The 288358-nt window shown below is 43.6% G+C and overlaps 3 protein-coding genes, 1 long non-coding RNA gene and 2 pseudogenes across 5 annotated transcripts in view; 3 read left to right on the top strand and 3 right to left on the bottom strand.

Annotated features, from left to right (window-relative positions):
- Positions 1-89642, top strand: part of SEMA5B (semaphorin 5B) — a 135253-nt gene extending 45611 nt beyond the window's left edge. The window contains exons 2-22 of one of the 2 annotated variants that reach the window (XM_066241394.1): positions 43030-43231; positions 48279-48378; positions 53244-53289; positions 70958-71020; positions 71383-71481; positions 71932-72145; positions 72781-73066; positions 75931-76066; positions 77272-77422; positions 77531-77738; positions 83226-83343; positions 83494-83675; positions 84841-84984; positions 85192-85339; positions 85457-85682; positions 85847-86065; positions 86562-86732; positions 86836-86985; positions 87239-87283; positions 87737-87942; positions 88180-89642. In XM_066241394.1, coding sequence (XP_066097491.1) covers positions 43078-43231; positions 48279-48378; positions 53244-53289; positions 70958-71020; positions 71383-71481; positions 71932-72145; positions 72781-73066; positions 75931-76066; positions 77272-77422; positions 77531-77738; positions 83226-83343; positions 83494-83675; positions 84841-84984; positions 85192-85339; positions 85457-85682; positions 85847-86065; positions 86562-86732; positions 86836-86985; positions 87239-87283; positions 87737-87942; positions 88180-88338 — 3225 coding nt within the window. In that variant the 5' untranslated portion in view covers positions 43030-43077 and the 3' untranslated portion in view covers positions 88339-89642. Of the gene's footprint in view, positions 1-43029; positions 43232-48278; positions 48379-53243; positions 53290-70957; positions 71021-71382; positions 71482-71931; positions 72146-72780; positions 73067-75930; positions 76067-77214; positions 77423-77530; positions 77739-83225; positions 83344-83493; positions 83676-84840; positions 84985-85191; positions 85340-85456; positions 85683-85846; positions 86066-86561; positions 86733-86835; positions 86986-87238; positions 87284-87736; positions 87943-88179 lie in introns of both variants that reach the window. The other variant, XM_066241393.1, reaches the window with a different exon arrangement.
- A 32740-nt stretch (positions 89643-122382) lies between these two features.
- Positions 122383-206550, bottom strand: SLC49A4 (solute carrier family 49 member 4). Its single transcript, XM_066241386.1, has 9 exons — positions 205797-206550; positions 194066-194159; positions 178563-178828; positions 170444-170573; positions 161626-161734; positions 151917-151984; positions 146225-146352; positions 132397-132579; positions 122383-123217 (listed from the first exon to the last, which is right to left on the bottom strand). The coding sequence occupies exons 1-9, from the start codon at positions 206137-206139 to the stop codon at positions 123102-123104; spliced, it is 1437 nt and encodes a 478-aa protein (XP_066097483.1). The 5' UTR covers positions 206140-206550; the 3' UTR covers positions 122383-123101.
- Positions 130562-144663, top strand: LOC136312001 (uncharacterized). Its single transcript, XR_010726862.1, has 3 exons — positions 130562-130728; positions 142130-142205; positions 144383-144663. It is a non-coding gene; the product is annotated as an uncharacterized lncRNA (long non-coding RNA).
- LOC136312161 (bifunctional methylenetetrahydrofolate dehydrogenase/cyclohydrolase, mitochondrial-like) lies at positions 147458-149438 on the bottom strand (annotated as a pseudogene).
- Positions 206551-207523: 973 nt separating the features above from the next.
- On the top strand, positions 207524-280233 carry HSPBAP1 (HSPB1 associated protein 1). The gene is made up of 8 exons (XM_066241640.1): positions 207524-207720; positions 219965-220150; positions 232487-232668; positions 263339-263475; positions 266584-266755; positions 269313-269396; positions 278559-278669; positions 278781-280233. The coding sequence occupies exons 1-8, from the start codon at positions 207561-207563 to the stop codon at positions 279312-279314; spliced, it is 1566 nt and encodes a 521-aa protein (XP_066097737.1). The 5' UTR covers positions 207524-207560; the 3' UTR covers positions 279315-280233.
- Positions 280234-280348: 115 nt separating this feature from the next.
- On the bottom strand, positions 280349-287142 carry LOC136311688 (caspase-3-like; annotated as a pseudogene).
- Between the last annotated feature and the right edge of the window lie 1216 nt (positions 287143-288358).

Below are 288358 nucleotides of genomic sequence, written 5' to 3'. Positions count from 1 at the left end.
GCAGGAGCCTCACGGAGTGCTCCTCGGGTCAGCAGAGGCAGCATAACCTAAGAACTTGTTAGGAACGCCGGTCCTAAGGACTCCTCCAGACCACAGAATGAGAAACTCCAGGGTGGAGGGCCCAGCGGTCTGTGTTTAACATGTCCTCTGGGTGATGCTGGGCACTGTAGCCATAGAACACCTTGGGGGCCCTTCCAACTGCAGCTCGATGGCTGTCTCATCATTTCCATCTTGCAACAGCTAGGGATTTGCAAAAAAATCCGGTAGCCACATTCTACCAGCATGGCTTGTTGTTTTGAGGGCATCATTAAATTCTCAAAATTACAAACAAAACAAAACAAAGCTTCCTATTTATACCCTGGCCTTTTCCAGACCAGAGGTTAGGTCGTTTCCATTTCATTCCCTGTAGGGAGGAGCCTGCAGAGGCGGGCCAGCCGGCTAGTGAGCACAGGCCAGAGGCGGGCCAGCCGGCTGGTGAACACAGGCCAGAGGCGGGCCAGCCGGCTGGTGAACACAGGCCAGAGGCAGGCCAGCCGGCTAGTGAGCACAGGGCACCTGTGGTATACACAGTGAACCTGAGAGCCCACCTCACCTCGCAGGATGCCCAGCTCTGAGCCACCCCACACACTCCCTGTGGCCCGGAAGCAGCCGCATAAGCAGGCCTGCTCTGTCAGAGCCTCTGCTGCGAGCCCTGCCCCAGCGAGTTGAATGAATGCCGCCTCTTCCCAGAGGAGCAGAATGCCCTAGCATCTCTCTCCTGCTGCTGGCATTTAGCCCATCGCTGAGTTAATTCAAGCAATACTAATAACCGGTTTGCCCATGGGAAGACCTCTTGCAGACCCCTAAATCCTACTCACTGGGGTGCTGATAAGAGGCTAAGAATCCTGTCTGGCCACCTGCAGTCATTCACAAACAGAATGTGAAAGGCCCAGGGCTGGACTGGATTCTGTGATGACACCAGAAGAAAAAGAACTTTTGTCTCTGATCCTCCTGTGTGAGCCTGCCATTTAGGAGGGGACAGTGCCGTGGTCCTCAGTATTTAATACGGGCCTCGTGCTTTTCCCCTGCCAGGCGCTTCCCCTCTCTCCTTCCTCAGTGCAGACGTTTGGCACAGGTTTCCTGGAGGTCCTCAAACCGCCCCTGTCTGGTCAGGCTCAGCACTCCGCTTTCCACTGCTTCAGTGAGCCACCCGGCCTCCACTGAGACCTTTCCCGGCCTTTCTCCCGTCTCCAAGGAGCTTGCAAGAAATGCTGCCTAAAAAAAATAGCTCCGTTCCCTTCCCCCACCGCTCTGGTCTCCTCCCCCGCCCCCACTCCCAGAGGCTTCCCCAGGCCTGCAGCTCTGTCCTGCCTGCTCCCTGCCCTCCTAATCTCATGTTTTATGCAGGAACATCCCCCATTCTCATGGAAAGTGCAGCAAAGTTTGGGAAAGTATTTCAAATCTCTTTTGAAGAGGGGTGGAGCGAATGCAAGGTTATGGGGTTAACCTCTACTGAGAGTTTTTCCCTGGCTGAGTAGAAGCCCGTGTGTGTGTGTGTGTGTGTGTGTGTGTGTGTGTGTGTGTGTGTGTGTGTGTTTTGTCCTTGTTTCTCTTCCCACCGTTTGCACTTCAGGGATAACGGGAAGGGCCAACACACACACACACACACACACACACACACCAGACCCACATATAAACGCATGTGTCTGGAATCTGCCTTGCCTCCTGGTACCCCATCCTGCCTCTCTTTCTGCCTCCTGGGGAGCACCAGGAGTGTCTTATGTTGGATTAAAATTTTTTCAGAAATCTGGGAGGCACCAGGAAAGAGAATGTTTTTATAAATGTCAGAAAGAAAACGAACATATATACAGTGTGTCCGTAAAGTCATGGTGCACTATTGACCGGTCACAGGAAAGCAACAAAAGACGATAGAAATGTGGAATCTGCACCAAATCAAAGGACAACCCTCCCAGTTTCTGTAGGATGATGTGGCAGCATGTGCGCATGCGCAGATGATGACTTAACACCGTGTATACAGCGGAGCAGCCCACGGCCATGCCAGTCGAGATGTGGACGGTACAGAGGAAAGTTCAGTGTGTTCTGTGGCTCACTAAATTCGAATCTGTGACCAAAGTGCAATGTGAATATCGGCGCGTTTATAATGAAGCACCACTACATAGGAATAACATTACTCGGTGGGATAAGCAGTTGAAGGAAACCGGCAGTTTGGTGGAGAAACCCCGTTCTGATAGGCCATCAGTCAGTGACGAGTCTGTAGAGGTTCTACGGGATAGCTACCTAAGGAGCCCTAAAAAATCTGTGTGTGAGCCCACATAGAACTGCACTGAATAGGTATGAAACTGGGAGAGTTTTCCTTTTATTTGGTGCAGATTTCACATTTCTATCATCTTTTGTTGCTTTCCTGTGACCGGTCAAAAGTGCATCATGACTTGACGGACACACTGTATAAAACCTTTTCTTGGTGATTTTTACAAGATCTGATGTCTCTTTGTTTTGGAACATCAAAATGGTTTGTATATAATTGATTTTTAGAAACTAAAATTATTTTGTTGGATATATCAAATTGTATGTCACAGTTTATTTTGCTAATAATCCTAAATTTCTTCTTGCAGAAGTGTCTGCCCTTTCAAAAGTCTAGCATTTCTTCTCTCCTGACAGTTGTTAAAAAGTAGACAAAATCTACCTGACCAAGCAAGTAGTGCACTGAATAGAGCATCTGCCTGGGATGCTGAGGACCCAGGTTTGAAACCCTGAGGTTGCTGGCTTGAGTGCAGGCTCACCAGCTTGAGCGTGGGGTCACCAGCTTGAATGTGGGATCATAGATTGTGACCCATGGTTGCTGGCTTGAGCCTAAAGGTAGCTGGCTTGAAGCCCAAGGTCGCTGACTTGAACCCAAGGTCGCTGGCTTGGCTGGAGCCCCCCACCCCCATCCCGCCCAGTCAAGGCACATATGAGAAAGCAATCAATGGACAACTAAGGTGCCACAACTATGAGCTGATGCTTCTCATCTTTCTCCCTTCCTATCTTTCTGTCCCTGTCTGTCTGTCCCTCTCCCTCTTGCTAAAAAAAAAAATTAAAAAGTAGGCAAAACCTTGAATAGAAGAATCTATCTACAATATGCTTAGAGTAAGACAAAGGACAATATTATGTTTTCTAGACTTGGTGTTGGTGAGAAACAGAACAGCACTTATTTTTAGAAAAGGAATTGTGGAAAGAAAGGATAAGGAAACCTTTAAAATCATTGACCACAGTTTGCTCCATAGAACTTTATCTAATCAGCCTCATTCTCTGAGCCATCACTCTGAGTCATTTTTGATTCTTCTAACACTCCGTTTTTATCATCTTCCCAGAGTCCTGAAAACTGAAAATCGGCCTAGGTAGAGAGGAACTTCTCTCCTTTTTCATGTGTTAATTTATCTCTTGATTTACACCATGTTTTTCTAAATATGGCCCCATGTCTTTCCAGTGCGGTGGGAGGCTCTGGGGCGGACTGGAGCTGAACAATAGTGTGGCCACAACGTTGAGGGGACTTGCTTTCTCCAGACCCCCTCCCCCAGATGCCCACTGTCTGCAGCATTGAGCTGGGACATGTTCCGGGTTTCTTTTAAATAGAGCTATTAAATCCCCTGGCCACACCCCTCTCGCCTCTTCATAGATCTGCCTCTGAATCCTAGATCCAGTACTTTTGCAACAATGTGAGTTGCCGAGGACAAAATTTTCCCATACTTGATATTAAAGTAATTTATTTTACTTTCCTCTGTACTTATAAGTGGAAATGTACTTGGGTTCCCAGGAACAATTGATTTTTCTGTAGGTCATTTAGAAAAGAATGTCAAACAAGGTGCATCATTATATGCAGACGAAAAGATTGATGTAGCTTGTTTAACATAAAATCCTATTGCATAATTTTTAGATATGGTTTGGGAACGTAAAAACACCCTATTCTAAATACTTTATTCATTCTAAAACATTTCAGAATACAGAAATACATTTGAAATAATTTATTTCAAGGAAGTCCTTGGGACCAAACAGAGGGGAAATGATTTTTTTCCCTAACGTGCTTCTCTCTGGGCCTTCACATTTTCAGTCTTGTCCCTGGGGACTCCCCTGTGTTGAATACTAGAGTTAAAATCTACCCTCCTCTTTCTTCCTCTGTAGCTTCCTTTGCCATTATTCTTACAGAAAAACACGAATGATGTGCCCAGAATTCCGCCATGACTTTTGGTTGGAGCAGGAGAGCCCCAGAGTGTCAGAGAGGGAAAGAGCAAAGAGATGACAACGGGCCCAAACTGGAGACCTCGGATGGACATAAAGAGACATGGACAGATTGGTAGCCCCCAACTGACAAGGGACAAAGAGAAAGAACTTTAGTGACAAGCCCAGACACATTTCTAATGAGGAATCCATCCCCTGGCCATCACGGCACTTGTTAGGGCATCTTCATTTGCTGTAGGGGTGGGAGGTTGGGCAGGCGGACCTGAGGTGAGGGCCCACTCCAGGCCTTTGAACCCATATGTGCTGCTTCCCATCTGGGGGGGTGGCCTTTCGTGAATGAGCCTGTGAAAGCCAGAAGGGTTCCTGGACCCAATTCCAGCGTGTGTGTGGAGGCTCTCCCACTCCAACAAGCAATTTTTGGACACCAGTAGGCTGTCCAAGAATTCAGCTCAATTCTGATGCTATTTACCCGGAGATAGCATCAGATTCCACACGTTAAGGGTTCAGCTGCAAGCCCAAGTTGTCACCTGTTCTGACAAATTAGCTACAGATTGCAGGTTCCAACAACGCCCCCCACAACCCCAACTCAGAATGCCAGTTAGAATTCTAGGCTGTCAGTCTGTACTCTTGACCAACTGACTATAAATCAGGTTCTCACAACCCCCTCCTTGGGTTGGACTAATTTGCTAGAGTGGCTCACAGAACTCAAAGAAACATTTTACCTACTAGAGCACCACTTTATAATAAAAGGTTATAACTCAGGAACAGCCAGCTGGAAGAGACGCATAGGTCTATAAGGGGGGGGGGGGCGCAGATAAATGGTGAAGGAAGGAGACTCGACTTGTGATGGTGAACACACAATGCTTTCTACAGATGATGTATTTTAGAATTGTACACCTGAAACCTGTATCCTTTTTTTTTTTAAACAGAGACAGAGAGAGAGTCAGAGAGAGGGATAGATAGAAACAGACAAACAGGGACAAAGAGAGATGGGAAGCATCAATCATCAGTTTTTTTGTTCTGACACCTTAATTGTTCATTGATTGCTTTCTCATATGTGCCTTGACCGTGGGCCTTCAGCAGACCGAGTAACCCCTTGCTTGAGCCAGCAACCTTGGGTCCAAGCTGGTGAGCTCTTGCTCAAACCAGATGAGCCCGCGCTCAAGCTGGCGACCTCGGGGTCCCAAACCTGGGTCCTCCACATCCCAGTCCCACGCTCTATCTACTGTGCCATTGACTGGTCAGGTGAAACCTGTATAATTTTAACCACCTATTTCACCCCAATAAATTTTTTTAAAAGGCACAGGAAAAAAGCAGAGCTTCCATGCCTTCTCCAAGGATGACACTCTCCCCAGATCGCCGCGTGTTCGCAAATCTGGAAGCTCTCAAAACCCGTACACTTGGACTTTTATGGAGGCTTCATTACAGTCAAAACTGGTTAAATCATTGGCCATTGGGGACTGATTAAGCCTCTAGACCCTCTCCCAACCCTAGAAGTCGGGAGGCAGGGGAGAGGAGTGTGACTGGAAGTTCCAGCAGCCCCCTCAGATCAAAGTTGACTCCCCTGTCAACGAGCTCCCATTTAGGTGCTTTCTGGAAGTCCCTTTATGTAACACCCAAAGACACCTTTGTGCTCTGCTTACATCACTGAGGAAATCCAAAAGGTTTGGGGAGCTGTGAGCCAGGAATTGTAGATGAAGACCAAATATATATGAGAAATATATATCTCACAAGATCTAAGGAGGTCATTTGGCAGAGGCAGCCAATGAGAAGAGAAGGGGGAGGTTAGCCGTAGAATTACGGGCAAGCCCCTGCAGCAGAACACTGTAGAGATGCTGGAGGTGGCCTCATCAGCCTTGCCAGTTTTCCTTTATTTGCTCCTCCTCAGAGCTGGACCAGTTTTGAGGCTGATGAATTAATGTCTTACTAAAGCCAAACCTGAGGGTGACCTGCCCTTGCTTCTCTCTCCTCCTTCCTCTTTTCCCTCCACAGACCCTGTTCCCTGCCACCCCCATCAGTGGTAATGGAGAGAATCACAAGAGCAAACAGTTAATGGGCAGTCCTAGGTGCCAGTCTGAGATGAACTGACCCTGGCTAATCAGGTCCTGCCTGATTCTTCTTAGGTTCTCCTAGGTAAACATCAGTAGCATCCAACAATCTTTGGGGTAGATAAGGGCATCGACTTACTCCCCACCTCACTGCCAGGCTACCATGAAACGCAGTCTCAGGTCAAATTCTTGCTGTATATATTTATTTGTTTGTTTGTTTATTTATTTATTTATTTATTTATTGTATTTTTCTGAAGCTGGAAACGGGGAGAGACAGTCAGACAGACTCCCGCATGCGCCCGACTGGGATCCACCCGGCACGCCCACCAGGGGGCGACGCTCTGCCTACCAGAGGGCGATGCTCTGCCCCTTTGGGGCGTCGCTCTGCCGCGACCAGAGCCACTCTAGCGCCTGGGGCAGAGGCCAAGGACCATCCCCAGCGCCTGGGCCATCTTTGCTCCAATGGAGCCTCGCTGCGGGAGGGGAAGAGAGAGACAGAGAGGAAGGAGGGGGGGGTGGAGAAGCAAATGGGCGCTTCTCCTGTGTGCCCTGGCCGGGAATCGAACCCGGGACTTCTGCACGCCAGGCCGACGCTCTACCACTGAGCCAACCGGCCAGGGCTATAGATATTTATTAATTAGCCGGCACAGAACAGTCAGATAATCAACTTTGGAAGCTCAAGGAATTCCTAGCTCTCTGTCCGTTTAAGTAAGGTCCACAGACTTACCCTGACAGGTTCCCTTGACACAAACGTCACTACATTTGGCTAACATCTGGTGGAGGGTCCTGGCCATTGAAGGAGATGCTAAAGGAGTCGGGGTTGTTCACCCCGAAGACAAGCTGAGAGCAAGGGGGGCTTGAACGGTGATACAGCGGACTGGTGCTGACAGTCGCTGTTGATTTTTCCCATTTAGCTTTTTCCCTTTTAATTTTAAATTGAGATATTATAAAGCAAATAGAGTAAACCACAAAATAAATGCTTTAGTAACAGGTTATATTAAGGTTCACTCTTCTCACCACCACTCAGGTCAGCCACTCACTCTAGAAGCTTCTCTATGTTCTAATCTCAATACTCCCTCTCCAGGCAGCTTGAATTCTTTGTGTGCCATTAATGTTTGTGTTTGTTTTTCTGATAGTTTATTATACAAAAGAGGTGGGGCTTCAGCTTCCTGAACCCGGAACTACCCATAATTCATTGAACTTGAAGCAGAACAGATTTCTGTTAGACTCGCAAAATAATTTCTCAGATTTTAGAATACTAGAAATCAGTGATATGGAGACAAAAATAAAGAAAAAAAAATCCTTGTGATGACTTCAATGTGGTTCTCATCGGGAGCAGGGGAAAAATAAAAGTGATCACCTCAGTCCTGGGGCGGCCCTGACTGCCTGGAAGCCCTGCCCTTCTGTGGTTGGAGGGATGGGGACAGGTGGCACCCCTCCCACAGCGCTCTGACTGAAATCCTCTGAGATCTGCCTGCTGTCAGCACCCCCCAGCCCCCCCCACCGCCCCCTACCCCCGGCCCCATGACTGAAGACAAGCTCTTCCTCCTCAAGCCTCTAATCTTGCCTTCGCCCATCAGAGAGAGTGACTTTCAAAAGAAAGAATGACCAGCCGGGGGACAGGCCCGGATCTGAGCCCACTCCATTCCCGGGTGACCAGGGCAGCCGAACAAACACACTCTGGCCGCGGGCCCAAGGGACACCAGGCAAGGTGCCTGGAGGAAGTGGGGCAGTGGAATAAGAGGGAAGTGAATGGTCTCCTGCTTTTCCTCCATTCAGTGTGTGGTTTCCATGGGGCCCCGAGTGTGTTTACAGGCAGCAGACCTGGGGTGGGGGCCGGGGGGGGGTGCTGCAAGGCTGCGGGGGACAAGAAAGGGAAGCCTGGGTGAGGGGAGGGAGGCAGGGAGGGCTGGGGCACTTGAAAAACCAAATACAAAGTTGGCTGTTGAATGCTTTTTGCCAACTGTAGTCAATTTTTAATTATCCTCGTAATGGGAAGGAGCAGTGGCAGGAATGATTCAAAGCAGCAAATAATCCCAAACCATTTAAGCTACATGATTTTTAAAAGAGAGGGAAGGAGATTTCCCTTCCTAATGATGTCTGGCTTAGGCTGATGTTAAATGAGCGGAGTATTAACAGCGAGCGCCCCAGGGATCAAGGCTAGAACCAGGCTTATTTAACATGTTTATAAATTATTTAGAGTTCACTTTTCCTGATTTTGTGAGCAGGTGCGGGAGGGGCTGGAAGTGCTCCCAGGAACCGGAGGAAGCCCCCCTGCAGGAACTACACACTCATAGGACAGAATCCCTAACGTGGGAAATGAAGTCAAAAGAGACCCCTCCCTCAGCCTGTGGCTAAGAGGAGTACGAGTCTCTAAAACCCTGAACCCCCAGCGTCTTGCTGAATTAGCTGGACTCAAGGCCCTCCATAGCACGGTCCCAGCCTCCTCTCCCCTCACTCCAGCCACGCCCCTGACATGAGGGACAGCAGCCTGCAGGGCCTGGTGACATGCCACAGTCACATGGCTAACTGCAGAGTGCTTGGAATTGTCCCCAGAATCCTGACTCATGGTGTCTTCCTCCATCCCTGTCACTGGATCCTGGCTGCCTCCCAAAGCCACACCTCGCCTCCCTACCTCTCCTCCTGTAACTACTGTCAAGATTCTGTTCATCTCAGGTGCCATCTCCTCTGAGGAGCCATCCCTGCTCCAAAACTGCTCTCTCTGCTCAGAAAACCAGTGGCTGAGGTGCCTCTCTCATGGCTCGTGACAAACTCTACTTGTGTGACAGCCTTGGTGTTCTCGTCTCCTTCCACTGAGACACCCAGAACGTCTTGCTTTGTCTCTCCTCCCTGCAGAGCCCCCAGCCAGTGCACTGACCTTGTGCGCAGCCCAGGGGTTAACTGTAGAGAAGCATGGGAACCCCCTCTGGGAAGGGTGTGAGAAGTTTAGAGCTGACTCTCAGAGGCCAGGCGGGCCCAGGGGGAGGAGACGACTCAATTTCCTGCCAGATCCTGCCTGTACCTTTTGGTGTTTCCAGAGAAGCTATCTAGTGCAGACTGGCTGTGCACGAGCCAGGCTGGGGTCCAGTCCCTCCCTTGCTGCATATGCAGCAGCCTCGGAGTGCGGTGCCCCGTCCCTTTCCTCAGCATGCCCTGCTGCACCCACCCTGCCCAAGAGGAATCTCCTCGGAGCCTGGGACCCACCTTGTGACCAGCTCTTCGGGTGTCTCTAATGCACAGGGAGGTCTGAGAACTGCTCCTAAAGGGGGGGAGGGCCACCCGCTGGGACTCATGGAGGTCCTATGGAGGTCAGTGTGCAAGCACACATGCATCTACACACATGGAACAAGGGTGTGCCCATGTCCAACAATGATGGGTGCCACTCCAGGAACTGCTTCTATTTTTCACCACACTCCCCAAGTGCCACCTGCTGCTGCACCTTAAAAATAATTTGGTGGCCCTGGCCGGTTGGCTCAGCGGTAGAGCGTCAGCCTGGCATGTGGGGGACCCGGGTTTGATTCCTGGCCAGGGCACATAGGAGAAGTGCCCATTTGCTTCTCCACCCCCCCCCTCCTTCCTCTCTGTCTCTCTCTTCCCCTCCCGCAGCCGAGGCTCCATTGGAGCAGGGATGGCCCGGGCGCTGGGGATGGCTCCTTGGCCTCTGCCCCAGGCGCTAGAGTGGCTCTGGTCGCTGCAGAGCGACGCCCTGGAGGGGCAGAGCATCGCCCCCTGGTGGGCAGAGCATCGCCCCTGGTGGGCATGCCGGGTGGATCCCGGTCGGGCGCATGCGGGAGTCTGTCTGACTGTCTCTCCCCGTTTCCAGCTAAAAAAAAATAATAATAAATAAATAATTTGGTAACACGTGCCACAGCATGGATGAACCTAGAGGACATTCTACTGAGTGAAATAAGCCAGTTGCAAAGGGACAAATACTATATGATTCCACCTATATGAATAGTCAAATTCACCGAGACAGAAAGTGGAACAGTGGTTACCAGAGCCTGGCGGCTGAGGGGAAGGAGGAGTAGTGTTTAATAGGTGTCGAGTTTCGCCTGACCTGTGGTGGCGCAGTGGATAAAGCGTCAACCTGGAAATGCTGAGGTTGCCGGTTCAAAACCCTGGGCTTGCCTGGTCAAGGCACATATGGGAGTTGATGCTTCTGGCTCCTCCCCCCTCCCCTCTCTATAATGAATAAATAAAATCTTAAAAAAAAAAAAATAGGTGTCGAGTTTCAGTTTGGGAAGATGAAAAAAAGCTCTGGAGAAGGGTGCTGGTGATGGTAGCAATGTGAATATACTTAATGCCACTATATATTTAAAAATAGTTAAAATGGTAAATTTTATGTTATGTATATTTCAACACAATAAAATAATTGTAATAATTTAGGTCATTGCCTGTCTCGAGGAAGAGCCCTGCTGGCCAGGTGACTGGCCTGCGCTGGGAGCTTTGCGGGGAAGGTGGAATTACATTCACCCTGCCCTGTGCAGCGTGCCAGCCTCCCAGAGACAGCGAGGCCCTTCCTGCACGCCTTAGAGCCACACCACGACAAGCCATCCTGGGACAGGAGAGTTTTGTGTCATGAGTCAGAGATAGGAATTGATGCATTTTTGCATCAGAGTCCAAAAAAAAAAAGAAAAGAAAAGAAAGGAAAAAAGAAATGATGACATCAAAAGCTTCCAAGTGATGGAATATTAGGTCACCCGGTGTGTATGGCACAAAAACAGGGTCAAATTTACTTTAGCCCATTGTCACACATTTAGGAGGAAAATAAATAATAAAATAAGTAAAAAATAAAACAAACAAACAAACAAAAGAACCAAGCCACATCTCCAAATTGGGAGTTGCCAACAGTCTGGCGCAGTCCTGCACAGCATGGAGCTGCGGAAACGTCCCCTGAAGGCTGTGGCCCAGCGTGCTGGTTTGGCTCGAAAGCCCGGCGTTAGAGTGAGGGGGCTGGGAACAGCCTGGCACTGGGTTCTGATCTCAGCGACACTGCATGGGTGGCCTGTTTCCATCAGCTAAAGAATTGTCTGTCTAATGTGAGACTAACAATCTGTTAGGGCTCCGGTGCAGGCAGGAAGAGGTAAGGTGGGGCCATCCTAATTGTGACCCCTTCTATTAAGGCTGTGGTGGAGGTGACATGGAGACTTGATCGCCAAGTCCCTGAAATCAGACGGGGCAGGGGCAGTGGGCAGCCCTTTGAAGATTGGAAAAGGCAGCTTTAGCACCAATGGGAGTAACTGCTATTTACACAGCAGGGAGTAAACTTATATGGAACTTGTAACCCCCAGCAGTGACATAGCTAAACATAGGAACAGACTCGGGGGAAGTGTGGCAGTGTTCATGGACAACAGCCTTAAGGGGTGGTCAGGGGACTCCGGGATGCTGGCCGTTCCTGCGGCCGTGTTGTCAGGCAGAGCTGCGGTTCCCCCTGGGGCGGGGCCAGCTCTGCCCTGCAGCTTGGTTCTGATTTTCTCGTGCTCTCTGTGGCTCGCTTTGTTCTTAGAGCAATGGGCATCTCTGGCCATCCCTCTAGGTCATAGCCCTTCAGAGACTGGATAATTTTGATTTTCCCCCTACTTCCTTCATCCATTGATATTCGTGTTCTTTTCCCAGGCAATAGCATCCCAATCCTTTATCCTTTCAAGGTGTTCTTTGCACCCCCCACATCTTCCTCTCTGAACCCCCTTTCCAGCCACCATGCAATTTCAGGGCTGACTGAAGAAGTTCACCAAGATTTGGGCAGGATGACAGGGTGGAGCCAGCATGGTGGCTTTGAGATCACACAAAAGGTGCAAGAAGAGAGCACCTCAGAGCTCCAGCACCCGTCACAGGTGCCCAAGGGCCTAGAAGAAGGAACAGCCGTCCTTGTCCTCTCTTGCCCTGGGCTCTCTGCCCAGTTGAGCTGAACATGCATTTATGGACCTACGCCCTCTGCATCAGGCAGGGGGGGACGTGAGCCTTCCAGCACGAAGCCCTGTCCTTCCTCTCTACTCTCAGAGCTTCACTCTGGGCCACCTGGCCCAAGATGCTGGTTCTGGGAGGCAGGCCTAACCACCCCCAGGCTGTTACCTATTTAGCTATTAGGTTTTCAGGGATATAACTTTGACTCGTAGTCTGTGGGAGTCTGTTAAAAAAACAAGCTGTATCATAATGGGCTTCTACTGTCCCAGATCGATTTTCCTCCTTTCTGCAGGAAGGGAAGAATGCCGGCTGGCTGGTGATTGGGATGCTGCCGGTCCTGCCGCCCTGTGCCCCGCCTCCCTGCTGGCCTGTGAACATTCAGCTGCTCTGCTGTTTCCCCAGCTGAGTGAGCGGTTCTTTTCAGGGGCAACCGACTGCACACAGATTCCTGAGCCATGATCTCATCGGACTCTCGTGAGCCCGAGCACGTCCACCAACTCACACGGAAGATTGAGGGGCACCCTAGGGTCCAAATGGGGTCAGGGGAGGTTCAGGGGTTTGCCTTTTGGGTTAGTGCCAGGACTGGTGTAGGCCCATGTCTTGCCCCGTCTCTGTGTCTGTCTGCAAATGCTGCTGTGTATTGCCACCTGGGGTAGGACTAGCTAGCAGGCTCCCATCTGCTGTTGCTGCACCTGCATCAGAGCCCGCAGGACACAGTCTTGCAGGGGTGGCATGGCCCTGGCTTGGGGTCCTTCCTGCCCACACTGTTGTCTTCAGCATTCCTTTACTAGGCAAATATTTACTGAGCTCCAACTGCAGCGCTTCCCAAAGTGGGCCCATGCAGCTTTTGGATTGGGACCATCTGGAATGATGGTTAAAATGCTGGCTCCTGGGCATTATGCCAGACCCAATGTATCAGAATCTCTAGGTGGAGCCTGGGGAATCTGTATTTTAATTGGTTCTTCCAAGCGATACTTTTGTGTGCTTATGGTTGAGACTTGCTGGCTGTGATGGTTCATTTTGTGTCAACTCGACTGAGCCACAGAGCCCGAGTATTTGGTCAAAGTTATTCTGGATGTTTCTGTGAGGATGTTTTTGGATAAGATTAACATTTCATTGACGGACTTTGAATGAAGCAGATTGCCCTCTATAATGTGGGTGGGCCTCATCTAATCAGGTGAAGGTCTTAACAGAACAAAGACGGACCTCCTTTTGAGCAAGCAGGAACCCTGCCAGCAGACAGCCTTCAGACTTGAATGGCAACATCTGCTCTTCCTAGGTCTTTGGCCCACCAGCCCACGCTGCAGAATTTGGACTTCTCATCTCTATAATCATATGAATCAATTCCTTAAAATAAATAGCTGTCTATCTAGAAATGTGTACACACACACACACACACACACATATACACACATCCTATTGGTTCTGTTTGTTTAGAAAACTCTGACTAATACAGTGGCATGTTGTGTGCAGGGCCATGGCCATCACAATACACCGAGGCAGATGTCAGCTTAGAACAGACCCCTGCCTGGCCCTGCCTGCCCGCCCAGGGCCTGCAGGCCATACTCCAGGACACCAGAGGGACTGGCTGGGCTGAGGAGTTGTTGCTTTTGCACAGCCCTGATCCTTCTCTGGGCGAACGGTCCCGGCCCTGATGCCCACCACAGAACAGGGCTTAGCTCCCATCGCCAGGCTTAGCAAATAAAAACTACAGGATGCTCAGTGAAATTTGATATTTGAATTTCAGATAAGCAATGAAACACATTGTAGTGTAAGTATGCCTGATGCAATATTTCGGACATACTTGTACTACAAAATTATTTGCCGTTTATCTGAAATTCAGATTTCACTGAGCAGCCTGTATCTTACCTGGCAGCTCTATGACAGCTCTGGACACCTCTTTCCAGCCCTCAGCCAGTGACTGTTTCCAACTGATCGCAAAGCCCTACATGAAGGGCTTTGTGATTTTATTCCATTCTGTGGCAGCGGGAAGGCAGAGCAGGCATCATCACTGTCGTCATCATCATCCTGATTTCGCAGTGGGAGCTGAGGCCAGGAGGTTGTCAGAAGTTCCCAGCCGAGACCAGAGGAGCCCTGACTGCACAGTGGAATCACCTGGAGGGTTTTAAAACCACTCCCATGTGTTTGGGTGATGTCTGTGATGTCTGCAGCTTGTTTTGAAATGCATCAAAAAATAAAATGGATGAATGCGTGAGTAGAGGGATGATGGACAGATAGGTGTTAAATAAAACATAGCAAAATACCAATGGTAGTTAGTGTCTAGGTAGCGGGTGTATATATATGTATATATGTGTGTATATATATATACATATACATATACATATACATATTCATTGTACAATCTTTTAACAGCTTTGTAGGTTTGAAAATACTCATAAAAGAGTGGGAGGAAAATAAGGTGGGTGCAGAGGTCCCACCGCAGGCCAGTGAAACCAGAATCTCTGCAGGGGAGGCCTAGCAGCAGTATCTTTGCAGCATTTGTGCAGCATCTTTTTAGGGTATGGGTATCTTGCACCAGTGGTTCCCCAAATGAGCGTGCATCAGAGTCTAGAAGGCAGATTAGAACAGATTACTGGGACCCCTGCCCAGATATTCTCGTGGTCAAGCGTGGGGCCTGAGAATTTGCGTTTCTGACAAGCTTCCAGGGGATGTAGATGCTGCTGGTCCAGGGCCCACACTTTGAGAAGCTCTGCTCTCACACGCACAGCCAAGCACAGGGTGGCTTGGTGCCAGGAGCAGGATAAACCACATGCTGCATCTGTCAGCAGAGGAAGCCATGAGCCATGGAAGGGTCAGAAAAGGCTTCCCAGAAGAGTGGGCATTGATGCGAGCCTTGAAGGAAGGGAAGGCCCCTTCGGAGGAGAGCACATTCCGCGTGGAGGGAGGAGTAGCAGCCGAGGCCGAGCAGTGGGCAACCTCATGGCTGGGGATGAGCTGAGGAGAGGGGATGGCCAGGGAGGAGGCAGGAAGGGTGGTTTGTGCCAGATGGAAAGAGCCCTTGGACTTGATCTTGTAGGCAGCAGGGAGCTGGTGGGGGTTTATTAGCAGAATAATGTGACCAAATCGTCACCACTGCTGTAGGTTGTTCAAACAGCTCAGTGAGCATGGACTGTAGAGGACAGACAGGAGGTATGCTTAGGGGGCTATTATTGCAAGCATCTGGAGTGAGCGATGTGCTGGGTCTGTGTAATCACAACGCTAATAACGGTGCTAAAATCATGGCTGACATTTATCCCGTGCTTTCTAGGTGCCAGCCAGTGCGATTGTGTGCACTCTCTTTTTTAATCTCCGTCACGGACCCGCGTGGTTTTACAGATAAGGAAAGCCACTCTGAGAGGCTAAAGGGTGCCGAGGCTGGGATTTGAACCCAGGGCCATGTGTTTCTGTGAGTGCTCACGCAGACAGGGTGAGTGGTGGGAAGAAGAGGAAGTGGCGGGTCCCTGTCCTGGTCCTCACCTCCGCAGGCAGTTGTCCGTGTTCCTGGCTCCAGTCTCATTGTCCTTCCCCTGCCGTGGGGGCTCAGGCCGCAGCCAGGAGAGGCGCAGCTGGACAGGGGAGCAGCCACCGCTCTCCTTCCTCACCAGCTGGCAGCAGCTGCCTTCCTGGTGGTCGGGCCCAGCTGTGCCTCCCTCCACCCCACCCCCAGGCCCACTCCTCATCCAGTGCCTCCCACCGCTGCCTGCAGACCACACCTGTAGGCACTTGACTACAGCTTCCAGAAGAAAAATGACATTGCTCCCCAACCCCTTTTGTGTCCCTGCTGCTCTTGGGCCTGAGCAGAGGACACTTTCAGGCATCTCCCCAGAATTTCTGCACTTCAGGTGCTCCTCTGGTAGGCCCCCACCACGGCTGTGCTCTACCCAGCAGTGCCGGACCGCGGCCACGCTGCACCGGGCAGTTCCATTAGGTACAGGAGATGGGGGATGGGGCAGGAGCTCCATGGTGAGTAACAGATAAAGTCTTTATAGAAAAATGCCTGCAAATAGTAAGCCTGTTAGCTGTTATTCTTATTATAACTGGGCTCCATGAATACAGAGCTTAAGGGGCTTTGGCACCAATGACCAGGTTTAAACAGAGACATTCATAAAGCACTGGAAGGGCTTTGTCAGAACTTGACCATCTTTCTGTCTCTAAGAAGAGCCGCTTTTGTACTGGGTCAGAAAGAGCTCACTGTACTTCTTGTAAAGACCCCCTCCTCTCCTCCCATCCCCTGGCCCAGGGCTGAAGCTCTCTGTTCTGCCCCCACCCCCACCCCCACCCCGCCAGGCCCCAAGGCCTACTCACCTCCTAAATACTGTCCCCCTGAGAGGTTTTCCAGCACGTGGCCTGCCCTGCCCCCCACCCCAAACTAGAAGGAGCAGTCCCCTGCCTTCCTGGTGCCAACAGCTGGGACAGCAGTGAGGCTGTGTTATTGTACCTGCAGGAGATGCCTTGTAAGAATGAGTCTGGATCTTGGGCGTCCTAGCGTGGGTGTGTGCACGCGCAGATGAGTATGCACCCCTGTGCACCTTGCGTGTTGCAGGGGCATGTTTGGGGCAGTGGCGGTGAGGTAGTCCCAGGCCTGGCCTTCATTCAGAGCTGTTTTTGACCTGTCTGTGTAGGAGGGATGGGCTCACCTGACAAGAGGAGGGGATGAAGCAGTTTCTTGGAAAGGCGCTTTTTAAAAAAAATTTTATTCATTGATTTCAGAGAGAGAAAGGAAAGGAGAGAGAAAAAGAAACACCAGTCTGCTGTTCCACTTATTCATGCATTTCTTAGTTGACTCCTAAATGTGCCTTGACAGGAGATGGAACCCTCAACCTTGGAGTATCGGGATGATGCTCTAACCAACCAGGGCCCTTGAAGGCTTCTTGCTAGAGGTGGACAGTGGGGCTGCAGGTGTCCTGCTCGCTGTCTCAGCTCCCTCCTCATCAGCCAACACCTGTGGGCTTCTTGCTTTCTGGACTGCAGCATGTGGCATGTGCGGGGAGCAGGTGGGGGATGGGCTGCCTGGGCTCCTCCTCCTGGCTTCTTCCAGCCAGCCATCTGCTGCCAGATGGGTCTGAGTGCTGCCCGGCATGCTTGGGGACTGGCAGCCTGCTCCCAGTCCATCCACGGCCTTGCCCTGATGAATTGGGGCACGATTATATTTTGGAAGTTCAGGGATCTGCACTGACAGCACCCAGATCACCAGGAACTGAGCCTGATGCAGAAAACTCTCAGCCCTCCCAGAGGAAACCCTGAAGGATTGAGAAATCCCAGTATCTCTCCCCGCCTCTCCCCTCGCCTGTCCCGGACTCCACACCGTCTGCCCTCCCTGGGAATCTGCAGTCTCACACAACTACAACTCCAGCACAGACTCCAGCCTCTCCCTTCACTGTTTTATTTATTGCACAGACACCACCATTACAGCAAGAACATAAACCAAAAGGAAAAACTGCCCTTTGTTTCATGACCTTAACAGATGAACTGCTCCACTTTCTTTGTTCCCTTCTAGTCCTGGTCCTTAATACATCCCTCCCGCCCGCCCTCCATCTCTCCCCGCTGCCTTCATTATCTTCCTCTCTCCAGAAGGCGACTCCAGCACCTTCCGCAGCCTGCCAGGCTCTGCCCCACTCCCCCAGGGGAGGGGAGGACACTAGCCCGCAGCACACGGTTTGGGTGCTGTCCTCTGCTGACCGTCACTCCCTGGGCTTCAGAGCTCATTGGCTGGCTCCCCTCAGGGCTCTGGGGACCAAGGCCCACCTGGCACCTCTTACTGGGAAACTAGGGGTGGGATTGGAGAGAAGGACAGAAGCATAACCTGAACACAGGCTGGAGTCAGGGGTGTCAGGGACCCAGACTGGGAGGAGCAGCCATCATTTTTTTTTCTTTCCTGCTGTAGTCTCAATTCTGCTCGCTTCCCAATGAGGGGAATTTTTCTGGGGACCTTGGGATTCAGTCATTTCTAGCTCTCAGATTTCCAAAACAGGGCATGTAGATACTCTGAATGATGTGTCGTCCATCAGTAGGGGTGCTCTTAGTTTCCGGGTCCCAGCCCCTAGTTTTGGGAGCCATACTGAGTGTGAGCCATCTAGACTTGGCTTGGGGAGAAGGGGACCTTTTAGGAGCTGCAGGGGGAGAGGGAGGATCCGACTTAGCTGCCCATTCTGAGTGTTTGGATCTCTGGCTGCTCTCGGGGCCCCTGACTTCTCTGTTAAATGGAAAGGATGGCAACCTGACTGCAGACTGCACACAGGATCTGACTAGCTCCTGGTTGGGAAGAGCAACAAGCCCGCCAAAGGGAAGGGGATATGCCTGATCCCTGACACTAACCTTTCTGCTGAATCATTTCAGCTGCTCCCAGCCTGGCCTCCTCACCACTCTACCAACTCCCCAGTGCTGGCCTCTTTGCCCAAGAGCATCAGTGGGATCAGTTGGAGCTAGTGGGTTAAACAAGGCCTGAGGATGACTGTTCCAGACTGGGTTTTACACACACACACACACACACACACACGCACACACACACAGCTGGATGAAGGGAGCGATAAGAGTGTACTGGATGGCAGGGTAAAGGATTCATCCGGGACAGCCAGACCCTGTGTGTTACTATGAGGTCTGGAGTCCGTTGTTAAGTCAACGTTAAGTCATTGTTAAGTCAATGCACGCTCTTCACGGCATTATTGCATGACTCCAAAGAGTCTGTTCCTGGTGGTTTCCCGGAAATACTGGAGAACCAGTATTATAGAAAGGTCCCATTATCTGCCATCATATTCCTTGTCACCATGAATGGTACAGTAAGGGTTTAAATTGCAGTAAGAGGAAGACAAATTAGACAATGGAAGAATTTTCTGCCTGGAGAAGTGAGGAACCCTTCTCAACCCTATAGTGACCCAGCCACAGTGGGTGCCTCAGTGAATTCATCTGGTCAACAGGCTTTGGTTGAGTGCCATCACCTTCTTTCTTTTTTTTATTTTATTTTTATTTTTTATTTTTATTTTTTTCTGAAGCTGGAAACGGGGAGAGACGGTCAGACAGACTCCCGCATGCGCCAGACCGGGATCCACCAGGCACGCTCACCAGGGGTGATGCTCTGCCCACCAGGGGGCGATGCTCTGCTCCTCCGGGGCGTCGCTCTGCCGCGACCAGAGCCACTCTAGCGCCTGGGGCAGAGGCCAAGGAGCCATCCCCAGCGCCCGGGCCATCTCCACTCCAATGGAGCCCCGGCTGCGGGAGGGGAAGAGAGAGACAGAGAGGAAGGAAGGGGGGTGGAGAAGCAAATGGGCGCCTCTCCTATGTGCCCTGGCCGGGAATCAAACCCAGGTCCCCCGCATGCCAGGCCACGCTCTACCGCTGAGCCAACTGGCCAGGGCCACCTTCTTTCTTTTTAAAGATTTTATTTATTCATTTAAGCTAAGAGAGGGGAGAGAGAGAGAGAGAAGGGGGAGGAGCAGGAAGCATGAACTCCCATATGTGCCTTGACTGGGCAAGCCCAGGGTTTTGAACCGGTGACCGCAGAGTTCCAGGTTGATGCTTTACCCACTGCGCCACCACAGGTCAGGCCAGTGCACTACTTTCACAAGCGTTTCATCTTCACAACAAATCTAGGAAGTCGTTATTATTGTCCCTCTTTTAAAGAGAAGGAAGGCAGCAGGGCCCAGGGACTAAGAGCCTGGCACTGCCCTCACTGGGATTGTGTCTGTTGACTAGTTCAGGGAGAAAGCCGGGGCTTTCCACTCCAAGCCCACATTCTTCCTGAAAGTCTTGGGGAAGGCTTCCTGTGCGGAGGCACGCCGCCACCCACGCAGCAAGGTGTGAACCTTCCCCAGTGGGCATGCAGGATGGGAGACTCACATTCATTCATTCATTCAGCAGACACAGTGGCTGGGGATACAGAGGTGAATATGTTCTTGTCATTTCTTAGTAGACCTGTTAATACCTTTGCTGCTAAGCCCATGTTAGATTTGGAAAATGTTTCCAATCAATGACATTGAGCAGAATTATCATCTGCCCACATTTTTCCTCTCAAGGCTGACTGCTTGATGAGTGTGTGAACTTTTAGCCAGGAGTGGGCACATTAACCAAAGGGAAGCTAAGAACAAAATTTCCCTATTCTTTGTTCCACCATCCAGTCATTCTCATTTAGCACATAAATTCAGTGTCTACTACGTGTCAGGTGTTGTGTTAGGAGCTGGGGATAACGGTCTGAGCAAAACAGACATGGTTCTTGCCCTTAGGAGTTTACAGACATTAACCAGACCATCCCCTCTTCCTTCTATGATGTATTCCAAAGGCCTAAGGTGCTTTGTTCAGGAGTGGCTTCCTCACACCTGACGTTCACAGGGCCCTATGCTGCCCCAGAATTGGCCCAGCCCGTCTTCTTGGAATTATAGGTCACTGGACAGCGCCCAAGGGCAGGTCTTGGTTCTTCTGAAGGGCATTCTCTTCAGAAGAGGGCAAAAGAAACCTATAATTCTCCAGGTCTCCTGGCTCTTGCTCTTGCCCTTCCTCTGAGAGTTGTCCTGATGGACAGACTCAGAGGGCCCTGAAGAAGAGGCCATTCTGCTCAACCCCAGAAAGAAGGCATCTACTGCAGAGGGACCTTGTTTCTCTGTGGAGTTTATGGCTTGGGAAAACGTACTGGAGTTAGGCTGATGTGCATTTCAGTCCCAGAACTGTCACTTACTAGCTGTGTGACTTAAACAAGTCAGGAACATCTTTGTGCCTTAGATCCCCAGCAGTAAAGTGGGGACAATAAGACCTTCCTAGCGCCTGACCAGGCGGTGGCGCAGTGGATAGAGCGTTGGACTGGGATGCGGAGGACCCAGGTGCAAGACCCCGAGGTCACCAGCTTGAGTCTGGGCTCATCTGGCTTGAGCAAAAGCTCACCAGCTTGGACCCAAGGTCACTGGCTCGAGCAAGGGGTTACTCGGTCTTCTGAAGGCCTGCAGTCAAGGCACCTATGAGAAAGCAATCAATGAGCAACTAAGGTGTCAAAACGAAAAACTGATGATTGATGCTTCTCATCTCTCTCCGTTCCTGTCTGTCTGTCCCTATCTATCCCCCTCTCTGACTCTATCTCTGTCCCTGTATTAAAAAAAAAAAAATTAAAAAGACCTTCCTAGCAAGATGTTGCAATGATTAAATGAGGTATTGTTTATGAAAGCATCTGATGCATAGTTGACATGTGAAAAAGGGGTTTTCGCCCTTTCTTCAGTGTACATCTGACTTTCATTGCTTTCCATTGCTTCAGGACATGCTTGCCTCTTGAGCTGACACTTATTGGAAAAAGACTAGCAAATGTTAAAAGGTAAGGAAGCATCCGGTTCCCCAGATGTACAGCACCAGTCTAGAACAGTAGTTCCCGAAGTGTGCATCAGTTCCTGAACTCAGCATCAGTAGGAACTTGTAGGAAATGCAAATTCTTGGACTCCAGCTCCTGAACCACTGAATCAGGAAGTCTAGGGATGGGGCCCAGCCATCTATTTTAACAAGCCCTCCAGGCAATTCTGAGATTGCAAACTGGGTTGTCAGCCGGCCAAATTCTTTCACAGATGTGTTTTATTTGGCTTCCGTCATCAGCTGGAGGTGACTAGCAGCTTCCCTGAGGCGTGGCTGTGCCCTTCTGGAGTGCCAGTCTGCGCTCTGCCCCTCCCTCTGTGCCCACCAGCCAGGCTCAAGGTCAGGGGACCGTATGGATCTGGTTTCTAGAGAGGGAGCAGCTCAGCCAGCATGAGACACTGAGCTACCCAGCCCAGCAGGGACGAGGAAGGGCAGACGGTTTTCTAATTCCTAAAACCAGCAGTCAGGCCCTGCTGGTTTCTCTTCAGGATTTGGTTTGAAGTGTTGTGAATTCCCAGCACATCGCACACACCCACATTTAACTGTAGGTCCAAAAATACCTTCCACAACCAAACAGAGATTTTTACATTCCCACCACCTTGGATTATCTGCCTTGCTGCTCTCTGCCACCCCCGCCACTGGCCCAGCTGATGAGCCGTGACTGGAAAGGGATGACTAATGTGGAGGAGCAGAAGGGGCCAGTGGCTCCAGCTCCTGCGGCAAAGCACAGCTTGGCGGGGCACAGAGGACTCGCCTACCCTAGAAATACAAATACAGGCAGGCTTCCGGAAGGCGGGAGGACCCAGGCTCTGGATGTCTGAGGGGCAGAGTGGGATGGGAGTGGAGCTGAGACTCTCTTTGCAGAAGCTGGAACAGAAAATCTGATCGAAGGCCCTGATGGCAGCAGCATTCCCAGCCGGGAGAGATGAAGAAAATAGACCTCGAACTCGATACCAAATGGGATGGAAGAAGGGAGCTCTGAGCAGGGGGAGAGGAACTGAGCTGGACTCGGGGTTGGGTTCAGGGGTGAGGAGGAGACCTGGGAAGCTTGTCTGCTCTGCACCCCATAGCTGGAGAGAGTCTCCAGCCCCAGCCTTGCTTCTGAGGGGCCCCAGCTCTACAGCAGCACCGTGAGGAGGTGGGAAGCAGGCTGGCTAAGAGCCTGGGCTTTGGCACCGAGCGAATCCATGGTCAGATCCTGGGTTGGCTACTTCCTCTGTGACTCTGGGCAAGCAACCCAACATCTCAGTTTTCTCACCTGTCAAAAGGCAATAAAACCCATTTTATAGGCATATGGTGAAGATGAAATGAAGACAACATTTGTGAAATAATTACCACACTGCCATACCACAAAGAACCCAGTAAAGCCTAGACATCATTATTCAAGAGCGGAAACCGTGTGTTTTCATTGGAAGACCTAGTATGTGGGATTTGGCAAGTTGAGGAAAACGGAATCAGAGGTGAGTGTTAATATGTGGGCAGAAGACCATGGAATCCTCAAAAGACAGGGTTCCCAAAGAGAGACACAGTGTCCTCCCCAGTACTTGGGGACCATGGCGTTATTAGGACCCTTGATAAATGTTGGTTCATGGAGCAGAAAAGATGCAAGAATGTCCTGACAGTAAGGGGTACCAGACACTGATAAGGTCATTAAGAGGTGGTGACATGGAGTGACCGCCCCCCAAATCCAGCTGTTCTGGGGTGGGGCGAAGCTGTCTTGCGTGGAGCTTGGGGGAATGGACAGGATGATGTCAGATGTCTCACTTCACAAAGATCCAAATTTACTTGACTTTCCTATTTTTTTCTTATAAAGCAATATTTCTAATTATGTTGGCATGGGGTATGGGCTGTCTACACAGTAGTGCAAACAGCTTCCCTCCCCTTCCAATCTAAGAGGCACGGTACCTGGAGACTAGGCCCCTCAGCCCCTTACAACTCCCACCCACCTCACTGCTTTGTCACCCCCAGGGCCCTGTTCCTCTGACTCAAAGTCATTGCATCTCGAGTGGCCAGGCCCACAAACAAAGCCCGGGGTGGAGGCTCGGCGTCCATGCTGGACTCTGTCCAACTGTGTTAACGGGTTAGCGGAGAATAAAGCAGACCATAATTATGACAATTCTAATGAGAGGGGAAAGCCTGGATGCAGAAGTATAATCCAAATTAAACTGTAAAGGGCAGTTACACTATCTCCCAAGGCCCTTTCTCCACTAATACTGTGAGTCTATGGGCTGACACGTTCCTGGGGGTTCCTCCTGATAAACTTGAGACATGGAGACCAAATGATTTTTGGATTGACAACTTTCCAGGAAAGTGCTGGGTCTTGGGGAAGATTTACACATTTCCACGGAGAGAGGGAAGGGTGTTGGGGAGATCAGGAGGGCATGGAGCAGGGGTAGTCAACCTTTTTATACCTACCACCCACTTTTGTATCTCTGTTAGTAGTAAAATTTTCTAACCGCCCACCGGTTCCACAGTAATGGTGATTTATAAAGTAGGGAAGTAACTTTACTTTATACATTTTATAAAGCAGAGTTACAGCAAGTTAAAGCATATAATAATAATTACTTACCAAGTACTTTATGTCAGATTTTCACTAAGTTTGGCAGAATAAATCTTTATAAAACAACTTACTATAGTTAAATCTATCTTCTTATTTATACTTTGGTTGCTCCGCTACCGCCCACCGTGAAAGCTGGAACTCCCACTAGTGGGCGGTAGGGACCAGGTTGACCACCACTGGCATGGAGGATGGAGGTGCAGATGCCAGCTCTGGTCTGACTGCAGTCCTGGAGGGGGCAGAATGCTGGGCTGAGAGGTGTGCACTTTGGCCCCGACACCGGCTTCCTGTCAGCCTTCCTCTGCAAAGGCCTCCTAAGGGCTTGTCTTGGGCCAGGTTCTCTGGACACAGAGCCTGGGGTGAGACTTTTGTGCAAGGGGTTGACTGGGAGTGCCCACACGAAACGGCTGAGAGAGAGTGTGTGTGTGTGGGGGGGGGTGAAGGGCACCACGGAAGTTATACAGAGCTTTCACACCCTGGCATTTCAGTGATGCCCATGGCCCCTGAGTGGGGGGAGTGTTGTAGTCTTCGGGCATATCTGGTGAGGAGACTGCCATAGGCTAAGCGCCGGCCACTTAAGAAGGTGTGCGGAGGGTGGGAATGGGGGCTACGGCCCAGGAACGGGCGTCTGGGCAGTGCACCAGCAGTTCCCACGGCAGCTGTTCCTTCTCCACACTGGCCTCTCCTTTTTCTCTCCTGTAAATTGGCACATTAATTCAACTCAAGAAGTTCCTCACGGGCCCTGGCTGGTTGGCTCAGTGGTAGAGCGTCGGCCTGGCGTGCGGGGGACCCGGGTTCGATTTCCGGCCAGGGCACATAGGAGAAGCACCCATTTGCTTCTCCACCCCCACCCCCTCCTTCCTCTCTGTCTCTCTCTTCCCCTCCCGCAGCCAAGGCTCCATTGGAGCAAAGATGGCCTGGGCGCTGGGGATGGCTCCTTGGCCTCTGCCCCAGGCGCTAGAGTGGCTCTGGTCGCGGCAGAGCGACGCCCCGGAGGGGCAGAGCATCGCCCCCTGGTGGGCAGAGCATTGCCCCTGGTGGGCGTGCCGGGTGGATCCCGGTCGGTCGGGCGCATGCGGGAGTCTGTCTGACTGTCTCTCCCCGTTTCCAGCTTCAGAAAAATACAAAAAAAAAAAAAAAAAAGAAGTTCCTCACGTACTTCTGAAGATGGCATAGAGATCGTTTGTGAAGCGGTTGGGAAGGGGCAGGTCTAAGGTTCATCTCCATCCTAAGAGCTGAGAGATTATTTTCAAAAGTGAATAATTGCTGAGATAATTCTTCCAAGACTAATCACATTTAAAAGCTTTAATAAACATTCTTACAATGTACTGTCACGCTGATTTTATTCTTACAAGGGCTCTGTGAAACGGGCTTCATTATTACTATGCCTTTTTATTCCCATTATACAAACTATTGCTCAGGGTGGTTAAGTGTTTCACTTAAGGTGACCTAGCTAGTCAAAGTAGTTCATGTCTAACGGTAAAATTTCAGGTAATTCTATGGACATCTGGCAACTATTCTTTTTAGGGTGTCTCTTTTCTGAGCAACTCTTTATATCATCAGCCTCTTAGTGCCCTTTCAAAGCACCAACCTCAAATAAAAGCATTTATCAACTACCTTCAGTGCTCAAGACACTGATGGTTTCTGGGGGCTTAAAATGGGTTGTAGCATCTGCCTGAGGAACTCTCAGTCCAAACAGGGAGCCAGATGTGTACCAAACAGGGAGATTTGATCCAATGTTAAATAAGAGGGTGAGTGGGCATCATAAGAACAAGGGCAGGAGGACTTCTGAAGGGCAGAGGTATTGCAGGCCGGCCTTGGCAGAAGCGTGGGTCTTGAATCAGCTAGATTCAACCTAGCTGCCAGGGAGTCCCTTCTTGCCAGCTCGTTGTCACTGGGACACCTATGCCAAGCAGTGGCACACCCAACCTTTCATGTATTCATTCACACAGCACATGTCAGCTGAGCTCTCACTGCATGGCAGGCTCTGTGCTTGTCGCCAGGGAGGCAGCGGTGAGAGGGCTCCCCTCGGAGCTCACCATTTAATGCGGCCAAGCCCACACTACTGTCCACTTTCCAGCCCCTAGTTCCAGGTCCTGGGCAGTCCAGGCTGGGAAATGCTCTGATCAGCAGCGTCTGCTTTTGACTTCATTCAGCTCTAATTAAACAAGTGGTCAGTTTATCTCCCCGGAGAGAAGAGGGTTTAGAGGAGAGTTACTGCTAAGGAATTTCTTTGGCTGCAAGAAACAGAAAATACCATCAACAAGAACTTGAAAGTCAGGGATATATAATACTTAACAAGAGGTTTGGAGGTGCAGCCGCTGCCGATCTTTGCACACTGGCTCAACAGCGTCAGGATACTCTAATCCTTTTGGTCTCTCATGCCTCCTGTCTCATAGTGTCAAAATGGCTAATGCAGTTCAAGACATCACATTCCTCTGGAGGCAGGAAGGAGACAAGACGTGGTTGGTGCCAGCTGATCTATTCTCTTGGAAGGAAAGCAGCACTTTCCTAGGGCCGGTAGCAGACTTCTGCTTATTTCTTATTGGCCAGACTACGCACATGACCTCCCTGACTGCTTGAGAGGTTGGGAAAGTACGTCACAGGGGGCTAGGCACATCGCCGTGCTGTGCAACGTGGGGTTGTTATTAAGACTGATGGAAGAATGAGCAGCAGGGAGGCAACCACCCGTGCTGCCACGGGAGAGCCGTGGACTTCCGTGTCCAGGCCTAGGCACCGAGCTTCTGCCCCCAGCTCCTGCCTAGGAAACTTCCAGATGACACTGAGTCTCTCTTACTGAAACATAAACCTGCTTCTTCCTAACTTGTCCTGCTCCTTTCAGCTCATGGGGGGGTCACCTCACCACCCCTCTATTCCCACACCCTGCCTCGGGCCACACCCTGCCTCGGGCCACACCCTGCCTCCAGCCACGCCCTGCCTCGGGCCACGCCCTGCCACCCCAGTTCCCCATCTGCCCTCCAGCTTCCTGCTCCTGTTTCACCCTCGGAGGAGACCTGATGGGAGAGGGAAACGGGAGGGGGCACGAGAGGAGGGAGGGTGTTAATTAAACGCCAGATGTTTAACTCTATTAATTAGCTGCTCTGTCACCCTGAGTGGCATCAGTCAGCCTTCTCTTCTGTCTTCTTCACACTCACCATTCTCCCCCCCCCCCCCATTGGAGGGCCAAACTCTGAAGCTGGAGAGTCCAGCATCGGTTCGGGGGGCCTGAGGCCAGCGGAGGGAAGATGGAGTCGGTGGCCCTGAGGAGTCAGCTGCTCAGCTTCTTGGCTTCTCGTCTAGGAGAGAGCGTGGGTATGCTGACACATGGGCACTGGGAACAGAGAGAAGCAAAGTGGGAGGGAGGCTGGAGCCCTGAGGTTGCAAACAGACATGTTTTGTTTGGCATAAATAGGGATTTCAAAAAATACAAGTAATTGCCAGCATTTTAAAAATAGGGAATATTGCATAAATAAGATGTATAGATGTCTGTTCTCTTAAAATGGACAGATCCCAGCCCTGGCCAGCTAGCTCAGCGGTAGAGCATCGGCCCAACATGTTAAAGTCCTGAGTTCGATTCCCAGCCAGGGTAAACAGTAGAAGCGCCCATTTGCTTCTCCACTCTTCCCCCTCTCCTTTATCTCTGTCTCTCTCTCCCCCTCCAGCAGCCAAGGCTCCGTTGGAGCAAAGTTGGTCCAGGCACTGAGGATCCATGGCCTCTGCCTCAGGCTCTAGAATGGCTCTGGTTGCAGTGGAGCAACGCCCCAGATGGGCAGAGCATCGCCCCCTGGTGGGCATGCCAGGTGGATCCCGGTTGGGCACATGCAGGAGTCTGTCTCTCTGCCTCCTGCTTCTCACTTCAGAAAAATACCAAAAACAAAACAACAACAACAAAAAGAACAGATCTGAACATTGTGCAGTGACAGTATCGTAGCCAATGAGATTTGTCTGAGGTTTGGTTATTGCTGAGAAATGGGCAGACCTGGGCCGGTGTACTGAGGAGGCAGCAGTCAGCCGGGGAACTGGAGAGCTGAGTCACGCGGCCACGTACAAATGGGTACATGCCTTCCCATCCTCTCTCGCCTCTCCCTATGCATTTAGCTCAGGGGTCCCCAAACTACGGCCTGCGGGCCACATGCGGCCCCCTGAGGCCATTTATCCGGTCCCCCGCCGCACTTCCGGAAGGGGCACCTCTTTCATTGGTGGTCAGTGAGAGGAGCATAGTTCCTATTGAAACACTGGTCAATTTGTTGATTTAAATTTACTTGCTCTTATTTTAAATATTGTATTTGTTCCCTTTTTGTTTTTTTACTTTAAAATAAGATATGTGCAGTGTGCATAGGGATTTGTTCATAGTTTTTTTTTATAGTCCTGCCCTCCAATGGTCTGAGGTACAGTGAACTGGCTCCCTGTGTAAAAAGTTTGGGGACCCCTGCATTTAGCTCTTACGTCACCTGCCATAAACACTTCCTAATAATTAAGATAATAAATATATAAAAATACCTATATACTGCAAAGTCCCACGATATAGCGAAAAATCCATGATACAAAATTAAATATATGCAATTTAAAAATCCGTGATACAGTGAGACCGTGAAAAGTGAGACGCGGTATGGCGAGAGACAACTGTAATGCCCAAGATTTTATTTATTTATTTTTTTTTTGTATTTTTCTGAAGCTGGAAACGGAGAGAGACAGTCAGACAGACTCCCGCATGCACCCGACCGGGATCCACCCGGCACGCCCACCAGGGGGCGACGCTCTGCCCACCAGGGGGCGATGCTTTGCCCCTCCGGGGCGTCACTCTGCCGCGACCAGAGCCATTCTAGCGCCTGGGGCAGAGGCCAAGGAGCCATCCCCAGCGCCTGGGCCATCTTTGCTCCAATGAAGCCTTGGCTGCGGGAGGGGAAGAGAGAGACAGAGAGGAAGGGGGGGTTGGAGAAGCAAATGGGCACCTCTCCTATGTGCCCTGGCCAGGAATCGAACCCGGGTCCCCCCGCACGCCAGGCCGACGCTCTACCGCTGAGCCAACCGGCCAGGGCCATGCCCAAGATTTTTATGACACCTTCCTTTCTCTTGTCTGCTTTGAAGCCCAGGAAGGATTTCCAATAGGTTCTGTGGCAAAATGGGGGCCGAAACTCTGATTCTTTCTGGTGCCCTGTTCTTGCTGACTCCCCAAAGAGACATGAAATTGTTTACATCAAAGCATTTTTACCTGTTTCAGGTCATTTGGATTCTTTTCTCTAATAACTTTATGACAGGCGTTATCGGTAATTGAAAGTCTTGGTCTCATTCCAGAAATGACCCACTAGGTAAGCCATGAGTGCTATGTGCTGTTGGAGGGGTGTAGCTTTTGTTCCCCACAGAGACAGGCAGTTCTCGCATCCTGGAAAACTCCCCACTGCGCACAGGCAGGAGCAGAGCTGCAGGCGAGGTGGCCCTGGGGCCGGCTGGCCTGCCTGCCGGTTCCTTTTCGGCACCTCGGGGCTTGGTTTGTGCCTGAGTTGAGGGTAGGTCACCAGGACCGGCAATGGATGGCCTTCCCAGGCCCAGGCTGGAGTCTGAGCCTGTCTCCACCAGTGCTTCCGTTCCCCTCCCTCTGACACCGCCAGCACAGAAGGTGGCAGATGTTACTGGTCTCACTTCGTTTCAATAGATTTACAAGCATCTCTTTATGTGTTGGCTGAAAAACTGGGTGTAAATTCTATTTTAAGAACACAGTAGAACATTACTTGAAGAACACTTTGGAAAATCCTTTCGGGAGGTAAATAATAATCGCCCTTTGGTAAAACTTTTGTGCCAATATTCAGGAATTTCTTTGTTTAAAGTGCAGTCCACTTGTGAGATCTTTCCCACGATCTCCTCTGTATTTTACGTGTTGTCTTTCGTCTTTCCTGGGGGACACACTGCTCCCCTTCGCTCACCTCTTCGGGCTCGCACACCGTGCTCCCTGACTGCTCCTCAGTTAGATAGAGCTTCCTGTTCCTTCCCCGAGCTTGTGTGGCGCCACCTGCCGGCTGCTACTCTTCCTTCTTCAGAAATTCAGGCCCACATGAGTCTTGGTTGCCAGAAACGTTTGCCACGTGTGAGTGACTGGGCGAGAGTGTGTGTGATGGGTGTGGTAGACAGAAGAATGACCCACCAAAGACGTGTGTGTCCTTATCCCTGAAACCTGTGAATATATTACTTAATGTGGCCAAAGGGACTTTGCCAATGCGATTCAGTCAAGGACCTTGACAATACTCATCCTGTTATATCTGTGTTGTGCCGATGTAATCACAGGGCCCCTTAAGAGCAGAGAACCTCCCCAGGTGCGCTCGAGGAGGAGTAACTATGGGAGAGCGGTTAGAGAAAGACCGCGGCCGGCCTGCAGTGGAATGTGGGGCCTCTACAAGGTGGAAAAGACAAGGAAATAAATTCTCCCCTAGAGCCTCCAAAAAGGAACACGGTCCTGCCGACACTTTGATTTTAGCCCATTGAGGCCCGTGTTGAATTTCTAACCTCTGGCACTGTGAGAGAATAAATGTGTTTGAAGCCACTCGGCCTGTGAGAACTGGGTACAGCAGCAACAGGGAATGCGTGCAGCGACAGACAGGCCACACTCACTGGTCAGGGGTAGATGTGCCTTGGGGGACAGGGAGGGGCCAGCAGGGGGCGCCACTCGCCAGCAGACCGGTCCTCTGGGTGGCAGCAGCACATCTTCTGGTTCTCCTCAGTCCAGTGGATCTTAGGATATCTTTTTTTATTGTAATAATATACACATAATATAAAATTTACCATCTTAATTATATTTAAGTGTGCAGCTCAGTAGTATCAAGTACATTTACACTGTACATCCGTCACCGCCACCCATCTCGAGAACTCTGCATCTTCTTACAGGGAAACTCTTAGTACACATTAAATAACTCTCCAGTCTTGCCCTGGCCGGTTGGCTCAGCGGTAGAGCGTTGGCCTAGCGTGCGGAGGACCCGGGTTCAATTCCCGGCCAGGGCACACAGGAGAAGCGCCCATTTGCTTCTCCACCCCTCTGCCGCGCCTTCCTCTCTCTTCCCCTCCCGCAGCCAAGGCTCCATTGGAGCAAAGATGGCCCGGGCGCTGGGGATGGCTCTGTGGCCTCTGCCTCAGGTGCTAGAGTGACTCTGGTCGCAAGATGGCGACACCCAGGATGGGCAGAGCATCGCCCCCTGGTGGACAGAGCGTGGCCCCTGGTGGGCGTGCCGGGTGGATCCCGGTCGGATGCATGCGGGAGTCTGTCTGACTGTCTCTCCCTGTTTCCAGCTTCAGAAAAATGCAAAAAAAAATAAAATAAAATAAAAAAAATAACTCTCCAGTCTCCCCTCCCCGAGAGCCTGGTAATCACCATTCTGCCTTCTGTCTCCATGAACTTGACTGTTTCAGGTACCTTGTATAAGTGGAATCATGTAGTACTTGTCCTTCTATGTCCAGCTTAATTTACTCCGCATGTCTTCAAGGTTCATCTGCGCTGTCGCATGAGTCAGACTCTCACTCCAGTTCAAGGCTGGATGACCTTCCGTTGTATGGATAGGCCACAATTTGCTTATCCACTCCTCTGTGGATGGACACTCAGGTTGCCTCCCCCTTTTGGCTGCTGTGAATAATGCTGCTGTGAACAGGGGCGTACAAATAGTTTTTCGAGTCCCTGCTTTCAGTTCTTTTGGGCATATACCCAGAAGCAATTGCTGGATCACAGGGTAATTCTAGCTTTAATTTTTTGAGGAACCACCACACTGTTTTCCACAGCAGCGGCACCATTTCCTCTTCTCACCGACCCATTTTCACAGCTCTGGAGAGCACAGGCCAGTGGCATGAGGGCCTTTCACACTGTCCTGCAGCATCAGCACCATCCATGGCTTTAGAAACTCTGCGTAATAGCAGAGCAAGCTCTCCAGGTGTTGAGGAGCCCTGCCCAGGAGAGTTGGGTGAAATAGTCCCTCCCACAAAGGTTCACGTTGAGCCAGTGAATCTGTCATTGGAAGCCCAGGCCTTTAGCTGTATTTGCTGTCTGTTTCTGAGCTGCATGCATGTTTTGAAATGCAGTTTCATTTTATTTTAGCAACTGAATATCTGATAGCAGAATGTTTCCAGGGAGAGAGCTTGCCCATGGGGAGGAGAAAAAGAAGGCTGCTCTAATGACTAGATAAGCTTGATTTATGTTTGGCAACATCCTTAGCAGTTAATTCCAGCAATTAAAGTCGGCAAGTCTCTTTTGTTTTCGTTACAAAACAATCAAATATTATAGAATGTTTGGAAAACAAACAAAAAAAATTTCTACTCATTATACCACCTTAGTGTGACCACCACCGGCACTGTTTGTAATATGTACTATGCAAGCCACAGCCAAATGTGCTGTTTACCTTATGGCCTCACAGCTGCTCTACAGCTGTGAGACAGTGTCGGGCTTCCAACCCATGCTTCTCCCTCTAACGCTCTCTTCCTCATTCGTTTGGTCATTTTCTTCACACGCATGTCGTCTCCTACAGAGTTACCCTCACAAGGTTCCCATTTGCTCACTTTCCCTAGTGTTGTAATCATTCCCTTTCTATTCGTTTCAGTTCTGACTTTGTATTGACATACATTGTTCATCACAGCAAGTCCGGACTCTGATTATAACTACAGAATGAGTGTGGGCCATGTGTCTGAGTTTCACCATCCGCAAATGGTTGCTAAAGCAGCCTGCTGGCCCTGGCGAGATTCCTGTCAGGCTAGTGCCACCCTTACAAGGCTATGTCAAATGATGCCATTTTCCTGCAGGGCACGTTGAGACTAAGCAAGGGGCGGGTCTGGAGCCACTGTCCGGGTTTGAACTGGCTTCTACATGTTTGTCCTTATGCACCTTACTTAACTGGTCAGTATCTCAGTTTCTCCATCCATAATATGGGGGTGATGATAGAACCTACTTCACAAGGTTACTGTAGAGATTAAATGGCATAATATAAAGAGCATGGAACACTGCCTGATGCATGAGAATGTAGCCTTTGTTGTTGTTGTTATTTAGTCTCAGTTCTCTCCTCAGCTTCCTGCACGATACTCTCCCCCAAGCCTGTTTCCTTATCTGTCAAACACAGCGTTGAACCAGATGATCTTTAAGGCTCATCTTATTAAGCTTTGCTTGATGACATTTTTTTTTAATTGCAGCTGAGGGGGGGTGGGTTGTGCTGGACTGTGGGAAGGACTGCCAAACGCCCATGACTTTCGCTAGGAAACAGAGGAGAGGAGAACCCAACCCAGCCTGCTCTGGCCCAGACCTAACAGCAGAGTGCAGAGGGATTGAACTTGCCCCTGGGAAAGGGGGTGGGGTGGAGGAGGCGTCTGCACCCTGAGCCCCAGGTTCCGGAGCTGGAAAGTGCTGGGCAGTCTTTCCAAGCCTCTGTCCCCTCCCCCACCTGGTCCCAACCTTCCCTCTGGGCCCCAGTTGCCCAGATGGTCTAAATGGGAAGAAAAGAGGAAACTCCGTATCCAATCTGCTCTATTCACAGCAATGGGAAGGAATCTGCATCTCAATTTTATTTTGTGCTGAGCTTGGCTAAACTTTGCCCCCCAAGTAGTGAGTGATGGGAAGATGGCATTCTGGCTCTGGGGGGCGGGAGGGGGGGCTCCCACCCTCATCTCCCCACCGAACCGCAGACAGAATACATTCTTTCCTGGTTTGGGTTTCCCCCTATTTCCTCCTCTTTTCTTTTCCTTCTATTTTTCTCCCCCTTTCCCAGGCAGGCAGCCAAGAGGAGACTTTGAATGGAGGCAAGAAGGGAGGGGAGCCGGGAAAGAGGACTGCTGAGCCCCCTTCCCCAAGGTCCTCAAGGGCTCAAGGGCTGAGCTCGAGGAGGGGACAAAAGGAAGCATCTCGTTCCCTGCACCTACACTGGCCCCACCTACACTGGCCCCACCTACACTGGCCCCACCTACACTGGCCCCGCCTACACTGGCCCCGCCTACACTGGCCCCACCTACACTGGCCCCACCTACACTGGCCCCACCTACACTGGCCCCACCTACACTGGCCCCGCCTACACTGGCCCCGCCTACACTGGCCCCACCTACACTGGCCCCGCCTACACTGGCCCCACCTACACTGGCCCCACCTACACTGGCCCCACCTACACTGGCCCCAGCTGTCAAGCATGGGGGGGGGGGGTGCCTCCCAGCCTCTGGACTCTTCCCTGTCCATCAGCAGCTGAATGCAATTTCTTTTTCCAGAGCCGATCAGGACCTGGAAAAATTGGCTCCCACATTCCAAACTCACAGGAGGCTGATTTGCAGCAGGAAGTCAGTTTAATAATTTATAGTTAGAAAGCACTCTCCTTGGTCAGGAAGCCAATGCAGGAAACCAAATTAAGCTTCTAAGGCTGCTTGCTTGGAGAGTCCTCCCAGCCAGGGCTATGGAGGGTGCCAGGAGGGCTGGGGCCACTCTCCTCCAGGGAGGACCCTCTGTCATGACTCAGAGCTTGGGATTCGAGGACCCTGCGTGTCGTGACTCAGAGCTTGGGATTCTGCAGCAGACTGTCTCAGGTTCAAATCCCAATTCAAATAACAATTGGCTTTGTTATTAATGGCCACTGGGACCTTGAGCGCGTTCCTTGGCCCCACTAACCTCTGTTTCTTCCTATCAACTGAGAATGATGATCACAAATGCAGTTCTCAGCTTTCTTGCCAAATTGCCATGAGGTCTTGCAAGGAAAGCTTAGCACAGCGCCTGGCACATTCTCAATACACAGCGGCCGTGTTTACTCAAGCCCTTATCTTTTAAGGCCATAGGTGGGGGTTTTTGTTCTGATTACACCCTTTTTATCAATCAGAAGAGAAGAGGCCTCTGGTTGCTCTGCACGGGCCCCCCTTGCAGCAGCAATTTAAAGGTCCAGCTCTCCTACCTGGTCCTCCAGTCTTTCCCTGCTTCTATTCAGGGCCACCGCCTACAGTTGGGCTGGTGTGTCCTCCAAGGGGCACAAGAAGAGGCTGAGATCCTGCTATGCTCTGGGAATGGGGCTGGGTTCTCTTGGAGGAAGAAGTAACCAATCAATTCTAGTTCTCAGAGTTTCACTGCAGACGGGTGGCCTGCTCCAACCCACCCCAGCCACAGTCCGCTGCCACCTAACTTCCCCAACCACAGATCCGACCACACCCTTCCCCTGCCTTAAACCATCAGTGGGCCCTTGGCACCAGGGAGAGGAGCAGAGGTTCCTCTATCACTGTGGCCTTCCAACAGCTCTGGCCCTGGCTCTCGGCCCTTCTCTCTCGCTCAGCAGTTCTATTCCCTTCCACAGTTTCAGCCAATCCTTCTCCCACTGTCTGTCTGGGACAATGAGCACTGGAGAAGTCCCAGAGTAGGCGAGGCACCTGTGTGGATGTGCATTCTCTCGCACATACATGCACATGCATTCACACGCCTCTAGGCGCCATTAGAGACCCCGTATCGGGGACCACAGGGAATTGGGGCAGCACAGGAGAGAAGGCAATAGAAGCCCTGCCGGTGATTTGGGAAAATGCTTTCCTTATCACTGGAGGTTTCCCAAAATAGCAAGAGTCAGCTGCCACTGTGCCTCCCTTCCTCCACCTCCGAGACCAAGCACCCTGCCACAGAGCCAGTGACAGCAGCCCTGAGCCAGGGTAAAGCACAGGCATTCTGTGCCCCCTTATTCATCTGGACCCAGGCCCAGGTCGGTCACTGGCTCTGCCTTGCAATATAGTGTTCTTTGGAGAAATGTCTCCTCTCTTCTAATCAGACTGTAAGTTCCCGGAAGTAGGGAACATAGTTTTGTCATATGGGTATTTCTTCTCCCTCACTTTCCCTATCTATACCAGGCCCAGCACATACGAGGTATTCAGTGCTCAGTGAAGTTGTGTATAAATGAATAAACAATGAACCTGGGGCAAACACTTAGGTAACTAGTTGAATATTTTATGTATATGAATACATTGATATAAACATATTTCATAAAGGCCCCATTCTGTGCCAGACTTACCTCTGCTTGCATCGCAAGCATTCTCCCTAAGACAGGGGACTAGTCATCTAATTGTGCAGGTGACGAAACAAAGATTTGCACGTAGATCTGGCAGCACCCCCAGCTCAGAACTTCCCATGGAACTCTGCAACCTCGGGAAGGTTGGCTGGCCCCTTCTACACACTGCCAGAAGAGAAATTCTAGGATTATTTTAACATCAGATTAGGCAGACATGTTAAGAATAGCAGTTCTTGCCTGTCTTAGGAGTGTTGGTTTTAAGTATGAGAAACTAGATTATGTGGGACCAGAGTTACACTTGGCTGATATAACTGAGAAACTGGGGCATGAGTACATTAGGAGTGAATTGTTCTCAAATAATAGTAAGAGTAATAGTAACCATGACTTATGCAATGTCTAATTTGTGGCAGGTGCTATTCAAAGCCTGTTAGACAAAACAACTCGTTTAATCTTCACAAAAACTCTATGACGTAGGTGGTTATTCTCCCCATTTTACAGACAGGGAAATGGGGACAGAACGGAGGTGGTCAAACATGGAGGAGTCGCCCTGGCCGGTTGGCTCAGCAGTAGAGCGTCGGCCTGGCGTGCGGGGGACCTGGGTTCAATTCCCGGCCAGGGCACATAGGAGAAGCGCCCATTTGCTTCTCCACCCCCCCCTCCTTCCTCTCTGTCTCTCTCTTCCCCTCCCGCAGCCAAGGCTCCATTGGAGCAAAGATGGCCCGGGCGCTGGGGATGGCTCCTTGGCCTCTGCCCCAGGCGCTAGAGTGGCTCTGGTCGCGGCAGAGCAACGCCCCTGAGGGGCAGAGCATCACCCTCTGGTGGGCAGAGCGTGGCCCCTGATGGGTGTGCCTGGTGGATCCCAGTCGGGCGCATGCGGGAGTCTGTCTGACTGTCTCTCCCTGTTTCCAGCTTCAGAAAAATACAAAAAACAAACAAACAAAAAAAGAAAACATGGAGGAGTGCGGAGACAGGCAGACCACAGCTGGTTCTGTCCTCAACATCCCAGGTTCCACCTAGCTGTCTGTGCCACGATCCTTATCACTTGGCTGACGGTCACTTAAAGCAATGGAGACAAATGTAGCACCATCTGTCCTACCTGTAGGCCAGGCAGAAAGAAATAAAAGCCCTCTTAGAGCTTTTCCCCAAAAGCCCACCAATGACTTCCTCCTGCCTCTCACTGGCCACCCCCGTCTGAAAACCAAAGAATGGCTTTGAACAGGGCACATTGCCCCCCACGCCACACCAATGCAGGAAGGGACACGAGGAGGCAATGCTGCGGAGACAACACTGCATAGGCAACTCTGGGTCTGACACAACTCTGACTGGTTTAAGCAAAAACAGGGCAAATTTTATTACAGGGATGGGGGAGGGTGGCTCATGGAAGTGGAATGTAGTCAGACCTCAGGAAAGGGCTAGAACTGGGAGCTGGAAGGTTGTCAGCTGCCCAGAGTTTCTGCTCTCTGTCTCCTGTCACTGGTCTCTGTCTTCGGATTTTCTCTGCTCCTCTCCTCAGCCCAGGTGACGGATGGAAGATGGCCACTCCACCCGTCCGGTCCACATTATAAGTTCCAGGTTCCTCTAGAAAGACCGACCTGCCTCGAGGGCGTGTCTTGTTGTATACCAAAAATGCCATGGGAAAGCGTCTGATTGGTCTGTTTTAACCGCATGACTCTCCCTGGTGCAAACAGCTATGATGGCATGGGGACAGGTGTAATTGTGAGGCTGCCAGGGGCCTACTCCTTTGATCTGTGGATGGAGGGGAGATAACTTCCAAAGACGAGGAATTCTTGGGAGCTGGGAAGTCACCCCCTCACCTCCCACCACGTGTCTAGAAGTCTGTTCCAAAAGTCAGTCCCTGTAACACTCCCAGTGATGTGGGTGGGGATTAACGCTCTCCTTCATCTCTCAGCGCGGGCACCCCATTCGCTGGCGTTTGTACAGCTGCCAGCCCTGGCTCACTGAGCTCTGCTCTGACCACCAGCACCCACATCCCAGCCCTATTCCTTGCTGCCTGGATCCATCTGACCCCCTTTCGCACCCTTCTTAGGCTCTATTGGCTTCCTTGCCAAGGGCAGGGGAGGTTCTTGAATGTGACCGCCAAACAAGCCTGTGTGTGAGCCCCCGTGGGGCCCCTGGGTCAGCCCCTGGGTCAGCCCCTTGGCCTACCTCTGCACTCCTAAGGATTAGAGTGCTCATCTGAAGAAAGGCCAATCCTGCCTCCTCCCTGATTAGTGTACGGTCTGTCTATCTCTGATGACGCTCCGGTCTGTGGTTTGTGTGCGGTGGGCTGCTCTGGCTTCTTCTCCTCCCTCATGGGGTGCAGAAGATCTGGAGTCAGGTCCTGCCCCCGCTCTCCCCCCCACCACCTATACACTGTGTCCTTCCTTTCTCCTCAAACAGCAGACACGCTGTGCTGGAGCCCAGGTAGAGGAAGTGATATTAATCTAGCAATTATTGATTCAGTAGGAACTGGGAAGACATATTTACATAGAAACCATAAGCGAGTGGAACTTCTGCTGTGAAAATTAGGTACTTCAAGGGCTGAGGTCCCAGGGAGGGGAAGAGGTTCAAGATGTGCTCCTAATTCAGGCCCCAGAGCTCAGGAACTGGCCACACACATGAGCAGGCTTGGGGGCTGTAGTGATAGCGATCAGACCTGGGGTCGGGTGGCAAGGAGGCCTGGGAAGGGAGTGGGCGACAGGGGCAGATTGGGAATAATGAGGGGAGGGTAGTTGTCCTAACACCTTAGATGTCCTGAGCAGCTGAGAGAGGAAAAGCTCAGTTAAGGTCTAAAAACATGATGTTTGAGCTCTAGCTGGTTGGCTCAGTGGTAGAGCATCAGCCTGGCGTGCAGAAATCCTGGGTTCGATTCCCGGCCAGGGCACACAGGAGAAGCACCCGTCCGCTTCTCCACCCCTCCCCCTCTCCTTCCTCTCTGTCTCTCTCTTCCCCTCCCGCAGTCAAGGCTCCATTGGAGCAAAGTTGACTCCGGGTGCTGAGGATGGCTCTGTGGCCTCTGCCTCAGGCGCTAGAGTGGCTCTGGTCACAACAGAGCCACGCCCCGGATAGGCAGAGCATCACCCCCTGGTGGGCCTGCTGGGTGGATCCCAGTTGGGCGCATGTGGGAGTCTGTCTGACTGCCTCCCCGTTTCTGGCTTCGGGAAAATACAAAAAAATAATAATAATAAAAAATAAAAATATGATGTTTGACTATGCGTTGGATATCACCAATTAGGTGTTGTAACCCCCAAGGAAACAGACGGGCAATGGGAGGGCAGTTTAATAGAAGAGCTACTTACAAAGCTGTGGGAAGGGATTTGGGAACGACTCTGGGAGCATTTGGGAGTGCTCACGATGCGTACCCTGGGGGGTAAGGACGGGGTGCTACCCCTGAGCCTGAGGAGAGGCGGGAGGGCGGGGAGGGGTGGCTTGCTGAAACCAAGCAGAGGAGCTTGGGCAGGAGCTCATTCTGCTGTCTCCCCCCACCCATCCACTGCCTGTGCCCTCCCCTCCACCACTGGCTGAACAGAGGAAGGGGTTTCCCAGAGCAGGAAGGAGGAGAGAGTGCAGGGACAAATAGAAGTCCTCCAGCACAGGTGGCAGAGGGCAGAAGGAGATCCCCCAGTCCCCTCACCCCCCAGGGCATCGGGAGTTCCCACTAATGGATGCTCACTGTCTGCCAGGCACCGTCCAGGCCTTTTGAAGATAGTAATTCCTTTTAAACTGAAATCTGCTGAGGGAGTTGATTTTGCTATTCTCACTCACAATTTGGGGAAACTAAGTCAGGGAGAAGTTACAGCTTTTTCCCAGAGTCACACAGTTGGCGAGGAGAAGAGTGGGGAGTTGGACACAGGGTGACTGGCCAGAGGGTTGGAGCTGTCCTTTGACTCCCCAGTCCCCGGGCCAGGATTCAGTGTCAGGGAAAGGAGATACCAGAGACAGGACAGCAGTGCCAAGCCCCAGGCAGCAGGGAGGACCCAGTTCAGCCCTGAGGAGTAAATAACTCAGTGAATGACGGTGTGAAAAATCACTGGGGGGGGGGGGGAGATAAGCCCAGGCCAGACCTCCCTCCCAGAGAGCCTTTGCTCAGGGGGATCAAAGAGGTGCGCTAGGAACCTTTGCCCCAGGATGCAGGATGGGGCAGAGGAAGGAGAAGGGGGCTGATGGGCACACACCTTGTGTGGTGGGGCGGTTCCTTAAAGCCTTGCAGCGATGCAAGGATAGGTGCTATCCCATCTCTCACACACAGTGAGGCAAACTGAGGCCTGAAGGAAACCATCTGCTCCAACTTTCCAGACCGGAGGTGATGTAGTGGCAGTAGGAAGGAGAGAAACGGAAGGGCTTAGGAACCGAGTCTTTTTATTTTTAAAATTTTTTTTATTTATTCATTTTAGAGAGGAGAGAGACAGAGAGGGAGAGAGAGACAGAGAGAGAAGGGGGGGGGAGCTGGAAGCATCAATTCCCTTGACCAGGCAAGCCCAGGGTTTCGAACCGGCGACCTCAGCATTTCCAGGTCGACGCTTTATCCACTGCGCCACCACAGGTCAGGCAGGAACCGAGTCTTAGAGAGGGACGGAAGTCTGAAGCCGAAGGCCTCTAGTCCCCCAGGGGACTGGCTGAATCACCTTTGGAATCACCTTTGGAATCACTCACCTCGTGGCTCCAGTCCTCCACTCCCAGTGGAAGTAATTCTGATTGGTTCCCGTGGCTCCAGGCCTCCACCCCCAGTGGAAGTAATTCTGATTGGTTCCCCCGCCCTGTCCCTTGGTTGGCAAGTCCCCAAGCTAGTTCAACCTTTCATTTTGCAGATGGGGAAAGTGACACCAGAAGGTCACTCACTCAGCGACCTGTGCGGGATGAGGGGTTGCTTGCTCGGTGGCACAGTGGATGGGCCCAAGCAGGAGGCGGGGCAGCTGGTTCAGAGGCTGTGAGTCAGGCCACCAGCGCTGCTGTCCAGCGTTCCATATTAGAAGTGTTAGGAAAACAAAAGTAGTTTTTAAAAAGGTTTAAAGGCCTGACCTGTGGAGGCACAGTGGATAAAGCATCAACCTGGAAATGCTGAGGTCGCCGGTTCAAAACCCTGGGCTTGCCTGGTCAAGGCACATATGGGAGTTGATGCTTCCTGCTGCTCCCCCTTCTCTCTCTCTCTCTCTCTCTCTCTCTCTCTCTCTCTCTCTCCTCTCTATAATGAATAAATAAAATCTAAATAAATAAATAAAAAGGTTTAAAAAATTTCTTTGAGCCTAGATAATAGTAAACATATTTAATACTCAAAAATGAAAATAATATAAAAAGGTATATATTGGGAAGCCTAGATCACTATTTTGCTACTTATTAGTTTTATTTTTTAATTAGATTGGTTTATTTTTCTAGCGTATGTGAATGCGAAGCTAAGCAGGTGTAAGTGTACTTATCTCTGCCCTCCTTTTTGCACAAACGGTAGCATGGTGCTAATGACTGTTGTGCACCTTGCTTTTCTCACTTACTATCCCTGGAGATTTCTCCATCTCAAAAATCTAGAGAAAAGTCGTCATTCTTTTCTGGAGCTGCACACTATTCCATCACAAAGATATACCACAGCTATTCAAGCAGTTTCTGGTTGCTAGCTATTTGGTTGTTTCCTGTCTTCTCTTATTTCAAAGAAGGGCACAGGAACAATCGATCCTATGCATAAGTGACTTTACACGTGGGCAAGTGCCTCTGTAGTCTATTTTGTTTCTCAATTATCTGTAATGAAGAAACAGGTTTTACTTTTCAAATTACAGTCTGTCGCAGGTGGATGATCATGTAAAATTTAATAAAAGTGAATCCCTAAAGAAGTGAATTGAAAAAAAAAAACCTGCAAAATACAAGCCCAAATATTTTATTATTGGATCCAGTAGACATAAAAATTACTGTCAAATAACTATAAAGGGTGTTTGTTTGTTTTTTAACACTTGCCTGCAAATTTCTGTGTTGATCTTGCCGGAGTCATCACAGTTTGTAAATCAGCACTGGTGCATGGACCATACGTTGAGTAGCCCTGGTCTAGACCCTCAAAAGTGAGGTCAAAGGGGAAATACCTCTGCCGTTTTGTCAGCTATTGTCAGATTCCCCTCCACAGGATGCATCACTCTGCACACCCACCTAGCTATAAATGAGAGCGCCTCTTTTCCCACGGCCTCGCCAGCAGTGTGTTGTCTAATTCGGATTTTTGCTAAACTGATAGGCGAACAGAGGTGTTTCAGTCTAAGTTTTAATTTGCGTTGCTCTTATGATGAGTGAAAATAAGTGTCATTCATATTTTTAAACCTGGTTTGCAATTATATTCTTTTTCTACTGGATTGTTGGCTGTTTTCCCCTTGAATCCCAGGAGTTATTTACATAGTAGGAATATTAGCCCCTTGTCTGTGATATGAATTGCAAATATTTTTTTCCAGTTTGTTATTTGCATTTTGATTTTGCTTGATGTTGTTTATTTTGAGGTTCACGCAGAAGTTTGTGATTTTTATACGATTAAATTTGTCAGTCTTTTCTTTAATAGCTTCTAGATTTTGAGTCCATGCCAAGGTTACAAAGATACCGCCTACATTTTCTTCTAGTATTTTGTTGGTTTTATTCTTAGCATTTAAGCTTTTATCCAGTTGGAATTTTTCCTATTATAAGGTGTGAGTTATGGATTCAAATTTATCCTTTTACAACTGGCTATTCGTTTGTCCTAGCTTCATTTTGTTAAAATCCCAAAGATATCAACTTTATTATTAAAACAAATTTTAAGCCATTTGGGATCATAATAGAAAATGCTCTATAATTTGTCAGTTTTGTGTTGAATACCATTCCAAGAGAAATTAGCTTTCAAGATATGATCTGTAACTTTGCATTACAACAGCAGAATAAACTCTAACAAATAAAATATAAATTGATTTAAACAAACAAAAAACAAGGCTGTGGGGCCACTGCCAACCACGAGGAATGTGGGAGAGATGGGCGTTGCCGAGGGAGCATGTGGTGAGATTGAATGTTTGCATTGCAGGTCTTCCCGTAGCCTGCCTCTGGGAGCGGGGACCCCGGAGGGGCCACCATGGTGCTCCTAGGACCTCTGGCTGTCATCCTGTTGCCACCCAGCCTCACCCTGCTGGTGTTTCACCTCTCCAGCTCCCAGGATGTCACCAGTGATCCCAGCAGTGGGCAGCAACTGTGTGCCCTGAGGGAACACCCCACTGTGGCCTTTGCAGGTAAGAGCCACTTCCCACTCAATTCTTTCTGCAATGACCATGTGTGAAGGACTCTGCTCAGACCTTGCAGGGTCCTTCCGGCTGCTGGAAGTCCTGGAATGACCATTTTTTTGTAGGGTACAGAGATTCAAAAGAAGAATGTCAGCCATGGGCAGGAGGAGTCTGATTTTTATCTCAGACAATTTATTTAGAATCTTCATTCATGTTTCTTTCTCTGGGATTTCTTTGCTAGAGAACAGGGTGTGGACACCCTGGGTAGGCTGGTTGAGGGTTGGTTGGTTGTCTCAGCTCTAGCTCTTCTGGAAACATGAGCTATATGCCATGGCTTCCTAGGGAGAAAAACCAAGGTGAGTCACTCCTTAAAGGTGCCCAGTGACTTCTGCAGAGCTTCCTTCTGCTCTAAGAGGGCTGCAGGGATGCCCGTCTCTGGAGTCCTGGGAACTCTCCATGAAAGGACCCTGGTGACTAATAACTCCTCTGTCTGTCAAGGGAGGGCATGAGCGTGTCCAATCGAAGTGTTTCCCAAACTGGGCATTTGTGACTCACTGGACATATTCTGAGGAGTTCATTAGTTCATAGTAAGAGTTTCTAAAATTAGTATATATATTTGACCGTAATCTACAAACAAAGCAAACCACAAATACTGGAGCTTCCCGGATGTTCTCTTATGAGCTGTGAACCAGTATGGGGATCCCTGGTGGTGCTGTAACCACACGGACACTTTGGGTCAATCACTTCGTCGAAGCTCACACCGATGTAGTCTCAGGGGTCCCCAGGTTCTTAAGTCTGGTAAATACTTGTCCTATTTCCCCTTCACAGTAACCCTGGCGGAGAGGCAGGGCTAGGCTCTCACCTTCTTTTGCAAATGGGGGATTGAGGTGCAAAGGGTTGGAGAGACTTGTCCCAGCCTCCTGACTACTCACTCCCCACGGGAGAGTGATCAAGCATTCCACCCACAGGGGCCCTAGGTGGGGGGACATACACACCTGTCTGGGATTCCACACAGCCCATCAGGAGGGGCAAGATGGGACCTGGAGTGGGAAAACAAACCCATGAGTCTGAGGCTGGCATGGGGTTTGGGGGTGAGGGGCCCACATGAATAGGAGTGTGGGGGCTGTGGGTATAGAAGTGTGGGACTCCCGTCTGCTCCTGTCTCCTGTCTTGGGGAGGTTTTCCAGCTGTTTTCTCTGTGCTGTCTTGTTTGAGCTGGGAGCCAGGTTTTGAAGGCTTAAGTGGATTGCAGTAAATTAGCAATGCCCTTAAGCCTACAAAAGTGCACACATGCGCAGCCTTCCTATGGTTCCTGAAGTGCTGCTGGTGTCACCGAAGTTGAGGACCAAGTGGGGGACAGGAGCCGGATTCTGAAGGCTGAGGGCTGTCCCTCCTCTCATTGGGGGCTCCTGTGGCTGCTCCTAATAATGCGTCTCTTCTCAGGGGCTTCGCCAGGGGCTGTTGGTGTGGCTGATTCTGGGGGCAGGGACAATGGGACGGGAACGGGGACTCGCTGTCCCACAGCCGGGCTGGTCTGTGCCGGAGCCGATTGGGCGGGTGGTGACGGCAGAGATGTGGAAGAGGTGTTCCAGGAATGCCAGGCTTCCTTGACACCGTTTTTTACCTTCACGTGTTAGTTACTTGACTGGCCGCTGCACCCTCTTTCAGAATATAGGAACGAGGCTCAGGCTGACATTGGTGGTTGACGCAGAGTCACTAAGGAATTCCCTTAGATCCAGGCAAGAGGAGATGGTCTGTCATCCTAGACTGACAGTCCTGGAGAGTGGCCTCGTCTGTGCTTTTCCTCCCAGCCCTCCTAACCTAAACCACCTCGCCTCCTTTCCCATTCTGACTGACAGTTTTGGGTCTCCCTATCCATTCGCTAAATTTTTATTGGGCCCTGCTCGACCCCAGGCACAGAGCTAGACAATGTGGGGCATCAGAGGTGAACAGGATTTCTTCTGAATGCTCAAGTATCTCTTGTTTCTTTAATGTCACTCCCTTTGGCACCCTAGTGCAGTTGGTCCTGGATCAGGACTAGTGTCTGAGTACACAGTAGGGACTCAATTGATGTTGGGTGATTGACAGTCTTCTGGGTGACACTGTGTGCCAGAGAAGTTGCCATGATCCAGCCCTGCACCAGCCCCCCCGCCCAGCTTCCAGGATCCCCTCGTATGTTACACTTGATTTCTGACTGCTCTGTAGGTTTCCAATCCTGTGGCTTTGCGTTTCCGTCTCCCCCGACACCCGAATGATCTATGAATAACCTCTAAATACCCTAGAACAGCTGCCAGTTGCAAAATCTGACGTTTTCCTGTTTGGTACAGCTAAATTTTCTGCTGTGCGTTTCTTTTAAGGGGGACCCACCTGTGTTTCTCGTTGACCCGCACCTTTTTTCCTTTTGCCACAGAATGGCCTTTCTAGGCAGCAGGGAGAAGCCAATATGGAGTTAACACTGGCAGTGGTTAATCCACAAAGTGGGTAATTGAATGGACTATACATAATTAAAATCACAGGAGCGTCATGGAGAATGTCATTTTTCTCTTAAAGACGCTGTCCAAAGCCTTCGGTGCACACGGAGCTCAGACGTGCTTGGCGTTTTAAAGACAGCCTTCCCTCTGGTCCTCTTTGCCTGTTTAATCAGGGGCAGCTGGCTCCATTCCCAAAAGACTCCCCCAGGACCACCGGGCTGCACGTCTCTCCCCTCTCTCCTATTCCCCTTGGCCTGTGTTGGGCCCTTCTGCATTAGGGGTGAGGGACAGAAACTGGAAAGGGTCTCTGCTCTTCCCTTCCCTGACCCCCCCCATCTCCTCATTGTCATCCTGACTCCTGCCCTGTTTCCTCTCCGTCTCCTCTCCTCCCCAAGGACTGGCCTGAGCAGAGACTGAGCTGAGAAGTCCCCGGATGGAGTTCCTCCTGGTTTGCTGCAGACCAGTCAGGCCACCTCTTTCCCTGTTTGGCTGCTCACGTGTGGAATGCCTCTATTGGGAGGAAAGAGGGAATTAAAGTGTGACCCAGTTGCTACTGTTGGGGAGCAGCCAGTCTGATGGAGATGGGCAAACCCTTCACACACACACACACACACACACACACACACACACAGAAAACACTAGCACATTCAGAGTGACAATAACATACAATGTAAATGGAACAGAAAGGGTAGAGAGAATATGAAACAAAATAAGAAAGGTTGGAGAGATAATAATCTAGGAAGGCTTCCTGGAGGAAGAGGACTCTTAGCTTAGTCTCTACAGTGGAACAATCTCCTACCAGGTTTTCTGAGAGTGGCCTTGAAGTCAGCTAAAAACCCAGCTTACCTGATTCTAGATCTATTCCCTATACCACAAATGTCATTGTAACTGCATGACCAGAGTTGCCAACTTATAGTCACCAGCTGGGGGCAGAGGCAGACCCAAGGGGTTAGCTTCATTTTGTTGCAGAATTTCTTTCTTCTTCTTCTTTTTAAATTATGCATATCACAATTTTCTGAAAAACATCCAACTCGCAAAACCTCCAGTTCTCCAGCGAGCGATTAAGTGTTTGCCTGTCGTGCAGAAATGAAGGGCTGCTTTTACTCTATAGTGGAGGGATAATGAGCAATGATTTATTTCCCTTGGATTACACATACGCACACACACTCCTTTGGGCCTCCTGTGAGCTAATCGCTAATGTGCTGTGGGGAGAAAGCTCAAGGCCTCACATTCCTCCCTCATCTTTTCCCCCACCAGCATGAATGTTCCTCTGCTCAAGGCTCCCTCTGTCCCTCTGGTCAGTTCCCTTCCATCCATGAGGCAGGGGTGAGGGGGAGCTGTTAAGGGGCCATGCGCCAAGGTGGGAGAAGCTGACCTCCACAGAAGGGAAACAAGAAGTCAGCTGGGTACCGTTCCCCAAGTACCCTCCCCACTCCGCTGCCCATCCATCCAGAGAGTGCAGGTCTCTCCCCTGCCCACCCAATGCCCGGGAAAGGTTTTGGCCTTGGCTGAGACAGGGATGGACACTGACCAAACACTCTCTGTGGAGCCTCGTCTGATATCCTGATTCTTTTTGTACAGCAGGGATTTGAGAATTAGTTGTACATTCATTCAAACACTGCCAGGTGCTGGAGATCCAAGAAGCAAGATCTTCCCTATTCCCCAGGACAAAGCACTGGACAGACACCCAGAGAGAGGAGAGCTTTGAATGACAGTAAAGTAGGGGTCTATGGGAGCCCCTCATTCTGGCTTGGGGAAGTCACAGGAGGCTTCTTGGAGGAAGTGGGTGGGAATGGGGGTGAACAGAAACTGTTCCATTGAAGGAGAACAGAAGTGCCGAAGTTTGCAGGCTCTGGTGGAATAGGTACAGAGAAGTGCACTGCGTTCTCGCTGAGTGTGCTGGGGAGGAGACTGGGGCGGGGTGGGGGGAGATGAAGCGTCCCTCTCTCCATGGGTCACTACATAGTGATGTGCCAGGCACCTGAGCTGGAGGACAGTGCAGTCAGAACCTGAAGGCTTTCACAGGAACTGGGACTTTTTCTCAGGGCAACAGGGAGCTTTTGAAGGGCTCCGAGCTGGAGAGTGACACAGCCAGATTTGCATTTTAGAACGATCACTCTGGTTGTCTCAAGGGAAAGGGACCGGAAGAGCAGGAGCGGAAATCAGGCCAGTTAGGAGGCTGTTGCCACCAGTCTAGGCAAGAGATGCTGGTGGCTTGAGTGGAGGGTTGGGGAGCAAAGGGCAAGATGGACAGATTTCAGAGACAGCTGGATGTACAACAATCAGGATTTGCCAACGTGTTTGATGCAGCTAGTGAGGGTCTGGGGGAGTCAGGGAGGATCACAGGTCTCCCTTTGGGCAGCTGGGGGCAGGTGGAGCCTTTCTTTGAGCTAGGGAACATAGTAGGGACAGCGACACCCCCATCTCCACCCCACAACTGGCTGCTCACAGGCCTGCTCGCGCCCCCACCTCACCATACCCTGACTGCACCCTGACTGCAGCCCTTCTATTCCCCTGCCCCATGCTGGTGCAGCTGGGAGCCCCTGGTCCAACAGTAACTGAATGTTTGCCTCTCCCTCCCCCAGACCTGAAGCCTTGGGTCTCTAACTTCACCTACCCCGGAGCCCGAGATTTCTCCCAGCTAGCTCTGGATCCCTCCAGGAACCAGCTCATCGTGGGAGCCAGGTAATGAGGTGCAGGAGGGTTGGGGCCAGGAGTGTGGGTGCTGAAAATTGGGTGGAGGGAATATTATTTGGGATGAGCCTAATGTGAGCATTCCCGTGTCCTGAGCCCCTGTTCCCCTCTTCCAGGCCTTCTCTGTGTCTGAATCTGTGTCCCACAGAAGGAAGCATTTGGGGTTGGGGGTGGAGAAGTGACTTCTAGAACTCCAGATCTCAGCAAGCCTCACTGGCTGCAGTTATTGACAGCAGGGTGTCTGCAAGCCACCTCCTACCCTCCCCCCTCCCTGCCATGCTGCCAGGACCAGCCTGGCATCCTCCCCACAGAGAAGGTGCCTCGGAGCCCCCTGCTGGCCAGCTAGCCACCTGCACCTGGGACATAGGGACACAGGGACACAGGCCCCGCGCTTCTTTTGTGCAGAACCTCCCTTTGCCTGACCTTTAGGCCCATGTTCAGGTCCAGTATCCAAAGGATAATATGCTCTAGGGAGGACTTGTGGAGACTAAATGGGGTGAAGTAGGAGAAGATAATTCTCATAAAATCATAGACCATCAGCTCTGGTAGGGAAGGGAGCTTAAAGGTGGTTGATTCCAGTGGGTCTCAAAGAATGGACCAGCCTCACCAGCAACATCTGGGAACTTGCTAGAAACACAAATCCTTGGGCTCCACCCCGGACCTGCTGAATCAGAAACTCCCGGAGTCGATCCAGCCACCTGCATTTCAGCAGCCCCTCCAAGTGAGTCCATGCACACTCAGGCTTGAGAATCGCTGGTCTAATCCAGCTGCCTTTGATTTAAACATGAAGAGGCTGAGAGAGGCCTGAAGAGGGGAAGGGGCCTCCTCAAGATAATATATGCAGAGGACAGCAGTTTTGAGGCCGGAACCGAGTCTAGAGTTTGTGCTGCCAGCCCGCGTCATCTCCACCTACGCAGTGCTGCCTGCAGCTGCTCCCCACCCCCAGGGGCCCCGATTCTTTGGGTCTAGGGTTGGCAGACGGTGGCTACTAGGTTGGACACCTCCAGGCTACACCAGGTAGCTGACCATCCTTGATCTTTGGGCTTTCCTGAGTGTCCCCACCCCCTCACTGCCATGTAAAAAGGAGGCAAGACAAAGACAGGGCTCTGGCCCCGGGCGGATGAGTTGCATTCTTGTTCTGACTGAGCTTCACCGTTGAGCCTCAGTTTCATCATCTGGAAGGTCTGGGTTACAGTCTGTGCTGCCAACCTCACAGCACTGTGTGAAGCTGAGCCGAAAGCATTTTATTTTTAGTTTTTTATTTTTCAATTAAGTACATTGCATCAGTAGTATGTGTTCTGGTATGACATCCAGAGAGTACAAAACAGTGTTCCGTGAAAAGCGGGGCCACCCCTCCGCACTCCAAGCGGAACCCCTCCTCGGAGACACGCCCTGTGTGGGGCTGTGTGTCCTCCCAGCGGTAATGTGTACATACGCGGGTCTACAAGAATCTGAACTTAATTTTCTCAACTAAGAGAATAATTGTTTCACTTTTTATTTTGAGATGAATGCAGATTTACACACCGTTGTAAGAAATAAGACCGAGAGATCCAACCCATGTACCTGCCATCCCATTTCCCTTCATAAATACCTTGCATAAATACTACGTTATAGTCAGGAAGATGACATTGATAAAGTCCTTCCACCTTATTCAGATTCCACCCATTTTGCATTTGCACTTAAAGAAGTCCTGATATCTGGCTCTGAACCTTGTGGAAGCATTTAAAAGCTGAATGCATTCTGTGCCTGCCACATGCCAAGCACCATCTTAGGTACCATTTATATAGCGGAGCATCTAAAACATGTGGTCAGTCAGGCATGTAATAAGTCATCTAATCTTCACAATAACACCAGGAACTGTGGCCCAAGAGTGGCCCCATTGTATGGACCAGGAAACAGATGCTCAGAAGACTAGGTCCCCGGCCTGTGGCCACACTGCTCTTCCGGATCCAATCAGGGGCTTCCCCCACATCCACGGACACATATCTTTTCCTGAGGACTTGAGCCTGGCTATGCCTTCGGGGAAATCGGTCCTGGACTTGGCCCCTTGCACCTCTTGGAGCAAATGAAGTGGGTCCTTAGCTTCTTTTTTCTCTCCTTTTCTCTAGATCATTTTCCTTCCCTTCTTCCTGTCAGATTTCCCTCTTCTTTCTAACCCCCTGGGCCTCTGGAATTGAGGCTGGGGGCCATTTTTTATTCATTTACACACACACCCCCTTGTTTCATAAGAGATTTAGGGCGGGTCAGGCTACAGGGATTGCTCTCTGTTCTTATCTCTCAGAAGAGCAAACTGCAATGTTGTGTTGAATGACTTTTGATGGAATAAAAAGAAATTTTTTAAAAATGCAGTGTTTCCCCTAATTCTTTAAAGCTGTGGCCAGATGCCTGTGTTACCTGAGCGGACAGCTGGGGCAGACATAGCTGGAGCCCATCTGTCCCCGGGCCGGGTGGGTGGGGGTGGGGAAGGAGGGTAGAAGGCCGGAGCCGAGGTCGTGGGCGAGGCCCGCCAGGCCAGCAGAGAAGCGGAGTGGGGCCTGGGCCAGGAGCCAGCGCTGGAGAAGAGGCGTCCCAGCCCGCGCTGTCTCCCTCGGGCCTGGCGCGCTGGGTGGAGCCCCTCCTCCTTCTGGCCTGCACCACAGCCTTCTCCTCATTTCTCTTCTCAGCACAGCCGAGGTGGGCCAGAACTTTCCAAAGCAATTCTTTCTAAAAACTTCAGGAATGAAAAGAGGAATGACCAAAGGAAGATGTAAGAAGGAAAGAAAGCGCTTAGGGAAAAACCAAGATTTTACATCTGCTTGACATTTAATAAAGCATTTTAACACACATCACCCCCTCCCCCTGTCTCCACCGCCCCGCGCAGCAGGAAGGCAGGAAGGCAGGAAAGCCAGCAGCTCCCCTCTGCGCTGCGAACGCTGCGCTGCTCGGAAGGCCCTGCCAGCGGCTGAGCTGTTCTCCACCCGCCTCCGCTGCAGGGCCCACCCTGTGACCCTGCAGTTACTGTCGTGCTTCTGCCACCTACAAGTCCCGCGTGGTGGCCTCGTGGCTCCAGAGTCTACGCTCTCAGTGCTCAGCTGATAGTGATAATAGTATTATCATCACTATTATTTAAGGTTTTTATTTTTAATTCATACTTTTTTTTAGAGTAGTTTTTAGGTTCACATAAAAATTCATGGGAAGGTACAGAGGATTCCCATGTACCTCTGTCCCAGACGTGCAGTTTCCCCCACCAGAGTGGTACGTTTGTTACAATCGATGAACCTGCATTGACACATCATTATCATCCAAAGTGCATAGAGTGTGTTATGGTTCACTTTTTTTAAAATTTTTTTATTTTTAACGTTATTAATTTTTTTATATGTGCCACATCTTCTTTATCCAGTCTTCTATTTTTTTTTACCGTGATTATAGCCTTTAAGCAAACTCTTTCCCCCTTTTGCCAACTTCTATTATAAATCTACCTTTGCCACCCAGTTTAGTGTATCCCAAGGTTCTCTTTACCAAGCCACAGTCGCAGAGCTCCAGGGAAAAGCAACCTGGTCTCATCTCTCCAGGCAGAGGAGAACAGAAGCTCCATCTCCACACAGGCTGCAAATGGCTTTTCCAGTCTACCTGAATCATTACCAGCTAGAAGCAGCCGTCATTGGGACATGGTTCACTTTTGGTGCTATACATCCCGTGGGTTTAGACAAACTTATAATGCTATGTACCCATTATTATGGTGTCATACAGAGGATTCTTACTGCCCTGAAAATCTTCCGTGCTCTGCCTATTTGTCCCTCCCTCCCCGCCACCAACCCCTGGTGACCACTGAGCCTTCTACTGCCTCTTAGTTGTGCCTTTTCCAGAATGTCATATAATTGGAATCATACAGGATATAGCCTTTTCAGATTGGCTTCTTTCACTTAATAATATGCATTTAAGGTCCCTCTCTGTCTTTTTATGGCTTTATAGCTCATTTCTTTTTAATACTAGAATAATATACTATTGTCTGGATGGACCACAGGTTATTTATCTATTCACCTACTGAAGAACATCATTATTGCTTCCAAGTTGGGCAATTATGAATAAAGCTGCTATAAACATCTGTGGGCAGGTTTTTGTGTGGATATCAGCTTCCTTATTTAAGGTTTCTGAGCAGCAGGCTGATACGATGAAAGTGGTGTTTGAGGACTTTGTGTCTGGCAGCCCTGTGCCAGCTAGACTGCAGGGGAGGGGAAATGTGAAGAGGCAGAGGGGGCAATTTGGGCAAGAGGAGTCAGGCTAGTCCAGGGTGGTGGCATAGAGAAGTCATGACCATTGTCGCTCACTGCAGAAAGGACCGGGGGACTTGAGAAGCAGACAGGGCTGCAGGGGGCTGGGCGGGGAGCCGGGAAAGATGGCTAGCCTGTTTGAAGAGGGGAGTGGGTCAGAGAGGGAGGTGAGGGAAGGAAGGTAGCCTGTCTGGGTCCCTGAAAGAGCTCCTGGACGCTTTAAGTTGAATAGAAACAGGCTCCACAGTTGGGAAAGTGGTGGGAGCTTCTCCCTGGACTTGCCAGGATGCCAGAATGTGGGCTTTGGGAGTAGACAGTCTGGGCTTTAACTCCTCCTCCTACTATCTCTGGGTTTTAACTCCTCCTTGGGCCATTTACCCAACCTGTTTCCTCATCTGTAAAATGGACTTTTTTCCTCTCTACTCTTGGGGCTGCAGTGAAGATAAAATAAGCTACGGGAGGTAGAGCTCTCCTTGGGGGTCAGCTTACCAAAGCCCCTGTGTGGTCAGCGCCTCGTCCTGACCCCCGTGAGGCAGGAGCCAGCTGTTCCTTGGGGACCTGTCTGCAGAACTGGCTGACTTACGATTTCCGTTTCTGTTTTCACAGGAACTACCTCTTCAGGCTCAGCCTTGCCAATGTCTCCCTCCTTCAGGTACATTCGCTTCCCTTCCCTTCCTTGTCATTTCCCTGGTATTTGGGAGCCCGACTGGGGCGGCACAAGGAGCAAGATTTGAAACATAACCCCTAAGGTTGAAAGTAGAAGCCCCAGGCTCTTATCACTGGCCGTGGGCCATCGCTGGCTACGGAGGTAACCTCTGGGAAGGTATTTGGAAATGGGAGTGCGGCCACCTAAGCATGGAGGCACACACAGGGCTCCTTCCTGTGCCGTGGAGGAAAAGAGCATCAGAAGTAGGGTGGCCTACTGTTCCTGATTCCTGAGACCGAGGAGCCTCAGGATGCAGAACTTGGGGTGCTACAGCCAGGACAGTCCTAGGAAAACTGGAATAGTTGGTCTTTCTAAGTCCAGCACCTAAATCCACAGGAGGGTCTCTGAGTTTGGGTCTCAAGGGACAGGCTGTCCCTGATTCCTTTCTGAGCCTGGCCTGTCAGTGATTCCCTTCTCACACAGAATTTTCACTGAGCTGTGACTTATTTATTATCTACTGCTAAGAAGGACTCCCAAGCACAATTCCCTAAGTGCTTTGGGAGGCATTTTAATAGAACTTCTTGATCCAGGATATTTATCCCAGATTGAAAAACAGATACCACACCATCTCTGCACAGGCCAAACATTCCAAAGAAAGGAAGGCTATCTCTTTATTCAAGGAGAGGGAGCCTCAGTCCTCGTGTCCAGGGGGCTTGCTGGTCTCCCAGCGATCAAGCATTCATCGAGCACTTACGGTGTATCTGAGTTGAGCTGGGGCAGTAAGACAAGCAGAGTCTCCGACCCCCCAGTATACCCAAGAAAAGTAGATGATGATGATGGATATAACAAACTAGAGAATGGTACAATGAGCTGGTCGGGCGCTGGGCTGTTTGGTATACAGTGTCGCTGCAAAGGTCAGTTGGGGAAGGGGATACCTCCTTGGTGACCTGGTGTGACATTCTGGTCTGGTTTCTTCTAGCTTCTCCTGGTTCTCCTACCAGGGGCCAATGCAGCTGATTTCCAGAGGGGAGATTTAAGGGAGTAGAGCAGGTGTACCCATCAGAAGAAACTAGAAAAAATTGAAAGGAAATGCCACTCAGCCATTTATTGGTCTGTCTGCTCTCCATACCCTTACTGTCAACTTGCTTATTCATCCATCTAACCACCTCTCAGTACACTTTATTGAATATATGCTTAAAGCCCAGGTCCAGTCCTGGCATGATGCCAGGCATTTAAGAACCAAAGGTGAATCAGGATCCATCCTTATCTCAAGGAGCAGGCATGTAAGAGATCATAAATGATTCCTTTTCCTGGATGAGACCCAGAGGACAAGGTCCCGGAGCTGGGCTTGAGCAATGCAGAGGAAGTCCCGAAAGGCAGCAGCAGCCTGTGGCCTGTCAGCTCCATCACCGCAGCCCACCCAGAGCCTAGTGTTCTCTTGGCAGCCACAGAGAATGAAGCCAAGATGACTAACCCAGCAGGTCAGGGTCTGGGGGAGGCCGGTGCAGAGGTGATTCACAGTGGTTGAGAGGAAGTGGATTCCGGGGTGCTGTCCTGAGCTCAGGCGGTTGGCTTCCATGACCCTTCTGGGAAGAATAAAGTTGCTAAAGTGGGGAAAGAAAGGCAGGTGGACAAAAGAATGGCACTGCTGTGGGAAGGCTGCAGGGAGGGGTACATGCGGGTGTAGTGGTGGCCCAGAGACCCGGCTCAGCAGGGTCTGCCAAGGTTCCCAGAGAGCTGCCCTCGGGCTGGAGCTTGGAGGATGGGGGTTTGCCAGGCAGCTGAGGAGGAGACACAGACATGTGAAATAGCATGGAGCACTGAGCGGCCCAGTGTGGCAGGAGCACGGAGTGTGAGTGGGACAAGGGTGGGAGATGAGGTCCAGGGAAAAAGAGAGAGGCTGCATCACAGAGGGTCTTCATTGCCGAGCAGAGAAGTCCATATTTTATTTTGAAGTTATTGGGGGCTCCTTAAAGGGTTTAAAGCAGAGAAGTAGCATAAATAGATTTGGTGTTTTGCTCACTTGGCCCATTGCAAAGAATGGATTAGTAGAGAAACCAGTTAGGTGACAATTGCAATAGTCCAGGCTAGTGATGTAGAGAATTAAGGCAGCAAAGTGGGGGTGGAGGGAAAGAGAGGAAGAGACCTTCAGGCGGCAAAATCACACAGGGAGACATAGTACCAGAGAGCACCGGGCACATTGTCTCTTGCATGAAGGTGACCCCTGGAGTTGGGGAAGCTGGCAGCCCTGGAGAGCTTAGGAAGGCTTGGCCCACACTGGTGCCGTGCAGGTTTCTGGCTTCACAGCCGAGTAGCATAGAGCGGGATGGGAACAGAGCTAGCCTGACTCTTGGCAGTGCTTCTCCCACGGCTGCTCACTGAAATCACTGAAGGAGCTTTAAGAACACTGATGCCTGGGTCCCACACTCAGAGATTCTGACTTAATTGGTCTGGGGTCCAGCCGGGTACTTGGGTTTTTGGGTGGTTTTTTTTTTTTTTTTTTGTATTTTTCTGAAGCCGGAAATGGGGAGAGACAGTCAGACAGACTCCTGCATGCGCCTGACCGGGATCCACCCAGCACGCCCACCAGGGGGCGATGCTCTGCCCACCAGGGGGCGATGCTCTGCCCCTCCGGGGCGTCGCTCTGTTGCGACCAGAGCCACTCCAGCGCCTGGGGCAGAGGCCAAGGAGCCATCCCCAGCACCCAAGCCATCTTTGCTCCAATGGAGCCTTGGCTGCGGGAGGGGAAGAGAGAGACAGAGAGGAAGGAGTGGGGGAGGGGTGGAGAAGCAGATGGGCGCTTCTCCTGTGTGCCCTGGCCGGAAATCGAACCCAGGACTTCTGCACGCCAGGCCGACGCTCTACCACTGAGCCAACCGGCCAGGGCCGCACTTGGGTTTTTAAAAGCTCCCCCGTGATTCTAATATGCAGCCAGATTTAGGAACCAATGCACTAAGAAGTCCTTTTCTGTAGATGCTGCCCAACTGGTCTGGCTTCAGCAGGTGTCCTTGACAGCTGGCTCTCATTTCCAGGTCTCTATCTTATCACAGTGGTAGTCACCTGGTCCCTACCGCCCACTAGTGGGTGTTCCAGCTTTCATGGTGGGCGGTAGCAGAGCAACCAAAGTATAAATAAAAGATAGATTTAACTATAGTAAGTTGTTTTATAAAGATTTATTCTGCCAAACTTAGCAAAAATCCGACATAAAGTACTTGGTAAGTAATTATTATTATATGCTTTAACTTGCTGTAACTCTGCTTTATCAATTTTATAAAGTAAAGTTACTTCCCTACTTTATAAATCACCATTACTGTGAACTGGTGGGCAGTTAAAAAATTTTACTACTAACAGAGATACAAAAGTGGGCGGTAGGTATAAAAAGGTTCACTACCCCTGAATGATCAGATATCAGGATCCTCCAGCTTGATGGTGAGATCTGGCATTTGGTTCCAACTCCATGTCTATCTCAGCCATGGGAAAATATCTTAGACGAGCCCCATAACCCATGCTTGGGGGTTCTGTGAAGGACTCTACAAACCAGAATTGGTTTTACCACCTTTTCAGGTTGTCTTTTTGGGGCCTGACCTCTGCAGACTAAATCCTTTGTAATGAAACTAAGGAGAGGAAAAAAATACATTTCGTGTCCGTGTCCGCTCCAGAGGGTGTTGGGCAGAGAACGAGGGAGAAGTTGGAGTGGGCTGTCTAACCCTCCCTTGCAGAGGCTGGCGGCAGACCTCAGCCTCCGCTCATCAGGCCTGGTGAGAAAGTCCTAACCTTTAACCACAAAAGCCAGACTTCAGTGAGCACCCTTCCATTGCCCTATCTGAGACTTCCGGTCCCTGCTTAGAAACTTCTAGTCCTCATATCTGCTGTCAAAAGTATCTCACAGCAAACAAGTGCTAGCAATGAGCTGCACCACTGTGCCCCCAGGAGGAGGCGGGGCCCTGGCCCCCAAGCCCAGCCCAGCTCCCTTTACACTCCACACTGCCCGGGTTACGCATGACTGCAACGTCAGTCTCTATTACAGCTCACAGGTCCTCCCACGGGACCACCCACGGGCCTCAGGGGATGATTTAACCAAACTACTCAGTCCTGTATTGATAGCTTAATTAACATCCTATAAAGAAAAATCTAAATGCAAACAGTTCGTGCAACCCAGTGTCCATTAAAAGGACTGAGTACCTAACCCTTATTAAACAATTTATGTAAACTACAGTTCCTTAAGGAAAATCGAAACATGCAGTCTCCTCTGGATTCTCTGAGCACTAATGGAGGGGAGGAGGGGCAAAGTGTGTACACACACACACACACACACACGCACATGCACATGTTTGTGGAGGGGAAGGGGAAATCAAATCACCTTCCTGTGTTATAAATATTATCAGTATTATCAGTGTAACAATAAACTAGTTTTGGGGAAGAAAAGGTGGCAAGCGGTCAACAGTGGGGGCTGTTGCATGATGTTGGATTTGGCAATTCGGAGCTGATGAGCAACCGGAGGATGACCGGGCCGGAGGTATAATTGCAATGGGTTTCTGGGCCTGGGCTGCCAGATGTCCCACCAGTGCAGCAATGGGGACTGTAATGCGCATATGCATCAGGGCGCATGTGGGGCTTTGCTTGGGCGGCCCGGGCAGGCTGTGGAGGTGAGGCTGATTCTGAGCTCGCTTCTAGTTATTTCTACATTCTCTGAGCTAGGCTGGCAGCTCTGGAGTTATTTGAACTCCAAACTGCTGAATTGTGGACTTAATGCTCAGAGATGTTTTAATGTTAGCCGTTGTCTCTGTTGTCCAGGGGATCTGCTGAATCTACAGAGAGATTAGCCAGTTCCTGGCTGTCCCACCTGCTTTCTGCAACCGCTGAAAACCATGCAGCTCCTCTGTTACCAGAGATTGCCTTCCTGGACTTTTTGGGACAGCCCTAGTTTAAAGCATTATGTGTGACAGATTGACCATACATGTCTATCTCAACTCCTTTACAAAACTCCACAAAAGGACAGTGAAAAAATTTGAAAGGTACAGAGGTACAATGACAGAACAAAAGAGACGTCAGTGCACAAGAGATTAAACGCATTCTGGGGAGTCAGAGTGGATGGAGCAATCAGAACGGAGTTGGCAGAGCAAACAGTTCACAGAGAGGACATAGCAGAGAAGCAAGCCAACTCCCAGAAAGCTCAGAAATTGGGGTGTCAGATATTGCGGAATGTGAGAATGAGGTACAAGCCTAAAAGGGGGAAATGGGCCGGACCTGCGGTGGCTCAGTGGATGAAGCATCAACCTGAGGTCGCCGGTTCGAAACCCTGGGCTTGCTCAGTCACGGCACATAGGAGAAAAAGAAGGGGGGGTAATGGTTGAAATTTTCAAAATTGAGAGATTGGAACCCAGATCTCCTGCTCCATCCCACACAACCATCCCTTCCTCCATTTTTCTCCTTCCCCAACAAAGTGTGGCTAAGACCCTTTCTCTAAAGACTCACCTGGCGAGCCTCCAAAATCAGAGACTCCAGGAGAGGGAAGGACACCAATGGCATTTGAGGCTGGAACACTGATTTTCCTCTTTCTCGTTGCAATTTATTTATTGAAGAAACCTGGTCATGTGTCCTATAGAGTTTCTCACAGTCTGGATTTTGCTGATTGCAATCCAGGTGGTATAACTTAACATGTCCCCCTATTTTCTGTATCATCTATAATTTGATTGTCAGATCTAAAGACTTTATTTCGCCCTGGCCGGTTTGCTCAGTGGTAGAGCGTCGGCCTGGCGTGCAGAGGTCCCTGGTTCGATTCCCGGCCAGGACACACAGGGGAAGCGCCCATCTGCTTCTCCACCCCCCCCCCCTTCCTCTCTCTCTCTTCCCCTCCTGCAGCTGAGGCTCCATTGGAGCAAAGATGGCCCGGGCGCTGGGGATGGCTCCTTGGCCTCTGCCCCAGGCGCTAGAGTGGCTCTGCTCGCGACAGAGCGATGCCCCAGAGGGGCAGAGCATCGCCCCCTGGTGGGCAGAGCGTCGCCCCCTGGTGGGCGTGCCGGGTGGATCCCAGTCGGGCGCATGCGGGAGTCTGTCTGACTGTCTCTCCCCGTTTCCGGCTTCAGAAAAATACAAAAAAAAAAAGACTTTCTTTCATTTAGATTCTAGTAAGATTACTTTATAGGTGTTATTGTGTAGTTGTTTTTTTTTAAAAAAAAAATACATAGTTTTCTCTGGGGTTCTTATGTTAGCAGCTATTGATTGTTTTCTGGTCCATTAATTCTTTAGGTGTGATAATGTATCATTAGCTGGACTACTTTTGCAAAGAGAAACTTCTCATTTATTATTTGGTTATTCAATGATACAGTCATATAGGACAGGCAGAATAAATGTTTGATACTTTTTCTTTATTTAGCAGTTTTCAAATAATGAGTATCTGTCAATGGTGATCAATTAATTTTATTCTTTTATTATTGTTATTACTGACTCATGGCCTTAAACACTGTTATCTGCGCATTAGTTATCTTTCATGACTATCCCACCTTTCGCCAGTAGGGGGCTGCTTCAAGTTGACTCCCAGGCCTTTAGACATGATGCTAGTCATCTTGAATTGCATCCTTGTTACTGATGACATGTTTCAGCTTCACCTTGTACATTTCCTTACCCCAGACCTGGAATTAGCTATTTCTCTAAGAAGGCTTGGTTCCTTACAGTAGAAAATGGTTAGTGATTTATTTTCTAATATTAACAAATAGCCAAAAATCACCAGACATTTGAGGAAAGCCTCTAAAGTGAAAAAGATAAAAGACAAAAAGCAAACAAAATGAAGGAAACTGTAAGAAACAGCATCAATACAAGAAATAAAAGAAAACATTTTCAGAAGTTAATTAGAAAAATAATTAGGCCCTGGTTGGTTAGCTCAGTGGATAGAGCATTAGCCTGGCGTATGGATGTCCCGGGTTCGATCCCCAGTCAGGCACACATGAGAAGCGACCATCTACTTCTCTCTCTTCCCCTCTCGCAGCCAGTGACTCAGTTGGTTTGAGTGTTGGCCCCGGGCCCCGAGGACAGCTTGGATGATTTGAGCATCAGCTCAAGGCAGGGGTTGCCAGGTGGATCCTAATCGGGGCACATGCGGCAGTCTATCTCACTATCTCCCCTCCTCTCACTTAAAAAAAGAAAGAAAGAAAGAAAAGAAAAATATTTAGACTCTTCTGTGATATAAAAGTATATTTTGTATATAAAACAATAAATTCAAAATACAAAAATTAAAAATGTGACTGTGGAAATAAAATTTGAATTTAGAAGATAAAGTTGAAGAAAAATTTTCCATAAATTAGATCAAGAACAAAAAAGCAAAAAATGGAAAACAGGAGAAAAATAACAGAAAACTAGATGATCAATGCCCAAGGACCAACAGTGAGTTAGATTAATAAGAGTTACCACAAAGAACAACAACAAAAAAAAGGTGAGGAAGAAATTAAAAACAAAATAACAAGAAAATTTGCCAAGCCCTGGCAAGGTATCTCACTTGATTAAAGCATTGTTCTGATATACCACAATTTCAGGTTTGATCCGTGGTCAAGGCAATGCAAGAATCAACCGATGAATGCATAAATAAATGGAATAACAAATCAGTGTCTCCCTCTTTCTCTTTAAAAAACAGAAGAAAATTTGCCATAACAAAGGATGAGTCTTTACAGTGGAGGAACTGATCACGTTCCCAAAAGAGACCTGCACATCAGGTACATCAGTATGAGATCCAGGATACTGTTATTAAAGACAAGGTCTTAAAAGCTTCTAGAGCTGAAAGAAAATAGTACTAGCAAAGATGGGGAATAAGAATTACATCAGACTTCCAAATAGCAACTCTGGAATCTAGAAGACAATAGAGGAATAAATGACTTTAGAATTCTGAGTGAAAAAAAATTATTTTCAGCCAAAAATTCTATATTGAAACTATCAATCAAGCATGAACAGAGATTTAATGAGACATGCAAGAATTGTTAAAAATTGATCTACCGTATTCCTTTTCTTAGAAAGATACTGGAGATGTATTCTACCAAAATAAGCACGTAAACCAAGAAAGAGGGCAATATGGGATTCAGCGACAGGAGAGGAGAGAAGTCCCAGGTGAATAGGCAGGTAGGAGGCTTCAGTCCATACTGGAGCAGAAGAAGAGGGTGGGAACTCACGTTATCTAAACCATTTGTGTACATGCAGTTAGCAAACAATATTAAGAAGAACTTCTAATACCCATTGGGCATTTGGAAAAATTAATCATTTGAATTTCAAAACAAACACATGAAGAAAATCAAGACAATTATTCAATTCAGGAAAAACAAAAAGTTGGTCAGGAAAGGAAACTTCCCTCAAAAAATTAAAACTGGAACTACTTATGACCCAGCAATCCCACTTCTGGGAGTATATCTGAAGAAACCTGAAACACTAATTCTAAAGAATATACCTGACCAGATGGTGGTGCAGTGGATAGAGTATCGACCCAGGTTCAATAACCCAAGGTTGCCAACTTGAGCACGGGCTCACCAGCGTGAGCGTGGTGTCGCTGGCTTGAGTGTGAAGTCACAGATATGACTCCATGGTCACTGGCTTGAGCCCAAAGGTTGCTGGCTTGAAGCCCACGGTCACTGACTCAGCTGGAGCCCCCAGGTCAAAGCACATATGAGAAAGCAATCAATGAACAACTAAAGCATCACAGCTATGAGTTGATGCTTCTCATCTCTCTTCCTTCCTGTCTGTTTGTCCTTCTGTCTGCTGCCCCTTTCTCACTAAAAAAACAAATAAAGAATATGTGCAACCCTATGTTTATTGCAGTGTTATTACAATAGCCAAGATTTGGAAGCAGCCCAAGCACTAGTGGGGTTCAAATAATTTAACAAGCAGTTCTCTACTCTAATGACCCTTTTAAGTATAAAAAAGTGATATACTAAAAGGTAATTTATTATTTCATGAATTAAATACTTAAATAAGAACAATAAGCCTGACCAGGCAGTGGCGCAGTGGATAGAGCGTCGGACTGGGATGCAGAGGACCCAGGTTCGAGACCCTGAGGTCGCCAGCTTGAGCACGGGCTCAACTGGTTTGAGCAAAAGCTCGCCAGCTTGGACCCAAGGTCGCTGGGTCCAACAAAGGGTTACTCGGTCTGCTGAAGGCCCACGGTCAAGGCACATATGAGAAAGCAATCAATGAACAACTAAGTTGTTGCAACGTGCAATGAAAAACTAATGATTGATGCTTCTCATCTCTCTCCATTCCTGTCTGTCTGTCCCTGTCTATCCCTCTCTCTGACTCTCTCTCTGTCTCTGTAAAATAAATAAAAAATTTTAAAAAAAGAACAATAAAAGAAGTCGTCAAAACTAGATTATGCTATATGAAAAAGTTTTAAAATATTAGTGAAAAAATATTAAATAATACCTGACAATAAAACAATAAAAATGTTTTAAGATACTTCCATATTGCTTCCTTTTTATTTTTATTTATTTATTTTTGTTTAGAAAATTCAATTTAACAGGGTGACATTGGTCAACAAGAATACATAGATTTTGGGCAAACATCTCCACATAATTTCAACAGTCGATTATGTTGTGTACCCATCACTCAGAGTCAAATCATCGTCCGTCACCTTGTATTTGTCCCTCTTTATACCCTGCCCCTCCCTCCACCCTCCATATTGCTTCTTGACTGGCATCCTCATTTGCAATTGTTCTCACCTATGGACAGAATGAACTTTACTACGGGCACTTAGAATAAGCTGTTGTGTAGATGAACGTTAAAAAAGAATAAAGAAGCCCTGGCCGGTTGGCTCAGCGGTAGAGCGTCGGCCTAGCGTGCGGAGGACCCGGGTTCGATTCCCGGCCAGGGCACACAGGAGAAGCGCCCATTTGCTTCTCCACCCCTCCGCTGCGCTTTCCTCTCTCTCTCTCTTCCCCTCCCGCAGCCGAGGCTCCATTGGAGCAAAGATGGCCCAGGCACTGGGGATGGCTCTGTGGCCTCTGCCCCAGGCGCTAGAGTGGCTCTGGTCGCAACATGGCGATGCCCAGGATGGGCAGAGCATCGCCCCCTGGTGGGCAGAGCGTCGCCCCTGGTGGGCGTGCCGGGTGGATCCCGGTCGGGCACATGCGGGAGTCTGTCTGACTGTCTCTCCCCGTTTCCAGCTTCAGAAAAATGAAAAAAATAAATAAATAAATAAAGAATGTAAACCTGTGATTTCCACACTGGGCGACTGCACAGGTGCCAACCTTAGATTACAAGTGCCATTTTAACAACTGGTTCACTAAACTCAACAAAAAGTTAAGTACTGGTTCTGCTGAACCAGTGTTAACTGACTGAATCCCACCACTGAGCCCGAGTGCCCATCAGTAGATGAGTGGATACAAAAGCTGTGGTGCATTTACACAACGGAATACTAGTCAGCCATAAAAAGAAGGAAATCTTACCTTTTGCAACAGCGTGGATGGACCGGGAGATATTATGCTAAGTGAAATAAGCTGTTCAGAGAAAGACAAATACCATAGGGCAGGGTCGGGGACCTTTTTGGCCGAGAGAGCCATAAACGCCACATATTTTAAAATGTAATTCCGTGAGAGCCATACAATATGTTTAACACTAAATACAAGTAAATGTGTGCATTTTATGTAAGACCAACACTTTTAAAGTACAGTAAGTCTCTGAATTATTTTTAATAACGTTGTTATGCTGTTGCTAACCAATGATGAATAAAGTACTTCTTACCATTAATGCAACTTCTGGTGCTGCATGGTTTTGCTGATGGCTTTGTAGTCTGGTTGATACGTGGTGAGGTTAAGCCTCATGCAGGTGTTGAGACTTCCATCTGTTAAACGTGATCATAGGTTGGTCTTAACATTCTTTAGATGTGAGAAAGACTGCTCACATACATAAGTAGAACTAAACATTGTCAGTACAGCAATACTCACACGCTGCAGTGTGTGGTATGTGGGGGGAAGTGCATTCCAAGTTTTGACAATCAGCTGGTCTGCGGGTTGAAGTTTTTTCATTTCTCCCCACTTGTGTTTGCTCACCAACTCTGCTTGCTGTCATGCAAATCTTTCCAAATCTTCATTCAGTGACTTGAACTTATTCACCCACATGTCTGAGTACTTCAAGTTAGCAGCTTGTAGCTCAAAATCTCTGACAGAGACACCGGGGATGTAACTCAGGTCGGCGCCGTCCACTGCACACTCGTATGGATGGGTGATGAACTTAAAAAGACAAGTGCGCTCACGAAATTCTCCAAAGCGCGCTTTGAATGACTGCAGGAGATTAGATGTGAAGCCCGCTAGCTGCTGGAGATCAAGATGTTGAGCAGGGTCACTTGCTGTGCATGAATCTTTAAACTCTCCCAGTTTTTCAAAGTGTAGTAAACGACCTGTTTCAATGCCGGTGATGAAGAGTTCCAGCTTCTTTTCAAATGCAAACACTGCTTGTTGAAGGTATAAGACTGTATTTCCAACGCCTTGCACTTTCACATTGAGCTGGTTCAGATGTTCAGTCATGTCCATGAGATAGTAGAACTTCAAGAGCCACTCAGTGTTAGCTAACTCAGGATGCTCAATGCTTTTCATTTCAAGAAAAGTCCAGATTTCGCTCAGACAAGCTGCAAAATGGCTGAGCAGCTTTCTTCTTGACAACAACACACACTGCTGTGCAGAAGCAGACCAGGATAATTATTCCCAACTTCATCCAGCAGTGTTTTAAACTGGCGATCATTTAAAGCTCGGGCAACAATAAAGTTGACCACCCGAATGACCAGCGACATCACCTCACCAAGCTGCTCCCAACACATCTGAGCACAAAGCACCTCCTGATGTAGGATGCAGTGAAAACTTAGGATGGGTCTCTTTTCATGTTCACAAAGAAGCGCTATGAATCCTGGTTTTCCCCACCATGCACGGAGCACCATCAGTACACACCGAAATAAGTTTATCCATCGGTAGATTTTTTTCTTTAGAGAACTCAGTGAAAGACTTGAATAAATCCTCCCCTCTTCTTGTCTCTTTTATAGGCAAAACAGCAAGACTTTCTTCACATAGTGTGTCACTGACAGCATACCTTGCAATCACGCTGAACTGGGATAAATGGCTTATGTCTGTTGACTCATCCAAAGCGAGAGAAAAGAATGGTGCTGCATTTATGTCCTTCACTTGTGTTGCCTCAATTTGATTTGCCATCATGATGGTATGATCGTGAACAGTTCTTGCCAACAGAGGCATGTCTTTTATTTGTTTGATTATCTTGTCTTTATCCGAAAAGTCATCAAAAAGTTCATTGACACCATCAAGCATGAATGTTTTGGCATACTCCCCATCTGTGAATGGCTTTCCGTTTTTCATAATTCCTAAAGCACCAGCAAAACTAGCCGAATTCCAGTCACCTTGTTGGGTCCAAACACGGAGTTGCTGCTGACTAGCTTGCACTCTGCACAGTAGCTCTTGACATGCTTTCTTCCTGCTGTCCCCTGCTGGATATTTTTATGCAAATGTAGTATGGCATGTGTCGAAGTGCTGCTTTATATTTGACCTTTTCAACAATGCAATTTTATCATTGCAAATTAGACACACTGCAGAACCTGCTCTCCCCACAAAGGCGAATTCCTCTGTCCATTCCTGCTGAAAAGTATGATACTCCTCATCTCTTTTTCTTTTAGCCATCTTCTTTGTCAAAAGGGTTTCTGCAATTAGCTAGCTGACTATTTGATTAAAAGGAGGGAAGTTTACTTCCTGACCTCACAACGACCCATGTATGTTATGCATTATTCAATAAAAATTTGGTGTTGTCCTGGAGGACAGCTGTGATTGGCTCCAGCCACCCGCAACCATGATCATGAGCAGGAGGAAATGAATGGATTGTAATACATGAGAATGTTTTATATTTTTAACGTTATTATTATTTTTTTATAAAGATTTGTCTGTGAGCTAGATGCAGCCATCAAAAGAGCCACATCTGGCTCATGAGCCATAGGTTCCCGACCCCTGCCATATGATTTCATTTATATGTGGAATCTAATGAACAAAAGAAACTAACAAAATAGAAACAGGCTCATAGATAGAGAATAGACTGATTGCTGTCAGAAGGGAGGGGGATTGGGAGGCTGGGTGAAAAAGGTCAAGGAATTAAGCAAAAAACAAAAAACAGGCCCTAGCCAGTTGGCTTAATGGTAGAGCATCGGCCTGGCATGTGGATGTTCCAGGTTAAATTTCTGATCAAGGCACACAGGAGAAGCAACCATCTGCTTTTCCACTCCTTCCCTTTTCTCTTTATCTCTCTCTTCCCCTCCCACAGTCATGGCTTGGTTGGAGCAAGTTGGCCCTCAGCACTGAAGATGGCTCCATGGCCTTGTCTCAGGCATTAAAATAGCTCAGTTGCTGAACAACAAAGCAATAGCCCCAGATGGGCAAAGTATCACTCCATAGGGGGCTTGCTGGGTAGATCCCAGTAGGGGTGCATGTGGGAGTCTGTCTGCCTCCCTGTTTCTCACTTATGAAAAATTTAAAAAAAAACCCTCATAGACACAGACAACAGTATGGTGATTACTATACTGGGAAAGGGGGATAGGGGAGGTAGAAGAGAGTAAAGGGGGGATTGATGGTGATAGAGGGCATATGACTTGGGGTGATAAATACACAATGCAATATAGAAATGATGTTGTGAAATTGTGCACCTGAAGCCTATTTAATTTTATTAACCAATGTCACCCCAACAAATTCAATTTAAAAAAGAAAACCTCACAGAATAGGCAAACTTCCTTGATTCCCAAATACACACATTTTTACATTTTAAAGAGTCTGAACATCATCAGGCCATGTCTTTCAGTTGAAGGCATCTTACAATCACTGTCAGCCAGACTGCAGTCCTGATGGAGTTGTCATTGCCTGTGCTCATCGTTATTCCTGTGTTCTGATTCTACAATGCCAACCAACTGACATTTTAGTCCACAAACCACTTTAGAATTGTGCAAGGAGGGAACAGAAGCCCTGGCTTGTCAGAAGACCTTCTGTGGACACCTTCTGGTAGGATCAAGAAAGTGCCAGCATCCAAACCTGCAAATAGGGGTCCACAGCTTGGAAGAGAATTCTGGAGGACGGAGTGGAATACTCTCTAAGAATTGCTTTATCCCTGACAGCCTGAATGGTTCAAAGAATGACATGCTAAAACAAGCAAGCCTAACAATAACAACAGAAATGAGCACTGGCAACTGAATAAGAAATGATTCAGAAGAGATGAACTATGCATTCAAAGAAGGGTTAAGTATACTTAATTTTGCTTACATTTTTCTTTTTTGTATGCACAAGATTGATTTAAAATGTCTAAATAAGAGCACTGTCAATATGTTTACATTGAAAATATAAGTAAGAGGCCCTGGCTGGTTGGCTCAGTGGTAGAGCGTCGGCCTGGCGTACAGAAGTCCCAGGTTCGATTCCTGGCCAGGGCACACAGGAGAAGTGCTCATCTGCTTCTCCACCCCTCCCACTCTCCTTCCTCTCTGTCTCTCTCTTCCCTTCCCGCAGCCAAGGCTCCATTGGAGCAGAGATGGCCCAGGCACTGGGGATGGCTCTGTGGCCTCTGCCTCAGGCGCTAGAGTGGCTCTGGTCACAACATAGCGACGCCCAGGATGGGCAGAGCATCGCCCCCTGGTGGTCAGAGCATCGCCCCTGGTGGGCTTGCCAGGTGGATCCCGGTTGGGCGCATGCGGGAGTCTGTCTGACTGTCTCTCCCCGTTTCCAGCTTCAGAAAAATACAAAAAATAAATAAATAAATTATATATATATATGTGTATATATATATGTATATATATAAGTAAGAAAAGAGTTTGGCAGCCTATATGCTGAGTGGTTCAGATTCAATTAATAGTGTAATCTGGGGTATTAGTTGGTAAGAGCGAACAATTTTTACATATTGATAATAATGTAAATACCGATGCTGAGTTTTACTTTAAAATATTAACTATCATATTAAAAGATTAAATAATTAGTATTATTAGTATTACGTAATTATAGTGGGACGATGGGGAGACAGGAAGTGTGTGTGCGCCTTGAGGTAGGAGAGAACGGGAGTAGGTAGTGGGGGAAATCTTCACCTCGGTAACAGGAAGTCAGAAGATGAAGGCTGAGATTGATACGCATTTTGAAAAACTGAATAAAAAAACACACCGAGAAAGAGTTGAAAGTAGCCGTCCCTGGGAGATGAGGTTGGCATGTGGGAGGGGTAGGTTACTTGGGTTTTTTAAATAATTCTTTTCATACTATTTAACTTCTTCAACTCTGTGTATCATTACATTAATAAAAATAATTTTAAAAATAAAACTACTCAAGCCCGTTCTGTGCTGCTATCACTACAAATATACATATACATATACATAGCCATATGTTCTAGCTTTTGGTTTGAGAAATCTACCCACTGTGAGAGGCGGCAGGACATAGCAGAGAGAGCTGAGCTCTGGTGCCGACTGTCTGGGTTTGCTGCTAATTAGCTTTGTGACCTTGGGCATATTGTTCAACTTCTCTGAGCTTCATTTTCCTCACCTGTAAAATGAGCAAAAGGCTGCATGTTTCACTGGCTGTGGTGAGGATCAGAGAGAAGTGTGTCCAGTCCCTGGCATAGTGCCTATCCCAGGGTCAACCCAGCGTAACCTTATCTAACTCCTTTCAACTGCACCTACCTTCCCCCCACCCAAGGGATTCCCACCCCGGTAGGAACAAGGCTGACCCCTTCGAAGTGCCCCTGCGCTCAGGGGTCTCAAGGCCCCCACAGACCCGTTGCCCACACAGTCAGTCCCCATGCAGCCATCCATTGTCTAGAGCTCTCTTTTCTTTTCTTTTCAAAGATTTTATTTATTGATTTTAGAGAGAGGAGAGAGAGCGAGAAAGGTGGAGGAGGAACGGAAAGCATCAACTCGTAGTTGCTTCTCATATGTGTCTTGACCGGGCAAGCCCAGGGTTTTGAACCGGTGACCTCAGCATTCCAGGTCGTGGCTTTATCCACTGCGCCACCACAGGTCAGGCTCACTTCTCTTTTCTATCTGCAAGGTGTGAGGTTTTCTGTTTATGTCCCTCTTTTCTTCTCCTGCCAGGCTCAGCCTGGAAGCTGATTGGGCCATGAGTATATGGATGGCTCCATTGCTCCTGTCCAAAAGAACCTCAAGGCAATGTGGCTAGGTGCCACAGGTCATTTCCCTTCCGCAAGGTCTGGGAGCAGAGGCCTGAGCCCCAGGCCTGCACGGCAGCATGAGCGCAAGCTCCTCACCCCACTCCTGAATCCAGGGTCTGCAGGAGCCAGCCCCCACCCCCACCTCCCAGCAACCGTCCTGGGGCTGTGGGTGGGCTGCAGTCTGGAAAGCAGAGAGCAGCTCTCCCTCCCTGCTCCCTCCTCACCGTTCACACCAGACCCCTGGAGCTCTGCAGGCAGTGACTTCACAGCCAGGAGGAGCTTTGTTAGAAATTAAAAGCGGGTTTTATTTTATTTTCACCATTTGAATGAGAGAGCTTCTTGCTCAGGGTCTCCCAGGACAGGTAGGCAGTTCATGTTTAAACATGTGACCCAGAAATACCTAATGAGTCACACACCAGGGCTGTTGACATTGCCTGGACCTGAAGGGTATCACATCTCTCTCCAGCTGCTCATTCAGAGGCTGGGAGAGACTAGAGACCGAATAGATAAAAGGGGAGGGAGACAGCCCTATCCTGGTGCCATGGGCACTTGGGGACATAACACTGTTCTCTGGGTCCCTGAGTGAAAGCTGTGTTCCCAAGCACATTACCCCACGGTAGAGCATGAGTGATGTTACAAGGGGAGCAAGAAGGGAAGAAGCCTGACCAGGTGGTGGCGCAGTGGATAGAGCGTCAGACTGGGACGCGGAGGACCCAGGTTCAAAACCCCGAGGTTGCCAGCTTGAGCGCAGGCTCATCTGGTTTGAGCAAGGCTCACCAGTTTGGGCCCAAGGTCGCTGGCTCAAGCAAGGGGTCACTCAGTCTGCTGTAGCCCCCCTCCCCTCAAGGCACATATGAGAAAGCAATCTGAACAACTAAAGAGCTGCAGTGAAGAGTTGATGCTTCTCATCTCTCTCCCTTCCTGTCTGTCAGTCCCTATCTGTCACTTTCTCTGACTCTCTCTGTTTCTGTCACACACACACACACACACACACACACAAATAAATAAATAAAATAAGAAGGGAAGCAGACAGTGCAGAGCTGGGGGCAGGAGCAATTAGGAAAGCAGAAGTTCTTCATCTAAAAACAACACTTTGCAAGGTTGTGGTGGGAAAATTAAATACATCTCCAGTCTCTAAGGTTTGTAAAATCTAGCCTTTCTTGCTTCCCACTCATTTGAGGGACTCATCTCATGTGTAATGGAGACACATCTCCCATTTCCCACTGAGGTGTCCACTTCCAGTGCCCGGGCTACCTAGGACAGAGCTGCGTGGGTTTGCAGCATGAGGAAGCTGTGACTCGAGCCTCCCCTGACCCACGCAGGTGGGGAGGGGGTTGGACTGGGGGATGTCCACCTCTTAGCGGGTAAGGAGATCTGGCACCCTTTGAGTCCATGTGGATGCAGTGAGAGGAATCTTCACCCTGCAGACTGTCCCTGAGCCTTTCCCAGCTTCCTGTCCACTCCAGACAGCTGCTCGCCCTGGGGGTACGTGGCACAGCTGTGTGATGTCTGTATGCTCTTCCCACAGGCCACAGAGTGGGCCTCCAATGAGGACACACGCCGCTCCTGCCAAAGCAAAGGGAAGACGGAGGTATATGGCCTTGGTGGTCCAGGGTCCTGGCTTGGAGCCAGCAGGAGGCTTGTGGTTTCGGGGATGGACAGGCACGTTTGGGTGCAAGGCCGCCCGCGCAGAGGCCCAGGCTGGATGAGCTGGGGGCTCCTGTACAGGCGAGGACCAGCCCTGCACATCTGAGTGGGCAGGGATGCAGTGAGAACGCCCGAGAGGGAGGTGTGGGGCAGGGGGGGCCCACTGCTGCCATCTGAACTTCGGATCAGGCGGAGCAGGGACACAGGGAGTGATGTCAAATGTCTTCGGTGCAGTGGTGTAAGGGAAGGACACCCGGCACTGTGTGTGGAGAGCTTGTCCCTTTATTTCTTCCCCTCTGGCTTCAGGAGGAATGTCAGAACTACGTGCGGGTCCTGATCGTCACCGGCAGGAGAGTGTTCATGTGTGGGACCAATGCCTTCTCCCCAGTGTGCTCCAGCAGGCAGGTGGGGGCCGCACGGCGGGGGGGCGCAGTCACACGGGGGGCGGGCAGCCATGGACTGGGGTTGCCAAGTTTACAAACAACAACCGCAAAACAAGGAAAGGGTGTTCAGTTAGACTTAATTTCAGATAAACAACAAATGATATTTTAGCATAAGTATATCCCATGCAAGATTTGGGATATACTTATAAAAACATTATTTCTTGTTTATGGCAATTTGAAGTGAAGTAGGCCTCCTGTATTTCATCAGGAGCCACAGGCAGGGGGAGGTCCTGGCAGCCTTCCCTCTTGAGGGTGGCTTCCGCAGAGGGGCTCTAAGGTGGGCACTGAGGAGGGGGCTGGGGAGGGAAGTCCTCAGACACCAGGGGCTCAGGAGGAAATGAAACTCGGAGTTGGAAAAGCAGGCAGCCCTGGCTCTCAGGGAAAAGCACCCCCATCTCCCCGTCATCCCCAGGTGGGGAACCTCAGCCGGACGATGGAGAAGATCAATGGCGTGGCCCGTTGCCCCTACGACCCTCGCCACAACTCCACAGCTGTCATCTCCTCCCAGGGGGAGCTCTACGCAGCCACAGTCATTGACTTCTCGGGGCGAGACCCTGCCATCTACCGAAGCCTGGGCAGTGGGCCGCCCCTTCGCACTGCCCAGTATAACTCCAAGTGGCTCAATGGTAAGGAGGCACAGCCCCCTTGGGGGGGGTCCTCTGGTTCTGACCCCTATCAATCCTCCTTCCTGCCCAGCCTCTGAAAGGGCTCACACTGGCTTCTTCAAGAGGCCCAGAGAGGGGCACGTGTTTGCCCAAGGAGATGACTCTGTCTAAAATCACAAATGCCCCGAGTAACCAGGACAGGTGGAGGGCAAGCTATGAAGGGACAGAAAGAGTTAGGAATTGATGGGAAAGAAGAGGCTGGGGAGAGTAGTGTGAGTTTCCTGTCCCTTGGAGTTGAATCCTTGCTTCTCCACTAACTAGCTGTGTGGCCTTGAGCAAGGATTGACCTTTCATGTTCTCATTTATAATAAAGGGCTGATCGTATTAGGTTGTTAAGAGGATCAAATGGCTAATCTATATAAAGTCCTCATAATAGGGCCTGGTGCACAGCGAGTGCTCAGTAGTGCCTGTTAACTGTTATAACTGCACTTTGAATTGGAGATGGGAACAGGGTTAGTTAGAGCCCCCAGGTCCCCAAGCTGGGGGGGAAGTGTCAGGACGCTCATCTGGGAAGAAGGAAGTCGTCCAGTACTCCCAACTCTGCCCCTGTACTTCCTGCTGGCCTGGCCCACTCCTTGTTCCTCTTCTGCCCCCAGAGCCAAACTTTGTGGCAGCCTATGATATTGGGTTGTTCGCGTACTTCTTCCTGCGAGAGAACGCAGTGGAGCACGACTGCGGGCGCACCGTGTACTCTCGAGTGGCCCGCGTGTGCAAGAATGACGTGGGGGGCCGCTTCCTGCTGGAGGACACGTGGACCACGTTCATGAAAGCCCGGCTCAACTGCTCCCGCCCAGGCGAGGTCCCCTTCTACTACAATGAGCTGCAGAGTGCCTTCCACCTGCCTGAGCAGGACCTCATCTACGGGGTCTTCACCACTAACGTGTGAGTCCCTGCCCTCGGCCGCCCCTTCCCTGTGATGCCGGGGACACGCTCAGATCTGACCTTGCAGCCTGGTGGGCTCGGGGGAGTCCTATCTGAGTCTGGTTTCTCTTTCTGTACAACGGGGACTCTGGTTTCTTCTGCACTGGACCGTCTGAGGATTCTGTGACTCGCTGCCTCTGCAGTGGGCAGCATTTATTCCTGGCTGCTCTGAAGGGCAGATATGAGGAAATAAAAGGAGCTGCTGTATTGCGGCTTCATGGAGAACTTGCTGGTGGTGAAAGTGAACTAGCTGCCCTGACGGGGCTGTCAGCTCTGGACAGGTCTGCAGCCCCCTACTGGGGAGGTTCCGAGAGGGTTCTTCACATTCCCTTCCAGCCTCAGGAGCCCTTGGCCCTGCTGCACCCGCCCCGCAGAGGCTGACAAGCCTGGCTTCACTGGAAAACCCAGGCTGGGGGTCAGAGCCCTTTTGTTTTCTTAGGTGTAGGAAAGGGTAACCCTCGCCAAGGACATGAGCCCTCCCCCCACCTCCTCCTCCTATGTCAGGGCTGACCTATCTGTGTGATTTTCACATAGAGAATGCTGAATGGGTGGCAGAGACCAAGGAGAGCATTTGTTGTACAGCGTGCTGTGCAGGGTTCATAAGAATATCAGAAACACGGGAGCCACAGAGAGGTGATTGCTTACCTTGACCCTCCAACCCCTCGTAGCAGGCACTGGATGAGGGCCAAGCTAGCTACAGGAAGGACCATCTGAGGGGCTGTACAGGGATGACAATAAAGCCAGGGAGTAGGGACAGAGAGGCCATCCGAGCCAGGGGGACAGACATGCAGCACAGCCCGCACAGGCCAGGAGCCGACAGCCAGGGCTCAATGACCGGCCTGCCAGTCAGCACCAGAAGGTGAGCAAAGGGCAGGAGCCACTGGAGAGGCATCAAGAAGAAATAATGGTCAGCCTGACCTCTGGTGGCGCAGTGGATAAAGTGTCAACCTGGAAATTCTGAGGTTGCCGGTTCAAAACCCTGGACTTGCCCAGTCAAGGCACATATGGGAGTTGATACCTCCAGCTCCTCCCCTCTTCTCTCTCTCCCTCTCTCTCTCCACCCCCCCTAAAATGAATAAATAAAATCTTTCCGCCCTGGCCGGTTGGCTCAGCGGTAGAGCGTCGGCCTAGCATGCGGAGGACCCGGGTTCGATTCCGGCCAGGGCACACAGGAGAAGCGCCCATTTGCTTCTCCACCCCTCCACCGCGCTTTCCTCTCTGTCTCTCTCTTCCCCTCCCGCAGCCAAGGCTCCATTGGAGCAAAGATGGCCCGGGCACTGGGGATGGCTCTGTGGCCTCTGCCCCAGGCGCTATAGTGGCTCTGGTCGCAACATGGCGACACCCAGGATGGGCAGATTATCGCCCCCTGGTGGGCAGAGCGTCGCCCCTGGTGGGCGTGCCGGGTGGATCCCGGTCGGGCGCATGCGGGAGTCTGTCTGACTGTCTCTCCCCGTTTCCAGCTTCAGAAAAAATGAAAAAAAAAAAAAAAAAAAAAAAGAAATAACGACACTCACATATTGTTAATAGTTTGTATTGTGTGGGCCATCTCCATGCCAAGTGCTTGTTGGGTGGGTTGGTGTCGGGGGGTACCCAGAAGCAAGAACAGACCTGTCTCTGTCCTTAAGGAACTTACATTCTAGAGAGGGTAGTTATTACATGATTTTGATTGTGATAAATGCTACAAAGCAAAGAGACAGTGTGCAGGGAAACCTCTAAAGGTATGGTGGGGGTGGTGATCCGGAAGACTTCTTATAGGAAGTGACATCCACAGATAAATAAGAATTAACTAGGGGAGAGCTGTGGTCTAGCCCAAGGGAGCAACACAGGCAAAGCTTTTGGGTAGGATGGAAGGTTTGAGGAATGAGCAGCGTGGCAGGACCCTCAAAGGTGAGGAGAAAGACCAGAGAGGAGGGAGAAGGGCTGGAACGGAGGGTTGGGTCCTGCAGGCCTTGTAGACTGCTTTATGGGTTTTGATCATTATCCTAAGAGCAGTAAGTTATTGAAGGGGTTGAAGCAGGCCAGAGACTAGCTAGGATGTGCATTTTGAAACACACAATCTGGCCGCTGTGTGAACGGATTAGAGGAGACGAGGCAGGCTGCAGGGAGGCCAGCCAGGAAGACAGGACAGCATCCAGGGGGTCAGGGCAGGGAAGACACCGGGCAGGAGTGGACACATTTGGGAGAGGGACTGAATGCAAAGAACAGAACTAGAAACATTTTGAGTAGTGGTATCATCTCTGACTGTTCACGTCAGACTCCTGGAAATGTCACTCTGACTGAAAAGGTGTCTCAGAGGCCATCAGGCTCAGGGTGCTGTGGGCTGCGGTGTATCGGAGGTTTGGTTACCTGCTTTTAAAAAAATTAAATAAAACAGAATAGACTGGAGTAAAAGTATCAGAGTATAATGTATTTAATAAGGGTAAGTATTATTTCATAAAAATTCATTGCAGATGTGTGTGTGCATACACGTGTGTATACTAAGTTGTAACATAGAATATATTTCCTGCAGTGGCCTTGGACGAAATGTTTGAAAAGTTTATTTTACCCTCCACCAGGAGAAGGGATGGGATGAGAAAGGAGCTCAGAGGAGCCCACCAGTGCTTCTCATCAGTGGGTCTTTCTTTCCCTGAGAGTTCCCAGAGCAGAGGATCGTGTTTCCTCCCTCTGTGACAGCCCGTCATGCGGAAGGCACCAGGCTCATCATAAGTGTTTAATCGGCCTTGGCACTGTGCCAGGCGGTGCCTTGCCAGCTGGCGGTGAGGCTTAAGGAGGGTGCTGAGGCCTGCTGGGGGGGGGGCTGTATCCCGTTATCTCTTGCCTTTCAGAAACAGCATTGCTGCTTCTGCCGTCTGCGCCTTCAACCTCAGTGCCATCTCCCAGGCTTTCAATGGCCCGTTTCGCTACCAGGAGAACCCGAGAGCTGCCTGGCTTCCCATCGCTAACCCCATCCCCAATTTCCAGGTACAGCTTCTCCTCCCTTCCCCTCTCTGCACACTCACTTTCCACCAGACTATCAGCCACAAGCCGATTCCCAAACCTGTCCTTGCTGGTCTACACGTATCTGAGGTGTCTACAGTGGTCCCCAAGAGGGTGCTAGGTAACCTCTAAGAGTGGAATGGGAAGGTCAGGGTGGTTGGGACCCACAGTAAGGGAGCATCCTCTGAGCCATCTCTAAATGTGACCCCACCTCCAGGGAGGTAGGAAGGTGCAACCTTAGCTCTACTCAGTATAGGGGACCAGAAAAGCTGTCCTCTACACTGATCTATCTGGCCAGAATTTGAGGATTTTAGCTGGTGTTCACTTGCAGTCTACCCAGCATGAGTATTTATGCCTGGAGGGTGTCTGAATGCCAGGAGTGGTGAGGGCACTGGGTGCCCTGGGTAGTATGAGCACCTCCAGTGCTGTGACACAGAAGGGGAAAGAGCCATGGGACAAAGGAAGCTACTGATAGTGGACTATCCATTCAACTTCCTGCCCAGGGCCAGAATGGAGCAAGGGAAGGCCTCAGGCTTTTTAGTCCAACAATCTTGACCCAGATCTAGCCCTCTGTGTGTGTGTGTGACCTTGGACAAGTCACTCAACCTTTATCTGGCATGTAGGGATAATTCCATTGACCTCACAGATACCTGTGAGGGTTGATATGCAATCGCTATGGTTCCTGGACTGTAGCAGGTACTCAGTAAATGGTAGTTGCCTTCCAGTTTTGGTTCAGAAGGCATCAGAACTTGAGAAGGTAAGGACACGAGAGAGGAAAGCCAGGGCTTGGCCCAACAGGAGGGAGGGGCACCTACAGCACCAGCATAAGCCCACAGGACACTTATTATCTACACTCAAATAATCTGTGTTTAGATAATCCAATCCCCTTTCTGCCTCTTCTTCCTCGAGCCTGGCAGGTACTTCCTGCCCTGTAGTCCCAAGCCTTGGTTTCCCTTACTTCCCAAAGAAGAGACATCTCTTCCTAGAAGAGGGTGCAGGGGTTAGAGGGGATGTAGGGGAGCACGGAAGAATCAGAGTCCGCCGTGACCACCTGGGTTACAATAAGGAAGAAGGGAGATAGGGGATTGTGGCAGCCCCTCGGCTGGGCACCTGTGACGCGCCTCCCTGCGCAGTGCGGCACCCTGTCCGAGGTGGGCCCCAACGAGAACCTGACTGAGCGCAGCCTGCAGGACGCACAGCGCCTGTTCCTGATGAGCGAGGCCGTGCAGCCGGTGACACCCGAGCCCTGTGTCACCCAGGACAGTGTGCGCTTCTCACACCTCGTGGTGGACCTTGTGCAGGCCAAGGACACGCTCTACCACGTGCTCTACATAGGCACCGGTGAGCCCGCTTCCGGAACAGGGCTCGGAGTGGGAGAAGGTTGAGGGGCGAGGGTTAAGGTTCTAGGGTTCCTGGCCCTTTAAGACCATTCTCATCGGACCTTTCCAGAGTCGGGCACCATCCTGAAAGCACTGTCCACCACAAGCCGCAGCCTCCGCGGCTGCTACCTGGAGGAGCTACACGTGCTGCCCCCCGGGCGCCGCGAGCCCCTGCGCAGCCTGCGCATCCTGCACAGCTCCCGAGCGCTCTTCGTGGGGCTGAGCGACACGGTGCTGCGCGTCCCTCTGGAGAGGTGCGCCTCCTACCGCAACAAGGGGTAAGCAGTGCCAGGGGCGGGCCTCCCCAGGCTTATCCCCGCCAATCGCGCCTGGGAGGAGTCACTTTGGAGTCTGTGGGACATGGGGTGACATCCTGGAACAGTCTCCAGCTGTGTGCCCTCGGACAAGGCACTTAACCTCTCCGAATCTTGGTTTCCTCCTCTTAAAAATTTCAACAGGGTTTTGTGAAGGTCAGTTGGGATATTGGCCTAAACCACTTGTCATTGCCTGGGGGTGTGATGGTGGCTGTTATCCCTGTTGCCAGACCCATAGTTAGAGCCCACTTGATTTCTTCTCAATTGTTTCCATTCAGATTGTGGTCTTTATCTTCAAAACCAGAGAGAGGTGGTGACAGATGGGAGATCTTTTCAGTTACCTCCCCCATCTTTGCCTCTCTTCCCTTCTTAGAAGATCACGGAAGCCTGGTTTGGGTGGGCTGGGGGTGAAGAGCCACATGGAGACTGCACCCCCTTCCCGACCGCTTCTGAGACCGCTTCTGATTCACAAATTTGGCAACAGTGACACTGGCATTTAAGGGGGAAACAAAAACTTATTCCAAAAGTCAAATGGAGATATAGTTCAGACTGCAACCATGTGAGCCTCTCCTAAGCTGCACCCCCTCTTTTGAACTAGTCCAAAGCTGCCTTTAGCTGGCATAGCCACAGCGAACATGGACTGCTGTGGTCTTTGCAACACAGAGACCTCCTGGCGGTGCCCATCTGTCCTTAAGATTTGGGAGACAAATGGATTTCCTTCTGCCAAGGATATTGTCCTCCAGTCCCAGTGGGGTATTCTGGGAGCTGGGCAGAGGCTTGGAGGGCAGGGGGAAAGGCTGGATAGTCCTGATGTGGCAGCCGGGGCAGGGGTGAGGGGCAGTGGGCAGACACTCAAACTCCCCTCAGCCCCAACACATGGCTCCATTCACAAAACACCAAACATTTACTTAGCCCTGCCATGCTCAGAGCATTTTGCAGGCTGTCGGTGTGACAGGAGCGAGGCAACATGAAATATGCCAAGAACACTTATATTTTCCTCAGAGTTCTGTATGTGTGTTTGGGGAGAGAAGTCTTGGCTTGTATCTGCCATGTGGGAGAGGCAGGGGTGCAGCAAGAGGGACTCATGCTAGAACTAGACACACCTGGAGTTCCATCTGGGCTCCATTGTCTGCTAGCTGTCTGATCTTGAGCAAGTTACTCAACCTTTTGAGCTTCAGCTTTTTCATCAGGAAAGCAGGGGGAAATAATGGTGGAGCAAATGATACTAAATTTTAGCCAAGTCGTTTTATGGATTGGGAAAATATTCACGAAGCACCTATCCAGCGAGTCATAACTGGTAGCTAGTGTCCTTATTCCTTTTTTTATCTCTGGAAATGCATTTAGGGGTCTCCAGCCTCCTGGGCTCTCTGGAGTCTACAATCTGCAAACTTGAATAGAGACAGTACCACTTGGCAATGAGTCACAGGCCACCTGCTAATGGCATTTTCCCCATAGTTTGTGCTCTTAACTCTTGTGCTGTTATGAAACTTTTCATATATGCCATGTTCTTTAAAAGGTTGTAAATCGCCCTGGCCTATTGGCTCAGTGGTAGAGCGTCGGCCTGGCGTGCAGAGGTCCCGGGTTCGATTCCCGGCCAGGGCACACAGGAGAAGCGCCCATTTGCTTCTCCACCCCTCCCCTTCTCCTTCCTCTCTGTCTCTCTCTTCCCCTCCCGCAGCCGAGGCTCCATTGGAGCAAAGATGGCCCGGGTGCTGGGGATGGCTCCTTGGCCTCTGCCCCAAGCACTAGAGTGGCTCTGGTCGCGACAGAGCGACACCCCAGAGGGGCAGAGCATCGCCCCCTGGTGGGCAGAGCGTCGCCCCCTGGTGGGCGTGCCGGGTGGATCCCGGTCGGGCGCATGCGGGAGTCTGTCTGACTATCTCTCCCCGTTTCAAGCTTCAGAAAAATACCAAAAAAAAAAAAAAAGGTTGTAAATCCTTGAAGGTAAACTCTGTGTTCCAGTATTTTTTATATTCCACCAGAAGGCCATGCCCAAGGCATACAGTGGTATCCACACGATTGCTCCTTCTTGATGTGGCCTGAGGTGGGGTTGGCGCAGGAGAGGAGTGAGGAATGGGCTGGAAAGTGGATTGAGGCCAGCTGAGAATGCCAAGAGAGGATTTTGATTTGAATCCTATGACTGTGGGCACTGAAGTGGTCTTTGAGCAGGAGAGTGAGTGACAGGCAGCGAGAATGGGTGTTTTACGAAGATCAGTCAGGCAGTGGTGGGCAGCACTGTCTTGGGGTAGATGGTTGGCCAGCATGAGCTAATAGCCAGATATGAAGTAATGGGGTCTGCAGTGGAACGAGAAGAAGAAAGATGTCGCTGGAATATGTCCCCACTCACATGGTGCTGCCGAGACAGGCAGGTTGCATAGTGTGGCCAGGTGGAAGAGCAAGTTAGAAAGAGGTCAATTAGGAGAGTGAAACATTCATCCTATTTTAGCTTTCTGAGTTTGGGATAAAAGCTGTTTGTGTATTCAGTGAAAACCCTGCCCTAAAGGTATAAAGGATGTAAAGTGTAAAATGTGAGGTCTCATTATTGCAGAGTTAGTAAAATGGCCACAGTAAACCCGTGCAGCCACCAAGCTGGGCACCCCAGAGACTGGAAGCCAGCGTCTATCAGACTTTGCACAGGATGCGGTGAGCTGTCGCAGGGTGTTATCCTAGAATATGCATTTCATGTTTTCTTCCTCATTCCTCAAAGCTGGCAAGAGGATGAGAGTGGGTTAACAGAGCTCTTTCAGGCCCCCTCCTCTACCCAGAATCCAGGGGCCTGTGTCCAGCCCCCTCCTTCTACTCAGGCAAAATTCAGTTCCATGGGGCACAACCAGAAGCCTCACCTGGCCGGAGAGAGACCAGGGCTCCCAGGAGGAGGAGCAGAGGGAATGAAGGCTGACTTGGCTCTACAAAGTGTTTATGCATGAGTCACCCCCTCCTCGTCCCAGCATGCCTTTCAGGATGCACTGGAGGGGGGTGGCCTCTACCCAGCTCCCTCAGGAGGGAGGCTCGGACAGTGTCTCCTCCCAACTTCCCTCTCTGCCGGGGGCCTTGGCTCACCTCTCCTGCCACTTTAAATAAGACATTTATTTGCTCTCGAGCTCCTGCGACACCACTGCTACCCTGGACAGCTCCCATTTAGAGACTCCCTACATGGTGCTGGAAACGGCCAGCTTGCCACTTCCACCATCCATCTCCGTCCTGCCTCTGAGCCCATGGAACGAACCTGTTCCTTTCTGTAATGGCTGCTTGAGGCACTGCAGTAAAAAAAAAGACATGGTGAACATTATCGGTCTGATGGCTGCGTTTATGAAAAAAATCTAAACTGCCACCCAATTCCAGAGTCAGAGACTCACTTTAACTCTTCCCTGCTTGGAGCTTTACTTTTCTTAAGAATGTTCCCTGCTCTGTAAGCTTTGGAGTGGCATGAACAAGAGACCTCAGGCAATAGCCAGCCCCAGGCAGTCTTGCAGGCCCCCTCCGGCAGCCAGAGCCAGGGACAGGACAGGGCAGGAGTGTTCTTGGAATCGGAGAGGCTGAGAGGGTGAAGGAGTCTGATGAGGGGGAGTGGGAGCTGGGACTAGCGTCTGTTCTGAGGTTTCTCTTTGCTTTTATTATTCTGTCGTGGGTTGGACAGACAAGGCACTTCATCTCTTGGCTTTGGAACAGACAAAGGGGCCCCGAAACAGCAGTTCTCACCCATGCTATTCATTAGAGTCACCTGGGGAGTGTTTACAAGATTCCAGTGCCTGGGCCCACTCCAGTGCAAAGGCCCAGATAAAGGCAGCATTCTTGTTTTGTTTGCTTAAGCTTTTTAAAAGATCCCCAGGAGATTCCAATTTGCAGACAGAACTGGAAACCACTGTTCTAGAACTGGCTAGGCCTTGGCTGAAAGAAGGCAAATTGCTTTCCTCCTGAATCTTCTGCTTTTACCTTGTGTAAACTGATTCAGATTTCCTGCACTTACCCATGTTCTCTACTGGCAGACATTCGGTTTTGTTAAATAGTATATTTATTATTATTATTATTCACTAGTCATGGCTAGTTCCTTTTTTTAATTTAATGTATGTTGCTTATAAAGTGCAACATCAGCTGCTTCTAGAGCTTGGCACCCTTTTCTGAGAGCTGGGGGAAATACACTCAGGATTGGGCTTTACTGAGTCCTGACTGGTTGAATTTGCTAGCAGCCAGTTTGGTCCAAATGTCAGCCAGTGAGTAGAATCTCAAACCCACAGGTTGCTGGGACTGCATTTGCGCATGTATTGTATTTAGTCTCACGATGTCTAGTTTGATGCACTCTGCTGGCGAAACACTCCCAAGTCAAACCACTGATCCTAGATGAAAATATCAGTGTACTTATACTGTACAATTTACACAAATTGTGTGGAGTGAATAAAGTGGAAATGGATTCTTGAGCAACAGATGAATGTTCTGGATTCCCAACTGGGGGAATCCATATGTTTATTGGGGTCCAGTGAGACCCTCACCCACTGGAGCCCCAAGCATCACCTCCCTTGTACAAGGTCATGGGTTGCCAGAACAAGGGACAGCACTGTCTTTTTTTACCTCTGCTAGTGACAAGGGGAAGCTCCACCCTCTTCTCCATATGGTCCTCTCATAAAATCTCTTTTCTCTCTGGAGCTCGGTCTGGAAACATGGTCTATTGAACTCATTAAAAATAAAGAACTCGGCCCTGGCCGGTTGGCTCAGTGGTAGAGCATCGGCCTGGTGTGCAGGAGTCCCGGGTTCGATTCCCAGCCAGGGCACACAGGAGAAGCACCCATCTGCTTCTCCACCCCTCCCCCTCTCCTTCCTCTCTGTCTCTCTTCCCCTCCTGCAGCCAAGGCTCCATTGGAGCAAAGTTGGCCCCGGCACTGAGAATGGCTCTGTGGCCTCTGCCTCAGGCGCTAGAATGGCTCTGGTTGCAACAGAGCACTGCCCCAGATGGGCAGAGCATCGCCCCCTGGTGGGCATGCGGGAGTCTGTCTGACTGCCTCCCTGTTTCCAACTTCAGAAAAATACAAAAAATATAAATAAATAAATAAATAAATAAATAAATAAATAAAAGAACTCACCTGACAAGTGACTCTCCCTGAAGCTTCAAGAGAAAAGAGGGATTCTATCCTAGAAACACCAAAACTGACAATTGCTTGACTTTTTCATGTATGTCTTTAGCCTCCAACATCCCTGGCCGCTTTGGCAAATGGAATGTCCCTCTGCAGACCCCATGGGGACAATAGCATTACCTTGCTCATTGAGTTGTATTAAAGTTTTTCATGCTTGTAAAGCACTTCAAAATGATGCCTGGCACACAGTAAGTGTCGGGCGAACTCTATTGTGGAGGCGACTGGACGGAAAGGGTGCGCAGAGGGGGGCCGCCAGGTGTGTTTCTAGTACGCAGGTAAGGAGGGGAGGCCAGTGGGCTTGAGTCTCAGGACTTCCGTCTGGCAGGGCATGCCTGGAGGCCCGGGACCCATACTGCGGCTGGGACGGGAAGCAGCAACGTTGCAGCACACTTGAGGACAGCTCCAACATGAGCCTCTGGACCCAGAACATCACAGCATGTCCTGTGAGAACCCCCTTGTACCTTCCCCACCAATTCAGGACCTCTCCCTCCAGTTCAGACTGCCTCGCCGTCAGCACTCCTGTATCCCTCAGGACCTGTGCCTTCCCTGCTCCGTCTATGGGATTAGACTATGCCTCTGATGTATGTCTACAGGTGCGGAATGTGACTCGGGATGGTGGCTTTGGCCCGTGGTCACCATGGCAACCATGTGAGCACTTAGATGGGGACAACTCAGGCTCTTGCTTGTGTCGGGCCCGAGCCTGCGACACCCCTCAACCCCGCTGTGGGGGCCAAGATTGCCTGGGCCCAGCCATCCACATCGCCAACTGCTCCAGGTATGTGAGGAAACACGGCTTTCACAGCTACTGTCTAAACTGGAGTGGGGCACCCCACCCAAGTGTTTGCACCAAAGGACGGAGACCTCTTCAGGGCTGTGCAGGGCACTGGACAGGTAAATAAAGTCTGAGGCAGGAAACATGAAGCCTGCGGGAATTTCCACTCTAGTGGGAGGGAAGTTCTTCTGTGTGGGGGCTCTTGATAGAAAGAGGAAGGCTAGATGGACATGGCAGTCACCCTTGGACAGACCTTAGCCTTAATACGCCTTATTGTCCCAAATGTGAAGGACAGGATGGGATGGTGGTAAGGCAGGCAGACCTAGTGCCAATCCTAGATTGCTACTGTCTGGAGGTGTGACCTCGGCCAAGCCAGCTAACCACTCTGAGCTTCTCTAAGTGAGAGTCACGCTCCCCGACCCCATCCCACCCCACCCAGGGTTGTTGAGAGGGTTTCAGGAGATAATATATATACAGTGCTTGCACACTGCCTAGCACCTCAGGACTCCATAAAGTGGTATAACAATTAACCTACAATTCTGAACACTCTTAAAATAACTTAATTCTGTATACATTTATTAATTTAACTGTTACAACAACCTCATGGTGGTAGGACTACAATCATTATCCTTACCTTAAAGATAAGAATATGATGAGGCAGAGAGTTTTAGTGACTTTCCCAGACTTATACAGCCAGTAAGTGGTGGAGCCAAAATTTGAAAATTGGAGTCAAAGTAGACAAGAGTGAGTGGTGTCTGAGGTCGAAGCAAAGCACCTGCAGCGGGATTCAGTGGAGGGAGCATGCGTTTGAGCGCAAGTGTTGGCCAACCAAGCAGGCTGAACCAAAGGTTGCAGACTGGAAAGATGATTGGGGCCCTTTCTAGAGAATCTGTCCTTTTGCCCCTGTGAGTAGAGACCATGTCCTAGCTCTGTACCCTTAGCCCTGAGCTCAGCCTGATATACACAAGAAGGCTCTCAAGACATGTTTGAGGAGTGAATGAAAGAATAAGTGAATGAGTTTGCCTGAGATGGCCTGATTAGAGCTAGTATTTTCTGTCACTGTCTGGCACTTCCTGACAACAACAAGATCCATCTGCCTAGATGTAGGCTATATCAGAGAAGCTAAGGCTCACAGGTCATCTATCTGTGTCCCTTCTGACCCCGCCAGGAATGGGGCGTGGACTGCGTGGTCATCGTGGGCCCTCTGCAGCACGACCTGTGGGATAGGATTCCAGGTCCGCCAGCGAAGCTGCAGCAACCCTGCTCCCCGCCACGGGGGTCGCATCTGCGTGGGCAAAAGCCGGGAGGAGCGGTGAGCTAGGCTGTGGCTGGGGGTTTCTGAGACAGGGAAGCTAGCCCTGAGGTCCCAGACCTGCCAGGGCCCCCTATAATGTGGCCAGGATGTTCCAGGTGATCCTGTGGACTCTCCTCCTTTTCAGTTTGCACTCCCAGTGACCTCTTACTAGGGAAGGGGATGCCTGCTCGGTCCAGGGATGACCCTCTCCCTTCATATCCCCAGGTTCTGTAATGAAAACGCGCCGTGCCCGGTACCCATCTTTTGGGCATCCTGGGGCTCCTGGAGCAAGTGCAGCAGCAACTGTGGGGGCGGCGTGCAGTCTCGACGTCGGGCCTGTGAAAACGGCAACTCCTGCCCGGGCTGCGGCGTGGTGAGAGCCGGGGCTGGGTCGCCAGGGGGCGCCACTGGGAGGAGGGCCCGGGCCGAAACCGCAGGGCACGCCTGGGAGCTGCAAGGCTAGGAAACAGCCCCGGCTCCCGTCCCCAAGGAATTCAAGACGTGCAACCCCGAAGGCTGCCCGGAAGTGCGGCGCAACACGCCGTGGACGCCGTGGCTGCCGGTGAACGTGACCCAGGGCGGCGCGCGGCAGGAGCAGCGGTTCCGCTTCACGTGCCGCGCGCCCCTGCCCGACCCCCACGGCCTGCAGTTTGGCAGGAGGAGGACCGAGACCCGAACCTGCCCGGCTGACAGCTCGGGGACCTGTGACACGGACGGTACAGGCCCGCGCCCGCCCCGCCGGCCACCCTCCCTCCGAGGCCCAGAGCGATGGGGCAGGGGCGGCGGCGGCGGCTGGAGCAGGCGCGCGGGGCGGGCGGGGCGCGCGGGGCGCGCGGTTTGGAGGAAGCCCTCGTTGCTGAGGCTGGTCCTTCCACCCTAGCCCTGGTGGAGGACCTGCTGCGCAGCGGGGGCACCGCCCAGCACGTGGTGAGCGGGGGCTGGGCCGCCTGGGGCCCCTGGTCGTCCTGCTCCCGGGACTGCGAGCTGGGCTTCCACATCCGCAAGAGGACGTGCACGAACCCGGAGCCCCGCAACGGGGGCCTGCCTTGCGTGGGCGACGCTACTGAGTACCAGGACTGCAACCCCCACGCTTGTCCAGGTAACCCTGTAGTAACTGTGGTTCAGGGAAACCCCGCCTAGGGAGACCTCCACGCGGGGACCCCCCATCTAGGGGACTCCCAGGCCTACCCAGACCACACCTCATGCCCAAGTGACCTCTTCTCCCGGCCAATGCTGTACAAGGGACCCCAGCGTTGGCAGTTTCTTGCCCTGAACTGGGACCCAGCAGCTCCTCCCATAGAGCAGGGCTTTTTCCTCGCCTTCCTGTCACTTTTTTTTCTCCTCTAATGGGTTAGCCAGATAAGGAACTTGTTTTGAGTTGGTTTTTGATGACTCCTCTGCAGCCTGAATCCCCTTCCCTCCACCTCTGACAGGGAAGGGCCTCTCCTTAACAGTGAGCTGTGGGAGTGGGGGTGGGGCGGATGTTGAGCTCTGTGTGGCCCAGGGCGGAAATGGCCTTGCCCGGAATGGGGTAGGAAACTGTTTTGGGTTCTTCCTGCACCTGCAGCCCGCGCACATACCTTGTCCCCTTATAGTGCGGGGCGCCTGGTCCTGCTGGACCTCTTGGTCCCCATGCTCAGCCTCCTGCGGTGGTGGCCACTATCAACGCACACGTTCATGCACCAGCCCGGCACCCTCCCCAGGCGAGGACATCTGTCTGGGGCTGCACACAGAGGAGGCATTGTGTGCCACGCAGGCCTGCCCAGGTACTGAGCACATCTGGCCTGAGCTGGGAAGCATCATAGAGCCCTCCACTCCCCACTAGAGGGTGTTGGGGCAGTTAACCTTGTCCCAACCCACAACCCACAGAAGGCTGGTCACTGTGGTCTGAGTGGAGTGCATGCACTGAGGACGGTGTCCAAACCCGCGGCCGGCACTGTGAGGATCTGGTTCCAGGGCCCAGCAGCTGTGCTGGAAACAGCAGTCAGAGCCGCCCGTGCCCTTACAGCGAGATTCCGGGTAGGTCTTCCGGCCAGCACCTTCACGCCAGCGCTTCCCACTGAGCCCCCAACTTCCTTCCCTTTCTGAAGCATGTATCCTTGGGGGTGGGGGTGGGGGTGCAGGATGGAACATCAGGGTAGGAGGCACAGGACCCCCAGGCCTAGCCCACAGCCCATGCTGACCTAGGGGTCCTCCTAGAGACATCTAGGCCCAGAGAGGCCCCTCTCTTCTCCTCCATGTCCCAACACCCTCTTTGCTTGTCTTCCTGCAGTGATCCTGCCTGCCTCCAGTGTGGAGGAGGCCACCGGCTGTGGAGGTAAAAGGAACTCCCCCACCCTTTTATGACACTGTCCTTCTATCCCTCCTCTTTAAGGAGGAGACACACCTTACTTTGAAATCTGGAACCTCTCCACCGCCCCGTTCCAGATAGACAAATCTTGTGGGGGTTCCTCACTGCTGTAGACCATGTGGCAGGGTGGGGGTGGTCTGGGAAGTTTCATCCATGCCCCCCCAACTAGGAGGCAGTCATCAAGTCTGTATTCAAGAAGAATCATCCAACTCCACATCCTCTGCTGGCCTCAGACCCACGGCCTAGGCGGTCCTGAGAGAGAGGCCCCGGTGAGGGGCTGCCCAGCCTGCCTGTATCCATTGGCTCTTGCCTCAGAACTCCTTCCTTTGTCTCCGAGCCTCCTCTGGGAGGCGGTTGGCAGGCTCTCCCCTGCACAGCACCCCTTTCCTCACCACTTGCCTCTCCCTCTCCCTCTCCCAGGGTTCAGTGTCATTCACCTGGTAGCCACAGGCATCTCTTGTTTCCTGGGCTCTGGGCTGCTGACCTTGGCAGTGTATCTGTCGTGCCAGCACTGCCAGCGCCAGTCCCAGGAGTCCACGCTAGTCCATCCTGCCACCCCCAACCACCTGCACTACAAGGGCGGGGGCACCCCCAAGAATGAGAAGTACACCCCCATGGAGTTCAAGGTGGGCATGGGAGCCTTCCTGTTGAAGCAGAGGGCGGGGTGATGGGGGCAGTGGTTCTGGCTGTAAGGTGGGCACACTGGGCTGGGTACTCGGGAGGGATCAGTGGTGTTGTGAAGAGAAGACTGTGTCAGCAGTTAGAATGTCCTTTCATTAACTGGCTCCTGATCCCCTTGACCTGGCTGTCCCCGTCCCTCTCTGTTCCTTTACCCTTTGTTTCGTTCCTTACTTGCCTCACAGACACTGAACAAGAATAACCTGATCCCTGATGACAAAGCCAGCTTCTATCCGTTGCAACAGACCAATGTGTACACAACCACTTACTACCCCAGCCCACTGAGCAAACACAGCTTCCGGCCTGAGGCCTCGCCTGGACAACGGTGCTTCCCCAACAGCTGATACCACTGTCCTGGGGACTTGGGCTCCTTGCCTTCCAGAGGCACAGAGCAGGTGGAGGTGGGACCGTGGAGCCAGTTTGGTTTTCCCCTTCAGCACTAAGCCAAGAACTTGCTGCCTTGCCTTGTGGGGGCCCCATCTGGCTTCAGAAGAGCTCAGGCTGGCAGTGACCATGGAAGAGAGAGCTGGCTTCAGGCTGGCACGTGGCTGCAGTTCCAGCTCAACCCAGGTCTCTCGTGGCCTCCTTTCGATTCACCACCATGCTAACCTCCACTACCATGTCTGCGTTGTGGCCCCGCTGGGCATGTGAGGAGTCGGAGAGTGGAGATGGCAGGAGGGCAGGCTCTTAGGTTTGGGCTGGAAATGACAGCTGTGTGGCCATCATGGGCGAGTCTGCCCCTCTCTGGCTGGCCCCAGGAAGAGCCTGGGCTAAATCTCGATTCTCTCTGAAAGGAACTAATCGAATGGCCCCAGAAGCTCTGGATTCTCTGCCCAGGGCTGTGGCCACTGTGGTGCTGTCCCGGTGTGACGGAGGGACCAAGGCCGGCCCAGGTTGTCGCCCTGTGCCTAGCGGTGTATACTTTTTCCGGGGACGTTCCTCCGGTCAGAGGCAGTGAGGGACGAGGACTGAAGACTCACCTTTGCTGAGAAGCCCTTTACTCTGGGCTGCTACTGGCTTTAGCCTTGCCCTCAGAATGAACGAAAGGTGGTCCAGGAGAGAGGGGGCAGGAGCCTGGCCTCCGTGCCGCTGTGGAGACTGTCATCCAGTTGCTGCTCAAAAGCGCTGTTGGCTGAGACCTGCTTGGAGCCCCTGCTGGCCCCTCATTTGTTCAGGAACACACACACACACACACACACACACACACACTCACAACCTGCTACAGCAACAAAAAGGATGTTGGGCTGTGGCATTATTAATTAAAGATGATATCCAGTCTCCAAATGGGACTTTGTCTTTGTGCATATGCTTGTGGGCTCCTCCTGGTCTGATCTGGTCAGAGCAGCTCCCTGGGTGACAGATGGCCTTCTCAGGGTGGAGGAAATGACCCAAGTAGAGTTTCACTTCAGTAGAGGATATCTTTCCATTTGTGAGACAAACACACACACATTGCCCTAAACTCTTTTTGGAATTAGGAAGAAACAGATCCACAAGTGGGAACACGAGGTATGCCAAAGGCAGCACGGCCGGGAAGTTTCTGCCCGTGCTCCCAGCAGCTCTTCCGGGCAGCAGCACCGGTGAGGAAATGTGTGGGTCCAGCAGGGGAGTATTGGCCAGGGTTATTTTTATGAGGTTTTTACAATGCTGAGTTAAAAAAAAAATGACTGAGAAATGAGTAAACCTATAAGGCGGGGGGACACCCCATGCAGTTTTTGCTGGATTAAATAAATCAGCTCAAAGCCTCAGCCCTCCAAATCAATGCTACTATGTATTTTGGATGAGAATGATGGATGTGTTAAATTTAGAGAGCAATTTCCTGACTTAATTGGCCGGATCAATTCTCATAGGATTCCCAGCAAAGTCTACTTGTAGGTCAGGCTGTAAGTTAGGCTGTGGTCCTAGTGGTAGAGCAGGAAGGACAGAGTATTGCTGGACCTCGTGTCCTAGAATCCCTTGTGCTTACTGGGATAACTGAAATAGAATCCTCAGGCCAGGGTGGAGCCCAGTCAGATCTCTGGGGACAAGGAGTGTTTTTGCGGCTTTGGGATTTATCACTGGGTTCCTGTTGACCTTATGAGTCCAGAAATTACAGGGGGACTGGATGTGTGTGTTAGGTCTTAGGGTTTTGTATTTCCTCAGACCTGGTAGAGCCAGTAAAGCTGAAGAATGTTTGAGGGTCCGGTGTGCCTGCTTCCCAAGGGCACTCATGTATGTCCAGATGGAGGGTAGTCATGGAAAATTACCAGGTAATGCCCCCCCCCCCATTGACTGGAATAGCATCAGTGGGAAGAAATCCTTGGGTGCCATGGAAATACCACACACACACACACACACACACACACACACACACTGAAATATGGTTTTTTTTAAAGTCAGAAGAGGGGAGATAGATTGCTACATGCACCCCTCCAGGATACACCTGGCAACCCCCATCTGGGGCCGATGCTTGAATCAACTGAGCTGTCCTCAACACCCCAGGCCACACTCGAACCAATCAAGCCACTGGTTGCAGGAAAGGGAGAGGGAGGGGAAGAAAAGCAGATGCTTTTCTCATGCGTCCCCTGACTGGAGATCGAACCCAGGACATTCGCATGCTAGGTCAACTCTCTACCCACTGAGCCAACTGGCCAGGACCAGTTATTGTTTCTATAAAACTTGTGATTTTGGAGACATGACAATTCAGAATGCATGTAGGGATCCACACAATGTGAATTAGCATGCATCGTTGGCAAAGGCTATTCTATAAATAGCCCTGGCTTGGAAACGAGGAAGCCAGGAATGTGCTCCTTGACAAGGAGGGTGTGGTACTTTCTGGCAGGTTCTTGAGGTCACACAGATGGCTACATGGCGTCAGGAAGCTGAGGTGTGAAAAATAGATGGCTACATGGTGTCAGGAAGCTGAGGTGTGAAAAATAAGGGGCCTTCATGGGCCCAGCTGGCTCAGCAAGAAAGGGAAGAAGATGCAAAGTTGGGCACCCCAGGGCTTCAATAATTGTGTGTATGCTTTCTTATTATTAAGGTAATACACGCACATTGCAGAGAAGTTAGAAGATATAGGAAAACAAAAATATAATCATAGTTACATTAAAAACCAAGGCAGAGACTTAAGGCTTTAAGTGGTGGTGTGAAGATACTTCTTTCCCCTTCTCTCAACAACACTCCAAAAGCAAAGACAACAAAAAATAAAAGCTCTGTCACTATTTTCAATAAAAATAGGGTGTATCTGTGATCCCAAATCAAAATACATGAAGACGGAAAACAAATGGAAGAATCACAATCATCTAGTGGAGTGGATGGAGGTCAAAGCTAACCACCTAAGCCACAGAATCGGTAATTGGAGGAACCAGGTAGCAGGAAAGGTGAGGTAAAAAGGTGGTAGCATGCCTGACCAGACAGTGGCGCAGTGGATAGAGCGTCAGACTGGGATGTGGAGGACCCAGGTTCGAGACCCCGAGGTCGCCAGCTTGAGCGCGGGCTCATCTGGTTTGAGCAAAAGCTCACCAGCTTGGACCCAAGGTCGCTGGCTTGAGCAAGGGGTTACTCGGTCTGCTGAAGGCCCGCAGTCAAGGCACAAATGAGAAAGCAATCAATGAATAGCTAAGGTGTCGCAACGAAAAACTGATGATTGTCTGTCCCTGTAAAACAAACCAAAAAAAAGGTGGTAGCATGAAAAGAGAGGGGTTGGTTGAAAAGCTGTGTGTAAACTTCAGCTAGACACCCTCAAATTGTCTTCATTCTCAACCTTTACAGCCAGGTCACCATTCCTCTGTCTCCACAGAGAGCAATATATATGTTCCCTTGAGACACTGAACTAGAGAGGCCCTGGACATGGGAACACCAGGCACAGGGGTGGGTGTGTGGTGATAGGCTGTTTGGACAACTGCTGACTATATTATTTCCTATGGACTGTATGATTATCAAGAAGATTCAGTGGTTGCTCTTTCCAGCTAACTCTAAGACTCTGGCACCCAGGTTTCTCTCCCTCCCACTCTAAGCAGGAGATTGGAAGATGATTCTTTGAAGAAACAAATGAGGACTATGGATTCTGAAGAAATAAACTAGCTAGGCATCCATGCAATAGTATTGCAGCAAAGTATACTCATTAACAAAGAGTGCCCAAGTACAAAGAGCAATGGGCACAGACATCAGAAAAAAAGTGTCAGCATGAAAGAAAGACCAAAACAAGTAAAGAGGTAAAGAGAGATTCGGTGAAATGGAGATGGTATATAGAAAAGAACATTTCAAAGACTCCATAATTCTTCAGAATAAGTGAAGATATTGCACTCATGAAATAATACAGGATGCAATAAAAAGGACAAATTAAAGCTCTTACAAAAAATTTTTTTAAATGACAGCAAAAATAAAAATTAGCAAAAACATTTAAGGGCAAAGGAAATTTCCCAGAAAATCAAACAAGAAGTCCGAGATAGAAAATAGAAGAAAAAAGGTAAGAAAATTAGAAGATCAATCCAGGAGGTCTAACAGCCCATTAAAAAAATCCAGAAGAGCCTGACCTATGGTGGCGCAGTGGATAAAACATCGACCTGGAAATGCTGAGGTCGCCGGTTCAAAACCCTGGGCTTGCCTGGTCAAGGCACATATGGGAGTTGATGCTTCCAGCTCCTCCCCCCTTCTCTCTCTCTCTCTCTCTCTCTCTCTCCTCTCTCTCTCTCCCTCTCTTCTCTAAAATGAATAAAAAATAAAAAACCAGAAGAGGAAATTATCAGAGAAAGAATATGGAAAAATGTGCCACAACCAAAAAAAGAAGTCTTCAGATCAAAGGGCCCACCCAGTACCTATGTTGAGAAAGATTTACCGAGGCACATAAACCTGACATTTCAAATTATCAGCTTTGAAGAGAAGATTCTCACAACAAACAAAACCTATGAGGAATGTGAATGGTATAAATCTCTTACTAACAAGATTTAAAGTTAGAATATAGTGGAAATTATTCTCAAAATTCTGAAAAATGAATTCTATACCCAGCCAAACTATGAATCATGAAAATAAAATAAAGACATTTTCAGACATGCAGTCTCAAAATAAATGTATCTCACAGATACTTTTGTTTCACTAAAAACAAGAGTAAACGAAGAAAGTATGGTTCCCAAAGAAAGGGGATCTGACACAGGAAGGGGGTGAGCAGAGAGAGCAGGCTGACAGACCGCGGCCTCGAGAGCAATGAGAAGGGGTGAGCAGAGAGAGCAGGCTGACAGACCGCGGCCTCGAGAGCAATGAGAAGGGGGTGAGCAGAGAGAGCAGGCTGACAGACCGCGGCCTCGAGAGCAATGAGAAGGGGGTGAGCAGAGAGAGCAGGCTGACAGACCGTGGCCTCGAGAGCAATGAGACAGATTAGGAGGTTAACTTGCACCCAGAAGAAAAACTGGAACAGGCAGATTATCTGTCAGGTTTGTCTGGAAAATTGTATGAAGATTTATTTTAATTTTTTTAATTTATTTATTTTGTATTTTTCTGAAGTTGGAAACGGGGAGGCAGTCAGACAGACTCCCGCATGCACCCGACTGGGATCCACCCGGCATGCCCACCAGGGGCGACGCTCTGCCCATCTGAGGCATCGCTCTGTTGCCTCCAGAGCCATTCTAGCACCTGAGGCAGAGGTCATAGAGCCATCCTCAGCGCCTGGGCAACTTTGCTCCAATGGAGCCTTGGCTGCGGGAGGGGAAGAGAGAGGCAGAGAGGAAGGAAAGGGGTAGAGGTGGAGAAGCAGATGGGCACTTCTCCTGTGTGCCCTGGCTGGGAATCAAACCTGGGACTCCTGCATGCCAGGCCGACGCTCTACCACTGAGCCAACCGGCCAGGGCTGAAGATTTATTTTATAAAACTGTATGGAAAGACAAATTTGGAATCAAAGAAAACTAAGCAAAAACAAACAAACAAAACAGTCCTTTTTTAGAGTTCTTATTCATGATAAACTTTTTAAAGTAGTTTTTAAAAAATAAAGCACAAGTACAGAAAAACCACACAAAACAAAAGTATAGTTCAATGAATACAGGGCAAATACTTTTGTAACAATTACTCAGGTCAAGAAATAGAATTTTGACAGACACTCCGGATTCCTTTCTTCTATCTCAGTCTCCTTTCTCCCTCCAAAAAGATATTAATATCAGGAAAAACAAAAGAGCATAAGAGCATACAGGAAAGAAAATGTAATCATTTTTTACCACTTGGTGCAACCATGATATTTATATAATCACAATAATTAAAACACTGTATGTGGACTTAAGCATAACTTATAATCAGACATATTACACTTTTGTACCATGAAATGACATCACCAAAGGGACAAGTTTTTGAGCTTGTGGTACCAACTGAATTGTTGAGGTGAATATTGGGGAAAAAAAGAATAAAAACTTCTTTTAAATATTTTTTTTTTCCTGATTACAACTATGGTACATGTACATTAAAGAACTTCTGGAAGCCTGACCAGGTGGTGGTGCAGTGGATAGAGTATCAGGCTGGGATGCAGATGACTCAGGTTGGAAACCCCGAGGTTGCCAGCTTGAGCATGGGTTCATACGGCTTAATCGTGGGGTCGCTAGCTTAAGTGTGGAATCATAAACATGACCCCATTGTCACTGGCTTGAACCCAGAGGTCACTGGCTTGAAGCCCAAGATCTCTGGCTTGAAGCCCAAGGTCTCTGGCTTGAGCCCAAGGTCGTTGGCTTGAGCAAGGGGTCACTGGCTCAGCTAGAGCTCCTGGTCAAGGCACATATGAGAAAGTAATCAATGAGCAACTAAGGTGCCACAACGAAGAATTGATGCTTCTCATCTCTCTCCCTTCCTGTCTGTCCCTATCTATCCCTCTCTGTGTCTCTCTTACTGTCTCTATTACACACACACACACACAAAAAGAACTTTTGGAAAATAAAAACAAAATGTTATATAAAGAAAATATAGTCCTGGCTGGCTAGCTCAGTTGGTTAGAGTGTCGTCTAGAAGCACAGAGGTTGCTAGTTTGATCCCCAGCCAGGGCACATAAAGGAACAAATCGATGTTCCTGTTTCTCTCTTTCTCCTTTTCTCTCTTTATCTAAAATATAAATTTTAAAAATAAACATAAAAAAAAAAGAAAATACAACTGCCCTAAAATCCAATCCAGAGACAACCATCACTATTTTAGTTGTTTCCTTCCAGGCACTCTTCTGTGGCTGTGTGTGGGTTTGAGAGTGTTTAATAAAAATAAGAGATACTATGTATATGGTTTTTATTCTGATTTTTAACACATAACATTATATCAGTATTTCCCCATATTGTTAAGAATTCTGTGGTCCTGAGGACCCCAGGAAGCTGCCCAATGGTGAGTCAGGGAGGGGAAAGAGGCCTTGTTTGTAGGGCTCCACAGGTAACCACATGCCACCACTCCCACCATTTGAAGTTCAATTTTTATATATTCCATTTGTTTACACCACTGAGGAATATTTTCTTTGAAAAAATTTGCATAAAGATTGAAAAATTCTTCCCTAACATATTCTATAATATAAGTCCTATTTCTATTAAACAGATCTATTTTATTACATAAATTTATTCTCTATTATATAAATATATCATTCTATTACATGAATTTAAACCACTCATTTGTTCCCTTTAAAAAAATTTTTCTTTTAAAGCTTAGGTTTTTTTAAAATTTTTTTATTTATTTACTTTTTTAGATTTTATTTATTCATTTTTATTAGAGGGAGGGGGGAGAGAGAAAGAGGGAGAGACAGAGAGAGAACAGGGGGAGGAGCAGGAAGCATCAACTCCCATATGTGCCTTGACCAGGCAAGCCCAGGGTTTAAAAAAAATTTTTTATTTTATTTTTATTTTTAGTGATTTCAACAAGAGGAGAGGGGGGAGGCAGGAACATTGAGCCGTTCCTGTATGTGCTCTGATCGGAGATTGAACCAGCAACCTCTGCGCTGCAATGCTCTAACAACTGAGCTATCTAGCCAGAGCACTCTCTCATTTGTTTCAAAATTTTCTTTTCTTTTTTTTAATAAATTTTTATTAATGTTAATGGGATGACATTAATAAATCAGGGTAAATATATTCAAAGAAAACATGTCTAGGTTATCTTGTCATTAAATTATGTTGCATACCCCTCACCCAGAGTCAGATTGTCCTCCGTCACCCTCTATCTAGTTTTCTCTGTGTCAAATTTTCTTTACCAAGTAATGCTATTATGGACCTTCTTATCCATATCTCTGACTATGTCCTTAGGATAAATTTCCAGTAGTGAGGGCTCTTAACATCTATGACCAGGTCTCTTTCTGGTAGGAGTGCAGCCCATAAGCAGTGTATCCTCATTTTATTATTACTAACCCTAACAGCTAACACCAACAAGTGCTATTCTCTCCAAGCTCTGCACCAGTGCTGTGCTGATGCCTTCCTCAATTCTCACTACAATCCTAAGAAGGTACTATTATCATGCCCAATGTACAGATGAAGAAACTGAGGTTTAATCAATTTAATTGCCCAGAGTAACAGAGCCAGTCAGTATGAGAGCCAGAATTTCAACCTAGGCAGTACATGTGCTCATTATCAATTTGGTATATATTTTTAAAAGCACAACTGTTTAAATTTTCTTTTTTTAATATTTCACGAGCAACCATTTACCCATATACATCTTGGACATTTGCATTACTTCTTTTTAAGGAGGATGTTCTATAACTTTTCTCTTAGGTGGTCATCTTTTCCCTATTGTTTTATAGGAATCCCCCTGTATAAAAGATATTAATCCTTGGTCAAAGGATTTAAATATTCTTTCAATTGATCTTATGCCTGCTTTGAAACATAGATATTTGAATTTTTACATAATCAGAACTGATGTTTATTTCTTTTTTTTTCTTGAGAAAGAGAAAGAAAGCAAGAGAGAGAGAGAGATGAGAAGCATCAACTTGTAGTTGCATCACTTTAGTTGTTCATTGATTGCTTCTCATATGTGCCTTGACCCAGGGCTTAAGCTGAGCCACTGATACCTTGCTCAAGCAATTGACTTTGGGCTCAAGCCAGTGACCTTGGGCTTCAAGCCAGAGAACTTTGGGCTTCAAGTCGGATGAACCAGCACTCAAGCCAGCAAACTCGGGGTTTCAAACCTGGGTCCTCAGCATCCTAGGTCAAGGCTCTATCCACTGTGCCACCACCAGTCAGGCAAATGTTTTAAAAATAAAAATTGACCCTGGCTAGTTGGCTCAGTGGTAGAGCATCAGCCTAGCATTTGGACATCTTGAGTTTGAGTTTGATTACTGGTCAGGGCACACAGGAGAAGTGACCATCTGCTTCTCCACCCCTCCCCCTCTCCCTTATTTTTATCTCTTTCCTCCCCTCCTGCAGCCATCACTCAGTTGGAGCAAGTTGGCCCTGGGACTGAGGATGTCTGCATGGCCTCACCTCAGGCACTAAAAGAGCTCGCTTGCCAAGCAATGGAGCAACAGCCCCAGATGTGCAGAGCATCTCCCGGTAGGGGGCTTGCCGAGTGGATCCCAGTCAGGGTGCATGTGACAGTCTGTCACTCTGCCTTCCTCCCTTCTCACTTAAGAAAAAAAAATTGCACTTATTTTGCATGAATGACCCTAAAGTAATGAGCCTTCTCACTGTCACCACCTTCAATCTCAAGTATGAAGACTTTAGGGGACACATTTTTCTCCCACACCCTGCATGGTGGAAGTTATCCTAAACAAGTAAAGACAAGGTCCAGCCTGGGAAATGATCAATTTGTAGTTTGACAGGAAAGCTCCCATCCTTGTGCCAAGTGAGAAAGCGAACAAGGTATGGGATGAGAGGCCCATTCTCTGAAAGGAAATATCGCTGGGTCCCCTGTACCTGCAGGACAAGCGAGCTTTAGGTGGAAACAAAGACCAGGGCCCCTTTCTCAGGTGGTGGAGACTGGACACAGTGGCCAATAGCTATTCCGACCCAGGGAACAGGGCCCCCTTGATCACAAGCCAAGTCTCTGAGCAGGTCAGATGTACTCCTCAAGCATCCAAGATTAGGAGCACATTGATGATGCAAGATTATCTTCCCACAGGTGGGAGGGGCCATGGACAGGAGGCGGTGCGCCTGGGCAAGGAAGGGTCAGGTCTTCTCTGACTAGCTGCAGGTTCCCAGGTCCTGCTTACAAAGACATACAGCACAATTAAACCCTCTATATGCAGCATAAAAATTTAGTCTGACTTGGTTAATGTAGTCTGGGGACAGAGGATGTTGGCCCAAACTCGCTTTGACAGCCAGCAACAGGCAGTCACGTATCCCCACCGTGCCCACGCTGATTACTCGTTCTGTGGGAGAAGAGCTGCTGGACAGAATGTCAAGAGCCCAGAGGCTCTAGCCTTACCTCTCAGCAGCTGTGTCACCTCAGCAGACCTCTTCCTTTCTGTCTCTGTCACATTCTGTGATTGCCAGAGCTTTGGGAAAAATCTTACATATGGTATTTTTCCCTTTTGGGCTGTTTTTCTAGCACTCCAGTGTTGCTGAGCCTTTCTCAGTGTAAAGCCAGTATCCATGGCCACCATCACAGCCACCTGGCCCATGCAGGTTCTCATTGGATTCAGACAGATGGCCATGAAACAACGGAGCCAAAAACTGGTGAGCCATCATCTTTAATCCTAGCTTCCACCCAGCGGGCAAGTAAAACCTCACACTGGGCTCCAAAACCCACTCATTCAGTGCTCACAAAGCTACTGACTTATCCGAGTTTCCTAGAATTGAAGGTTTCTAGCTCACCAGACTTATTCACCTCTGTTCCCCATCTCCTTCCTTCTCCCTGCACAAACTGTGCACAAACTGGCTTCTCACTCAACACTCCGCCATCTTGGCTGCTTCTCCTGGCCTCCACGTGGCCTTACTCTGCTTTCCAACCTGCTCTCTGCTCTAATGCTAATCTCAGGAACCGAGAGAGCAAGCTCCCGGTCTGCCCCACTTTATAGTGCAGAAATCAAAAATCTTTAACCCAATATACAAAATAGGGAAGTCTCTAATACAAAGTCACTTATCTGAGGCATGATGGGATTGCACCACCCCACATCAAAAAGGGTGGGAAAGGCTTAGTCCTAAAACCAAGCCCCAGGCTACAAGGATCCAGCCTGCCCACAGCCTGCCCTCAACACACATTAATATCACCTGGGCGACGGGCTTCTACATGGGCAGAGCCATCTTTAACAACATGAGTATAATATATTTTATCTGCCCAACATTCGGCCACCTATAACTTGTCTCAGAGTCTGCTGTGCTATCTAAGGCTGGTCTTCTGGGGGAATCGGTCACCCTGAGCCCACTGTCCTCACACAGGAGCCTGGGCTGCTCATGAGTCTTGTCTCCCCAGATTGCAACATTCTAACAGGGGCGTTGGGAGTTTCAGTAGAGAAGAGACATCCTGCACTAATATCACACAATGGGTCACTCACCTTGGTCCAGAGCCTCCAGTTCCTAAAAGCGGATATACAGTAGTCCCTAAAGAGTCTTTCCAAGGACTGTGTGGAAGACAGGCTGTAAACTGACAAAGTCCTTACAGCCTAAGGCTTAGTTTAAGGCTAAGCTCTTCCCCACACCCTTTTAAGACAAAGCTCTTCCCTGCACCCTTTAAAGACAAAACTCTTCCCACACCCTTTTAAGACTAAACTCTTCCCACACCCTTGGCTGTTGCATTGTGGGAGTGGTGCACTCTTAGGAGGATTCCTGTTTATACTTTAGATATGTGACTTTGTATCAGAAACATCCTTGTTTTACAAATGGATTTGTTCTCTGCACTATATAATAAAGCTGGCAGGGGGATTTGCCCCTTTTTTCCTGTATGCCATCAGCCTGCAGGAGGCCTCCTGATCCCACCCTTTTTCTTTCTGTGATTATTTCCTAATCTCTCACCATTCCCACTCGAGACCTGCACAATTACAAGTCGCGCTGGTTCACGGGCAACTCTGTGATCAAATAACTCAGGTCTCTGTGGCCCTGGGCCTCACAGGCCCTGCTTCTGTCCCAGCCTGGCCCTCTGCGCAGGTTCTCTGGCCTCAGCTGCACTATGAAGTCGTCCCTGAGAAGTCCCTGGAGAACCCAGCAGGCTAGCCTGGAAAGGACTTCTGGCAAAACTTCTCATCCTGAGCTGCCAACAGGACACTCACTCACTCGGTGCTTGAGGGGCTGGGTACTGACCACGTGTTTGTGTGGACTGTGCTCATGACCACAGCAGGGCTCAGGCCTCATCTTCTGGGCTCCTAGCTCTGTGAGTCATTGGAAAAGTTATCTCTACCCATGTGGTCCTTCCAAATGTCTGAACAGAGATACATTTCCCCTAGTGCCCAGGGCTGACGGGACACAGGGTCCCCGCCATACTTGGGCACTCCTAACAGCTCTGGCTAGCATTGCCCATTCTCAATCACAAAGAGTCACACCCCTCACCCTGGTGAGTCCCCTTTGGGAGATTCCCGGGGTGCAGGCTCCACAGAGCTCTTGTCAGGCAGTTCTCATCTGTGTAGCGAGGTGGCACCACATTCCTGCTTGACCAACAGCATTTCTTTCCCTGAACATAAGCTCACAACTTTCCTTCAATATAGATATATTTATAAATTTCTTTAATGAGCATAGTAGGTATTCAAAAAAAAAACATTCATGGGGTAAATACACACACACACACACACACACACACACACACACACACACCAAACAGTGAAAAAGAATATCCAGTGAAAAGTGAGTCCCCCTTCCTGAATCTAGGGTCCCAAGTTCCCCTTCCCTGAGGTAGAGGCGGACAATGGATACACATGCATCCATGTATGTTTATGTGCATGTAAAAGGCACCAAAGTTTGGCTTTGACTTTGATATTCAGCCCCAAATCTGTGAATTAACCTCCACCCGCAATTTCTGGAAGTCTGAAACACTAAATGTATATTTCGTCATCATTTATAGAACCCCCGAGCTTGTGCTTCTGACGTAAACTGATCCACAGGCATGATTATGTAGGTTACCATTATATTGAATCAGCACATCAACTTGAGCGGTTTGCACAGGGCATTTAGATTTATTGTTAACAGATGAAGCTTGCTATAAATGTATACACAGATCTTGAAATGAAAACCTCTATGTTTTATATGTTAAAATTCTGTTAGTGGAAATATACAGTGTGTCCATAAAGTCATGGTGCACTTTTGACCGGTCACAGGAAAGCAACAAAAGACGATAGAAATGTGAGATCTGCACCAAATAAAAATAAAACCCTCCCAGTTTCTGTAGGATGATGTGGCAGCATGTGTGCATGCGCAGATGATGACGTAGCACCATGTATACAGCGGAGCAGCCCACGGCCATGCCAGTTGAGATGTGGACGGTACAGAGAAAAGTTCAGTGTGTTCTGTGGCTCGCTAAATTCAAATTCGTAACCAAAGCACAACGTGAATATCAGCACATTTATAACGAAGCGCCACCACATAGGAATAACATTACTCAGTGGGATAAACAGATGAAGGAAACCGGCAGTTTGGTGGAGAAGCCCCGTTCTGGTAGGCCATCAGTCAGTGACGAGTCTGTAGAGGCTATACGGGATAGCCTAAGGAGCCCTAAAAAATCTGTGTGTGAGCCCACCTCAAACTGCACTGAATACGTATGAAACTGGAAGAGTTTTCCTTTTATTTGGTGCAGATCTCACATTTCTATCGTCTTTTGTTGCTTTCCTGTGACCGGTCAAAAGTGCACCATGACTTACGGACACACTGTATATGTATATTTAGTGTTATAAGAGTAAAATGCCACATTAATAATGATTGTGAAAGCTGCTATTTGCATGTTCAAACACAAACATTTTAAAATAGCAAGCAAATATGGGGAAAGACTGAGAGTTATAAGAATATATTGTGAGATAACGTTAGCTAGATAACTTTAGGAAGAACATGATAGTCTTTGTGAGCCAACAAGTGTTAAACTTTTACAGAGAGTCAGTCAAGGAGATTCCATCGTCCCTCTACCTCCAGGGAGTTCTCTTCTTCCCCCCAGGGCCCTGGGTCCCTAGGCACTTGGCCAGAACCCCTCAAGGGTTCTACCACACCTGGTTTTTCACTATCAATTCTGTCTGTTTGATACCCTTGTTTCCCAGGACCCTGTTCTCTAAAATACGAGTTGGATAAACAGATTCCAGCTTCAGTGAGACTATTGACAGTGAGTTATGATAAAGGCTTTCCAGACCTAACCTAAAAAAAGTCAGTGATGTTGGAACTTTCAGGAACTATATATACTTGGCAGGTGAGACCGATATTTTGGGTAGAGGAATTCCCAAAGCTCCCTGAGACACTATGACCCTCCCATCTTCCACCCTTTTCCATGTTTCAGGAGTTGGGAAAAGGCCTGAAGTTCCTTGGAATTCCTCCATGGCTCCCTCCTGACCTTCCATGGAGCAGTTTCATCTGGGCGAGGAGTAGGGTCCCTCTGGCTGCTTAGGACATCTTTTTGTGCTTAGAAAGTTCTTGTGTTCTCTTGAACTTCATTTTAATGTCTGTATAGGACCCTTATCCCTAAATAGTGATATAAAGGCCACTCTTTTTTTTTCTAAGATTTTTGTTTATTGATTTTAGAGAGAGGAGAGAGAGAAAGAAAGGAGGAGTGGGAAGCTTCAACTCATAGTTGCTTCTCATATATGCCTTCAAGCCCAGGGTTTTGAACTGGCAACCTCAGCATTCCAGGTCAATGCTTTATCTACTGCACCATCACAAGTCAGGGTAAAGGCCATATTTCAACTTGACTTATGGCAGGAACTTGGGACAAGCAAGTATGGAGAGAAAACCAGATTCATTCCAACCCACAGAATGACACTCAAAGGAACACATCAGTCACAGTCCTGCTAAGTCTGTTATTTTCAAAGCTCTGAACCAGCCCCCACCCTCACACCAATCTTCCTCTCATCGGACAAGCAACCCTGGTTACTGGTTGGTTCTACCTGCCTGGCATGAAGGAAGAAATCTTCCCAGAAGCCCAGAGGGAAATCAGCTAAGCCAATCAGATTGGATCTCGGTGGGGATGAAGAATGAAGATAAGATTGGCCAATAGCAATAGAAGAAGGGAGCAGATACACAGAGACTGGATGGCTGAGAGAGATGGGGGAAGGGTAGCTATGCCCTCTCTCTGCTCCCGCCCACACATCTTACCTTGCTAAGATGGTTGAAGGAACTCTGAATCTTGTAACCATAGGAGCATGGACACCCATGGGTGTGGCTCAGAACTCACTCTCCTGGCCTACTTTCTTTCCACCTTCTCCCTCCATTCAAATATGCTGCCAAGGAGATTCTCCACCCACAGGGTATAAGATTGGCATGGCTCATAATCTTTACTTTTCAATTCCCTTTCAGAGAAAAGAGAAGTTTGATGCATTCATGCTTGCCTGCCTGAGCCACATGCAGAAATAGAATACGTGCTCAGGTAAATTCAGTCCCCTGAACATCTTATCTCCCTCCTCCGAGAGGTGCGCCCAGCCCTCAGCCAGCACCGTGAATGCACCTGCTAGTCAGCAGCGGCTATTACAATTACCTCTTTTTTTTTACTACATACTTTCTGAAAAAATTTTGAAAATTTAGTTACACCTTCAGATTTTTTTCATTTACATCTAGAATTTTTCATCACAGTTTAAAGAACAGCAAAGAATATAATTTCTGGAATATTGTAAATACTGACCTTTAAAAAATAAAGTTGTTCTTTTATTTATTTATTTATTTATTTATTTATTTATTTATGGGTTTTTTTTTCTGATTGATTTTTGGAGAGAGAGAGAGAGAGAGAGAGAGAGAGAGAAGAGAAGCCAGAAGAATCTACTTATAGTAATTGCTTCCCATATGTGCCTTGACTGGGCAAGCCCAGGGATTCTAACTAGCGACCTCAGCATTCCAGGTCAATGCTTTATCCACTGCACTACCACAGGTCAGGCTGTTCTTTTAAATGTAACTAATAGAATCCAAAAGCACAGCATTTAAAAACATATAGGGAGAGTTCTACTTCACCAATTGGCAGTTCACATTGTTCCTTTTAACCTTTGAATATGTAGATCATTCCACTTCCCCCACAGAATTTCACCCTAATGTAATATATTTTTAAGCTCAAAGGCCTCTTAATATCCACTGTCATACTTCTCTGCAACTAAAGTGTGTACATGGATTACAATGTTAATTTTTAAAAATTTCTTATGACTATAAGATCTAAGTTAATAAGTTATTTGAGATTGAGATATTATGATTATTATTAATAGCAAACATTATAGAGACAATTGAATTTTAACAAATATTAAATATAAAGTAAAATTTTAGGCATCAGTGGTTTAGAATAGATATTACTTAATTACTAAAATGAGATGAACAGCAGAGAAAAAATCAGTCTTAGGACTTGCAAAACATATATTAATACTGGTTATCAAGCACATTGTTTACAGAACAATCACTTCAGAAAACAGTTTGGCAGTTTCTTAAATAATTAAGCATGTATTTACTATATGAGCCAACCATTCCACTCCTAGGTATTTATCGAAGAGAAAAGAAAGTATATGTCCACACAAAGAAAAAAAAACACATAGAAGTTTTATTTGTAAGAGCCCAAAAGTGGACACAACTCAAATACCCGTTATCAGGTGAATGGATATTAATTATGGTATATTCATTTCATGGAATATTGCACAGCAATAAAAAGGAACAAACTATTGATATATGCCGCAACTTGAACAAATATCAAAATAATTAAGCTAAGTGAAAAAAGCCAGACAAAAATAAAGAGTACACAGTGTACGGTACTGTTTGTCCATTTATATACAATTCTGGAAAACAAAAACTGATCTATATAGAGGCAGAAGGCAGGTCAGTGTTCGCCAAGGGGTGAGGGAGAGTGACAGGAGAAATGGAGGGAGGGATATTAAAGGGAGTGATGGATATGTCTACTAGCTTGGTGGTAGTGATGGTTTCATGGGTATGTATTTGCACCAAAACTTACATTGTTTACTTTAAATACATTAGATCATTACACTTCGATAAGGCTATTAAAAAGTGTGAATACGTGTCCAAGAAGATATAAACTACTAACGTAGCTCTTACAATGTTTCCTTTACTTGAAGATGTGCTGAAGTAAATAGAGAACTTCCTCCTAGTCTTTGACTGCTCTCCGGGGCTCCGTTGGGACACAGCGGGCAGCCTGGGTGAGAGAGCACCTCAGAGCACTTCCTCAGAAGGCAGGGTGGGGGACAGGCAGAGGGTGACCTTCAAAGACAGCTGAACTTCATTCTGACCTTGAATACTCTAAGGCACACACTGTTAGGTGAGGCCTGTAGGCCTTGACGAAGGTGTCACATGGGGAAGATAAGGTCCTGCCACCTCTACCACTTTCCCTTTGAAGTGTGGCCATCTTTCACAATAGCTGGGGGACAGAAAAGCTAAGGTCATTAAACAACAGTTGTCACCCTTCCTGCCCAGCCCCCCTTACTCTATTCTGAGTGTCTCCGCATGAATCTGAGCACCCCATTTATAAGGCCGTGTCGTCTGTCACGGAAACACGTGCAGGAAAGGGACAGGCGTGAAGCCCTGCCCTGTGTCACGGTGACTTACTCTAGGAGGCGCTGTGGACACATGTACGTCTAATTGTCCTAATTCCTCCCCCTACTGGAGGCAGTGGGAAGGCTTTCCCATCCCAGGGGCTCCACAGGAGCAGAAGCACGAGAGAGCTTTCCTTCAGTTACAAAGTGGGAAAGGGACACGTATGAAATGGGAAGTGGGCGAGTAGAACCCAGCCCCGACCTCCTGCCAGGGGGAGCTCACTCAGACGGCTGCTTTCAGAAAGTGGGTACTGGTCTCCTTCAACCTGTCATACTGTGAGCCGTCTGTCTGCATTCAGGCCCTGATTTGAAAGCCCCTGACGAAGAAGGATGACCTCCAGACTTTTGAAATCTAGACCTGCTGTTCCCCCATTGGGCGATGTGTGACCCCTAGCTGTCAGGACTATTGTGAACAATTTTTATTTATTTATTTATTTATTTATTTATTTATTTATTTACAGAGACAGAGAGAGAGTCAGAGAGAGGGATAGATAGGGACAGACAGGAACGGAGAGAATTTGTGGACAATTTTATAGAACACAGCCTCACACAAAGTCTGGCAAGTCAAAGAAACCGGTCTAAAAAAACACAAAAAACAAAAGCAATTCCCTCACTTATGTGTGTGTTTGTGTGTGTGTGTGTGTGTGTGAGAGAGAGAGAGAGAGAGAGAGAGAGGGAGAGCGAGAGAGAGAGAGAGAGAGAGAGAGAGAATTATCCAGGATGTACTGCCTCCGGTTGGACCTGGGGTCTGTGTCCACACAGCCGGGCTTCAACCCAGCTGCACTGCTCACCAGCTATTTGACCGTGGGCAATTTGTTCTTCTTATGCAAAATGGAGCTAATAATAGAATGTACTCTGGGTTTGCTGTGAGGGCTAAAGCATAGAAAGTGCTTACTTAGAACAGAATCAGGTACCCAGCAAGCACCCAAAATCGTTGTCATTGTTACTGAGCTAAGCATGGGGGTTAAGGTTTGTTTCAGCAAGCTGAGTCACTGGTATGTCAAAGTAAATATGGAAACTATGGTCTTGAGCGTCACAAAAATTGCTTCGTTGACAAAATTCCAAAATATGTCCTAGCTTCCTTTGGGAAACAAAAGTCTAGTAAATTATGCATGAACAGCTCTGTAAGACACCACTAGTGAAAACCTAAAATCTCCTATGTATATATAGGGCCTTCCATTTATTTCCATTTAGCCAAACTTGAGAATTTCTCTCCCTCCCTCCATCCCTTCCTACATTGCCTCCTTTCTGCCTCTTACTTGCTGGAATTCAGACTCTGACAGGATCATAATGGCCAGCAGGTCCAGTGTTTTCATGTATGAAAGAACTGAAGGGTTGAATCAAGGCCCATTGTGCCAAGAGCATCTATTTATGAGAAGTGAAGAACAGGGAGGGGAGAGGCCAGTGTGACTTACTCTCCTGTCACCCCCTTGTCACTTGTCCCACCAGAGCAGCATCCCTGAAGTGAATTCATTTGCTAGTAGACCCTAATGGGGCTTGTGACACAATAAGAAATACACTTTCGTTTTCTGCCATCACATGTTGGGACACAGACCCTAAAACCAGGGTAATTTCTTAAGTGCTGTGTCTTTTTGCAGGGGTCTCCAAACTTTTTACACAGGGGGCTAGTTCACTGTCCCTCAGACCATTGGAGGGCTGCCAAATACAGTGGTCCTCTCACTGACCACCAATGAAAGAGGTGCCCCTTCCAGAAGTGCAGTGGGGGCTGGATAAATGGCCTCAGGGGGCCGCATTGAGGCCTGCAGGCCGTAGTTTGGGGACGCCTGGTAGAGGCTGAGGGCTCCTGGAGAGTCTCAGGATGAGGCAGGGGCGGGGGGGGGGGGGGGGGGGGTCTTGATTGCCAAGGGAACCAACCACAGTGATTAGAGGGTTGGAACTTCAGCCCCACCCCAAACATCCTGGGAGGGCAAAGGGACTGGAGGTTGAGTTATCACTAATGGGCAGGGATCTAATCAATCATGCCTATGTAAATGAAGCCTCCATAAAAACCCTAACTGCAGGGCTTTGGGGACTGACTTCTGCGCTGGTGAACACAGGGAGGTGCTGAGAGGGTGGTGTGCCCATCCCCCCCATCTTCTTCTCTTTTATAATAAACCAGTGATCTAGTACATAAGTGTTTTCCTGAGTTCTGGGAGCCAGTCTAGCAAGTTAGCAAACCTGAGGAAAGGTTCGTGAGAATCCCTGATTTATAGCCTTCATTGGCCAGAAGCACAGGCAGCGACTTGGACCTGCAGCTGGCACCTGAGGTAGTGGGAAGGGGGTTATCCTGTGAGGCTGAGCCCTGGACCTGTGGAGCCACCCTAACTCTGGACAGTCAGCTTCAGAATTGAGTTACGTTGTTGGTGCCGCTGAGAATTGGAGAATCGTTCTGTGTGGAAAACCCCAAACGATGGTGTCAGAAGTGAGAACAGGCCACCCTGTTTTATTGAGCTTCACAGATTTTTTTTTTACAAGTTAAAGGCAAGATCCTTCACCAGCAAAACGATTCCAACTCACTGAAAGCTCAGATGATGGTTAACATATTTTTAAAGAAATAAAGTACCTTTAAATTAAGTTATATATATATATATATTTAGACATATGCTATTGCACACTTAATAGTTCATAACTTTTATATGCACTGGGAAACCTAAAAATTTGTGAGACTCACTTTATTGTAATACTCGCTTTATTACAGTGTCTGGAATTGAACCCACACTATCTCTGAGGTATGTCTGTACTGAGCGTAGAGAAGAAATAGTTTTTTTCATTTAAGCTGGATGAATAATTAAATTAATATGTGGATGCTTGTTAGGAGCGAAAAGTCTTCATACCTGAACCAAGCAGTTCTCCTCCTAGGTATCTTATCTAAGGAAATAATCAGAAACTGGGACACGAGTAAACAGAAAACAGTGTAGTCCCCAGAATACATCTCTTCAGCAACAGCCTTCATGTCCAACAACAAAATGAAAAACTCTAGCCTGACCTGTGGTGGTGCAGTGGATAAAGTGTCGACCTGGAAATGCTGAGGTCGCCGGTTCGAAACCCTGGGCTTGCCTGGTCAAGGCACATATGGGAGTTGATGCTTCCTGCTCCTCCCCCTTCTCTCTCTCTGTCTCTCCTCCCCCCCTCCCCCTCTCCATCTCTCTCTCTCCCTCTCTCTCTCCTCTCTAAAAATGAATAAATAAATAAAAATTAAAAATGAAAATGAAAAACTCTAAATTATAAAAGTTTCCCTTGTCATGGGAAAATATTCATGATATAATGTTAAAAAATATAAAACAAAAATACAGTGATGATCTATTCTATATTAAAATCATTTACAGTGAGAAGTAAAGAAAGCATTATACTTTTCTGTACTTTATAAATGAAAGCCCTGGTTGGTTAGCTCAGTTGGTTAGAGTGTCGACCTGATATGCTAAGGTTGTGAGTTCGATCCCCAGTCAGGGTACATATAAGAATCAACCAATGAATGGGTGGAACAACAAGTCAATGTTTCTCTCTCTCTGAAAAATAAATAAATAATTTTTTAAAAAAATTAAAAATAAATAAAAATGAAGACTTCAGAACTTTGAAGAGGAGAACAGGACTGTTGGGAAGCTAATCCAGGAAGATTAAGAAAAACTTTCCTCCAAAAGGTTTAAAGGACAGTCATAATTCCAAGTTTTTCCAAGACTGGGTTCCCCGACACTTACCTGTGGGCATGCTTGCTTTGAAACTAAAAAGGGAAGAGCTTCCAGGTTTTAATGATGGATCTGGACCTACTTCAGTAGCTATTGCTGCTTTTCTTCTGTTGCAAATTCCACAAGGCAAATACCTTGGGATCACCAGTAGACTTACAGTGTGGTCTATCTGTATAAACAACATTTACACATTTTCCAAATACTCTTTCAATTCAGCTGTGATAAACATTTTTGGGAATTAACTCCCATGATAAATTAGAAGCAGTATTAAATATGTAAACATCTAATAACTATTTCCTTATTCAGAGGTCAATACATTTTAACTTGAATATTAAAAAAAAATAAAAATGACTGGGAGGGGAATACGAGAGGGAAGGAAAGAAAGCAAATAACACTCACCAGGCAACCCGAATGTGCCAGGGGCTTTATGTTCACTACCTTATTCCATCACCACATAATCCACGCGGGAAGTGTAATCATCCCCCTCCGTCATTGTAATAACATATATTTGAATGGGTGAGAACACAGGATCACCAAAAGGGGTGAAAGGGTTCCCACGCCTCGGGAGCTGTTGGTGGAGGGGCAGGGCTCGGCTCAGCTTGTCCTGCTCCCACGCTCATATTTTTTCCCACCACATCTCGCTGCCCAAATGCTCCGGAAGCTTTGGCTACAGTTCTACTGCCATTTGGCGTTTGATTAAAAACAAAATGCGGACATGTTATCACAAGTGCTTTCAATACACATTTATTGCAAAAGCACAGCACAGTAACTTTACCATCAACATAACCATATTTCCTAGCTGAACAGGAGATTGCTACTCTAATGCGAATTCTCCAAAAAAGCCGAGGCTTATATGGAAGCTCCCACACTGTGAGTAATGACTAGAACCTCCATTCTGAGCTAGGAGTTCTAAGCCATTAAACATTTAATTACCACTTTGGCAAAGCAATGCACATTACCATTTCTATAATGTAACAGCACAGAGATTTTAAATGCATCTTTATTTTTCAGAATCTTCGGGATTCACAATGTATAAAATGAAGCAGAGTTTAAATAAAATGCTATGTCAAAACACAAGTTTCTTAGAAAGAGATGATGGGAAGGAAGGAAACTTGCATCTGAGAAAGATTTATCAGTGCGTCCAGTTGACATTAACTCTAGTTTTAAAAGAATAAAAATAAGACATCAACATTCCCTTACAAAAGTATACTTGGCCATAAAATAAAAATCTAGAAAACCTCAAATATTAAAAAAGTAAAATGCGAAACAATTTCTTTTCTTAAAACGTTAAGATCTTCACGCGGTAAGAATTCTTTTTAAATGTACAGAACACTTCATAAGTTGTGGTGGGTGTCGGAGGGGAACGCGTCACACACACTCATGCTTTGACAGGCGGCAGGGCTGGAGCCCCTCCCCTCAGCACTGACTCAGTGGGGGCAGATTTTAAGTCCTCTCCCTGCATCCGTTCATAATTGCACCATGTCTCCTGCCAGGAGATGAGTTTGCCTGGGCACATGGGTAGTCACAGGATGAGGAGCACCTGCTGTCGGAGCCTGTAATCTAGAGGTGCTATTGATATTTTAAAACCAGGTCCTGGAGGTGGGAGGAGTCTCAGGAGATGGTGGCCCCCGGGCAGCCTGCTAAGGGACTACTGACTCTGGGAGCCAGAGCTCCTCGTGTCCCACTGTAGCAGCAGTTTCAGCCAAAACCATTCCCAGGGTGGATGTGGATCCTAACAGGTAGGGACTTTGTTCATCCACAGACTGAAAAGGAGTTAGGGGCTTAAGTGTAGCCAGGACTGGGGGGAGGGCCTAGGAGAAGGCACACCTACAGGAAGCCCAGGGAAGGGGTGAGGGGCGCCTGTCGGGCATGCGGGCCGCCCAGAGTGGAGAGTGGTGACTCTGGGACTAAGGGCTCCCACACCAGAAGCTGCCCCTGCTGTTTCTGCAGCCATCCCGCTCTGCCTCCTTCCTCTTGCTGCCCCTGCAAAATCAGACCAAACACACCACGCTTGAAAACAGAAGGAGAACAGAACGCTTGGGCTTTCAGATAGTGTTTTTGTTTGCACAGGCTTTGTGGCTTGTTCTGGGAGTGTGCCTGAGAGGGAGGAGGCAGAGGGAAAGTTTGGATGGAGTAAGAGATGGTAACTTGACTTGAATCTACATCCACTTGGACTACCCAAGACTTCTCTGCAGAGTGCATGAAACATAATAGGGAATGGAAGGCATGCCCTCCATTACAGAACATTCCTTTGAAAACAGAAGAAAGGGGATTGTGAAAGTTACAGATTTTTAAATAAAACACAGTTCCTCTTGGGAGGCAGTGGGTGTCTAGATTCTCGCTGCTTTCTCATAGCAGCACAGGAGCCTGCTCTGTGCCAGACGGGGCATCTGTGAGGGCAGGGTTCCCAGATGGCAGGCTGCGGCTTCTAGTGTTCCCACGTGCTTTGCAGTGTGATGGAAGTGTGAGATGTGGATGGAGGCTTTCTCCACGACCAGGACCACGACCACGTCCACGACCACCCCTCTTCACCCGGGGTCCTCTGCCCTGACTTGTGCTGCTTGTCTTCCTTCGGCCACTCCATTTCTTCACCACATCTCTTCTGTCTCTATTCTTTGAAAGCAAGAACTTGTGAGAAGAGGCTGGCTCTGGAACAGATGACAGGAGACTGTAGAATTGTCATCCCTCAAAAGCTGAGAAAGCAGCTGGCCAGACACACTGCAGACAAGATGGCTCAGGGAGGCAGGAGGCTGGGCCAGATGACTCAGTGAGAACGAGCCAGTTTCAGGGTTCTGTTTTCTGGGACCTGCTTCCACTGCAGTTCCTCGCCTCCAAATCTTCCTCTCCACCTTCGCGCAGCAGACGGATTTACAACTGCCATAAGCCAGTTGTATCTCACTGACTCTTCCACTGGGGTCTCCCAGTCTCTCCCTTGCTGGAAGGCTCCTCCCTCTGCCTAACCCCAGGTCTGCATGAACACTAGCAGATATGAACTCAGATATGAAAGCTTGTCATCTTTCTCTAAAACCTTTCCAGTTCTTTTCAAGCCATTAAAACAGATTTCTCTGCCTTTCCCTTCAAAGGCTGTCCAGGGGCAATTTTTACTTTGCAATGGTTACACATAACTATCCATTGATTAGGGACAGCATGGATTTTTAACAGATTAAAAAAGCAGGATCTAGAACAGATTTTTTCAAATAAATAAGATCCCATACATAGCTGTTGAAATAAGTTGCAAAGCTTTTCTTTTTTCTTTTCTTTTCTTTTTTTTTTTTTTTGTATTTTTTTTTGTATTTTTCTGAAGCTGGAGATGGGGAGAGACAGACAGACTCCCTCATGCGCCTGACCGGGATCCACCCGGCACGCCCACCAGGAGGCGACACTCTGTCCACCAGGGGGCGATGCTCTGCCCCTCCGGGGCATCGCTCTGTTGCATCCAGAGCCACTCTAGCGCCTGGGGCAGAGGCCAAGGAGCCATCCCCAGGGCCCGGGCCATCTCTGCTCCAATGGAGCCTGTGGCTGTGGGAGGGGAATGGAGAGACAGAGAGGAAGGAGAGGGGGAGGGATGGAGAGGCAGATGGGTGCCTCTCCTGTGTGCCCTGGCCGGGAATCGAACCCGGGACCTCTGCACGCCAGGCCGATGCTCTACCACTGAGCCAACTGGCCAGGGCCTACAAAGCTTTTCAACAGCATTCTGGTGGTGTTGCTAGCTCTGAATCACAGTTTTTATGAATGGATTCATCAGAGTATGAATTTCTCTGAAGGCCAGGACCCTGCTATATTTGTTTCTGTATCCATAGTGCCTAGCCCAGTGCTCAGCTGCAGCTGGAGCCCAAATACACTAGTTGAATTACGAGATCCAGCTGCCTCCATCACGGTTCTTTTCTTTTAAAATATGATCTGCTTCTCCCAGCATTTGATATTGGCTTTGATGAAATCCCTGCCTGACTTTATTTCAGAATGTTCTGTTATAAAGTACTGTTATAATGTTCTGTTATAATGTTTTATTATAAAGTACTCAGAGGAAAAAAAGATCACACTCTGCTTTAAGATAAAAGAGGTAACTTTGTAAGCAAAAATTAAAGTAAAAAAAAAAATGAAATGAATTTCAGGACCCAGATAACAAAGAATTTACTGGTAAAGGAAGTCTGATAAAAGAGTGAGTAGGTAAGAAAGCCAGTCGCTGGTCATTAGCGTAACCTTTCCCCCAGTTAGATAGAAGGACAATTACAGGCGACAGAATGTAGCCTAGAGCTGCCTGTGCCTGGGACACTGGGGGACTATCATAAGCTTGTGAAACATGACAATGAATGTGGAGAGGTTTCTCTTTCTGAGACAGAAGAAGGTGAACTATCTGAGCTAAGATATCAATTATTTTTTTTCCCTGAAAAGGGCAAGGACAACACATTTCTTTGGGACATGGAGCAAGAATCCTGGGGTGCAAGCCAAAAGGATGGTGGGGTCATGAAGGACAGGGATGGGTTCACCGGAGCCATTTACATCACTTACTACAACGATTTTCTCAGCAATAACTTACTGGCCAGGAAGCGCAGTGCTGTGTGGGTCAGTGAGTTCAGAGACGGGCTAGGAAGAAAGAGCCCACCCCCCTACACCCTCAATTTGGGGTGGATTACATTGAGTGGCCCCGTCCTGCCTGTGGCTGATGAGGTGGGATCAGTCACCTCACCTTCTGCCAGGCACGTTCTCTGTGTCACAGACCTAAACAGAAATATGTGTGTACGGCAAGGAAGTGATTTTCTTTGAAACTTGTAGATGCCATTTAGTAGAATGGAGCCAGAATTTTCCTAATACCTAGTTTTTAAAAAATATAATGTATTTCTAGTGGGGAAGGAAGTAAATTTGGAATTGAGGACATTTGTAGTAGATAAAATCATGTACAGAACTAAAACCTTCCCTTTCAGCGATCTTTGGGTTTCTGCAAAGGCTTAGGAAGGTCAGGACTAGCCACGCATCGAACGTGCATCCAGCGGAGACTGAAGGGCTTCCCCGTCTCCAGCTCCCAACGCAGCCCTGCTCTCTCAGGCTGGCTGATAGCCCACGTTCTCGCATTAGAAATCCTCCCCTTTGGTGTTGAGTCTTTACTCTTTGTTAAAACTCAAATTTCTTTTAGAAAGGAGACTCGCGAGGCTTTATGAGTATGTGTATCTTACTGTGTATGCATTTGTTAAATTTTGTCTTCAGGGGAATTTGGAGGAGCTGACACTATTCCCAGTTTCCCTAAAAATAGCTACCCATTCCCCAGTCACGGAATGATGGTGGGTTAGGGACTCCTCAACATCGATCCTGCGCTCCCAGACAGATACAGGTTGTGTCGACGATGGAAATGTCGACGGAACAGAATATTCTTTCCTGGAAATCAGTTATGGTCAATGATGCTATGAGACAAATATTTGGGTCCCTGCTATGCATAATTAGGTATTTGGGAAACTGTTATTGTTCCTTTTAATTATTAGTTCAGGAGATTGTTTTTAAAAACCTGTCCAAAAGGTCCTGAAAGATAGAAAAATCTTTTGTTTTTCTCTCTTTCACAAGTACATGTTATATACCCATAATAACCCCGTACACAGAATATAAAAGGACGCAAGAACAAAGGAATAGGTCTGATGACCATCTGAGTTTCCCTAACTGTCTGGCACCCTAACGCATAAGTAACAGGGCTTGTAGGAGTTCCCCGTCTGTCTGAGAACGGTAAGTGATGGAGTGAGTGGTATTGCTCTCATGTCGTTTTCTTCCGTCTGTTGAGCCACAGGTGTAGATCAGAGAACTACAAAACTTTTTAGCAAGAAGGAACATCTAGTCCGACCCTCCTATTTTAGAGGGGAGGAGACTGAAGCCCAGAGAGAACAGGCGACCTGCAGTGGGGACAGAGAAAGAGCCCCAGGCCGCCTGACTGTCAGGCTGCCCTTCATTTCTGAGGGCTTTGGTGGTCAGTGAGGCCTTGTTTACTAACACCTGCGTACAGATCAGACCTTGACATGCTGGACCTCTGCTCTCACTCTGTGAAATACCTCTGCGCAGCTGTCCCGGCAGAATCTGGCCTTGTAGAGACGACACCATTGCAAATTGACTTACAATTCCTTGGTGCCATAACTCGAAAAATATATGTTCGAGGATCAGCTTTACCTTCTGATCTGACGCTCTGATTCCTGCAGGTGCAACCACTGCTGACTCACGATAAATCAAACCAAACCAAGGATGGGTTCTTGGTCTGGCCTGATTCCCATGAGCAAATACAGTACCCGGATCTGGCTTCCAAAATGCTATCTCAACATCAGATGGCAGGTTTTCTCTTACTGCACTTGATAAGTTTAATAAACCCCACGTTTCATGTATAAAGTCCTTTGGGGAAATAAGTAGCCCCTGCAGTGTATCTCCTATCAGACAGGAAGAGACCATTTCTTGTTGAATGTGAGTGTGATGAACGGTCCACATGCTCCTGTACCGGCACACACAGTAGGTGGGCTACTGCACCGACGGAAATGTGACTGTTCCGGGAAGCCCTGACTTTACAGACGGATGATCTTCGGACATTCTCTAATACTCAAATAAGAGTGGACCTGAACTTCTGAACTGGAAGAAACATCAGGGAACACCTTTGTTCACTCCCTCATTTCAGAGATGTGGGTATATGAGAGATGAAGCAACTCGCTCAAGGTCAAACCGCTAAAGACACCAGGCCTGGGACACCAGGCCGGCCCCAGGGCTCCGAGGCCCGGTGCTTTCTCTGTGTTCTTTCGTCTCGTTAATAAAGAAACTGCATGGCCAGCTCTCCTTTCTGATGTTGGCAACTCGGAAAATCTGGGTTTCACACCTCTCGCTTCCACGCAGAGTCAGAAATAAGTAAGAACACAACTGGAAAGGGAAAGCGGGATGGGAAGAAAGGCAGGAAAGGAAGTGGCCGAACGAAGCTAAGTTTTCGTCTGGCTGCAGGTCATCAGTTTCACTGGTAGCTTGAAAGAAAGGCTAGCTAAGGAAGTTGATCAGGAAAAGAGTAGGGTTACCAGAAGCTTCATTACATGTTATTATTTTTTTTTTTCCTTCATTTTTCCGAAGCTGGAAACAGGGAGGCAGTCAGACAGACTCCCGCATGTGCCAGACCGGGATCCACCCGGCACGCCCACCAGGGGGCGATGCTCTGCCCATCTGGGGCGTCACTCTGTTGTATCCAGAGCCACTCTAGCGCCTGAGGCAGAGGCCACAGAGCCATCCCCAGCGCCTGGGCCATCTTTGCTCCAGTGGAACCTTGGCTGCGGGAGGGGAAGAGAGAGACAGAGAGGAAGGAGAGGGGGAGGGGTGGAGAATCTGCTTCTCCTGTGTGCCCTGGCTGGGAATCGAACCCGGGACTCCTGCATGCCAGGCCGACGCTCTACCACTGAGCCAACCGGCCAGGGCCACATGTTATTTTTTTAAAATGGAATCACACAGCTTATTCTCTTGACTCTCTGCAGTACCGTGTGCTGCTGCCAAGATGGAGAGCCCAGAGCGTGCTGCCAGGACAGTCTATTCCTACGTCAGGGGTGGGTAGGTCACATTCTTCTCTCACAGCACATGGAGCTCAGGTGGTGACTTAGAAACAGAAGCTGCACTTCCCAAAAGAAAACGGGATATTGCATACTGGAATTCACCTTTAAACTTTAGAGCATGCTAGAGCTTGATAGTACATAACTAGGTACATGAAGCATTATTAAATATTAACCATTGCTGTGTTGGTAGATTCCTTGGGGAGTCAAATAAGGACCTCAGAAAATCCTGCTTCTAAGTTAGTGCCAACATGGTCTAAGCTAAGGAAATTTCCCTAGGTCAGCGGTCCCCAACCCCCAGGCTGCGGACCAGTACCGGTCTGTGGGCCACTTGGTACCCGTCCGCAGAGAAAGAATAAATAACTTACATTATTTTCGTTTTATTTATATTTAAGTCTGAATGATGACCAGATTCCCTCTGTTTCATCCGTCTAAGACTCACTCTTGACACTTGTCTTGGTCACGTGATACATTTATGCATCCCTAAAGGCTGGTCCGTGAAAATATTTTCTGACATTAAACTGGTCCATGGCCCAAAAAAGGTTGGGGACCATTGCCCTAGATCACTTGGTTTAAATCCACTCTAAATTTTTATACATTTGTATGTAAAGGCATAGAAAAATTTCTGAAAGGGTTTTTAGGGATTACTTCTGGAAAGGAGAATGGATTAGCCAGCACTTGTTTATCGAGTTCATTTTATACTTCTGTATTCAGCATTTTATAATATGTATACATTCATGTATTTCTTAATTTTCAAAAATTTAAGAGAAATGAAAAAAAATTATAAGATTTTACTTTTGGTTAACACACTGATCAGTTATGGAAAAAACGCTGGTCTAGGAGTCGGGTGACCTGCTAAACCCTAACTGTCATTTCACCTAACAGGTTTGCTGTTTGCTTATTTGTAAAACGTGGTGGTTGGATTAGATCATCCCTTTGATTATACGATCCTTCTAGGTAAATGGGAAGAAAGCCCATCTGAATTAGAGGAAGTCCAAGTTAAATTGGAGTTTCTTAAAGAAGGATCATTTTTGAACATGAAGGTAACTTTAAAGTGTCTCCAAGTCATTCTGGCCATGTTGGTCAAGAGCACAGAAGCCTCCCTTTCAAGCTAGAAGAGCCGGGAGGGAGCCCTGGGAGCAGTGACCTGGGCCGACCTCCAGGCAATCCCTCTGGAGCCCCAGTCCTCTCACTGTACCACGTCCAGCACGTTTAGAGTTAAATTAGTTTGACGTGTGTGTGTGTGTGTGTGTGTGTGTGTGTGTGTTTAAAATCATTTACCGGCCCTGGCCGGTAAATGGTAGAGCGTCGGCCTGGCGTGCAGGGGTCCCGGTTCGATTCCCGGCCAAGGCACATAGGAGAAGCGCCCATCTGCTTCTCCACCCCCCCCTCCTCTCTGTCTCTCTCTTCCCCTCCCGCAGCCAAGGCTCCATTGGAGCAAAGATGGCCCGGGCGCTGGGGATGGCTCCTTGGCCTCTGCCCCAGGCGCTGGAGTGGCTCTGGTTGCGGCAGAGCGATGCCCCGGAGGGGCAGAGCGTAGCCCCTGGTGGGCGTGCCGGGTGGATCCCGGTCGGGCGCATGCGGGAGTCTGTCTGACTGTCTCTTCCCGTTTCCAGCTTCAGAAAAATACAAAAAAAAAAATCATTTTACCAAAGTTACTGAAACGAATGCTGTGCTTTGTATTGTTTTTAGCTGTTTAAAAAAAAAACATTTTAATTCTCACTGTGGGCTGCCGTGGGAAGTTACTGAGGCCTACTAGGTTCCAAAGCACCACAGAAAGACAACAGAAAGCAATTTAATGTCCGTATTCTAAAAACGCAGCAAATACCAACTATAGACACTTGGTAGAGACCTTTGTAATTTTCATTTCCGGGAAATAGTCTGGTTTATAAGACTTGGTAGTGAGAACTGTTAAATCTTACTGGAGTGCCTGGATTTTCTTATGTTCTGGTCATGTTAGCGTCCTCCCCGGGAAAGGGAGGTCTGCTTCTAGCCACGGATGAGACTGGGTTTTTGGCCTTGGAGCTCAGGGAAGGGTTGAGGGGGTAAAGAAGCCTGTGCCAGGAAGTCAGTTCAAGGAAGTGGAGATCTAGGAGTCCCAGGGATGCAGCTGAGGTCTGGTCCACGCTAGGGGTCAGAAACTGAGGGGCCAGACGATGAGGACCAGTGGAGCCTCAGAAAACTGCTACGTGAAACAAGAAGCTGATGTGGTTTCAGTCCTGAACCAGAACAAACTTAAATTGTAAAATGAAGCATGGTTCAGGGGAGAGATTGCTTGTCCTCTGCCCGCAGCCTCTATCATTCCCATCCCTTGGCAGAAGTGACACTTTCAAGGGCCTTGGTATTAACTCACCTAACTTTGAGGTTTCAACAGAGCCAGGCGAACACCTGAAAGGAAATGAGTGTTCAGGATGGTCAAGATGGTACCTGCCCACTGAGCAGACAGCTCACCTCTACTGAGCACAAGCAAAGTACTGCATGGATGCTGTTACGAGGGAATCTCCCTGTCAAGTTTTGTTCTTCTAGGATGGTCCAACACTTCCCCCTGAAATACCGCTTACATTTCCCAACAGACTAGCAAACTGTTTGATGGTATGGAAATAAACTTTATCTTTTTCCTTCTGTATAATTCCAAGTTAGTGTAGAATTCTGTTTTTCCTATATTTAGGTCAAACAGGTCTGATGGAATTTTCTCATACTTTCCCATCTTTCTTTTTTAATAAGGCACTTTCTTCATATCACAGCTCTTGCACTTGCTCGATAATAAGGTATAATCATGGTAATTCCTGCACTTATTATTTCAGCGACAAATGCGGAATTAAATGTGTTTTTTTTAACATTAATTTACAGAAAAATTACTACGCATTTGTATTTGATCTTGAGTTTAAAATGAAGTTTGTATTTATGCAAACAGCAAGATGAATGCCTAGCTATTAGTAAATATAACAGTAAAACTAATTAAAACGTAAGTAGATGGGAATTAACCTCTTCAATTTAAAATCTCTTAGCTTGAATCCCTCATTAGAAGGACTTCATAATAAGTTGTAAACTTTCTCAATAACTAAACATGAATGTGATCTATGATAAAATGTGGCCCCCCCGGCCACACATGCTTACCTACACACCATACCCTCTTTGTTCCTATCAGCTCCAGCCTCCAGTGAAATGCATCTGTGTGTGGAACTGTCTTGTTCCTCGTCCTCTACCTTAGACCATATTAAAAAAATGCTTCTTCCCGTAGACTGTGAAGTATTCATTGATAAGCCACAGGAGACTTAGACTATAACATGTCCTCACCGATTTATAATGTTGTTGAGTTCATTTATAAGGACTGAATTATTCATCAGAATCTTTTTATATCATGTCATTGCTGAGATGTTAGAGCACCAACTGGATAGTGATGAAGAAAACAGAATGATTTTGCTTAAAAACCAAATAACCAAATTTGTACTTTCCACACAAAATAATGCTAGTTGACTCTATTTATAAGCCTCACTGTTTCTGAACATGGAAGAGTATTCACAAACACCCCCAAATGTCCAAGTTAAGCTACAATTCTGTGAGGCAGAAAAAAAAATAGTGCTTTGGGAGACATAAGATTTGGGTTTTAGTTTTACTTTTGTCACTAACTAGGATTGTGACCTTGGCGAGATCCTTTACCTCTCTGGGCTTGTTTCTACACATTCTAAAATAAGGGCTTGGATTAGTGTGTGTGTGTGTGGGGGGGGGGGGCGGTTCTTTCAGTTATAAAATTTGACTAGAGCTCCATAATATTTGTTTAGAAAGTACAGAGATAGTGGCTAGCCTATTTTAATTCATGCTAAAAATAAAAAGAGAGAAAAAAATGTGATTTGAAATATTCAGGGCCCTACCTGGCTGGCTCACTGGATAAAGCATCATCCCAGCACGCCAAGGTTGCAGGCTTGATCCCCGGTCAGGGCACATACGAGAAGCAATCAGTGAGTGCACAACTAAATGGAACAACTTCCAGTAAGTAAAACAAGTTGGTATTTCTTTCTCCCTGACCCCCCATGAATGGGAAAAAATTTTTAAAAGAAATATTCAAGTAAATAGTGTATAATCCTCCTCCACCCCAAAGGTTTTTGGTTCTTTTTCTATCTGGTTTAGTATATGAAATTTTGATCACTTAAAACAGCTGCAACTTGTGATTAGAACAATTATCTGCTGGAGCGGTAAGTGGACATGAGACTGGGGGACTCCCGTATACTAAAAACAATGGTTGGTGTCTTGCAAGAACTTTTAATCACTACCCAGCTGAGATGTTTTTGAACTAGTCATTTAGGTAATATTTTGAAGGTGTTATTCTTTAGTTTATGTTAAAACTAGAATGGTAATTAAAATAATTAAAATGTTCTATATCAGAAGCCTTATTATAGCAAAATTTTATACAGCAAGATCCCCAAACAATAGTTCTGAGTAAAACTAAATACGTAGTAATTCTTCCCCCTGTTCTCTTATCTTCTTTCTAAACAAAAAGGCCGGTGGTTATATCAGCATCTGAGTTATAAACTGATATTCTTGGTGGCTGGCTTTCAGCCATTATTGAGAATTCTGGTTTCCTTTCATTTTATTTTTAAGAAGAATGATAAATTTAGCTGGAAATAAACCTCGCTTTCATGGGTTTTCTTCTAATTTTTGGCAACTTCCTTTGTTCCTTTGGCCCTTGTTGCTAAGTCAGCAAAGCGGTCATAAAAGGGAGATGATTTAAAGATGACACAGATGTTATACTTCAGGGTTTTCTTACTTTCCAAGTTACACAAGTTAGGATCTTAGAAGGCTCAGCAGTAATAGAATCTCCCTCCAGGACTGAGGGGAGTTAATGAATAGTCTTGGACTTATTAAGGGGGTGAGCAGGGATATTTGGAGATACGTATGAATGTGTGTGATAGGATATACACACGTGTTCATGATGAGTAGGATTAAGTGCTGACCAGCTTCCCTAACCATACCAAACCCAAAAAGACAAATAAAACTTATTTAGCTGACAAGGGAGACACACTTTCAAGTGAGGAAAAATGGAGAGAGGGTTCAATGAAGCTGAGAATACTGAAGGCGAAGTATTATTCTTGACTTTGGGAGGAAATGTTTGGTTTTTCTCTGTGAGAAGAATTATGTAAATGTGAATAGTGGTAATAATCATAATCCCACCAGAGCGTATTTTATGTCGCAGTGAAATACATGTCTGAGAGCTGCTCAGTGAGTTACTGTTATTTTTTACACTGTCATCCATAGAAAGAAAACTGGGACTGGCCAAATACTGCCCCCTCAAATGTCTCCACGTAGAACTGAGTATTTTACAACCTGAAGTGAAATATAAGAATGTAATTGAAATCACTTAACAGAAGTTTCAATGGTATAAATTGTTATTTTCAAACAAGAGTTATTCAACAAAATGTAACCCTTGTAATAAGAGCTGGTGCTGGACTTAACATCCCATACTACTATATACATCTATACCATCATGTACGTATGTGTGTGTATATGTATATATTTATATATGTGCTGAATACACAGAATGTTCTTTGTGGTTTGTCATTTCTCTTTTAACAAAGTGCTAAATCAGGACGGAATTTTATTTTTCATACAATTTTTAATGAGACTACATAAAACATTTAGTCACCTTTAATATCATTATTTAAGAGCCTAACAGATGAAACTGTATTTCACAGGAACAAGGAAAGGTTAAGATCAAGACACAAAGTGTGTGTTCTGAAGCCACTGGAAAGCACTTGGTCACCAGAGTAAAGATGGCCAAAGGTTATTGACCTAATTAAAAATAAGGAGTCATGTAAGAAATGGTTTTATTAGAAAAAACTGTAGTGTACACGTGGCTTATTTCTATCATTGATATATCTCTGGGCTATTTTACAATTAAAATCAGATATAAGGTTTAAACTTCTTTAGAAGTTAGTGGCATTTCTTCCAACTCTGCTTTGTAACTTAGGAAAGGTGCTATCTTCATGTGATAGACACCTTGTCTTTTTGTAATTACAATGAATCAATCAGCAGTTTAGCACTGGCACAGAACATAGAGGGAATTATTTAGGTAGTGTTTTGTGTGTAAGACATCACACTCCCGACCCCAGATTCAGGCACAAGTATGCCATTTACAGAGTTTTTAAATCCCCTATTATCACTCAAGTCCCACGTCATTATTACCTTAGTAGTAATGAAATTAATGTGATCATCTGTAACCCAACAAAACTTCTGCATGAAGTTTCTCTCTTCTCCTTTTTATCCTGTGAGGTGTGCAATTCCAAGCAAATGTGCAGAATGCAGTCTCCACTTCCAGTCTCTTTGTAAACCCCTTCAAGTCTGTGCTATTAAACTGAGACAACCACATCAAGATAGAGTCTGTCGTAAGATTCCCTGAAGCACAAAATGAGGAGGAGACTGAGCAAACACGACCCGGGAAGGCACCAGTTGAACCAAGACAACTCTGTAAGACAAAAACATGCGGTTGTAAGCATCGGCGTGCCACAAGTACAACAGTGCCTGGTGCCCGGAGGACCTGCTCTGCATTCAAAGCACTCATCCTAAATGCACCTCGGAGGCCTGAAACCGGCTTTCAATAAGCAGTGACAAGCTGGAGTCTAAGTGAAGCATGTAATATATTACAGGGCTTTCATGTGGAATGTTTTTAATCAATATTGTTAATAACTTTTCTCAATTTAATCCACCTTGACTTTGGTGGCAAAAAAAAAAATCTATTAACTTTAAAGAAAATAAAATCAATCACCTTTAAATGTTAGTTTGTTCATTATTTTTTAAGTGCCCTCTATCACCCCTCACTCTTGTCCTTGTTTAGAAATGGCTGCTGGATTAGAAAGACAAGTAAGAAAATCACCTGGGCTTTGAATAACACTTTTATATATTTTTGGATAGGAACATCTAATTCTCAGCAAAATAATCAAGTAGTAATTCATTGTAAAACAGATGAGAAAATATATTAAAAAAATAAAGTAAAACTTAAAAAAAAATAATCCTAATTCTACTCTCAGAGAAACTACTGGGAATATTTTGGCTTATTTCTGTCTAGCCTTTTTTCCCTACTAAAATAATAGTTATGTACAATGCCAATCACCAGAAAAGCTACAAGAATCAACTTCACAGGCAATTTTGTTGTGATCTGATTTAATGATATCAAGAACATGCTTCTTTAAAAAGGCTTGAACCTGAATTCAGGTCTCTCCCACAGGCCAGTCCTGGGCCTCTCGCTGTTTCCTCCAGCTCCAGGGGCCCTTCAACGAGGCACCTGTTCAGCTCTTCGACCCCGAACCGCCTTACCAGTCAATCCTGAGGCTTTGGGTGCAGAAATGAGCAGCTTCTTGGCATAAAGAGGTTGGTGGCAGTGGTGGGGGATAAATCCTGTACTTTAGTATCCATTTAGCAGATTCAATTTTAAAAAATGAAATAAAGAAGTTCCCTGGTACATTTTTTTCTTTGGGTATTGCTAGAGATTTATCTCTTCCCTTTGTACTTCTACAGAATGCTAATACTGCCCTAATCTTCAAAAATCACCCTAAAAATATTTCCACACTATTACTTTAGTTTAATACATAATTCATATGGCTAAAAGAGCAAATTATGCTCAGGAATGAAAATCTGAAAACCAATCGGTAAGAAAAGGTGCTGAAATACCTTTTTTATTTTTACTGTAATACGCTCAGAAAAGCTGCCTTCCCATGTCTCAATTTCTACATTTTAAGTCAGACATGCTATTATATAGCCTGTAATAAAGACATGTATTTCAATGATATTTTCATGCACAGCTGTTTTCTGGGCTTTACTTGGATTGAATAAAATTTAAACACTCAGAAAGGCTGTGACCTCTGGGGTCTTGTCTTTATTCTGATATTCCCTGAAATGACACATCAGGCATTTTCTGCTTTTGAATTAACCACTCACCTCTGGATTTCTAATAAAATTTTAACTGGCAAAAAAACAGTAAAAAACAAAAATAAGAAAAGCAGCAAAAACAATGACAACAGTGTACCATTTGTAGTGAGCACTTTGACTAGAAGGGTGAATTTTAAGCTGTACTTTATGGGGTGCTAGAACAAACACACGTGCAGCAATAATCAACTTGCTCTTGCTCTTCTTAAACCTGGTCAAATATCGCCAAAGCAAAACTTGGTCAAATATTGCCAAAGCAGACCTTTTATTTTAGCAGAGTTGTAAAATTATTCCTTCTACCTAGGTTGAGATGAAATCTTGAAGAATGCCTCATAATTGCTCTTTGGCGTCACGGTTGGCTGACTCATTTTTACCATGACGCCGCTCTCTGAGAAGTCCAAGTCTCCTGTCCGTAAGTTCACTTGGCTCAGGCAACTCTAAGTGTCCTTTGAAATTCTTTGCCTTTTCAGAAAGCGAAAGGTCAGAGACGAGAACCTGTACATTTTTCCACTGAAAACCATTCCCATCAACCACAATTTAGTTGCTTTAAAAAGCAGAACTTGGTTGGTTTAAAAGTTTCACCTGACTGAGCAGTAGCAAAGTCAACTGCTGTCCTTTCTGAGCCTGGTGTCATATGACGTAAGTGAGTCAACAGAGTCCTGACCCACTGACATTTTATTCTTATCCTTTAAGTCCTTTAAAGTGAGCACCGTTTTCTAACACTCCTTCCCTTTGGCTTAACTAGAGAAAACATAAATCTATACTGCGAGGCTCCACAATTTTCCAACCTGGTATTCTCGTGGCCGACTGATAGTTTAGACAGGTGCTGTGTTTTACTGAGTGAAGTGGCCTCTCCACCAATGGTGATGCTCTGTCGGGACCGAACTAACAGGATTTTGCTCATCTTCTTACCTTTCTCTCCTGGAGGCGCTATTGCACTTCCACCTCCACTTTCCCTTCAATGATGCCGTCCTTTCAGTTTCTACCACTTCCGGTACTTGTCTGGTTCCGATACCACCCTCCAGAGCCAACCTTCTATTTTTCTTTGGTGACTTAACCAGACTTATGATGATTTGGTAAAAAAGTCTCCATTCTCATTCAAGAGGAGCCAGATGACATAATGATCTCACAGTGTAACACCCTGCTCCCTTCAGTCCTCATTAATTACCCAGCAGATCTAACCCTCCAACACACTGCATTAGTTTACTCCTTAGATATAAAAGTACTTCTCACCAGTCCACATCTGTTGACCCTGCTCTGGTAACCACTAGTCAATGCCTCCCACCTCAGACAGGTCCCTGAATCTTTAGAACAACAACGTGGCCTCAAATTCCTGGCCAGCTACTTCAAAATGAAAGGACTAAGGCAAAAACAAAAACAACAACAACAACAAAACACCTTTAATGCTCTTAGCCAAAACTTGCTGCAAAGCTTCTAGAACAGGGGTTGGGAACCATTTTGGCTGAGAGAGTCATGAATGCCACATATTTTAAAATGTAATTCCGTGAGAGCCATACAATATGTTTAACACTAAATAAGTAAATGTGTGCATTTTATGTAAGACTAACACTTTTCAACTATAATAAGTCTCTGAATTCTTTTTAATAACGTTGTTATGCTGTTGCTAACCAACGATGAATAAAGTATTTCTTACCATTAATACGACTTCTGGTGCTGCATGGTTTTGCTGATGGCTTTGTAGTCTGGTTGATACGTGGTGAGGTTAAGCTTCATGCAGGTGTTGAGACTTCCATCTGTTAAACGTGATCATAGGTTGGTCTTAACGTTCTTTAGATGTGAGAAAGACTGCTCACGTGCATACGTAGAGCCAAACATTGTCAGTACAGCAATACTCACACACTGCAGTGTATAGTATGTGATGGGAAGCACATTCCAAGTTTTGACAATCAGCTGGTCCGCGGGTTGAAGTTTTTTCATTTCTCCCCACTTGTGTTTGCTCGCCAACTCTGCTTGCTGTTGTGCAAGTCTTTCCAAATCTTCATTCAGTGACTTGAACTTATTCACCCACATGTCTGAGGCCTTCAGGTCAGCAGCTTGTAGCTCAAAATCTCTGACGGAGACACCAGGGATGTAACTCAGGTCGGCGCTGTCCACTGCACACTCGTGTGGATGGGTGATGAACTTAAAAAGACGAGTGTGCTCACGGAATTCTCCAAAGTGCGCTTTGAATGACTGCAGGAGATTAGATGTGAAGCCCGCTAGCTGCTGGAGATCAAGATGTTGTGCAGGGTCACTTGCTGTGCATGCCTCTTTAAACTCTCCCAGTTTTTCAAAGTGTAGTAAATAACCTGTTTCAATGTCGGTGATGAAGAGTTCCAGCTTCTTTTCAAATGCAAACACTGCTTGTTGAAGGGATAAGACTGTATTTCCAATGCCTTGCATTTTCACATTGAGCTGGTTCAGATGTTCAGTCATGTCCACGAGATAGTAGAACTTCAGGAGCCACTCAGTGTTAGCTAACTCAGAATGCTCAATGCTTTTCACTTCAAGAAAAGTCCAGATTTCGCTCAGACAAGCTGCAAAACGGCTGAGCAGCTTTCTTCTTGACTACAACGCACATTGCTGTGCAGAAGCAGACCAGGATAATTATTCCCAACTTCATCCAGCAGTGTTTTAAACTGGCGATCATTTAAAGCTCGGGCAACAATAAAGTTGACCACCCGAATGATCAGCGACATCACCTCACCAAGCTGCTCCCCACACATCTGAGCACAAAGTGCCTCCTGATGTAGGATGCAGTGAAACTTAGGATGGGTCTCTTTTCATGTTCACAAAGAAGCGCTACGAATCCTGTTTTTCCCCACCATGCACGGAGCACCATCAGTAAGTTTATCCATCGGTAGATTTTTTTCTTTAGCGAACTCAGTGGAAGACTTGAATAAATCCTCCCCTCTTGTTGTCTCTTTTATAGGCAAAACAGTAAGACTTTCCTCACGTAGTGTGTCACTGATAGCATACCTTGCAATCACGCTGAACTGGGATAAATGGCTTATGTCTGTTGACTCATCCAAAGCGAGAGAAAAGAATGGTGCTTCATTTATGTCCTTCACTTGTGTTATCTCAATTTGATTTGCCATTATGATGGTACGATCGTGAACAGTTCTTGCCAACAGAGGCATGTCTTTTATTCGTTTGATTATCTTGTCTTTATCTGAAAAGTCATCAAAAAGTTCATTGGCAACATCAGGCATGAATGTTTTGGCATACTCCCTATCTGTGAATGGCTTTCCGTTTTTCACAATTCCTAAAGCACCAGCAAAGCTAGCTGAATTCCAGTCACCTTGTTGGGTCCAAACACGGAGTTGCTGCTGACTAGCTTGCACTCTGCACAGTAGCTCTTGACATGCTTTCTTCCTGCTGTTCCCGGCTGGATATTTCGATGCAAATGTAGTATGGCGTGTGTCGAAGTGCCGCTTTATATTTGACCTTTTCAACAATGCAATTTTATCATTGCAAATTAGACACACTGCAGAACCTGCTCTCTCCACAAAGGCGAATTCCTCTGTCCATTCCTGCTGAAAAGTATGATACTCCTCATCTTTTTTTCTTTTAGCCATCTTCTTTGTCAAAAGGGTTTCTGTAATTAGCTAGCTGCTACTTGATTAAAAGGAGGGAAGTTTACTTCCTGACTTCACAACGACCCATGTACCTTACGCATTATCCAATAAAAATTTGATGTTGTCCCGGAGGACAGCTGTGATTGGCTCCAGCCACTAGCAACCATGAACATGAGCGGTAGGAAATGGATTGTAATACATGAGAATGTTTTCTATTTTTAATGTTACTACTTTTTTTTTATTAAAGATTTGTCTGTGAGTCAGGTGCAGCCATCAAAAGAGCCACATCTGGCTCACAAGCCATAGGTTCCCAAATCCTGTTCTAGAACAACAAAAAAACCCTGAATAATCCAAACTTCAGAATAAGTGACAAACTATAAAATAGAACGCTGGAATACATTTCAGAGCACATCAAGAATGTAACAGCATTACAGCAAAGCATCACTGCGCTGTCTGAAATAAGCCTCTGAGATTCCCAAAGCAAATAGTATAGGAGGCAACTGAGTTTTACAAATATTGTACGCTTATATTAGGGAGCAAGTAACACTTTTCAAAAAATGACCAAGAAAAAAGCCAAGTCAGCAAAACTCTAAGAAACTTCAGACACTGTCCCAGGTACCCAAGGCAGAATCAAAACAGGAGACTCTGTGACCCAGGGCTCCAAATAAGCCAGTGGCATTGTTATAGGAGCCTGTGTGGCATTCGCTCTCAGTGACGGCAAAGGCCATAATCAGCAAGCAAACCACCAGTGGAGCTTTTCCTGCCAGGCGAGCCGATCTGATGTGGTTACTTTGGGGTTAGTCTGGACAGCCGTGAAAATAGTCTCTGATGGAATCTCCTGCTAGATAGCACATTGTGGGGAAATAAAACTCTAGTCAGGAAGTGTTGTACTTTTTTGAGAAGAGACTAAAAAACCACAGATCTTTATGATGATTAAAAATCTGGCCTTCCAATAGTGTAACTAATAGTTGAATTCTGATATATAGCCATATAACTTAACTTCTGGGTTAAGTTTTTCAAGTTATAAAATGACTATATTATGACATTTGAACACCGGTGCTAATGGAAGGGAATTCAGTTTATCATAAAAAATGTTGAGGGTACTAGGCTGTGGCACTAAAAGATATTATTAGGACATAATTTTACAGAGCTTTCCGATTTGTAATTTATGTACCATCACACCTCAGTTAAGCAAAGCCTGTGGACTTGCTGTACGGCTTTTGAGACGACATCAATTAAGTAAACATGACAGAATCTCCACAGTTTTCAGAGTCCCGGCGACCTTAGTCTTAGGGAGATGCGGGGTATGCTGTGAGTGTGTCCAGTAGACACGCTCACAAACATATAAACGCATTTCTTTAAGACAGAAGCCTAGATATTTAAGTTTCTTACACCAACCAGTTAATCACGTAGGAAACAAACCAAACCCCTGGCGAGTGCGGGTTCTGGCCTGGCCACGGCTCCTTCCCATGTATCTTCTCAGTAACTCCCTGCACTGTCAGGATGGGCTGAGACTGTTTCCCCCAGAAAATAACCTCACTGGATGAAAATTACTTATTCTTTAACATTTCATTTATCTCAATAATCATGGAGTTTAGGCAGAGACCTTCAATATCTACACAGATATGTAGATATGTATAAGAACATGTGCTCAGAAACCAAGCAAAAAGAGGGAAACTTTTCTTCCCTAGGTAGGTAAATCCCTGATTATATCTGTGAGACAGGAAGTAGCAGAAATGGTGTTGTTTCTTCTGTGGCCCACAGTAAAGAAACAAAAAAGCACGCCGAAGAAACAAAAATATCTGCATGTATCTGGGTCATCCTGAATTCGCAGCATGAGTGAGAACTGACTGCTAGTTCCAGCTCATTCATGCTGGACGCCAGCCTCTGAACAGACTGACAGCTGCAGCTGGACCCAGGGGAGCGGCAGAGACACTGCTGGGGAAGCGAGCTGGTCAGGAGTGCACTGCGCTCTTCCCTGGTCAGATGGTGGAGGAGGAGTCCCTGCCTTAAGCTGATCAATCAATATGTGTTATGGTCCAGAGACCACATGTAAGAAGTTTATTGGGGGATAACACTATCTGGCATCTACTGTTGTTTTTAAATACTGGGAGGGCAAAACTCCATTTCCAGCAGACAGGAAAAAACACGCTCTACTAGGCTGCAAGGACCGCTTACCAAACCTGTGTCCATGAGCTGGAAAATTGTTTCTATCACCCGAAGGGGCAACACAGCCATCTTTTATAATTTACCAGACAAAAGAGAGCCTCTTAATTGCAACTGTGACATAACTGAAGTAGATTAAAGCTGATATGTAATAATTATTAGATGATTCTCTTTAGAAAACTCATCGGAAGCAAACACCTTAGTCCAACACCTGGTGATGGCATTTGCCCTAATGGAACACGCTCCCAGGAGAACAGCCTGACTTCATTAACGTCACTCTCCTCTGTGAACTACACAGACATACAGCAAGGTAAGCAAAGTTAAAACCTACTTTGCCTACATACTGATTGATAGAAATAATTGCTTGTTGTTAATTATAATAAAAAATTAATATATCATTTGTATGCTTTTTGCTGTTAGGTGAAAGTACTATGTCAAAGTTTCCAAAATTCAGGGCAAATTCTGTTTCATGAGCTGGGAAAGTTCCAAATATTTATTTTCAGCTAAGGAGGTTAACATGTTTACTATTTCAATTATAAGCCTGTCAGAAATTAGGCTTCTTAGAGCATCACATTTTAGAACATTTTTTTTTTTTTTTTACAGAGAGAGAGTCATAGAGAGGGATAGACAGGGACAGACAGTCAGGAACGGAGAGAGATGAGAAGCATGAATCATCAGTTTTTCGTTGCAACACCTTAGTCGTTCATTGATTGCTTTCTCATATGTGCCTTGACCATGGGCCTTCAGCAGACCAAGTAACCCCTTGCTCAAGCCAGTGACCTTGGGTCCAAGCTGGTGAGCTTTGCTCAAACCAGATGAGCCCACACTCAAGCTGGCGACCTCGGGGTCTCAAACCTGGGTCTTCCGCATCCCAGTCTGACACTCTATCCACTGTGCCACCGCCTGGTGGCAGGAGCTAGAGCATTTCTTACATTAGAATCTCACAGACTCTTTCGTGAACAGATTATCCAAATTTACTGGTATTTGATGAGTAGTTAGAATAGCAACCAGGGGAAAAAAAGGTAGTAATATTAGATTAAGATGAGAAATAAAATGGGATATAAACCTAGCAGAAATAAAAGCATTATATTGAAGAATCACAAGTATAAATTCTTATTTTAATATGCAAAAAGAAAATCCTAGATAAGTATGCCCAAATTTTCTGAAATAATGGAGTCTGGATTATAGAAAAGAGAGTATTAGCAAAAACAAAAACCAAACACCTGTGCAAAGCAGAGCCCAGACAAACCCACGGGCGCTGACACCAGCCGGGCCTGCCTTCAACATGCCCAGTAGTCCCTCCGGCTGTCCCGGCAGCGTCCCCTCCCACCCTCAAAGGTTATCTGAAAGTTTTATTCTCCACTTTGTTCTAACCAATTCTTCATCATGAACTGGCTTCTAAGCAGAAGGGTGATGCTGTCCAGAATGAACGCCCTCAGTAACCTGCCCGGGAAGGGATCCGCCTCTGGGCCCCTGACGCCACCTCCTCTCCCATCTCCTCTGTCCAAGCCCAACTCCTTCACCTGGTTCAGGACCCAGGACTTCCCTCTTCTTCAGATGTGTACCCTGGGTTCTAACTTCCACCTTCTTTCTACTCTGTACCTGCACTGACCACATGCACCTACTTGAACTATGTACCCCTGACATTATATTTTATGTTAAGACAGGAGATTCTAACTATTTTTAAGAAAGCAATATACTGGTGGTTCTCAATGAGAGCCTGTATATGTATATTAGAACCACCTGGGGGCTTTATTTAAATAAGAAATTCTAGTGGGGATGAGGGTACATTAGATCAGGTTAGGATGTATTTAAAAAAACAACAACCCTGAAAGTATTTTTCTTTTATTCGCATATAAAAACACAAATAAAGTAATTTGCTTTCGTGTGAATTCTCCATATAAATTCCCTATACAGCAGTGCTACAAGCCTCTCTCATAATGTATTTGGATAGTAAACAAAAAGTCAAATTTCTTACCTGTGTGATAAAATGTGAGAAAAAATAAAAGTACTCCCATGAACATATTACTTAAAAAAGTGACAACTCCACAAGTGATTCCTTCTGGAACTGGGTAGACAGTTTCCACAAAAAGCTCAAAAAATATAGGTATACTGCTGTTCAAGAACACTCCCAGGAGGATGCAGGAGGCGTACAGCGTCACTGAAATGAAACACAAGCACTTCAGTTTCCCACCAGCAGCAGCGAGTCATACCCCCCGGATCTTTCGGGTCTCCTCTGCTACGAGGATCGACTGCAACTGCACATCTTTCCAACAGCAGCTGATAAAGTCTGACAGAGCACCACACACCTGTCAGCTCTCTGCTCAGGTGAGCAGATAGGAAAAGGTTTTGTTGCTGGATGATTACCAGTTTATTTACTATATCTTTTTGGTGGATTATTCCAAAGCACAGAAACAATTTTACCATTATAATATAATTAAAAGGTTTTTTTCCCCTTTGGTTACAAACACCTGGCAAATAGATAGACAAAATACAGCAACTTAATTCAAAATCTACACTCATTCTATCTATAATTTTAAAGAGAACTTATAAGCTAACAATAAATATAAGAAATATTGTGTTACTGAAAAGTACATATTTAAAGAGACTGGTTAATGAGAGCCCTCAAGTTTAAAATAAAAATTATTCAGTATGTAATTCCTGGAGAAACACTTAAAATAGAATTAGTCCTCAATTTTGGAACAAGCTTTGTATCAACCGTTGTTTTAAAATTTGTAACTTTTTTTTTAAGTGAGACAGATCCTGCATGTGCCCCAACTGGGGATCCACCCAGCAACCCTTGTCTGGGGCTGATGTGCAAATAAACCAAGCTATTTTTAGCACCTGAGGCGGATGTGCTAGGACCAACCTAGCTATTCGCAGCACCCATGCTTGAACTAATTGAACCACTGGCTGCAAGAAGGGAAGAGGGAGAGGGCAGAAGAGAGGGTGGGAGAAAGAAGCAGATGGTTGCTTCTCCAGTGTGCCCAGACTGGGAATGGAACCCTGGATGTCCACACACCAGGCCATTGCTCTATCCACTGAGCCACCAGCCAGGGCCAAATTGTTTTTTTTTAAAGATTTTATCTATTGATTTTAGAGAGAGAGAAGAGAGAGAAGGGTGAGGAGCAGAAAACATCAACTCATAGTAGTTGCTTCTCATATGAGCCTTGATGAGGCAAGCTCAGGGTTTCAAACCTGCAACCTCAGCATTCCAGGTCACTGCATTATCCACTGTGCCATGATGGGTCAGGCTAAAATTTGTAACATTTTTGGAACACAGAAAAATGTTTTCATCCAGAAACACCTAATTAATAGTAGTCAGAATCCCAAATTAGCCAATAAAAAGCCTCTTATCCCTTCATTATTCTGAAATCTTTGAATAAGGGTATTATTCTTTTTTAGAAAAAAGTTTAGAGAAATGCACTCTACTCCAAATAATTCTATCATTTGCTATTGTCTGCATACAAACCTTCATAAATTTTAATTTGAAGGTGAAAACAGAACCAATGACAAAAAATGATATACTATTCAGAAATCTAAAACACATTTCCTATAGACTAGTCAGTATATCATACCCACTAGTGATAACAAGAATTTATTGTAAGCTTCAAGTTACCAGGAAAATATTCTTAATAGAAATATTTGTTAAGGAAAAAATTTCTACACAGGAACAATAGAAAGTGAGGGAGTTATCCTAAATCTGTTATGTATTTATAGAACATATCAAATTATGAGAATTTATCATAGCTGATTATAATAATTAATAGTCCATGACATTGTTGAAGGAGTAAAAAAATAATATCTACTGTTTTCTAATATAATTTCTCCAATAACCTTCCTCTTCCAATTATACTGGGCTTTCAGGGTTGTAAAATATTTGATACATTCTAACAACATAAATAGCTGGTGATTATTGACTTTCTTTGCACAGATGACACATGAAACTAGAGAACAAAGGGATGACAATGATGGCTAAAGCAGTGACCAAACTGTCCACCAAATGAAAGGGGAAGCAGCTGAAAATTATAGTAAATACCATTCAAATCATAAAGTAATTGTCAGGAGATTCTTAGAAACAAAACCTAACACCTCATACTCACTGTATATTTGCTATACATAGGTCACGTAAAAAACAATCAACATATTCTACTTAACATATGATTTATTAGTGGCCCATTAGGAATCTAGGGAGGGAATATCACTGGTCACTTTTAGATATTCTATCTACAAGACACTTTATAATAATCTGTCGGTCAGTCAGGAGTAATCAGAGTAGAGATGGTTATTGACCCAAACAGAGACGAGCCTAGGAGCTTAAAAATAAGACAGCACTGAAATAAATTGCAGAAAAAAGCAAACCCTGAAGGACCAGAAAGTGCTACTTCTAAGTAAGAATTCACAAGCCAGTGATAGCTTACCACTTTTTAGAAAATATGTTTGGAAATAATCCTTTTGACATTTATATTTCCTTCAAAAAATTATACCCTTGCATGTAATTTGTAGTCAGGCATCTGTATATAATAGAACAATTTCATGTTGTAAAAGAAAGAATGAAAATGTAATGACGAGGACATACTGAAAATGGACCATCTATTGATATGAAGTCTTGAAAAGAGAGACTTGATTTTATTGACTTTTTTCAGTCACGACAGGAAAGACAGAGAGAGCAAGACAGCGAGAGAGAGAGAGCCATGGGAGGTCTCAGATAAGGAGAGCCAGGTGAAGCAGGGCTGTCTGAAACACCCCCTGCCCATGCAACTCCTGCAGTTTCATGTCACGCTCAATTCAAATCCTCTGGTTTTTGTTTCCTAGGTATCTATTATAAATCTGGGAAGGGAAGAGGAAATTTTTGTCAATGGAAAGATAAAATTTCAATTGTGATTAAACTTTGTTGATGGAACTGTAAATAATTCATCTTCTGATGGGTAACTGAAAATGTCTGTCAAAATAAATAATGCACACTGTTTGACCCAGCAATTTCAGATCTAGGAACTTATCCTACATCTAGGCTGTACAAGTATATGAAGCAGACTCACTGCAACATTGTTTGTAGTATGAAAATACTAAAACCAAGCTAGATGTCAACCAATAGGAGGTTGGTTGTTGAAAAATTTATCAAACACTCCAAACAAGGGTACATTATGCAGCCAATAAAAACTAACTCTGTATGCATTGATATTAAGGACATCAAAGATACAATAATAAAAAAAGGTGCAGAAGTGTTACATTTTTTAAAAGGATACACATACACTTGTAAATGTATAACATTTCTCTGGGCAAATACCCAAGAAACTGACATTGAGGGTTGCCTCTTGAAAGGGAAATTGGGTAGCCACAGGAGAGGGGACGTTTTTTATTGTACACCTTTTACCTACTATTTGAATTTGACTTTTTAAATTATGTGTATATTTCAATTGTTTAACAAAATAAAAAAAGAAATTTCACTGGTAATAAGATAGTGAATTGGTAGCTGATACAACTCCACTCCAGCAAGTTAGTTAGCTCACTGACTCCTCAGTGATGTCTACCCCTGGGAGCCACACAATCCCGTCTTGGTGCAGGATCTTCAACATAAACATTCCCACTTCATTTACTGGAATTAGGAAAAAAGTGGATGAATGACATAGCTTCAGAAGCGAGTAATCAAAAAGCAAGTATTTCCATTCAATTTCTCTTATTCTTGATGTTTGCTTCTTGTATTACTATAAAAATGATGAGCAAAAGCTTGTTTTACACTCAGTGGATATGCTAAAAATCACCTCTTATTGTAGAAGCTAAAAAAATCAAAGTCATTTGCACAGGAAAGGATTAAATTAAGATCTTCATAATCAGAATGGGGGAAAGGTGGCTGTCTCAGGACTGATTAATATATTCCTCCCCAGTGTTCTGGGGCATGCCTCATGTAGAAGCTGATTATTAAAAGAGTCTGAACTTGACTTCCATTTGAGTTTTCAGTTTAGATCAGGAGTAGTCAACCTTTTTATACCTACCGCCCACTTTTGTATCTCTGTTAGTAGTAAAATTTTCTAACTGCCCACCGGTTCTACAGTAATAGTGATTTATAAAGTAGGGAAGTAACTTTACTTTATAAAATTTATAAAGCAGAGTTACAGCAAGTTAAAGCATATAATAATAATTACTTACCAAGTACTTTCTGTCAGATTTTCGCTAAGTTTGGCAGAATAAATCTTTATAAACAACTTACTATAGTTAAATCTATCTTTTTATTTATACTTTGGTTGCTCCGCTACTGCCCATCATGAAAGCTGGAACGCCCACTAGTGGGCGGTAGGGACCAGGTGACTACCACTGGTTTAGAGTCTGATACAGTGTCTTTATACACTGGTTTGGCAGATCTAGTGGGTAAACGTCATCTATTAAAAGTCAGGCAGACAAGATAATTTCCTGCTCATCAGAAAGGTTTCAGAATACATGATCATTAATTGTTTCCATGACTTTCTATACTTTAGTACTGATACTAAGATAACAAACTGCCTTTCAATTAAAAAGTCAGGGTAATTTAGCAGAACAAACACAATGCTGATGTGGAGTTCTTTCAAAGAAGCTAATAAAACTCACAGGCTCCTAAATTTAAATTGCAAAAAAACAAAGTCCTGTGTAGCACAAAATACAGTTACAATGGATTTGTTTCAAGAATATGAATTGGATCATATCCTGAAAGTACTGGTACCCCAACCCTACTCCCAAGGATGAACCAAATCACTAAACTTTAGGGAAATAAAACTATGTATAAATACATTCTTATTAACCAAAACACTCAAACCTTGGATGAGTACTGGTTATCAAACAAATCACATCTGTGGACAGAGCATTGACCTGGGACACTGAAGGCCCCAGTTCGAAACCCTGAGGCCACTGGCTTGAGCATGGACTTGTCAGCTTGAGTGCAGGGCCACTGGTTTGACTGCAGGGCTGCTGGTTTGAATGCGTTATTATTGACATGATCTTAAGATCACTCACTGGCTTGAGCCTAAAGGTCTCTGGCTTAAGCAAGGTGTCACTAGCTTGGCTTGAGCCCCCCAGTCAAGGCACATATGAGAAGCAATCGATGAACAACCAAAGTGAAGCAACTATAAGATGAAACTTCTCATCTCTCTCTTCCTTTTCTATCTCCCTTCCTCTCTCTCTTTCTAAAATCAATTTAAAAAAATCACAAAATTTCAGATAAGAACTATTTTCACTCAACATTTAATGAGATTCTCAAGATATCATCAATAACAAGAACAATTTCAAATCTTGGATTCATATAATTTTTAAAACATTTTTTGAAAATGCTTTTAGATATATTATCACATTTGATCATCCTATCAATCCTTTGAGGCAGGTAAAGTATTTTACAGATGAACTGACCCAAGTTCTGAAGGTCAAAACGACCTACTGTATTTAGAAACAAGGTGAGTCAGCTGAGCTAATGCTACTGTAATGAAGGCCTGCAGAATCTAGCATGTTTTCCACCAAGCCACTGTGTCAGGCTGGAAAAACAAACAAACAAACAAACAAACAAACAAACAAACAAACAAGGCTTGGTAACTCCTTTTATTCGACGGTATTGACACAACAGGCATGCTTCCCAAATCTGTTTGCAGGACAAAGCCGGAAGTGACTGCACACGAGAGAGATGACAGAGGCAAAAATAGAGCACCGAAAGCTTACACAGAAAGAGATGAGCTTTAATCACGATCCACGTAGAATAGGTCCAAAAATTATTGCTTAGGTGCATAATAGGGAAAACTTTAGGTTAAAATTTTTTTCAAATCCATTTATCAGGAACCTATTATATGTAATCACCTACGCTAGAACAATAAATAGGACATCCTCTCTTCAAATCACTCCTAGTCTAAAAGAACATGATAGATGCCTATTGGCTCAGCAGCCATTTATGTGCACAAGAAGTGTTCAGAAGATAATTACACTCCATTCTCTAGGAAAAGCTATGTTTAATCATGAGAAACCTCCCAATCTAATCACGAGAGCCTCCCAATATTAGATGCCGAGTGCAGCAGGAAGTGTGCTAAATTCTAGTACTACACTGTGAGAAGGACAATGACAAGTCATGGTAGGTTTGAAGAGAGTGACTGTGCTGGTCAGTGGTGAGGAACCTGCATCTGAGGAGAATCCGCTGTAAGAACTGAGGGATATTTAGATTTAAAGGCCAAAGCCAGACATGATAAATATCTTCAAATGTTTAGAGGGCCATTGATGGAAGAGCAAGGGAGTGACTGTTCTGTGGAAGCTGGGTTGTTGCAAATCAGTTATCTCAATAGGAGGAGGAATTGCCCAGGACCCAGAGCTGAGTAACAACAGAATTGGAATTTCCTTTTTCTGGAGGTATTCAAATTGCAGTCAGATGAAGATATATCTGGATTGCAATGGAAGTGATACATTGATACATTTATGTAATGATGTTATATCAGATGATGATCAAGGTTCACTTAGGTCTATCAATAACAAAATTAAATAGATGTAGATAGAACTTAACTAGAATTTTTTTTTAAAATGAGAGGAGGGGAGATAGTGAGACAGACTTCCGCACGTGCCCCAACTGGGATCCTCTCAGCAACCCCCATATGGGGCCGATGCTTGAATCAACCAAGCCATCCTCAGCGTCCAGAGCCAACACTCAACCAGTCAAGCCACTGGCTGTGGGAGGGGAATAGAGAGAGAAGGGGGAGAGGGAGGGAGACAGAAGCAGATGGTTGCTTCTCCTGTGTGCCCTGACTGGGGGACGAACCGGGTACATTTGTATACCAGGCTGACGCTCTATCCACTGAGCAAACCAGCTAGGGCCTTAACTAGTATATTAAAATAAAAAATCTTATCGGAGCTTCTAGGTAGATAATAATAATAAGAATTTGTTTATAGTTTTATTAAGAAGCATTCTAAATAAGAAATAAGGATTATAAAATAATAAATATGTATTATGAATTATTTTAAGGGTTAGAATCAAGAAATTTCCCTAAAGAGTAGGTTTATAACATAAATACACTTTATTGAATAAACTTTTATTTTTATGCATATTGACTGAACTTTTATATTATGATCAAGTTAGGAAAGTTAACTGGAAATTATTAGATTAGACCTTTATTAAAAATATTTCTACAACCTTCACTTGATAATGCAATGAAAACACTCCTTTTGGAAATAAAGACACACCTATAAAGAGGAAGAAGAGTAAACATCTACATTGTTAACTACATATTTTCACAGATTTTGAGTGTGAAAGATAGAACACATATGTATATGCGTACACATGTACCTGCAGCACACATTTCTGTATCACTGAGCTGTGCCTCTCTTCGCAGCCTCACATTTTCTTCCTAAAAACAACTGCTGTGGCCTTCATGGTCTACCACTAGGTAAAATATGCAGTGCATGAAACTGGTTCCAAAAGAAGATGGGCATATTTTGCTGCAATATTCATTAATGAAGATGATTTTCTTTCTTTGTGTTATTAATCTACTGTGTCCCTTGTTTAGCCTTTTTGTTGACACAGTTTAGTCCTATAAAAGTTGACAGTTACGTTTAGAGTCTCTAACGCAGGGGTAGTCAACCTTTTTCTACCTACCACCCACTTTTGTATCTGTTAGTAGTAAAATTTCCTAACCGCCCACTGGTTCCACAGTAATGGTGATTTATAAAGTAGGGAAGTAATTTTACTTTATAAAATTTTTAAAGCAGAGTTACAGCAAGTTAAAGCATATAATAATAATTACTTACCAAATACTTTATGTTGGATTTTCGCTAAGTTTGGCAGAATAAATCTTTATAAAACAACTTACTATAGTTAAATCTATCTTTTTATTTATACTTTGGTTGCTCCACTACCACCCACCATGAAAGCTGGAATGCCCACTAGTGGGCGGTAGGGACCAGGTTGACTACCACTACTCTAACAGCTAGAAGACAAAGTATATCATTATCTTGCAGGGATGAGGCACAAAATAATCCTTTGTAATAACTGGGCCCAGAGTAGAGACTGGCTGTGAAATCAGGTATCACAGATATAGGTTTAATCAGTAACTTTCAATCTCCCAAAGAATTACTTATGGTTCTGAAGAAGGCAATGTACTATTAAATCATGAACACTGGCTGATCACCTGGGCAAGTCCTATATCTTTAAAAAAATACATATTCTGCTTGAAGACTTATTTTTTCTTGAAAACTCCCATGGATAAACAATCTGATGGTCTTCCTCAATAGGCTCTTTGAGCATTTCATGATTCTTACATTTAAGATTTTTCACAAATCCATTTTCTTCTTTTAATCTATGTTCTATTTTTACATTCTTTTAAAAGATATATTTTTAAATTTTATTTATTGATTTAAGAGGTTGAGAGAGAGAGATGGGAAAAGAAAAACATCAATTTGTTGTTCCACTTATGCTTTCACTGGTTCATTCTTATATGTGCCCTGACCGGAGATTGAATCCACAAATTTGGGATAGGGGGATGATACTCTGACCAACTGAGCTACCTGGCCAGGGCACATAGTTAATTTTTCAATATTCTATTTCAGTATTATTTTATTCATTCTTGATCGGACAGTCATGAACATGAGTAACACTCACTTTTAGCCTATAAAATTGAAAACAATAATTAAGTCATTTCTGGCTTTCTTTCCTTAAACCTTAATATCCCTAATTTCCTTAATAATATGCATTTGTTTAATTATGTTCATTATTCTTTTCTAAATTATCTTATTCACTGCCCATTTTTTGGCAAGTGTTTTTGCTTCTTTGTATGCTAATTAAAATGAAACATAATTATCTTAATAAATGCAAAATACAGGAAAATACATTAAGAGGATTACTCTTTATCCTATATACAGTGTGTCTGTAAAGTCATGGTGCACTTTTGACTGGTCACAGGAAAGCAACAAAAGACGATAGAAATGTGAAATCTGCACCAAATCAAAGGAAAACCCTCCCAGTTTCTGTAGGATGATGTGGCAGCATGTGCGCATGCGCAGATGATGATGTAACACCGTGTATACAGCGGAGCAGCCCACGGCCATGCCAGTCGAAGATGTGGATGGTACAGAGGAAAGTTCAGTGTGTTCTGTTGCTCGCTAAATTCAAATCCATGACCAAAGTGCAATGTGAATATTGCCGCGTTTATAACGAAGTGCCACCCCATAGGAATAACATTACTTGGTGGGATAAGCAGTTGAAGGAAACTGGCAGTTTGGTGGAGAAACCCCGTTCTGGTAGGCCATCAGTCAGAGACGAGTCTGTAGAGCTAGCTACCTAAGGAGCCCTAAAAAATCTGTGCGTGAGCCCACATTGAACTTCACTGAATAGGTATGAAACTGAGAGAGTTTTCTTTTTATTTGGTGCAGATTTCACATTTCTATAGTCTTTTGTTGTTTTCCTGTGACCGGTCAAAAGTGCACCATGACTTTATGGACACACTGTATATCATATGCCTTACAGTACAACCAAATATGTTTTCTTTCTTCAAATATCACTTGAAGTCAGCCTCACTCTCAAGGGGCTTGTGTCTAGCTAGCTAATCATCTCCCCCGACTCCCCACTCACTATCTGTTTCTAACATCACCATTACGCCATCTAAGTAACTTGAATTAGATGAAGAACCTCTCCCAAGGCAACTTCTGTTAAGCACTTAAATTATATTATTTCAGCAAACTCAACACCAAAGTGCTAACATTTTTCAAAATGCCATTTTCAGAGTATTCATCTGTTCTGTGAAAAATGACTGTGTGAGTTGTGGCTAACAGAGCTAGACATCAAGTTCTCAGAATAAGGTGAGTAATGTATTTCCATCATTTTGTTCATGGCATAAGCTTCAAGATTTTGAAACTTGCATTATCTAGTCATGAGTTTATTTATTTGCCTACTGTAGATACTTCAATTAATAAAGACATAATGCAATTTTAAATATTAAGTTTCCCTAAGAAAATAAAAGCATAGTGCTGATAGCCTCCAAGAAGATGCATATAAGCAAGTACATATATCAGAGCAGTAGGCTTTACACAGAATGAAATGACCCAGTGTTTTTCTGTATGGCACAACATGTTAAGAGCAGTAGATCACACAGATTGCTATAGAAGGTTTTAGTAATAGTAGCACTCATAAAACATGGGTTGAACAAAATTAACTAGTTTTTAATTATGTCAACAGTTATAAGTAATGCAAATATTTTCAAATGCTTTCCAGTAGATTCTTTTGATATACAGAAAGCAGGAACAGAAATACTAAGTTTTCTAGAAATGGAGAATAAGATTAGATATTTTCCTGATTAAATAAAGAATGACTCTGCTAAAAAAAAAAATAAAAAAATAAAGAAAAAGATTTCAAAAAAAGAAACGTGAATTTGCCATTACTGACTTTAAATAGTCTAAAGGTCTATCTTTGTCTATAATTAGATTTTATAGTAAGTTGTCTTTCATGAAACCTCTTTTTCTTAAAAGGAATTAGGTCAGATTTTTACAAAAGCAGTAAGGATGTCTGTGACAGATTTATTCAAGTGCTCCATTGTTCCATTAAAATGTGCCCTTTTGCCTTCTGACAGCTAGTGCTGAGCTATTACTTGCAGTAAGTCATATCTACTGAAATTCAAAATGGAGATAATATACATTGCGTTCATTCATTCATTCATTCATTCATCCATTCCTCAGGGCTTGCAGACAGTACTGTGGTGGGAGTTGAGGACAGTATTTAGATGGCACAAGTCCATGCTCCAGATTTGCAGAGTGGTAGAGGAGATGAAACATATAGTCAAGTAATATTAAGTGATATTAGGAAGGAGAAAAAATATATACTATACTTAAAGGAAGAAATGTGAACATATCTAGTTATTTAGAAAATATAAATATACAAAAATATTAAAAATGCATCTTTCAGGGCTATGTAAGTGACATTCAAAAACTGACTTGCAATTGAAACAAACAGTAGGTTTTATAAACTCACTAGTTAGGACAGCCACATCAAACTCAACCTTTCAATTATGGTCTTGATTTAATTTAGAATTCTGCTTTCCTTTCTGTCTCATATAATCATTTTCAAGGACAGTTTGAGGAAACAGGCTTCACCAGGGTCAATGACATCAATTTTCCTTTAAGATTTAAAAAGATACATTGTTTTCAAATACATACATTTTTTTCTGATTATAAAAGTACACTTTTTCATTATACAAATCCCAGACAGAAAAAGGAGGTAAAAAATTAAATTCATTCCTAGTGTCTCTATAATATTTAGTTAAATTATGTTAATTATAAAATAGATAAAATTTAATGAATGTACTATCTTATGAATATTCCACACTTAGTTTGAGGGAAATCTGTTAGGTTCTCATGACTATGTTCCTGTAAAACCTAACAGATGCATGCTTGACACACAGTGTCACACAAAAGGTCTGAGTGCAATGCCATGAATGAGAAAAGCTGTAAACGTAAACTGTTCCACCAGAATGTGGTACAATGTCTAAATTACATCAGAATAAAATAAAAGTCTGGCCCAAAATACTTGCCCAAATTGCTCAAAACCCTAAAGTAGGACTGTTAGTTTATAAAAAGTACACAGTATCTAAAAATTATTACTCTGGACAACTAGACTTTATAGGCAAAGCAATAAACATTACAGAGAAGGATTCCCAGCAGGATGGTATAGAGCAGAGGGTTCCAAACCTTTCTTAGCCCCCTCAGGAATTTTCTCATGGTGCTCTAAGGCCAAAAGAAATAGCTAACAATTATGTTAATTACATAGTTAGATCCAGATAATTAAAAAAAAGTATATATATATGTCCTAACAGTTTAGTAGCTATATAAAAATTAATATCCATATATTGAAAGAAATATGTTGTTATTTCATTCTTAAATATCCAGTTACTTATTAATGGGATGTATGTATCTGGTGAGCACGATACAACTTCTCAAGTCTTGGAATCAAACTGACACCACTGTTCTCATCTCCTGTTCCACAGTGATTTTTGTGTGGTATTTGCTTTTTATAACAGCAACTGCAGAAAACCTAACTTTGCCAAGATAGGACATCATCAAAGAGAACGTAGCAGGATCTCATGCTGAAAGCAGGAACTCCCTGGAACCAGAGGCTTACACAGTGTCTGGCAGATGAGGCATATCCGTTTCCTTTGGAAATTTAAAATAACCTATGTTGCACTTGTGAGTCTGCTGTGGCACTGCAGGGCAGCTGGCTTGGCACAGTTTGGTAATCATGGCTATAGGACAACCTTATCCCATTGCCCTATGGTTACCATGAATGTAGTAGGAACTCCCAAATAAATGGGTCTTGGAACAATCTGACGTCTCTGATATGTAAACTGCCTTTTATTACTGAGTGCAGAAGTCCAAGTGGGATACATAGTACTCCTTACTTATCCATAGACAAAAGAAACCCTTCTCTCATGGAGTCCCATGGAACATACACGCCACTGGGCAATAGGTGACTACAGAGCCACTTTCAGACTGTTGACTCCCACCCATACAAGTGCTTGTTATAACAAATAATCTGGCCCTGGCCGGTTGGCTCAGTGGTGGAGCATCAGCCTGGCGTGCAGGAGGAGTCCCAGGTTCGATTCCCGGCCAGGGCACACAGGAGAAGCGCCCATTGCTTCTCCACCCCTCCCCTTCTCCTTCCTCTCTGTCTCTCTCTTCCCCTCCTGCAGCGAGGCTCCATTGGAGCAAAGTTGGCCCGGGCGCTGGGGATGGCTCTATGGCCTCTGCCTCAGGCGCTGGAATGGCTCTGGTTGCCACAGAGCAATGCCCCAGATGGGCAGAGCATTGCCCCCTGGTGGGCATGCCGGGTGTATCCCAGTCGGGCACATGTGGGAGTCTGTCTGACTGCCTCCCCATTTCCAACTTCAGAAAAATACAAAAAAAAAAAAAACCCCAACCCCCCCCCCCCCCCAAACAATCCTACAATCAGCCTCTCACTCTCTCTCCCCTCCCGTATCCATGGCTTGATTTGTTTGAGAGAATTGGTCTTGGGCAATGAGGATGGCTCCATGGCCTCTGCCTCAGGCACTAAGAAAAAAAAGTGGCTTCGTTTCAGAGCAATGGAGCAACAGCTCCAGATGGGCAGAGCATCACCACCTAGCTTGCCGGTGGACCCTGGTCAGGGCGCATGCGGGAATCTGTCTCTCTGCCTTCCCTCCTCTCACTAATAAATAAATAAATAAATAAATTAATTAATTAACGTTATTTTAAGTCACTACCTTTGTGGCAACTTGTTATAGCAGCCAAAGAAGACTAATATAGACCTCCAAATGATACTTAATAACAACAATAAAAATAACAACTATAAATATTTATGGTCAATTGGATGAGCTAAGTAACCTGCCTCTAATATACTTCCAATAGGGATTTCCAGAAAGTTTTGTTTTGCATTGATGATGTAATGACTAAATATAAAATAAATTTATAGTTGCTGGTTCAAAAAATTTTATTGGCAGGTACTACAAACATCATAACTTTTTGCCTTTGTTCATTTTTCTTACTGTTGCACAATAATGTAATGGCTATAAAGAAGATAAAAATCTTTGTACTGTGCTCTGAGATGAATTTTAAAAGCATATAAGCTTAGGTTAAAGATCATACTTCTTTTTCACATGTAAAATACCAATGAAAATATTTTTAGTTATTTATTGGGCTTTTTTAGATGGGATCATGGTTTGATGGCTGGACAAAGAAGACCTTTTTGTATATTTAAACATTACTTAGAAAGGCAAGGAAAAGTCCTATTGTCAGAGTATACATACTTCTGTGATCTAAAAATACTTATTCAAAGTTCAAAAGTTTGCGCTCACCTGTGGTTAAAGGCAGATGTGTGATGCTGTTCAAACAGGTCAGGGTGAACCACGTGGATGATAACGTAGCCCCAGAAAACAGGAGGAGAAGAATCAGTTTCAGCATACCTCTGATAAAATCTGCAAACCTAAGACAAGAAACAATGTTCCATTAATTCTAACTGAATTTTAAAAATACTACTTAAATCAATGATAAACTTTCATTTAATGATAATTTCTTAAAGAAATTTCCAGACATTCTTTTCATTTTAAGATTTTACTTATTCATTTTCGAGAGAGGGTGAGCAGGAAGCATCAACTCCCATATGTGCCTTGACCAGGCAAGCGCAGGGTTTTGAACTGGTGACCTCAGCGTTCCAGGTGTACGCTTTATCCACTGCATCACCACAGGTCAGGCCCCAGATATTCTTTTAAATGCTGCCCTAATGACCATCAAGCCCAAGTTCTGTTTCTGAAAAATAGGTTTTAAGATCTACCAAAGACACCATACAGACAGTCCCAACAGTACAAAATTTTAACAATGAAATTTAAGGATATAGGGGAAAAAATATGACAATACACATGAATTATTTATAAAATAAGCCTTTTGATCCCTGAAAAACTAAGATGGTGAGACCTCATGAATGGTAACACACATAAAACAAGGGCTAATAGCACCTGGAACACCCTTAGACATTTTCCCAATGACTAAACTATAAAATGATAGGATACTATTAACATGTAGCTTTGCTCTGGTTATCAGTCAATACATATAAAATAAGGGTAAATAATTTTCTATTCAATTACTATCATTTCTTCCTTTTTACCTTTTCCTTAATTTTCTCTACCAACATTTTCCCCTTGGTTTGACCAGTTGAACTTAAAAGGTTTGGAATCTATACTGAGTATCAAGTTTTATCAGACTAGCACTTGGGAAATGCAGTCCTAGAAAAGGCAAATTATATGTAACTGAAGTGGTCTGACAAAAGTTAAGCAGCCATTCCCAATGTGACAATGTCCCCCACAGTAATCACTAGGTTAATGGCTTCTCATGACCCAGCATGATAATGGCATGCTTTCTGGTAAGGTTGTGTAGTGCTATGTGCCCAAACACCCACCCATTTAAGCTTGCAATAAATACAAAGCATCGGTTTAAAACCATGTTAGTAGAATAAGAAATACTGTATTTCTATTGGCTTGTTTTGCCTCTTGAACTGGCTTGGAGTACTGTTCATGACACAGAAGACACAGTAGTTAATTAGTTGCCACTTCAAGCTCCTTAGACCTCAGTACTTCCCTCTCTTCAAGCCTCCGCACCTTTATTGCAGCAAGAATGGAATTTTCATTAGCATCACCGCTGTCATGGGACCAACACCCCAGGGAATGGCTAGAACCGGTTTTCTTCCAGACTCCTTCAAAATCCACATCTCCAACCAACTTAGCAGTGGTAGGATCCTGAATTCTACTTATTCCCACATCAATAATGGCTGCTCCTTCCTTGATTAAAATTTGCTGTGATCAAATTTGGAATGCCTGCGACAGAGACCACAGTATCTGCAGGAATTGTTTCTTCAGCTGCTTTTCAGGAGTGTACCAATGACATATTGAAACAGTGGCATCACCTCTAGGACGTCCATGTGCCCCATCGGTGTGTAGTAACATTGCAATGGGCATTCCAACATTTTTTGACCTTCTAGCTACAACCACATTCTCCCCTAGGGTTGGAATGCCAGTTTGCTTAGTTATTTCCCGCACAACCCCGGGGTAGCTGGTGACATGGAATACTGGTTCCGGCACACGCGCCTCACATTGATTGCATGCAAGCCAGCAATATCCTTGTCTGCAGAAACAGAACTGCAGCTCGTTCTCTCATCAATGTGCTCCAGAAGAGGCAGATGAAAGGAGGATCTACTTGTCATCATTATTTAGCTTACTGATGAAATTCAAGTTCTTCCTCTGAAACTGAAGCCAGTTTCACAGTGGTCTCACTGCTGATGCCCACATTTGCAGTGGCCCTGGTTTTGTTGAGGACATAGGAATGACTCCCGGGATTCTCGCCAACTCAGGTCTGGCAGTCTGGTGCCTGATGTCGCTACTCACTCTTCTACCTCCTGTTGTACTTCCTCCTTGATCTGCTGGTTAAGTTTCCTTTTAGAAATGACAAGAGCTTCATTTCTCCCTATGGAAATGCAAATGGAACTTCTCTACTCGACTTCTCCTGGGTATTTATCACCTCAAGTGACTCTGCCTAGCATTGACTAGCCCTGGGTAGGCTACATTCTAAAAAATTTTTTTAAATTAATTTTAATGGGGTGACATTGATAAATCAGGGTACATATGTTCAGAGAAAACATCTCCAGGTTATTTTGACATTTGATTATGCTGCATTCCCATAACCCAAAGTCCAATTGTCTTCTGTCACCTTCTAACCGGTTTTCTTTGTGCCCCTACCCTTCCCCAACCCCCTCCCTCTCCTCCCCTCCCCCAACCCCCTCCCTCTCCTCCCTAAATTTTTTTTTTGAGAGAGAGAAATAGAGAAAGAGAGGAAGGATGAGAGATGATGGTTACTGATGCTTCTCATGTGTCTTGGAGAGGGGAGCTCAAGCAAAGTCAGTGACCCCTTGCTCTAGCCAGTGACCTTGGACTCAAGCCAGAGACCTTGGGATCATGCTGATGACCCCTGCTCAAGCTGTCAAGCCTGCACTCAAGCCAACATGCCAGTGCTCTAGCCAATGACCTCAGCATCCCAGGTCCATGCTGTCCACTGCGCCACCACCAGTCAGGTGAAAGATTATTTTAATTGATACATTGTATGTGTGATAAATGTTACTTTGGGATAAACGCTATTTTTCTCTTACCAAACACAAAAAAATGACCTCTGCTCAGGACCTATAACTTACAGGATGGATTACGAGTTTTTAAATGGCATTTTTACTTTCTTTATATTTTTCAATAATTGCTAAAAATCCCATAATGAGTACATATTGTTCTAGTTTTAGAAAAAAGGCTAATTTGTTAACATAAACACGCAGAGTGACTCTCCCAGAATCCAAACTCAGAGAACAAGCACAGAGGCTTACACCAGACTGCGGTCCGACATGATCTGGTCTCTGCCCCCCTCTCCTGCCTTACCGTGCTCCGGCGGGACAGCCCTGTTTTTGTTTCCCCTGTGTGCTAAGGTTGCTTCCCACAGCGATGTGCTTGTTCTGTCTGCCTGGAGTGCTGGCACCCCCATTCTTCATATGACTCACTCCTCCGGTCACTTGGTCTCAGTTCCACAAGGCTCTCCACGCTCACTCAAGAAACCCTCACCATCCAGTCTCTGTATTTTCTTTACAGCATTTAGCTCTATTAGAATTTTTCCTGCTTCTGTATTTGTTTATTTTTTGTCTTCTCTTTCAGGCTGTAAGCTTTGTGAGCGCAAGAACATAGCTCTGGAATGGTGAATCCTATTCTCCAAACCTTGTGGCTACTATTTCATGGCATTGAAGTTCTTAAAATCCCTGTTCTCTCACCCCCCCCCTAATTAACATGAAACTAAAAAGTAGGGATGCTTATCATTTAGTTATGACCAAAAACTTTTCCATCTGCCAATTGCTTTTCCCCATCTGCTGATTAAGTGTTGACCATATAAGCACAGTACTATGTGCCTACACACTACTTACTCTCTCCTTCACAACTGTTCTCATTGTAGAAAAACAGATCCCACCCCAAACAGAACATTTACCAGGCTTTCTCTTTGAAGTTTAAAAAATAATTTTAATTTCTATTGTAATTATGTGACTGTCCCTATCCACACTTTCAATACGATCTTTTGTTTTGCACTTATGTGACATGATACGTTAATCATGTTTGTAAGCATTATCTACACTAAAATGACTTTCTATGAGAGCTGATGCCATCTTTTGGTGGGAAAAATGGCTGCACCTTCACCCAGTGACAGGTCTGTCCTCAACTATGGAAGTTCACAGGAACTTCTTATTTTGAAAATTCTGAAAAAGGTTCCACAGCTTGATAGAAATATTCCTCAAGAAAATCTAAAAACTTTGTTTTAATTCTATGTTCACTACACTTTTCTGATAAATATTTTTGGTATGTTGCCTTAACTTACTTGCCAGATAGGCAGATGGCCAGGTATGAGAAAATATAAAAACAGTTTTCAGGCATAATCAGAACTAAGTGAAGTTGAACAGTGAGAGTTTCCCAGGACCAGATCGCCCAAGAATAACCAGCGGGGTTTGCTATTTTTGGAGACCTGGACCTTTCAAATGGGCTAATACCATCAAAGTATACTGTTAGGACCAATGTAGTTACAAAAATATCTTCTAAAGCAGTCATGTCTGTCAGGAGATTGCATTCTAGGGGTCCCCAAAATGGTATTATTAATGTAAATTTAAATTTTGTTGAAGACCTAGGAGATACTTGAAATTGATTTCAGATCCCAGTCAGGGTAGTACTTTATAAAACTTTCATTACAAAAATTAAATACAGAAATGTCCTCATTCTAATTTGTCCCTCTAGCTCTATTTCTATATAGTTAAAATTAAAAGTTTATAGAAAGAAAATAAAAAGAAAGGAGGATGGGAGACATCACTTTTTATATATAATGGTTCCCTGTGACCTATTTGATGCTTAGAATAGAACTTGGTAAATTATGACTCACTCTAATTGGCTTGGGGATTTAACTAGAAAAATTAGGTATGAATTTTGTCAGATGTGACAGGTCAATGCATTTCAGAATCAATGCAGTGATTTGCTACAGACAGCTATTTTCCTATTCCTCTTGTTCAGCTTTTGGATTTATTCTTACAGTTTCTTAACTTAAAAAAAATCTCAGATAAAGTGATTTAGAAATTACAGTGCCAATTTATTCTTTCATTATGCCAAAAACACTATGCAAATTTTAAGATCTAGATATAATATTATTCTGTATCAATCATGCTTCAGTGTTCAGATATTGAGGAGATTTCTTTACCTATTTTATTTCATCTCCCCAAATATGTCATTATATTCTTTCCTGGTAAAGTTGATTGCCAAATTTTGTTTTTAGATTAAATAGGGTAAAATAATTTGGAAGTGAATGAATACCATCTCTTTGGAAAGACCAAGAGTAGTTTGTACAGGCAGTCACCTACATGAGTGATGGTTTTATTCTTTGCTTTTTCTAGAATAAATGAAATTTTTTCCTTCTTCTGTCTCATTCTAAAAATGTGTTGTCATCATGTGTTAAGATCACAGGCACTCTGATGAAACTGGAATTCAAAGTGGAATCACCACTGAGACACATCTGCCAAAAGGCCCAGAAATACGTATCTGCCAACCAGGGTACCATGCTTTCATGGAAACTTCTAGGGTCATACAAATGATCCTTTTCAATTCTTTTTTATTTTAAGTACCTATCAATTTCTTTGGGTTCCATTTGTAGATGTTGTTCTCTAATAATACAAAGAGTGGCAACTTAATTACACTGGAAATACACTACCATTCTTCAAACCCATTTCAGGATGATCGCTCTTGAGAATGTGTCTTGTAGCAGCAAATTCTACCTACTAAATATTGATTTTCTTGAAGTCTGAACAAATCCTCTTCTCTGACTTTTGCTTGTTTTACTTCTTCTTGAATTTTAACATTTATTTGGGGGGCTGATTGTCCTTTTGGGCTTTTTGTTTGTTTGTGTCTGGCTAGTCACATGGTTAACATAAAATATTCTTACCTTGCTATAGCTATTCCAACAACACAGCCTCCAACTATGGACCAAAACCCAATCCAGCCAGCATCTACCTGTTAAGAAAGTGGCAGACACATTTAATAAAAGTCTATCATGTTATAATTTAGAAAGCATGAAAAAAAATCCTCTCTAATCAATATGTTAATAGCTAAATGGCAACAAATTTAGGAAATACCATTTAAGAAAATGAATCAAATAAAAGGATTCATGTGTGACTAAGTAATACAAACTTATCTCAGTAAATATATCCCTGAAAAACTTATTGAAATATTTAAATAAGCAAAATAATCAATGTCACAACAAATATTTTTCAACTATGTTCTACATGCCTAGCGTTATAATAGGAACTTGTAAAGAAACAGCAACAGGACAAACGATCACTGACCTCAAAATGTTTAAATATAGCCAACATACAGAAAACTACTAGGAAATAATTAGTGTTGAAACGTAGCAATGACTAACAATATTAACAGAGCACAAAGGGGGAAGGCAGTGTGCGGCTGAGGGTTGGGCACCTGGGAAGACTGGACAGAGAAGAGAATTTGCGCTGAGTTTCAAATGTACCGCTCGGTCTGCTCTTGAGAAAACATTTCCAGCCCTGCCATGTGCTAGCTTTGTGACCCTGGGCAAATTATGTCTTCTTACCTATAAAATAGACTAAATGAGATAATTTGTGTATAGATTTTAGATCAGTTATCGGCATACAGGAAGTGCTCAGTAAAGGCCAGCGCTATCATTATGACCTAATGATGCTTCTCCATCTATCTAATGTCTTATCCCTTTCCTATCTTCATGGCCAAACTTGTTCAGAGCAATCTATAAATGCTGCCTTTATTTCCTCATCATGCCTGTATCTTTGACTCTTATGACTTGGCACTGTCTCAACTCATATTCTAACTTTCAGGGTTTTTTTCTTTTCTTTTCTTTCTTTCTTTCTTTTTACAGAGACAGAGAGAGAGTCAGAGAGAGGGATAGATAGGGACAGACAGACAAGAACGAAGAGAGATAAAAAGCATCAATCATTAGTTTTTCGTTGTGACACCTTAGTTGTTCATTGATTGCATTCTCATATGTGCCTTGACCATGGGGCTACAGCAGACCGAGTAACCCCTTGCTCAAGTCAGTGACCTTGGGTCCAAGCTGGTGAGCCTTGCTCACACCAGATGAGCCCACGCTCAAGCTGGAGACCTCAGGGTCTCGAACCTGGGTCCTCTGCATCCCAGTCTGACGCTCTATCCACTGCGCCACTGCCTGGTCAGGCTTAACTTTCAGTTTTCTCATTAGTAGAATGAAAATAATAAAGACTTTTTTGAGAATTAACTAAGTTAAAAAATGTAAAATGCTCAGTACATGACAGTTGTTGGTGCTGAAATGCCACACCACTATTGTGTCCCTGTGCTGTCTCCTCTTTCCCCTTCCCACATTCACCACACTTGCTTAGGATCTTGTTACTCTGCCCTCCTATAATAGCATCTTGAATGGTTTCCACAATCTGCTCTTCCTCTTATTGCCAAAATAATTAACCCAATTATTCCACTTCCCTGCTTAGGAATAGGTACTGGCTTTCCTTGTGGCTATAGGTAAGAAGTCCAAATTTGACCTGGTACTTGAGAGCTGCCCAAACTAGCTATGACTTTTTATTATTTTTTTCTAGTTATATTTTTTCATTACATCTATGTCAGAGATTTTCAACTATCCAGCAAAATGTATTTTCTTCTACCTGAGCACTTAGCTAGATTACGTGTCCCAGCCTCTACTCAGTTACCTGTGACTATGTGACTAAGCTCTCATTAATGGAAGCAGGCAGAGTGAAGTGTGCCAACTCTAGGCTCAAACCTGGAGCACAGTTACATGCCTCCTCCATGCTTTCTTTCCCTTCCTGCCAGCTGGAATCCAGATGTGGTCACCCAGATCCTACAATGACAAGGCCCTAGGAGACAGAAGAGCTGCAAAGTGGAAGCATTCCAGGTCTCTAAATCAGTGTGAGGAAAAGACCAGCCCAAACTGTGAACAGCTGTCCTAGATTATTAAGCAAACTGTCGTAGATTGCTGTGTGAGTGAGAAATGGATTTCTTCTTAAGTCTCAGAATTTTGGGATTTACATGAATCCTTTGTTGTACCAGTGCTTGGTGGCAGAGCAGAGATAAATGCTCTCCAGAGAAAGCAAATACCCTGAAGCTTAGTTTAGCTTTATTTTTTACACCACTGGCATTTGGAACAAGAGAATCTCTGTTCTGCAGAACTTCCTCTCTCCTCGCAGAGTATTTAGCATCCATTGTCTAAAGCCCACATAATGCTATTAGGTTTCCACTAACATGTCCGTCTATCTCGTAGGTGAGCGGAGTCCTGGGACAAACTAAGAACCACTATGCATCTGACCATACTGACCCTGGCCCTTTCAGGCCATTCTGTGCTTTTCTGCTTCCTGGGTTCATGACATTTGCTTTAGTGCATAACATTCTACACAATAATTAATTAAAATTTTTTCTTTGTTTTGATTTTTTGGCTTTCATTTAATTTTAAATTTTGCTTTACTTAATAGCTAGAGTGATTCATGGTCTCTGTATTTCTTAGAGTTTGTACAGAGACAGATACTTAGAAGAGCTTCTTATGATTTAGAAGATGAAGCATAATATCTGCAAAATTGGAGCCATTTAAATAAGTGCTACACTTTTTCTTCTTGAAAGTGAGCATGCTTGCCTGACCAGGTGGTGGTGCAGTGGATAGAGCGTTGGAATGGGATGCAGAGGACCCAGGTTCAAAACACCGAGGTTGCCGGTTTTAGTGCAGGCTTACCAGCTTGAGCATGGGGTCACTCACTTGAGCATGGGATCACAGACATGACATAGGTCACTGGTTTGAGTCAAAAAGGTCACTGGCTTGAAGCCCAAAGTTGCTGGCTTAAGCCCAAGGTCGCTGGCTTGAGCAAGGGATTACTCGCTCTGCTGTAGCCGCCCAGTCAAGGCACATATAAGAAAGCAATCAATGAACAATTAAGGAACCGCAACAAAGCAATGATGCTTCTCATCTCTCTCCTTTCTGTCTGTCTGTCCCTACCTGTCCCTCTCTCTGTTTCTGTCACAAAACAAAACAAAACAAAACAGAAAGTGAGCATGCTTGAAATACCTGTATCCAGAAAAATAGGTTAGGAAATTAATGAAGGCTTACTTCCCTATGGTGAAGGTATACTATGTAATTTGGACTGATATCCCGGTTGAGAACTAGAGAAATTGGGAGAAAATATATGTAATGTATCAGAAAGCCAAGAAGGTAACCCATAATTATGGAAACACATTGTCGAATGGGAAGGAAATCCAGAGAGATGGTTTTGGGGGATACTTTCCCTTGGGGGGCTTTCTGCTGATTTTAGGAAGTCTGGTTAAGGGGATGAGAAGTTACCAACAGCCTCATTGACATAGGAAAGAAAAAACAAGTTCGAGGCTTATTGTGGGGTGGGTGGCCTTGTAAAAAATCCCAGTCTTTAGCTGGGGACTCTGAAGAACTATACATAAGAGTACTGTAACCTGGAAACAGTATTTTGAGGGACTGAAGCCCAGCTTTAAATAACCCCAATCCCTGGAACTGGATTAAGTGATCCCTAGACTCCTGCAAGAAAAAAACATAAATTCTTTTTTGGAGAAAAATCATCATCTTGAAGCTTAAATTATCTCTACAACTTTTCAATAGTGCTATGTCTAGCACTCAGTCAAAAATAACAGAACACATAAGGAGGTAAGAAAACATCAATGAATACCACAAATATAAAAAGACCCACAAAAATAAAAAGACCCACAGGGGATCCAGATGAAGGAATTATGAGATACAGACTTTAAATAACTATTTTATTTATTTATTTATTTATTTATTTATTTTTTCTTCTGAAGCTGGAAACGGGGAGAGACAGTCAGACAGACTCCCGCATGCGCCCGACCAGGATCCACCCGGCACGCCCACCAGGGGCGACACTCTGCCCACCAGGGGGCGATGCTCTGCCCCTCTGGGGCGTCGCTCTGCGGCGACCAGAGCCACTCCAGCGCCTGGGGCAGAGGCCAAGGAGCCACCCCAGCGCCCGGGCCATCTTTGCTCCAACGGAGCCTTGGCTGCGGGAGGGGAAGAGAGAGACAGAGAGGAAGGAGGGGGTGGGGGTGGAGAAGCAAATGGGCGCTTCTCCTGTGTGCCCTGGCCGGGAATTGAACCTGGGTCCCCCGCACACCAGGCCGACGCTCTACCGCTGAGCCAACCGGCCAGGGCCTAAATAACTATTTTAAAGAGTTTTTAAAAAAAAGACAAGCTCCGTGCGGAGGACCCGGGTTCGATTCCCGGCCAGGGCACATAGGAGAAGCGCCCATTTGCTTCTCCACCCCTCCGCCGCGCCTTCCTCTCTGTCTCTCTCTTCCCCTCCCGCAGCCAAGGCTCCATTGGAGCAAAGATGGCCCGGGCGCTGGGGATGGCTCTGTGGCCTCTGCCCCAGGCGCTAGAGTGGCTCTGGTCGCAACATGGCGACACCCAGGAGGGTTGCAACATGGCGACGCCCAGGATGGGCAGAGCATCGCCCCCTGGTGGGCAGAGCGTCGCCCCCTGATGGGCGTGCCGGGTGGATCCCGGTCGGGCGCATGCGGGAGTCTGTCTGTCTCTCCCTGTTTCCAGCTTCAGAAAAATGCAAAAAAAAAAAAAAAAAAAAAAAAAAAAAAGACAAGCTCAAGCATTTATACAGAATTTTAGAAACTTCAAAAAAGTATTAAATAATTTTGTAATAAAAATATAATTAAAATTAGTAACTCATACATAAATTTAATAACATATTAAAATGAAAACTAAAATAATGAGTTGGAAGAAAGGCTAGATAAAATATCTAGTGTGAAGCAAAGGAAGATGAAAGGATGAAAAATTCAGAAGAGAAAGTAAGAGGTATAAGGAATACAATGTGAAGGTATAACATATAGTTAAGAGTTCCTAAATATGAAATTAGAAAAAATTTAGCATAAGCTTTAAAGAGATATTGGCTAATATTTTTCAGAAACTGGTAAGAGGAATCAAGCCATATATTCAAGAAGTCTTATAGACCTAAGCATAAATTTTAAAAAATCATCACTTAGTTACATCACAGTAAAACGGCTGAAACCAAAGACAAACTTATAATTTGAGAGCTGCCAGTTGAAAAATAGAAGCCAGAAGAAAATGAAGTATTCTTGAAGAAACAAAAGAAAATAACTGCCAACCAAGAACAAAAAAAGTCTTAAAAAATAAAGGTAGAATAAAGACATTTTCATATCAAAATAAAGAACAAACCTTGAGAGAATTTGTTGCGAACACACACATACGCATGCGCACATGGGTGCTCTTCAGATAGAAGAAAAATCATAAATAGCTTACTAAAGATAAAAGAATGAAAAACAACAAAATGGGTAAATATAGAGTGACTATAAATAAATACTGACTGTGTGAACAACAATGATCATGTCTTGAGCAGTGTAAAATACATGACAACAACAGCACAAAAAATCCTGGATGGTTAAATGGAGTTAAAAGGTTCTAAAGACTTTTTAGAAAATTTTAGTTACTAACAAAAATCAAATATACTCCTATTATGCCAGCCAAGGGAAAATAAAAATTTAAAAATCACCCATTAAAATAGCATCAAAAAGTATCATATGCCTGGTAATAAACCTAACAAATATTTAGACGGCGCCTTTGCAGAAAATTCTAAAACATTATTCAGAGACATTAAGGCCTAAGTAAATAAAGAGAAATACAACGATCATGGTTTAGAAGACACAGTATTTTAAAGAAGTTAATTCTCAAACTGATTTACTGATTAAAAAACTTATATCAAAATCCATATAAAAAGTATTATTCTACTAGATATCAAAACTTATAACACTAGAATACTTATAATTTGGTATTGGCACAGAGAGACAGACTAGAGAAAAACAATGGTTTAGAAACACATTCATGTAGGTGAGAGCACTTCATTATGACAAAGACGGCAGAGGATAAGGGGGAAAGCGTGATCTTTTCAAAAACTGATATTAGATTAATGAATATTTATAATGGGAGAAAAAATGAACTCCTACCTTATAACAAGCATAGAATTAAATTCTCGCTTTAAATATGACACGAATACGACAAAACTTCTAGAACAGCACTGTCGAATAGAACTTCCTGTGATGACGGAAATGTAAGGTATCTGCACTGTCCAACATGGGAGCCACAACTCACAGGTAGCTATTGAGCACTTGAAAAGCTAGTACCATTGAGGAAGTGAATTTTTAATTTTTATTTTTTTTCAACTGATTTAAATTTCAAATTGAATAGCCACATGTAGCTAGTGGCTACTGTGCTGGACAACCCAGTTCTTCAAGATTACACAGGAGAAATATATTTATGAACTTGGAGCAAAGAGTTCTCTCTCTCTTTCTCTCTTAAATTACTGTCTCTGTCTGCTAAATCCAACATCTAGACTATCTCCAAGTTGGTTTCTATTAACTATATATTTTGTTTTTTTATTTTTAAAATATGGGTCACATTTTCCTGTTTCTTGTATGTTTAATGTTTTGAAGTTTAAAAAAATTGTAAGGTATATGTCACGGACAATACAGTATAAAGATTTAGATACTTTCATCTTTATTTAAAATGTTTATTTTGCCCTGGCCGGTTGGCTCAGCGGTAGAGCGTCGGCCTAGCGTGTGGAGGACCCGGGTTCGATTCCCGGCCAGGGCACATAGGAGACGCGCCCATTTGCTTCTCCACCCCTCCGCCGCGCCTTCCTCTCTGTCTCTCTCTTCCCCTCCCGCAGCCAAGGCTCCATTGGAGCAAAGATGGCCCGGGCGCTGGGGATGGCTCTGTGGCCTCTGCCCCAGGCGCTAGAGTGGCTCTGGTCGCAACATGGCGACGCCCAGGATGGGCAGAGCATCGCCCCCTGGTGGGCAGAGCATCGCCCCCTGGTGGGCGTGCCGGGTGGATCCCGGTCGGGCGCATGCGGGAGTCTGTCTGACTGTCTCTCCCTGTTTCCAGCTTCAGAAAAATGCAAAAATAAAAAAATAAATAAATAAAATAAAAAAAAATAAATAAAATAAAATGTTTATTTTAATTTTTTTTAGCAGGCGAGAAAGAGAGAGAGACAGACAGACAGGAAGGGAGAGATGAAAAGCATCAATTCATAGTGTGTCACTTGTAGTTGTTCACTGTTTGCTTCTCATATGTGCCTTGAGTGGGGAGCTCCAGCTGAGCCAGTGACCCCTTGCTCAAGCCAGTAACCTTGGGATCATGCCAGCAACCTTGGGCTTCAAGGCAGCGACCTTTGGGCTCAAGCCAGCGGCCATGGGATCACCTCTGTGATCCCATACTCAAGCTAACAACCATATTAAGCTGGTGAGCCTGCACACAAGCCAGATGAGTCCATGCTCAAGCTAGCAACCTCGGAGTTTTGAACCTGAGTCCTCAGCGTCCCAGGTGGAAGTGCCACCACCGGTCAGGCTAAAATGGTTGATTTTTATGTTAGTAGGCAGTTCAATTATTAAACGATCACATTGAACTTGTGTGGGCTTGATTTTGTGCTTTATTACAGCAGAGAAACAGAAACCACGGTGTTTCCCAGCCCCTCTCACTTGGTGGGACTCAACCTCTACATTGTCCCTCCTCTGCAGATATTTGTCGGGGCTTGGTTTTAGGCTTTGTTTATGGGGGGTCTAAGTAGGACAGGCCTCACTCTATCTAGGGCATGGTTCTACATTCCAAAGTTGGGTCTTTCTGGTGTCTCAGGAGAAGCCCGAGATATTAACAAGGTCTTTTGACTCTGGCTGGGTCAGAACTCCAAGAGTCCAGCATTGCTTGCCCTCTACTATTATTTGTTCTGCTTCCAACCCCATAGCAGTCTCTCTGTTAAACCTCTGGTAGCTTAGTTCTTTATAAGAGCAGTATATTTCTAACTTGCAGAGGACCTCACAGTCTTCTGGGGTGCCCCTTCTGCACAGCTCTCTTCTTTACAAATCAGTAAGAAAGGAAGCCCAATAGTGGACAAAAGATGTGAATGGGTATATCACAAAAAAGGATATACAAATATCTAATAAACACTTAAAAAGATATCATTATGATGGTATACAACTGTCCGATCACCAGCATGTCTACCTTTCCTTTCCTTTTTTCCTTTTTATTTTTTAAGTGAGAAGAGGGGAGATAGTAAAACAGATTCCCGCATGTGCTCCAGCCATGATCCACCTGGCAACCTCTGTCTGGGACTGATGCTCAAATCAATGGAGCTATTTTTAGCACCTGAAGCTGATGTGCTTGACCAGTTGAGCTATGCTCAGTGCCTGGGGCCAACACTAAAACCAAACAAGCCACTGGCTGTGGGAGAGAAAGAGGGAAAGAAGAGGGAGAGGGAGAGGGAGAGGAGAGAAGTAGACAATCACTTCTCACGTGTCCTGATGAGGAATTAAACCTGGGACGTCCATATGCCAAGCCAACACTCTATCCACTGAGCTAACTGGCCAGGGCCAGCATGTCTATATTTAAAAAGATCAAGTTTGTCAAGTGGAACATTGAGAAATTTCATGTACTGGTGGGACTTTAACCTGATACAACCATTTGGTGCATGTCTGGCATCATCTATCAAACTAGGCATACACTATAACCAGAAATTCCATTCCTGGCTATATATCCAACAGAAATGTGTATAGATATACATTAAGAAACATGTATGAGAATGGTCACACAGCACTGTTTTTAACAGTCAAAAACTGTAAAAAGTCCTGGCCGGCTAGCTCAGTGGTAGAGTGTCAGCCCAGCGTGTGGAAGTCCCAGGTTTGATTCCTAGCCAGGGCACACAGGAAAAGTGTCCATTTGCTTCTCTACCCTTCCCCCTCTACTCTCTCTCTGTCTCTCTCTGCCCCTCCCACTGTCAAGGCTCCACTGGAGCAAAGTTGGTCCGGGCGCTGAGGATGGCTCCATGGCTTCTCCCTCAGGTGCTAGAATGGCTCCTGCTGCAATGGAGCAGTGCCCTGGATGGGCAGAGCATCATGCCCTGGTGGACATGCCAGGTGGATCCAGGTTGGGCATATGAGGGAGTCTGTCTCTCTGCTTCCCTGCTTCTCACTTCAGAAAAAAAAAACACCCCAAAACAAAACTGAAATGCTCACCAAAACCAGAATGGACAAATTGTCTCCTTATACAAAGGAGTATCAGACCAATGTGCTGGATTTCTCCCATTTGCCCCTCCATATCTCTCTACCCCTTTCTACCATGCTATCTGAAGCAAAAGGAAGAAATAGATGGCATCAAGAATATAGGTGAAATGGCTATTTTCAAAGAAACGAAATAGCCTTACCCTGAGACTGGAGAGAAAGTGAGAAATCAGATGGAAGAATAGTCATATATTCAATGACAGGATCTTAATCTTTATTAAGTATAAAGCAAGAATAAAGGGTGGAGTCAACAAAACTAAGATTTTCCTTCTTCATTTTTTCTGTTTATTATTAATAATAGCCAAATAAATGTGAAATTCATTACTTAACAAAATCCAGGGGGAAAAATCAATATTGTTTACAACTATTTCATAGAAATCTTGCTTTTGAAATAACATTTTAGAATAATGTTTCACCCAGGCCTTGAAACTAAAACCAAGAACATGTAGACAACATTTATAATTTAAATGAACTAAAAATACCTACAGCATATAAAGAAATAAAATGCTTACCTGGCTGACATGCACTGGTGTTAAAATTAAGTCCAGAACTCCGGACCAGCCAGCAAATACACCAAGTGGTATGGCGTACGCTAAAGCAATCATCAAAAATCGAAAATTACTGTAAAAGAGGAAAAAAAATGTTATTAGAGAGTCAAAATCTAGAATTTAAACTCTTACTCATGAAAACAGTCATTTGAAAATTGGAACATCACAATCAAAAATAAAAAATAGTATTTCAGTTTGTTAATAAATTCAAAATTCTATAAATTTTTTTAGTTTTATAAGAAGTCATTTTTGTTCATATTGTTCAAATTGTCAATGGTTATTATATAGGTGAATTACAACATTATTTCATAGAATGAGCAGGTAGGTTCAGTTAAAGATGCTCTTATTTGAAGGATAAATTACTGTTGCTTAGGTGGGTACTAAACATATCAGGTGATCACTTTGTAAGATATATAATATAAATGTCTAAGCACTATGTTGTACACCTGAAACTAATAAAATATTGTATGTTAACTATAATTAAACAACAAAAAATTCAAATGTTAAAAAAATTACTGTTTTCCTTGAACAGGGTAGAGAGAAGAAAACTATTAAAAACAAATATGTAATTTGCTCATTTTTTAAGAGTAGCTTTAGTTTTTATTTTATGATTATCATTTCACTATTATTTTTGTTTTATAATTACTTAATAGGCAATCCAATTCAAATGACTCAAAACCAAACAGGGAGAAAAATATGGGAAAGCGTTTCCTTCTACCCCCTGTTCCCTCTGCCCGCAATTACCAATGTTATCACTTTCTTGGGTGACTTTCCAGAACTATTTCAAAATATAGGCCAATATGACTATATATATATTCCCCCCAGTTTTTTTTATATAAATGACAGCATTTTACAATAATTTGCTAAACTTTACTTTTTCAACTTAATTCTTAAGTTTTCCACACTAGATACATACAGAGCTTCCCCATTCCTTCTTATAGCTATATAGTATTCCATTATGTTGGTATATTATAATTTATTTACTTGGCCCCCTACTGAGATCTAGATATATAACATTATATATTTTATATAATAGTTTACATATTTATATATATATAAAACATATTTTATTCCTTTAGTTTTATAGTCATTTCACATGTGCATAATACAATTGGAGGATCAATTTCTAGACGTGCAACTGCCATGTCATAGAATATGCACATTCATAGCTTTAATAGGGAATTCCAACTGCCCTCTACAGAAACTGTACCTCTAGAGATCAAAATGGCTGAAATAAAAAGACAGTGATAATACCAATGTCCAGTGAGGATACACAAAAACTGAATGACTTAATATATTGTTTGTGGTAATGAAAAATGATACAGTCACTCTGGAAAATGGCATGTAAAAGAAATACAATATATTTCTACCATACAGTTCAGCAATTTGACTCCTGGGCATTTATCCCAGAGAAATGAGAACTTATGTTCACACAAAAACCTGTGTACAAATATTTACAGCAGCTTTATTTGTAATAGCCAAGGAAACTAGAAACAACTCAAGACATCCTTCAACGGTTAAAAAGACTGTATACATGAATACCATGGAGTACTACTCAGCAATAAAAAGAAATAAAAATTGATACACAAAACCTGGATGACTCTCCAGAGAGTTATATTGAGTAAAAAAGCTAACCCCCAAATTTTATGTACTGTATGATTCCAGGTATGTAACATTTTTGAAGTGAGAACATGAAGGTCAAAATGAGGACAGTTTAGTGTTTGCCAGAGATTAAGGAACAGAGTGGGATGGAAGTTGGTGGGGCTATAAAAGGGCCACAGGAGTGATCCTTGTGATGATGGAAATGTTCTGTATCTTGACTGTATTAATGTCAATATCCTGGTTGTGATCTTGTACTATTGTTTTGTAAGGTGTTATCATTGGGGGAAACTGAGTAAAGAGTCCAAGAGTCCATGTTTTCTATCTGCATTATTTTTTTTTTCTTTGACAGAGAGAGGGACAGATAGGGACAGACAGACAGGAAGGAAGAGAGATGAGAAGCATCAATTCTTTGTTGCAACATCTTAGTTGTTCATTGATTGTTTTCTCATATTGCCTTAACCGGGGGACTACAGTAGAGCGAGTAAGCTCTTGCTCAAGCCAACGACCTTGGGGTCATGTCCATGATCCCACACTCAAGCTGGCGACCTGGGGGTTTTGAACCTGGGTCCTTTCCATCCCAGTCCAGTACGCTATCCACTGCACAACCACCTGGTCAGGCTTTCTGCGTTATTTCTTACATCTGCTTGTGGATCTATAATTGTCTCATAGTAAAAAGTTTAATTTTTAAAATGTAATTAAAAGTAGATACCATTCACAATAGCTACTAAAAATTTTAAACTATAAAATATCTAGGAATAAATCAGGAAGACCCAAGATCTGAGGGAGTGGGGAAGAGGCAAGTTTTTGCCTAATTAAGAGAATAGAAGATGATCTAAATAGATGGAGAGTCAGTCCATGCTGTCAATCGACCCCAAATTAATCTAGAAATTCAACACAATCACAATTAAAATTTCAGTTGAATTTCTTTTGAAACAAGAACTATGCTCTAAATTTTCTATGGAAGAGTAAAAGTCCTTGGAAAGCAAACATGTCCTTTAAAAAAAATGAGCCTGACCGGGCGGTGGCGCAGTGGATAGAGTGTTGAACTGGGATGCAGAGGACCCAGGTTCGAGACCCCGAGGTCACCAGCTTGAGCGCGAGCTCATCTGGCTCGAGCAAAAAGCTCACCAGCTGGGACCCAAGGTCTCTGGTTCTAGCAAGGGGTTGCTTGGTCTGCTGAAGGCCCGCGGTCAAGGCACATATGAGAAAGCAATCAATGAACAACGAAGGTGTTGCAACAAAAAATTAAATGATTGATGCTTCTCGTCTTTCTCTATTACTGTCTGTCTGTCCCTGTCTATCCCTCTCTCTAAAAAAAGAAAAAAAAAAAAAAGAAAAAGGAAGCCTTTGCCCCATCTGATTTTAAGACACATTACATGATCAAAGTAATAAAAATAGCACAGGACTGACTCAAGAGCAAAGAGAACAATGGAGGAAGACAGGGAGCTACGTCACAGAAGCTCAATATACATTAACGGTGGCCCTACAAACGAAAGGGCTAAGAACTGTTTAGGAAATGGTGCCAGTTCATTTTGTGGAGGAAAAAAACCCAATAAACCCTGCATCACTAGTTAACACCATCTACTAAGGTGGATTCTGGGTAGGTTGAAAACCTAAACAAAAAAGATAAAACCAGAGAATTGATAACTAAGGAATTCATGGACAAAATTAGTAGATAGAACGGGAATAAGTATTTGAAATTTAAAAATCTTAAATCAACAAGGAATTTATACCTAGAATATGTAAATCATTAAGAAATGGGCAGAAACTATGAAGAGGAATTTACAGTAGATGAAACCTAAAAGGCAAATAATCACGTCCTGAGAGTCAAACGTATTAATAACCCTGAAATGCAAATGAAAGACACAGTAGTTTATACCTATTAGACTAGCAAAGGATGAGAAGATTGATAATATCAAGTCTGCTGGGCATGTAGGGAAATGGGCGCTGCTGACGGAAGTGCAGATAAGCACAGGTCTTTTTAAAGAACAATCTGGCAATACGAGGCAAATTAAGCTTAACAAATTAAGCAACAACAATCCTGTTGTTGGGTCCATTTTCCAAAGAAATTCTCAGGTCTACCATGATACACACGAGGCTGTCACCACAGTAGTATTTGTGGTAACAATGAACTGGAGGCAATCTGGGTACACAGGGGGAGTGGATAGATAAAATGTGGTAATTTTATACCACAGAGTACTAAGAACTAGTTGAACTAATTGTAGCTACATATTGAAGACAGGGTGCTAATATCACAATTGAGAAGTGGCCTGGGCAGGGGAAGGGTGGGGGATGAGAGTGGGAACTACAAATAAAAGAATGAACAACTAAATAAATGAATAATTGTGTTCATGTGTCCTGAAGTGAGGAACATGTTCAACTGAACTCTCCACCCTTGAAGTCTGGAAGGCAAAATCAACTGTCGCCATCATCAAACATTAAACCAGTATATAAAGGGAGAAAAATGTTCACATCAGGTTATACAGGTAAATGCATATTAAGAGATGGAAATCATATGAATAGTAAATAAATAATTGTGATGGAAACTCTGCCACATAACTATTGATTTCCCCCCAGTTAATATAATTAAGGTCTAGAAAAGCAGTTATTCTAATTAATCCAGGAAGTAATGAAGTAAATCGGGGTCCTTTGAAGGACCAGAGAAAATGACATTGGTAGGCTAGGGGAACAGAGTATGCCAGGTCCAAAGAACCATCCTGGCGAGCCCAAGAGTAGAACCAAGCAATCCTGCAGAGTAAGCAGATGAATATGGGAAAAGACAACGGAATGTCAGGCATTAGTGAAACAGGTTTTTTTTTTTTTTTTAAATAAATTTTTATTAATGGTAATGGGATGACATTAATAAATCAGGGTACATATATTCAAAGAAAACATGTCTAGGTTATTTTGTCATTAAATTATGTTGCATACCCCTCGCCCAAAGTCAGATTGTCCTCCGCTACCCTCAATCTAGTTCTCTGTGCCCCTCCCCCTCCCCCTAACTCTCTCCTTCCCTCCCTCCCATGTCCTCTCTCCCCCCACCCCTGGTAACCACCACACTCTTGTCCATGTCTCTTAGTCTCGTTTTTATGTTCCACCAATGTATGGAATCATGTAGTTCTTGTTTTTTTCTGATTTACTTATTTCACTCCGTATAATGTTATCAAGTTCCCACCATTTTGCTGTAAATGATCTGATGTCATCATTTCTTATGGCTGAGTAGTATTCCATAGTGTATATGTGCCACATCTTCTTTATCCAGTCTTCTATTGAAGGGCTTTTTGGTTGTTTCCATGTCTTGGCCACTGTGAACAGTGCTGCAATGAACATGGGGCTACATGTGTCTTCACATATCAATGTTTCTGAGGTTTTGGGGTATATACCCAGTAGAGGGATTGCTGGGTCATAAGGTAGTTCTATTTTCAGTTTTTTGAGGAACCACCATACTTTCCTCCATAATGGTTGTACTACTTTACAGTCCCACCAACAGTGAATGAGGGTTCCTTTTTCTCCACAGCCTCTCCAACATTTGCTATTACCCGTCTTGTTGATAATAGCTAATCTAACAGGGGTGAGGTGGTATCTCATTGTAGTTTTGATTTGCATGAAATAGGTTTTTATTTATTTATTTACCCATTAAAAATTTTGCATTGATCTGAGAGGGCAGAAAAGAGAGAGAGAGAAAGAGAGGGTAGGGAGGGAGAGAGAGGGAAGCAGCAACTCGTTCCACTTAGCTGTGCACTCATTGGTTGCTTCTTGTATGTGCCCTGACCAGATATCGAACCCACACCTCGTGCGCCAGGATGACACTCTATTCACTGAGACACCCAGCCAGGGCCAAGGGTTTTTTTAATAGAGAAGAAAGATCTTACACTTTATGATTTAAATAGAGAAAAAGCTCTTGACTTTAGCACGATTAGAAGCAAACAGAGAGTGGTCCCAGTGGTAATTTTAAGTTGTCTATTCTTGTCAGAACAAACTTTTATACGGCTCCTTACCTTAAAATCAATCCTTCAATTACCTTTCATTTCCCACAGAACAGTCCCAAATTATTAGTATGGCATAATATGACCCTAACCTACCTCTCTGGCTTTATCTAACTGTTATCTAGTTTCTGGCTTGGCATAAAAAAAAAACTTAAACAGCATTAAAAAAAAAACACTATCATTTTACCGTCATCTTACAAATGTGTGCCATTGATAATAATTCAGTTTAACTGATATTTTTTCTTTTCCTATTATATGGAAGACAATGTGCTAGGTATTGTAGAGACATGGTTTTCAAAAGTCTTTTACAGTACTCAAATATACTTTTACTTTGCGACTTACTCATATACACATACGTATAAACCGAAACAAAAATCTCACAAAAGATATGTATAAAAAAAAGATATGTATCATTACTTTAAGTGATGCACTAACATTTTCTATTCTATTTAATTATAATCTACTGTTTTATTTTAAAGGTAGTCCATCTACTATTACATTAGTTTGTCTGTGAACCAAAGTCTGAAAAAAATAACATTATTTAGCTACACTAACATGGTAGCCACTAGGGTGGCTACTGAACACTTGAAATGTGGCTAGTGCAAATGGAGAACTAATTTTTAATTTTAAACACAACTTTATTTTTTTGGTAGAACTACAATTCACTTTAACTGCTGCACTGGGCAAGATACTACGGTAATGTGCATGTTGTCCTATGTGTGGCTTCTAGTTTTATAACCTGTCACTGATCTCTTTCGGTATCTAAACGAACTCAGTTTTAAATATGATTTATGTAACGATATAACATTGTAATTTTCTTTTTTTTTTTTAATTTTATTTATTCATTTTAGAGAGGAGAGAGAAAGGGACAGAGAGAGACAGAGGAGAGAGGGACAGAGAGAGAAGGTGGGGAGGAGCTGGAAGCATCAACTCCCATATGTGCCTTGACCAGGCAAGCCCAGGGTTTCGAACTGGCGACCTCAGCATTTCCAGGTCGACGCTTTAACCACTGCGCCACCACAGGTCAGGCTGTAATTTTCTTATTTGAATAAAATAAGAGACTGGAAGGAAATACGTTGCAAATTTCACAATGAATGGCAACTGCAATTTCCTGCAGCAGGGCAAAATGATGTCTGCTGTATGAAAAAATTTTAAGATAATTAAGTGGATAATATTAATAGACATGTTCAACAGATACACAGTAAATTTTTTTTTTTCATTTTTCTGAAGCTGGAAACGGGGAGAGACAGTCAGACAGACTCCCGCATGCGCCCGACCGGGATCCACCCGGCACACCCACCAGGGGCGACGCTCTGCCCACCAGGGGGCGATGCTCTGCCCATCCTGGGCGTCGCCATGTTGCGACCAGAGCCACTCTAGCGCCTGGGGCAGAGGCCACAGAGCCATCCCCAGCGCCCGGGCCATCATCTTTGCTCCAATGGAGCCTTGGCTGCGGGAGGTGAAGAGAGAGACAGAGAGGAAAGCGCAGCAGAGGGGTGGAGAAGCAAATGGGCGCTTCTCCTGTGTGCCCTGGCCGGGAATCGAACCCGGGCCCTCCGCAGATACACAGTAAATTTTGTATGAAGTTTCTACAGAAGTAAAGTAAGAGATCTTCAATTAAGGCCCCAACAATTGTCTGTAGAATATAAAACCTTTCAAATAATATCAGAGATGTATTGATTCCAGGCTTGAAAAATTGCAGGTACTTATTTTTAACTTTAGATAAAATGGTGCAACATGAGAGACACTGGTCAATTGTTAATTAAAAAAAAAATTTTTAATGCAGACCAAGTATTTCTAATGAAAATGTAGTATCTGAGTTGAGATACGCTGTAAGAATAAAATAAATACCAGATTCCAAAGATTTTATATGAATAAAAAGAATGTAAACTATCTCAATAATTCTGAACATAGTTTATATGTTAAAATAATATTTTAGATATACTGGATTAAATAAAAGATGCTAAAATTAATTTTTATCTGTTTATTTTTACCTTTTTTAATGAAGCTACTAGAAAATTTAAAATTACCTAGCACATGGCTCATATTACAATTCCTTTAGACAATATTACTATAGAGGGCCCAAAGACACAGTTCTCGACAAGGAACTTACCATCTGGTGGCAGAGGAAGAATGGAAAAGAAAGAACCAACCAGGGGGAGTTGATAATGAATCACTAAACACTTACCACAACTAACTGGGCAAAAACTTTGAGTGATAAGTTCTAATGGCCCAATTGCAAATCATAATTACCAGTGATGATCCATATAGTCAAAAAATCGAATTCAGTACTATACAGCATTTGAGCTGTCAGGACAGAATTTAATCTAATTACATTTAAATTATATCAATAAAATATTTAGTTTCTCAAAGTATAATCCTACTGGAGATGTATAAACATTATTTATTTCATTCACTTTGTATTGACAAGCATTTGTTTATTTTGTGTATTAAGAAATACAAAATGAATAGAAAGAATTTACATATTAGGAAAAATATAATAAACATATAAAATCTATGATTTCAGAGACACTATTATTATGTAATATGGTTCCTTATAAAAGAAAATTATTTAAATGAAAGATCTGAGCCTGACCAGTGGTGGTGCAGTGGGTACAGCGTCAACCTGGGACACTGAGGACCCCGGTTCGAAACCCAGAGGTCGCCAACTTGAGCACAGGCTCACCGGCTTTGAGTGCAGGCTCACCAGCTTGAACACTGGGTCTCTGGCTTGATTATGGGATCATTGACATGATCCCAAGGTTGATGGCTTGAGCTAGGGGTCACTGACTTGGCTGGAGCCCCCCGGTCAAGACACATCTGAGAAACAATCAATGAACAACTAAAGTGATACAACTACAAACTGATGCTTCTCATCTCTCTACTTTCCTCTCACTTCTCTCCCTCCAGCTAAAAAAAAAAAGATTTGATTTTAAAAATATTAAGTAAATAACAATATAGGTAGCATGGAGAGAAGACAAAAATTTATAGAGGTTTTTGTTCTGGGTAATTTTTTAAGATAGATTTCTGATTTGTAGTCCGTCTAAAGTATGTAATCAATTTTTAAAATCAATTATTTACAACTTGATAAACAGGTTGCTAAAAAAATTTACTATTTTAAATTATCTTAAATAAATGTGAAATTATTTTCAAGGTGCTCGTTAAAACCACTCAGTGATTCTAAGTATATTTACCTTAATAGTCTACAAAAGCTCCGCCGATAACTCAGCCGCTGGCTGGCTGCAGCAACGCTGGGAGGAAGAGGAGGCCGGGACGGGAAATAAGCTAGAGTCGCAGAAAACAGTAAGCAGACAACTCCAAATTCTGAAGAAAAAAACAAGTAAAATGTTAACCAGACAACACAAAAATTCAATATTCCAAGTATTAGTTATCCAACCAATATTTATTGAGCATCAACTAAGACCTAGGCATATGAAGATAAGTAAAACACAGTACCTAGCCAAAATAGCTCAGTCCCGCGAGAAAGATAGTATGTGAAGATATAAATGTCAGCAGGTAAGGAGTCGTGCCATAAGCAATGAAGTATGGTGGTACTACTGTACACTATAAAGACAAAACGACTGAGGCAGTAAACAAAAGTTGCTCTATGGAGAAAACATATTAAAAATCAACAGTACTGAACTGTGATTTTGAAACAGGTCTAGGATGACTGTCTAAAAAGCATGAGCCTCAGAAATAAAGAATATGAGAAAATTGATAAGAACAGCAGAGGAGAAGGTCTGTTTAATCAATGATATGATATTCTGATGTAGGACAGACTCAATTTACAGGCTATATGGGACATTTGAATAAAATAGGAAAGCACACAAAATAAGAAACCAAGAGACAGAGAGCAAAACTTATAAACATCAGACTAGCTCATGTAGAATAAACAATCAGAACTAAAATAAACATCTTAGTTTGGCAGTATCACAGAAGGGGAAGTTCCTAGGTGTCCAGATCTTTCTCTTCAGAGAACTTTCCTAGAAGTTCTAACTTTTGTTAACTGCCTAATTCAGAAGAAAAGCCAGGAAGCCCAGAAGTATACAGACTTGCCTATGCCGTTAATTAACTTGAATGCACTCTTTTTGGAACTTGGATGAATCACTCTTTCTAGGCAATAAAAAGATTAGATTAAGTTATTTCCAGAGAACCTTTCAGTAGGATAATTCTAATTGTAGGGTTATAGTCTTAACAAAAGGCACATTCCTTCTTCTTTTTTTTTTTTTTAAGTGAGAAGAGCGGAGATAGATTCCTGCATGCGCCCCAACCAGGATCCACCCAGCAACCCCTGTGTAGGGTTGATGCTTCCAGGGGTCCCCAAACTTTTAACACAGGGGGCCAGTTCACTGTCCCTCAGACTGTTGGAGGGCCACCACATACAGTGCTCCTCTCACTGACCACCAATGAAAGAGGTGCCCCTTCCAGAAGTGCGGTGAGAGGGGGGGAGGGATGGATAAATGGCCTCAGGGGGCCGCATGTGGCCTGCGGGCCTTAGTTTGGGGACGACTGAACTAAGCCATCTTCAGCACCCAGGGCTCACTCCCGAACCAAGCACACCACTGGCTGCAAGAGAGGAGGAGAGAGACAAGAAGGAGGGGGTGGGGGGAAGAGAAGCAGATGGTCACTTCTCCTGTGTGCCCTGACCAAGGATGGAACCCAGGACATCATACATTGGGGTGACACTCTATCCACTGAGCAAACCAGCCGGGGCCAAAAGGTACATCCCTATAATACTTAGCCACAGACAATATATTCTTTGTCAATCTGAGAAGCAACAAAAGTTAATGAATTATTTTAATTTATAGCTATTTTATTTATTAGTAACAATGAATAAGCACTTTTCACATGCTGGTTGGCCACTTATATTTCTTCTTCTGTGGTTGTCTTTTTTTTTTTGATTTTATTTATTCATTTTAGAGAGAGAGAGAGACAGAGAGAGAAGGGAGGGAGGAGCAGAAAGAATCAACTCCCATATGTGCCTTGACCAGGGAAGCCCAGGGTTTTGAACCAGCAACCTCAGTGTTCCAGGTCGATGCTTTTACCCACTGTGCCACCACAGGTCAGGCTGTGGTTGTCTTGTTCACATACTCTGCCCATCTATCTCCTGGCATTTTTATAAGCAGCTTGAGATATAATTCAAATAACATACAATTCACACATTTAAAGTGCACAATTCAGTGGTTTTTAATATATTCACAATTGTGCAACCATCACCACAATCAATGTTAGAACTTTTTCATCATCCCAAAAAGAAACTCTGTATCCATTGCCCTTACAAATCTCCTAGCCCTGGGCTACCATTAATCTACTTTCAGATTCTATGGATTAGAATATTATGGACACTTCTTATAAATGGAATCATGTACGTGGTTCTTTGAGGCTCTTCCACTTGGCATGTTTTCAAGGTTCATCCATGCTGGAGCATGTATCAGTACTTTACTCTTTTTTTGCCAAGTAATATTCCATTGAATGGATATACCACATTTTTATATTCTCCCTGTCGTTAGCTTAATCACTGTTTATTAAGAGGAATAGGGAAAATAGATAAAAGTAAGGTTTGAGGTGGAATTAATTAAAATATAAACAGTTTTCAGAGCAAGCCCATCAGGTACAGCTCCCTTGGTTTGGGCACCAGTATGATTTGTTTTTGTGGCTTCTCAGGGCTTGGGCCAATGTCAGCGTTTTCCTGTTGGGCTTAGAACACAAGCAGAAATATTGAAGAAAAATACATAGTAAAGGCCCTTTCCAAATGATCTCTCCTGTGGAGGCAGAGGACAGATGTGCAGTTTGCTTTAGGGTCCTTTTGAAAGGTGTGTAAGTTTTTTTCCCCAAGCAGAGGCCTCATCCCTGAGAGCCTGGTTCTGTTCCTAGACTCGCCTTTCTCATCCTGAGTGAGCACAGAGAGGTCTGGAAACTGGGAGGACATTTGCAAAATATTTTCAGAAATTCAGTAGATAGGGAGGGACCTGAGCTTCTGGCAAGTAGGAAAGGAGGGTCACTCGACCTACATAAAATAAACACAGAGCCTTTTCCTCAGGACAAACACTGCCCACAGCACAGCCTGGCCCCTGGGAAGAGTGAAAACAATGGAGGAGCCAGAAAACCCAAGCACCAACCCTGATTCTTACTCCACCTTCCTTCCTTTGTTAAATTCATTTTCTGAACGCTATTGAAGGGAGTGAGCAGAAAAAAGACTCGGGCAAGTTGCACAGACATTGTGCCTCGATTTCCCCATCTGTGTGTCACAGGGCCTTTTGGCACCTAACTGCCTATGAGGAACCTTCACTATCAGTGGATGCCCAACCAAGTGGCTTGGGCCAAGGTCAGCTCCCAGCGTGACCCCTGATATACCACATTTTTTAATCCATTTAATTGACAGACATTTGGATTGTTTCTACTTTTAGGCTATTATGAATAATGCTACTATGAACATTCATGTACAAGTTCTTGAATAGATAAACATGTTTTTATCTCACTTAGGTATATACCTAGAAATGAAATTGCTGGATCATATGGCAATTTATGTTTAACATTTTGAGGAAGTACCAAAATGTTTCCAAAATGGCATTTTATGTTCCTACCAGTAATGTATAGGGTTCCAATGTATAACTTCACTTTCTCACCAACACTTATTTTCCATTTCGCTGATTATAGCCATCAGTGTGTGTGAAGTTTATGACATTATGGCTTTCATTTGCATTTTTCTAATGACTAATGACAGTGAGCATTTTTTTTCATGTGCTTGTTGGCCATTTGCATATCTTCTTTGGAGAAATGTCTATTTAGACCTTTGCCCCCTTTTTAATTGGGCTGTCTTTCTGTTGCTGAACTGTAAGTTTTTAAATTTATATTCTGGATAATAGTCCCTTATCAAATATGTAACTTGCAACTATTTTCTCCCATTCTGTGGGCTGTATTTTCACTTTGTTGATGGTATCCTTTGAAGCACAAAAGTTTTAATTTTGATGAAATCCAATTTACATATTTTTTTCTTTTGTCATTTGTGATTTTGGTGTCTTTTATAAAAAGGTTTTGCTTAATCCAAAGTCATGAAGATTTACTCCTATGTTTTCGAGTTTCTAGTTTTAGTTCTCATATTTAATTTACAATTCATTTTGAGTTCATTTTGTGTATGGTTTAAGAAGGGGTTAAAATGAATTATTTTGCTTGTGGATATCCAGTTATTCTAGTACTATTTGTTGAAAAGACTATTATTTCACCCATTAAATTGTCTTGGCACCCTTGCGAAAAGTGAATTGACCATAATGCGATGGTTTATTTTTTGGAATCTCAAGTCTGTTCCATTGATTTATAGTTTATCTTTATGTCAGTATAATGCTGTTTTGATTAGCATGGATTTGCAGTAACTTTTGAAATTGGAAAGTGTGAGTTCTCCAACTTTGTTCTTTCTTAAGATTGTTTTGGTTATTCTGAATCCTTTGCATTTCCACATAAATTTTAGGATCAGCTTGTCAATTTCTGCAACAAAGGCAGCCAAATATTAATTGGGATTGTATTGAATTTGTAGATAAATTTGAGGATATTAGCATCCTCACAATACTAAATTTCCTACTAATTAAACATGTGATGTCTTCCCACTTACTTAGATCTTCAATTTCTTTCAACAGTGTTTTATAGTCTTCAGAGTGAAAGTTTTACACTTATTTTTAAAACTTTATTCCCAAATATTTTATGTTTTTGAGGCTATTATAAATTGCATAGTTTCCCTAATTTCATGTCTGGGTTGTTCATTGCTAATGTATAGAAGTACAGTTGATTTTTTGTTTGTTTGTTTGTTTGTTTTGTTTTTATTTTTTTTAATTTTTTACAGAGACAGAGAGAGAGTCAGAGAGAGGGATAGATAGGGACAGGCAGGCAGGAATGGAGAGATGAGAAGCATCAATCATTAGTTTTTCGTTGCGCATTGCAACACCTTAGTTGTTCCTTGATTGCTTTCTCACATGCACCTTGACCGCGGGCCTTCAGCAGACCGAGTAACCCCTTGCTCCAGCCAGCGACCTTGGGCCTAAGCTGGTGAATTTTTGCTCAAACCAGATGAGCTCACGCTCAAGCTGGTGACCTCCAGGTCTCAAACCTGGGTCTTCTGCATCCCAGTCCGACGCTCTATCCACTGCGCCACCGCCTGGTCAGGCTGATTTTTTAATATATTCATCTTGCATTCTAAAACTTATTTTTAGGATAGACTTGTTCGTTCTTACTGAACTTGTTTTTTTAGATCTAATATGTTTTTAATGGATTGCAGAGTATTTTCTATATTCACAATCATGCCATTTTCCATAGAGATAGCTTTACTTCTTAAGGATCATTTCCTATTTCATTTTCTTACTCAGTCATCCTGGCTAGAACCTTTAGCACAATGTTTAGTAAACATAGCAAGCGTGGACATCCTTGTCTTGTTTCTGATCTCAGGGGGAATGCATTCAGTCTTTGAGCAATAGCTACGACCTTTTCTGTGGATTTTTCATACATGCCCTTTATTAGGTTGAGGGAGTTCCTGTCTCTATTTCTGATTTGTTGAGTGTTTTTATCTTGAAAGGGTGCAGGATTTGTCAAATGCTCCCCCATCTATTAACATGATCACGTGGTTTTTCTCCATTATTCTATTAATATGACATATTGCATTAGTTGAGTTTTGAATGTTCAATCAACCTTGCCTTCCAGGAATAAATGCTATTTGGTCATGGTGCATAAGCCTTCTTACATGTTGCTAGATTTGGGTTGTTAGTATTTTTCCAGGACTGTGGGTCTATATTCCTAATATTGGTCTATTAGCCTAATGTCTTTGTTTGGATTAATTTAGTTTAAGAGTCACTAATGTGGGTGATGGGTATACAACATAATCAAATGTCAAAATTACCTGGAAATGTTTTCTCTGAACATATGTACCCTGATTTATCAATGTCACCCCATTAAAATTAATAATAATAAAAAGAGGTCACTAATGTTTTAAAATAAAAACTCTAGCAAATATTTTTAATGGAATGAAGGTTTATGGGACATTTCAGGAAGACAGATTGGCAAACATAAAAACAATGATGAAATAACTTGGTTATCTGCTATACCTAAAAGTGCTTAAAATCCAGTCATTTGAAGCTACAATAATTGCTTAAGTTTTCAATAAGAAGAATGATATAACCAAAATAAAGTTTAAAATTATTTTCACCTGCTTTCAGTTTTATTTATTTACTTATTTATTTTTACATTTCAATTTCTTTTTCTTTAAAAAGAGTAAGGTGTCTACAGGAGTTTTAAATGCTTTCTGTACTGCCACCATTTCTGTTTTTACTTTTATTCCCTGCAAACCATATTTTGAAATGTAAGTCACATCATGTAACTCTTTAGTGTAAGATCCTTCAGAGTACGGCCACTGCTGCCACATGGTGAATTTCAAATCCTTCAGCTGTGTTTAGAAGGCTTGCAGGGACTGGCTTACCTCTCTAGCTTCATCTATCACCAGATCTCAGCCACTCTAGGCTTTAAGTTACTTGAATGTAGCAGGCTCTATCCCTTTACTGGGCTTCTCCTCTCAGCTCTCTCTCTAGTGTATTCTTCTTGCTGCCCACTGTACCTGGTGAACTCCCTGCCATCCCTCAGGTTCCAACTGTGATGCTTCATCTCCAGGAAGCTCTACTTGACCTCTAACATCTAAGTTAGGTGTTCCCCCTTGAGCTCTCAGGGTAGGCGTAGGCCTCTGGTTACAGCACTGACCCCCTCTTTTATAACTGTTTGTTTACCTGTCTGTATCCCTTGGGACACTGTAAGTTCCATGAAGAAGGAACCATGTTTACCTCAGTGCCTAGCACTGTGACATACACATAGGAACTCAAAATATAGTTGTTAAATTAATAAGTAAATAAATTAATACAAAGCTTATTATAATGTAGTTCCATGTCTTTGTAGCCTCATTTTCTGCCACTTGCTACCTACACCCAGACATACATATTTATATCCTGTAGCCACACCTAATTACATGTAGCTCTCTAGACATACTGGGCTCTCTCATACTTTCTCTGCCTTTGCAGTTGCTGTTCCTTCTTTCTATACATGATACCCTAACTCACTTAAGCATTTGGTGAACTCCTATGAAATTCTTAATTTTGCTAATTACAATCTTAGTGAAGCCTTCACTGACTCCACAAACTCTTTCCACACTCAGGCTGGCAAGCCCTTCCAAGCTCTGTATACCTCTATTTGTATTACAACCATCTCATCAGTGATCTTACCAATTTCCAGTGCTTAGCACAGTGGCTGGTATATAATAAACACTTATTGGCCTGACCAGGCGGTGGTGCAGTAGATAGAGCATCGCACTGGGATGCAGAGGACCCAGGTTCGAGACCCCAAGGTCGCCAGCTTGAGTGTGGGCTCATTGGTTTGAGCAAAGCTCACCAGTTTGGACCCAAGGTCACTGGCTCGAGAAAGGGGTTACTTGGTCTGCTGTAGCTCCCCCATCAAGGCACATATGAGAAACCAATCAATGAACAACTAAGGTGTCGCAATGAAAAACTGATGATTGATGCTTCTCATCTCTCTTCGTTCCTGTCTGTCTGTCCTTATCTATCCCTCTCTCTGACTCTCTGTCTTTGTAAAAAAAAAACAACAACAAAAAACACCACTTATCAAAAGTTTTCTGAATGCAGAAGGAAATAATAAACAGGCATATGGGGAAAGGGAGTATATTTAAGGAGATCTGCAGGAGACTGTGAGGGAAGAGTGGACTATGGCTTGACGCTAAAAATAAAGAAAAAGGACCTAAGAGAATGTTTTGGAAAGGTCATTATCCCTTATTAATAGACTAAACATACAGAGAGTAAGAAATGAAGAGAAGAATAAACTGTGGGTGACTTAGGTTTGTCAGATTAGAGAACATGGCCAAGAAAGGGGAAACTGCAATGGAAAAAATAAATGGGTTTAACACCTACCAATAGATGTTTAACTAGTGTTTTTTACTGTTGATCATGATGTTTAGTTTCATATACTGATAAGATATCTAGAAAAGACATTAGACAATGAGCTACACAGAGCTTAACTGTAAATGGATGGGAAGAGTAAAGTTAATAAATAACCTTTCATGTAGCAGTAACACATTTGAAACTTAATAACTTCCTAGAAAGGGTAAATTTCAAATAGGCCTCTCGGTATTATGTAACAAAGAGAGCACATATATGCATATACATATATTAGTCCTCTTAAGTATTTCAGAAGAAGTGATCTGATACACAAAAGCAGGGTGAAGATGACTGGGATAAAAGACAAAGTATAACGGGAAGAAGATGAACTTCACAATACCTGCATATAATACAGTCTCTATACGATCTTTAACGTGGGCCCTGCTGTTTTCTGAAGCAAGAAGAGGCGACGTCCCATTCGGAGCTGGAACAAGCAGTGGTCCAACTAAAAATGCACATGCTCCACCAAGATAACTGAACATGGATGCAATAGCCGTGGCAGTGGCCCGTTCATCTGCAGAAAACCAGGTTGTGGAGAGGAAGGGAGCCGCGTTCATTACGGTGGGACCTGCCAATCCATTTAAAAGCTGTCCTCCATGGATTAGTCTGAAATTAAACAAATTAAACATCTGTGAGGTAGGTAAGCAGGCATTTTTTAGACAAAAAGACAGTAGCCAAACAGCATTTAACTATAGCAGTAAGAATACACATCTATAAATAATACCTCACACCTGAAGGGTAGAGAATGTTGACTCTCTCTGAGAGACATTGAACACTGTAATAGTTACCCCTTGCTCATTTCACAAATACTTACTGAAGCCTATGATTAGTACAACACACCGAACTACTTCCAAATAACCTTGTTTCATCTGTTATAACAATGCTGTGTAGAAGCTATTATTCTCCCCATTTATTGAGATGCGAGAGTGTTGGGCAGATAAAATATATTATGCTTACTTTGTTAAAAATGGCACTGCCCACGTGGAAGCCCATCTCCCAGGTGATGATATTAGTTGCTTGGAATGGGCATAATTATATTAATGTGTGTTGGGGGCAGGCTGTGGGCAGGCAGCATCCTTGTAGCCTGGGGTTTGGTTTTAGGACTAAGCCTTTCCCACCCTTTTTGATGTAGGGTGGTACAGTCCCATCATGCCTCAGATAAGTGACTTTGTATTAGAGACTTCCCTATTTTATATATTGGATTAAAGATTTTGATTTCTGCACTATAAAGTGGGGCAGACCGGGAGCTTGCTCTCTCGGTTCCTGAGATTAGCATTGGAGCAGAGAGCAGGTTGGAGAGCAGAGTAAGGCCACGTGGAGGAGGCCAGGAGAAGCAGCCAAGATGGCGGAGTGCTGAAGGAGAAGCCAGTGTGTGCAGAGTTTGTGCAGAGAGAAGGAGATGGGGAACAGAGGTGAATAAGTCTGGTGAGCTAGAAACCTTTGATTCTAGGAAACTCGGATAAGTCAGTAGCTTTGTGAGCACTGAATGAGTGGGTTTTGGAGCCCAGTGTGTGTTTTTACTTGCCCACGGGGTGCAAGCTAGGATTAAAGCTAATGGCCCACCAGTTTGTGGCTCTGTTGTTTCATTACCGTCTGTCCGAATCCAATGTGAACCTGCATGGGCCAAGCGGCTGTGATAGTGGCCTTGGCCACTAGCCTTACAGAGAGCTCCACACTGAAAGACCAAAACGCCCAAGTGAAACAAGCAAAGCTGAAATTGAAGTCTGACTCCAAAATCCATACTCATAAAGAGACCTAGGAAGTACCACCAGCCCTACAAATAATACAGTTGAGCTCCACATTTCAGGCCTACTCTGTGCCAAGTGACAGAATTACAAAAAAGAAAGAAAAAGGTTTTTCTACTGAAAGAGGAATTGGTGGAGGAATCATATGACCTGGCCTGCAACTAACTGGGTAATATTCCTTGGTGGGATTCCATACTTTCTCCCATAAAATGCAGAGATTAAGCTACATGAGCATGTACTGAGCACCTGCTAGGTTAAGGCACTGTAATCACAGAATCACTAGGTCCCTTCCAGTCCTGGTTCTCTCGAAGAGCAGGTTCTTGCTTCCCTTTCATTCCATTTGTTTCTTGCCCATCTTTTCTCAGTGTTCCTCTCAGAGCTTATCCTGTTTCCGGCTGACCAAACCCTTTCCCCTCATTTCTTCCTCCAGCCCCAACATATACATTCACATTCATGAGTACTTTTTTTTTTTTAAGATTTGATTTATTCAATTTTCAGAGAGGAGAGAGAGAGAGAGAGAGAGAAAGGGGAGGAGCAGGAAGCATCAACTCCCATATGTGCCTTGACCAGGCAAGCCCAGGGTATCGAACAGGTGACCTCAGCGTTCCATGTCGATGCTTTATCCCACTGCGCCACCACAGGTCAAGCATGAGTAGTCTTGAAGAAGAAAAGAAGACAGAAGTCCACAAAGCACAGACCACAAAGGGAAGTGAGCCCACCTCTTCTGTCTTAGATGCAAAGGGAAGGGCAGGGACGGTATACATAACATACACACGATAAGAACTACTTATTTTTTTACTTGTGTTGCTTTTTAATCACCACGTGGGGGTCAATTCTCTTTTTAAACAATTACTACCTTAAGCTATTTTTTTTTTAAAAAAAGGTTTTTGAATGCAGAATGAATAAACAGGCACATGAGAGAGAGGCAGGGCCCTAATGTAGAAGCATAAGTGAATGAGAAGTAAAATAATGTGAGTTAGCTCTGCTCACATTTTTGTAAATGTTTGAAAAATTATTTGGAGGAAAAATAGCTCTTGTTGTCATTACTAAACAAAGACAACTAAAGACGTTTTTAAACCTTCTTGTGCCAGGGGAATTATTTTCTAGATGACAAAAACAATTCTGTGTTTATAAACTGAATGCCTCCTCCAAAAGCCAGTGGATCCCAAGCTGTCATGCAGCAATTTCATCATAGAATTAGTCTTAAAACGATGTCATTAAGTGGTTTTAATCATGACTCTCTTAAACATGACTTGTGATGGAATAGTCAGCACATGATGGCTCATAAAGGTAACTGCTTTGATAGTTAATACTTTTAACCAGGTATTACTGAGTGACTCATCTCATCTAGAAAGAGAAGGGTTGGAATGAGGACATTTTATTATACTTAAAAATGTTAAGAGTAGAAAGAGAACCCGGAAGAAACAACCTATCAAAAAGACAAAACAAAACAAAAAACATGAAAGTGTGAATCCTGAAAGTTAAGGTTAAAACTCAAATTATTGCCATGACTTAACATTTTGTTACCTCTCTGGGGTATCACAGATAAACTATTTTCCAAAGAGCAAGCCTGAGAGTCAGAACGTGTAAGCTTCCAACAGTGGAAGGATTATCCAAGTCCAGTTTACTCAGTGCTCAGATCAGAGTATTTCCCACTACAATGTGGTTCACATGCTGAAGTAGGAACCAAAGCAGGGCATTTCTAAGTCTCCAAGGTCACTGAACTTGGGGGATAAACCTAGAACATACGTATTACCAGTGAAACCTAGAATGAAAACGTGCAGATTTGCTACTCTAAATAATTATGTGCTTTCTGTATTAAAAGTCATCATACACAAACACATTTCACACAAATGAGCTCAGCAGGAGAACTGGGACCGGCAGGATCTCAGGGTTATCTTTCGAATCCATGGGAAACCTGGCAGGGAAACCCGGTCTTGTTCTTACTGGCATCTTTAAGTTTGCCAGAATGCAGTCCTGCTCCTTTGCACATGTGTATCCTCAGGCACTGGCAGTTACTGATATAACTGGTTATAAACACTGTTGTCCTGGTAACCATTATATAACACTAACCTGTACTATCAAGATTTTTATGTTTGTCTGACACTATTTTCTGTCACCTGCCATTAACTATCTCTATTTTATGAAACTGTTTGTAAAAATTATATTTAAAAATAAAATTCAGTTTTATATATAAAACCCAGTTTTTCCATTTAATGGTAATGCAAAATTAGAGGCATGCTTTCTGGGAAAATGCTAGTCATAAGACACAGTAAAATCACATCAAAATTACAATGAACTGTACAATGACAATAAATTAAGATAAATAATGATAAATTATTCAATATAAGGCTGTGTTATTTAACTCATTCAACAGACATGTACTGAATATTCACTATGTATTCTAATAGGCCTACATATATAGGAATATAAAGTTATAGAGGTAAAGCCCTGCCCTTAAGAATCCCTAAAAGTAGTTGAAGCACTATACCAGGAGTAAAAAGAAAAGTAAGGGGATAATTAGTGTTGCCCCTATTGCTTGTGGGGCCTCTGACAAGAGTATCAATGGAGGTCCAGGTAGGTCCTCCTCCTTTGGCCTCTGGCTCATCTACTACATCAGGGGCTTCATACATATGCACGTGGACCTGAAGGTCCAGCTTTATCCACGCTCTGTCTATTGCCTTCCAAACAGATGTCCCTTGGGCCTAGGGAACACAGAGGCATGCACTCTACTCTTGGAGGAACAGACTGGGGAAGGAGGCCAAGGGCAGGGATTTCCAGGGCTTGGGGTAGCTCAAAGGGGGGGGGGTGCACATTTTCTTGGCCTCACAGACTCCTCAGCCCACAAGAAACAGCAAAGCTGAAGGGGAGCCAGAATGGGACACTCAAAGCGTGGAGCCCAGGACAAGGTCCCTTTGGCAGTATTGACAACAACAGTGGGCCCACAGAGAGAATGGTTTGGAGAACTGTTTCTAACCACAAGACAGATACGGGTGAGTGAATGACTGAAAATTGGGCGGGGGGCGGGGGACGGGTAGCGGAACCATAACTATGTAAAAATGTCCAGTAGGTGGATTAATATAGGTGAGAAGCTAAGGAAAGAGGTCTAAGCTAAGAGATACACATTGGGGCTGGGAAGAAAAACTGGAGAATGTCAATAATTTTTAAAGAGAGGAAGAAGAGTCTAGAAAGATGATTGAGAAGGAGCAATTACAGAACCAGGAAAAAAATAAAAGAGGGACAATGGACATCATAACAACTAAAGAGAGAAGGGTATCAAGAAGATGAGAGTGAGTGTGACAGTGTCATATGTAACCACTGGGTTATAAGGTTAACTGTGATTTGAATAAGAGCCATTACAGTAGAATATTGAGGATGGAAGTCACTTTTGTGAGGAAATGGAAATTTCAATTTAGACTCTTCATTCTGTTAGTTAGAAAAAGATCGTAGAGCAAAAATTAGGTATCTAAGCTCAGCAATGTGGGGGGAAAGAACCCAACCACCCAGCTTAAAGGATTAATCTGAACTTAAAAGTCTCTCTACATTGAAAGATAAAGGCACCTCATGGTGACTGTCTTAATGCTTTCTAAGCACTCGTGAAAGAAACTGGCTTTCAGAAATTAATACCTAATGATCTGGGCTGACTGCTAAAAATACCAGGAAAACAAAAGAGGAGTGATTCTCAATCTTCAGTAAAGTGAAATAAATCATGTAACTTAACGTCTAGTTTTCTGTGTCAACTGTTCCACACTTCAGTTTTGTTTTGCAGCTAACAAGTTCCCTGTGGGTAAGGACCACGGTTTCTGAATTCAGAGTGCTTCATGGAGTGTGAAGGCAGAGTGGATGCTCTCTAGGAATGCACGACTGATTCAAATAGAGGCAAGAGGGGAGGGGACTGAAATACACAACTAACCAGCCCTTTAAAAATCTCAGTTACCTAATATATACATCACACCAGTTCCACTTGTAAATTTTATAAAGTTTAAATTCATCAAGACAGAAAATAGCCTGACCAGGCGATGGCGCAGGGGATAGAGCATCAGACTGGGACACAGAGGACCCAGGTTCAAGACCCCGAGGTCGCCAGCTTAAGCGCGGGCTCATCTGGCTTGAGCAAAAGTTCACCAGCTTGGACCCAAGGTCGCTGGCTTGAGCAAAGGGTTACTCATTCTGCTGAAGGCCCGCGGTCAAGGCACATATGAGAAAGCAATCAATGAACAACTAAGGTGTGGCAACGAAAAGCTGATGATTGATGCTTCTCATCTCTCTCTGTTCCTGTCTGTCTGTCCCTATCTATCCCTCTCTCTGACTCTCTCTGTCCCTGTAAAAAAAAAAAGAAAGAAAGAAAATAAGGCATTTAACAAATATTTTGGCAATAAAGCTTTAAAATAAAGACTCTGAAGGTGATATAAGCAAGGCCAACACTTTGCTAACACTTTAGTACTGTCCCAAGCACAGTGGCCTTGGGAAGGGTGGGTAGAAGTTAAGAGTTTAAGGAGGCAGTTTTGTCTCCTGGGCAATAAGCTGTGTAGCAGAAAAGGGAGCTCTCTAAACTGACTAATAACTCAAGGGGTCTGACTCTTGCTTTCTCACCTGCAACTTCACGCCTGATGAAGACAGGTGTATACTCACAGTTAGGGGATAGCAAGTCTGACCTTTGCAGGTCAAGCTGTGACAGATCATCCCAATCTCTCTCACCGACTCCTGAACTTCCTCCCTCTCCCTGTCTCCCACCCTCTTTTTCTTTTCTTCCTCCCCCCCCCCAGGTCTTTTTATTTATTTATGTATTTATTTATTTACGTATTTATTTTTGACAGAGACAGAGAGAGAGTCAGAGAGAGGGACAGATAGGGAGAGAGATGAGCAGTACCAATTCTTCGTTGTGGCTCCTTAGTTGTTCATTGATTGATTTCTCATATGTGCCTTGACAGGGGCGGGGGGCTACAGCAGAACGAGTGACTCCTTGCTCAAGCCAGCAACCTTGGGCTCAAGCCAGCAACCTTTGGGCTTAAGCCAGACACCCTGGGGTCATATCTATGATCCCACGCTCGAGCCAGTGACCCCACGCTCAAGCCGGCTACCTCAGGGTTTAGAACCTGCATTCTCCGCGTCCCTGATGCTCTATCCACTGTGCCTGGTCAGGCCCCCTCAGATCTTTTTTCTTTTCTCCTTTTTTCTCCTTACCTAACTTTTGCCTACTTCTGAGGCCTGGTTCGTGCCACCTGCATAGGCCAGGTGGAAAAATGGATGAGACAGGGGAATGCCTATAGAGGCTGAGAGGAAGATGACATTAAAGATTTGTGAGCTTCTCCAGCATCAGCAGAACTAGGTGGTAGAGACTAGGAAGGCCAACTGCTGCCCTCAGAGTCAGTACTGTTGAGGTTTGCTGGCCTGTGGTAGACCGGGGGACAGCTAAAAGGGCCTAAGTCCTGCCCTTGCTCCATGCACCTTCTACCCTCAATTAGCGCCCCTGACCATAGAGAGGCTGAAGCCTCAGTGGCATTTGGCCTCAGAAACTCGTGTTCCTTTTCCTATTATTCTATACACTGCAGCTTTTCAAACAAATGCCAACAGCCAAAGTTCAAACTGAAGACCTCCAGTTCACGTGCTCTAATGTACCTGACATTTCAGTTTGTATTTAATGATATTCTGGTATCCTAACCTTTTGCTTCCTGACATCCTGGAACAATTACCTATTTTTCCTAAATTATTTTCTGCTTAGAATAATAATGACATTTTAGCATTAGAATTTTTATAGCTAGAAGAGACTAGAAACCTCACCTAGATAACCCAACCTTCTCATTTTATACATACAAAAAATTAAGTCCCAGAAAGGCTATTAACATGTTTAATATCATACTCGTAATTTTATAACTTTCCTACCTCTAAAGGTATTGAGGGGAGCTCCAAACTCATACAACTAGCTAATGGCTAAGCCACAACTATATAGTAAGTAAAATCAGAAGTGATTTCATCAACACAAATCTGTCTCCTCTTCTACATGAAACCTTCTTCTGAAGGTTTCTGTTAATAATAATAAAAATCAATGATTGTTAAGATAACCTAAGATTCTCAGATCCAAAGGCATACTGTAGCTAGCACATTTTATTCTGTACATAAAGCTACGTTATAAATCTTCAGTTTATTATGACTAGCATTGGTGAAAACATTGGAGAGTTGGCCTTTCAGAAACTAGCAGATATATAGCATTAGTTTAAGTACAGCATTCTTAACTTAAATTCTATGTATTTTTAATATAAAATAATTTGAAATCTATAAAAATACTTACCTCTAAGGCTCAACCAATATGCCAATTGTTCACAAACATTTTCCCAGTTCTTAATCATACTGCATCAGAATAAAACTCATATTTATAGGATTTCCTAGATATTGAAAATGATGAAAGTGCTGGAAATAGTTTTCCTTTATAGAGCCCAAGAAAAGATAGGATAAAAAATAAGTCAGAGCCTGACCAGGCGGTGGCGCAGTGCATAGAGCGTCGGACTGGGATGCAGAGGACCCAGGTTCGAGACCCTGAGGTCGCCAGCTTGAGCGCGAGCTCATCTGGTTTGAGCAAAGCTCACCAGCTTGGATCCAAGGTCGCTGGCTTGAGCAAGGGATTACTTGGTCTGCTGAAGGCCCGCGGTCAAGGCACATATGAGAAAGCAATCAATGAACAACTAAGGTGTGGCAACAAAAAACTGATGATTGATGCTTCTCATCTCTCTCCGTTCCTGTCTGTCTGTCCCTATCTATCCCTCTCTCTGTCTCTGTAAAAAAAAATAAAATAAAAAAAGAAATAGTCAGAGATGTTATGAATTAATTACAGGAAAAAAATTAGGAAGGGAGAAACAGATGATGGTGGAAAAGAAATGAGCCTTCTACATACTGTTATCATAGCCTCAGTTTTCTTTCATAAAAATCTATTTCACTTTTGTATCTTTAATAATTTTGGCCAATTATGATTCAATTAAAAATATCTATTGAATATCTATTATAATCAAGACAGCTGCAGCTACACACTAAAGGGAATATAAAGATGAGTATTATAGCCTGACCTGTGGTGGCGCAGTGGATAAAGCGTCGACCTGGAATGCTGAGGTCACCGGTTCAAAACCCTGGGCTTGCCTGGTCAAGGCACATATGGGAGTTGATGCTTCCTGCTCCTCCCTCCCCCTTCTCTCTCTCTCTCTCTCTCTCTCTCTCTCTCTCACTCTCTCTCCTCTCTAAAAATTAATTTTAAAAAAAAGAAAAAAAAAAAGATGAGTATTATAGCCCTGACCAATCAGCTCAGTTGGATATACCGTTGTCCCAGCACGCCAAGGTTGCGGGTTTGATCCCCGGTCAGGGCACACACGAGAATCAACCAATGAGTGCATAAATAAGTGGAACAACTAATCAATGTTTTTCTCTCTCTTTCTCTTCCCTCCCATCGCTCTAAACTCAATAAATAAGTTTTTTAAAAGGTATTACAGTCTTGGTCCTAAAGAAGCTTGTAATAACTTATCAAGTACCATTCTAAGGTTATTAAAAAGTCTTTTTTTTTTCTTTTATAGATTTATTGATTTTTAGAGAGGGAGGGATGAGAAGGGGAGAAACAGGAAGCAACAACTACTAGTAGTTGTTTCCTGTATGTGCCTTGACTGAGGCAAGCCCAGGGGTTCAAACTGGTGACTTCAGCGTTTCAGGTTGATCCACTGCGCCATCACAAGTTAGGCAAAAAAGGCTTGTTCTCTATGATTCATTTTTTACATTTAAATAAATCTTCGATCCAAATGAAACTTAACAAGTGAAAAGGCAGAGACATGAGGTTCTTCATTATTTTTCAGATAAGCAGTTATCACAAAACCATATACTAAACAAATAATTTTTTTCTGGTATGATCATTTGAAATGTAATTTTGCCAGCTGCAAGCATTTCACAATGAAGTATATTTCTGGAAAATCTATGTTTACTAGTGCCACACTATTTAACTATCTAATACGTTAGTAAATATTACCTATTGTTAAGAAAATTACACTGAATGGAAAGATAATATGGCAGTGTGTTATAGGAATCACTGGACATATCTAGATTAAAAGCAGATATAACTTACTATATAAGTTCACCTTCTCAAAGTCTAAATTTTTACTAGATATGCAATATGACATTTCACACTATAGAACAGCAATTTTCAACCGGTGTGCCACAGAATTTTTAAAACATTCAGTACCCAAATTCTTAGTCAGAGGCACTGACCTCTTTTCCCTTAAATCGTTAAATAGAAAAAATAACAACACACAACAATAGCCGTCTGATATGAATGAGTCAAAATTATACCTACATTTTTTTGTCAGATTGGAAAAAAATACACTTTTTGGTGTACTGCAGAATTTTAATAATTAGTTTATGTGTGCAATGAGATAAAAAAAAGAGGTTAAAAATTGCTGCTATAGAGCAATGTTGTTGATCATTTTTTGGGGATATGATTTGCTTCCTGATCAAAAAAGGGAAGCCTCTTATAGTTCATCATTCTAAGTTCCTTATTTACCTATTATGTTAATAAAACTGGCAAAATAATTTTTCCTGAATTTTCATTGATACTATGTACATAAAATAAATAATTGAGCCTAACCAGGCAGTGGTACAGTGGATAGAGTGTCAGACTGGGACACAGAGGACCCAGGTTCAAAATCCCGAGGTTGCTGACTTGAGCGTGGGATCACAGACATGACCCCATGGTCGCTGGCTTGAGCCCAAGGTTGCTGGCTTGAGCAAGGGGTCACTCACTCTGCTGTAGCCCCCCTCCAGCCCCCATCAAGGAACATATGAGAAAGCAGTCAATGAACAGAAGGCTGGGTCAGAAATTCAGAAAGCTCCAAGTAAAACAGCCACAGAAACACAGAACGCTACTTGCTCTTTCAGTGCTGGACAATTACACTTCAATGGTCTTTATCCCTTCCCGCTAAGTGTCAGATGGAGACTGAAGTTTAAAAGTGGTGATCTACTAAACATAAGACCTGAAACAATAAAGTACATAGAAGACATAGGTACTAAACTCATGGACCTAAGTTTTAAAGAGCATTTTATGAATTTGACTCCAAAGGCAAGAGAAGTGAAGGCAAAAATTAATGAATGAGACTATATCAGACTAAGGAGTTTTTGTTCAGCAAGAGAAACTGACAACAAAATAAACAGACAGCCAACTAAATGGGAAATGATATTTTTAAAGAGCAGCTCAGATAAGGGCCTAATATCCAAAATATACAAAGAACTCATAAAACTCAATAACAAACAAGCAAACAATCCAATAAAAAAATGGGAAGAGGACATGAACAGACCCTTCTCCAAGGAAGAAATACAAATGGCCAACAGATATATGAAAAGATGCTCATCTTCTTTAGTTATTAGAGAAATGCAAATCAAAACTGCAATGAGATATCACCTCATACCTGTTAGATTAGCTATTATTAACAAGACAGGTAATAGCAAATGTTGGAGAGGCTGTGGAGAAAAAGGAACCCTCATACACTGTTGGTGGGAATGTAAAGTAGTACAACCATTATGGAGGAAAGTATGGTGGTTCCTCAAAAAACTGAAAATAGAACTACCTTATGACCCAGCAATCCCTCTACTGGGTATATACCTCCAAAACTCAGAAACATTGATATGTAAAGACACATGCAGCCCCATGTTTATTGCAGCATTGTTCACAGTGGCCAGGACATGGAAACAACCAAAAAACCCGTCAATAGATGACTGGATAAAGAAGATGTGGCACATATACACTATGGAATACTACTCAGCCATAAGAAATGATGACATCGGATCATTTACAGCAAAATGGTGGGATCTTGATAACATTATACGAAGTGAAATAAGTAAATCAGAAAAAAACAGGAACTGCATTATTCCATACGTAGGTGGGACATAAAAGTGAGACTAAGAGACATTGATAAGAGTGTGGTGGTTATGGGGGGGAGGGGGGAGAGGGAGAGGGGGGGAGGGGCACAAAGAAAACTAGATAGAAGGTGACAGAGGACAATCTGACTTTGGGTGATGGGTATGCAACATAATTGAACGACAAGATAACCTGGACATGTTATCTTTGAATATATGTATCCTGATTTATTGATGTCGCCCCATTAAAAAATAAAATTATTAAAAAAAAAAAGTGGTGATCTATTGAACCTACTAGCCAAAAATATATATTCCATTGCAGTATTTTCATTTGAATAGCTGTATATGCACTGTTAATAATATTGCTTAAAAGAAATACCATATGGACATAAAATGAAGTCTCATTCAAGGGGATAATATTCCTACATTCTTTATAGTTGAAAATACAAGGATCAATTTATATCCTTTTTTCATAAATTTTTATCCTTTTTTTTATCTCTCTGAACTCTTTAGTTTATTTCTTTCCTCTCTTTCCTTCTTTGTTTACATTTCTTTATGAGCTCTATTTTCATACCAACTTCTTCACAAACACAAAGAGTCAGCTCTTTATTATTTTTGGAATTTTATATCTGGAAAGTATATGAGGGGACAGATATAAGACTAGAGCGACATAATATGGTTGGCCCAAAACAGAAAAAAAGTTAAGAAAAATATTAATAGGCAGTTTTAAAGAATGCATTGTTGAATTTAAGCTTATTCTAAAATTCTAACTTAAAAGCTGCTGATACTTAGAAAAAAACTGGATGTTTGAAAAATTAAGACCATCTCAAACACAATAATGAAATTCATATGTTAAAACCTCACCCAGCCCTGGCCGGTTGGCTCAGTGGTAGAGCATTGGCCTGGCGTGCAGGAGTACCGGGTTCGATTCCTGGCCAGGGCACACAGGAGAAGCACCCATCTGCTTCTCCACCTCTCCCCCTCTCCTTCCTCTCTGTCTCTCTCTTTCTCTCCCGCAGCCGAGGCTCCATTGGAGCAAGGATGGCCCAGGCGCTGAGGATGGCTCTGTGGCCTCTGCCTCAGGCGCTAGAATGGCTCTGGAGGCAACAGAGCGACGCCCCAGAGGGGCAGGACATCGCCCCCTGGTGGGCATGCCGGGTGGATCCCGGTCGGGCGCATGCGGGAGTCTGTCTGACTGCCTCCCGGTTTCCAGCTTCGGAAAAATGAAAAAACAAAACAAAACAACTCACCCAGAAGGATAGGAAATAAGATTAGCTTTCCATAAGAACCCAAATCATTTTGCTGTCTTCCTTTGTGTGTGTGTGTGACAGAGACAGACAGAGAGAAGGACAGATAGGGAAAGACAGACAGGAAGGGAGAGAAATGAGAAGCATCAACTCTTTGTTGTGGCACCTTAGTTGTTCATTGATTGCTTTCTTATATGTGCCTTGACTGGGTGGCTACAGCAGACCAAGTGACCCCTTGCTCAAGCCAGTGACCTTGGGCTCGAGCTGGTGAGCTTTACTCAAACCAGATGAGCCTGTGCTCAAGCCGGCAATCTCGGGTTCGAACCTGAGTCCTCCACGTTCCAGTCAGATGCTCTATCCACTGTGCCACCACTTGGTCAGGCACTGTCTTCCTTGTAAAATATGAAACACTTATAGTTTATATTTTATGGAAAAATAACATATTTTGAAATTTTGAAATGAACAGCATTTTGAAATTGAAAAATTCTGTTCCAAATGACAGTCAACATGTTCTCCTTAAAATTCACTCTCTCCTCCTCCTCTGTCCTTTGAACGAAACCTCAATCACCTTGCCTTCCATTATTTTCTCTCATGTTCTCTCTCACATTGGTGCTATCCTTTCCATTCCACAACTTCCCAGGGTCAGGACCTATTCCAGACTCTACTCTGTCTCTTATTCCCTTTATCCATTCCATCAGCAAACCTTTGAAAACAATCAGAATCTGACCACTTCTCATCACCACCACTCCACCACTATGGCCCAAGCTACTATCACCTCTCACCTACTGATGGCACTGGTCTCCTAACAGGTCTCCCTACTCCTGCCCTTGACTTCCAGCTGCAGTCTGTTCTCAATAAATCAGACTGTGATACTGGTTATCCTTGGCTAAAACTTCCAGTGGTTTCCCAGCTCACATTCCCACCACCTCACATAACTGCTCCGGCCTCATTTCCCACTGCTCTTCCATGAAGTCTCTCACTCGGCTCCAGCCACACCTCGCTGCCAGCCACGCGCTTCCCTTCCCACCCTTCACCCTTCCTATTCTCCCTGCTGGGAATTCTAGTCCCCTAGATAATGCACCGTTCCTTTAGGTTTTTATTCAAAAAAAGTGATCCTCCCAAAAGGGTTTCTCTTTTTTTTAATTAAATGTATTGGGGTAACAATCAGTTAATAAAATTATATAGGTTTCAGGTGTACAGTTCTATAACACATCATCTGTACACTGTATTGTGTGTTCACCACCCCATGTCAGGACTCCTGCTATCACCATTTATCCCCCTTAATCCTCTTCTACCAACGAGGTTTCTTCAACTATTCTTTCTGAAATTTCACTATCTTTCCTCTGACACTTCACATTTTTCTTTTCTATTTTAATTTTTCTTCATAACACATACTGTATATTTTTCTTACTTACCTAATTTATTGCCAGCCTCCCTGACTAGAATGTAAACGCCATAAGGCACAGATTTGTCTATTGTGTTCTCTACTACTGTATCCCCCATGCCCAGAACACACAGCAGGAGCTCAGTTAATTTTATTGAATAAGTGAACTAATAAATAAATAAACAAATAAAAGAATGACTCCAGCTTGGGCTCTCACTGCATCTTTCCTGGTCTCCTGCTGGCCACCTCTATAATTAATCTTACATACCTCAAATCAGTAGTTTACTTAATATAGGTCTGATTCTACTGCTGCTCTGACGAAGAACCTAAGTGGCTCCAAATGTCCAGTGAGGAAAACACAACTCTACAGGGTGACATCAAGAGCCTTCAAAGGCCCTGACTGGCGTGTGGATGTCCTGGGTTCAATTCCCAATCAGGGCACACAGGAGAAGCGACTATTGCTTCTCCACCTCTCCCCCCTCCCCCTTCTCTCTCTCTCTCTCTCTCATCCTCCTGCAGCCATGGCTCAACTGGTTTGAATGCATCATTCCGGGCGCTGAGGATGGCTTCGTGGAGCCTATGCCTCAGGTGTTAAAAATAGCTCAGTTGCAAGCATGGCCCCAGATGGGGGTTGCCAGGTGGATCCTGGTCAGGGTGCATGCGGGAGTCTGTCTCTCTATCTTCCCTCTTTCATTTGGAAAAGAAGAAAGAAAAAAAAGAGAGCCTTCATCATCTGGATACTCTTTTTTCAACTCATCTCTTTTACATCCCATTCTTATAACTTCTTCTGTAGATCAGTGTCTCCCAAACTTAAGTACTTTATGGATCATTTTTAAAGGGAAATAAATTTCTCAAAGGCTTTCAAGGTCACATCTAAGGACCCTCTTTGAGAAACACTAATTTAAGAAATTGACATTCTGGTCAATACACATGTCTTTTAATTACAGACTATGACTGGTAAAATAATCCTTAATACTACAGCCAAAAGGAAAACACAATTTAAAAATTTTCTTATACCTTGCACTCCCTGAGAGTAAATCCATGGACCCCAGTTGTGGAAACGAAACTACCTATTTCAGAAGAGGCCTCTGCTCTCCTGCCTCCGTGCCTTTGTTCTTGCTGTTCCTCTATCCTGGAATATCCTTCCCCTAACAATAGTTACCAAACTTCTACTCATCCCTCAAAATGCCTAATTTAATTATTACCTTCTTCACAAACCCTTCTTTTTGATATTGGCCAAACTGCTCAGTTTCTTAGGGCAATCTTATACCTCTTCTATTCTATGGCATTAACTACATTTTTCTTCCTTATGTTACACTATTATTGTCCTGTGGTTATTATAGCTCCTGAATAGCATGAAGATAAATTTGTTCTCTTTATTTACATAACTAGTAATGTCTTCCATATGACAACTAATAAATATCCATTGAATTAATCATTACATAAGGGAACAAATAAATGCTACTATAAATACGACCCTATTGATCGTCTTTAAAATAGAATTGTTCACTAAAAATTTACAAGCAAACATATATTACACTCATTACAAAAGAAAAAATGTGGGAAAAAAGTTATTTATAGGAGTTACCTTCTTTTAAGCATTAAGTCTGATACAGGTATGCATCTTAGACCAGTTCCCAAAACCATAAGGGAAGATGTCAGAAGCACAGTTATCCGAAGACCTAAAGGGAAACAAAAACATCTGGATTATTTTGTATATTTTCTTCAAGTAAATCCAATGTTAAGAACAAAGTTTTCTTTTTTTTACTCAATCATAGTGCTATTATATCCTAATAGTATAGCTTTTCTCTATATTAGAAAACTTGAATGATCACCTCAAGGATATAGAATGTAGTTCCATTAGCTCTGGTTTTTCAAAATAAAATGGCTAGAAAATTTTGTTCATAAATAACACTAAAAATATAAAAAATAATTTTAAAGGACTAGGTATTTTAGTTTTATATCTCCGATTTCAATTTCTAATTATCAAATGCAAGCTACAAGAACTCTAAATTTACCCTAAAATATTTTTTAATGTGATACATTACTGATTTAAATTTTCTCCAAAATGATAACTGGCCAATTATGTAATATATATAAATAATCAGGAAAGCAAATGCTCATTATAGGGTCATAGGAGGTAGTCTTAGAATCCTTTGATTGTTAACACAATAATGGTCTTTCTTTTTATTTTTCTTGATATATCATATGGTTTTTAACTTAAAGAAAGATGTTGTTTAAAGAAAATGCCTGGTTTAGAACTTTAGAAGATAATGTGGATCAGAAAGCTCTCTCCCTTGTCTCCCAAAAAGATCAATTACTTCGAAAATGTGGGCCACTGGTCAGTCACATGGGTCATAGGTAAAAGAGAATATAAAAATAAAGTAACCAAAAATAGACAGAATAATCTAACCATGGCAAACTTACACAATGGAACTGCATCTTCCCACTATTGGAAAGCTGTACGTGTGTTATACTGAACTGACACGGCCTTCCTGTTTGTGGCAGCGGCATCGCATGGGGGCTCACACTGCGTATGTGGCAGAGGTGGGAGCATTTCTTCCAGCTTCTCCTAAACACCTTTTTGAAACCATTTCACAGTGAGTAGGCATTCTGTTTAGTGTAAATTTTTCTTTTTATTCAGACTTGGTTTTTTGGTTTGTTTTTTTTGCAAAGGGAATACAATTAAATGTTTGTTTTTCAAAGGGCTCCTTTGCTTGAAGGAAAATGAGTCAATAAAACTATAATTATTCAGATTAAACACAGTAAGGAAACTAACCTTCTGATCTGGATCAGGCACACACATACTACATTGAGGATAATTTGTGATATGAACTGAGTTAATTTTATAATCTCCTTATATGATCTGAGCATGATTAAATACAATTTGGCTGAAGGAATAGCACAGAAAATTGTGCTTCTCGGTAACAAGTAATGCACACATACTGCTCATTTACTGCTTCTACTAATAGAACACAGGTTTTAAAACTACATTATAGCCACAGAAAATACAGTGTAATTCATAAAAAGTACATCTATGATCATAAATATTCTAAACTTTCAAAATGCTGCTTGGATAAGGTTATACTCGGTGTCCTATGACATACTGAATAAATTTTACAGATTTGGGACTATAAGGTTTACATTCTACATGATATTTATTTTTTCCCTAAATACTTGGTTTGTAATTAAGGTAAACATCACCAAGTAAGCAGTGGGACATTGTTTATAACAACACGGTCCAGATAACCAGGTTCTCTATTCCTGCTGCTCAAGGCTAGCACACTTCTACTCAATTACGCTTTCTCTCAACGAAATGACAATAGAACAGCCAATATAAATATTTAGGAATAAATAAATTATGAAAAGCTGATTATTAAAACAACCTCACAGGTGCAGCTTGTGGCTTTCTTGCTTATTTTTAATTGTTGCTAGGTATTACTTAATCCACCCCAGAGGATGCTCAATTTTGATTAGAATGCTCTATATCATTCAAATCTTGGCAACACAAGACTCTATAATTGCATGTAATCTAAAAGATATCAACTGACTTTGGGAAGGAAAGGCATGAGGACTCCAGAAAAATAGGCAAGAGACATCTAAGACCTTTATGTAAATAGATCCCAAGAGATTACAGTACTAGGATGTGAATGCAAAAACCATTTCATGAAAGGTATCAGAACAATGTTGAAAAACAAAACATGACTGAAAATAAAAACAAATTCTATTAAAATATGGGATCCAAACACTGCAAGCTTTCTTCCAATGGATGACACACATCCATTGCGGATGCATGGAAAATGTTAAGACCCCAAAGTTTATCTGAAAAGACTGCCCTTTCAGGCTCCATACTCCTATCAGCTTGACTGAAGACAAGCTCTGCTTGTTCCTGGCAAGACCTCCAGCCTCCTATCCCCAACAGTCACAGCCTTGCCACCACAATCTGCCTTGGAAACAGACCATCAGGACTAATCACATTGTGACTGTTTTTCCTATTTACATCAGTCAAAAGAGATCCCATGTTGGGAACCAAGCCATATCCCAATAAGGTTTCATATATCCCCTCACCTAACCTCACCTTTGCCACCTCCCGACTCCTGAGACCCTTCCACTGTGCCTGAGATACTTGAATCAGTGAATCAGCAGAATCCCCACATTCTCAAGCTCTTCTCTAAATTTCTCTTCACCTTCTTACTCCCACTGAAACCTCTCTCCTGAGAACAATGCTTCCACAGCCACTTGTAGCTCACTGTTACTCTCTCCTGCCTATGCCTTTAAGATTTTCTCTTGCTTAAGCAATATGATTATGATGTGTGTTGACATAGTGTTCTTCACGTTTCTTCTTCTGGGATTCTTGAATTTCTTAGGTTTGTAGATATCAAATTTGATCCTTTTTCTGCAGTTATTTCTTCACTCCTGCCCCACACTTCATCTCTCTTCATACCCTCTCCAATTACCTCTGTCTTCTCAAAGTACATGAATAATGACTATTATTAAACCACTTAAAACTGTTCTGCAGCTCACTAATGCTTGTGGAGTTTTTGTTTTTAGCCTTTTATTCTGTGTTCCATTTTGGTTAATACTTATTGCTATGTCTTCAAGTTCATGTTCCTTTTCTTCTGAAATGTCTAATCTGCAGTTAAATCCTGCCCAGTGTGTGTGTGTGTGTGTGTGTGTATATATTTTTTTTTTTTGTCTCAGACACAAACTACATTTTCATCTCTAGATGTTTAATGTTGGATTTTTTTCCTATGTATCTCCTTGCTTTCTTCTATCTTGCTGAACATACGTAGTATATTTAGACTAAGTTGTTAAGATTTTCCTTGTCTACTAATTCTATCATCTGTGACATTTCTAGGTCTGTTTCTATTGATTGCTTTTTCTCCTCTATATCAGTTGAATTTTCCCACTTCTTTGCATCCTTTGTAATTTCTGATTTGGATGTCAGGCATTCTGAATTTTATCTTGTTTCATGAAGGATATTTTTCCAACTCTTCAAATATATTTGAACAATGTTCTGGGATACAACTAAGTTTTCTTTGATCTTTTCAAGGAGCACTTTTAAGCTTTACTAGGTAGAACCAGAAGAGCCTTTAATTTAGGGATCATCTGCCTTTACTACTGAGGCAATGCCCTTCTGAGTATTCGGCACAACCTCCTATGTATCACAAGGTTTTTCCATTCTGGCTGTTGGGAAAGTGAACTATTCCCAGACTTGTATAAACTTTGGGAATTTATCTGCTGCTCCTTTTTGGTGGTCTACACTTCGGTAGTTTTCTTACATGTATCCACTGATCAGAGCTTAGCTGAAGACTAAAGAGGAACTCTCTGTAGATATAGCCCTTTCTCTCTGTGAAGCCTTTTCCCTCGCTGATAGTCTGCCCTAAGAATTCAAGCTAAGAAAACTGTAGGGCTCTGTTTGGACTCCTCATCTCTTCAGTGCTGCTTGAAAATTCTCTCCAGGTAGTAAGCTGAAGCAATCATAGAAATCACTGTCCTGTTTTGCCTGTTGTCCAATGTCTGAAAACCACTGTTTCATATATATACTTTGATTTTGTTTTTAGTTTTTAAAGATAGGATGATAAATCCAGTTCCTGTTACTCCATCATGCCCATAACAACCTTTGACTTAATATTATCTGACTGTAATACTCACCACTCCTGGCTGCAACTGTCTACATACCCCCACATATCTGCCTCCAGGTCATTCACCCTCACTACTTGAAAATGAATTTGCTCACTATTATACCTTAGAACACTACTTCTTTAATAAATCTGGAGATTTCAATATCCATTGCATGATCCTTTCAATATCCTGGCCTCTCAATCCTCTGACTTCTTATTCCACAATCATGTCCTCTACCTCAGTGGTCCCCACCCCCCGGGCCGCGGACCAGTACTGGTCCGTGGGCCATTTGGTACTGGTCTGCAGCGAAAGAATAAAAAACTTACATTATTTCCGTTTTATTTATATTTAAGTCTGAACGATGTTTTATTTTTTAAAAATGACCAGATTCCCTCTGTTACATCCGTCTAAGACTCACTCTTGACGCTTGTCTCAGTCACGTGATACATTTATCCGTTCCACCCTAAAGGCCGGTTCATGAAAATATTTTCTGACATTAAACTGGTCCGTGGCCCAAAAAGGGTTGGGGACCACTGCTCTACCCCATCTCAGTTGTCCACTCTCTTGGTTACACTTTGACATTAAGTTTACAATAATTACATCCATGCCATAACTGCAATTTTAAGCATTTCATTCTTCAACCATAACCTCTTTTCTTTCCCACTCATTTCCTCCTATACTCTAAATCTTCATCCATCTCATGTGTTTTCTCCTTTACTAGTTTAGATTCCATGGTCCATTGTTATGGTACTTTCTATATGATCCTCTACTCTTGGTCCGCACCTTTTTAGTCCTACTCACCTGGTAAACTGCGACTGTGGTTAAATCTCTGTCTGCCAACTCTGCCAATGCCTGTGCTTGCCTGACAGAACAGGCTGGACGAAAACACACAACCATGCTGATTGGTCTCTCCTGAAGTTAATGCCCAACAACTTAAAGCAGAACTTTAGTGTCCGACAATCCTACATGAACCACATTATGATGTTTCAAACAATGATGGACATATACAATGAATGGTGTTCCGCTAAGATTATAAGGGAGCTGGTAAATTCTTATTTCCTAGTTATGTCATAGCTCTTATAACATCATAGCACAAAGCATTATTCCCTGTGTGTGGCAATGCTGATGTAAACAAACCCACTGCCCTGTCAGCCATATAAAAGTATAGTACATACAATTATGTATAGTATATAATACTTGATAATTAACAACTATGGTGCTGGCTTATATATTTACTACACTTTTCTATACTTTTTATTGTTATTTTAGATGTACTCTTTCTACTTATAAAAAAAAATTTGCTGTAAAACAGTATCTGTATTACACTGGCCATGGCCTCATACATCTCATTATGCATTGATTGCATGATTTTCTCTTGTGCTTGACTTAACCCCATATTATTTAGTACAGTAACAAGCTGTACAGGCTTGCAGCCTAGGAAAATAGGCTATACCATATAGCCTAAGTGTATCGTAGGCTATACTATCCAGGTTTGTGTAAGTATACTTTATGATGTTTGCACAACAATAAAATGGCATAAGGCAGTGGTCCCCAACCTTTTTTGGGCCATGGACCGGTTTAATGTCAGAAAATATTTTCAGGAACCAGTCTTTAGGGTGGGACAGATAAATGTATCACGTGACCAAGACAAGCATCAAGAGTGAGTCTTAGACAGATGTAACAGAGGGAATCTGGTCATTTTTTAAAAATAAAACATCGTTCAGACTTAAACATAAATAAAACGGAAATAATGTAAGTTATTTATTCTTTCTCTGCGGACCAGTACCAAATGGCCCACGGACGCCCGGGAGTTGGAGACCACTGGCCTAAGGGACGCATTTCTCAGAAGGTATCCCATTATTAAGCAGCATGTAACTGTAATTTCTTAGTCCATCCATTCTCCACTTTCTTAGGAAATAGTTTCATAACTTATCCTCTCTCTTTAATTCTTCAATAACTATTCCCCTATTCTCACTTGTCAGATGATAATTTTGCTTCCCATTTTCTGAGAACTATAAGTAAAGATAACTTCCACAAGCTCTTACCACTCACCATATGCATCTATTATCTTCTCTATCTTCTTTCTGTTACTACTGTAGAATTGGCTGTCAACGCTTCTACCTAAGGCCAACCTGTCCACTTCTGGTATGGAGAACTATATCTCTTGCTTACTCAAGGATATGGCTAAAGCAGTTCTCCCTCTCCCCCTCTATCACTATCAATTTCTTCCTTTCTTCTGGATCCATTAGGCTACTGCTTAAAGAAATTTGCTTTAATATCTCTTACCTTTCTTTTCTTTCCTTTTTTCTCCCCCCCCAATATCTTTTATCATGAAAAGTACCTTATCAGTGACCACATTCTCTCTGGCTACTTCCCCATTTCTCTGCTGCCCTTTACAACAGAACTGCTTGAGAGAAAAAAATCAACATTCACTGTCTCCAATTTTTCTCCTTCCAATTCATCTTGAACTTGCCCCAAACACTCCAGTGAGACTATTTTTTTAAAGGTCACCACAGAGCTCCATGTTGCTAAATCCAAGGTTCTGTTGTCAGTCAACACTAGCTGGTTCTTCCTTATCAGTGCAACCTCTAAATACTGGAATGCCCCAGGCTCAGTCCTCTTCTGAAGCAACACACATCTCCAAAGGTGACCCCCTTGAGCCCCAAGCCTGAATACCACTACAGATTGACAAATCCCTGGCTTCTCCCTTGCACCCTAAATTTATAAATCCAACTGACGGTTTAACCTGTCTACTTGGATATCTAATAGGTATTTCAAATCCCTGCTATTTCACGCCATCTGTCCCCAAATTGCTCCTTCCACAGTCTTCTTCATGTCAGTCAGTAATTTGCAGCTTGATTCTCCCATTTACTAATGATAAAATGTTGAGAAACATCTTAGAATCCTTTCCTTTCTTTATGCCCCACCTCCAATCCAACAAATACTGGTGGGTCTACTTTCAAAATAGTGTATCTGGAATCTAGCCACTTCTCAAGTCCCACACTGCTATCACCCATTTGGAAGTCACCATCAGCCCCATTTGTGTTATTCCACTAGCCTAACCGGTCTCCCTTCTCTGGCTCTTGTTCTCAAGACAACAGCAGAGTCATCCTTTTATACTTCTGCTCAAAGTCTTCCAATGGACAGAGCCCTCCTCATTCCTCAAAGGTCAATGTTCTTCCAGCAGCCTATGAGGCCCTAGATGATTCAGCCTCCCACTACCTCTGACCTCATTTTCTACTGTTGTTTCTCTTACTGCTCAACTCCAACCACACAGGAGTCATTGCTCTTGGATATGCCAAACAAGTTTAGGACCTCTGCCTTTTCCCAAAACAGTCTTGTCCAGAAGTGACAAGTCAGGCTTCCTTTTAACTTCAGGTCTCTGCTCAAACACACCTTAACAGTAAGGCCTTCCCTGACACTCTATAGCAGGGGTCCCCAAACTATGGGCCCGCGGGCCGCATGCGGCCCCCTGAGGCCATTTATCCGGCCCCCTGCCGCACTTCCGGAAGGGGTACCTCTTTCATTGGTGGTCAGTGAGAGGAGCATAGTTCCCAATGAAATACTGGTCAGTTTGTTGATTTAAATTTACTTGTTCTTTATTTTAAATATTATATTTGTTCCCGTTTTGTTTTTTTACTTTAAAATAAGATATGTGCAGTGTGCATAGGAATTTGTTCATAGTTTTTTTTTATAGTCCGGCCCTCCAACGGTCTGGGGGACAGTGAACTGGCCCCCTGTGTAAAAAGTTTGGGGACCCCTGCTCTATAGAGAGGATTAGCCGATTACATTCCCCCTCCCCCCACCTTGCTTTATTTTTCTCCAAAGCACTTATCACCATTTTACATACTAAATATTTAATTTTCCAGTTGTTTGATGCCTGAGTCTTCTCGCTAGAACGTAGACTCTGGGAGGGCTATCTCCCCAGTGCTCACACACATTTAGGCGCTATCTTCTTGAAACTTTCCTCATTTGACTTCTAGGGCTCTCGACCGTTTGGCTCTCCCATTATCTCACTAACTAGTACTTTTTTATCTCCTTGCTGTAAATGAAAAGGGGTAGGAGAGTACAAAACCAGTCTCAGGAAGATAAGCAGTCTTTTCAGCTAAGCTGACTGGGAACCATGGCATCAGGAATTCCAGACAATTAACTACCTACCTTCTAGGGACAAAGATATTTAGAACCCAAGGATAACAGGACTCACTTTCTATGTATGCAAATAGGACATCTGCAGCAGGACAGCCAACATATAAAAGTTTATTAGCCTTCTCCTACTGGAAAAAAAAACCCCACTTACCAAAAGAGAAAAAATTTTAATTTATTTTTATTGCTTTATCCAATGGGAAATATAAAACTGAATTCACCATATAGTCATGGGAACTCTGAAACAACTATTTTAATTTTTTTTGTTTTGTTTATTGATTTAGAAAAGAGATAGATGGAGGGAGGGAGAGAGAGAGAGAGAGGGAGAGAGAAACATCAATTTATTGTTCCACTTATTTATGCATTCATTGATTGATTTGGGTATGTGCCCTGACCAGGGATCAAATCCACAACCCTGGCGTATCAGGACAACACTCGAACCAACTGAGCTACCTGGCCAGAGTCTGAAACAACTCTTAAAGTAACTTATTTTATTTATTTTTTATTTTTTTACTTTGGGCAATGCTTTTTTAGAAAATTAACCCACTGTTTTTGTCTTACCTTACAGTGTATTATAATAAATGTCAAATGAATCTGAGATAAGACAACTCCACTTTAAATATTAGATGCTTTCACGCTTGTTCTAAAATTTTATTTTTGACATTGGCTTATAATTTTATTTTCTTTTTCTTAATATTTAATTTTTAATTCAATTATTGGGGTACAAGTTCAAAGTGCAGCTCAATAAAACTTCATCTGCACACTGCACCATGCATTCGTCACCCACCCTAAGCAAAATCTCTTTCATCCCCATCCCCCCTCCTCTAGACCACTTCCGTCTACCCCCAAACCTCTTTCCCTCTGATTATCACCATACTGTTGTCTGTGTCTACATGTTATATATTTTTTTCTTTTTTTTTTAAGTGAGAAGACAGGAGATAGAGACAGACTCACACATGTGCCCTGACCAGGACCCACCTGGAAACCCCTGTCTGGGGCCGATGCCCAAATCAACCCATCTAGCCTCAGCACCTGAGGACAATGCTGGGACCAACCTAGCTATCCTCAGTGCCCCAGTAGATGCTCGAACCAACTGAGCCACTGGCTGTGGGAGGAGAAGAGGGAAAGAAGGGGGAGAGGGAGGGGAAAAGAAGCAAATGGTTTCTTCTCATGTGTGTCCTGACCAGGGATTGAACCCCAGATATGTGCACACTGGGCTGACGCTCCATCCACTGAGCCAAGCAGCCAGGGCCTATATTTTTTCTTAATCTCTTCGCCTTATATCATCCAGCCCCCCAAATCCCCCACCCTCTGATAGCTGTCAATCCGTTTTATGTATCCATGTCTCTGTTTAATTTGTGTATTAGATTCCACACATAAGTGAGATCATATGCTATTTGTCTTTCTCTTACTGGCTTATTTCACTTAGCACAATAATCTCCAGGTCTGTCACAAAAGGTAAGAGGACATACAGATGGCCAACAGACATGAAAAAATGCTCAAAAGTTCACTAATCATCAAAGAGATACAAATTAAAACTACAATGAAATATCACCTCATACTAGCTAGAAAAGCTTTCATCAAATAAATCAACAAGTGCCGGTGAGGATGTAGAGAAAAGGGAACCCTCATGCACTGTTGGTGGGAATACAGACTTGTGGCCACTGTGGAAAACACTATGCAGTTTTCTCAAAAAAATAAAAATAGGACTGCCTTTTGATCCAGCAATCCCACTTCTGGGAATATATCCTAAAAAACCTGAAACACTAATTTGAAAGAATATATGCACCCTTATGTTCATTGCAGCATTATTTACAACAGCCAAGATCTGGAAATAGCCCAAATGCCTTTCGGTAGATGAATGAATAAAATAATCTGTGGTACATTTACACAATGGAATACTATGTGGCCATAAAAAAGAAGGAAATCTTAAAGTAACTTATTTTATGAAGCAAATAGGTATCCCCTAATTTATCTGGCCAGAGATAGTACACAGAATCATAATAATAAGGATAAAAATAAACATTTCTTTACCATAAAAACAAGTTTGGTGAAATTTAGCAAATAATATTGAAAAATGTTTCTGATAAAAATATATATGTGTAAGAAAAAAACACAAAATAGAATTTCCCCCTAAATTTAACCAACCTTACAAGAAATAACTGAGGAATTGTCACAGATTGGGGGAGGTTAAGGAGAAGTAACAGTTAAATACAATTTGGGACCCTCCACTGAATCCTTGGAACAGGGTAAAAAGACATTAGTGGAAAAACTGGTGAAATCTAAATAAAGTCTATAATTTAGTTTCAAAAAGCAAACAAACAAACAAACAAAAAAACCCAAACACAGAACCTCCACTGAGTACAAGACACCCCCCCTCAGCACCTAAGTGTGGGTATATCCTCTGCCTAAGTACTTGCTCTACCTGGAAATGCCACACCAATTAAGACACACCTCTCAGGGCCGGCGCCTTCCATTCTTAGAAGGTTCTTCCTCCTGTAGCTTCTCCCTTTATAACTTCAGTCAGTTTAGTTCTTCCTTCCAGAACCACTTACATTAAATCTATCCCTCTTTTACTTGATCTCCACACAGTTTATATTCTACCTCGTTTCTTTTTGAAGCTTGACACACCCAGTTCCCTTCATATTACACATTACGATTTTTTATCTTTTATATTCTTGCCACACAACTTTTAGAGTACTCCAGTTTGTCAGTGGACCTCTTAAAATTAATGCTCAGAACTGAACACTGGAGTGGGGAGCATATCAAATTATTTCTCTTTTTGCTTTAGACACTATGTTTCTCTGCCTAAAATCGTCCTTCCTTTCTCAGCAGCTACATCACATCGATCATGAATCATTTACCCAGACTTGCATGGTATAATGCCTTATTATTCAATTCTATGACCTGTTTTCCTCCTCACAGAATCACACTGGCAAGCAGTAAAGTGAGATATCTGTCCAGAGGATTCTTCTGTGAAGAGAGTCTCATTAACCTAAAAGTTTCACTTGAGAATTATAAATCTCAACTGACACAGCCACCTATTCACGTTCACACACTTGAAAGCTGCCATGCACCTTTTCCCAGAGATCAGTCAGATCCGAGTTTACCAACAGCCAGCTCTTCCTGGGCTGGAGTCAATTACTATGCAAAGCAAACTCATTACTTCCTTATATCTGGGCATTACCTGTCTATTTTGAGACCTTTCACCCTCAACACCCCCAAACCCCTTTAAGTCAAAGCATCAGTCATATTTGTGAGGTGTAAAAACCATACACAGCACGAGGATGCTCTGAGGTCCACAATGTGCAAAAACGTGAACAGTAAGAGACCGCAGAATCCCTGCTGTTGCAACTTGAACCTTGATAAAAAAAACATCATAGCTGCAAAGAAGCCTTCCCATATTTGTTGCTTCGGGCACAGAGGGTTCCTAATCAGGAACGGGATGCCAGCAACGCTTTCGTCACCTTACACAACCTCTAGGACGAAACCGAAGGAGAGGGCTCCCCCGGGAGTGACAGCGCCGGCCCGTGCTCCCCCGAACCCCTCACCTTTCTTATCCAGGAGCCACATGAACGCGAAGCAGGGCAGGAAGCCAATGGACCCCCACAGCACGAGCAGCGCGATGTCCCAGCTGGAGAAGCCGTAGGCCTGGCGCGCCGAGTTCTGGATGGGGCCCCAGGTGTTCCAGACCAGGCCCTGCGCGAACCCCAGCAGCGAGAAGAGCAGAAGCACCAGCCAGCGGCGCCCGTACACCCTCCCGGGACCCGGGGCCGCCAAAGGCAGGGTCGCCGCCGCAGCTTCCCGGCTTCTCCAGACAGTCCCCGGCGCAGGCCCCAACCCGGGCCCCAGCAGTGGCTGGCGCTCCTCCTCGCTGCTCCAGCTGGAGCCCATTGCGACGCGCGGCCCAAGGGGCCGCTGCCCAGCTAAGACTGGAGGTCTGCCGACCAGCCCCGCGCAGAGGCGGCGGGAGGAGGCGGAAGCCCAGGTTGCTTTGAACGCCCTCGGCCTCCCGGCCGCGCCTGGTGCGCCTGCGCCGCGCGAGCAGTTCCCAGGTGGGGAGGGGTGGCAGGTGCCGCGGGCGGATAGGAGTCTGGGGTGCTGGAGTGGAACGGCCTCCGGGGTGGCGAGAGATGAAGTAGAGCCGGCTTTCCAGAGGAAGAACTGGGGGAAGCGTGACTGAGCCCCAGGGAAAGGAAACTCCTGAAGAGGCTGTGCTGTATTAGAGGAGGTTGGGCAATGAACCCGGGTTCCTGGAGGAAGTGTCCAAGTTTTACATCATGTGCCTAATAAACAACTGGGTGATTTCCAGTCACTTAAGCTAATACTTGCTTGTATATTGGATTTCTCCTTATTTTTTTGTTGGCTTTGTAACTTCACAACTTATAGGAGGAGGTAGGATAAGATTGAGGCGTACTAGGGACCCAGATGTTGCCGCTTGAAAATAATTTTTTTAATGTACAGTAAGTACTGCCTAGTTTTATCAGCTTTGTATTACATACCCGATGAGATCATAAACTAGCCAGCTTTATTCATATATATCTCTCGCTATATATATAGATATATGTGGATGTTTCTACTCTTTCCTGTCATTAATAGGCGATTGATAAAGATGTGTTGATTAAAATGGAAGCTTTATCCCCAAATGACCTAGATCCATCTCTAGTGAAAAGTAAACGAGAAGGGTGGGGGTTGTTGATCTCTTGATCAAGCTGCCGGTTATTTTGATATACAAACTCAGAAGCCTGACAGCTGTCGGTTTAGTGTCCTTGAAAATCTAAGCGATTTGGCTTGTCTAGTTGGGAAAATGAGTCACGGGGAACACAATTAAAGGACATCTGAAAGAGGTTCATATTCCCAGGCAGCCACAAAAACCAAATGGAGTTATGTTGCTGCCAGGAGGTACAGAGATGGGAAGAGAAGGGGATGAGAGCCGAGAGGTCTCCAGGTATCCAGGGCTGGTAAGAGCGGCAGCAGAGTTCATGAACGCAGAGCCACATTCCACTCCTCCGAGCCCCATCAAGCATCCCCTAAAACTCCAGTACAGTTGGGTAGAGGAAAGCGCCACGGCAGGAAGGAAGGATATGATTAGAAAACCAGGAGAAGCAGTAACGAAGACAAGAAAAAAACATTGAAAAAAGGAAAATCTCGGGTAGGCAAATAGAACCACAACCAAGGCCATGTGGTTGCATTTCAACAAAGACCGAGTCAAAACAAACTTGCGTAGCCCCGCCCCGCGCCCGTCACATGACTTTCACGTGAGCGGCGCTTCCGGGAGAGTAGGGTAGCAACTGCAGCGACTGGTTTCTGGGTGGATGGCAGCTTCAGAGGAGGGGTCCTTGCCTTCCTTGTGCGCCAGTCACACTCCGCTCCGCCTTTGGGTTTCGGGCGGAGCTGGAGTGGTGCCAGCAATGGCGGCAGGCGCGGGGGCGACCACTGATACGAGGCCTGCAGCTGGAGGTGGAGAAGAGGAAGGTAGGTGCCAAGCTGAGGTCAGGTCATGAGTACCACCCTGTGCCAGCTGACGCTCTTGGCACCTCTTCATGTGGCCATTTGGACTAGCTTCTGTCCCAGGTTTCTGTGGCCCTGCATTAAGCTGAGAGGAAAATTATTTGTTTTCGAGTTAACGTGGTTTTTATAAAGTTGTGGCATCCAGAGTTTTGAGCTTCACACAGGCCCTGCATCCCCGCATCCTAACAGTGCTGTTGTACGCATGCGGTGTTTTGAATGCTACAGTAGATTAAAATTAAATTTATGAAATTGGAGCCCACCCTTGAGGTAAATGGAAATATCTGGGGCCTTTGTGAACAGAGATTATAAACTTTTGTTTGATTTCAGTGGAATCTTGCTTTAGAGAATGGGTGAGGTTTGGAAGACCATGAGCCTGAGATCCCTGTTAGCATTTACTGAAGGATTGCTCCGTTCCTGGCACTGTTCTGGGGACTGCCACAGGATCCAGAGATTATTTGTAACAATGGCTTTTTCCCAGTTAAGTAAAGAGATAGAAAGGAAAAGAATGACTAGTATATATGGTCATGTGAATACTGTGAGTATTCACTGGATGAGGTCCCTCACCTAAACGAGATCCCAGTGGGGAAAACAAATGTTTTGAGGTGGGACTAGTTTAGTGGGCCTTTGTGATTGGATGAAATAGTGATAAAGTCAAGTGGTAGTAATGGGTAGTTGTGGGAAGACAGCACAAGATGAATATGGTTGGAGATGAAAGCCATGTTTGCCTACAGGGGAAGGTGACCATTCCAAGCACAAGAAACACATTAGAACTTTATCTCTGACCATAATTTCTTGCCTTTATAACTCACTTCTGTACCCCAAGGAGACGACCCTTGAACTCCATTTATACCTCCAATATATTGATCCCTACATTTTCTGCCCATCTGTATCCCCTAATCCAGGGGTAGTCAACCTTTTTATACCTACCGCCCACTTTTGTATCTCTGTTAGTAGTAAAATTTTCTAACTGCCCACTGTTCCACAGTAATGGTGATTTATAAAGTAGGGAAGTAACTTTACTTTATAAAATTTATAAAGCAGAGTTACAGCAAGTTAAAGCATATAATAATAATTACCAAGTACTTTATGTTGGATTTTCGCTAAGTTTGGCAGAATAAATCTTTATAAAACAACTTACTGTAATTAAATCTATCTTTTTATTTATACTTTGGTTGCTCTGCTACCGCCCACCATGAAAGCTGGAATGCCCACTAGTGTGCAGTAGGGACCAGGTTGACTACCACTGCCCTAATCTAACTAGGAGTACATGTTATAGTTTATCATAATGATTTATCCCTTGAAAATACACTCTCCTCACTCCCTGCCATTTATTCTTCTGGCAAAACCCATATTTTCAATGAACCCAATTTTTTTCCCTCTTTGTACCTGTTTTTATATGCCTGAACTTTGCTGGAAAAGTCCTGGACAAATTGATGACACTATAAAATGAAAATAGCCTCTTAAATAGAGTAGGCCTGAGATCCTTACCTGTTACTGTGGTAAGCCTACTTTCTTTTTCTTTTCTTTTCTTTTCTTCTTTTTTTTTTTTTTTGTATTTTTCTGAAGTTGGAAACGGGGAGGCAGTCAGACAGACTCCCGCATGCGCCCGACCGGGATCCACCCGGCATGCCCACCAGGGGGCGATGCTCTGCGTATCCGAGGCGTTGCTCTGTTGCGACCAGAGCCACTCTAGCGCCTGGGGCAGAGGCCGAGGAGCCATCCCCAGCGCCCAGGCCATCTTTGCTCCAGTGGAGCCTCGGCTGCGGGAGGGGAAGAGAGAGACAGAGAGGAAGGAGAGGGGGAGGGGTGGAGAAGCAGATGGGCACCTCTCCTGTATGCCCTGGCCGGGAATCGAACCCGGGACTTCCGCACGCCAGACCGACGCTCTACCACTGAGCCAATCGGCCAGGGCCCTACTTTCTTTTTCTAATGACAGTTTCTATAAACTTTCTATATACTCTCTTTATCTCTTCCTCATTTTCAGCTGATGGTCTGCATCTAATCTGTCAACATTTTCCTTCTTCACTACCAGATCATCTACATTTCTCACCTAAATCGTTGCTATATCTTCAGGCCATCTGTCTCTGTTCCCTATCTTGTACCTCTCCAATCCCTTCTCTATTCAGCAGTAGAAATGATACTTCCTTACTTAAAATTCTTCAATGAATTTCGTTGCACTTAGAACTTAGAATAAAATCCAACCTTCTAACTGTGGCCTACAAAAATCCTTGATCAGGCTCTTCTCTTGTCTCCAGGAACATCTCTTGTCACTCACTTTTTTCTCACCAGCTTTTCCCATGGCTGGCTCCTTAATCTTCAGGTTTCAGAGTATGTCGCCACCTGACCTTTACCAGAACAACCTATTTAAAGACTGTATTTTTCCACGACCCCTAACCCTAAGTATTCTATAGTACAGCAGGCTTCTTCCTTCATTTTATTTTTTTGTTGTTGTTGTTTTGTTTTTGTATTTTTCCAAAGTTGGAAATGGGGAGGCAGTCAGACAGACTCCCGCATGTGCCTGACCGGGATCCACCGGGCATGCCCATCAGGGGGTGATGCTCTGCCCATCTTGGGGCGTCACTCTGTTGCGATCACAGCCATTCTAGCGCCTGAGGCAGAGGCCACAGAGCCATCCTCAGTGCCCGGGCCAACTTTGCTCCAATGGAGCCTTGGCTGCAGGAGGGGAAGAGAGAGACAGAGAGGAAGGAGAGGGGGAGGGGTGGAGAAGCAGATGGGCGCTTCTCCTGTGTGCCCTGGCCGGGAATTGAACCCGGGACTCCTGCACGCCAGGCCGACGCTCTACCACTGAGCCAACCGGCCAGGGCCCTTCATTTTATTTATCACAATCTGTAATTACTTGTTTATTATTGTTTCTTTCATTAGACTTTCAGTACATTGAAGGGAATACCTGTATCTGTTTTGTTCACCTCAAGCAGCAAGTACAATGCCAGGCATAGTGGGTACTTAATGTATATATATATATATATTTGTTGAGGCAATGAATGAGATAACCCTGTTCCAAGTCCAGAGGCAAGAGGAGAAGGAGCTTGGCCTGGTCCAGGAACTGAAAGAAGTTGATACGAGGAGTGGTGAAAGAAGAAGGGGGATCCTGGAGGGCACCTTTTCCCAAGTTAGGGAGTCTGGACTTCAAGACGGTGGGAAGCCTTTGATCAGGTTTAGTTTCAGGAAGATCACTCTGGTTGAAGGGTGGAGGATACATTCGAGGGAGAAAGACTGTAGGACAAAGTACTTAATCCCCATTAGTTTCAGTTTCCTCCTCTGTAAAATGCATGATCATTGTGGAAGTTAAAGATACATATCATCTAGCATAGTATCTGGCAGGAATTATGTGTTTAAGAATGGTAAACAACATTATTTTTTTTTGTGTGTGTGTGTGTGTGTGTATTTTTCTGAAGCTGGAAACGGGGAGAGACAGTCAGACAGACTCCCGCATGCGCCTGACCTGGATCCACCTGGCACGCCCACCAGGGGCGCCGCTCTGCCCACCAGGGGGCAATGCTCTGCCCCTCCGGGGCATCGCTGTGCCGTGACCAGAGCCACTCTATCGCCTGGGGCAGAGGCCAAGGAGCCATCCCCAGCACCCGGGCCATCTTTGCTCCAATGGAGCCTTGGCTGCGGGAGGGGAAGAGAGAGACAGAGAGGAAGGAGGGGGGTGGGGGGTAGAGAAGCAAATGGGCGCGTCTCCTATGTGCCCTGGCCGGGAATCGAACCCGGGTCCCCCGCACACCAGGCCGACGCTCTACCGCTGAGCCAACCGGCCAGGGCCCCTAGCCATTTTTTTAGTACAGTTCGGTAGTGTTAGGTATATTCACATTATTATGAAACAGATTTCCAGAACCTTTTCATCTTGCAAGTCTGAAACTCCCTTTCCCGTCTCCTACCAACTCTGTTAAATGCCATTCTATTTTATGTTTCTATGAATTTGCCTGTATTGTATACTTTGTATATGTGGAATAAATACAGTATTTGTTTTTTGTGACTGGTTTCTTTCGCTTGGCATAATGTCCTCGACGTTCATCCATGTTGTAGCATGTGTCAGGACTTCTTTCCTTTTTAAAGCCAAATAGTCCTGGCCGGTTGGCTCAGCGGTAGAGCATCGGCCTGGCGTGCGGGGGACCCGGGTTCGATTCCCGGCCAGGGCACATAGGAGAAGCGCCCATTTGCTTCTCCACCCCCACCCCCCCTCCTTCCTCTCTGTCTCTCTCTTCCCCTCCCGCAGCCAAGGCTCCATTGGAGCAAAGATGGCCCGGGCGCTGGGGATGGCTCCTTGGCCTCTGCCCCAGGCGCTAGAGTGGCTCTGGTCATGGCAGAGCGACGCCCGGGAGGGGCAGAGCATCGCCCCCTGGTGGGCAGAGCGTCGCCCTGGTGGGCGTGCCGGGTGGATCCCGGTCGGGCGCATGCGGGAGTCTGTCTGACTGTCCCCGTTTCCAGCTTCAGAAGAAAAAAAAAAAAAAGCCAAATAATTCCAATGTATGTATAAACATATCGTTTCTCCATTCATCTGTTAGTGGATATTTGGGCTGCTTTCACCTCTGGCTATTACAGTGCTGCTATGAATATGGATGTACATCTCTTCATGACTCTGCTGTTGAAGATTTTTGATAAAAATTGAAATAAAATAACCAGTTTATTTTGGATTATTTCATCTTACTTAGTGGAAGCTGAAGAGATGGAAACATTTTCACAGAAATTTTGAAGATACTTTTGAACATTGTAAAGAGCTTTAGTCTTTGAGATACTATCCTTTCTGGTACTAACTTCACTTAAAATATATGGGTTACAGTAAAGAGGGGTAACTGGGCAAGAGTGACTAGTATAAGAAGGCAGGAAGAAGGGGATGGTAGCTGTCCAGCATGTAACTGTCTCTGTTCCCAGGTGGACTTGTTTGGGTGTTCACGACCACACCAAATAATGGTATTGGCAAAGTCAAGTCATAACAACCTCAACATTTCTGGTCGTGGTGTCTTTAGTGGCATCACGACCTTGAAATTCAAAGGGTTTATAACTGTTCGTTGGTTAAGTTAAGCATTATGTTAACTTTCTGGAGAATTTTCTTCATTTGTATTGACATTTTAAAATAGTGACTATAAAGTAAAAAACTATCTTTGATGTAAATTTTGCCATTTGTTCTTTAGTCATTTTGTTAACTAGTATTTGCATAATTCCGTCAGTGTTCAGTGTTTTTTGACGTGGCCCAATATTCATCAATTTTTACCTTAATATTTACCATTCCAGAGGTTTTAAATTTTCCTCTGTGTATATGCAGTAGTTGTCAAACTGATGAAACCATCATAGGTTTATATGTATATATTTAGAAATAAAATGGCTCTCCATGCCAATTTTTTTTTTACTCTTGTTTTTTTTTTGTATTTTTCTGAAGTTGGAAATGGGGAGACAGTCAGACAGACTCATGCATGCGCCCAACCGGGATCCACCCAGCATGCCCACCAGGGGGGATACTCTGCCCATCTGCGGTGTTGCTCTGTTGTGACCAGAACCATTGTAGCACCTGAGGCAGAGGCCACAGAGCCTCAACGCCCAGGCCAACTTTACTCTAATGGAGCCTCAGCTGCGGGAGGGGAAGAGAGAGACAGAGAGGAAGGAGAGGGGGAGGGGTGGAGAAGCAGATGGGCGCTTCTCCTGTGTGCCCTAGCTGGGAATCGAACCTGGGACTCCTGCACGCCAGGCCGACGCTCTATCACTGAGCCAACCTGCCAGGGCCTCCATGCCAATTTTTTATTCATGTTGTATCATTATAGTGAGTCTTTGTATTGTAACTTGTGACTTACTCTTGTCACCTTCAGAAAGTTCTTGAATAAGAGTGAAAACTTAAATTTAAATTTAATAGTTATTAAAATTTCTGTTAAAATTACACCTGACATGAGCTGTGAACTAATTTTAATTTCAAGATTTTTGTCTTTGTTGTATTCAGCTAACATTAGGAGAGTATTCTGGAAATTTGTGGTAGTACCCGCAGACTCAGGGAAAGGTCCCCGGGTTGAAAATCTACTCTGAGCAGGGAAAGACTGAAGAAAGTGGCTGACCACTCAGTATGGTAATTAGTAGAGATTATTAAGGGAAACTTACATCTGAGGAGCATCTTGGGTGGCTGCAGGATGAAGTAGTTCCCCCTACTTCTTGATGGGTGTCAAATAACTATATAGGGTAAAGGGGGGATATCATGGGTACTAGGGTGTAAATGCTACCAGGTACAGAAAATTACTCAGGACAGTGGCCTATTCCAGGAACCAGCTCCTAGTGAGAGGTAGGAGAGGGGTGCCGATTGGTATCAGAATGAACAATGACTACAGTCAGACCGTCTCTAAGGGGGATTTGTAGTAAGTATTCACTGTTCTGGCTCATGTCCAGCTCGCAGGTCCTACAGTGATCACGTGATCACGTCATGGAACAGTCTCTCGTCTCCAACTTGATGTATTTTCCATGTCCTCATCTTCAATTCCAAATCTCCAATACAAATCCATACTGCATATTCACTGGCCGAAGCCAGATTGATAGCAGATCAGAGAAACTCGATTTTACATTATCTTGTGGTTTCCATTAACTAAAGAAAATAATTACTGAGAAAAAGGCAATTTGCTTTTTGATGGTGTTTCGCTATCTCCAAAGAATTGGTTGTTAATCAAGCTGGAATAAATTGTCCAAATAAACTGTTGTGCAACACCTAGCTCACCAATCTGTTTTTTCAGCAGTTTCTAAGTCATCTAATTAAACATTGCTGCTTCCTGCAGTGTTAGACTTAAATACACATATCTTTTAAAGGCTGTCAAGTTTGCTTAATAATTTTTATAGCTCTTTGCAGATACTCTTGGCATGGAATGACAGGGTGCATCCCTAGGCTATTCAGTTAATACAGTGTAGATTGCATTCTTCTTTAAAGGAAATTGTAACACTTCAATTTGTTAATTTAATGGCCCAGTTCATTGCTGATTAAACTATCAGAAACCAAATTAGTTTATCTCACAACCAGGTGATTGTTTTATTTCCCTGATAGGCCTGAAATTCTGTAAAAATGCTGATTTCCTATTATGGATCCTACTACTCTGCCCTGCCTATAGCACTTTTATTATTTAGCACTTTTATTATTTTATTATTTAGTTCAAATATTATGTTCAAATATTTGAACATTTAATATATTCCAATTACTGGGCCAGGTGCTTTAGTTTTTAGAGTCTCCTATTAAATAATGTCTGGGCTTTTTAGATCAGGTCATTAAATACTTTAAATTTTTTAATATTATGTTAGAGGAAAAAGTATTTATTTACTTCTTTGAAGCTCTTCTCTCAAAATGCTAGTCATGGTTTGGGAACTTTCAAAGCTATATGAGCTATTGGCTCTGATTTAAGATAATAAGAATAAATAAATCCCCAACCCCAAAAGGACTGGTGCTTCTCTTTACCTCTGCTCTTTAAATTTCTAGAAGTAAAATGTTCAAAGCTTGAATATTTAACAACCTTAAAACTGACAATACTACAGTGGGTCAGACCAGCTGTGATTCATCCAACTTAAGCCACAGAGCACTTTATAGGAATTAAAAAAAAAAAAATTCAACTGAGTAAAATATAAAGATTTTAATGGCTTTATTCAGAAATTTATAGGTTGAACAGCATCCGATCTAGCAGATAGAAAGGCATTTTGAAAAACTGTATGAAATGAAAGACTTTTAAAGGCTCAAGGGAGTAGGAACAAGGAAGTGATACCAGCAAAAAGTGAATTGGTTGTGGCAGGTCATTTTCCTTTAGGGGTTGTCAGGGTCTAGCAGGCAGGTTACCTCACTAGTGCTGACCAAATGATTCCTAATTAGTTTAATATTCCATTTCTAGGAGAGGCTGCAAACTATAAGTCTCAGATTGGTGACTTGGGGCTTAACATAAGTGACTCCATTTTGGGCCTGTTTTGTTTTTAACAGGGAGAATATGGTTGTCCTTGAAAACAATAGCCTCAGAAGGCTAGGTGTTACACCGGTTATGAGCTAATAACAGGCTTGACTAAAAGAGTTAATTTTTGTGTGTGAAAGGATTCAGGAAGTAAAATTTTGCTGGTGGTCGCTCAGAGGCACAAAGATGAACACCTTTGCATTCTTTCTGCTGAGGCTGCAATTTCCTGGGCCTCCTTTTATCTCTCAAGATGGCTAACCATTATATTGTTTCCCATGCTGAAGATAAGAGGAGGATAAGGACAGAAGGGCTGACTCATCAAATTCAGATACTGTATATCTCTGACCACTCTTATGCGCAGAGGAGTCTAAAAAATATACTTTTTCAGCTACTCGCAGTGCCCAAAGTTCTGTTAGTAAGGCAGAAGAGAATGGGTATGGGGTAAGGTAGGCAACCAGCACTCTCTACTACAGATGTTAACACCTCCCCTAGCACACTCTCATAGCCACAAACCAGAACATTCCTCCCTCCCCGACAGCACATATGGATTTAGGATCTATGAATCGATCACATCTTTCCTGAACCTATTTATCTTTTCAGCTTTTATGATCTCTCCTGAGTTTTTAGTGCCAGTGTAAGTCCCTCAGTTTTAATCCTCTGGAACCAGAGCAGTGGACTTGGAATCAGGGAACCAGACCTGTAGTTTCAGTTCATCACTGGGGTATTGACCTTTAACATCTGAGCTTTCCTCTCTTCCTTTGGATAGTAGTAATAAAATACTTTCTTTGCCTGTGTTTTACAGGCTTCTTGGAGGCTCACATGTGCTTATTTATTTATTTAATAGAGAGGAAGGAGGAAGGAAAGAAGAGAGAGAGAAGCATCAACTTGTTGTTCCACTTAGTTGTGCCATTGATAGCTTCTCATATGTGCCCAGACGGGGGCTGGAACTGTGACCTCGGAATCAAGCTGGCAACCTTGGGCCAGCGCCAATGACCCTAAGATCGCAACCTCAGTGCTCTGGGACAATATGTATAAAAGTACGTGGTGGGTTTCTCCGTCATGACCATCTCTGCCTTCCTCCTTTCCACTCTTGTTCAGGGCCTTATTGTCACACTTCTCACTTGGCTACTGCCATAGCTTTCTGAGTTAATTCCAGTTCCTCCATCTCAACATATTTCTACACGGTCTTCCATTTGATTGTTGATGGATATATGTATCATGGGAAAAATATTTAGTTTAGTTTTTCTTTTTTTACTTTTAGACATTAGGTGGTTTATATTTTCAAATTTATATTGTGATAGTAGATATGTGTATGAGTACACGTATATAATATATAAGAATATGTATATAGCTTATGATTAATTATTTTAGTAAAAGCAAATTCCTATAATGGGAGTTACTAGGTGAGTGGGTTGTTTTTTGAGACTTGTGCTTCGTTTTCCCAGTTGTTTCTGCAAGGGTAGTTCTAATTTATATACCACAAATTGGAGAGTATTGTGAATGTATTGCATCTTTTCATACATAGTCTAGCAACACTTTAAAAAATTATTTTTAAAAATTCAGCTTGTCCATTTTTGTACACACGGAATCTACATACTACAAGTCCAGGAGGATTTGGTGCACTGCAGTCTAGGTAACCTTGTACTGTATATATAGGCCAGTCTGGGTTCAGATCGTAAATGTGAATTTATCATACATGTCACAAGTGAAGAAAAAAATCTCAAAGGAAAGATAGAGAAACTTTTTATTACTCGTTACATCCTGTTTTAATGGTTTCTTTAGTACTTAAAGATCACTTAAAGATAAACTTGGGCTTCTTTTACATCAGTCCTAACCCCCCCTGCTCACTCCATGCAGTCCCCAGCTCTTTTACCTACCTTACCCTCTAAGCATCCACACTGATTTCCTGCTGACTTGGAAGCCCTGACGTGTAGAAGGTGACAGATTGTTCTCAAGTGTCAACTGCCAAAGGCTTAGAGCCTGCTCACTTTCAGCAAGGTTTTAGGACAAGCCTTATATTCAGACATTCAGACAAGTTACTCAAGTTCGTTGATGAGTCCTTTCCCATCCTTCTTCCATTTATCAGAAAGTTTAGAAAAAGTTGGATGATGGGAGAATTTGGATTATTTATGAGTTTTAAATTTTTTTCTGAATTAGGCCCTAGCTGATGAGCTCAGATGGTTAAGAGCATCATCCTGAAACAACAAGGTTGTTTGATCCCCTGTCAGGGCACACACAGGAAGTAACCAAAGAATGCACGAATGAGTGGAACAACAAATGAGTGCTTCCCTTCCCCCCCCCCTCCGTTCCTCTCTCTGTCTCTCTAAAAATCAATAAAAACTAAGCCCTGGCCAGGTATTGCTTGGGTGGAACACCATCCCGGTGTGCGGAGGGTGCCAGTTGATTCCTCGGTCAGGGCACGTACCGGAGCAGCTTGATGTTCCTGTCTCTCTAAAAAAAATATATATATATACATACATATATATATATATACACACACACACATACACACACGTTTATATATATGTGTGAATTAAGTGTAATTATAGATTAGGTAACTGAAATACACAGTTCAGCTCATTTAAAGAATTATAAATATATGTTTTAGGGGTCAGAATATGAAATATTTTTTACCTTTCCTAAGAAACTTTCATCTTACAATGTCTTTAAAGAAAAATTTCCCTGTTCTTTTATTTAACAAATACTAGTCTTTACTATTCTATACAGAGTTAACGTTCTACAATTCTGTGAAATTTATTGAAGTAGTTAGTGCATAGTCCTATACTGTTTAAAGACTCATTTGAGGCCAAGGATTAACACCGATACTCATTCTAGCACATTTTTTATCCTTTTAAGTCTTTCCGTAAAAATAATTATCTTTTCCAGTGATGGGATTGGGATTCAAATAATTTAACAACCGATTCTCTGCTTTAATGACCATATTGAGTATAAAAAAAGATGTGCTGAAAGGTAGTTTATTATTTCATGCATTTAATACTTAAATAAGAACAATAAAAGAGGTACACAAAATTAGATTATGTTATAAGAAAGAGTTTTAAAATATTAATGAAAAGACAAAATTTTCGTAATACCTGACAAAAAACAATACAAGTTGTCACTGCCTGGTGGTTTGGCACTTTCTCTCTTTATGTTATATGTTTGTTTACTGAACTAACAAAGACGAGGGAATTAAAATGTAGTATTTCATCAAAGGTATAATGAGTTTTATGAAATGAATAAATAAATATTACGAGCATAGTGCCATCAAATTTTTTTCACCTATGGACAGAATGAAGATTAATTACTATAGGTGCTTAGAATATGCTGTTGCACAGGTGAATGTTAAAAAGGAATAAGGAATATAAATTTGTGCCTTTATCCCATTGACTGATGTATTTTTTTTTAATTTATTCATTTTTAGAGAGAGGAGGGAAAAGGGGGGAGGAGCAGGAAGCATCACTCCCATACCATATGTGCCCTGACCAGGCAATACGGGGTTTTGAACCAGCGACCTCAGCAATCCAGGTTGATGCTTTATCCACTGTGCCACCATAGGTCAGGTATATATTTTTTTAATTAGTAGTCTCTTTGGCATGTTCTAGGGTAGTTTCTATTAGCATTTCATAATCCTCTACTTAGGAAATAATACTTTCAAAAAATTGCATCTTTTTAATTTTAAATAAATACTTGGAAAACCTTTAAAAACATTTTTGATGTTGAAAATTGTAAATAATTTTTAACATTAAAAATTTAAAATAGCCTGACCTGTGGTGGCGCAGTGGATAAAGCATCAACCTGGAAATGCTGAGGTCGCCGGTTCGAAACCCTGGGCTTGCCTGGTCAAGGCACATATGGGAGTTGATGCTTCCAGCTCCTCCCCCACTCTCTCTCTCTGTTTCTCTCTCTCCCTCTCTCTCTCCTCTCCAAAAATGAATAAATAAAATTAAAAAAAAAAAGAAAAAAAAATTTAAAATAAGTAATATCATTTAAGAATTATAGTTGGCTCTGATTGGTTAGGGCGTCATCCTGATATACAAAGGTTGTGGGTTTGATCCCTGGTCAGGGCACATACAGGAACAGTTCGATGTTTCTGTCTCTCTCCGTCTCTCTCTCTCTCTTTCTAAAATCAATAAATTTTTTTAAAATTATTGATATTTGAGATTAAATATTTATATGAACAGTAACAACTGAAGTGTAAATACAGTGTAATTACATAAAAAGATTTGCCATAATAAAAGCAATATTGGCTATTTTTATCATATTATATCTGTTCTACTTATTTCTCTCCCTAGATGAGCATGTCAAACCTTTTACGCCAGAGAAGGCAAAAGAAATTATCATGTCCTTACAGCAACCTGCAATCTTCTATAATATGGTTTTTGACTGGCCAGCACAACACTGGACTGCTAAACACCTTTCTGAGATCCTTCATGGCAAGCAGATACGATTCCGGATGGGATTGAAAAACACAGATACAGGTAGAACCATAAGTAATCATAATAATAATGTCTCTTCAATAGCATTTTCACATTCCCAGCAGTGGTTTCTTTATCTCTAGAAAATCCTTTATTTCTGTTTCTCTTTTTGACCATTTGCAGATAGGGAATATTTTAATGGAAGTTTTAGAAGGACAGTTTGTGTTAAGATTCTTTTTAAAGAATAACCTATAGCTTATAACTTCATATAAAATGTTTTTGTTCGCGTGTGTGGTAGATACTTAATAAATATGTATTACTGAGCTATTATTTCTGTTCCTGTGTAACTGAAAAAGACCAATACTAATCTAATATTGGCTCCCACTTTTGACTCATGTAGAATGTGTCCTTTTATCTATGACTTCAGGCACTATTTATAGTGCTGAGTCTTGGCTGAAATTTTATCTCTGCTTTATCAGCTGCCTGACCTCTAATACACTGCATAATTGTGAAATACATATAAAGCAGGCTTTTCTTCCTTCTCTTAAGCAATTAGATTTTGTCAGCTCCTTCTTTCCTGAGGACTTGTAATGTTTTGATTTTTATGTTATAGTCCAATAAAGCAATTATTGTTACCTCTACAAATAGTTAATTTAAAAGAAAAAATAGTGCTGTTTCTAATCTAAAGGAGTCCATAGCCATGGCCGGGCTTTAGAATGTGTGTTTAACTTATATTTAAATATGGGTAAGTTTGGTAGTCTAGAAATTCAGTGTTTTCAGTATTGCTGTCAAGGGCTCTATAAATATTTATTAATACCTGTGTCGGAACTGGAAAAATTACCCAGCTTCTCCACGTTTCTTTCTTTTATGTTGACCTTCTAACAGAGCTCATAGAATCATTTGAGTTTTGGTGTCTAGAATTTCCTTATACTCCCACAACAGGTAAAGCAAAATTAATATACCCGAAACTCTGGCATCTCATTCTAATCACAGACCAAACGATTTACTGTATTTTGAAAATAAATGCTAGACCATCAGCAGCCACATAAAAGTCAGCTTATGCTTTTTACTTCTTGATTGCAATCAAATAAATCTTCCACTCATTGACAACAATAATTTGGAAGAAATAGGAATAGTGCTTTTATCCCATCATGGTTGGACTCCAAATACAATAATACTGCTAATAGCTAACAGTTACCGAGAGCTATTGTGTCATGGATTGTTCTGAATGTTTTATACGTATTAGCTCTCTTAATCTTCTTCAAACTCTGTTAGAATGGTACTATTATTATCCTGTTTCATAGATGAGACACAGTAATTTGACATTTGCAAGTTGATTTGTAAGCAGAGAAATAAGAGAAAGTGAAAAGTCTCTGGTTGTGAGCAACTCCTCTGAGTTTTTACTAAAGAAATTGTGTTTTTTTAAATTCAGATAAAATTCATTTTGCCCATTAATTATAATGTTGGCTGTGGATTTTTCATAGATGGCCTTTATCATGTTGAGATATGTTCCCTGAATTCCCACTTTGCTGAGAGTTTTTGATCATGAATGGGTGCTAGATTTTATCACTTTTTCTGCATCTATTGAAATTATCATGTGATTTTTCTCCTTCCTTTTGTTTATGTGATGAATCACATTGATTGATTTATGAATATTGTACCATCCTTGCCTCCCCAGAACAAATCTCACTTGATGATGATGTATGATTTTTTTTTTATGTATTGCTGGATCCAGTTTGCTAATATTTTGTCAGAATTTTAGCATCTAAATTCATCAGGGAAATTGGCCTATAATTTTCTTTCTTTGTGTTGTCTTTGCCTGGTTTTGGAATCAGTTATGCTCACCTCATAAAAGGAGCTTGGAAGTCTTTCTTCCTCTTAAATTTTTTGAAATAGTTTGATAAATATAGGAGTTAGTTCTTCTTTGAATTTTGGTAGAATTCACCTGTGAAGCCATCTGGCCCAGGACTTTTGTTTGTTGGGAGTTTTTTGATAACTGTTTTGATCTCATTTGTTGTAATTGGTCTGTTTAGATTTTTCTGATTCCTCCAGATTGATTTTTGAAAGATTATATGTTTCAAGGAATTTGTCCATTTCACCTAAGTTGTCTAATTTTTTGGCATACAGTTCTTCATAGTATTTTCTTACAATATTTTGTATTTCCGTTGTGTCAGTTGTTATTTCTCCACTCTCATTTCTAATTTTATTTATTTGAGTCCTCTCTCTTTTTTTCTTGGTGATTCTGGTTAAAGGTTCATCAATCTTGTTTACCTTTTGAAAGAACCACCTCCTGATTTCATTGATCCTCTGTATTGTTTCTTTAGTCTCTATGTCATTTATTTCTGCTCTAATCTTTATTATTTCCTTCCTTCTACTACCTCTGGGCTTTACTTGCTGTTCTTTTTCTAGTTCTTTTAGATGCAGAGTTAGGTTGTTTATTTGAGCTTTTTCTGGCTTTTTAAGGTGTGCCTGTAGTGTTATGAGCTTCCCTCTCAGTACTGCTTTTGCTGTGTCCCATAAATTTTGAGTTGTTGTATACTCATTATCATTTGTTTCTAGGAATTTTTAAATTTCTTCTTTGATCTTATTGTTAACCCATTAGTTATTTAATATCATGCTATTTAGTTTCCATGTGTTTGAGTATATTTTAGTTTTTCTGTTGTGGTTGATTTCTAGTTTTATGCCATTGTGATCAGAGAAGATGCTTGATATGATTTCAATCTTCTTAAATTTGTGGAGACCTCTTTTGTGCCGTAACACGTTGTCTATCCTAGAGAATGTACCGTGAGCACTTGAAAAGAATGTATATTCTGCTGCTTTAAGGTGAAAGTTTCTGAAGTTATCTATTAAATCCAGTTGATCTAGTGCAGCGGTTGGGAACCTATGGCTCGCGAACCAGATGTGGCTCTTTTGATGGCTGCATCTGGCTCGCAGAGAAATCTTTAATAAAAAAAATAATGTTAAAAATATAAAACATTCTCATGTATTACAACCCATTCATTTCCTACCACTCATGTTCATGGTTGCGGGTGGCTGGAGCCAATCACAGCTTTCCTCTGTGACAACACCAAATTTTTATTGGATAATGCGTAACATACATGGGTTGTTGTATGACTCTCATGGAATTACATTTTAAAATATGTGGTGTTCATGGCTCTCTCAGCCAAAAAGGTTCCCGACCCCTGATTTAGTGTGTCCTTTAAGGCTGCTGTTTCTTTGTTAATTTTTTTTTTCTTGAGGATCTATCTAGTGATGTTAGTGGGGTATTGAAATCCCTTACTATTATAGTATTGCTGTTGATCTCGCCCTTTATTATCCATCAAAGTCTGCTTTATATATTTAGGTGCTCCTATATTAGGTGCGTAGATATTTATAATGGTTATATCTTCCTGTTGGATTGCTCCCTTTATCATTATGTAGTGACCTCCTTTATCTCTTACTATACCCTTTGTTTTAAAGTCCATTTTGTCTGATATAAGTATTGCTACCCCAGCTTTTTTTTTTTCATTTTCATTTGCATGAAATACTTTTTTCTGGCTCTGGCCGGTTGGCTCAGCGGTAGAGCATCGGCCTAGCATGCGGAGGACCCGGGTTCGATTCCCGGCCAGGGCACACAGGAGAAGTGCCCATTTGCTTCTCCACCCCTCCGCCTCGCCTTCCTCTCTGTCTCTCTCTTCCCCTCCCACAGCCAAGGCTCCATTGGAGCAAAGATGGCCCAGGTGCTGGGGATGGCTCTGTGGCCTCTGCCTCAGGCGCTAAAGTGGCTCTGGTCGCAACATGGCGACGCCCAGGATGGGCAGAGCATCGCCCCCTGGTGGGCAGAGCATCGCCCCTGGTGGGCGTGCCGGGTGGATCCCGGTCGGGCGCATGCGGGAGTCTGTCTGACTGTCTCTCCCTGTTTCCAGCTTCAGAAAAATGAAAAAAAAAGAAAAAGAAATATTTTTTTTCCATCCTTTTACCTTTAGTCTATGTGTATCTTTTGTTTTGAGATGTGTCACGCAGCTACTGTATGTCTTTTGATTGGATCATTTAATCCATTTACATTTAAGGTTATTATTGATATGTAGTTGTTTATTGACATTTTATTCTTTAAAGCTAGCTTCCTCTTTTACTATGTTCTTTTACCCCTTTGTTCTGTTTACAATAGGCCTCTTAACATTTCTTGCAGCATTGGTTTGGTTGTAATGAATTCCTTGAGTCTTTTTTTGTCTAGGAAGCTTTTTATTTGTCCTTCAATTTTAAACAATAGCCTTGCTGGATAAAGTAGTGTTGGTTGTAGGCTCTTGTTCTGCATTACTTTGAATATTTCTTGCCATTCTCTTCTGGCCTCAAGTGTTTCTGTTAAGAAGTCAGATGTCATTTTTATGGGGGCTCCTTTGTAGGTGATAGCCTTTTTTCCTCTAGCAGCTTTTAATATTTTTTCTTTATCACTTAGCTTTGGTATTTTAATTATGATGTGTCTTGGTGTAGATTTCTTTGGGTTTCTCTTTAATGGAATTCTCTGTGCTTCTTGAAATTGTATGACTTTTTCCTGCATCAATTTAGGGAAGTTTTCAGCTATGATTTGATTAAACAAAGTCTCTATCCCTTGTTCTCTCTCTCTTCTTATTCAGGAACCCCTATGAAGCGGATGTTATTTCTCTTCATGTTGTCACAGAGCTCTCTTAGAGTTTCTTCAGACTTTTTGAGTCTCTTTTCTTTTTGCTGCTCTGCTTCAATGCTTTCATTTATCTTGTCCTCTAACTCACTGTTTCGATCCTCAGCTTCATCCATCCTACTTTTAATTCCTTCCATTGTGGTCTTCATTTCTGATATTGTATTTGTCATTTCTGACTGATTTTTTTATTATTTCAATGTCCTTTTATATATTTGCTATCTCTTTATTTAGGTGCTCACTATGTCCATCTATTGCTGTTCTAAGATCTTTGAGCATCCTAACAATCATTATTTTAAACTCTGCATCTGATAATTTGATTATTTTTGACTCATTCAAGTCCTTTTCTGAGGATTTCTCTTGATTCATTTGGGTGCATTTCTCTGCCTTTCCATTCTGTCTGTGTATTAAAAGGGTGTGGCCACAGGAGTCCAGTGGGTGTGGCCTCTGTGTTCCCCAGGTGTGGTCTGTCTGCAGGTCCACCACCCCCTCTGCCGCTGCCTCAGGCATTCAGGTATGAGTTAAGCCCTTAAAACATCAGACTCCAAGTCAGCATCAAACTGTCTAAGAATAAAGCCTCAGATCTGTTGACTACAGAAACAGAGTTTTGGTCAAATTAAAGATACATCTTGACCTCAGTTGTGTTTCAGCCCCAGGCCCATGAAAGAAGAGGGACCCTACTGACCACTCCCTCACAAAACTAGGCAGAATTATGCCATGGTTAATATCAAGACCTCTTACAAAGATCAACTACTCCATAACCTGGCCCTAACCAATCACTAGAGCAGTGGTTCTCAAACTTTTTGAAGTCGGGGAGCATTTAAAATCCTACAAATAATTGTAAGCTCACTATATACAAATTTCTGAGAAATATGTCATAATAATTAAGTCAAATATTAAAGAAAAAAATATAAAGTCCAAATGTGCTTTTATGGTAATTAAACGAAGTAAATACGACAAAATTAAATTTATTCTGACATTAAAAAATATTTTTATGTTACATTTTTTGAGTTATACGTTTTAGAATTTGTAAAAAAAGAGGGATTAAAAAATTTAAAAAACAACAAAAATTATCTTTTTATATATATATAGATACATTCTTTGTAAGATTTAGTAATTTCGGCAGGTCCGGCATGAATGTGTTAAGTTTTTTCATTCTTGTGTTTATGAGAAACATGAGCCTGATGTGTCTTAGCTATTTCTTTAATGTTTGGGCATATATTTGAAAGGCAAACTCTCATTTCCTCATCAATACATTGAAGAATTCCTCTCTTTTAATGTGTGTTGAGTGCAGAAAACCCTCACCATACATATCATCTTAACTTGATACCAAACAAAGGATAGAAACTTGCCTCTATTCTTTCCAGGGGACATCAGGGGTAGTGTAAACAATCCAGCACCACAGCTTAACAGCCTTTTGCAACCTAATCAGGCAAGTGAGGTGGGGGGTGAGGTGAGTTTACTGCCATTTCCCCATACCTCTGTCCACCAAAAATCTAAACTCCAAAACCCTGTTGGTTTTTTGGTCCCCAACAGGCACATATTTCTCTGGAATATCATAGGGTGCACCTGGAAATCTTCTACGACGCACACTTTGAGAACCACTGGCTTAACCAATAAGAAAGGGAATGGACAGACAGAAAGGAGAAAGGATCATGTTCAAGAAATTCAGTTTCTGTGTGGTTACACTGTGTTTCCCACCTTATTGTTTGCCTTTTGATTTTGCTTCACATTTTTTACCTTTTTGTATATAGTCAAATCAAGTAATGTTTCATTAACATGTTTAATCTTAATTTATTTAGAAATTTTTTCTGTATCTTGAAAAAGATAAATATTCTAATATTTTAAGAGCTTAATGAATTTTTTTTACATTTTACTTTCTATTCATTTCATATTTACTTTGGTATGTGGTGTTTTCTATTTTCCAAATAATTAAGTTGGAAATATCAATACCTTTTTATTTCGGTACCATTTACTGAATAATCCTTTTTCCCCTACTGACTCTCTCTCCACTGAGCCAGCTAACCAGGGCCTAAAATGAAAATTCATTAAGCTCTATAAGTTAATTTAAAAGGAATTAACTTATATCAATTTTATAAGAATAAAATCTACCTTGTGATACTATTGTTATCTTCCTACACAAGAGCATGTTTTCTTATTAAATTTATTTTCTCTCTCATTAAAAAGATTTGGAGTTTTCATATTCTTCTAAAAATTTTTGAAAATATTGTAAAGTTTTTGTAGCTTTGAAGGAATTATTTTAGTCTATTATATTTTTCTAACTAGTTGTGATTGGTGCATAAATATATAATTTGTTCTGGTATTTCTTTTTTTACTTAGCCACTTAACATTGTATATAGTTTAGTTTATTATGGGTTTTCTAGGAAGATAAGTATATAATTTTATAAGCAGTGATAACTTTGTTTTCATTCTGTTGGATTTATTTATTTATTTACTTACTTACTTACTTATTTTTGCTTTTTGGTCTTGGTTATACTTTTTTTAGAATGCTTGAAATTGGCCCTGGCCAGTGGCTCAGTGGATAGAGTGTCGGCTTTGTCCTGGGTTTGATTCCCAATCAGGGCACACAGAATAAGCAACCATCTGCTTCTCTCCCTTCCCCTCTCCCCCTTCTCTCCCTTTTCCCCTCCTGCAGCCAGTGGCTAGATTGGTTCAAGCATTGGCCCAGGTACTGAGGATAGCTCAGTTGGTCCAAGCACATCATCTCAGGTGCTAAAATTAGCCTGATTGATTTAAGCATTTGCCCCAGACGGGCTTTGCCAGGTGGATCTGGTCGGGGTACATGTGGCAGTCTGTCTCACTATCTCCCTTTTTCTAATTTAACAACAACAACAAAAAGAATGTTTAAAATAATAATAATAATTAGATTTTAATGTAATATATCTTTTAGTTTATTTTAGGAAGCAGGTGACATCACATAGCTCTTTGAAACCATTGTGAATCAAATTCACTTGCCAACATATGTGCTCAGCTATATATACCTCACTCAGCTGGCAGAAATTTTGAAAGCAGTTTTAGAAATAACCTTAAACATTTGTAGATAGGGAGTAGTCATGATCAAAAGTCTTACTCAGTACCCACATTTCATTCAGTGTTTCTTACTTGTAAAATGATGAAGTCTAACAAAATGGAGACGTATTTGTTTCCCTACTATGCAAAAAATGTTTTAGGACTCCCCTTTGAAGTATTTTAATTAATTTATATATTTTTTCATTTTTAGAGAGGAGAGAGAGGGAGAGAGAGAGAGAGAGAGAGAGAGAGTGAGAAGGGGAGGGGATGGAAGCATCAACTCCCATATGTGCCTTGACCAGGCAAGCCCAGGGTTTTGAACCGGCGACCTCAGCATTTCCAGGTCGACGCTTTATCCACTGCGCCACCACAGGTTAGGTTTAGGACTCCCCTTTAAACTCAGTTTGTACTACCCTATATCTAAATTCTGAACTCAGTTGAGTTTCTACTTAATATTTAGACAGTAAATAGTTTGAAAGATGCAGCTGCCTAGGCTACTTTGGTGTTAAATGAAAGAGCAATAATAATAAAGTTAGAAAGGGATAATTCCATTGCATAGAATAAATGAAAAAAAAACAATTGTACTATCCAGAAAAATTATCATGATACCAGAATGAAAACAGTACCTTTGGTGCTGCTACTACAAGGAAGGAATGTACAGATTCCATTTTGAAATCTTGATGTAGATGAAAAAGCCTGTTGTTCCCATTCATTATAGTATTCCCGACAGTAACAGTTCTTACATGTAACTTTTGCATTTTTAGATTTTCCCTTTTTTAAGCACAGAACTCGCTGTGACAGAAACGAAGTGCCCTCATGTAGCTGCAGTGCAGACATGCCTGTGAAAACTGGCCGTCACTGACGAGTCTTACCCAGTCCACCCAGCAGTGAGTTCAGTGTTCAGCTGGGTCAGCTGGACTGAATTCCATGAAGTGAAAACTCACAAGAGAGTGTAATGTCTTCCAGCGTGGAGCTTACAAGCTGGAATGACTCCTGTTTCCCAGCACCGTGCAGCTTTCTTGCTTGTAGAAATCATAGGGGATTTTGCTTGTAAATTCTTGATGATATTGATGATAATAAAAGCTTCTGCATATTGATGGGTTACAGTGTGCCAGGCAGTGTTTTAAATACTTCTCAAAACTTACCAAATTTAAATAAGTTCTTAAGTATGCAGATTTTTATCTGTTAGATAAATGTACCCTAGTTAAGTTTTCCTGCTTTTCAAAGTCAGGTGACAAGTAAAGTAGGTGAATTAAGATGACTCTCTCCTCTACTACTCTGCCATTCTGAGCTGTAGGGAAAGGAGAGGAAGTGGGAGAGATGATGGGCATAGTCAAAGCGGTTCAGGGAGAAATGGAGGGAAAAGGGAAAAGCTGTTGAGAGAAGAGTTTAAATATTCTTCTCTTATTACTAATTCAGCTAACTCTTAAAAGGGCCCCAAGTAAATACATGAATGAATTATAATAAGTACTAATAACAGTGCCCTTTCCTGAGCATCTGCTGTGTGTCAAGCATTGTGCTGACTTATTAAATACACATCCCTCTTGAACAGTTTGATGCTTTGCAAAGGAGATCATAATTAGATTTCTTGAATATTAACTTCTTATAGTGCATTTAAAATATTCTGCTAATTGCAAATAATTTTTATTTCATCACTGTTTAGCAGAATAGTTCATGTATAAATAAGCCATACCCATAATAACCAACCACTGTGAATGGACCTCTCTAAACTTTTCTGATCAACCCTCATCTTTGCCTTTTCCTGTGTGCCTGTGGTACAAAATACCGCCTTTAATTATATGATGCCTCAGATTCCCTATAATTCTGAGTAAAGCTTTATCTATGTCTAATTATAATATATTCTAAACACAAGAGTATTATCTATTTATGTTCCCATAAGCCTGAGCACAGTACTAGATACAAATTAGGTACTTAATAAATGATTTTGAAATAAATGAGTTCATGAAAAACGAACAGACTTTAAATTGCTGTTGTCAGCGTAATGATTTTGAATAGCTGTGTATGATATATATACAGCATAAAGTCAGAAAATTTTCAGAAGGCTTTTGTGTTGCCTTTTTTTTTTTAATCTGAAGAATGGTTCTCAGACTTTTTGGCTTGAGGTTCCCTTTACACATAAAAAATATCAAGTACCCCAATAAGCTCTTGTTGATGGGTTATATCTAGTGACACTATATTAGAAATTAAAATGGAGACATTTTAAAATATGAGAACATAAGCACATATTCTGCTAGCTGTCAAAGCAGTGACATCAATACATGTCATTTAGCCTCTGGAAAACTCGTAAGAGAATGAGAATGAAAAAGGCAAATAATGTCATAGTATTACAATGAAAATAGTTTAGACCTCACAGATCTTGGAGAATTTGATACTAAAGTATTTCATTTGATTACTGTGAGAAGAAAAAAACTCTGAGTTGTCTTCGATTATAGCAGGCTGGAGGGTAGAAGGAAGAGACAAGGGAGGTCAATCAGTTAACTGCCAAGGCAGAACCCACAAAAGACTGCTTACTTCCTGAATGTATGTTGGAACTTTGAATTTCCAGAAGGCTGTTTCCTCCGTTATATAGGGTACCCCAACCACCAGGTGCCCCCACATCTTGCTGACACGTGAATTTCACAGACTGTTGCCCACAGCCAATCCTAAAGAGCATACATTTCTTCCTTATATACTGTGCACCTATCCCAGAACTAGCCCTGTTTCACCTTCTCCCACTCCCTTTATCTCTACAACCAGTGTAAATTCTTTCAAAAAATCTTACATCTTTCTTCCCCAAACTGTTTGCATTAAAGCGTCCTTTCAGGCCCTGGCTGGTTGGCTCATCGGTAGAGCGTCAACCCAGTGTGTGGAAGTCTCAGGTTCATTCCTGGCCAGGGCACACAGAAGAAGCGCCCACCTGCTTCTCTACTCTTCCCCCTCTTTTTTCTATCTCTTCCCCTCCTGCAGCCAAAGCTCCACGGGAGCAAAGTTGGCCTGAGTGCTGAGGATGGCTCCATGGCCTCCGCCTCAGGCTTTAGAATGGCTCAGATTGTAGTGGAGCAACGCCCCATATGGGCCAAGCATCGCCCCCTGGTGGTCATGCGGGGTGGATCCTGGTTGGGCACATACAAGAGTCTGTCTGCTCACCCTACTTCTCACTTTGGAAAATTTTTAAAAAAATAAAAAAATAAAAAGAGCCTCCTCAATCCCAGAACAGGAGATAGTTGTCTTCTCTGGATTAGACTGCATGCTCCAGGTCTTGGTTCTTTTTCTGGCTAGCATTTGGCTCAATAAACCTTTTTTTTCCCAGAAAAGCTTTTGGATTAACAACTGAATCAGCCAACAGTAAGAGTAGTCTTTAATCTTAAGGTTAAAATCATATCTTTTTTTTTTTAATTTAGAATATTTTATTTTATTTTATTTAAAGATGAATGGGGCCCTGGCCAGTTGGCACAGTAGTAGAGTGTCGGCCTGGCGTGTGGAAATCCTGGGTTCGATTCCTGGTCAGGGCAGACAGGAGAAGCACCCATCTTCTGCACCTCTCCCCCACCCCATTCATTTCTCTCTCTCTCTCTCTCTCTCTCTCTCTCTTTCTCTTCCTCCCGCAGCCATGGCTCGAATGGTTCAAGCAAAGTTGACCCTGTACAGAGGATGGCTCATGGCCTCGCCTCAGGTGCTAAAATAGCTCGGTTGCTGAACAATGGAGCTGCAGCCCCAGATGGCCATGGCATGGCCTAGTAGGGGACTTGCTGGTGGATCCCCGTCAGGGCACATGCAGGAGTCTGTCTCTGCCTCTCCGCCTCTCACTTAAAAAACAAAAAGAAAAAGAATGGTTAATTTTATAGTGTCTTTTAAAAAATTTATCTATTAAATTTATTGGTGTGGCACTGGTTAATAAAATTATATAGGTTTCAAGTGTACATATTATATCATCTCTATATTGCATTGTGTGTTACCACCCAGTCAAATCTTTTTCCATCACGATCTGTTTGACCCCCTTTACTGTTTGATGCTTCCCCTCCAACCCTCTTTCCCTCTGGTAACCATCATACTATTGTCTGCGCTTGTGAGTTTTTGTCTGTTTTTCAGTTTTATATCCTACATATGAGGGAAATAATATGGTTCTTGACTCTTTTTTCTCTAACTTATTTCACTCAGCATGATAGTCTCATGATCCATCCATGTTGTTGCAAGTGTCAATATTTTATCTTTTTTTAATTGAATTTATTAGCGTGACACTAGTTAACATAATTATACAGGTTTGGTGCCCGATTCTACAGCACATTATCTGTACGACACACTGTGTGTTCATCCGCCCAAGTCAAGTCTTCGTCCCTCACTATGTATGCCCCCTTACCCTCCTCCAAGACCCCCTCCCAGCATTCACCACACTATTGTCCATGTTCATAAGCGTTTTTATTTCTTTTTTTTTTTAGGAGGGGGAGTCATTTTCTTTGCTCTCTGGCTGAGGAATATTCCATTGTATTTATGTACTGTATCCAACTATCTATTGAAAGACACTTTGATGTTTTTTTCTTTTATGTTTAATCATGAGTATTGTGAGTATTATAAATAATTTAAATGATATAGCAGGTACAAAATTAATTTAATTAAATGATAATTAACATTTTTGGTTGAAATTATTGTTATTTTTTAAGAAAAAAAATTTCAAATTGTTCTATATACATTTGAAGTTGGGTTCTTTTACATTGCAGTTCCTCAGTTTGAAACTACATGTCATTATGTAGAAGCTACACTTGAAGAGTTTCTGACCTGGAACTATGACCACTGTAGTATTTCTGGGTCATTTAGAGACTATGATTATTCCAAATTCTGGGCTTATGCTGACTATAAATATATCGTCGATCTATTTGAAGACAAGACAGATATTTTCCAGGTAAGTCAGTATGTTCCTTTTAATTGTAGTAATAATTTGTTCTTGAGGAAAGATCACAAATTAGAATTTCCCTGGCACTTTTTTCCTTTACTGTCTCTTTCTCTCAAAAGAGGTCCCTGTGAGTGTTGAGTATTTTATGCATTCAAGCCAAAAGATTTGCTCAAGAGAAGTGGTATGTTTGGCACACAGACGAGCAGCCTTCTCACTGTTTTTCTACTCACCAAGTTTGCTATGCCCTCTCTCCTGCGCCTTTAAACAGCGCCTGGGCTGGTTTGGAGTAGGTTAGAAGCATAGATTGTGTATAAAACTTCTTTCCTTTTACCTGCATTCTTTTGTTGGTGAGGCAGATGGAGACACAAAGCTGATTACCTGAAGGAAGCATTCCTAGAATCCTAGAAGTATTCAGGCTGCTGCCTCCATCTCTCCCGCTTTAGGGGTTTAGTACAGGTCTATGGGCTGAGTCAGATGCGGGGCTCCCAGTCTTTGATTGTAGAAGCCCTGCAGAAATATGGGTATACTTGCAGAAGTAAGAATGTGTGGAAGTTCTTTAGCATGTGTTGACATAATTGACAGCATAGTTTGCAGGCCACAATATTCTCTTTCCTTTTAAGTGTTTTCTACTTCAAACTGCCACTTTATTTTGTGGGGTAATTTTGCTAACTCCCTGCTCTGGTTGCTGTGTGTGTGTTTAGGCCTGGGTCAGGAGTGGGAGTAGTCCCAGGAAGCTGTTAGGATTACTTTGCCTTGGCCACAGTCAGGTCAGGGCTCCGGAACTCTTTATCCTGCCCCATCCTTTGTGGAGAGAAGTCTTTCGCCATTGCTGTGGACTACTCGCCCCCACTCCAGTCCTGCGGTCACCACCACCCACTCCCTGGGCTTCTCTCTCACTAGGCTATAGTCCTTGGAGTCTTGGGTTGTTTTTCACTTAGCCTGTATTTTTCTTTTTAACTTTGAGTCAAGATGTAGATGTTTATGTAATTACTGTGATACAACTGCTAATACTTTGTAACTTCCTTTTATTAAATTTTTTAAATGTTTACTTAATTTTTGCTTTTTATAAAAAGATGAAAAAATATATCACCTGCTTCATAATTGTTATTGAAAATATATTTTTATTCTCATAATCATGAAAGAACTACACCAGTTTTGAAAACATTCAGTAGATGCTTTCTGAATCCGAAGTCTATACCAAATCTACTCTATTCATTTATTAAATGATAGTTTTTGTTTTCTTGTGTTTTTTAAAATATTTTTAAGACATTATTCATTTTAGAGAAGAGAGAGAGAGAAAGGGGTGGCGGATAGGAGCAGGAAGCATCAACTCTCATATGTGCCTTGACCAGGCAAGCCCAGGGTTTAGAACCAGTGACCTCAGCATTCCAGGTTGACACTTTATCCACTGCACCACCACAGATCAGGCTTAACTGATAGTTTTGAATAAATTTTTTTTTACAACCTTAATTATGGCTTTCTGGATCTTTAACCCTGGACCTTTTAGCTATCATAGTTAACTTTTAGATATTTCTAATACCCCCCATCAGTCCTGTAGATTAGATTAGTATTTTCTTCATATTTCAGAAAAAACATTGTGTAATAAAAATATTTAATAGTAATATTTAGCAAGTACTTTCTTATACTTGGTCCTTTTTCTTTTTTTTTCTTTTTTTCTTTTTATTTATTTTTTTGGTATTTTTCTGAAGCTAGAAACGGGGAGAGACAGTCAGACTCCCGCATGCGCTGGACCGGGATCCACCCGGCACGCCCACCAGGGGGCGACGCTCTGCCCACCAGGGGACTATGCTCTGCCGTGACCAGAGCCACTCTAGCACCTGGGGCAGAGGCCAAGGAGCCATCCCCAGCGCCCGGGCCATCTTTGCTCCAGTGGAGCCTTGGCTGCGGGAGGGGAAGAGAAAGACAGAGAGGAAGGAGAGGGGGAGGGGTGGAGAAGCAAATGGGTGCTTCTCCTGTGTGCCCTGGCCGGGAATCAAACCCAGGTCCCCCGCACGCCAGGCCGATGCTCTACCACTGAGCAAACCGGCCAGGGCCTTTTTCTTTTTTTTAATTGATTTTAATTTATTGTGTTTACATAGATTCTAGTGTTGCCCCGAATGCATCCTCCCCTCCCCCTTATTCCCCTCAACATCTCCCTTGTCCCCCTCCCCATAGCGCCCTCCCCCTTCCCTTCAGGTTTATCCCATCCTATCATCCGCCTTCCCTCTGTTCTCTTTTCCTCTGGTCCCTTTGATCTCTCCTTTGTCTCAATTCCATTCCTCAGTTCACATTGTTCATTGGATTTCTCAAGTGAGTGAGGTCATATGATATTTTTCTTTCTCTGCCTGGCTTATTTCACTCAACATAATAGTTTCCAGGTCCATCCATGTTGTCGCAAAAAGTAAGATTTCCTTCTTTTTCATGGCCCCATAGTATTCCATTGTGTATATGTACCACTGCTTTTTAATCCACTTATCCACTGATGGACCACTTGGGCTGTTTCCAGATCTTCACTGTTGTGAACAATGCTGCCATAAACATGGGGGTACATTTCTCCTTTTGAAACAGTGCTATGAGGTCCTGGACAGTTGGCTCAGTGATAGAGCATCGGCCTGGCGTGCAGGAGTCCTGGGTTCGATTCCTGGCCAGGGCACACAGGAAAAGCGCAAGTCTGCTTCTTCACCCCTCCCCCTCTCCTTCCTCTCTGTCTTTCTCTTCCCCTCCCGCAGCCAAGGCTCCACTGGAGCAAAGTTGGCCCGGGCGCTGAGGATGGTTCTGTGACCTCTGCCTCAGGCGCTAGAGTGGCTCTGATTGCGGCAGAGCAACGCCCCAAGATGGGCAGGGCATCGCCCCCTGGTGGGCATGCCGGGTGGATCCCGGTGGGGCGCATGTGAGAGTCTGTCTGCCTCCCCATTTCCAGCTTCGGAAAAATACAAAAAAAAAAAAAAAGTAACAGTGCTATGGTGTTCTTGGGGTATATTCCTAAAAGTGGGATAGCTGGGTCAAAAGGCAGTTCTATTTTTAATTTTTTGAGGAATCTCCATACTGTTTTACACAGTGGCTGCACCAGTCTGCATTCCCACCAGCAGTGCAGGAGGGTTCCCTTTTCTCCACATCCTCACCAGCACTTATTCTGTGTTGTTTTGTTGATGAGTGCCATTCTGACTGGTGTGAGGTGGAATGTCATTGTGGTTTTAATTTGCATTTCTCTAATGATTAGTGTTGTTGAGCATTTTTTTCATATGCCTATTGGCCATCTGTACGTCCTCTTTAGAGAAGTGTCTATTCATTTCTTTTGCCAATTTTTTTATTGGATTGTTTGTCTTCCTGGTGTTGAGTTTTACAAGTTCTTTATAAATTTTGATTATTAACCCTTTATCAGACATATTGTTGGATATGTTCTCCCATTGTGTAGTTTGTCTTTTTATTGTGTTCTTATTGTTTATAGCTGTGCAAAAGCTTTTTAGATTGATATAGTCCTGTTTATCCTGTCTTTTATTTCACTTGCCCGTGGAGATAAATCAGCAAATATATTACTGCCAGAGATGTTGGAGAGCTTACTGCCTTTGTTTTCTTCTAAGATGCTTATGGTTTCACGGCTTATGTTTAAGTCTTTTATCCATTTTGAGTTCATTTTTGTGAATGGTGTAGGTTGGTGGTCTAGTTTTATTTTTTTGCAGGTAGCTTTCCAATTTTCCCAACACCATTTGTTGAAGAGGCTGTCTTTACTCCAACGTATACTCTTACCTCCTTTGTCAAATATCAGTTGTCCATAAAGCTGTAGGTTTATTTCTGGGTTCTCTGTTCTGTTCCATTGATCTATATGCCTCTTCTTATGTCAGTACTAGGCTGTTTTGAGTACAATGGCATGGTAATATAAGTTGATATCAGGAAGTGTGATACCTCCCACTTTATTCTTATTTTCAAGATTGCTCAGGCTATTCGTGTTCTTTTTTGGTTCCATATAAATTTTTGAAATGTGTTCTATATCTTTGAAGTATGTCATTGGTATTTTAATTGGTATTGCATTGAATTTATAAATTGCATTGGGTAATATAGATATTTTAATGATGTTTATTCGTCCAAACCATGAGCACAGTATATGCTTCCACTTGTTTGTATCTTCCTTGAATTCTTTTATCAATGTTTTATATTGGGTTGGGGAATAAGTTCGTAGCGTTTTTATATTTTCTTTTATTTTACAACGATTTGTTTGCTGTTTGGCAAAGGGTAAGTATTCATTTGATAAAACTCTTTCTGCTCTACAAAACTATGTTAATTGTATTTTTGAGTTATTTAATTTTTTATTAGTTTTGAGGCTTAGAAATGGAATACCCAGGAGGCAAAAATCAACATTTTCGACACCTGCTCTTCTTTGCTTTTCATCGAGGTAAAAAAGCTGCCGAAGCAGCCTGGGACATTTGCGACGTGAGTCTACAGCACGGAAATGGTTTGCAAAGTTCAAAAATGGTGACTTTGACGTCGATGACACGTGCCGCAGCGGAAGGCCTTCTGAATTCGATGAAGAACTGGGAAATGCTCGAAAAGAATACCACGGTCAACAAGGAGCTCTACATTGCCCAGCTACACCGCGTGAATGAGGCTATTCGACTGAAAAGACCTGATCGACATGGTCAAACCATACTCCTTCACGACAACGCCAGGCCCCATGTTGCACAAGTCATCAAAGCCGCACTCCAAGAGCTCGAATGGGAGGTCCTTCAGCATCCGCCGTATTCACCGGACCTTGCACTGACCAATTATCATCTTTTCCGCTCCCTGTCAAACCATATGAAGGGCGTTACCTTCGATAACAAAGAGGTCCTTAAAAACTGGCTCAACAACTTCTTTGACACCAGACCAGGTGATTTTTGGCGGAACGGCATCAACAAATTGGTCGAGAGGTGGGAAGAGGTTGTAAACAGCACCGGCGAATATATAATTGATTAATTTATTGATATAATTATTGTTTTTTGTTTAAATAAAAGTCTTCAGTAAAAATACTACGAACTTATTCCCCAACCCAATAATTTTTGAGTACAAGTCTTTAATCTCCTTGGTTAAATTTACTCCTAGGTACTTTACTTTTTGGTTGCAGTAGTGAAGGGGATTGTTTCCTTAATTTCTCTTTCTGACAGTTTAGTGTTGGTGTACAAAAATGCCTCTGATTTCTGAGTATTAATTTTATATCCTGCCTCATTGCTGAATTTATTTATTAGGTCTCGTAGTTTTTTGACTGAGACTTTAGGGTTTTCTATATATTAATACAATATCATATCATATCATCTTCAAATAATGATAGTTTTAATTCTTTACCAATTTGAATGCCTTTTATTTCTTCTTCTTGTCTGATTGCTGTGGCTAGGACTTCCAGAACTATGTTGAATAAGAGTGGTGGAAGGGGGCACCCCTGCTTTGTTCCTGATCTTAAGGGGATTGCTTTTAATTTTTGCCCATTGAGTATAATGTTGTCTGTGGGTCTGTCATAGATGGCCTTTATCATGTTGAGGTATGTTCCCTGTATTCCCACTTTGTTGAGAGTTTTGATCATGAATGGGTGCTGAATTTTATCAAATGCTTTCTCTGCTTCTATTGATATTATCATGTGGTTTTTCTCTTTCCTTTTGTTTATGTGATGAATCACATTCATTGATTTGCAAATACTGTACCAGCCTTTCCTTCCCAGAATAAATCCCACTTGATCATGGTGTATGATTTTTTTCATATATTGCTGAATCCGGTTGGCTAATATTTTGTTGAGGATTTTAGCATCTAAATTCATCAGGGATATTGGCCTATAATTTTCTTTCTTTGTGTTGTCTTTGCCTGGTTTCGGAATCAGAATTATGCTCACATCATAAAAGGAGCTTGGAAGTCTTCCTTCCTCTTAAATTTTTTGAAGTAGCTTGAGAAAGATAAGAGTTTGAAATAGCTTGAGAAAGAGATTCTTCTTTGAATCTTTGGTAGAATTTACTTGTGAAGCCTGGGCTTCTGTTTGTTGGGAGTTTTTTAATAACTGTTTCAATCTCATTTGTTGTAATCGGTCTGTTTAGGTTTTCTGATTCTTCCTGATTGATTTTTAAAATATTATATGTTTCAAGGAATTTGTCCATTTCACCTAGGTTGTCTAATTTTTTGGCATACAGTTCTTCATAGTATTTTCTTACAATATTTTGTATTTCTGTTGTGTCAGTTATTTCTCCACTCTCATTTCTAATTTTATTTATTTGAGTCCTCTTTTTTTCTTGGTGAGCCTGGTGAAAGGTTCATCAATCTTGTTTACCTTTTCAAAGAACCACCTCCTGGTTTCATTGATCCTCTGTATTGTTTCTTTAGCCTCTATGTCATTTATTTCTGCTCTGATCTTTATTATTTCCTTCCTTCTACTACCTCTGGGCTTTACTTGCTGTTCTTTTGCTAGTTCTTTTAGATGCAGGGTTAAGTTGTTTATTTGAGCTTTTTTTAGTTTCTTAGGTATGCCTGTAATGCTATGAGCTTCCCTCTCAGTACTGCTTTTGCTGTGTCCCATAAATTTTGAGTTGTTGTATGCGCATTATCATCCATTTCTAGGAATTTTTTTATTTCTTCTTTGATCTCATTGTTAACCCATTAGTTATTTAATAGCATGCTATTTAGTTTCCAAGTGTTGGAGTATTTTTCAGTTTTTCAGTTGTGGTTGATTTCTAGTTTCATGCCATTGTGATCAGAGAAAATGCTTGATATGATTTCAATCTACTTAAATTTGTTGAGACTGCTTTTGTGCCCTAACATGTGGTCTATCCTAGAGAATGTACCGTGAGCACTTGAAAAGAATGTATATTCTGCTGCTTTAGGGTGAAAGGTTCTGAAGATATATACTAAATCGAGTTGATCTAGTATGTCCTTTAAGTCTGCTGTTTCTTTGTTAATTTTCTTTCTTGAGGATCTAGTGATGTTAGTGGGGTATTGAAATCCCCTATTATTATAGTATTGCTATTGATTTCACCCTTTATATCCATCAAAGTCTGCTTTATATATTTAGGTGCTCCTAAGTTAGGTGCGTAGATACTTATAATGGTTATATCTTCCTGTTGGATTGCTCCCTTTATCATTATGTACTGACCTTCTTTATCTTTTACTATAGCCTTTGTTTTAAAGTCCATTTTGTCTGATATAAGTATTGCTACCCTAGCATTTTTTTAATTTCCATTTGCTTGAAATATTTTTTTCCATCCTTTTACCTTCAGTCTATGTGCATCTTTTTTTTTTGCATTTTTCTAAAGCTGGAAACGGGGAGGCAGTCAGACAGACTCCCACATGCGCCCAAGCGGGATCCACCCGGCATGCCCACCAGGGGGCGATGCTCTGCCCCTCTGGGGCATCACTCTGTTGCATCCAGAGCCATTCTCGCGCCTGAGGCAGAGGCCACAGAGCCATCCTCAGCACCCGGGCCATCTTTGCTCCAATGGAGCCTCAGCTACGGGAGGGGAAGAGAGAGACAGAGAGGAAGGAGAGGGGGAGGGGTGGAGAAGCAGACGGGTGCCTCTCCTGTGTGCCCTGGCTGGGAATTGAACCCGGGACTTCTGCACGCCAGGCCGATGCTCTACCACTGAGCCAACTGGCCAGGGCCGCATCTTTTATTTTAAGGTGTGTCTCTTGTAGACAGCATATGTGTGGATCCTGTTTTCTTATCCACGCAGTTACCCTATGTCTTTTGATTGGATTATTTAATCCATTTACATTTAAGGTTATTATTGATATGTAGTTGTTTATTGACATTTTATTCTTTAAAGCTGTATTCCTCTTTTGCTATATTCTTTTCCCCCTTTGTTCTGTTTACAGCAGGCCCCTTAACATTTCTTGCAGCATTGGTTTGGTTGTAATGAATTCCTTGAGTTTTTTTTTTTTGTCTGGGAAGCTTTTTATTTGTCCTTCAATTTTATTTATTTATTTTTTATTTTTATTTATTTATTTTTTTAATAAATTTTTATTAATGGTAATGGGATGACATTAATAAATCAGGGTACATATATTCAAAGAAAACATGTCTAGGTTATTTTGTCATCAAATTATTTTGCAAAGCCCTCGCCCAAAGTCAGATTGTCCTCTGTCACCCTCTATCTAGTTCTCTGTGCCCCTCCCCCTCCCCCTAACTCTCTCCCTCCCTCCCTCCCATGTCCTCCCTCCCCCCCCACCCTTGGTAACCACCACACTCTTGTCCATGTCTCTTAGTCTCATTTTTATGTTCCACCAATGTATGGAATCATGTAGTTCTTGTTTTTTTCTGATTTACTTATTTCACTCCTTATAATGTTATCAAGATCCCACCATTTTGCTGTAAATGATCTGATGTCATCATTTCTTATGGCTGAGTAGTATTCCATAGTGTATATGTGCCACATCTTCTTTATCCAGTCTTCTATTGAAGGGCTTTTTGGTTGTTTCCATGTCTTGGCCACTGTGAACAGTGCTGCAATGAACATGGGGCTACATGTGTCTTCACGTATCAATGTTTCTGAGGTTTTGGGGTATATACCCAGTAGAGGGATTGCTGGGTCATAAGGTAGTTCTATTTGTCCTTCAATTTTAAATGATAGCCTTGCTGGATAAAGTAGTGTTGGTTGTAGGCTCTTGTTCTGCATTACTTTGAATATTTCTTGCCATTTCCTTCTGACCTCCAGTGTTTCTGTTGAGAAGTTGGATGTCATTTTTATGGGGGCTCCTCTGTAGGTGATAGCCTTTTTTTCTCTAGCAGCTTCTAATATTTTCTCTTTATCACTTAGCTTTGATATTTTAATTATGATGTGTCTTGGTGTAGATTTCTTTGGGTTTCTCTTTATTGGAATTCTCTGTGCTTCTTGAAATTGTGTGACGTTTTTCTGCATCAATTTAGGGAAGTTTTCAGCTATGGTTTGATTGAACAAAGTTTCTATTCCTTGTTCTCTCTTCTTCTTCAGGAACCTCTATGATGCGGATGTTATTTCTCTTCATGTTGTCACAGAGCTCTCAGAGTTTCCTCAGATTTTTTGAGTTTCTTTTCTTTTTGCTGCTCTGCTTCCATGCTTTCGTTTATCTTGTCCTCTAACTCGCTGTTTTGATCCTTAGCTTCATCCATTCTGCTTTTAATTCCTACCATTATGGTCTTCATTTCTTATATTGTATTTGTCATTTCTGATTCTTTTTTATTATTTCAATGTCTTTTTTTATACTTGCTATCTCTTTATATAGTTTATTGTTATGATCATCTATTGTTGTTCTAAGATCTTTGAGCATCCTAGCAATCATTATTTTAAACTCTGAATCTGGTAATTTGGTTATATTTAACTCATTCAAGTCCTTTTCTGGGGATTTCTCTTGATTCAATTGGATTACATTTCTCTGCCTTCCCATTTGTCTGTGTGTAGAAAGGGTGTAGCCACTGGAGTCCAATGGATGTGTCCTCTGTGTTCCCTAGGTGTGGTCTGTCTGCAGGCCCACCACCCCTTCTGCTGCTGCCTCAGGCATTTGGGTGTTAGGGTATGGGCGTTGCCAGTGCCTCTCCTTCTCGGGAGGGGCTGTGTTCACATGCCCAGGTCTATAAGCCTTGCCTTCGCCCTACCCCCACGGGTGGGACTATGTGCCATGCCCTCGGCTGCAGGCCTTGGCTCCACAGGCAGAGGTGAGCACCTTTGCTCAGCTGCGGGTCTCAGCCTATTCCACGGCTTTCGCCCCACCTGCATGGGCATAGCTGCACTCACGAGTTGGCCGCAAGCCCCAGGCTCCGCAGGCTGGGCTGCTTGCTTACACTCAGCCACGGGTCTCTGCAGATCCCATGCTTTTGCCTTTCCTTTACAGGCAGGCCTGCAGCAGGCCTGACTGCTTTTGTGGGCCCCTACTGCCCCCACCGGGGAGACTGAGCTCATGCTGGGCCTCAGTAATGGCCAACAGGGCTTCCGCCCCCACCGATGGACTGCACTTCCACGTCCTTCTGCCACCCACCCTCCAGCTAGCCCTCAGCAATGTGGTTGGGGGCACTGTACCTCAGACCCTAGCACTCAATTCTGTATTCCTTAAGGCTCCCTCCTTCTAAGCAACTCTGCTCTGAGTGCTGCTAAAGAGCTTGTTTGGCTGGTGTCCTGCTTCCCTTTGATGGTATTGCTGGTTCCAGGGGAAATATTCACTTCAGATTTGGGGAGTGACTCATCCCAGGGGTTAGGATGGCTGTCCCTCAAAGTGTTTCTGCCTGTGCCTCCTAGATTACACTCTCTTCCTGCTACTCCACTCCTCTCCTCTGTTCCTGTCCCCTGGAGCCCTGGGTGAGTGGTTGTAAAAGAGGTTTCCTGCACAGTCCTTTTAAGAAGAATTCTGGTTCTGAGAAATCTGTCTTTCTCACTAACAGTATCCTGACTTGTTTTGCAGCTAAATACTGTCCATATGCTTCTTCTAGGCTCTGGGGCTGCAGGCTAGGGCTTTGTTTCTGGGGCCCAGGGTCCTGCTCTGTCTGCTAAACTCAATTCCCGCCACGCGAGTCTCTCCGGGCTGCCCTTCACTCCGGGGAGCTGGGCAGCCCTCTCCGTGTTTCCGCTTTTTCTACCCGTCTCAGAGTGGCTTCTTCAGTGTTCCTTGGTTAAAGAGTCGTCTTAGTTTAGTCCAAAGTTGGTTTTTCCAGATGATGGTTCTTAAAATTAAGCTGTAATCCACTTTGGTTCTGGGAGGTGGAAGTTAGTATGTCCACCTACTCCATCACCATCTTGCCATCCTCCCTTGGTCTACTTCAGGGGTAGTCAACCTTTTTATACCTACTGCCCACTTTTGTATCTCTGTTAGTAGTAAAATTTTCTAACTACCCACCTGATTCCACAGTAATGGTGATTTATAAAGTAGGGAAGTAACTTTATTTTATAAAATTTATAAAGCAGAGTTACAGCAAGTTAAAGCATATAATAATAATTACTTACCAAGTACTTTATGTCGGATTTTCGCTAAGTTTGGCAGAATAAGTCTTTATAAAACAACTTACTATAGTTAAATCTATCTTTTTATGTATACTTTGGTTGCTCCGCTACCGCCCACCATGAAAGCTGGAACGCCCACTAGTGGGCGGTAGGGACCAGGTTGACTACCACTGGCTTCGTGCTTTTCTAAGTGCTTTACACTTATAATCCTCACAGTAAAACCCTATGATTTAAGAATTGCCCCTATTTTAAGAAAAATGAGGCACAAAGTGATTAAGTACAACTTTTTTGAAAATGAAAATACACAACTAAGAAAAAAGTAACCCAAGCAGTCTGCCCTCCACACTTTCTATACACCGTTTGCCTACACACATTCAGTTCTGTGGAGACTCCATAGCTAGAACTAAGGGATTCCATTTATGCTGAGTCCAGGCTCATTCTGCCTTGCGTGAATCTCTAATCTCACCCCATCAGTTGTCTGTATCAACTCAGGCGTAACAGCACTGGGAATACATGTGTCCAATCCATTAAGTGTGTATATAAAGGCAGTCTTTTGGTGTGGAATTCTAGTTGAGCTCATATGAAAGCTGATCATTTTAGTTGAATGAGTTTTCTGTTGGCTCACATTATCGTGATTAATTCTCTGGATTAGAACAGGCAGTCTGCTATGAACAACCAAGTCCATTAAGATCATATTATTTTTTAGCTCAGAGTTTTCTGAGTACCAAGTATTCTTTTTTTTTTTTTCTAGGGTGGGAAAGGCTTAGTCTTTTTTTTTCCTTTTTTTATTTTTTTTATTTTTTATTTATTTATTTTAGAGGGGGGGGAGAGAGAGAGAGAGAGAGAGAGAGAGAGAGAGAGAGAAAGAAAAGGGGGGAGGAGCAGGAAGCATCAACTCCCATATGTGCCTTGACCAGGCAAGCCCAGAGTTCCGAACCGGCAACCTCAGCGTTCCAGGTCGACGCTCCATCCACTGCGCCACCACAGGTCAGGCCCAAGTATTCTTATATCAGGTACCAAAATTGTCATTTTCCTTTTTTTTTCTTTTTTTTTATAAGATTTTATTTATTGAATTTAGAGAGAGGAGAGGGAGAGAGAGAAAGGAGGGGGCTGGGGGTGGGAACAGGAAGCATTCCCTTGCTCCTCATATGTACCTTGACTGGGCAAGCCCCAGGTCTTGAACTGTCACTTTATTTTTATCACTACGGTTCATTCAGTCACTAAGTCATTACTTATGTTTTGAATAGTCTTCTGTCTCTCATAAAATGGTGAGTAACCGCATGTGAACATAATATTTTTAATGAAAATAACTATATTCAAAAGTTTATTTAATGTCAGAGAAGAGTGGTATTGTTTGGCATTTTTCTAAGTCTTTTTCATGTCTGGCTTAATAGAAGACAGGTGGATCTTTTATCTGCTTCTTTATTCGATCTGTTGTAATTTGTTGGTTTTTTTGAATTGTGTGAAAACTGCTGTATATGCAGCAGGAAAATAGATTTTTAGCAGCCTTTTTAGATAGTTGTGGGTGTTTTTTTAATGCTTCCATCTAACCTGACAAGGAGTAGTTTCTCAAAAGTTTGTTGCAATGTAGAGGGTGAACCCATAATTAACAAACTTTGTATTTTTACAGTAAAATCCATTGGTCTATCTTGCATGAAATGGAGCTTTTGTAATGCTGTTTTGAAAATATTGGTTTCTTAGGTTATGTAGATCTTCCAACTGCACATTTCCAACATGCCTCATTATAAAAAGGTGACCTTTGCTAATATTACCATTCTCATCAGAAAGTCTTTTAAGTATTAGGAAGTTTTCAAGCTCGTGTGTTTCAGGCTACAGGTTTCCAAAATCATTTTCATTCTGTTCAAAATATTTTCTTTTTTTTTTCTTAATGTTAATTTACAAAACTTCTTTGTTGTACAGAAAGTAAAAATGCTGTTACAACCTTGGTGGTGGCTACAGTTGGCTCACCTATGGAAATTTCTTAACTGTAATTGTGTATTTTTTTTTTTCATTTAGGTTGGTCAGTTTTAATTTCATGTATATATTTTGTAACTGTTAGATTCATGCACATTTGGGATTATTATGTCCTCTTAATGGATTGATTTTTTTTTTTTTTTGTATTTTTCTGAAGCTGGAAACAGGGAGACAGTCAGACAGACTCCCGCATGTGCCCGACCGGGATCCACCCGGCATGCCCACCAGGGGCGACGCTCTGCCCACCGGGGGCAATGCTCTGCCCACCGGGGGCAATGCTCTGCCCCTCCGGGGCGTCGCTCTGCCACGACCAGAGCCACTCTAGCGCCTGGGGCAGAGGCCAGGAGCCATCCACAGCGCCCGGGCCATCTTTGCTCCAATGGAGCCCTGGCTGTGGGAGGAGAAGAGAAAGACAGAGAAGAAGGGGGGGTGGTAGAGAAGCAAATGGGCGCTTCTCCTATGTGCCCTGGCCGGGAATCGAACCCAGGTCCCCTGCATACCAGGCCGACGCTCTACCACTGAGCCAACCGGCCAGGGCCATGGATTGATTTTTATCATGATGAATTGACCCTCTCTCTCTCCTGGGTTCTTCATCATTTTGATGTCTGTTTTATCTGAAGTCAACTTTGTTTGATTTGCCTTTGAAATAGTTTCAGCATGAAAAAGGAGTACTTACTATATGATTCCATTTATATAAAATTGTAGAATTTGCAAATTAATTGACAGGAAATAGATTAATAATAGTTATCTGAGAATGAGGGAGTAGGGAGAGATGGGTTCAAAGGGTCACAGGGGAATTTTGGACATGATCAAAATCATCTTGTCATCTTGATTGTAGTAATGGTTCCTCAGGTATATACGTATGTAAAACCCGCCAGATTGTACTTAGTCTGTATGCTGTTTATTGTATATCAATTATCTCTCAGTAAAGCTGTTAAAATAAAGAATACATACAGTGCTACCAGTACACTTTGGTGCCACTGTCTCTTAACTAGCAGTTTAATTCACCAATTGATTCCCTGAAAGAGCCTCAGGGACCCCACGGGGAGTCTCGGAGACAGTTTGAGAACCTCTGGTCATTTCTGAAAATATTGTTTATTATTCCAGTTCTGACTCTTCCTCTAATTAATTCTAAAACAGTTCATTATGAAAATACATTTTAAGTTATGCTCCAGGTCAAATATTGAAATATGTTAATCATGTACACAAACATTTCATGAGTTAAAATTGTATAAGAATAGCATTTAAGACTCTCCTCAATAAGACTGATGCAACCTTTCTTCTCTGCATTAGTTCCTGTCTAGTCTCCTCGCGGAGGGCTGGGCTGCTATGTTCTCGGGCATCTTCTGGCTCATGCTCTTCTCAATTTCTGCCAATTAAAATTCTCCTTCTTAGGGCCTGGCTCAGATTCAGCTTTGGCTATGAAGCCTTCTCAACCACATGTACCCACATCCATTCATTCCTTGTTTTCATTCCTCCTTGTTTTATTTGTATTGTTACTTAATGGCATATGACATAGAATTCCTCTAACAATATTTTAAACTCTTTGGGAACAGGGACTATGTTTCATCATTTTTTTTTTTTAATTTATTTATTTATTTATTTATTTTTTTATAATTTTATTTTTTTAATGGGGTGACATCAATAAATCAGGATACATATATTCAAAGATAACAAGTCCAGGTTATCTTGTCGTTCAATTATGTTGCATACCCACCACCCAAAGTCAGATTGTCCTCTGTCACCTTCTATCTTGTTTTCTTTGTGCCCCTCCCACCCCCTATCCCTCTCCCATTCCCCCCTCCCCCCCGTAACCACCACACTCTTATCAATGTCTCTTAGTTTCACTATTATGTCCCACCTACGTATGGAATAATACAGTTCCTGTTTTTTTCTGATTTACTTATTTCGCTTCGTATCATGTTATCAAGATCCCACCATTTTGCTGTAAATGTTCCGATGTCATCATTTCTTATGGCTGAGTAGTATTCCATAGTGTATATGTGCCACATCTTCTTTATCCAGTCATCTATTGATGGGCTTTTTGGTTGTTTCCATGTCCTGGCCACTGTGAACAATGCTGCAATAAACATGGGGCTGCATGTGTCTTTACGTATCAATGTTTCTGAGTTTTGGGGATATATACCCAGTAGAGGGATTGCTGGGTCATAAGGTAGTTCTATTTTCAGTTTTTTGAGGAACCACCATACTTTCTTCCATAATGGTTGTACTACTTTACATTCCCACCAACAGTGTATGAGGGTTCCTTTTTCTCCACAGCCTCTCCAACATTTGCTATTACCTGACTTGCTAATAACAGCTAATCGAACAGGTGTGAGGTGGTATCTCATTGCCGTTTTGATTTGCATTTCTCTAATAGCTAAAGAAGATGAGCATCTTTTCATATATCTGTTGGCCATTTGTATTTCTTCCTGGGAGAAGTGTCTATTCATATCCTCTTCCCATTTTTTTATTGGATTGTTTGTTTGTTTGTTGTTGAGTTTTATGAGTTCTTTGTATATTTTGGATATTAGGCCCTTATCTGAGCTGTTGTTTGAAAATATCATTTCCCATTTAGTTGGCTTTCTGTTTATTTTGTTATCAGTTTCCCTTGCTGAGCAAAAACTTCTTAGTCTGATGTAGTCCCATTCATTAATTTTTGCCTTCACTTCTCTTGCCATTGGAGTCAAATTCATAAAATGCTCTTTAAAACCCAGGTCCATGAGTTGAGTACCTATGTCTTCTTCTATGTACTTAATTGTTTCAGGTCTTATGTTTAGATCTTTGATCCATTTTGAGTTAATTTTTGTACAGGGGGAGAGACTGTAGTCCAGTTTCATTCTTTTGCATGTGGCTTTCCAGTTTTCCCAGCACCATTTATTGAAGAGGCTTTCTTTTCTCCATTGTGTGTTGTTGGCCCCTTTATCAAAAATTATTTGACTATATATATGTGGTTTTATTTCTGGACTTTCTATTCTGTTCCATTGGTCTGAGTGTCTATTTTTCTGCCAATACCATGCTGTTTTGATTGTCGTGGCCCTATAATAGAGTTTGAAGTCAGGTATTGTTATGCCCCCAGCTTCATTCTTTTTCTTTAGGATTGCTTTGGCTATTCGGGGTTTTTTATAGTTCCATATAAATCTGATGATTTTTTGCTCTATTTCTTTAAAAAATGTCATTGGAATTTTGATGGGAATTGCATTAAATTTGTATATTGCTTTGGGTAATATAGCCATCTTGATTATATTTATTCTTCCTAGCCAAGAACAAGGTATATTCTTCCATCTCATTATATCTTTTTCGATTTCCCTTAACAATGGTTTATAGTTTTCATTATATAAGTCCTTTACATTCTTTGTTATGTTTATTCCTAAGTATTTTATTTTTTTTGTTGCAATCGTGAAGGGGATTATTCTTTTGAGTTCCTTCTCAGTTGTTTCATTGTTGGCATATAGAAAGGCTATTGACTTCTGTATGTTAATTTTGTATCCTGCGACCTTACTGTATTGGCTTATTGTTTCTAGTAGTCTTTTTGTGGATTCTTTGGGGTTTTCGATGTATAGGATCATATCATCTGCAAAAAGTGATACCTTTACTTCTTCTTTTCCGATATGGATGCCTTTTATTTCTTTGTCTTGTCTGATTGCTCTGGCTAGAACCTCTAGTACCACATTAAATAAGAGTGGAGAGAGTGGACAACCCTGTCTTGTTCCTGATTTAAGGGGGAAAGCCTTCAGTTTAGTGCCATTTAATATGATGTTAGCTGATGGTTTATCATATATGGCCTTTATCATGTTGAGATATTTTCCTTCTATATACCCATTTTGTTGAGAGTCTTAAACATAAAATTGTGTTGTATTTTATCGAAAGCCTTTTCTGCGTCTATTGATAAGATCATGTGGTTTTTGTTCTTTGTTTTGTTGATATGGTGTATTACATTAACCGTTTTACGTATGTTGAACCATCCTTGAGATTCTGGGATGAATCCTACTTGATCATGATGTATTATTTTTTTAATATGTTGTTGTATTCGATTTGCTAGTATTTTGTTTAGTATTTTAGCATCTGTATTCATTAGAGATATTGGTCTGTAGTTTTCTTTTTTTGTGCCATCCTTGCCTGGTTTTGGGATGAGGGTTATGTTGGCCTCATAAAATGTGTTTGGAAGTATTGCTTCTTCTTCAATTTTTTGGAAGACTTTGAGTAGAATAGGAACCAAGTCTTCTTTGAATGTTTGATAAAATTCGCTGGTATAGCCGTCAGGGCCTGGACTTTTATTTTTGGGGAGGTTTTTAATGGTTTTTTCTATTTCTTCTCTACTGATAGGTCTGTTTAGGCTTTCTGCTTCTTCTTGACTCAGTCTAGGAAGGTTGTATTTTTCTAGGAATTTATCCATTTCTTCTAGGTTGTTGAATTTAGTGGCATAAAGTTTTTCATAGTATTCTACAATAATTCTTTGTATATCTACGGTGTCCGTGGTGATTTCTCCTCTTTCATTTTGGATTTTGTTTATATGAGTTCTTTCTCTTTTTTCCTTGGTAAGTCTTGCCAAGGGTTTGTCAATTTTGTTGATCTTTTCAAAGAACCAGCTCCTTGTTCTATTAATTTTTTCTATAGTTTTTCTGTTCTCTAATTCATTTATTTCTGCTCTGATTTTTATTATCTCCTTTCTTCGGCTGGTTTTGGGTTGTCTTTGTTCTTCTTTTTCTAGTTCCTTAAGGTGGGAAGTTAAGTGGTTCACTTGGGCTCTCTCTTGTTTGTTCATATATGCCTGAAGCGATATGAACTTCCCTCTTATCACTGCTTTTGCTGCATCCCATAGATTCTGATATGTCGTATTGTCATTTTCATTAGTCTGTATATATCTTTTGATCTCTGCACTTATTTCTTCTTTGACCCATTCATTTTTTAAAAGTATGTTGTTTAGTTTCCACATTTTTGTGGGATTTTTTTCCTCTTTTTTGCAGTTGAATTCTAGTTTCAAGGCTTTATGATCAGAAAATATGCTTGGTACAACTTCAATTTTTCTGAATTTGCTGATATTGTTTTTGTGGCCCAACATATGGTCAATTCTTGAGAATGATCCATGTACACTGGAGAAAAATGTATACTCAGTCACTTTGGGATAAAATGTCCTGTAGATGTCTATCATATCCAGGTGCTCTAGTGTTTTGTTTAAGGCCATTATGTCTTTGTTGATTCTCTGTTTGGATGACCGATCTAGAGCCGTCAGCGGTGTATTGAGGTCTCCAAGTATGATTGTATTTTTGTCAGTTTTTGTTTTAAGATCAATAAGTAGCTGTCTTATATATTTTGGTGCTCCTTGGTTTGGTGCATATATATTAAGAATTGTTATGTCTTCTTGATTCAGTGTCCCCTTAGCCATTATGAAATGGCCATTTTTGTCTCTGAGTACTTTTCCTGTCTTGTAGTCAGCATTATCTGATATGAGTATTGCTACACCTGCTTTTTTTTGGATGTTATTTGCTTGGAGTATTGTTTTCCAGCCTTTCACTTTGAATTTGTTTTTATCCTTGTTACTTAGATGAGTTTCCTGTAGGCAGCATACAGTTGGATTTTCTTTTTTAATCCATTCTGCTACTCTGTGCCTTTTTATTGGTGAGTTTAATCCATTTACATTTAGTGTAATTATTGATACTTGTGAGTTCCCTATTGCCATTTTATATCTTGCTTTCTGTTAGTTTTGTGTCTTGTTTGATCCTTCTCTTTCGTTTTTCTATCTTTTGTTTTTATTTGGTTGTATTCCATACATCTTTCCTCTGTTGCTATCTTTTTTATCTCATGTGCTTCTGTGGTGGTTTTTTCAATGGTGGTTACCTTTGAGTAATGAAAAGGGTCCCTACCCTGTTCATTGTAGCGAACTATTTTGTGAGTACTTTTGCACTCCATCGTCCTTTGCTACTGTTAATCTCCGTCTTCTCCCCCTCTTTCTTTTTGTTGTTGTCACAGTTTAAATTTGGTTTTATTGTGTTCTTATTGGAGCTTTTACTTGTGGCTCTGTTTTTTTTTTGTTCTTTGTATCTGATTGGAGAACCCCCTTTAGTAATTCCTGGAGTGGGGGTTTTCTGATGATAAATTCCCTCATCTTTTCTGTATCTGTGAATGTTTTTATTTCTCCTTCGTATTTGAAGGATAGCTTTGATGGGTATAGTATTCGTGGCTGAAAGTTCCTCTCTTTCAGGACTTTAAATATTGGGGTCCACTCTCTTCTAGCTTGTAGAGTTTCTGCTGAGAAATCTGATGATAATCTAATGGGCCTTCCTTTATATGTTGTATTCTTCTTTTCCCTGGCTGCCTTGAGAATTTTTTCTTTGCTGTTGGTTTGTGTCAATTTCATTATGATATGCCTTGGAGTAGGTTTGTTGGGGTTAAGAAAACTTGGAGTTCTGTTTGCTTCTTGAACTTGAGGCTTTAGTTCTTTCCACAGGCTTGGGAAGTTCTCATCAATTATTTGTTTAAGTATGTTCTCCATTCCATTTTCTCTCTCTTCTCCCTCTGATATACCTATTATTCTTATGTTATTCTTTTTGATGGAGTCAGATAATTCTTGTAGGGCTATCTCATTTTTTTTAATTTTTGAGTCTCTTTCTTCTTCTCTGTTGTGCCTCAAGTTGCTTGTCTTCTATTTCACTAATCCTCTCTTCTATCTGACCTGTTCTATTAGCTAAGCTTGTTACTTCGTTTTTCAGCTCGTGAATTGAGTTTTTCATCTCTGTTTGATTTGTTTTTATAGTTTCAATTTCCTTGGACATATATTCTTTGTGTTCATGGAGTTGTTTTCTGAGCTCCCTATATTGCCTTTCTGTGTTTTCTTGTATATCTCGGAGGATTTTTAGGATTTCTATCTTGAATTCTCTGTCATTTAGCTCCAAGGTTTCCAATATATTAAATTTTTTCTCCATAGATTTTTCCTCATCTAGCTGTGTTACCTCTCTTTCTTTTGTATCCATGATATTCGATTTTCTCTTCCTTAATGGCATCTGAGGGTGGTTTTGTTGATAGTATTAATGAGATTTAATAAAGAATAAAAAGTTAAAAAAAATAAAAAAATAACAAATCAAAAAGAGTTGTTTTTTTAAAAAAAATTAATAATGAAATAAAGAAAAATAAAATAAAAATTTTTTTAAAAAAGGAAATTATTCCCCCCCTCTTTTTTTCCTCTCCTCTCCTCTCCCCTCTTTCTTGAGAAAATCTTGTGGTGGACTGTGAGTTATAACAAACAATGCCTGTGATGGAGGGCCTGAATTGGGGAAAAGTAATAAAGGGGCAAAAAAGAGAGAAAGAAAAAAAAAAAAAAAAAAAAAAAAAGAAAAAAAAAAAGAAAAAAGAAAAAAAAGGAGCGTATGGACCCACAAAAAGCAAATAAGGAAAAAATTTGGGTCAAGAATAAAATGATTTGCTTTTAGGTGTTGGTTTTCTAAGAGTTATGATGAGAGGAATAAGAGGAAAATGGAAAAATGGGGGGACAAATTAAAAACTTACTATTGTATTTAGTGGAAGAAGAACTAGATAATATGGAGAGCCAGGGATGGGAGCACTGCTAGTGCATTAAAAAGGTGAAGTAAAAACCCCCCAAAATGCCACAAACATAGGTTTGAGTCCCAGATAAGATAATTTGTTTGTTATTGAGGTTTGAATGAGAGGAGATGTAAAGGAGAAAGGAAGAAACTAATATAGAGGGAGAAAAGAAAGAGAGAGAGAAAAAAAAAGAGGGAACCACTAAAAGAAGAAAAAAGAAAGGAGAGAGAGAGAGAGAGTTAAGGGTTTTGGAGTGCAACCCTCATAGAGAGAAAGGAAGAGAAGAGAAATGATAATGGGAGATGTAACACTTTATGGGTAGTGTAGTTCAGGGAGAGGAGAGAGTAAGACCGGTAGAGAGTTAATCGGCCAAATTGGAGGAGGAAAAAAAAGTCTCAAGAATGAAGATAAGAGAAACAAACGAACAAATATAATAAAATGGGATAGGTTATAAAGTCTGCAGATTATTCTTGATTTTGAGAGGTTATCTTCTTGCTTTTTCTTTTCTCTCCCTCTTCCTGGTCGGTGACTCTGTACCCCGGGTTCTGCCCCTTTGGCACGCTCAGGTAGAGGCTTGTAGTTGATAAGTCTCTATGGCAATGTCATGTATTGTGCTTTATTCTCGTTGGGAGTCGAGGCTCATTAGCATTTATAGGCTCCGACAGTGAGAGAGTCCGTGTTCCTGGAGCCTTTCTCCTAGTCTTTCCTTCCTCAATTAGTAGCCTGATAGTCCAGGTATGGGGTTGCTGCTGCCTCTGCCTGGATAGTAAGAGGCTCAAATTGCTGGCAACTCCCCACTCTATTTCCACTCAGCACAGGGCTCTGGGTAAGGCTCAGTCAGTCAGAGCTGCTAGCATAATCAGGCGGGCTTTCCGCCCACTCGAAGACCTCTGGCTCTGCCACTCTGTCCGGTAACACAAGCGGGCGCCCACTTCCGGGGCGCTTGGAGGAAACTCTCACTCACTGTCTACAACCAGGATATCCGGCCAGCGGTCTCACGCTCTGAGTGAAACCCCCAACCACAGGGAAAAGTTGCAGCGTTGGAATTGAGTCTCGCTCCGTCCCCGTGTGCGGCTTTTGCAAGGCGCTGGGGCGGCCCGAGATTCCGCTTTGGCCCACACAAAGGCCCCTGACTCTGCCCCTCTGTGCGATAACACGGGCGCGCACTGCCGAGGCACTCGGAGGAATCGCTCACTCCTTATCTGCGCGCGCAAACCAGGATATGAGGCCGGCCGCGGTTCCCTCTGAGTGAAACAGCCTCCAGCACGGAAAATCTCCACCGTTGGGATTAGTTCTCACTCCCTCCCGTGCGTGGCTTTCCCAGGGCGCTGGGGCTGCCCAGAGACTCTGCCCTCAGCCCACAGAAAGGCCTCTCACCCTGCCTCTCCGTGGGGCAACACGGGCACGCACTTCCGGGGCTTAGGAAGAAATCTCTCTTCCACTAACAGCGCACCGACCAGGAGACCGGGTAAAATGGCCTCTCCGCTTGTCTTTCTTTGTTTGGGTTTGGCGCGAGTGTTAGCTTGTATTGCCCGGGTTGCCACAGGATCAGATTTTCCTCGGCTTGGATCTCTGAGCCACAGCCTGGTTCGGCCGTTTTTGCTGCGGCGGCCTGGATCTATTCACCCCCTTTGCCCGCCTCAGTTTCTATATTCACAGTTACCAGAAAAAGCCGCCCTGTTTAGGTTAGTGAGGAAGGCGGAGCATTTCTTACTCCCTATTTCCTTCGGGGTTTGGTTATATATTTAGCCAATTTTTCACTCAATCATACCTTTGGGTGTATTGCGAAGAATCTGGAAGCTCCAAGTATAGGTTTTTCTGTTTCTGGTTGAAGATCTTGTTGAGTTTTGGGGGAGATTTATCGGTATCGCTTCCTACTCCGCCAGTACTCTGACGTCATCTCTTGTTTCATCATTTTTTATTCCCCAAAAGTGCTAACATGATGTTGAATGCAGTAGCCCCCCCTTATCCATTAGGAATATATCCCAAGACCCCCAGTGGATGCCTGAAACTACAGATAACATTGAATTTGATATATACTATGTTTTTTCCTAATTATGCATACCTATGATAGAATTTAATTTATAAATTAGGCACAGTAAGAAATTAACAATAACCAATAATAAAATAGAGCAATTATGACAATATTCTGTAATAAAAGTTATGTGAATGTTCCTGGCCAGTTGGATAGAGCTTTGCCCAGTGTATGGAAGTCCCAGGTTCGATTCCCAGTCAGGGCACACATGAGAAGCAACCATCTGCTTCTCTTTCCCTCCCTCTCCCCTTTCCCTTTCTCTTCATCTTTCATAGCCAGTGGCTGGATTGGTTCATATGTTGGCCCCAGGCACTGAGGATAACTTAGTTGATCCGAGCATAGGCTCCAGATGGGGGTGGCTGGGTGGATCCTGTTTGGGGAGCATGCAGGAGTCTGTCTCTCTGTCTCTCCTCTTCCCACTTGAAAAGAAATAAAAAGGAAAGAAAGGAAAGGAAAAAGAAAAGTCCTGTAAATGGCTTTAGAGCCATTGTAAGTAAAATAACGGTTACCTGAACACAAGCATTGAACACAGTCAGTCTGGTAATGCAGAAGGCTGAGTGTCTAAGGGCAGATAGCATATACAGTGAGGATATACTGGACAGAGGGATAATTCATGTCCTGGGCAGGATGGAGCTGGACTGGGTGAGATTTCATTATGCTGCTTAGAAGGGGGTGCAATTTAAAACATGAATTGTTTATTTCTCAAATTTTCTGTTTAATATATTTGGACTATGGAAAGTAAAACTATATATAAAGGGGGGTGGGACTACAGTACATGATAAGTAATTAGACGATTACATAAGTATATATTTTTCTACTTTCATTTCTTATTTTGATATTATTTGGTCTTTAGGGCCCTTCAGAAAATGTTTTTTTTTGTTTGTTTGTTTGTTTGTTTTTAATATAAAGAGATGCTCATCTTTTTTTTTAATTTTATTTATTCATTTTAGAAAGGAGAGAGAGAAGGAGAGAGAGAGAGAGAGAGAGAGACGGGGGGAGGAGCAGGAAGCATCAACTCCCATATGTGCCTTGACCAGGCAAACCCAGGGTTTCGAACCGGCGACCTCAGCATTTCCAGGGCGACGCTTTATCCACTGCGCCACCACAGGTCAGGCCCAGAAAATGTTTTTAACTTAAACCCCTAGCTTTGTCCTTGTCAAATTTTCTGTGGCCTAATCAATTGTAGCATTTGTCAATCTCAATAAATTCTTTGTTCTCTTCAGCCATTTACTAGTTTTATAAGTTTTTATTTATAACCTTTATTTAAAATTTCCATGTATTAACCCTTTTCTTCCACAAATTAAATTCATCCACTAATAAATATGTACTAGACATATTTACATTCTGTTAAGTACATTGGCAAATATACTGATATGATTAGAAAATATCCGATGGCCAAAATTACTATTTTAATACTTAACTGTCTTTCATATATTGCAGATGGAATTAGTTTTGCTATTTTTAGATTTATATATATCACTGACTAGTCTAAGTAAAGGACTTATTTGAAACATTTTGTTCTGTACTTCCCAAGAAGATAGGGAATTTGTGACATTACCATATAAAATTTCTTTATCTCTGACTTATTAGGTAAGAATGACAAGTGCTACCTTGTATAATTCTCAATAAGTATCATCATAATTGAAGCTGTTAAGAATCAACATATATAGTCCTGGCTGGTTGGCTCAGTGGTAGAGTGTCAGCCTGGTGTGTGAATGTTCCAGGTTCAATTCCTGGTCAGGGCACACAGGAGAAGCGACCATCTCTGACATGGCTCAATTGGTTCCAGTGTATCCGCCCCAAGTGCTGAGGATGGTTTCATGGAGCCTCCACCTCAGGCACTAAAAATAGCTCCATTGCAATCATGGCCCAAGGTGGGCAGAGCATCAGTCCCAGATGGGGGTTGCCAGGTGGATCCCAGTCAGGGTGAATGCAGGAGTCTATCTCTCCTCCTCCAACTTGGAAAAGACGAAGAAAAAGAGAATCAACATATAGCAAAAGAGATTCTGCCCCCAAAATGTTTTCCAGGTAGATTCCATTTTATGTTGTGATTTATATTGGCTACTTGGAGTAGGAACCTTGTTAAGACGCTGGGACACAGAATCCCAAAATGCAATACATAGAGGATTAGTTCTGCTTAGCCAGTCTTGGACTTTATAACATAGTTATGAGAGTATATTGAAATCGAACCAGGCGTTTTATGAATGAAAGGGGTTTGATGGCCGTGATGCTTTCTGATGAAACAAATTGGAATGTAAGAATTTGGGTATTTATCCAAGTCTACCTGTTTTCTGTTTATGTGACTTAACGTAATTTTCCTAAGGAAAAAAGAGCTTTAAGTATTTGTTAATTTGTAATGTACATTCAAGGTTGTTTAAAATTTAAATTGAAGTATTCTTTATAACTTTTACATTGTATTTATAATTAATTATATTGTTTTAAAGTTTCATTCTTATTGTTTTAACCAATGTTAGATTTTTCCCTTTTTTATTTAGATGTAAGTTCATTACAGAATTATGTGTAATCAGTTTCCTATATGTGTGTTTATAATCTTGGCATTGAGAAAAGTAGAAGAAGACAACTTTCAATGTGACAGACTCAAATTAATCGTGATCAAAGTCACTCAAATAGCATGATATAGGTAAAAGAACAAATAATTTTGAGTTGGGGTGTTCTCAGAATCTCAATTCGGTATGAGCTATTGTAAGCTCATTAAACCTGTTTGAACCTTAGATTTCTTATCTGTAAAACAGGAATAAAAATATTAACGTGGCCTTGGCCGGTTGGCTCAGTGGATAGAGCATTGGTCTGGCATGTGGACATCCCGGGCTCGATCCCCAGTCAGGGTCCACATGAGAAGCGACTACCTGCTTCTCTTCTCCTCTCTGTCCCACTTCTCTCTCTCTTCCCTTTCACAGCCAGTGGTTTGGTTCGTCCGAGTGTCGGCCTCAGGTGCTGAGGATAGCTCGGCCCCAGACGGGCTGCCAGGTAGATCCTGGTCAGGGTGCCTGCAGGAATCTATCTCTCTGTCTCCCCTCCTCTCACTTAAAAAAAAAAAGAAATTATTAATGCATATATGAAAATACTATTTCAATATTTTACCAAGTAATATACTATCTTTTAGAGCTAAACAATTTAAAAATTATTTTTGGTGACTGCTTACGTAGCCAAAAAAGCCATCCTTCTCTATTATAAGCATTTTACCAGTCCCTCTTCAGTTCTCTGGTTAAAACTGTAAAATCATGGAAGAGTTGGTTACTTGTACATTTTTTAAATGGTGTTTGATTCTGCAACAATTATTTAACTTATTAATTGGAGCAGGTAGAAGCGATACTAAGGATAAAAATAGATCTAGTTACCCCGATCAGTGACTGAGCAATTTTTTAGCATTTGTTGTGCTCAGTATGTTAGGTACTAGGGATGCCAACTTGAATGAGTTAGGACTCTGTGGGAATTTAGTTTAGTTTAGTTTAGTTTAGTTTGAGAGAGAGAGACAGGAAGTGAGAGGATGAGAAGCATCAATACATAGTTTCACTTTAGTTGTACATTGATTGCTTTTCATATGTGCCTTGACTTGGACTGAGCCAGTGTCCCCTTGCTCAAGCCAGTGACCTTGAGATTTTTATGCAACAACCTTTGGGCTCAAGCTGGCAAGCTTTGAGATTCTGTCAACAATTCCCCTGCTCAAGCCAGAGACTCCACACTGATGAACCCGCTCTCAGAACCAGAGACCTTAAGGCTTCAAACTGGTGACCTCAGGGTTCCTGGTCAGTGCTTTATCCACTGCACCACCACTGGTCAGACAGGACTCTGTGGAACTTCAATATTAAATGCAGGAGCCAAGCTTTAAGATAGAAGAGTATAAAATGTTCTGTTAGAGTTTAATACCGTTTCTGATGTGCTTTATCATTTAAATGTTGTAATAGTTTTAGAAATTATATATGATCAAGAATATTGAATGAAGCATATACATTTTTCTTGAATTTTATTATAGCTAGATTTTTAGAGTCTCTTATTTTATTTAAAGTGTTAGGTGATTTTTTTTTAAGTGAGAGGAGGGGAGATAGAGCGACAGGCTCCCGCATGCGCCCCCCACCAGGATCCACCCGGCAACCCCCATCTGGGGCCAATGCTTGAATCATTCAAGCTATCCTCAGTGCCTGGGGCTGATGCTTGAACCAGTCGAGCCACTGGCTGTGAGAGAGGAAAAGGAGAGAAGGGGGAAGCAGATGGTCATTTCTCTTGTGTGTCCTGACCTGGGATTGAGCCTGGGATGTCTACACCCTGGGCCGATGCTCTATCCACTGAGTTAACTAGCTGGCCAGGGCCAATTGGGTGACAGTTTTAATTAAGCAATTTAAAAAACTTATCCTCATTGTTGTTATGTGGAATCTAGTTTCAAAATATTGTGATAATAGAAAGTGGCTCAGTGGTTGCTAGGGGCTCAGGGTGGAGACAGGCGAAGTGACTGCATAGGACTGAAAGGGAACTTTTTGGAAGGAACAGAGGAAGGGAGGGGGAGAAAGGAAGGAAGGAAAAAGAGAAGGTATGACACTCTTTCACATAATTTAAGGCCTTAATTTTTGGCAGATAATTTAAGACCTCAGCTTTTGTCTTCATCAGTAGAAAGCAAATCTAGGATCTTTTGGAAGTTACAAGAAAGCAAATAGTATTTTTGTATTAAGCAGTTAACTAACTTGATTGTTCTTTCTGGGATAGTGTTAAAATAGAATTTTCTGGGTATAGATAATCTTTAAAGACTTTCCCAGTGCTTGAGGTGATGTGAGATAGACTTCAGGGTGGTCACTCCGTCAGTCACCTATGTTGGTTTTACTGATGTCGTGGCCCAATAGGGTCACTTGTTTTTAGCAAGACTTAAACTAGTCAGAGAAAAACAAGTACCGTATGATTTTATTTATATGTAGAATCTAATGAACAAAATAAACTAACAAAATAAAAACAGACTCATAGATACAGAGAACAGACTGACAGCTGGCAGGGGGCAGGGAGTTGGGGGACTGGGTTGAAAAGGTGAAGGGACTGAGCAGAGAAAGAACATAGACACGGACAACAGTGTGGTGAGTACTGGAGGGAAGGGGGCGGAGCGAGGCCGAAGAGGGTAGAGGAGTAGATGGTGACGGAGGGAGACTTGACTTGACCTGCTGTGGTAAATGCACACGGTGCAGTGTACACATGGAGGGTTATGGAATGGCGCACCGGAAACCTCTGTAATGTTATTAACCAGTGTCACCCCAATAAATTCAATTAAAAAAAAGACTTAAGGCAGATTCCCTGTGGGCCTGTATTTTTTTTAATAAATAAATTTTTATTAATTTTAATGGGGTGACATCAATAAATCAGGGTACATATATTCAAAGAAAACATGTCCAGGTTATCTTGTCATTCAATTCTGTTGCATACCCATCACCTAAAGTCAGATTGTCCTCCGTCACCTTCTATCTAGTTTTCTTTGTGCCCCTCCCTGTCCCCCTCTCCCTCTCCCTCCTTCCCTCCCCCTGCCCCGCCCCCGTAACCATCACACTCTTGTCCATGTCTCTTAGTCTCGTTTTTATGTCCCACCAATGTGTGGAATCCTGCCGTTCTTGTTTTTTTCTGATTTACTTATTTCACTCCGTATAATGTTATCAAGATCCCACCATTTTGTTGTAAGTGATCCGATGTCATCATTTCTTTTTTTTTTTTTTAATTTTTTAATTTATTCATTTTAGAAAGAAGGGGTGGGGAGGGGAGAAGCAGGAAGCATCAACTCCCATATGTGCCTTGACCAGGCAAGCCCAGGGTTCCGAACCGACAGCCTCAGCATTTCCAGGTCGACACTTTATCCACTGCGCCACCACAGGTCAGGCCGATGTCATCATTTCTTATGGCTGAATAGTATACCATGGTGTATATGTGCCACATCTTCTTTATCCAGTCTTCTATTTTTTTTTTTTTTACAGTGATTAAAGCCTTTAAGCTCTTGGCCAATACAGCAAGAATCCATAAAAGAGTAGTGTCCTTAACAAGTTCACCAAGTCCAAGTTGGCACCATCACCATGCCAAGTCCCTGATAAATGCAACCCAACCCCAGTTCAGTCTGTTAGGAGCTATCCCAAGGAGCAGGAGTCCAGGAAAAGTCCACATCCAGGAAAAGTTGTGGGCCTGTACTGATTTCAGACATTGGCTACCTATAACTAGCTGAATTCAACTGTCAGGAAAAGCCCAACTCTCAAGAGCCTGTGGGAAAAGAAACAAAACAAGTACCTCAGATGCTGACTATTTTCTGACAAGTTTACTTTGATTCACTTTCTTTCTGCAACCCAATCCACCACCCCCACTACTCCAACTCTTCTTTTTTTGGTTTTCACAACCAATTTGCTGCAGAAATATAGGTAATTTTGGTCACCTTGCTTTAATAATTCCAAAGTAATTTTCCTTTTTTAGTCATCATTGTGTTAGAGAAGAGGTCAATGAAGCCTCTTGTCAGTTTCTCATATAGTAACCCCACACACACACATCCTATAGAAAGTCTTTTTTCTGTGATTCTTTCTGAAGGAATGCTCTAGAACAGAGTTTCTCACCTGTGGTCAGTCTGTTGACTCCCTCAAATTATATGTGAAAGTTTGGTCGCATGCATTTCTCTGTGGAAAAAGGTGTTGGCATTCATTAGATTCCTAAGGGAGTGATCTGAAGAAGATTAAGAATCATTTTAAGCCCTGGCCGGTTGGCTCAGAGGTAGAGCGTTGGCCTAGCGTGCGGAGGACCCAGGTTCGATTCCCGGCCAGGGCACACAGGAGAAGCGCCCATTTGCTTCTCCACCCCTCCGCCGCGCTTTCCTCTCTGTCTCTCTCTTCCCCTCCCGCAGCTAAGGCTCCATTGGAGCAAAGATGGCCCGGGCGCTGGGGATGGCTCTGTGGCCTCTGCCCCAGGCGCTAGAGTGGCTCTGGTCGCAACATGGCGACGCCCCAGAGGGGCAGAGCATCGCCCCCTGGTGGGCAGAGCGTCGCCCCATGGTGGGCGTGCTGGGTGGATCCCGGTCGGGCGCATGCGGGAGTCTGTCTGACTATCTCTCCCTGTTTCCAGCTTCAGAAAAATGAAAAAAAAAAACAAAAAAAACCAAAAAAAAAAAGAATCATTTAAAAAAAATAAATTAATTAATTTAAAAAAAAAAGAATCACTTTAACCAACCTCTTCTTAACAAAAGCAAATCCCTGGTACTGAGTAGGCGGGAGGACCCCAGGGTTTCTCCGAATTGCGTGTCTTTCAGCTGCCATGAGTTAAATTCCAGACTGAGGTGTAGTGAACTAACTGTTCAGCAAGGACCGGGTGAATTGGAAGCCTTGGGACCAGGAGTCCTGCTGTTGTCTTAGCGCTCCCTCTGCTCACCTCTGTCACAGCATTTGCCACAGTAGAGTAAAAGGTCCATCTATGGAACTGTGTCCCTTTAATAGATTTGAAGAGTAGACCTGTGTCATATTAACTTTTGTATTCCAAGTACCCAGTATCATACCAGCTATGTGGCAGATGCTTAAAAATGTTCTTGACCTGAACCATTCACCCATAAGCAGCCAACAGATTCTTCTTTTCCCCAAGGAGCCAGTGTTTTGAGCACTTGCCTTGAGTCAGGTGTAATTTTAGGCCTTAGGAATGTGGAGGTAAGCTCACTGCATGAAGCTTGTGGGCTTTATCCAGAGGACACATGATCTGTGCCACTCCCTGGAACTGCTGCGTGTGAGCCATCCACATTTACAGTGGTGCTGACCACGTAGAAACTCCCCCTTCTATTACAGGTGTTAGTTATGGGCACGTGTTCTGCTATTTTCATCCCTAGAAATAAAAATGGAAATGCTTTTTCTAGTCTTCCTCAAAACCATCTATTAAATGTCTCCCCAAAATATTCTTTCTCTGACTACAGCTGTTAATGGTTTGCCTCTAAATATAGAAAATATAGATTGAAGATACTGATAAAAGAAGTGTCAGCATTTGGGACCATGTTCTGTGCATAGAAATGGTTTTTTTATAAACTCAGTAGGAAAAATTTATGGTTAAAATAATGAATATAGCAAACCTTCATGCCTGGTTCCCTAGTTTGCTCTTTTCTAATTTATACATATTTTTAATTCCATGTATTGGGATTTATGCCAAACTAAATATACAGCAGTGTCATACAGAGAAATGGACTGGTTCTTGACAAACTGTTACTTTATTTTCAAAACAGGATGTGAGATGGTCTGATTTCGGGTTCCATGGAAGAAATGGGCGGGAAAGTACATTGTGGATCGGCTCACTGGGGGCTCACACACCCTGTCATCTGGACTCCTACGGTTGCAACTTAGTATTCCAGGTCCAAGGAAGGTAATACACATGCTGTGCCAGAGAGAGAGAGAGAGAGAGAGAGAGTGTGTGTGTGTGTGTGTGTGTTGCACAGAGAGAGGAACCAGTACTGAGTAGGTGGGAGGACCCCAGGGTTTAGTCCCAGCTGTCTCTGCCAGCCGGCCTCATGACCAGGCAGACCTCCTGATCTCTGGTCATTTCCTCCTTTGTGAAGTGAGGGGGAACAGTTTAAATGGTTTCCATGTGTGTCTCAGCCAAGTTTAGGATTGCCTTCAGAAAGCTGATCTTCGAATTCTAGGATCCCACTCCCAGTTCAACTAGACAGCTCTATGCTTAGTTCTTTTACATAAGAGTCTGAATAGTTTTCAAACTTCCATTGAAAACCAGGAACAGCCTTTCTTCAAACTTAAATAAGTAAGAGCAGAGGCCTTTGTAGAAAGGAAGAGGCCTTGCTGCTCCCGCAGCCCCTGAAGGGATGCCAAGGAGCCTGGGTTGAGAACTGCTGGACCAGAACGGCCTCTTTCAACTCTAAATGTTAGTTTGGGCCTACCTATAGACACAATACAGGATATATTTTTGTAACTTTAGGTCAGTTTTATATCTTCTTTTATCTTGGGGCCCTAAGAGATATAAGGGCTAAGTCAGGTAATACTTTTGATCATCCCTGATTCTAGGAATTATGTGAGAATTTAAGTGTTTCTGCCACTTGGAAGAGGTACTCCGACTGTTGTATGTGCAGGCTTATCTCCCCTAGTTAATGATGCCCCAGTCTCCTCGCCTGGCCTTCCAGGACATGTATAGGGCAGCACGGAGGGAAGAGCAGAAATGGTCCTCAGGGTCTTGACTGCCGAGTAAATACTGCTTATTCCCTGTTCTTTCAGGGTGCAGAAGCATGAGAGGTTCTTTGAGCAGGGGACGACATAAAGATCGACTAGGTTTTGTGATTAACAAAAAAGGACACATATATATTACACTTTAAGCCAAGCCAAGCAAATTGTATGGGATGGTTACCATTATGGCTCTTCCTTTGGGAAACACAAGTATGGTGCAGAAGTAGGACCTGGGACCCGGAGAGGTCAGGAGGTTGGTGACCTAGTTCTGGCTCTACCACTAACCACCAGCCCAGGGAGTAACCTGAGCAAGTACCTCTTCAACTACTGTGTATGTGAAATTAGACTGATGATCTCATAAGAATCCTTCCAACTCTTAACATTCCAAACATACTAAAGACCAAAAATTTTCTAAACTAGCGTAGGTACCGTGGATTGGTTGGAGCAGCTTATCATCTCTAAGGCAAAGTAAGACTTTAGTATGTACTCCTTAGTTTGAACATAGCAGTCACCCGCTCCCCAGCTCTGAAGGGATATGACAACCCCACTCTAACTGCACTGGGCCACTGGCGGGCTTCAGGGCTCGTCTCAGAGCCGGGCTCTCCCCTCGGCCTTTCTCTTTGCTTTTCCACCGGTGCATTTCTGTCTGTCTCTTCCTTTTTGATACCTCTCCCTCCTTTCCCTCCCATGCCCTTCTGCTGGATGGAAATATGGGTGCATCTAGTGTTTTGTAGGTTAAAATTTATCACCTCCATTTTGCAAAAATTTTTAAAGTGACTGAAACATAGAGTTTTCTTTTTGAAAATTCCTATATTGTACTACTTTTAATTATGTGCCATCATTTTTGTGTTTCTCTTCCTTAATGGATTAACTTAACAAATGTTTTACTTAAGGAATTTACAACCAAAACAGGAAATGGTATGCAAACTATTTAGTGGGTAGAGATATGGGTATTTGCTCTGGATAAGAATACAGATATTTGGCCCTGGCCAGTTGGCTCAATGGATGGAGTGTTTGCTCAGTGTGCAGTTGTCCCGGGTTCAATTCCCAGTCAGGACACACATGAGAAGCGACCATCTGCTTCTTTTCCCCTCCCTTGCCCACTTCTCTCTCTATTCCTTTCTCGCAGCCAGTGGCTCAGTTGGTTTGAGCATCAGCCTCAGGCACTGAGGATAGCTAGGTTGATTCAAGCATCTGCTCCAGGCGGGGTTGCCGGGTGGATCCAAGTTGGGGTGCCTGCGGGACTCTGTCACCTCTCCTCTCATTTAAAAAAGAAGAAATACAGATATTTGAAAGGGGAGCACTAGAATCAGGGATAGAAACAATTTATGAAGACTGGTTTCGGGGGACTGAATCAAAGAAAGTGAAGGGGCCCTGGCCGGTTGGCTCAGTGGTAGAGCGTCGGCCTGGCATGCAGAAGTCCCGGGTTTGATTCCCAGCCAGGGCACACAGGAGAAGCGCCCATCTGCTTCTTCACCCCTCCCCCTCTCCTTCCTCTCTGTCTCTCTCTTCCCCTCCCGCAGCCGAGGCTCCATTGGAGCAAAGATGGCCCGGGCACTGGGGATGGCTCCTTGGCCTCTGCCCCAGGCGCTAGAGTGGCTCTGGTCGCGACAGAGCGACGCCCCGGAGGGGCAGAGCATCGCCCCCCGGTGGGCAGAGCGTGGCCCCTGGTGGGCGTGCCAGGTGGATCCCAGTTGGGCGCATGTGGGAGTCTGTCTGACTGTCTCTCCCCGTTTCCAGCTTCAGAAAAATACAAAAATAAAAATAAAAATAAATTTTTTAAAAAAGTGAAGAGATTAGCCAGAAAAATATGTACATAACACAGAGACACAGACAGCAGTGTGGCGACAGCCAGAGGGAAGGGGGGGTGGGAGGCAGGTGGAGGTGGGCAAAAGGAGGTGAAATGGGGACAGGAAAGAGACTTGGCTTGGGGTGGAGGGCACACAGTGTGGGGCACAGATTGAGTTTTATTGAGTTGTACACTTGAAACCTTTATGGTTCTGTAAACCAATGTCACCCCAATAAATTCTATTAATTAAAAAAGAGAAAAGAATATTTAAACTAGATCCTGTCCCGCCAGAGGGCTGCCTCAGGGCCTCGTGAGGTATCTGTTAGCTCCTGCCCTGCTCCACCGGGGTGTAGCAAAGGCGATTCCATCCCTCACTGAGAGCTGAGCCTGGTGACTGACCACTGACATTGCTCCTCTGTTCTTTTATGGATTGAATGAAAATGAATAAAAATGAATATTTAGCTGCTTCCTTCTTACAGCTTTTGTCTATATCTTTTTTTTTTTAATTAGGAAAAGATGGCATCTCTTTCCTCCTGAAGACACTCCTTTCCTTTATCCAACTAGAATCCCTTATGAAGAATCTAGCGTGTTCAGTAAAGTCAACGTTGTAAATCCTGATTTAAAACGTTTTCCTCAGTTCCGGAAAGCTCGAAGACATGTGGCTACACTGAGCCCCGGCCAGGTAATACGGGCTTGTTGGCTGTCAGAGGACACTAGCTATCTATAACTTCTCTCAAGCTGTTACGCCACATGCCTCTTCCCGTCTACCACTCCCACAATACAGATAAGAAGGGTTTTTTCCTTGGTGCTCTGCTCTTGGAAGGTAGCTTTTCCAGCTATGGGCTTCACATAGCACTTCTCTGCTCCTCCGGTCAAAGAAAGATGAGAGGAGACACAGCTCCTCCTGCTGGTAAAGAGGAGAATGGACTGTAGAGGAAGCTCGCCAAGTCTTTTTTCCATGTAAGAGAAAATATCAAGGCGTGGGTCCTTGAGCACCTCTGGAACATTTATTCACATTTTATATCTGTTCAACTGTGCTAGAATCCAGACACATATACTCAAGTTTTAGTGTATCTAGGTAGTGGGCCAACAGAGGCAGAATGATTGGAAAATGATTTGCTTTTAAGCAAGAATGGATGTTGCTCTTGTAACTGTCTGTGAAACATTTCCAAAGGTATTATACCTAGTGCTGTTACCCAGTAGGGAAAATCGCCTTTACAACACTGGCATTTGCTGTCTGATGTTTTATTAACAACTTGAAAGGTGTTCTTAGTCTCTTACAGAGTTTATTCCTTCCACTATCGCTCTCCCTGCCCGTGTTCCTTCCTTTGCTGCCTTCTCACTGGCTCTCTTCACGCTTCCTTCACACTGGGGCGCTCCAACTCAGACAGTCTGACTTGACCAAGTTGCCTCAACTCGTTGGCAGTTAGTCCCCTTCGCCTGCCTACCCCCCCCCCCCAGCCCCTGGCAGCCACTTATGTCTTTTCTTGCTCTATCGATTTACCTATTCTATATACATTTCACATGGGTGCAATCATGCAAATATGGGCTTTTGTGACTGGCTTCTTTCACTTGGCATACTGTTTTCAGGGTTCATCCATACTGTAGAATGTTATCAGTACTTCATCCCTTTTTATGGACGAATATATTATTCCATTGTGTGGAGTTACATTTTGTTTATCCATTAATTAGATGGTGGACATTTGGGTTTTTTCCACTTCTGGGCTGTAAGTAATGCAGCTTTGAACATTTGGATACAAGTTTTTGTACAAACATGTTTTCAGTTCTCTTGAGTACATATATCTAGGATTGGAATTGCTGGGCCATATAATAACTGTTTAAATTTTTGGGGAACTGTACCGTTTTATTTTCCCACCAGCAATGTATGAGCATTTCAATTTCTCCACATCCTCACCAACACTTGCTATTTTCATTTTATTATTATTGTTATGTTATAAACATTCTAGTTGGTGTGAAGTGGTTGTAATTCATTTTTTTCTTCAATTTTAATAGCCAGATATGAATGAATGTTTCTGTCATATTAGTGTTCCTTATATACTTTTTATTCCTTAATCCACCGTGAACTGGCTCTCTCACTACGTTACTGCGAGTATACACTGTGATAGGACAGTCACAACCACCTCACAATGAGGTCCTGTGGTTGACTTTGGTGTCTCACTCCACTAGCAGGAGCCGTCTTCCCAGCTCCCAGGTCTTTGTCCATAGCAAGTGCCACCACTTTCTACATCTGCAGCCCGAAAGCTCAGGCCCTCTCCACTGCTCTACTCAGCCATCCGTAGGAAATCTCGTACTGAGTCTGGACAAGTGCAGCCTTCCTTGACTGTGCTCATTGCTTTTGTCTGCTAGCCCTTTCTATTTAGATCTTAACATTTAGTAATTGGACTATTGCAAGAATCTCCTGTCCTTCCCAGACTGTCCCATAGTGTCGCTATTTTAACCATCCCCTCATTCAAAGTTTCTCAACTCCTAATGCCAACAGGATAAAATCCAGATGCGGTATTCTGATTTCAGAGCCCTCCACAGACCCTGCCCTAACTAATTCTGCCCCCACACCTCCCATCACTCTGTCTGCAGTAGTAAGACTGGCCTACTTGCACGCCTCAACGGTCCCAGCTCCTTGGGTGAGCCACTTCTCCTTCCCAATATGTCCTCATTCTTTTTTCTGTCGAAGTTCTCCACCAGCCCTGGTTTAAACCGCACTTCTCCAGCCAGGTTTCCCTGGCCTTGGTGCATGCCTGCTTCTCCCACCTTTGCAGTTCTCTTGCAATGATGTCCACTCATCTAATTTACCACTTGGGTGATACCACTTTCTTATTTTCTCACTGGCTAGATTTTAGACTGTGGGGAGACAGAAACTATGTCTTATATTTTTACCTATGCCCTGTCTCAGAATGCATACAACTGTTTTTCAGTGGAAAAGAAGAAATAATAGAATCTCAGAACTCTTTACCAAGAGTTAGATGTAAACAGGGAAGGCCCAGGATTAAGGAGAATAGAGATGGGAGAGGGTGGCAGTTCTTTGTAGAACATACGAATTTGTCAATAAAAAAGGGAATGACAGGATTGTGGGGATTTTTCTTATTTTTCTCTCCTTCAGCAATATTACTATAAATTCATAGATATTACTTTCTTTTCCTAGTATCTTCAATTATGGTTTGATTCTGATATAAAAATAAAATGTCCTGTTCTTTGCTAACTATTTTTTGTTTGGTTTTCAGGTTCTGTTGGTTCCTAGACACTGGTGGCATTACGTCGAGTCCATCGACCCTGTCACTGTCAGTGTAAATTCATGGATTGAGTTGGTATGTTTTTTTTCTTATATATAAATATATTCACTGTTTTTAAGATGTACAAAGCCTATTTATAAAACGTGGTGATTACTTTTAACTAACATTCCAGTGTTACTGTGTCGATATGCAGTAATTGGTGTATTCTGTTGATGGATGTTTAGGTTGGAAATAGGTCTTTCAGTGACGTGCCATTCCTCCTTTCAGGAGCGCACATGGGCCTGGTGTCGGTACGCCGGTCTCCTCCCTGGAGCAGTGTTGTTGGGGGAATTGGGTCTGGCTGCGTCAGCCGGGTGTGTCCCATGTTGCCCGTCCCATCTCACACCACGTGGGCCAGAAATATCTGCTGCTTGGTTCAGGGATCTCATAACTAATTGCAGAAATCTCAGACCTGGCTTACATATCTTCTCAAAGTAAAGTCTTTCAGTGCTAAGTTTTTATCATTTCACTTCTGCCAGAAGCCTTTTCCCTGCAATATGCTTAATCCTGGTTGCCTGTCCTACCTGACCATTAAAATGGCCACACATTCAGCTCGAGTCAGTCTCTTCAACCTAAGGCCTTCATTGCATCGGTATGCTCTTTAACCAGAGCTTTTTTTTTTTTAATTCATTTTAGAGAGGAGAGGGAGAGACAGAGAGGAGAGACAGAGAGAGAGAAGTGGGGGAGGAGCTGGAAGCATCAACTCCCATATGTGCCTTGACCAGGCAAGCCCAGGGTTTCGAACCGGCGACCTCAGCATTTCCAGGTCGACGCATTATCCACTGCGCCACCACAGGTCAGGTCTAACCAGAGCTTTTGACTGCGCCTGCTCCCTCTGTAGCCCGAGGCCCCCATTGCCTCTCTGCTCCCCTCTACCCAGAGCCTTGGCTGCAACTCTTGTCTTTGGCAGCTGCACTCCCCTCAGTGCGGCCTTTCTTGCCCTGTGGTAACGGAAAGGCTTTGGTGGAACATAGGCAGTACTGTAATAGGGAGCGGTGCTGCATGAGCTTAGAGGAGAATCGCAGCCCTTGGGAACCAGGGGAGAGGTGTGGCGGGAGATCGGTAGACTCAGGGAAGCTCTGCTTGTAGCAGCTGAATTGGAGCGCGGTAGTTCCGTGGAGTCCCCTTCCATCCCGGTACCAGTCATGCCCACGGCAGCCCTGACAGAGGCTTCCCCTCCCAAGGAAGCTTGTTCAGTTGTTGAACAGTGGAATTGTCATCTGCCTGCTATATCCACACCGTTACTTCTGAAATTACAAAGAATTTCCCCTTTTCTAAATGAGGATACCTGTCCTGTGTCTCCTTAATCCTTTCGTCCCAGGCTCAGAACTGCTGGTTTCTTGAACATTGTTTTTTATGTGACTTTCTTTTCAGATTCTCCACCATTTTGGCCATAGATTTCAGAATTAGGCAGATTCAAGTTTCAGGTCTAGACTTCTCTTTAGGTGTCTAATCTAGACGGTTACTTAACCTGATCAAGTCAAAATTCCCTCACTTGTGGAACAGGGGTTTTAATTGCACTCATCTCATTAGGGTGATTGTGAGGCTTAAATCGGGCAAAACATGTAAAGCATCTAATGCAATGCCTGGCACATGGGAATTGTTTAAAAATAGAAATGCCAATGGAAGAGGAAGAGCTAGTATGTCAAGCATAGCCCTCATAACATATAGCACCTAAAACTGAATACCAGTGGGCCTCATTTGGTGGGGTGTACGATTTCTACCTCACATGACTTAGATCCTAAATTTCCTCAGTGCAGCTCATAATAATACATTAACTTTTTTAGTAATCTTATCTCACTTTGAGTTCATATTCAGTGCTAAGACATACATGCGTTTTTTCACATAATCAGCCGCTATGTCAGATTGTCCTCCACCCTGAACCTGTAGAGCTCATTTTTTAAACCTAAATCCTAGTTGTTAGTCATCTCTGTTAGTTTTCATCATGTTGATTTGGTTGAGCGTTCCAGCTTCCCAAGGTAATTTTGAATATGCTTTTAGTGAAACTCCTTCAAGCTACCTGTGCCCTTTCTGTATGGCATCAACAACCTTTGAGTTGATCCTTGCTTTCTGGTATGTAAGAAATACCCCGGGATCGCCTTATACTTGCCCTGCCCCTAACTTGGAAATCAGTAATTTCTCTAAGTGACCAAGGTTCCTTTTAGTGGGAATGGCATTAGAAATCCAGATTGGGGCTCTAAGGCGGTATGTACGCATTGCTACTGGTGTCACTGCTTCCAGACTCTTTAAGTGACAAAGAAGAATGTGATATAGATATAGTAGGTACATACATACATATATACATACATATATACGTACGTACATACATATATATTGATATAGTTATATCTCTAATTTAAGGCTAACATTATAGGGTTGTTTTTCTTATTTGTTTCTGTACTTTTATTTCTTCATACTGAATTTCTGGGTCCTTAATAACAGTAACATTTACTTCTTTGCTTTATCCACTAATGTTTTTTTGGGGTTTTTTAAAGATTTTATTTATTCATTATAGAGAGGAGAGATAGAGAGAGAGAGAAAGAGAGAGAGAGAAGGGGGAGAGGAGTAGGAAGCATCAACTCCCATATGTGCCTTGACCAGGTAAGCCCAGGGTTTTGAGCCGGCCACCTCAGCGTTTCCAGGTCGACGCTCTATCCACTGCGCCATCACAGGTCAGGCCCACTAATGTTTTTTAAGATGTCAAATTTACAATTCCAAAATTCTGGTACTAAAATTACTAACTATAAACCTTGCCAATAAAATTAAAGACTTTCTTTGCAATCCTTTTTATCGTTAGACTGACTATACCACGATGAGAGTACAAGAACTGTGTTCAGTGGTCATCATGAAGGAATTCTTCTCTTTGTGGTTGGTACTGATTTCAGTTAGGTTCATTTGTTTCCAATATTAGGATTTACTTTTTCCATTTTGATCTAATTTAATAATATTGAATATGTAAAACATTTAACTTGTCAAAGTTATATTAGAAGGTAACTCAGAGATGCCTCCTTTCACCCCTGCCCTCTCCACTCCATTTCTCTCATCCCATAAAGGGACTCGTTTTTGTTTGTTTTCTAGTTCATCGTTCCAGTGTGTCTTTTTGTAAGCATATATATAAATAATTAAGTAAATGAATAAATATATGTCTGTATCACTATGTGAATAAATATATAACAAATCTATATATGTATGTATTTATGTTTATTCATATTTATTCATTATTGTTTTCTCTCCTTTCTTACATAGAAAGTAATAAACTATAGTGTTTTGCACCTGGTTTTTTTTCACATAACAGTATCCTGATTTTGACTACATAATAATACAAGAACTCTTCGCTTTTTTTCCAGCAGCTGTATCAACACCCATTGCTTATTCAGTAGTTCCCATATGGATGGATGTTTGGGTTATTTCCAATCTTTTGTAATTACAAATAATGCCAATGAATAACCTTGTGCATATGTGGTTTTATATTTGTTGAAGTGTATCTTTGGGGTAGAGTCTTAAACGTATGTTTGTCAGGTCATATGGTACATGTTTCTTTAATTTTGTTAGATTTTGCCAAATTCCACTTCATTGTTTTTGTGCCATTTTGCATTTCCATTCATAGTGTAGGAGAGTGGTTCTTTCTCCCACAGCCTCACCAGGATGTGTTTGTTAAACTTCATTGCTTCTGGTGTGTGACTCATCGTTAGAAACCTCTTCCAGGTCATAAAGGGATTCATCAGTGTTTTTAGAATTAAGATTGGGGGGTTTTTTTGTTTTGTTTTGTTTTTGTGACAGAGAGAAACAGAGAGAGGGACAGACAGACAGGAAGGGAGAGAGATGAGAAGCATCAATTCTTCGTTGCGGCACCTTAGTTCATTGATTGCTTTCTCATATGTGCTTTGACGGGGGGGGGGGGGGGCTACAGCAGAGCGAGTGATCCTTTGCTCAAGCCAGTGACCTTGGGTCAAGCTGGTGAGCCTTACTCAAACCAGATGAGCCCATGCTCAAGTTGGCGACCTCGGCGTTTCGAACCCAGGTCCTCCACGTCACAGTCTGACACTCTATCTACTGCGCCACCACCAGGTCAGGCTTGTTTGTTTGTTTTTTAAGTTTAGATCTTTTGGCCATTTCGAGGTTTTTACTAGAGTATGGTGTAAGGTTAAGATCTAGTTTTATCTTTTACCACATGACAATAGAATTGTCAGAGCCATCGTTTATCTTAAAGTCTCTCTTTTCTCTGGTCATTTGAAATGTCACTTTAATCATATACTAGATAGCTCTACTTTCTTGGGTCTATTTCTTCTGTTGGTCTTTCTTTACATTCTTTCATCACTTTATTTTTTAGAGATGTCTTATAGTATGCTTTTAATTTCTGTGGGGCTAACTTCTCATAACTTTTCTTTTGCAGTGTTTCCCTGGCTCCTCTTGAGTTTGTGTTTTTGTATGATCTTCAGAATCAGTTTTCCTAGCTTCATGGATAAATTGATTAAAATTTAATCATATTTGATACAGATTTAATTTAATCCATTTAACTTGGATTTAATCCATATTAAATTTTATGTAAACTTGATGAGATTGAATTGGCCAATCCAAGAACGAGATACCTACCTTTTTACTCGTCCAACTATAGTTTTCTTTATTTCAGGAGGGTTTTAAAGTTTTCCTTACCCAGGACTTGCATATTTCTTTTTAAGATTTATCCCTAGGTATTTCATCTTTTTTTGTTGCTATGGTAAGTAAGGTCTTCTCTTTCATCATATCATCTGACTGGGTATTATTTGTGTAGATGAAGGCTATTGAATGTGTTTGAATTATTTTATCCACATGTAGTGATTTTTTTTATTGACCATCTTGTGTTTTTAGTTATCTGTCAGATAACCTAAAGATTAAAATAGTTTTACCTCTTCCTTTCCAATTTGTTTGTAACTATTTTCTTTTATCCGATCACATTTGCTAATACCTCCAATTCAATAATAAATGTTAGTGGAGATAATGTTATCCTGGACTTTTTTTTTTACTTTAGAGGGAATTTCTCTAGTGATTTCTGTTTAAAATGCTAGATTAGGGTCTGAGTTGTGTATTTTATTATCTTAAGTATTCCTCAATTTCTGTTTCATTATTTTGTTGTTGTTTTTCAACATCAGGAAAAGGTGTTGAATTTTGTTGAATACCTTTTAAGCATCGATGTAGATGATTAATATTCCTGTTTTAGTAAATATCTGGTATTGTAATAAGTTATCAATGGATTTCCTAATATTGACCCATCCTTAGTTTCTGGTTGTGATGTGTTGTTTTTTTTAATGTATTGTAGAAACTATTTGTACATGTATTATTTAGATTTGAATTACAGACCTTCAAGCATTTGAAAGCCTTCATCCTGGTGTTTTTAAAGCTTGTTATGTACCATCTGTGTCGTTGTCTCTTCTGGAATTTTCAAAAGCACCAGTGTCATAACTTCTTCTTTTTAATCAATTTAAATGAAAGAGGAAGAGAGAGAGAGACAGGAACATCAGTCTGGTCTGTATGTGCCCTGACTGGGGATCAAACTGACAACTTCTGTGCTTCATTCAGGACAACACTAACCACCTGAGCTATCTGGTCAGGGCTGAGAACTTCCTTTTGTATACTTCACAGTTTGAAGGCCATTTATTCTTCCTTGAAAAACTAGAGTACAGAATAGGAGTTTAGTAGTTATATCTTCTTCTGCCAGGTATTGCTTTTATTTCTGTCTCTTAAAACATTGAATAATAATTCCTTCTTGTTGCCAAATTTAGCTACAAAATCCCTTAGGTCTTAAGGTCTGTCTACCATATTTATACAACTCAGGCTAATTTCAGGCTCTGCTCTTCCTGTCACGAGTCATATTGATTTAGAAAAAAAGTAATTCTGTTTATTTTTTTTTAATTTATTCATTTTAGATAGGAGAGAGAGTGAGAGAGAAAGAGAGAGAGAAGGGGGGAGGAGCAGGAAGCATCAACTCCCATATGTGCCTTGACCAGGCAAGTGCAGGGTTTCGAACCGGCGACCTCAGCGTTCCAGGTCAACATTTTATCCACTGCGCCACCACAGGTCAGGCAAAAAAGTAATTCTGTTTAGGTAGAGCACTATTCATCCCTTCTTGGTTTCTCTGTAAAAGAAATATAGATTCTGTCTCTTTTAATGTATGCATGGGAAAAGTAAATTCTTAATTCTTCCCAATGTTGCCTTCTTCATCCATTTTACCTCATTATTCTTTTAGTATTGAAATGCATTTATTTTATCAGTATTTTTTCCAAACTTTTTTAGAATATATTTGTATTAATTGTAAAGGCTATCCTGTCATTCATATTTTTATTATGACTTTTATTATATATACATATAAAAGAATATATGTGTAGTATACTTATAAGATATAAAGGGTAATGTAATGAATACCAGTGAACCCATCACCTGACCCCACAACCAGAAAGTTACAGAAAACTTGCGTCTGTGTTGTGCTTCCCCTCCCATCCCCCACCTGTTTCCTTCACCAGCTTTATTCCTCTGCTTACACAAAAATGTTTTATTATGCGTTTATATATTTCTATAAAATATATTGTTTAGTTTTACACTTTATGCAAATGAGATCATATTTAATGTAGTCTACTAGGCTTGTGTGTGTGTTTTAATAGTGACTTTAGTAAGATATAATTTACATACTATGCAGTTCACTCATTTGAAGTGTATAGTTTAGTCATTTTTAGTATATTCACAGAATTGTGCAACCACACCCAAATCAAACTTGGTACATTTGCATCACCATAACAGAAACCCCATATCTATTAGTAATTACTCCCCCATTTTCCTCTAGCTATAGGCAATTACTAACCCATTTACTGCCTCTATAGATTTGCCAGTTCCAGAATCATACAATGTATGGTGTTTTATGACTGATGTATTTCACTCAGCATAATGTTTTCAGGATTCATCCATGTAGTAGAAATGTACAAGTACTTCATTTCTTTTTTTATGGCTGAATGTATTACATTGTGTAGATAGATATACCACATTTTGTCTGTCCACCATGAGCTGGTGGACATCTGTGTTGTGTCTGCTTTCAGTTTCCGTAATTCTACTGTTAACATTCACGTATAAGTTTATGTGGATATATGTTTTCATTTCTCTTGGATAAACACCCCGGAGTGGAATTGCTGGGACATACAGTGCATTAGTCAAGGCAGGGCAGCAGGCTGGAACTCAGACAAGAGCTAAAGTTGCAGTAGAGCAGGGGTTGGGAACCTATGACTTGCGAGCCAGATGTGGCTCTTTTGATGGCTGCATCTGGCTCGTAGACACATCTTTAATAAAAAAATTATATAAATAATAACGTTAAAAATATAAAACATTCTCATGTATTACAATCCGTTCATTTCCTACTGCTCATGTTCATGGTTGCGGGTGGCTGGAGCCAATCACAGCTGTCCTCCGGGACAACACCAAATTTTTATTGGATGATGCATAACGTACATGGGTCGTTGTATGGCTCTCATGGAATTACATTTTAAAATATGTGGCGTTCATGGCTCTCTCAGCCAAAAAGGTTCCCGACCCCTGCAGTAGAGAGTCTGCAATCTGTATGACAGTCCAGCAAGCTGGAAACTCACTCAGGATTTCTGTTGTAGTCTTGGGGCAGAAGCTCATCTCCTCCAGGAAGCCTCTTAAGGCCTTCAACTGATAGATAGAGTAAGGTCCACCCACACCCACAATCAGTTAAAGGATGATCTTCTTTAACTGATTGCAAATGTTAATCACATCTACAAAGTGTCTTTACAGCATCATCTCTGCTAGTGCTTGACCAAACTGGGCACTATAGCCCAATCAAGTTGACTCATAAAATTAACCATCTCATATGGTTACTGTCTAACCTTTTGAGGAACTGCCAGGCTCTTTTCCAAAGCAGCTGTACCCTTCACATTCCTACCAGCAGTGTATGAAGATCTGGCTTCTCCACATCCTCACCAGCACTTGTTATGAGTCTTTTTGATTATAGCCATCCTAATGTAAAGTGGTGTCTCATTGTGGGGATTTGCTTTTTAAAATTTAATACTAAATTTCTAAGATTCATCTTTGTTGTCAATTGTAGCTGGTCATTCTTTTCACTGTGGTATAATATTTTCGTGTTAATGTACCACAGTTTGTTGGTTCATTGTTCTATTGATGGATAATTGGGTTGTATGCATTTTTTTACTTTTATAAATAAAATATTCTTGTACAAATGTGCAAGAGTTTTTCTACAGAATATTTGTATATCTCAGAGTAGACTTGCTGGTCTGTGGCATATGTAATGCTCAAGTTTACAAGATAATGCCAATATGTTTCCCAATGGCTTCTCAGCCTGCACTTCCGTCATCAGTGTGAAAGATTTCTTCTGTCTGTCAGTGCACATTTTCTATCACTTGGAATTATCAGACCCTCTTTTACTAGTTTCATGGGTTTCTCAATTTCCATTTGCCCTATCTTTAATGAGATTAAGTATATTTTTATACATTTATTGGTCATAAAAGTGTTTTTTATTAAAATGTTTATCTTCATGTCTTGTCCATTTAAAAAAATTGGGTCATCTTCTTATTGAAGTGTGCAGATTCTTTATATATTCTACGTATTAATCTCATATCAATTATTTGTTACAAACATCTGGGTTTTTTTTATAGTGTCTTTTGATGAGCAGAAAGTGTTGCTTTTAATGTAATTTGTCATTAATACTTATATAACAACATATAGTATATAGTTATATACTTCTATATGGCAACATATAGAAGTATATAGCTTAATATATCTTAAAATATATTTGCATGTTTAGCGTTCTCATTCTTGTGGCTAAGCCTGTTTACCATAATTTCTCTCCTGTTCCTCAATTAGCTTGTCAAACTCTACAAGGATTATTCCTCTATAGATAATACATTTTTTTTGTTGCTTGAAACATGTCAGTGAATGGAAAAGACTGGAAAAAACCTCACAGGATGGTTCATACTCAAGGCCTATGCCTCATAGACAGGATATATAAAATTTGGTTAGTGAAATATTCTGTAACCCTTCTAAATGACAAAATACCTAACAACGGTGGTCTGCCAACATGCTCATTTCTTCTGTAACAAAGTTTCTATTAATGAGAACAGAACATATCCGTAAGAGACTACTCTGTTTTAAGCCATGAGACAAATGAAAAGATGGGTTTTTGTTTTTATCTCCACTTAGGAAGAGGACCACCAGGCTCGAGTAGAGGAGGCGATCACCCGCATGCTTGTGTGTGCCCTGAAAACCGCGGAGGACCCACACAACACCGCGGCTTGGTTAAACCCAACCGAGGTGAGCCGCGTCCGGTTTCTATCTTGGCAGTTGGCTTCCTGCAGTAACCAACCCAGCTGGATTTCTTTTCCAATTCCTGTAGCCGCTCTAAAAGGTTTTCTTTTTCCTTAGGTTGAGGCAACATCCCATGAAGTCAATTGTCACTACTTAAATAGAGCCGTTTCAGCTTTTTTTGATCATTGCAGAACATCTAAGATAGTAGAAATCCAGGCGTTCAGAACGAACCGAGAGTATGTGAAAAGGGAAGACTTAAATGAACACAACTGCATGGAGGTGGAACCGACAAGTAGCCCGAACTTAACCTTGGAAACAGTAGAACAGGAGGCAGCAAGTCCCTTTGGCCCTGATCTGGTTCCTGTACTGCCAAGTTCTGAAGACCCACCCGCAGAAGGAGGAGGCATGTTTGAAAACGAAGGTAAAGACTTTGTTGGCAAAGATGGAGAGCACGTAGGAGAACTGCACTGCACCAAGAAGCGACGGGTGATAAGTAAAAGCGAGAATGCAGCCGATGAACAGATTGCTCCAGATAGGACCGTGGTCCCTTCTCAACCACTCATTTCCACAGATGACTTGCTGGACTGCTTGGTGAATCCACAAGTGACCAAGATAGTGGCACAACTTTTGATACAAGGAAGAAATGTGTAGTTATATAGAAAATGACTTTTAAAATAATATAAGGTCTACCAAAAAGTTCTGTCCATTTTTGGAATAAAACAAAATACAAATATTTCTTACTGTCAATAAACTTTGTTAAATAATATAATTGCCATTATTATTAATGATTTCTTGCCAGCGTGAGGGCAATTTGTATATCCCATTTTTGAAAAATGTTTTATCTTTTGATGCGAAAAATTGAACCAGTGCTTGTTTGATATCTTCTTCATTTTTGAATTTTTTGCCCTTCAAAAAATTTTTTAAGGACAAAAACAAGTGATAGCCGGAGGGTGCTAAGTCCGGGGAATATGGTGGATGCGACAGACATGCTTCTGTAGCATTTCTTCCTTGTTGAAATTTGTAAATCTTACAGTGGTGTAAATGAACTTTATCAGTAGCCATGGGTACACTATCACTTCACACATAAGACTAACGTGAATCAACTTTGCTTTAGTTAATTTGCTACATCAGTATGTATACATTAAGTGATAAAAATAGAGAGGCACACATGCGCCAAATAAATGTGCTTACATGTCGAAACTTGTGATAAAAACGGACAGAACTTTCCGGTAGACCTTATATTTTTAAAAATACAATAGTTTTAAAACAATATAACTTTTAAATAAAAGATGGAATAGCAAGACGTCTGTTTGCACATGCTCATAAATGTGCCATGTTCAATTTCATCCTCTTGCTACCTTCTGTGCTCACATTGCTTGCTGGCCGGACTGGCTCTTTGTTACTTGATAGGCCTTCCTGTGCCTCCTCATTTCCTCTCCCACCCCTTCCCTGTGGACTGTTTCAAGAGCCCCATGTGTTCTCAACCCGTGAAAACCTCTCCATCAGCCTTAAGCTGGGTTCAACCTACTGCTTTTTTCTTATTATTAGAATTTATATTTTGAAATAAAAATTTGGCCCTGGCCGGTTGGCTCAGTGGTAGAGCGTCGGCCTGGCGTGTGGAAGTCCCGGGTTCGATTCCCGACCAGGGCACACAGGAGAGGCGCCCATCTGCTTCTCCACCCCTCCCCCTCTCCTTCCTCTCTGTCTCTCTTCCCCTCCCGCAGCCGAGGCTCCATTGGAGCAAAAGATGGCCCGGGCACTGGGGATGGCTCCTTGGCCTCTGCCCCGGCACTGGAGTGGCTCTGGTCGCGATAGAGCGACGCCCCGGATGGGCAGAGCATCGACCCCTAGTGGGCGTGCCAGGTGGATCCCGGTCGGGCGCATGCAGGAGTCTGACTGCCTCCAAAAGGAAAGAAAGAAAAAAGGAAAGAAAGAAAAAAGGAAAGAAAGAAAGAAAGAAAAATTTATAGCAAACCTTGACTAAATCATCACACAGGAATACACCTTAATGTCACATGCTTCATTTACTTAAAAAAAGTTACAGACATAGTAAAAATAAAGCTGTCATTTATAAATGTGAGTTTCTTTGAGCAAAAGAAAGCTCATGTGAAATGTCAGAATGAAACTAGGACACAGGACGCTGACAGCTCAGCCCCTCCCAGAGTGAGGAGGCTTGGGGCCGGCCTCCAGGCGGGGGCTGTGCTGCTGCTCCCCTCTGGCCTTCAGCTTCCTGTGCACTAAACGGGGCAGACTGGTGATTTCTAAAATCTGTGGTTATGGTCCTTTCGTTTCAGAGAGCGGTATATAATTATAATAGTACCATTCTCCTTTGATCGTGAACTTCAGCAGAAAATAACATGTTCAAAAATTTTGCTACTAAGGGTACTTTGGTTTTTATTGTGACTCGCATCATCTTTGGGAAGTTTCCATTTCAGAGGTTTCTGATTTGGTTCTGTTGGAGATTCCTGCCGTGGGGACCTTCTCCACGCACACGAGTACATAGGAAGGAACTAGCAGTCTTTTTCCTGAAGGCGCAGTCTGAGGTGCCGCCTTCATCACACAAGCTGCGCCAGTCTCTGCTCAGGCCCGAACCCCCTTCTAAGACCAGAATGCCCAGCTGATTGATTTACTATTTCTTTCTTACATTGCACTGTTTATCATATAAATTAATCATATTAATTTTCCTGTAGAATTTCTTGAGTGCACGTTGCTATCAGTTTGATCTACAGTTTGAGGTTTTCACCTGACAGCTCCTCACATTGCACAGGGACAAACAACAGGATACACCTGCTAGTGGACAGCTGCCTTACCGCACCTGAGAGACAAACTCCGTCCCCTATACTGATGCGTTTCGCCTTAAAAGTGTCAACTTAGTGCCTGACCAGGCGGTGGCGCAATGCATAGAGCGTCGGACTGGGACATGGAAGACCCAGGTTTGAAACCCCAAGGTCGCCAGCTTGAGCGCGGGTTCATCTGGTTTGAGCAAGGTTCACCAGCCTCAGCCCAAGGTCGCTGGCTTGAGCAAGGGGTCACTCTGTCTGCTGTAGCCCCCCAGTCAAGGCACATATGAGAAATCAATCAATGGACAACTTAGGTGCCACAACAAAGAATTGATGCTTCTCAGCTATCTCCCTTCCTGTCTATCTGTCCCTCTCTCTGTCTCTGTCACAAAAAAAGTGTCAACTTAGTTTGTTCACACTTTCAAGTAAAATATTTAGTTTTTCCATATTCAACATGATTTTTTACAAATACATGCTATGACACATCACAAAAATCTATGCTCAGCTAGATGATCTACAAACAGCTAATTTATCTCTAAATACCAATTCTAAAATCAAGGTCTTCATGCCTTTGACCACGCTCATGGCTCCCTAAATTCTAGGATATACTATTGTAACATAATGCATTATTCTCTCATCATTTCTATAGTTTGACAAAAACTAGAATTCATACTCTTAAATGAGATCATATCAGTATCACTGAAATTCATTACTGCAATGTTTAGCTTCCGTCATAATTTCTTGAAAATCCATAGCATAGCACCACTAACACTTGCTCATTCTAAGAGCTGTTAATTTACAATGAGTTCCTTTCATAATTGTATCGCTACCATTTATTCCTAATTAAACTCCGTTTCGACTCCCCGAGTCTTGAGTCTGAAGTAGCTTCATAGTAGTTCTGTTGCTATGAAGGGCACGTTTCAGAGTGCCAGCTGGAGTACCAGATTAGATTTAAACGAGGGGGAAATACGGTATCAGTTACACCATTTTCCTCACTTGGCATACAAACTAAAAATATTTCTTTAGTGATGAAAATAGGTTTTGTGTTTTTTGGGGGGGAGCTGACAATACATATAATCTGTTTCTTTGCATTAAAAGTCGAGTCAAAGAAACAGAACTCATTCTGTTGCTACTTTCCAGTTAACCCGAGGAAGAATGTGCATAAGCTCAAGCTTCTGCGTGTAGTTGCAGCACAGCGTGAGGAATCCTTTGCCAGGTGCTGTGGAATTCGTATACAGGAAGTCTGCCGTGACTGGTGGTTCTGACACCCTGTCCTCAGTCATACCACTGGCGGTCTCAATACCACAGTCCAGTTCTGTAGCTCGGCAGGCCTGAATAATGGAAAGCTTGGGTCTTGCAGTTAGACTTCTACAATAATCCCCTCTGGGAAAGCTTATTAATTTTACCAGGTCAACAGGACCATTTGTCCCAAAAATTATTCCTTCATCACTGTGGCTTAGAAGCACGCAAATAAAAAACTTTTGCTATGATCTTCAGAAACACTGCACATTGATTCCATGATTTCTTCATGTGTGAGATCATTTCTGTTCCTGACTTCGTACTTCAAGTTTGTGAATATTTCCCTGAGGTTGGCTGCATCTACACGTGTACCAGACTGATATGCCATTCCAGTACTTCTATGGAAGTTATTATTATTATTATGCAGGCACCCATTTCAGGATAATCCATTTAGTAACTGTTGCCAAGGATATTCTAGAATGCATTGGTTTACTGCCTTGTAAGAGATTTGTTTCTGAATTTTTAACAGACTTTGAATGGGTTTTTAATGGACTCTGTGGATACTTTTATTAATGCACAGTCTCCACACAGCAGCCACCACTGGCCCCAGCTGGTGCCAGTCCTATTTCATTTGCTTTTGTAATAAAGTTTTATTGGAACACAGCCACGTGATTTGTTTACATATTGTCCATGGTGGTTAGGGTTGCAGTGGTGGAATTGAGTAGTGACAGAGACTGTATGGCCTACAAAGCCTGAAAATCTTCACTATGTATTCCCTCACAGTAAGCAAATTGCTGCCTCTGGCCAGTTGGCTCAGGGCATAGAGTATCAGCCCAGCGTGCATCCCAGCATCCAGTCAGGGCACATGTGAGAAATGACCATCTGCTTCTCATACCCTCCCTCTCCTCCTTTCCCTCTGTCCCTTCCACAAACAGTGGCTGAGTTGGTTTGAGTGTGGGCTCTGGGCACTGAGGATAACTCAGTTGGTCTGAACACATCAGCCTCAGGTGCTAAAAATAGCTTGGTTGATTGAAACATCAGCCCCAAACAGGGTTGCTGGGTGGATCCTGGTTGGAACGCATCCGGGAGTCTGTCTCTCTATCTCCCCTCCTCTCATTTAAAAAAAAAAATCTCTAGCCAGTTGGCTCAGTGGTAGAGTGTTGGCCCAGCATGTGGATTTCCCAGGTTCAATTCTTAGAGCACACAGAAGTGACTATCTGCTTCTCCACCTCTTCCCCTCTCTCTTCTCTCACTCTATCTCTTTCTCTCTTCTCCTCCCACAGCCATTGGTAGATTGGAGCAAGTTGGTCCCAGGCACTGAGGATGGTTCCATGGCCTTACCTCAGGCCCCAAAGTAGCTTGGTTGCCAAGCAATTGAGCAGCAGCCCCAGATGAGCAGAGCATTGCCCCCTAGTGGGCTTGTCAAGTGGATCCCGGTTGGGGCACATGTGGGAGTCTGTCTCTCTGCCTCCCTGTTTCTCACTTAAGAAAAAAAAATAAAAAGAAAAAATCAAATTGCTAACCCCTGGTTTAATGCATCCACTGATTGGATTCCAGCCTTGAGCTGAAGTGATCACACGTCTAACACCTGCAGAATCTGTTAATCTCTGTCATCCAGGGCAGAATACCAATCAGCAGAAAGGGAGGTGGAGGTCCAAGATAGAACTAGGACATGTAGGAACACCAGTCTTGGGAGGAAAAAGGCCTGGATGCTACTGACACCTGAAACTGACTAAAAGCATGGTTTGGTGAAATTGATCCTACTCTTACTACATTTGTAAGAAGATCTGGGGATAATTATTACCATTACTGTCTAAGTAAGAAATTTTATTTTAGGTGAGAGGAGGGGAGATAGTGAGACAGTTTCCTGCATGCACCCCAACCAGGATATACCCGGCAACCCCATCTGGAGCAAATACTCTGGTGCCGAACTATTGTTAGCACCTGAGGCTGATGTGCTCCAACAGAGCTATCCTCAGCACCTGGGGCCACGCTCAAACCAATTGAGCCACTGGCTGCAGGATGGGAAGAGGAAGAGAAAGGGGAGAGGAAGGTAGAGAGAAGCAGATGGTCGTTTCTCCTGTATGTCCTGACCAGGAATTGAACCTGGGCCATTCATAAGCCGGGCTGATGCTCTCTCCACTGAGTCACTGGCCAGGGCCTAAGAATTTAAAAATTAGAAAAACATATTGATCCTCGAGTAACAATTTATTAACAAACAAATATGTAACAGAAAAGATATTTAAAGTCACCTTTTAGATGAGCCGACTAGTGGCCCCATCCTTCCTGGTCTTCAGACAGAGGGTGCCAACACATGCAAAGAAAGCATGCACCTTCCAGTAGAGAGCAAGGGATGGAGGTGTGTATGAACATGACCAGGGAAAGAAGGGCCAGGAAAAAAACCCTTTGTAGCACTTACCACCATCTGACCATTATATATTCAACTATTTATTTGATTGTTGTTTTTCTTCCCCAACTCAACTGTTACCACATGAGGGTTTGGACTTTGATTATTGCTGTATTCACAGAGCCTAGATCAGTGGCCAGCACATGGCAGGCACTCATTAAATATCTGAGCGGGTTCTCTTAAAAAAGGATACCTTGTGACAGTACTCCACTGGGATACTACAGTGGGGCAGAGGATGTTGTAGCCAAGGGTACAGTATCTGTTAACCTTAGTAGGTGTATCCCTATTGCATAAGTAGACATACCTTTGTATTCAAATAGTTTATTTCTTATGTTTGTTACTCCTTTGACCACCACTGTTTTTCAAGTTGCGGGCTGTGTCCCATTAGTGATTTATAAAATCTATTTAGTGAATGATAAAAATGGGACATAATAGGTAATTTCAGTGAATCCAATGGTAAATGTAAATATCGTTATGTGAAACTTTTCATGAAAAGTATTTTTTCAGGGTAAATATATTTCACAAAACTTTTCAGTTTATCTGTGTGTGCAGTGGGCCTAATATAAAATGTCTTTCTTAATGTAGGTTGGGGGTCAGAAATGTTTGAAAGGTGTTCTGAGACAAAACATTTAACTGAGAGGTAATAGTCTTTGACATGCAGAGACCCGGAAATAGAGGTAAGACATTGGCATGAATGGAATCTCTGTAAACAGGTATGAGAGATAACTTCCTGACCTCGTGTATAGAGAGATTATGACACAGCACGAGAGGCTGGCTATCTGCAGAAGGGGAGTCTATGAATGAGAAAGGGGCAGACTGCCAGCCACCAAGATACCTAGGTCCCGTTTCACCCTGCATTTCTCAGATGAGCATGCTGAATGAGTGAAATCAATTACTGAATAAAAGCACTGACCCCCAGAGGCCAGAGGGATTAAAGAATACAAGCTTGGTTCACGCCTAAAGTCACAGTATCCGGGAATCAGTAAGCACAGTAGCTAGGGCCCATGAGCTTTTTAGGGGTCTACAAAAAACTTTAGTTTCTTTCAAAATTTCTCGATTACATTCATGCTTGTATCAATGCACTTGCAAAGTATAATTTTTAATACTACTTAAAGAGTAAGTGGCCCACAAAGGCAAAAGTGCCAGGGGCCCATGAAAGTCCTACGTGCCTGTGGGAATCAGGAATTTCGGAATCATCTGTGGTGCTTGCTGAAAATGTAGGTTTCTGGGCGCCCCTCTAAGACCTACAGAATCTGCCTCCTTTGGGATGGGCCAGGGGTTGCAGGCTCAGCAGACACCTCAGCTGATTTAAATACCAAGAATATTTAAGAATCGCTGGGCCCTGGCCGGTTTGCTCAGTGGTAGAGCGTCGGCCTGGCGTGCGGAAGTCCCAGGTTCGATTCCCGGCCAGGGCACACAGGAGAAGTGCCCATCTGCTTCTCCACCCCTCCCCCTCTCCTTTCTCTCTGTCTCTCTCTTCCCCTCCTGCAGCCGAGGCTCCATTGGAGCAAAAGATGGCCCGGGCGCTGGGGATAGCTCCTTGGCCTCTGCCCCAGGCGCTAGAGTGGCTCTGGTCACAACAGAGTGACGCCCCAGATGGGCAGAGCATCGCCCCCTGGTGGGCATGCGGGAGTCTGTCTGACTGCCTCCCCGTTTTCAGCTTCAGGAAGAAAAAAAAAAATACAAAAAAAAAAAAAAGAATCGCTGGCCCTGGAGTAGACCAGCGATACAGGTTCAAGGTGGGCTTATTTCGGCTGGGGCTACTGTTGGGGTCAACCAGCCCTTCAGATTTACTAAGCTAAATGCGCACTGTGCCCTTCCTGTGATTTTCAGCCAAATATTATTACTACTCTGAGGATCGCTTGATGCTGTCATATTTAACTGTGGTCTTTTATCAGCAGTGGCCTGTATTTATCATCAAGCTCTCCTGTTTATTTGCCCTTAAGGATAAAAATGTTTACCACCAAATGACATTTCCAAGTGTTTTATTGAAAAAGGAGGTAAATATTTTTTCTAGATTTGGGATAACGGTAACATTTACTGACCGGATCATCATACCTTGGTTCAATGCTTTCTGATTTCAGCCTTTTCCTAAATTAACCAAACCACCAGAGAAGGAGCAAATTAGAGAGAAGGCCTCTCTTTTTCTTCTCTTACATACGTTGCCAAGCCCGAGTTGAGATACCAGTGGCTGAACACTTCTAGGCAATAAGGAGGCTTTGCAAATCCACTTAAAAAACAAATAGCAACAGCAGGAGAAATGTCAAGATGTCTGTGTGTAATGAAGCAACACCTGTGGCCCCCTCAAACACCCCTACTTAGAGTGCAGGTTTTTCCCCATGGTGGAGGGAGGTGCCTCTATTCCCGCCTCCCCTCCCCCCCCCCCAGCGACCCCTCGTGCCTGAGTGCACCATCTGCACTGGCTCTGCAAGGCATCATCAGCTCTGACCTCCGCCTACAAGGCTCCAAATGAAAACAATGACAGAAACCAACCCAGAAGCAAATATATATATAAAGGGGATGCACAGATTGGCTGAGATGTTTCAGAATTAGTAACATTAGTTTAGAGGCCGGTTTCTGTAGTGGGAAAAAGAAAGAGCTTGTTGACACAGGGCCCAAGATTCAGTTGCTGGCTCTGAAGGCCATTATCTAGGTGACCTGAGGCAAGGAAGTGTCTTGCACTCTGAGTATTCGTTTCCTCGGCTTTAAAATAGGGATATAATTCTTACCTCACAGGATTGTTTGGGGGAATAAAATAAATACTGTCTGTGAAAGCATCTATTATACTAACTAGTAGTATCTAAGCCAGGGGTCCCCAAACTACGGCCCGCGGGCCACATGCGGCCCCCCGAGGCCATTTATCCGGCCCCCGCCACACTTCTAGAAAGGGCACCTCTTTCATTGGTGGTCAGTGAGAGGAGCATAGTTCCCATTGAAATATTGGTCAGTTTGTTGATTTAAATTTACTTGTTCTTCTGTATTATTCCATACGTAGGTGGGACATAATAGTGAAACTAAGAGACATTGATAAGAGTGTGGTGGTTACGGGGGGGAGGGGGGAATGGGAGAGGGATAGGGGGTGGGGAGGGGCACAAAGAAAACAAGATAGAAGGTGACAGAGGACAATCTGACTTTGGGTGGTGGGTATGCAACATAATTGAACGACAAGATAACCTGGACTTGTTATCTTTGAATATATGTATCCTGATTTATTGATGTCACCCCATTAAAAAAAAAAAAGTAAAAAAAAAAAAAAGTAAAAAAAAAAA

Source organism: Saccopteryx bilineata, chromosome 8, assembly GCF_036850765.1.
Source record: "Saccopteryx bilineata isolate mSacBil1 chromosome 8, mSacBil1_pri_phased_curated, whole genome shotgun sequence".
Taxonomy (NCBI): domain Eukaryota; kingdom Metazoa; phylum Chordata; class Mammalia; order Chiroptera; family Emballonuridae; genus Saccopteryx; species Saccopteryx bilineata.
The sequence above is the reverse complement of the archived record's forward strand: the minus strand, read 5'-3'. Positions and strand labels throughout refer to the sequence as shown.

What these genes read in the sequence shown, in the direction of transcription:
- SLC49A4 (XM_066241386.1), bottom strand. Translation starts at nt 206,139, where the DNA reads ATGGGCTCCAGCTGGAGCAGCGAGGAGGAGCGCCAGCCACTGCTGGGG. An exon ending in AGCTTTTGTAGACTATTAAG is followed by an intron (nt 161,735 to 170,443) that starts GTAAATATACTT and finishes CCTCTTTTACAG; the next exon opens with TAATTTTCGATTTTTGATGA. An exon ending in TCTCACATTTTATCACACAG is followed by an intron (nt 123,218 to 132,396) that starts GTAAGAAATTTG and finishes TTTGTCTTACAG; the next exon opens with AGTTGTCTTGGTTCAACTGG.
- HSPBAP1 (XM_066241640.1), top strand. Translation starts at nt 207,561, where the DNA reads ATGGCAGCTTCAGAGGAGGGGTCCTTGCCTTCCTTGTGCGCCAGTCAC. An exon ending in ATTGAAAAACACAGATACAG is followed by an intron (nt 220,151 to 232,486) that starts GTAGAACCATAA and finishes TTTACATTGCAG; the next exon opens with TTCCTCAGTTTGAAACTACA. An exon ending in GTATTCCAGGTCCAAGGAAG is followed by an intron (nt 263,476 to 266,583) that starts GTAATACACATG and finishes TTTTTTAATTAG; the next exon opens with GAAAAGATGGCATCTCTTTC.